The sequence below is a fragment of the Pelodiscus sinensis genome, chromosome 11 (genome assembly GCF_052426305.1).
Source record: "Pelodiscus sinensis isolate ZL-2025 chromosome 11, ASM5242630v1, whole genome shotgun sequence".
Taxonomy (NCBI): Eukaryota; Metazoa; Chordata; order Testudines; family Trionychidae; genus Pelodiscus; species Pelodiscus sinensis.
In genome coordinates this window covers 27,079,796-27,368,153 of record NC_143062.1, presented here as the reverse complement: position 1 = coordinate 27,368,153, position 288,358 = coordinate 27,079,796, and the positions used below count along the sequence as shown (strand labels likewise).

At 42.2% G+C, this 288,358-nt stretch overlaps 2 protein-coding genes and 1 pseudogene across 6 annotated transcripts; 1 reads left to right on the top strand and 2 right to left on the bottom strand.

The window, feature by feature from the left end:
- Nucleotides 1–28,812: 28,812 nt before the first annotated feature.
- RUVBL1 (RuvB like AAA ATPase 1) lies at nt 28,813–57,324 on the bottom strand. Of its 2 annotated transcripts, none has more exons than XM_075938812.2 (11): nt 57,074–57,324; nt 56,105–56,191; nt 54,316–54,448; nt 49,870–50,021; nt 47,529–47,618; nt 46,503–46,652; nt 41,783–41,846; nt 37,912–38,110; nt 34,035–34,137; nt 29,803–29,894; nt 28,813–29,452 (listed from the first exon to the last, which is right to left on the bottom strand). In XM_075938812.2, the coding sequence occupies exons 1-11, from the start codon at nt 57,212–57,214 to the stop codon at nt 29,293–29,295; spliced, it is 1,371 nt and encodes a 456-aa protein (XP_075794927.1). In that variant the 5' UTR covers nt 57,215–57,324; the 3' UTR covers nt 28,813–29,292. The 2 variants fall into 2 exon arrangements, with proteins under 2 accessions (XP_075794927.1, XP_075794928.1); XM_075938813.2 differs by lacking the exon at nt 57,074–57,324 and adding an exon at nt 56,502–56,525.
- Nucleotides 57,325–75,867: 18,543 nt separating this feature from the next.
- Nucleotides 75,868–274,991, top strand: EEFSEC (eukaryotic elongation factor, selenocysteine-tRNA specific). Of its 4 annotated transcripts, none has more exons than XM_075938810.2 (7): nt 75,869–76,435; nt 130,388–130,595; nt 140,449–140,545; nt 144,027–144,191; nt 187,261–187,902; nt 217,876–218,032; nt 237,126–237,637. In XM_075938810.2, the coding sequence occupies exons 1-7, from the start codon at nt 76,129–76,131 to the stop codon at nt 237,260–237,262; spliced, it is 1,713 nt and encodes a 570-aa protein (XP_075794925.2). In that variant the 5' UTR covers nt 75,869–76,128; the 3' UTR covers nt 237,263–237,637. The 4 variants fall into 4 exon arrangements, with proteins under 4 accessions (XP_075794926.2, XP_075794925.2, XP_025038933.3 ...); XM_025183148.3 differs by lacking the exon at nt 237,126–237,637 and adding an exon at nt 263,963–267,018 and having other exon boundaries at nt 75,871–76,435; XM_006120222.5 differs by lacking the exon at nt 237,126–237,637 and adding an exon at nt 271,825–274,991 and having other exon boundaries at nt 75,874–76,435.
- On the bottom strand, nt 231,580–233,527 carry LOC142830996 (uncharacterized; annotated as a pseudogene).
- Nucleotides 274,992–288,358: the final 13,367 nt, after the last annotated feature.

The window sequence follows — 288,358 nt, the reverse complement described above, 5'->3', positions numbered from 1 at the left end:
CCCGTCAGTGGAGGCCAGAGGTATGAAGACTAACTGTGGCATAGTTTACTCATAGTAGCACTTGGGAGGTGCACTGCCTTGCTACCCTGCCAAAATTTTAAGGAGTGCCCCACATGCTCCCTCCCTGTCTCTCTGGGTGGCCCTCCCTGCATCCATTCCCTCTGCAGGCACCAGGCACACCTGTACTTTGGAACCTTTGAATTCCAGATCCACGTCTAAATTCCCTTGCTTCCACCCCAGTAACAGGCCAACCAAAACTCCAGGTTCAAATACCATCTTTAGAGAAATGCAGAGCTGAGTTTGGAAGATATCTACAAAAGTCCATGTAGCACAGGCCTGATTGGAAGCCTGAGGCGTAGCTAACAATGGTCACTACTTTGCTTATATAAAGCAAACCTACATTGTGAGCAAGAGACAGGCACCTGCTCATGGAACTTAGCATGAACAGGGCTGATAGTATAAAACATTAATTGGTAATAGGCACAGGTGTTGAACAGTATTTGGTACTAGATATAAACAGTAGTGAGTACTGGGCATAAGTTGAAAGCACATGGTAGCAACACCTCATTAAAAAGGTAGAAGGATGGTAGCAACACCTCATTAAAAAAGACCTTGGAACTCTCTCACTCCCACAGATAACAGGGACAGACTGACCAAGTTCTAGAAAAGAGCTAAAATGACAGCATGATGGATAGAGATGCTTTGATTGAATCCCCAGGTGATGGGTGGTATCTAGGCAACGTCAGAGGGTAGCAACCTGATACGTCAGGAGTGATGTGTAACTTGTTTGTACCTGTATGTTATGTTGTCTTGGAAGGGGTTGTTTTTGTCCAGCCTAGGGGGGCAGTGGGACCTTCTACTGACTGAACTGGCTCATTGTCATGGGTACATATGCATAGTAGTTCAGTAGAGTCTACTGACGTTATTACAGTTGTTGGTTTGACAATAAACCTGCCCAGGTGCCTTCAATTCTTATCTGATTTTGTGGTGTTTGAGGGCTCTTTCAGAGTCTGCTGTTTTGACTACTTGTGCAAAGTCAACACGACACACAGGAGGACACAAGGATGCAGCCTTGTCATCATTGATAGAGCGGGAGACCTGTCAGGACACCACAATGGCGACTTCTGAGGCCTACCCCTACCTCTAATTTTTGGAACTGTCTTTCACCAGTATCTGACAATGCCTGGGCTTAGTGTTTTGTGATCTTTACTGTCCTGCTGGCATGCGCCCCTCCCATTTCAAAGCTCTGAGAAGTATCTGACAGCTGAGTGAGCTGCTCAGTTTGGGGAACAAAGAACAAATCATTGCAATGCACCTGTTCTGCCCTTCTGGGAACATAACAGCAGGTAGTCTGCTGCTGCCGAGGGAGGTCTGGAGAGACTGCTCTGCTGTTTGACATTCCTTGGCATGGAGAGTGTCACAGTTATGAGGGAATCCAAAAAAGTGCAGAGATCAGCTCTGCCTTCCCACAGCACTGCACTATGGGATGCTCACCCACATTGCTTTGCTTTATCTGTTAACAAGGTGCTACCAATGTGACCATGAAAAGTCAACAATGGAAGGTTAAAAAACAGTTTGACCGGGTTTCACTTTTGATGACTTTTGCATGTTCACAGCACTTTTGTCGCCAAACCTTCCCAGTGTAGCTATAGCCTGAATACAAGGTGGAACAAATTATTTAGCATATGTAGTTAACACACATTTCAAGGGACCATTCAAGGTCAAATGGCCTGTTAACACCCTTCCAGTTACAGGGAGGAGAGGCAGGAAAGGGCCAAAGCAGCTGGGGGTGTTAGGAGCTTATAGATTATTGTAGTAAACCATAAATCGAATCTCTCTATTCAATCCGTGATTCTTAATGTCTAGCAGAGTTGAATTTAAGCTCCCAGGGTTGTCTTTTGAAAGTGCTGTGCAGGTTTCCTTCGAGAACTAGGAGTGATAGGTCAGATTTAGATTGAGCCCTTTACATGGGTGGCATGAACCCCATACTTGGGGAGGCTAGCACTGGGCTCAGGCAGCAGCCACCCTGAGTGCCAGCTCCGCCCACCCTGAAGGCCCCGCCTCTTTTGCCCAAGGCCTACCCCCCTGCATGCTGGAGTTCCAGTATCCCCTCGCATAAAAAGAAAAGCCCTGAGAAGCATCCAACCACCGTATCCACTGCCTGCCCCAACCACACCAGGCTGAGCCACCACCAGCCTCCCTGACCCATTGCCTCCTATACCAGACTAAGCCTCTGCTCTCCTGATGCCTGATTGCTGGTCTGGCCCCAGAGCCTGGTTGAGTCAGTAGCCTCCACAGGCGCTGGACCGGCCCCAGTGCTGGACCAAGCTGGCAGCCTCCCTGAGCACTGGGCTCAGGCAGCAGCCACTCCAAGTGCCGGCTCCTCCCACTCTCAAGGCACAGCTTCTTCCCCATCAAGCCACCAGCCCCAGCAGCTCTTGGCCACATCTCCTCAGTCCACCGGCTGCTAGCTCTTTGTGTCGCTCCTTACTCCCCTGTCGCCAGGAGGAAGGACATGGTGAGCAGCAGGGACCTATAGGAGTGAGGGATGGAGTGGAGGAGGCAATGGGGTTCTCAGGGAAGAGGGACACTGGCCCCATTGTCTGGCAGCAGGTCAAGCCTTCCCTGGCCTATTATACCCACTGCCCATGGCACTTAATGAAAAGTGTTTACCCAGAGGTGGTGTGGTGCTTTTTTTGTCTTTCACCATTTTCTTGTGTAACCTCATTCATTAGCATAATGATTGCCTGGCTTCACCTGCATAGTTGTTATTGGGCATTTAGTGTCCTGGAGGAGGTAGAACACATGCTGGGCTAGACCCATGGAACTTCCAAGGTGTGTTGGTTGGGGAGAGAGGCGGTGTTCATCATTGCAGTCATGGAGACATATCTGCAGGTTTTGCATTGGTGGTTCTGGCAGGATTTGATGCCACTTTGCGTTGGTGTGTTCTGCTCTGTAGGGAGCTTGGAGAAGTTGGGGGGCTGTTTGAATGCCGGAAGAGAGGGTTCAGGAAAGATGTATTTCAGGATGGTGGTCCCCCATGCAATGTGGGTTGTAGCTGTTTGATAATACTCTGTGTGTGGGTTCAAGTTGTGGAGTGGTGGGTGACAACTAGGAGGGTGGGAATCTGATATGATGAGTAGAATGAAGTAGAAGGACTCGATAGCAGTAAGGAGAAATGGTGTTCCTGTGGTAAGGTGCAAGCCAAGAATTTGGGGACACCATTTCAATGCTTTCCCCTCTCACTTCCTGTGTGATATGAGGTGTTACTGAATCTCTCTCTGCCTTAGTGTTTTGACAGTAACATGGGGATAAAGCCTTTTAGGGACGTTGTGAAGATAAATGGATCAAAGATGTGTTCAAATGCTATGATACCAGGCGCCATATAAGTATGATAGATCTAATTGGCCGATTCATTCTTTTGTGGTTGTTGTGACCCACCAGCATGTACTTGGTGTGTTGCCAGTGGGAGGAAAAGGGGGGTAGATTTTGCTAACACTCCCAGGCCTTTATACACAAAAGTAGGGTGAGGTTTCATTCTCTTTTGCCTATGGTGCCTTGTAGGGGGAAAATCACTGGATACCTCAAGAAACTGCACACATTTCATGCTCCTCATCAACCTTTCTAAGGCACTCATAGTAGTTAGGCTCCCAGTTTGGGGCTGACCTTTCATATGTACCTTTGAAAATCTTCCCCAGTATGCCTAACATTGGAGATATTGAGCTGGAAATGGAATTTGTTTTGCATTCACAAAGTCAACAGAAGGCCATGTTCTAAGGCAGGGATCTGGGAGTCAGGACTCCAGGTTCTGGTCTACCTTTGCCACTGTGATAGCTAGCAGGCAAGTCACTTAGGCACTGCCTCATTGTAATATGGGGTACTGCTGATCTCCTCAAACCAGGATGCAAGGCATTGTTCTCAAGTGGTTATAAAGTGCCCTGAAACATGCACTGTGGAAAAAGACTGATAAAAGAGCTATGTGGTGTTATAATGATGACTCAAATGGAGTCCATTCTTCCTTCCACTGGGAATTTTCTCAAGTGGATATTTTTCTTAAGTTGCTCTTTTACTAAAGGCTGAAAAACATTTTACTGGAAATTATGCAGGTAGCAGTATATTATTTATATTACAGCCAGATCAAGCCCCCACTGTGCTAAACATGAGCTCCTGTCCCAAAGAGCTTACAGTCTTAGAATAAAATGATGAAAAGGTACTTTGTCACATAGGAGCCTACATCCCATTTTCAAAAGTGACTGGGTGCCTAAATTCCATTGATTCACTGAGACTTAGGTGCCTATCTAAGTTCCTTTTGCAAATGGGATGTAGGCTCCTAAATCACTTAGAAACTTTTAAACTATTAGTCTTGGCTTAAGACAAGTTGCAACAATAACTGAAACAAATGGGAGGGACCAAGGGGCATCAGTGAACATGTGACTGCATAAGCCAATCTTTGTTAAGTTAATGTGGACCAATGGTTTTCAGCCTTTTTTCATTTGCAGACCCCGTAAAAATTTCAAATGGGAGTGCAGACCAATGTTCCCCCTAATCTTTTCCATCCATGTGTGGAATACATTTTTAGTGCATAGACGCATGTGCAAATATGCACCACCAGTAGAAACAGCAAATCCAGCTACAGGTGCTCTGCTAATCGGCTGGGCAGCATTTGAATTTATCCTGAGCAACTTCACATGCTCACAGCTTACAGAGAACACTAGTGCAGATCTGTAGGAAATCTTAGACATAGTCTGCAGACCCCAAGTTGAAAACCACAGATATAGACCAATAACCAAATCAGCAATAGCGGAGGAAGATGGCTATCTATGTAATCCTACATTATCAAACCTTTGACCTTTCCAATTTATGACACGCCCATCCCTGTGGTATCTAGATGTGGGAGACAACATTAAAAGGGTTGCGTGCAGCTACAAAATACATCTTTCCACCTTCCTTTTGATTTCAGCTGCTCTTTTTCAGGCAAGGGGATTTTCCGTGTTTTCTCCATTACACACATCACTGTGCCCATTTCCTGCTACCATTGTTGAGCTGGCTTGTGGTAAAAGTGGGGTCTTGCATTGTCCTCTAAAGAAAGCTCAGACTGAACCAAAGTTTCCATTGATGAGGTCCTTCCACTGGGCTTATCCTAAAAGGGACTCCCAAATCCCCCTCCTCCGTGGTGCTGTGTTGGCTCCAGTGTCTCCAATGAACAGAGCTGTTGCCGAGAAAAAGGGCAGTCTCAAAGATTGCTAGGCCTAAGCCTGTGAAGGGTTAAATGCGAGGCCCAGGACATACGGTTGGTGGTGCTTAGATCAGGCTCAGTTCTATCAGTCAGTGATTACTGTGTGGCTGAAGCTCTTCTGCAGCTCCTCAAGGTTAGCACTAACCATGCTGACTCCCTTTTGCAACGTCCTCCAGTCTCAGTTCTCTTGGAGGGAGGATGCCTTTGCTCTGGAGAAACCCTGTATGTGCAGAGTTGTTACTGCCGCCATAAAGGGCAGTTCTGACAGCGCAGCTTCTCTGTCTGACTCTTGTAAATCATTTGGCAGGCATGTAAGCCTCCTGCCAAACGTCTCCTGATGGTCCCAGGGGATTTAGGGAGTGGAGATGAATGCCCTGACAGGCGATCAATGGAGGGCAGAGTCAGCCTTTCTTCATCTCACATCAGACCTTTGCACCTGCACAAAATGAAGAGTACAATGTGCACTGGAAAGCACCAGATTCACCCCCTTAGTAGGTGAGTCCTGGGAGAGAGAGGCACCCTGAAGCTAGCTAGATAGGACGCTCCCCTCTTCCTCATGCAGAGGAATTGACTGAGTTAATTCTTTGGTTTCTATTCTGTCATATGCAGTTCTGAGAAACCTCTGGAGGAATTTGGAGTTGTCCCCTCCCCTAAAAAAATCCTGCCTCTTTTATAATATTGCCTCCTTGACAAAGTAACCCTCTTCCGCCTCTTGGTGGGTTTGTTCATGCTTTGATCATGAGTCAGACTAGGATTGGTGAGAGTTTCTAAAACTATAAGACTATGTCTACATTGGCAAGATTTTGCGCAAAAGTGGCTGCTTTTGTGCAAAATCTTGCCACCTGTCTACACTGGCCGCGAGTACTTGCGCAAGAACACTGATGTTCTAATGTATAAAATCAGTGCTGCTTGCGCAGATACTCTGACACTCCCGCTCAGGGATAAGCCCTCTTGCGCAACTGTTCTTGCGCAAGAGGCAGTGTAGACAGGCAACATCAATTTCTTGCGCAAGAAAGCCCGATGTTTAAAATGGCCATCGGAGCTTTCTTGTGCAAGAGAGCATATACACTGGCACGGATAATCTTGCACAAAAGCACATCTTTTGCGCAAAGGCACATGCAAGTGTAGATGCTCTCTTACTCAAATACTCTTGCGTTAAAGAGTATTTGTGCAAAATCTTGCCAATATAAACGTAGCCTAAGATTTGAGGATATGGTCTGGGAGGAGATTATAAGATTCTGGATGTTCCTGGAAAGAACCTCTCTGTGTTCTAGACTGAACAAAATAAATACAGCCCCTGAAGAATCTACCGCTGCTGCTGGAATAGTTAGTTATCCATCTCTCTAATCTCAGGTGCCTAAAACCTTGATATCCAAGTTAGGACAAGATCGATGGCCAGAGTGAATCCATTCAGTAAAGCTGTTTCTACAGTTCTTTGCATTAATACTGAGCCTTAGCCTGTCTCTCCCAGTGGTCTAGGATATAACATACAGCTTCAGAATCTGGTAGAATTTTGTTTTGGGTAGAGAAGGAAAGGACCGCAGTGCTGACAATGATGGAGTCAGAGTAGCAACAAGCTACCTAGACCCAGAATTTAGATGTTCCTCTATTCCTATAGAACTGTCCTGCCAGCTAAAAATGTTGTGAATGGTTGATGCTAGTATTGCTTTTGATAAGGGACTGGACAAAAGAGCCATTGATCAGATGTTTGTTATTGTTTCTATTTCTAAATGTTCCTGACAGTAAGTTTGTGGCTCGAGTGAAACTACAAAGCAGCTTTGTTGCATTAGACTTTTCCAAAGGCACTTAGAATCCTGACTCTAGGAGCATGTATAGAAATGTGGTGGAAAACATTCACATCATATTTTCCTTTCCTTTGTGAGAATGTGGTGCAAGCCTGCTCCTCTTCATATTAAAACCAATAGGGAAAAGGCCTGCAGCTTTCCACTGCAAGCTGTCTGCCTCAAACACATAGCTTACCCATGGCACAAATGTACTTCTGGGTTTTAGTTTTGCAGAGAATATTTCTATGGCCCTGAGTGCATGCTACACATAGCCAGCTCTGCAACGGTGATTGTGTCACAGGCAATGCTGGAGTGGGAGGGAAGCTTAGTGGGTTCTGAGCTCTGCTTTGACTCCACAAGTTTATCATGAAATGCTTCCCTTCTCCACGTAGGGCCTCTGGCTGCATAGACCCGAGAAAGTTAAAAACCTTCAAGGGAGTATTTTATCCTGAATCTGGGAAAATGTGAATCATAGTTACTTTAGCTGGGTCCAAACCAATGTTCTGGATCCACGCAAACCCTGAGCTTCAACCCAGATGTGAAATTTGGAGCCAACTTCAATCCATGTGTAGCTTCTAGTACATGGGACTGGGGAAAGGAAGAAGAGATCAGGGACCCTGTGATCTCTGCAGACTTTGGATGTGGCTGGTGCACTCTAGTTCCTCTCCCTCAATGTGCCAAATTCATTAATTTTCCCAGGATGCAATATTGTCTTGTGCTCCAGCTCCAGAGGGGGCTGACTCCGATTATTTCCTCTGCATGGGGAGACACATGAAGAGGTGGCTTTCCCCGGTTACCTTTTGTTGGCCTTCTGGCTCCTTCCTCTCGTCTCTGTTCTCCCTTGCTCCTCTGGACTCCTCTGTCATTTCTCATTTGTGCTCCTTTACATCTGTGCCGGCTCAGGGTACAGCATGGTCCCAGCTTGACGGCTGTTACTGAGACTCTCTCATCGTTGGTATGTGAATCAGGCAGATCAAGGCGTTCTCTGACAATGGAGACATTATGCCATGGTTTCTGTATGTACTGCATGGTCTGCAGAGTAGCGAGACAATCCCTCCCCCCATGGACAGCTAGTGAGAGAGTCCGGTATCCCAGCTAGCTGGATTATGTGACTGATGTCACAACCATCAGTATAGCATGTCAAAGGAATTCAGAGTAACTTTCACAGTGTTTTCACCAGAGAGGATTATTGCAGGATTCAAAGCAGCTGAAGCCAATTGTAAAATGATAGCAGAGAGTGCAAGGATTGGGCCCTGTGTGCATGTGTGCAGGATGGTTTGGAAAGCTGATGTGTGAAGATTTGTAAAATGACTGTAGCTCTAACTCATCCAAATAAACAACATCTAGCTGCTCTCTGTCTAGACTCTCCAATTCAAACACTTCGCTGTGTTTTACTGGCCTCCAAACTTTCTAGGAAAGAAAGTTGTCCACTAAACCTGCTGTGTCTTGCTTGGCAGTTGTTCCTTCCCTTGGCTACTTCTCCATTACATCTTTCCTCTCCTTTATCTTCTGGATTTCCTGTAATATTCAATCAGGTTTGAAATATTCCCATTCCATTTTCTCTCCAGACAAGTTACGTGCTCCTTAGTGGTATCATGTCCAATATACTGTGATTACTTCCCTTTAGCGTTTTCCCCTTTTCCCTTTTGTTAACCTAGTTTCCACCTCACCCTCTTTCTTCTGTGCTCTCTAGATTTCTTTCACTTGTTTCCTCCTTTCCTGTATTCTTTCCTTCCAGATGAATGTTCCTTCTGCCCTTCTTTCCTCTTCCCCCTCTCCTTTTTCTCTTTAGTTACCTTCATCCTCTTACTCTGCCCCCTGCAACTGAAATTCTGATCTCTCACTCTTTCCTTCCATTTATCTGCTTCCCAAGCCATTCAGTCTATCCCTTCACATCCTCATATCTTCAGCACCATAGTAATGAAGTGAGAATAACTGAGGAAAGAGGTAACCCCAGACAATGGGTGAGCAAGCCCTGAGTAACTTCTTTGTGTTTCATCATTGTAGGTTCTTCTCTACTGTAACTCCTTCTCAGCCATATTGGAGAGCAAGCCTCTCAGTTCACCAACATGCTACTCACATAATGCACAACCTGAGAGGGGCGTGGTGACTGTCAGGATCTCAAGAGGGGCAGTCAGCACCAACAGTCAGAGTAGGGGAAAATTTAAGCTGGGAGTACCAGAGGAGTTTGTGGTCAGAGTCCACCCCAGGGGCATCAGAATCAGAAGATGAAATCCAAATCAAGCCGGGAATGGTCATGGTTGCTACAGGAGAACCATGTTGGTTGCCTGGACAATTCTTGGAATGCACCTTAGTTTTATATAGGCTGTAGAGCCAATCAGGACCCGTGAGGCTGCTGCCTGCTGGATCTTTTGAGGTGGGACTTCCCATGGTGTTGATGGCAGAGCATGTTGTGGGCAGAGGAGTGCAGATGGGCTACACTGCTGCAGGGTGGCAGCTCTGCAGCCTGGGTAGCAGGCACATGGAGCCTTACGGCAACTTTTCCATTTTGCAAACCTCCGCAGTCTTGACACCGAGTCCACTCCCTCGGGTGCTGCTCCTTTGTAGAAGCTTGTAGCATGTGGTAACTGAGACATCAAGCACAATGGATGTTAGGTTTTAATTATTCTTCAGAACAAATCCTACGGTGGGCAACTCCTGGGCATCTCCTCTGAAGTCAATGGGGCTGCATGGGTGGAAGAGACATAAGAATCTAGGCTGTGAGTTCTTCAAAGAGCAACAGCCAGATGAATACAGCTCCTCTGATGGGAGGATTCCCGTGGCCTCACTTAACAGAACAGCTGCCTATAGATGAGAGGAAATCTTCCTGAGTCTTTCTTGGCTGTGGAAACACAGGGGATACACATGACTTAAGTGCAGACAGAAATTGAGAGTTTCAGCTAATAGTTGGACAAGTCCACTCCGGCTTTTTGCCACTGGCTAGTAGGCCCAACATAAAGCACTGTGACTGTGGCGTTCTGTCTCCGGGGCTATCAGGTGTTCCCTGACCAGGCCTGACAACTGACAACTTGCTAGGATCTTGAGAGCCACTCTTAGTGTTTTGGTTCTTGTACCATCCTTGCACAAAAATAGCTCTTGACTGTGCTAGGTCACCAGCAATACAATCTGTAATTGATTGGCTTTCTCCCCAAGCTGGTTACTGGGAGAGGATAGCCCAGTGGTCCGATTTGGGCTAGATTTTGTTCTTACAGTGGTGTCCACATTTGTCTATTTCTGACCAAAAAGAAGCCCTTTAGATGTTCTTTTAGGGGGACAGAGGAGGGGGAAAGGGAAGAGTTTTATTTTGGTAGGTGGTTTGCAGTCATTCCACCTTCTAGAGTCATGCAGTCAGATCTCATCAACTAAGCAGGAGTGGGTTTGGGCAGCACTTGGCAAGGAGTTTTCCTTCAAAGCTCTAGGTGCCTCAGTAAGGAATTTCATATGGTGCCCTCTTCCCTCTGCATCAGAACTGAAACTATGTTCCAGCATGTCGGTAAGGGTACGACATTGCTGAAGTTGCCACCTTTCACATAAGATACAAAACCACAGCCCTGATCACTTGTGACTGTCGAAGCACCCGTGTCCGTTGTTGTCAGAGGGTGGATCAGAAAAGCGTGGATGTCCTGCTGAAATTCCAGTCATTTCATTCTTCCCCACTAAATCTGCCTGTGGTTTTAGATGGATATGGGCTTTTCTACTTGTGGCTGTACAGCACTGCTGTGCCCTGTTAAACCATTGCTCCATTCTGCTCCAGACGTAGCTACATTTCAGCGGCAGGTGATGTGATCCCCATGTCTAGGGAAGCAATACTGTGATGGAAGATGACGTATGACTATAAAATGGTATTAATTAAAAATAAATATTGCAGATGATGCTGAGATTCTTCCTATGGGCCCTTTTTTATTTTTCTGTTGGGAACACTTTCACTCTTTAATCAAATAATGTTGAGTTCTCTTGCGCCAGGCTCTTTATTCAAGTCCCACTCCCTGTGATTCCTACAGGGTGGTGGTGGTGTGAATGACAGAGTAATAACCTGCTCCAGCTCCTGCTCTGAGCCCAGTGGCAGGTGTCCCGGTGCCCCTATTGAATGCCACCATCCAAAAAAAAATTATCAACAATCTTCCTTCAACAATGATTTATTATTGCCATAATTTGCCTTGGTACAATGAGCTGCAGCACGTATTTCTGCACCCGGGTGACAGCAATTTGATGGCTCCAGGTTCCTATTTTATTTAGTCTTGAGCCTAATATGATTTGGTTATACTTGCCCCCCTTCTCCCCACCCAACCTTTTCTCATTTTGTTTTGTTTTGTACGAGTGTGTGTTTCGCATAACCCTGGGCCGGCTGACAGCGCTTGTAAAAACCAGAAGTCGATCTTGCAGTGGCTTTTCACCATTAATCAAGCTGCCTGGAATTGGAAAGTAACACTGACAGGCTTTTATCTTGGAGAGAAGGAGGATGGCAGATGTATTTTATGGTGGATGAGCCTTCACGGCTTCTATTAGGCTGGGACTTCAGTGGTACAAGGTGGTGGTTTGCAAAAGGGGGATGTGGGGGTGGGAAGGAGGAGGCGGAGGTGGTGGGGGGGGAGAAGCTGGGGAGCAGCCTATAGATAAATAGATCCGTCAGTCAGGCAATGTGGAGGTCTCTAGGCGGCCAGCCATTGTAGGTGACAGAAAAGGCAATCAAAGACAAAACAAATCAAAAGGTACATCTTATCAGCAGCAGGCCAGCTGGACTTCCACAGCACTCGGAGGCCCCGCAGAGGGCAGGAGAAATTAATCGTGCTGTCGAGGCCAGAGAAATTGTCGCCGCTGAAGGTCCAAGTTCAGGCAAGCAGAGGTGGCCAACATTAAAGGAGAGAGAGAGAAAGCGAGAGAGCGGGGGTGATGGGGGGGAAGAGAGAGAAAGCGAGTGCTGCTGTCCCGCCACCTCCCTCCCTCTCTCCCCCGGCTGCCTCGGTCTCCTGACAAGTGCATTCATCGTGCGATGATAGCTCGGCACCTATGATTGGTACCTTTAATAATATAGCCCTCGCTCAGCTGTCACCCTGAAAGAACAATTTTTCCTCCTGCTTTCCTTGATGCAAAGATACATCTGTAATGAGAAGTGTGACAGAAAGTGGGAGCGCGGGGAGCCAGGGAAAGTTTGGAAGAACATTAATCAAAAAGTGAAGCTGGAGGTGATGCTGGCTGCTCAGAGTGACAGTACCATCAATATACAGCCAGGAGAGGGGGCACTTTGGACTGAAATATCCTGTCATGTTCCTGACTTTGAACATTTCCACACTGCCAGGGTGGGGGCAGCTGGCCCCTCCTTCTGCCCCCCAAAGAGTATCAACTTTGGAAACCTTCTTCCTTCTGCACCACTGAAAGAGGGTCGTGACTGGGAAATAGCCCAACAGGAAACAGGGCAGATTTTACTTTTACAGTGGTGTAAAATCAGAGCAACTCCACTGCACTCAGTGGTCTCACACCAGCGTAACTAGAGTCAAAATCTCTACCCCTTTTTCCACTGCCCCTGGGAACTCTGAGTCCGCAGACGATTTCCTTGTAGGTAAGATCACCATTGCATAGTTGCTCTGGGTAGTAATTCTATTCTGCCAGAGTTAGTCTTCACCAACCTGCCTTCTCAAAACTGGTATACGATGGCTGCCATGTTTCACCATAGAAGTGGTTGCATTCCAGTGTGGAGGAGAGGGATCCATGCATTTCTGGTGGTAACCATATCTGCTGTCTGTTCTGTAATGTAGTTTGAGATCCTTCAGGAGGAAAAGTATCGTGGATTGGGTGAAATCCTGACGCCTTTATTCCCACTGAAATAAGAACTGAGGTAAGTCTTCGGGATTTCTCCCATTATTATTAATATCCATTTTATCTTCTTGTTCTTAGACACCAGACAGCACTGCTTAATCCTGGCTTTAGAGCTTTCTGAGGATCCTACAAAATGTGGTGTTTACACGCTCCAGCATATCTACCTTACATCCTAAATCATCTATGTGTCCTTTTAGCTCTGATTGAGTTATCCAGCCTGCTGCAGAGTGGCAGCATTTATGACTGCCCCTCTGGATGGGGTGCATGGACAAAAAACAGGAAAAGTCAGATTCAGCCTGTTCACGCTGAGGTCTGGAAGAAAAGTGAGAGTGCAGGTCTGCATGGGCACAGGAAGAGGTCAGGGGAGTCTGCCTTATTTCAGAAGGTGAATAAGTGACAATGCACTGAAGAGAATACTAGCAGCATTCCACAGTATCCAGATCTGCTCACGTGGTTAATGGTGCCCTCAGAAGAAACTATTGGGTTGGATTTCTTTAGTACATTGTATGGCAGCCTTATTCTATACATTCTCCATCTTGTACCCACTGATGATTTGTTCATCTACATCTGTTTTTGTTTTAATCCCACCAAAAGAAGGAGTTGCAATTGGATCTGGATTAAATAGGTTTATCTATGTAAGCTGGAGAAGCCAGGCTCTTTAGTTTGTCTCAAATACAGAAGGCTTATGAGGACAGCAAGGGTGTGGTTTGAGGTATACAAATGCCACATTAGGAAACACAGCATTACCAAGCTGAGGTGAGCTTAGGTGACCCTGCTTCAGCACACCTGTGAGTGATGGCAGACTTGCAGGGAGGAGCTCCAGAGGGAGCAACCCAGCTTTGTTGATAGTGGACCAGAAAGAACAGGTCTTCATTACCTGAGGAGAGGGTTGCTCTTTGATTCACTGCTTCTTAACTGTCCCGCCTTGGAGAGGGAGGGCAGACCAGCTGGATCCTGACTCATTTTGAGAAGGGAGTGTCTGTCTCAACTACATGTGGATTCAATTTACAGCTATAGAGTGATGAGTGCTCCTTGGAAGGAGATGAGTCTACCCCAACGTTAGGGTGATTCATTTGTGGACTACCTGTGGCCTAGCCAGAGGGCTAAGCCTCTTAGGACTGGATCTGGATTGGGAAAACTAAATGACCATGACAAAGGAGCAGCCTGGGTGAGTTTTGGAATCCTGCCCAGAGCCTGGATGGTGCTTTGGGGAAGGAGCTCTAATGCCAGGGGGGTTATGTGGAATATTCCTGCAAATTGTTCTGCTCTGTGCTATTTCCAAACATTAGCAAGGCCATTACTTTCAGCTGTCTTCCAGGAACTTACATAACTTCTGCAGATGGTAAGGGAATTCCATACATCAGGAGTAAAGGCTGATGGAGAAGATATTACTTAAAAAGCCCCAGACACGTATAAAAAAGGAGAAAGAAAGATCTGTTTTCTATGCAAATATCCCTGATGATAAAGCACAGGAAATAATAATTCTGGGCAATTCTCCGGTGCCTTCCATCGAGGCATTTCTCAGCATTTCATGAACATTAATGAATGAATTTTTATACACCAGTGTGAAGGCAAACTATCTCTATTTTGCTAATTGGATAAAATGAGGTTACAGACTAAGAGTAACATTTGCAAGTCTCTAAGAGGTCAAAGTCCCATTTTCAAAAGTGATTTAGGCCTAAGTATTCAAAGGTATTTAGGCATCTAAGTCTCATTTAAACTGATGGGTGTGTAAACCTGACGCTGGTTAACAGAAGCTGCAGAGCTCAATTAGCCTATTTGTTTGCAGCTGGAAGATGTGCCAGGCCTAAGTAGTTATCAGACCCAGCTGGGGAGAAACTGGGTCTTCCTCATAAAGAAGTGAGGTCAGAACGATAGGTCAAAGGATGTTTAGTGTCCTTCCTGCTATTGCTGGAAAAAGAACCATAAGGAAAATTCAGAAGTAGAGCTAGTCCAGTGGTTGGCCCTGAAATAGGGATGACGCTCCCAAGAGGTAATCCTGAGAGCCAGTGTCCTAGAAGAGGAAAAGGGACTTGGGGAGAACCCAGAAGGACTGAAAGCTCAAGCCCAAAGTGGCTTTGGTGGTTTGTGCAGATTTGAGGGGGGGGTTGGGCTTTTTGGGTTCTGCTGGGGAGAAGCTTGGCATGTGGCTAATGTGCAAGAACAGGGGGGTTGAAGAGGAGCCCAGTTGAGGTGGATGATGCTGTATTGATGGCTGGTATTGTTGTGGACTGTGTTTATTTGGGATACTCATTCCACTGACTGCACATGACCATCTGAAGGGCTGAATCACTAAAAGAACCAGACCACTACAGGGCCTGAATGGCCATCAGAAAGTGGTGATTTCAGGATAGGTCCTGCAAGATGGTGCCCAGGAATGATGGGTCTCACCACTTGATGAGTCACTCTTCCACGGGCACTTAGTTAGCCTTTGAGGGCCCTGGCCTTAGGCTTCTAAATTCCATCTAATTTTGTTGGTTTTCTTTTCTTTCAAGGGCCTCACCTTAATGGTGTCCAGCCTGAGACAGGGGGGGCTTGACTGTTTTGGGGAGAGGGTGCTGAGCAGCTACAACACTGAAGTCAGAGAACCCAGTACTTCTGAAAATCAGAATTTAAGGCTATGTCTACACTACAAGTCTTTTTTCAGCAAAAAATATGCTAATGAGGGACTCGTTTGCATGAGGTGTGATCTCATTTGCATATTTTCTACCAATCCATTTTTGCGTAAAAACAAGCAGTGTGGATGTTCTATTTTTGCGCAAAAATCCTTTTTCCACAAGATTGGTATACCTCCTCTTTTGGGGCATAAGGCTCTTACAGAAAAAGGGGTTTTTGCACAAAAAGAAAATGTATATACTGCTTGTTTTTGCGCAAAAACGGATTGGCAGGAAATATGCAAATGAGATCACGACTCATGCAAATGATATGCTCATCAGCATATTTTTTGCCAAAAAAACTCGTAGTGTAGACGTAGCCTAAGTGCCCCAACATAGTGGATGCTCATGAAAACTGGCCTCAGTGACGTAACTGTTCAAGATTATACAGTGGCAGAGTCTGGAACTGAATCTAGCTATTCTGGGCTGCTTGCCGGCTGTCACCCCCAGACCACACTCTTTATAGAAGTACACAGCATGTACAGGATAGGGACTCAAGTGCTTCCAGGCTCAACATTTATGGAAGCTTTTTTTCATGTCAGCTGATCTGGAGTGTTGCTATGTTCCCTTGTACAGAGACTCCCATGTGACATGGCAGCTCTATGGTGAGGAGGAAATGGCTAGCAACAGAGCTCCATCAAGTAGTTGTATTCCAGTTTGACTTTCCATTCAAGCCAGAAGTAGCCCAGAAGACAAGCACCCATCCTCTCCAGCCCCCAACCCATTATAACAGCTTTCTGTCATGTAGGTCTGATTCTCTGTTGGGGGAGCTCGCTCATCCCTGTCTCTGAGCAAGCAATGCTAGCTATGAAAGCTTCATTACAGATGTAAAACTGTCCCTGTCCCCACTCTATAGTCTTAGTGCTTGTGCTGCAACCTCTCGAATAAAAGATTCCGTTAAAAAAAAAAAAACCTTAGAACAATATAAAAATAGCACTCATGAAATGGATTAAGAGCTGGCTAAATGATGGGTCTCGAAATGTAACTGTAAATGTGTGCGTTTCTAGTGGATTCATACTGGGCGTGGTTCTTGGCGCTGATATTTAATGATTTTATCAGTGACCTAGAAGAAAACAAAGTCATCACTGCTAACGTTTGCAGACGACATACATGTTGGGGGAGTGGTAAATAATAAGGGCAAGTCACTCACATAGCAGGATCTGGATTGCTTAATAAATTGGGTGCAATTAAATATATATAATAATGCATCTTAGAACAAAGCACGTAGCCATACTTACAGGGTTGGGGGACTTGATCATGGGAAGCAGTCAGTCCAAAGAAGATTTGGGGGTCATGTTGGTTAGTCAACTAAAGGTGAACTGAGCTCCCAGTGTGGTGCTATGGCCAAAGGGACAAATGCGATCTTTGGTTGCATAAAGGAGAATCTTGAGTAGGAGTAGACAGGTTATTTTAAACCTGTTTGTGTCACAGGCGTGACTGCTGCTGTAAGACCATGTCCAGTGCTGGTGTCCCCAATTCAAAAAGGATGTTGATATGTTGGAGAGGATTGAGCAAAGAGCCATGAGACTATTAAAGGATTAGAAAACAGGCCTTATAGGCTGGACTTAAGGAGCTCAGTGTATTTAGTTTACCGAAGAGGGTTAAGGGGTGATTTGATTACAGTCTAAGTACCTACAGGGGGAAACACGTATTTGATAATAGGCTTGTCAATCTAGCAGAAAAAGGTTTAACATGATCCAGTGGCTAGAAGATGAAACTAGATACATTCAGACTGGAGACAAAATGTACATTTTTACCAGTGAGGGTAATTGATTCATTGGAACAATTAACCAAGGGCTGTTGTGGACTTTTCATTACTGGAAATTTGTAAAGCAAGAGTGTTTTTTTTTTTTTTCCTGAAAGATCTGTGCTAGGATTTTGGGGAGGGACGATTTTTGGAGAGGGTGTTTATGGCCTGTGCTATACAGAAAATTAGCTTATCACAGAGATCCCTCTGGCCTTAGAATCTACAAATAAGCTTCAAGCCGTTATAGCAGAAGGACAAGTCTAGAGAGGGTCTCATTGAGCTTTGCTGGCCTTTGACACGGCTTAGAGCATCTTCTTGCATGACATGCCCTGGAAGGACAGTGCCTGGCAGCTGAGGAGGTTGCCCTTTTATAGTTGATTTGGGTCCCTTGTATGGAGATCTGCACATCCCCAAAACCCCTCTCATATGTGATGGCCTCAGGAGCGATAACATGCATTATTTCAGTGCAATGCGCATGCATTTTGTTCCACATCCGTTAAATCTTAATTCAGAACCCACCCTAATGTAGCACTCACTCCTTTACCATGCAGTCTAAAGGGCAGAGGAGTGAGAACAATTTGCACTCCTCTAGCAACTGTTCATGCGACGCTAGGGCTGCTAAATGAAGATATATGATCTGCAGGTCTACATTTAGCCTTACACACTCTTGCCAGCCTCCTTGTGCTGTCGTTACTGAGCACAACATAGCACCTGTTACTCCCAAATCACCATAGTCATCACCATGGTCCTTTTAATATGGGGCTGGTGCTCATGTGCAGGGTGTCTGGAAACCAATGCCATCACACACTGGACTTTATTGAAACTCCTATCCACACTGAACATTATTGCAAAAGCATGTGGATTTGAGTTGTGTGGGGCTGAACCTTTTAAGAAAGGCAATGCTCTCTGGGGCTTCTACAGCACAAGACTCTGTCTCAAAGTGCTGTGTAAACCACAACTGAACTTCACACCAGGCATGACCCAAGTATAATCCCCATATCACAGAAGTCTAGAGTTAGACACTGAGGGTGGGTTTACCCTGCAGCTGGTAATGTGCTTCCCAGCCCAGGCAGGCAGCTCAAGGGAAGCCAGCATGTGTATGTAACACACTAAAAATAGCAGTGTGGCCTCCCAGGCTTGGATTGGAGCAGCTATCCTGAGCCCATGCCCCAATGTCTGGACTGTTAGTTGTAGTGTGCTAGCCTGAGCAAAGCTAGTATGAGTCTGTCTGGGAGGGGCAATTCCAGCTGCAGTGTAGACATAGCCTGGGTAGTTTGGAAGTTTACATCTTGCCCATGCTCTCTTCTCATCTACCCTACAGTTACAACGTCTTGCAGCACAAATAACTGCAAATAACGTCTTGAGCTATAATCTGGATTTTTTTTCCTGACTAGATGGGATCAAATCACGTCATTCTCATGTTAAAAGATTTGTAATAGGGTGCTCTGTCCGCTCTAAGGAGTAGTGGGGACTGGCAACTGCCATCCCCTATTTCTGACATGATCCTTTTGAAAAAAAAAAAACAACCCCAAAACAGGCATTCAACAGAGCATCAGAAAAGCCAGAGGCTGGGCATGGGGACAGATGTTTATCATGTTCGGGAAGAAGTAGCTAATGGATTAAAACCAGCTGTTAGGTGATAGCTGGGAAAGGAGATTTTCAGGGGAGCATTGAGCAAGAAGGAAGGGTCCCAGGGATGGGAGCCCAGAACTAGAAGAGAGATTAAGCGGCAGAAGCCTGCCTTAATTACAATGCTTCCCTAAGAAGGAGGTTGTGGGACCCTGGAACCAAGGGAAAGACGTGTAATGAGCAAGGGGTGCTCCCTGGAGAGACTAGTGGGCAAGGGAAGCCTGCCTGAATCAGCACACAGCCCCATGAAGGAGGGCTGTGGAATCCCTTAACCAAGGGAAAGAGTTGAGTCTGGATGCCAGGGCAGGAGGTGACCTGTGGAAGAGATTCTCCAGAGAGGCCAAAGGCTGTAGTGGGACTGGCAGAGCTCCCTGGTTTAGAGGAATCTGGAATGGAAGCAAGAAACTGAAGCCCTGGGGAAAGGGTGAATTGAAAAACAAGAGGGAAGGGTCTGAGCCTGAAAGGCCAAAGGAGACTATATACAAAAGTAATACATTAGACCCCAGGAAGGGGAATGTAACTTTAAGTATTCTGGGCTGTGACTAAGTTACTGGAACAACCAGAGAGGGAAGTTAAGACAGGCTGCCGGCAGGACCATCTCCTGCCCTGAGGGAGTTTGCTCTGGGATGACACCCTGCCAAAGAAATAGGGTGGTAAGCCTGAAGCACCATTCTGTTAACATGCTATAACTAACTTGGTCTGATTTCTAAGAAATGAAAACTTGTTATAACTACCCCCAGAGTCATTCAAAGTAATTACTCCCCAATGCTTCCTGGGGCTCTAAATTAAAGGAGCCTGCATTGGACTAATTTCGAGGTTTCCCTGTAGTGTGGACATGCTATTTCAAAATAGTTAATTTGGGAGTTACTATTTTGAAATAAGTTATTTCTAAATAATTTCCTAGTGTAGACGTGGCCTTAATGTACGAGGGACCACAAAGAAGGTTTCAAGTCCTGAGAAAAGGTACCTCATAAGTCTTATGCTCCACTCAGCACCAGGAACTCTCTGGAGGATAATGGCTACCTCTCTAGTTCAGCAGCGCTGCTAGAATAACCAGTTTTCTGTTAAGGGTTATCAAGATGGACTTTGGAAGCAAAGAGGCTCTGTGCTTCCCAAGGGGAAGAAAAGCTATTGGGTTTGCATAATCTGATAAGATTTCCTCTTTTCTCCAATTTAAGAGTTTCCTAGGAATTTGTGTAGAGAAGGGCAGAGCAACAATAGGTGAGCTAGAAAATAACTACTTTTCACATTATTGTAATGTGTGCACCTGCACAAATTGTGATCCAAAAGGTGGAGCAGTTGCATCCCTAAGATGGTTGTGCCTGAAAGCCACAATCTGAAATTGTCATTAGCTGGTGTACTATGCAGTGGTACCTGCCTTCCCAAATTTTCATGAGACTGAAAAGGGAGCAGCTATATTTGATGAATTCCTCTTGCATGCTAGCGATCTGAGCTACCCCTGCTAACAAGAAATGTGTGCCCAACTTTTAGTACAACAGCAGCAGTTTACCAAATTAAGAGTGTGGCTGTACTTGTCCCCTGCCTGCTATTCTACTGAAGGAAAACTAACCTAGCATAAAGCTTACGCTGCTCCAAGTCTCAGGGATTCATGTCATAAGAGCCCAAAAGCTATCCTGAGTTAGAGCATAGAGAGGGAGGCTTATTGGTGAGCTCCTTTTAAACAAGTCTGAAGTACCAGTTCTAGGTTGTGTTACCTGGGGTCAGGAATGCTGAAACAATTTGTTTAGTGGGGGTGCTAAGAACCATTAAACTAAATTGTAAACCCAATATATATTGGAAACCACTTCAAGCCAGGCGGCTCCCCCAGCACTCCTAGATCTAGCATATATGCCTGGAGCTGGGGAAACCTTGCTTTTTCCGATTTAGGCTATGTTGTCTGAAGCATCTCGATCTCAAGTTTTCAAAGGTGGCTTTTTCTTTTACATCCCACAGATTCTGAGTGGCCAGTGAGGAGCTGGAAGGTCAGGCCCAAGAAGTGCTAGCCCCCAAACTCCAGTTGAAATCAATAGGAACTGTCTTGGCTATTTAGACTGGAAATGCTTCAGGGCAGGAATTGTCTCCTATGGGGTGGGTGGCCGGCCAGCGCCTCGCATAGTGAAGCCCTAATTTTGGTCAGGGGCTCAAGATGTTGTGGTGATACATACTACAATATTAACAATGTGTGCTTGGTACCTCTGCAAACCTGGCCGAAGTGGGGTACCCAAAAATCGAGGCATACAAAATTAGAGAAGAGTTTTGAAAATGTTGGCTTAAACACAAGCACTTTTCTGAAATAGTTTGGAGGCAAAAATTCAATTATCTTTCTGTTTTGAAAGCTTCTGTTTTTGTAGTCTCCTGCCTGTCCCCCAAGTCAAAACAATGTCCTCACTTTCCTAAGTAGATCTGGAGTGTTTTGTCATCTGATAACGTCAGACGCAATCCCAGCCTCGGAGTTGGTTCCAGTCATGCTCGTAATGGAATTCCCTGATCTCTGTGGAAGCCAACTCGCTTCTGATTAGTCAATAGGATCCAAAAAGAACATGTTAATTCATAACTGACATTTGCTAAGACTTTTAAAAAGATGGGACAATGAAGACTGCAGAAAATGGATCTGTCAGTCATGATTGAAGTGTACCAGCAGACCTGTGTGTGTGTGGGGGGGGAGAAACATTATTCCAAGACGGGACGGAAGGTTGTCTTGCTTAATGACCTCATCCATTCCTGGAATGCTAGTGCTCCATTTTTGCATGGGGCTTGTAATTTGCTCGGACATACATAATTAAAATATGTAAAATAATGCATAGATTCCCAGGCTAGAGGCAAAACAGATGACACACTGAGTCCAAAGTGTCTATATCTAATTCCCAGAACCAACCTGGAGCCAACCTCATCCATTTGTTCCACTTAAATATATATAACTATATAAATGTTATACACAGAGGAGAATCATTTTGTTGCTTGAACTCCCCCAGGCTAAATATGTGTAGTGTGCAAGAGGATGTTTTGAATTTCAAGGAGTTAGCAGGGCAGGGCTACCCCTGCTAACAAGAAACTTGTGCCAACTTTTAGTACAACTGTAACGGTTTATCAGATTAAGAGCATGGCTTTACCCCTGCCTGCTAGTGCACTGGAAGTAGATTCACCTAGCATAGAGCTTTAACTGCTCCATGTTGGTGGTGTACATTAGTCTTCCTGCAGGTAGAGCTATTAACTAACAAGTTTATCCCAGCAGGAAATGGGAAAGTCCTGGTTCTATATTTCTAAATGTTCCCCCTCCTATGAACTTCTCCAATGACAACAAATGAACTGTACCCAGTGCCAACAGGCTGTGAAGTTAATTAGATTAGGATCAGCTTTAATTATCTGGGGTTGGCTAAGACATTGTCTCCAGGCTGTTCTTTCTGTAAACCTGGATTTTTTTTTCATGTTTGTGAAACAGAGACTGGAAAAATGTTTGGGATTTCTTCTCAAAGGGATGTAAATGCATGGGGAGATGTGGAATGGGGGAACATCTGAGAAATTTAATCCAGAATGTGTGATTGCCAACCTGCTCACAGGGGCAAAGTCCTGCTTAAGTTGTAAATAAGTAGTTTAGTCACTGCTACGAATGGCTTTGGATTTGAGGAAAAATCTATCTGAAGGTTGACTGAATAACATCACCATTCTAAGCCTTGTGTAGACTGGTTTTCATCCTGAAGGAACAAAGTGAGTTTTGCACACTATGTATAAGGGTAATTGCAGATACATATTTTCCAAAAGAAAGCTGCCTATTTTGCCAGAGGTTTGAGGATTCAGTAAGAATAAGGTGGGACTGAAGTGACACACCTGTGTCCTCAGCAATATATCAGGTCCCTGAAAAAATGCTGTATATCTCATTATTGATACAGTACCTGTCATGCAAATATAATAAACACCAATCAGCTGTGAAGAATTTTATCTGCATATAAGCAATAGGGAAAGGTGTATTTTCCCCTCCACTCTTCTCTGTAGGACTTTTTCTTCTCTGTTCTCTAACCCTGTAAAGGGAATGCTTTGAGGTGGTATATTCATGGGCATCCCTTTATATTGTGCTTTTTTAGTGTTTGGAATAGAAGATGGACCCCTATATGTATAGCTTAGAAAATTTAAGTAAAACACATTTCATATAGGTCACATAAGAATGACCACACTGGGTCAGAGTAATGGAACATCTACCCCAGTATTCTGTCTGCTGACAGTGGTCGGTGCTAAATGCTTCAGAGGGAGTGACTAGAACATGCCAATTTGAGTGATCAGCCCCATAGTTGTCCAATACCATCATGCCTAGCAGTCAGAGGTTTAGGGACACCCAAAGCATGGGGTTGTGTCCCTGACCATCTTAGCTATTGGTAAACCAGTCCTCCATGAACTTACGTAATTCTTTTTTTTAAATCCAGTTACAATTTTCACTTTCACAAAATCCTGTGACAATGAGTTCTACAGGGTGGCTATGTTGTATGAAGAAATATTCCCTTGTATTTTTTTACCTGCTGTTTTTAATCCTTTTAATTTCATTGGGTGACCCCCCAGGTTCAGTTATGTGAAAGGATAAATAACACTCCGTTAGTCAATGTCTCCACACCATTCGTGATTTTGTAAACCTCTGTCATATCTCCCCTAAACTGTCTCTTTCTGAGATGAACATTCCCAGTTTTTTAAATCTCTTCTCATATGGAAGCTGTTCAATATACTGCTCATATTTCTTGCCCTTCTCTATACTTTTTTCCAAGTCTAATGTATCTTTGAGATGGAGTGACCAGAATTGCATGTATGGACGTACCATGGATTTCTATAGTGGCATTATGATATTTTCTGTCATATTATCTATCCCTTCCCTAATGGTTCTTAATATTAGCTTTTTTTGAGCAGATGTTTTCAGAAAACTATCCACAATGATGCCAGAATTTCTTTTCTGAGTGCTAACAGCTAATTCGTAGCCCATCATTTTGTTTGTGTGTATTTAGTTAGATGATCTTTCCAATGTACATTTGTATTAATCAACATTATCACATCTGAGCACATAGCCATGAGTCAGGAACTCCTGCGTTCTAATTCTGCCTCGGATCCTGACTTTGTGTTTGGTTGTGCCTGATTAAATTAACCTCTCTATTCTAAAGCATTCTCCATCAAATAACACAGGGATATTACTGATCTACCTTATCAGGGTGACCTGAAAATGAATTGATGTCCGTAAAGTGTTCTGAAGTGTGAGGTAGAATATCATGTAGAAAAGCTGGGATGAGATACTTTTATAATCTGTTCAGATATTTATAATGTGTTCCATACCAAATGGGGAATACTGAGAAAAATTTAGGGAGGTATTTTTGTGGTTGTCTTTTTAAGGCACAACAAAATTCTTTGGGAATGGGGAAATCTACTTTTAAAAAGGATTATTTTATTTAAAATGGCTAAGAAAGCTCTCTGATATAGTTAACGTTGGTGGGGAAAGGGAAGTCAAGTAGGGGGGAGCCTAGTAAATCCGAAGGCCCAGGGAGCATTTATATTAAAGAAAATATAAGACATGGGAAGAAGGCAATTTTAAAACACAGTATGTATAAGGAGGGGATCATCTTTCAAGGTCCCTTCCCCGTGACATATACATTGTGTCATTTGCATAGGAGGCACGTATGCTGGATTTATGTGTATTTGCTTGCTTAGAGCAGGATCCCATTGTGGCACCATTCTGTGTCTGAAAAGAAAATCACAGCTGCAGAGCTTATAATATTCAACAGGTTACTATAACCACCCCTCCCCCACCCATCCTTGGTTTAATATAGAACTATTTTTCACACTGAAACCAAAATAGGACAAAATATGGGCCTGCTGTAATTGTTGTTAGATTATGTGTCACCCTGATAAGATGTAACAAATATTTTCCTACCCAGCAGGACCCGTTTCCCTGTGTGTAATGGATGGAGAAACTTCTCATAGTCTGCAGGCAATCGGTCGTAAAAACTTCGCTCAGAAGATTAATGCAATAAGTGCAGCCCTTATGGGAAATGGGAAGAACAGAATTAAAATAATGTTTTGTTTTTCCATATTTAATAACAAAACCCAACCTGTTGTGGAGGAGTATTTTTTTTGCTAGATCACCCTTCCTCCCTCAAGCAAAACAATTTTGTTTTGATTATTGATTTTATTTTTAAAACTTTTCATCAGCTTTTCATCTGGTACAGTTATTCTTTTAACAGAACTATTTTTCAGTAATATGAAGACTCTTTTCATAGGCAAAGCTTTGACACCAGTTAGTATGCTGTACATCACTTAATATGCTTGTCAACATTCACTTACCATTTAGTATGCAAATATCTTCCCTTTTATTACAGGCTTATGTCTTTCCCAAACACTTTCTGGCTAGAAGAGAGATGTCACCATATATAGATCATTTCCTAGAATTTGTGCTGAGTAAGAGAAAAGATGCAGGCTTTATGTCATTCTAATATTTCCTGTCATTATAGATTGCAGATTGTATCCAGGTTTTGTTTGTAACCGAGATACTTTACTGGCTGTGTAGGAATTGGTAATAAGAGCCTTACTTATTACCCACGGTTTTGCAGGCAATCCTATAAATGTTCTTTACAATGATTCTTGCATCTTCTTTCTCTGAAGCATCTACTCAGCAGGATACTAGACTACATAGATCACTTGTGGTCAGGTGATGTTCTTGTGTGATACAATAATGATTCCTATTTCTCCTAAAACTGCTGCTTTCTTCTCACACTTGCATATTTAGGGACATTTGCAAGAAAACTAAATCTTAAAAAGCTTCTTTGTTCCAATTATACATGGAGTCCACCATCAATGACATGTACCACTACCCATAGAAATCAGCTGTGGAGTTAAATTCCTCTGATAGTCCAACAGAGCCTGTAGCTGTTTATTTTTAGGGTGTGGTGCAGAGGTTTGTGTTTTCTCTTTTCAAGGCTGATATTTAAGGATTGGTGGACTATTCAGCTCAGGATAAGAGAAGACCTGCTTTAAGAGTTTCAGTAAATGTTTTTTCTTCACAGTTTTGCAGCTTGAGTATTTTTATAGTAAGGGGCATTTTGTTTTTAGCTTGTAATTAGCCTGTAACACAAGGTGAATTCCTGAGCTCTGTTTCCTAGGAAATATATAACATGGGAGATGATGTCAATATTCCTATAAGGCATCTATCTCCAATACACCTGTAAGTCTCTTGAAACCATGTTGAAGAGACAACAACATTTATCAGTAAAAGTTGTCTGCCATCATGTTATGATCTGGATTTGGAATATCCTTAAAGTTCAGGGATATTCAAGACTTTTAGTCAGTCCCTGACCTGTTCCAACAAGGAAACATCAGATATTTCTAAAAACTTTATGAACAAATCATACCTTTATTTCTACAGAATAGTAGTTTAATGAGGGACTTTTGAATTGGTGCAAACTGTCAAATGTACTTTTCACCATAAAGCTGTTTAATTTGCTAAAACTTTCCATAGGGCCTAAATGACAGGAAATTCATACTCCAAGCCCAGCTGCTCAAACCTGCAACCATAATTGTTTTATATCTAAACTGTAGAAATTGCCCATGGCAGAGATGCAGCATTTCACTGATTGCAATCAATAGGAGTCATTACAGATTACTACTTTTTGGCTTACCGTAGAACACTTCCACTGCAAATCTCAGCCACTACCATTTAGTTTTAGATGAAAGGGATTAAAGGCACAAATTAAGGTTTTATGACAGAGTATTATATTTTAGAGACTGGAATAGGGCCTCACTTGACTAGTACATATTTTTTTTGTATTATGTGGGCTTATAGGTCCTGACAGAAATCTCAGTTTAACAATTTCTATAGCTGCATCTACCCCTTCCTTATTTGTTAGAGGTATTAAATCCAAACCATTCAATCTCTTTTTACCCTGAGCAACTTGTCTTCAGTGAATGCCTCTGTCCACTCTTTGTAACAGAAGAGAATTCAAAGTCCTAGTCTTGAGCTGCAAAGCCCCTTAATAGATGGGGATGTGATTAGGCCAAAGATTCTTTATCTTCCACAACACTGCTTCACCACAGTGATGAGACTATAGGAATTGCAGCTTTAGATTTTCAATTGTTGCGAGCAGAGGCTTCCCCGAGACAGGAGCCTGGCTATGGAATTCCTTGCCAGAAAAGAGCAAGGCCACGCCAGGCTGGTTTAAATCTAAAGTGCAAGACAACTTCACAAGGAAGCTTATAACCTTGTCCTGGCAACTGTAAACTGTGAAACCAAACGCATACATGCGCACACACAGAGAAAATGATAAGAAGATCAGTAGTTTGCCTCAACAGAATTAAAGTACATAATTTTGATAACCCACAACTGGATACTTTTTGTTTAGAAACTAATTTAAATCTCTCCAGGCATTGGCAGTGCGCAATATACAACTGCTATCTATATAAAAGTTTCTATTAACCCAGCCAGTCTCATACTTAATTGCACTGGGATCCCCCACAGACAATAAAATGGGGAACCCCTCCCTGATGACAAAATGGGGGATCAAAGCTGAGCTCCACCAACTCGAAGGTGGGGCAAGAGCTGAAGACCAAAAGCTTCAACTCCAGGCAGGGGGCCAGAAACCTGAATCCCATTACACAGGACTGAAACCCTCAGGCTTTGGCCTGGGGTGGGAGAGAGGGGTTCAGGCTTTGGCTTCAGTGCTAGGCCCCAGAAAGTTTAAGCAAGTCCTTGCAACCCCATTAAAATGGAGTTGTGACTCACGTTGAGGGTTCCTAACCACAGTTTGAGAACTGCTGTTTTAGTCTGTATGGCGTTAATCTCCAGCTGTCCTAAAAGTTGCTACTCATCTGCGGTTCTCCTGCAAGACCCAGCATACTTGAAATAAAAGACATTCTCAGGGAAGCTAATCTATTTGTATTTTTTGTTTTACATTTTTTTAAATAGGGCACAGGCAATTGCCATTTTCAGGAAGAATCCCACTTTGACAAATATATGGGGAAATCCTGACTTTTAGTGAATGGCTTTATGTGGGTTATTTGTAGCATGGTAGGCAACAAGACAGTCTCTCACTTTCAGCACTGTAGATTTAAGTTTGAATTAGGACGAGTCAACCAGATTTCACCAATTTTTTTCATTGCGAAACTACAACATGTACAACACAACTGGTAATCTCCGCTTAAAGGCTCAAATGAGGTGCACTGACATGCTCTTGGCTCAGCAAGCTTCCCCTGTGTTTAAAGTAAACCTCATATTTGAACTAATGTACTGAAGTGATCAAAACCATAGTTTAAATGATATTCTATCTTGCTATGAAATTTTTTAAACTATTTTCCCCATTCTATTTATCATAAGTACTTATCTGGCCTCCAGTACCATAATACTGTATGGTTTCATTTTCACTGCATTCACCTTTACAGCACCCTTAAGTGTGAGCTGCACTTCACAGCTGGGGAACTGAGGCACAGTGACTTGCTTGTAATGAGGCAGGAAGTTTAAAACAGAGCAAAGAATTAAACACAGGTCCACTGAGTTTCAAGCTAGCACCTGAACAACTGGACAATTCTTCCATTTGTTATCAATTAGTGTCCTGTCTATCCTTATATTCCTAGAAGAAAATATGGCTTACTAGAGAACTAGTAGGAAGATAGAGTATTCCTTGGTAAGGGAAGTGATTTTTATTCAGGCTGTTTTAAAACAATTATATTACAACCAAAAATCTCCTAGCACTTGGAATAAGAGATCTTTGTTAAAGAGCTCATACCCTGCCCATTCACAGGAGCCAGGGTTTTGTGGAGAGAGCTTCTACCCCACATATCTAGTTCCCCTGAAGCAGTGTCCAGAACCCCTTCCCTCTGCAAAGAGATTCCTCATGAACAACTATGTCAAAGTATATTTTTCCCCTTCCCACATCCTTAAGTTAGACAAAATGCTAGGTCATTTCTTCAGGCAGATCAGAATACAGAATGAAATATTTTACTTGAAATTTATTTTACAAAAAGCACTTCAGACAACCATTTCAAAATTTTAGAAGGAAGGGCTCTTTGTTCAAACAAATTACATTAAAACAGAGTTCATAAAGAAAACAGACTGTGTTTAAGCGTCAGCTTCAGCATGAGAAATCAAGAGATTTCTGAGCCTAGAACGTTTTTGGTAACCAAATCGAAAGGATAAGCAAAATGACGAGTCAGCATATCCATTTTGTATAGACTCAATATAAGGGACACTAAAATGTTACAGGCATCAGACAGCATCTTATTGCTTGCCAGCAAAAGTAGGAATATTAAACTGTCAGCTTCATATCTTGAAGTATCTTAACATTTAAATACTTTTCAGTCCTAATGGAGATTAACCATTACACATTTCTCCTGCTCATCTCTCTTTCAATAACTAAATCATCCCCTGAAAGTGTTAAAAGGTACTCCAAAGCATGTGGTGTGCATCAAGCTGTGTTATTTCATGTACTTTTCTTGATGATCAGCCAAGATTTTTGCAGATGATTTGGCATCGTAGAAAAGTTCATTTATTTCTTCAATGTGCTCCTTCTCAATGCTGTCTTTCCCATTAATCTTGGCTAGCAGGTTAGCTGGTGTCAATAACTGCACAGCATATCTGTGATTAAATAGGGAAAAGAGGACAGACTGAAATAACCGTTACAATTCAGTACATCTGCACAAACTCCTAAATGAGTACAAGTAACTTGTCAGATTCCTAGTAGCTTTAAACCAGAGGCACAAAAGAGCAGCAAAATTCTAGTGAGTGCCCAGTGCATCCCCACAACAGTGGAAATGGAAGGACTACGGCTTCTGGATAGCATTCAAAGCCATTCCTAAGGGACTAGAAGTCACTGTCCAGTAACTAAGGCTCACTCTTACTGTGGGAAGGATGTTGGGTACTATCTCACAGTACTTCCACACCCAACCACTGCAGGTTATAAGAAAATTCAAATGGGCTCTACGTACCTTAAAGTTGTCTTGTTGCCAATCTCCCCTAAATGGTTTAGGGCTTCCTCACTAATATTAATTCCTTCTGTCTGGGCTCGGAGTTTTATGATCTGTTGGGATACATAAGGTGGAGAAGTGAAGCTGCAGCAGTCATGTAACAGTCTAGATAGTAGTAGAGTCCACACTTGTTCATTTACAGAATATATATATTCTAACACACAGTGGCAGATAAGCTATCCTATTTAGAGAGCAGACATGAAACAAAAGTCTGATTCTTATTTCAAACATCTATGGCATCTATAGCAGGCCCCTGCCCAAAATGATTAATCATCATTGTAAAGGGCAGGGAACTATGTTCCATCACGATTTTGCCAGGCTGATTAAGCCTATTTAGTAATTAGAAACCTGGCATAAAGCTTCCATGGGAAAATCAGTACCACCACTTAGTTCTTGCCAATGGCAGCCCAAGCCCTGTGCACACAAACACAGAGATGCCCCAATCCCAATCATGCATACTGTAGGTCACTACTATATGGCACACTCCTAGAAATCCTACCAAAAGCTCTGCTTTCCCTTCAGCTGCTCACTCAATACCACACACTTTTTATTCACCTGATAGTAAAATAAATCAAAAAGTTACTTTAGAAGGTTCACTTACCCCTCCCTAAAAATCACTAAGAAGAATCTAATCTTTTAAGAACAGTCTCAAGCCTGTACCAGTTAGAAGATCTTTGTAAAGTTGGAGAGCAAGATATCACCCATAAGCCTGAGTGTATAAAGCTGTAACAAAAGTGGCACAAGTCTCCCAGCAGTCTGTATTACCAGCTGAGTGATAAGGGGCAGACTGGATAATGATGTTGTGTTGTAGTGCTGAGATAACTCTGGAACTGCGAGCCTCATATAATACAGGTATTTTTCACTTTGGCAGCTTTGTAAACAAGATATCAAGAAGCACTCGTTTAAATTAAAGCCATAAAAATGCAGCAGGGGAGTTAGAAGTGGGGGGAAGAGAGAGAGGGGTTTGACACAGCAGAAAGTTGCTCTAAAAATTACATTTTGAATTAGCTTTTAGAAAGAACAAAATTAATGTCATCTGAGATGTCAAAAAAAAAATCTTGTAAGGTAAACCAACCTTCATTTTTTCCATACTTCCAGCTGTTGCTATTTTACACTGACCCTCTCCAGAAATAATACATGTTAAAAAGCAGCTTTTATAACTTTAGCTCAGCGGTCACCAACCAGTAGATTGGGATCTACTGGTAGATCTTGGAGCCTCCGGCAGGAGATCTTGACCAGTTTGGCTAAAAGGCTATCAAGCCCAGCACTTCAGTTGCCCCCACAGACTCCTGCACATCATCTGCTCTTTGCCTTGGAGCTGTCCCCTCAGGAACCTCCTGCTTGCTGTGCAGGGCAGGGGAGACAGATGAGGGTGCTGATGTAAAGATGCCTCCTCTCCCACCCTGTATCCTATCTCCACAGAGCAGAGAGGGGGCACAACAGGGTTTGGGAGGGAGCTTGCTGGCTGCTTTTGGGAGTGGTGCAGCAGGGCCAGGACAAGGGTGAGCCTCCTTAGCCCCACTGCACCACCACCCAAGAGCCACCTGATGTAAGCAGTGCCCAGCTGGAGCCCACATCCCACAAACCTACCCCAGTCATGAACCTCCTCCTGCAACCCAAGCCCCTGCCATAACCCTGAGTACCCCTGCATCCAACCACCTCCTACAGCCTGCACCTAGATCTCCCTCTGGCATCCCAACTGCCTCCCCCAAACTCAGCTCAGAGTCCCCCTCATACTACAAATCCCTTAATCCAAGACCCACGCCTGCACCCCAACCGGCTGGCCCTGCCTGGTGAAAGTGAGGGAGGATGGGGGAGGGAGGATGGAGTGAGCAGGGCAGGGCCTCAGAGAAGAGGCACAAAGGAGGTGGGGCAAGGACATGTGGGTTTGAGGTAGATCTTGGATTGCACTTGCATTCAAAAAGTGATCTCATGCTTAAAAAGGTTGGAGACCCCTGCTTTAGCTTGTGAGAAGCTCTGCTCAGTGACAAGAACATAAGATCAGGGCACTAAATCCAGCAAATACATACAAACTAAAAGCTGTAAAATGGAAGGAGTGTTCATTGGGTGAGCGAGTTCAAGAATACAAGTCCCACTTATGCAAGTTTAGGGGTTGTGTGTGCGCGCATGTGTATGTTAAATGTAGGCTGGTATTTTATTGTAAAGCAAGCGTCTTACACATCATTGTGGGATTAAGATATTTGAGATTCCTTTCTTCTCAAAAGCTGAATAATAGAATTTGTATACAAGCTCTATTAACAGAAATTTAAGAAGCATTTTACAAATACTATAAACTACCTAGGCACAAATGAAAGTTTTGCTCAACCATTTTTTGACCAATGAAAAATGAAGTTTATTTCCTTTTTTTTTTGCAGTGGCAATGAAAATTATCTACAGAATGAGCATAAAGTTCTCATGCGATCCCCTGCAAGGGCACAATATTTTTTTCCTTAAAAAAAGCACAATGCCTTTGAGAACTGTCTTTTTCCAGCAAAATAGACAAAAAGAAGAGCAAACCTATATCAAAACTAATTTAAAAACCAAATGATTCCTCCCCCCCACAACTAAGCCTTGTGCATTTTTTTAACCTAAACCATTCTATTTGGTCATGATTATAATGCAGTTGGCTCCAGCTCCCAATCTCCGGAGGTGGAGGTCAGTCAGTCATTAAGGCAGAACTGTCTAATTATGGACACAAGAAACACTGAGTGTCATGGTTTATTGAACATAATCAGCAAGACTCTGTATATGGAACAGCAATATTGCGAGATTTCCCAAACACAAGCAGGTCATGGCAATCATAGTTCCTGCTCTGAATTTTTGAAAGTGAGTAGTTCAGAAATAGACCTTTAATCATTTAATAATAGCTACAGAGAGAATTTGAGGGTGTCCAATGTGATGGCACAACACACACCACTTTCTATTTTATCGTAAAATCAAATATCAACACTTTGTGGTGTTTAACACAACAAAAGGCAATTCAAAAATACATACTGCCACTACCTCTACACATCCTAGGAAAATGTAAGTTCACTAGGAAGAAGTCCAGGATGGAGTGGCAACCCTCACTAAATCTCCAGGCATTGAGAGCAATTCAGAACTTTAAAACTAGCTTTACAGAAAAACAAAACCAATCTGTATTACTGTACCCTCTGGCTACTTCCCTTATAATCTACACTGCAATGCTTCAGCTGTCCTTTCAGTGTACAAAAACCACCCTAAATGTGCCTCAAAACAGCAATTCACAAAAGCCTCCTCATACCAAATGAAATGAGGTTTTGCCTCTACGTTTATGTTCGATAAATGCCTCAGCTTCACCTTGGCACTTATCCAGCAGCACAAGTCCATTATCTTGTGACAACGTTCCCTGCCAATGACAGTATCTCCTAAATAATACAAAGAATTGACATGATAAACTGTAATGGCTTCTGTATCATGTCAGTTCACACTATTGAGACGTTAATGAGGGGGATCTTTGACACGATGCATCATAATGGCACCCAAGGATTATAATCGATACACAATGCACTGTGTTGGCCCCCAGGAAAGTCTTGAGGCATTGAGTAATCTTCCTGCCCTCCCAACTCTGCAGTAAATTTTTTTCTGCACTCCTAGGTGAAGTTTAGAGAGAAGTAGGATAAAGATACAGAAAGTACGTCTGCAGCAGGAGTCGCAGAAGAATGGTCTATGGAGTTCTACAACACAGCCATCCTCATCTTTAACACAGAGGTCCAGCCCGCAGAGACCAAAGGTCATAACCCATATTGCTTCATTTAATAAAAAAACACTGCACGTTGGAACTTGTAGCTTGTGCAGACAATGCCTCTCATAGCTACAAGGGCCATGGCAATGCCCTCTTTCTTGTGAGATGAGCTTTGCCTTTCAAGCCCCAGCCAATATACTAATGCAGCCCTTTCATAGGCAAGATTCAGGCCCTACCACACTACTGGTCAACCAGTCCTTTAAAAAAAAAAAAAAAAAAAAAAAAAAAAACACACCACCCAGAAATTCAAATTAGTCAGTATGTCCACATGAGAATTTATGGCACAGAGATGGTTCTGGGAATAAACCTCACAGCTGAAGAAGAGATCAAATAGCTACAATGTAACATCACACACAGTCAAGTGCTAGCTCTTACCTCTATAGGCTGGAATTCCAGAGACTTTTAAAATAGTATGTAATATAGCCCATACCTGTTTCATTTCCTGAGGTGTATACAGCATAGTTCGAATAATCATCACTCTGTCCAGAAGGTCCAGTGGTATTCCGTGAGGGGACACTATATCCTCTGTGCCTCTGGAACAGATACACAAGAGAGGTCAGACTCCTCATTCAGAGTTCAACACATGGGCTTGGTTTAGATACTGAGAAATGAGTGGCCGCTATATGGCAACTATGTACACGATAAGGGAGAACAGTCTCCAGAGTTTGTACGCTAAACCTGAAACAGCCTAAAATGAAAAATATTCTTTCCCTTGTATTCTTAGCAATTTCATACAGCAATACTGAGAGATGGGATTTAGCCATCACATTGCCCAGTATTCCACATTATCTCCTTTATTCCCCTCATCTCCTATTGTAGTTGTTTATATCCCACATTAGTGACCCAGTAGACTGAAAGGCACAAAATCGTGCATTAAGCTTATGGTACAGCTTACTAGAACTCTTCTTTTAGCAAGGAAAAGTGACACCAAGGATTCTAGCCTACCAACTGCTTTGCTAACTATGACAGACATTTCAATTTCCAAACTCAGTGCTGGTATTTGACACTTCAGGCCCTACTCACAACTCCCAAGAGGAAGTCATATAAAAAGGGTCAGAAATATTTTTTTTAAAACTTCTCCCAATATGTTCTCCAGTAGAGGGTGCACAGCATTCATATGAAGCTATTCCCAGTCGTATTAGAATACACAGACAATTGTATTATACCTCTTGATCCTGTTAAGGGCCTATAAAGGGGCTCACCCCCTCACGAGCGTCACTTTGTGGTCAAGGGCGTGTCTGCAACTTCTCCACCCCAACTGTCTCCAGGAGTGGACTGGAGGTGTTCCAGATGGCTATCTGGTCGGTTGCCTGGGACCAGGTTCCTTATCCCCTTACTGTAGCTGCCTAGGAGATGGGGGTGACTGAGGCCCACCCACTCCTCTGGGTCCCGGTTGGTGTCTTGAGGGGCTTCATTTCTTGCTGGTTTGGGTCCTCTGGGAACCTCTTTGTGCCTAGGCGGGGTCTTCTGAGCCTTGGGTGGGCCAGCTCTCATCTCAGGGCATAGCTGGGTAGGTTTACTAGGCCCAGCCACAAGAAGAAAGTCCTCGGTAGTCAGGATTGCGGCAGCAAACAAGTTGGGATTATGCCGTTGTACCCAGGTTTGAATTAGGGTTGGCAAAATCTCCAGGTATTACTCTAAAACTATGGCGTCCGTAATCTCGGAGGCTGTTCAGACCCTGTAATGTAGCCAATGGGAGGCCCAGGCCTTAAGGCTCCGGGCCACCATGTGGAGTCAAGCTCCTACAGGAAAAGGTTCTCTACAGAACCAGTGTCGATAAATCTCAGGATATATTTCCAGGCAATCAAGGATGGCAGCTTTCACTATACAATAGTCAGCGGTCAATTGCCCAGGACCAGGCTTCTTCTTGGCCCCTTGTAACTGCTGAGGAGTAACCCAAGCCTGCCCATTCCTCTGGGTCCCAACCCAGGGACCCTGTAAGTAGCAGCTGTCTGCTAACTGTCTCTGCTATCCGCTGCTACCTTGCTCCCTGGACTACTTCCCCAAGACGCCACTCCGTTCAGCCCTCTCTTTCAGGGCTTTGAAGCCAGGCTCTTAGCACACCCTGTCCAGAGTTCTGTAAAGTGTTGTAGTTGGTTGTGGCTAGTCTTCAGCAGCTGGACCTGGGTCTCAACCAGGTCTGAAGTTCAGTTCACACTTGGAGCTGTCCGAGGTGCTGCTGTTCTCCCAGTTCTCACTGGCTGGGTGGAGTTCCAGTGAGGAACTGCCAGGCCCTGGCCCAGCAGCTTCTTTGATATCCACTTGCTGGGCCTTGTCTGGCTGCCAGAGAAGCAGCCACTCTAGTCTGCTTGGAGGACCTATTTTCTGCTCTTCTCCTTGAGGCAGGGTGTGACAAGGCCTCCAGCTTCCAGCAGGGGGTGTTGGGCCTAGTCCACCCTGTCACAGGGCCATCTGCAGGTAGATTTAAATGGGAAAACAACTTAGAATACTTGGTATACTAAATATGATCTGTTAAAGCCAATGGATTTTCAGGTATTGCGGCAGTAATCTATGAATAATCTATCAAGGGAAGAGTAAAGGCATTCCATTTGTGACTTTCCATGTGACAGACACCAGCACCAAGGTACCCTAATACAAGGTCAATTATTTAACAGTATCTTCAGTTGTGTTCTGGTACATGGCATGTTTTCCTTTAAACAGGTCTTCCTTGTATTTTGCAGGATCCAAGGAGATACAGTACCAGTCCTTACCTAATCTCAGGATGGAAGCCAGGCTAGAACCCTGTTAGCAACAACTGTTCAAACATAGGGTAAGAATCACCTATGTGGTTCCAAAAGCAATACGGTGGTACCATTTCTTCAAGCTCTGCTGCTCCAGAGTTGCTGTTCTTTGCTAAAGTTATGTTAATATATGTAACTAGCAGATGTACCCATTGTTGCTTGGGTCTATAACTTAATTAAGGGGTTTTTGTTTTTGGTTTTTGGTGTTTTTTTTTAAATGAAAGGAAGAATGTACATGCTTTATTTAAATAATTGTATTTTTCAAAAAATACAATGGTACTTTTATGAAGTTAATTTTTGTTTCAGATTTCTTAAAGGGGTTGTTACAAATTTTCTGTTGAATTTTTTTTAGTAAATTTTGTGAAAGGGAAATTCCATCAAGAGCATCTTTTTTAATCCCTATAAACTTTTATTTGCTATGTTTTAAACAACAAAAAAAGTCAATGGTCACTTTGGTTTCCAATAACATTTTCTTCTAGTTTTCAAACCTTAAGCATATTGGATAACATATTGGGAAAGATTTTCAAATCTTTTAGCTGTGCCAAAAGAAAGCACTACTCCAAATTTCTCCATTTTATCTTTTTATGTAGGGTTTATTAAGAAGCAATCTTATTCCAGATTCATCCTACTTTTATGACAAACTCTCTAAAATATATAGCAGGTACAGTAGTGTCCACAGAACACAGTGTGCTCAGTGCTGAACATCACACAGAAAGATATGGTCCCTGCTCCAAAGAGCTCTCCATCTGAAGACCAGATGCTTCAAATGAGTGTACTAAAGACTATTGGGAACGGAGAACAAGGGTGAGATTAGCTGATTATAGAGAGTAAGCTATGTGCAGATTTTGCAGGTTCAATCAATTAAAACTGAAACAATATCAATCCCTACTGATAATTTATCTAGAAATTATCAGCTAGCAATTTACTACAGGCAACATGATAGAAATGGGTTTTAGAGGGAGCTAAAGGAAAATATAATGATTTTACTGAGTAATTGTGTGTGTATGTATGTCATGCATAAGGGGAGCCATTGCTGTATTGTTGGAGGAGCACAAGAGGTCAAGTCAATGCAATAAGACAGAAAAATGGAAAGTGAGGGAGGAAGTAAGTTGTGATGGCCTTTAAATGTGAGAATAAGAAGCTAAAAGTTGTTGCAATAGAGAGCCAGAAAAAAGACTCAGAGGATGGGGAAATAAGGTACAGGAAGATATGCAGTAGTGTTTTGAATGTAGACAGGGAGCAGGCAAGAGATGTATATGTTAAAGGAAATTAAAGAAGAGGGGCTGTTATAGTACAACAAGACACAAATTGGAAATGGAAGATGCTGAAAGGATCAAAAAGGTAGGTAAAAACACAAGACGAAGAAACAATAATATTACCACCAAACTGTCTATCCAATCATCTTGGTGCAGCTCTTGAGGACTGGGTTTGGCTCATGATTCATCTAGGTTTGTCAGCACCAAAGATGAAAACATTCAAAGATCATGGTTCTTGCTAAGGAAACAGCAGATTCTAAGGCTTATGGACAGAGGTGAAACATACAAAATTCAAGTTTAAAAACTGTACCTGATTATGCAGTTCCCTCTGTTGGAAGCAAAGATGACGATGGGAGCAATAGAAGATTCTAGTGCTCGATGCAGATATGTGAAACATTCAATATCCAGCATGTGAACCTCATCTACAAAGAGCACACCTGGAACCAGCTCTGCAATGCCTTGATCAATGTACTTATTCACCACCTTGTTTATCTCACTTCGAAGCTTGTCTAAGAGACAGGAAAGAAAACTATTTTAGTTCTTCTGTTAGTTCTCTCTGCATCTGTGTGAGGGACCCTAAGACACTAAAGTGAGGAATGCTATTTTCCCAGCATCTTGATTCTAAATTAATACTCTCATATGAATGGGTGAGTCATGTGATGCAAGGCTTCTTTGGGATAAGAGTCAGACTGAGAGATGGTCCTGTGTTTTCTCATATATGACTTAGAGCTCACATTGCGGGGGGAATTAATATTTCTTACTTTCAGTTTTTGGAATTTGTATCCACGCTGGTCATATTGTATGTACAACCCCACATCTTAGCAACTTGAATAACAAAACTTAAAAACAGTATGGATTCTGCAACAGAAAAACCATTTCTGATGGATTCTAGGCCAAAAGGGACCAAGTGATCATCTAGTCTGACCTCCTGCATAGCACACACCATAGAACTCCCCCAGAATAGTCCCTAGATCTTTTAGAAAACAATGTAATTTAAAAATGGCCTGAAATGGTGAATCCACCATAACCCCACATACATTGCTCCAATGGTAATCTACCCTCATTGTTTAGAAATAAGGCATTTTAAAGTCTGAATTTGTCTAGCTTCAACTTCCAGCTGTGGAATTTCATTATATCTTTGTCTGCTAGACTGAAGAACCCATTACCAAGTATTTGTCTCCACTTCAGTACTTATTGACTGTGCTTAAGTCACCATTCAATCTTCTCTTTTAAGCTAACAAGATTGTGAGCTCCTTATGTTTATCATTATAAGGCATGTTTCCCAATCCTTTGACCATTCCTATGACCTCTCTCTGAATCCTCTCCAATGTATAAGTATTCTTTCTTGCTTTATAGACATTAGAAATGGACACAGCACTCCAGCTGCAGTCATAGCAGCGTCAAAGAGATAAAATAACCTGTCTGCCTCTAGTTGAGATTCCCTTGTTTATGCATCAGCCTTTTTGGTCAGAATGTCACATTGGACCCTCCAAAAAGCCCTGGACTAGATCCCAGACAAGAAGCTACTAAAGAAGCAAATTAGCCATGGGATAACAAGCAAAGTATTATCAAGAATCAAAAACAAGCTAGGACATACAAACCAAAGAATAAGATTAAATGGTCAATGTTCATCATGGCAAAAACTGAAAACTTTTGTACTAGGGTCAGCATTTAAAATAATTAATTATCTGAAGGGGGGTGGTAAGTAATGAGGTAGCAAAATCTGCACATGACAAAGTCCAGACTGGATTACGAGGAACTTCTGAGGACCTAATCAAGCTAGGAAAATGGGCAACCTATTGGCTAGTTCAATGTCCATAAATGCAAAGCAATGCACTTTGTAGGGAGAAAATTGAACTACTTCATGCTCTACAAGGCTTTTAAATTCACTTCTTTATCAGCTCAAGAAAGGGACCTGGATGGTGTCATAGACAGATCAAAGATCTCTGCTAAATCTGCAGAGAAAAAAACAAAAGATGTAGAATGAACAAGGGATGGGATGGAGAGCAATACAGAAAATATTAAGTCATATAAATCAATGCTGAAATAATGTGGAATAATGGTCATCCTATCTTTAAAAAGATATTGCAAAATTGGGAGGGTTCAAAGAAGTGTAAAGTAGGGATGTTAAGTTTCAATTAATCAACTAATTAAATAGTCACTGGAATTTCCATTGACCACTCGATTAGTTAATAATGGGGGCACTTACTATCCCGCTCGCCCTTGTCCTTTGAAATGTACAAGAGCTGCCCGTGGCTCTTGTACATTTCAAAGGAAGAGGCGTAGTGGGGAACCTGCGAAAAAGAGGACCAAAACACTCCCTGCTTGTGTGGGGTCCTGACTGCTGCGCATCTCCCTTTTAAATGTACAAGAACCACAGGTGGCTCTTGTACATTTCAAAGGGAGAGATGCTGCAGTCGAACCTGCACAAACAGGGACTGCTTCAGTCCCTCATCCCACCACAGAGACGGTGCTGGGGGAAACCGACTTTTAAACCAGCTCCCTCCAGCACCGGCTCCTGCTCCCCCGCCCTTGCTGCCTCTCTCTGATAGAGGCAGCAGTGGGGTGGGAGGGGGGGATAGGAGAGAAGTGACTAGTCAAGTCACTACTAGACTACTCGATAAGCATATGCTTATTGGGTAGTCGACTAGTTGCTTACATCCTTAGTGTGATGAGAATGATTAAGGGCATGGAAATCTCTCATGCAAAGGGAGATTAAAAAGACTGACTGATTTACCTACAGAGATGAACAGGGGACCTTGGATTGGGACCTTCTTTTTCTACCAGTACTATAATAAGAGTCAATGAAATTAAAGGAGGCAACTTCAATAAATAATATAATAAAATAATAATAATAAACATTCCTCTACACAACATGCCATTGCAACATGAAGTTCTTGAGGCTAAGAATTTAGAAAGATTAAAAAAGGACAGGAGATGTACATGGATATCAAAACTGAGTTAAAATTAATACTAAATTTTTATAAGGCTAGTCAAAGCTGATCACTTCAATTTGCTTACTGCAAGGTTCTTGCATTTTCTTCTCCAGCATCTGGTACTGACCACTGTGAGACAGGATATTGGGTGACACTGACCTCAGGTCTGACCCTGTATAAAATAGCTCTCTTCCTCATTTCAAGTTTCTACAATGCCCAGTGTTTTCTATCTCATTTATACATACCACAGTTAAAACACATGAACATAATACTTTGAGGCATTAAACTGAGAGTGTTTAGTTAATCATTTAAACTTAAGTAGCAGTATCTGCTTGAATGCCAACTTCTTAGTACTTTCAACTAAGATAATTCTCCTATTGCATATTTTGTGAGTAATTCTGACAATGTTTCCAAGCATGACTAGCAGGAAAGCTAAAATACTCCTGGTTTATTTAAACCTAACATTTGAATATAAGCAAAAATATTAATTCTTTAGCTTTTTGAACATATAGCTGTCAACATCCTGCTTTAGGTGGATGCAGTCTGATTTCAGAATATGGAGGGTGATCTTTACAAGAGAAGGAATACTAAGAGGATCATTCACATTTAATATTGAAAGAGACTTTGATCTGAATTTAGAGAAGATACCTATTGATGCGCCTTTTCTTTCAAAGCAAAGGACAAAAGATTTTTATGGTGGATATTTTTCCTTCTATCATTTGTAGGTAGGAAGAGAATGGGTTCCACTTACAGCACCCATATTGAAGTCCATTGGCTATTGTTATAGGTGAGTCAATGCCAAACAGAGCCAGTCAACAGTGATCCTTTCACAACCATTTTACTACTTTGCAAAACCATTGTACAGTTACATAGTATGCCGGGAAAGATAGCACACTCCAAGATGAAAGTAGTATTTAGTTACACAATTGTTTTTGTTTGTTCCTTCATGGAATGTTTGGATCTCCTGATATCTAGTGGCACCATTTTGAAAGAATAGCAGCATAATCCTAGTACCGTAACTTTCCCTCAATATAATGGGGTCCAATGTCTTAAGCAGTACATAGGATATTAACTGTACTGCATTTGATTCTAGTCACTGCACTGCTGGCACCCAACATTTTATTTTCTGAAGCACTCTGAAATGTTTATTATGAGAGGTGCTATATAAACTCATTTTTTCAAAGCCTTTAGGCATATGTATAACTTACATTGTGACTAAGGATATGGCGCAAACAATTTTTATACCTGTGATTTCAGTTTTTTTAGGCTTCATCAATTGTCCCATCATGGAAAGGATATCCTGTCCACCCTGGAAAAAGCAAAGATAGAGATTAACAATTTCTCCTACCTGAGTTGTTGCTCATTAAGAACATAAAAATGGCCATACTGGGTGAGACCAAAGGTCCATCTAGCCCAGTATCCTGTCTTCCAACAGCAGCCAATGCCAGGTGTCCCAGAGGGAGTGAACAGAACAGGTAATCATCATGTGATCCCACCCTGTCATCCATTTCCAGCCTCTGACAAACAGAGGCTAGGGACACCATTCCTACCCATCCAATAGTCATTGATAGACCTAACCTCCATGAATTTATCTAGTTCTTTTCTGAACCTTGTTAAAGTCCCAGTCTTCACAACATCCTCTGGCAAGGAGTTCTTCTGCATGAAGAAAAACTTCCTTTTGTTTGTTTTAAATCTGCTATCTATTAATTTAATTTGGTGACCCCTAGTTCTTATATTATGGGAACAAGTACATTTTTCCTTATTCACTTTTTCCACATCAGTCATGATTTTATAGACTTCTAGCATATCCCCCTTAGTCTCCTCTTTTCGAAGGTGAGAAGTCCCAGTCTTTTTAATCTCTCTTCATATGGGACCTGTCCAAACTAGGGATGTAAGCGACTAGTCGACTATCCAATAAGCATGAGCTTATTAGACAGTAATCTAGTCCCTAGGCTAGTTACTTCTCTCCCCCGACCACATGCAGACTCTATCTGAGGCAACAAGGTGAGGGGGAGCAGGAGCCAGTGCTGAGGAGAGTCAGCTTAAAAACCGTTTCCCCCCAGCACTGTCTCCGCTGTGGGGAGAGGCAGAGGGGTAGCAGGGACCAGGCATACGCTGGGTCCCCAACACTGAGCTTCAGCTTTTTAAATGTATTAAGAGCCTGCTGACTCTTAATACATCTAAAAGGAAGAGCCGCAGCAGGGTTAGCTTCTAGGGCCAGGAGCTAACTTCTATGGCTCCTCTGCTTATCAACTAATTGGAAATTCCATCGACTAGTCGATTAGTTGATTAAACTAAATTTAACATCCCTATTCCAAACCCCTAATTATTTTTGTTGTCCTTTTCTGAACCTTTTCCAATGCCAATATTTTTTTTTTTTTTTTGAGATGAGGCAACCACATCTGAATGCATTACTCAAGATGTAGGCATCCCATGGTTTTACACAGAAGCAATAAGATATTCTCTATCCCTTTTTTAATAATTCCTAACATCATTCTGTTTGCTTTTTTGACTATTGCTGCACACTGAGTAGATTTTTTCAGAGAACTATCCACGATGACCCTAAGATCTCTCTCGAGTAGTTATAGCTAAATTAGTCCCCATCATATTGTATGTATAAGTTGGGATTATTTTTCCAATGTTTATTACTTTATCAGCATTAAATTTCATTTGCCATTTTGTTGCCCAATCACTTAGTGTAGTAAGATCTTTTTGAAGCTCTTCAGTCTGCTTTGTTCTTAACTATCTTGAGCAGTTTGGTATCATCTGCAAATTTTGCCACCTCATTGTTTACCCCTTTTTCCAGATCATTTATAAATAGGTTGAATAGGATTATTCCCAGTATGGACCCTCGGGGAATGGATGGGGACTACTAGTTACCTCTTTCCACTCTGAAGGCTTACCATTTATTCTTACTCTTTGTTTCCTGTCTTTTAACCAGACATCAGTCCAGGAGAGGACGCTTCCTCTTATTCCATGACAACTAACTTGACGTAAGAGCTTTTGGTGAGGGACCCTGTCAAAGGCTTTCTGGAAATCTAAGTACACTATATCACTATAACCACTCGATCCCCCTTGTCCACGTTTGTCAACCCCCTTAAAGAACTCTAGTAGATTAGTATGACATGATTTCCCATGTTGAGTTTTCCAACAAATTATGCTCATCTATGTGTTTGAAAATTTTATTCTTTACTATAGTTTCAACTAATTTAATGTCATTACCAGGCAGACTTACTGGTTGGTAATTGCGAGGACCACTTCTAGAGCCCTTTTTAAATATTAGTCTCACATTAGCTATCTTCCTGTCATTAGGTACAGAAGCTGATTTAAAGGATAGGTTACAAACCACAGTTAATAGATCCACAATTTCACATCTGAGTTCTTTCAGAACTCTTGGGTGAATGCTATCTGTCCCAATGACTTGTTACGGTTAAGTTTATCAGTTTGTTCCAAAACCTCCTCTAATGGACACCTCAATCTGGGACAACTTCTCAGATTTGTCCCCTAAAAATAATTGCTCGGGTTTGGGAATCTCCCTAACTTCCTCAGCCATGAAGACCAAAGCAAAAAATTAATTTAGTTTCTCCTCAATTACTTTATTGTTTTTAAGTGTTTCTTTAGCATCTATTGTCCAGGGACCTCACTGGTTGTTTGGCAGGCTTCCTGCTTCTGATGTACTTAAAAAATATTTTGCTATTACTTTTTGAGTTTTTGGCTAGCTGCTCTTCAAATTCCTGTTTGGCTTTATTATTATATTTTTACACTTATTTGACAGAGTTTATGCTCCTTTCATCAGGTTTGCTATAGACCAGGCTATTATAGAAGATAGGGTTCTACGCCTTCAGGCTACAAAATTCAGCAATCATTTATTTGGGGTCCTCTAATATTTTAGCTCTAAAAATGGTTGATTCTGTTTTTAATCCAACTGTCCAATCCATTATCACTTCACTGCCTTGGGGTTCCAAATGAATTTTTTTTTTTTTTAGTTCAGAGTGGCTCTTCACTCCCTTTTTAGGTCTGGACTTCATAGAGAACACTAAGAGAATTCAAAAATTATAGCCCTTTTTCACAGCATTGTCAATTTCACTCTTAGGACAGCTCACCCAAATGGAATTGGTCAGGAAGCAGAAAGGCTGGAGCTACTTGTTTGGACTGAAAGTGTTCAACTGTCTAACAGATGGATAGCTGTGTTGGGATTTTAAAACTTTTACATCCTTTATTTTTGTACAGAGAGTCTGGTGTGGAGTTTTTGTTTACAAGGGGGATTGTTTTGAAACAAGTAGGTCAAGAGGTTGGTGCATCAAATTGTAGGTATGTCAACCTTGCAAGTGTCCCTTCACATATAGAATTATAGGCAGGGCTTGACAAATAATGTAATCTACTCGCCCGTGGCGAGTAGATTACAACCTGGAAGAGCAGGCGCAGAGCGATCTGCGCATGCGCAGAATGAACTGTGCAGCTGGCGTGTGGGGCTCACTGCCGCTTGGCGAGCCCTGCTTATAGGAATTCATGTTTTTAAAAGGAAGTAATTGTCCAGATACAGCACTGCTTGACAAAATGGTGATCTCTCAATATTGGGGGGGAAGCGGGGGGGAAAAAAAAAAAAAAGAGAGAGAGAGAAAAATCCCCCCCTCCCTAAACAAAAGTTTGCTAGTGTAGAATACTTAAGGTACAGGCTGAACCTCTTTAGTCCAGCACCCTCGGGCCCTGACTGGTGCTGAACCAGAGAATTTGCTGAACCACAAGAGGTCAGTAGTATCTAGCAGCATCACCAACACTTTCATTGCTTACTGGGCAATTAGAAGACATTGAGGAGCAAATTAGAGCTAAACAACAGCACAGAACACAGAGTCACAACTAGTGGCTGTAAACAAGCTTTATGGGACCACAGGAGACTTGGCCACACCCATGACAAGTGGACATTCAGCCAACTAAAATCATGCTGAATCATGGATGTTTTTTGACGCAGAGATTGCTGAATTAAAGAGGTGTTCAACCTGTACTACTGAAGTCATTTGGGAGTTCCCTGGGGAGTACCTTAAGTTACTCAACATCTCTAAAGGATATAGGAGCACTTGCAGAAAATACAGTGAAATCAGACAAAGATTGTTTATCAAAGTGTTCGCAGTTCCCAGTTCATGACTGATGAAACAATAAATACAGAACAAAACAAGTTCATCTGTATCTAGAACATTTCAATAAATAAAAAAATGCAGACTAGCGAGCTACTGCCAATTGATACCTTTAAGGATTCAGGGTAGAAAATAACCTACTCCTCACATGGTGATGACAACTGCTCCCTATAAAGACCTCCTCTTAGCTTCAGCCCCTAGGATTTTTTGGTTGGTTGGGTTTGTTTTTTCCCCGAGCACAAATTATACTTTAGCTTCTAGGGCAGTGGTTCCCAGTTGTCTTTTGAGGAAACCATCCATGTGATGTATTTGGGCTGGTACCCCCTTCTCCTGGTATTCCCTGATACTATACTCTGGCAAAGCTTCCACATCTATTTTTTTCTCCAGGTGCTCATTCTTGTACCTCTTTTGCTTTGCCCTCTCTCATTTGCTATTATCATTTTTGCTTTCTGTTCTTTGGTTGCTCTCTCATCTCTTCTTGCTTTTTGTGCCCCTCTGATATTCCCTGGCTTACCAGAAAGCTACTTGCCGAATGGGATGAAGAGCATCGACTGATGTCTCTATGGAGCTGGGAAATGTGCAAGTTGCTCTCTGAACCTTTATAGAGAAGATTCTTTGTTCAGGAAGTTCACAAGGGAGAGTAGGTGGGTTAAAGGTGCTATATACTGGGTTTTTTTCACCAATAGTGGCATGTTTGCAGTAGACAGAGTGGATCCTACAGAATGCAGTCTTTCCCATCCCCACTGCTCCTCACCCTTTCCCCTCAGGCCTTTGGGTCAGTCTGGCACCCATCCTTAGGGATTTGCACAGATTTAGTTTGTAGAGTTAAGTACCTGAGGTCTAGCATTGGCCACATCCAGGTCATGGAGGGTGACATCCTGAATAATTTCTTTTTTCTTGTGTACATCCCCCTTTGGTAAGGGGACATACTCTTCAGCTTCAAGGTCAAATTCTGTGGCATAAGTATCACACCTGCCTTGCCTCTGTGCAAAATGGGGGGCAGGGAGAAGAGGAGGAGAAGAGAGGTAGTGTGGAAAGAGAAACACAAGTATACAGTTAGTTTCATTGTTGAGACTTTGAGTGACATACTGTTGATAAAGGGCTTGGTTCACAATTACAGTCCTGACAAGCTTTGGTTGACACTTCAGAATATGCTTTATTCCCTGCTTAGCAACATGAATATCCTATCTATTGATCAAAGCTCAAAAACCCTGTTAAAAATGTGTGTTATTTTCCCACACAGAGAATATCCCATCTTCCTCTGCTCTTCTTTTAACTGTGTGCAATTTCTGTTAAAGGACAAATCCAGCAGATTAACTAGAGATTGGGAGAACTGTTCAAGACTTTTTTGTAGGTGTGTGATTTATTATATGATACAAAATATTACACTCATCCATTAAACACCAAGTATCTCTGTACAGTACATTTTAAATCAGATATAAAAAGAATGCTAACTAATGCAGTATTCCCTTCTACATGCATATATCTTGTGGAGAAAATATCAGAGATAGAAGAAAGATTAAATACACTGTGTATTTCAGTTTGAGAATGACTAAAGTTGTTTAGGTTTTCTCCCTCCCTTTGAAAAGATGTCTGAAAAGTTAAAGGAATGAAAGCTCATCCCAGGCAGCTGCAGTGATGTCTTTCCAGCCAGGATGACCTTAACTGTGAACTAGATTATCACCCTGTCTCGAGACAAGAGGAATGTCTCCACAGTAGCAAAGACCTAGGCTTTTCTTAACAGTCTTATCCAGCCTGTCCAAGGCAAATAAGGTTAATAGGTCACAGAGCTTTTGGACAAAGGACACGAGAAGGTCTCGGAATACACAAAAAAGGGCAATAGTTAAGTCAGGCTTTACCTTGACGGCTCCACTGTTTGCTTCAATGTAAATCACATCTCCAGCTTCTACTCGTTCCTTCTGTAAACTTTCAAAGATGCTGGGGTCCAGCTGGAGACAAACAATATAGAAAGTTAGACAGTTCCATTGTATTGTAGAATGATCATGACACACAGATTTTAACTAGAGTCAGACAAAATGAGTGAAGATTTCAGAAATTGAGGCTCAATTCAATATTTAGGGCAAGATCTAGAATAGGATGCAGAAAGGCTATTATTCACATTTCCTTACTCCCCATCCCGCTATTTGAGAAATAGTAAATATGGCTTAGTCACAAAGACTCTATTATTAACTTTCTTTTATAGAGGGTATTTAAACTTTTCTTGTCTAATCTGTTTTTCTGATAAATTAATGTTACAATACAAATTACATTATGCCAAGTCACAAAGATCTGGTATGTATCAAGAAGAGGATACTTTACATTTCATACTGATATACTCTTTGTTCTCACAGTGGAGTGCTTTTCTTGGTTGCTAGTCAAACCTTATAAAGGGTTAACTATTAATTCTGGAATAGCCTGCACTTGTTGACCACTCAATGTCTTTATAGAAGGATGTGACCCTTTCACTCAGACTCAGACTTTAAGGTCAAAAGGGACCATCATGATCATCTAGTCTGACCTCTTTGGGTGTGTCTAGACTACAGGGTTCCCCTTCATCTAAACTGCTGCCGCGTTCTTTTGAAAGTAAATTGAATGAACACAGCAGTTTTTTCGACTGCGGAAAACCTCGTTTCACGAGGAATAATGTCTTTTTTCTAAAGTGCTCTTTCGAAAAAAGGCACTATGTAATGCAAACTGGTAGTTTGGATGCTCTCTTTCAAAAAAGCGACTTGCTTTTTTGAAAGTACTGATTGTAGTCTAGACGCTCTTTTTCGAAAGTATCTTTCAGAAAAGCCTCTTTCAAAAGAGGCTTATAGTCTCGACGTACCCTTTATGTAACTGCATGGAGGGAAGAGAACAAATGAGCAATGGGAAGCCAGAAGATGACATTTTGTATGTCTTGTGTGTGTGGCTCATGCAATTCTACTAAGGATACTTTATTTTGCATTTTCAAAATGAACAAATGGAAGACAATACGTACTGAACAGCTGAGATGCTGCTGTAAATTCTCTTATCCCCATTTTACATACATATAGGGAAGAAAAATTGAGATGCATATTAAGTGACTTTTCTAAATAAATAAAGGGAGTCAGGGTCTGATTTAAGAACAGAACTGGGTTTTTGGCTCCCAGTTATATATTCAGACTACAGGACCTTCCTCCTAAACATAAAAAGGAGGCAAGTGAAATAATATAAAGTAAATACAGGCAAAATTTCAAGAAGCTATCTTCCAATATTCAAGTGGAGTGCCAGTTAACACCAAAAAAAAAAAAAAAAAAAAAAAGGACTTCCTGATATATTTAATTGTTATGATACATAAGAGCTGTGGTTAAGATCAAGCTCCGCATCATATACCAGGAAAATGTGCTGCCTTGCTATCTGAAGGGGGGTCTGGGTAGTGAGGGGGCGCGTTGGAAAAGTTAAGAAGAAATGGGAGCATTTAGAAGACCCTCTGGATCACCAAATCTTCCTGTAGCTGAACACAGGTTACCTGAAATTAAGCCTTTAAATTATTAATAAGAGACCAAAGAGACTAATATTTCTATATACAGTAAAACCTGTGCTATCTGGCACTTAACTAGCTGGAAAACTTTAGAAACCAGCAAATTTCTGAGCCCGGGGGGGGGGGGGGGGGGGCAGGGGTGAAACTAGCTCTTTAAGCTGGGCATGCAGCACGTACCTGGGGGAGGAGTGAATGGCCATTCTGTCCACCTGACGCCAGGCCGCATCCCGGCCCCCCCGCCGCGGTTTCTGTCCTTCCACCACAGGTCAGCTCCCTCGCGGCTTTCCCCCCTCCCCCCGGCAGGCCACCCCTGCCATCTCTACCCCTGGCTTCCACTCCCCCTCACCAGGCTGCATCTTGACCCCCTCAGCCGGCCACATCCCAGCCCCTGAACCATTCCTGCCCCCCATAGTTCCTGCACAGCTCCCGCATGTCCCCCCCCACCCCCACTCAGATATCTGTAATTTTCAGAAAACTGGCATGACCTAATCCCATGCGTGCCAGATAACACAGGTTTTACTATAATATGAAGAGGTAAATTTGTTCACTACCTGTGCACAGGGGAAAGACATGGGCTATTTTTAACATTATTTGGCGGGGGGGGGGGGGAGGGGAGAGAGAGAGATTAAAAATATGTAAGATGGGAACAAAGGTGAAAGGATGCAGAATGAAAAGCTGGAGAATTTTATCATATACACCTTCAGCTGTTTCGTTCCTTTTGCTGTTTTGAGTCCTATAATTACATGGCTAATTGTTTTGCCATATCCGCCCATTGGATTCTCGGTCTCACATGGAGTTAATTCTGTGACTTCACCTTCATAAACTTCCTTGGTTTCTTTTATCCTCAACCCTACAAAAAATATTTTAAGATGAGTTGCAATGTATAAATGAGTTATCATTTTCATTTAATTATTCTTGACTCTCACTACAAGTCTTGACAATGTCTATACACTTGAGAGCATCAAGTGTGTTTATATATTACAGAGTACTTCATTGTAATTCACTATTTTGAAAACTAGAAAATAAAAATAATATCCCTTTTAAAAAATAAAAATAGGAGAGAAAGTTCATCCCTACATCAATTAAAATAGAAAGCTAAGGAAATTAATTCAGTTTAAGCCAAAATCTTAACCCAATAGGGACACAGAGTTTATAAACCAATACCTTCATGTAACTATAGCGATTCTAGTAACAAAGTCAAAGAAAAAAATGAAAGCTAACTATTTTATTTTAAAGGGATTCTGACAGAGGTTAACATTTAATATTTAAAGTATTTTGTTTTTTAAATTAATGTATTTTACAACCAAAGATGGACAACATATACAATTAAATAGACCTCAAATGATGTGAAAAATTCAAATTACTCCTAGATTTCTGACAACAGAGCCCCTTAAGCGATATGAAGATTTTTCTAATCTGGACATTTTCTCTACAACTCCCATCATCGTCATAGTACCTATTACTCATTCTATGTAGGGATGTACGGGAGTAGTCAACTACCTGATAAGCATATGTTTATCGGGTAGTCGAGTCAACTATATGAGAGGCAGCAAGGGGGAGAGAAGCAGGGGCTGGTGCTGGGACTACTCCCTTAAAAGCTGGTTCCCCCAACACCTTGTTTGCTGTGCGGCAGATGGGGTAGAGGAGGCAGAGCTGCAGAGGGTCCTGGGGCCGACACGAACTGGGACTAACCAGTTCCGGCTCATGTCAGCTCCGGGACCACAGCAGCTCTGCATTTTAAATGTAGTAAGAGCCCACTGGGGAAATGATACAAGGGACCTCATTCTGAACATGACTGGAGGTCACTAGAACTCTATAAAAGTTTCCTTGTTTGGTAGCTTTTCATTTTGCTTTGAAATAAATACATGAATCAAATATTTCACTAGTAATTTTGAGTTGCTAATAGGGAAAGAGGGAAATTATTTTCAACAAAAATGTGTGTGTGTTCCTCAATGACCTCAAATTAAGAATGGGATTTTTAAAGACAGACATGAATGTGAACTGTAAATAAAGAAAAAAATATATAGATAGTACCCACAAAGGCTCATGATACTTTCTGTATTTTTTGTTATTCTTTAAGGTGCTGCAGGACTATTCGTTGTTTAAGTTTTTTCAGTTACACACTAACACAGCTATCCCTCTGAGGCTTATAAATAAAGAGTTTGATAATTTCCATTGGATTCATTAGCTTATTTAATTTCAGAAACTTAACATTTCTATAGAGTGCCTTGGTTGTGCCTTAGCAAAGAAATTAACAATTGTCTGCTCCAAGCATCTTATTGTCTAAGTGGCATAAAATGATGCAGAACAAAATAGCACTATACAAGGGTTTACAGCCAGTGATGGTTGTTTCTAGCCAATAATATGAATGTTATTGCTTTTTAGTTGTTAGAGATTTAAATTGGATATAAGAAGAACAACATTTATCTTAGGAAAGAGGTAACTTTGGAGTTTAGATATGAAGGAGACGATCTAGGCCAAAGAGCTCTCAAATAAATAGAGGCATTTCCTATGATATCCAGAAGCATATTCTTTAAAAAAAAAAAAAAAAAAAACCACTTGTGGGGTTCTGTATTTATTGGTTTGATAGTACTAAGAAGTAAAATTTTTGGTTGCCAGTTAAGCATGCAGTTATAAGTTGGAGGCTTAGAGAATAAATATACTTTTAAAGCAGTGACTATTTTAAGAGAGATGTTTGGCGATAACTGTACTTTAACATTTTCTGTCAACAGCTTTGACAAATGCTAATTTTGGATTAACATCTGTGCTTTTTTTAAAATAGAAAATAGAATTTCCCTATAATCTTCTAGTCTCCATACATCTTGTCTATTTCTGTATCTTATGAACCATAAGCTTTCCACGGCAGAGGCTGCCTGTCTTGAGTCCTTAACATCATCAAGTCCATGTCAGATCCTTATTATAAGTCTAGTAATAAGAAATTGTGACAATAATAATTCTGACAGAGAGCACCTTCAATATGGCACAAAAAACAATCTAAGCCAGAGGAGGGAGACATGCTGGGTATATCACTAGGAAGTGTGTCAAGAGGCAGAGCCTAGAACAATAGGAGAATGTGATGTACTAGTGACTGGTTGTTTGTTTGTATTCCTACAGTCCCCAGCATGGCAGACTCCTGCTGTATCCAAGAATAAGAAACCCTGTAAACGAGACTCAGGTGTTGGACTGTTAGTCAGAATCATTTCAGTAGTACTGAGGTGACTAACCCAACTTCAAATTACTATGCATGAGACTGCAACAGACTACACATATTGGCTACGTCTACACTGGCCCCTTTTCCGGAAGGGGCATGTAAATTTCACCAGTCGTCGTAGGGAAATCCGCGGGGGATTTAAATATCCCCCGCGGCATTTAAATAAAAATGTCTGCCGCTTTTTTCCGGCTTTTAAAAAAGCCAGAAAAGAGCGTCTACACTGGCCCCGATCCTCCGGAAAAAGTGCCCTTTTCCGGAGGGTCTTATTCCTACTTCAAAGTAAGAATAAGACCCTCCGGAAAAGGGCACTTTTTCCGGAGGATCGGGGCCAGTGTAGACGCTCTTTTCCGGCTTTTTTAAAAGCCGGAAAAAAGCGGCGGACATTTTTATTTAAATGCCGCGGGGGATATTTAAATCCCCCGCGGATTTCCCTACGACGACTGGTGAAATTTACATGCCCCTTCCGGAAGAGGGGCCAGTGTAGACGTAGCCATTGTGACCTGCTATGTGAAGAATTGCATGACAAAGCACTCTACAGTCAAGTGCCTTGCATTGGAGTTATTCCACTTAGAAAACAAAATCTTTTTCTGAAAACATGCACTAGAAATTCCTTTTTATGACAATGAAACTTTCTAAAAATTGATCTGAGCATGTCTGGAAAACATTCAATTCACATAAAACAGGGGGGCTCATTAGTCCTTTAAAATATATTTGGATTTTTTAAACTAGGCAAATTCAACACAAGGAGACAGAAATTTGGTCTTTCACTAACACAGCTTTTTGTTTAGAAGCATCCCTGTGCTGACATTCCGGGAATGTGGAGCACCAACAAAGTAGTTGGCTGTTAACACAAGGGAGTTAAATTATAGCTAACTCTAGGAATGACAATGTGGATGACACGGGTTTCATCTGCCAGTTCAAGTTTCCAAAGGTCTGACAAGAAATTTCATCACATCAAGGAAATATTGCAGACTGCTCTCTTTCATCTCTGGTCTCTCTACCTACAAGACCTGACAACCTAAGAGTAACTTAAACATCAGACTAGCCCACTCTTATGTTTGGTTACAGGCTTGAGAGAGAGTCTTCACCAATTACCTAGCTGACGTCCAGGGGGAACAATTATATAGAAGCCAGGAAAATTAACCGATACTGTGTTGAGACTGCAAACAATTAGGCTACATTTATGCAATTCAAATACATGCAAAGGCCATTTTTGACTGATTTTATCGGTTGTCAGAAGCAATCACGTAAAAGTAATACAAGAAGATTAATTTAAAGACTCAATGAGCTTTTGTTGCAAATTTAACTTTGTTCTTTCAGATAAAATGGAACAGAGGCAACTCAAGATAATTTCCTCTTTAATTCTAAAGTGCATTTACCATTTACTAAGATGCTCATCTTGCTAGAATGGAACATTTTCTTGCGTTTACTTAGAATAAAACACTAGGCAAAGCACTGATATGTAGGAGACAGATGTAGGAGGGATTGAGAATGTTGTAAAGGAAAGGAAAGGAGCATTTTCCTCTCTATACACCCTCACATAAGCCTGAGACTTGTGTTGATAGATTCTAAAGAGATTTTTTTCTAACATCGTCTGGCAATAATGTGCAGGAACAGGAGAAGTTTCTGGAGGACAAGGTAACGGAATGGAAAAGAGTTTCCCTCCTTCCACAACCTGGGAAGGGAGATGAGCTGGAACAACTCAAGTGACGAAGATCTGAGCCCTGTATTAAGTTTCATAGTGACTCAGTTAAGCTGAGGAACAAAATAGAATGAAACAGGACTAAAAAGAACACTGAAAAACTGAAGCATGAAAACCTGACACCACCCCAAATGCTGGAAAAAAACTAGTGTTCTTTTGTTCACATTTATTTTTCTTTTTTACAAATCCAGACATATATGCACTTTTCTCTTCTTCTATTTTAACACTTACCAATGGCTCTTCTGAAATTTTCCATCAGGACTTCAGTCTTCTTGATCTCAGTGGAGTAGACCTCACTTCCAACCATAGGACAAAATGGAACCTTGCTTCCCAACTCTTGAGCAATAGCTAGAGCTAAAGCAGTCTGTAAAAATTCAAAAGACTGAACTCTTACACACTTAAGAATTTTTATGAGAGATACATGTATAATGACCAAAAGATCTTGTAGAAACCATTCCAGAAGGTTAAAATACTTTGCTCACTACATCACCGTCTGCAATGCTTTACAGTGCTGTTTTATAAATGGAGAGATCCAAGTGCCTTCAATGAGATAATGGAAGAATGAGAACTGGAACCTAAGGCCTGGGAGTCAGGATTCCTATGTTCTTACTCCTCCACTTTTTCATATACAGCAACAGCACATTTCTCTTACAACATGTCTTTCATCCAAGAATTAAAAGAACTACCAAGAAGCACCTGAAGCTAGTCATAAAACTGTTTACTATTTTTGGACAGTCTCTCTTTAACATCCCATATGTAAGGTGTAAGTCTTGTAACGTGCAAAAAACAAAGGTTAAAATGCTTTAAAACTCCCAAATTTATATTTAAGATGACATTTATTTAAAACCCACATACTTCATATTACGTTTTCATTCATTCACATGTGTAGAATGGGTTTTTACACTGTTGGCACTAGAACGAGACATTGCCACTGCACACTCATAGCATGGTAAAATACAATTTGGAGAAAGGTTCAGTGCTTATTCAACTCTGGCTCAAGTTAAAAAAGATTAGTAACTGCAGAAGGTACTTGCTGAAGTTATTATTGGGGAAATATTTGACACCACTATTAGGGATGTAAAAGAGTAGTCAAGTATATGATAGGGATATTAAAGTTAGATTAATCAACTAATTGAATAGTTGATGGAATTCTAATTGAATAGTCGATGGAATTTCCATCAACTATTAGATTAGTCAATAACGGCGCTTCTGCTTTGAAATGTAGCAAGAGCTCGCCCAGCTGTTGTTACATTTCAAAGGCGGCAGTGCCACACAGTGTTCTACCTTCAAAGCCAGTTCCCCCAACATTGATTTCATGGTGCCATCTGCCCCTCTGTGCTGCTGCCTCTGATTGAGAGGGGGTCGGAGCTCACAGCAGCAGCCCCTATCTGTGGGGGGGGTCCCAGCTCCCAGCAGACAAGGGCCACTGCCAGGGACCAGCCTCTGTCTGCAGTGGGCCCACGCTCACATGGACAGAGGCTGCTCCGTGGGAGGCAGAGCAGCCTCGGTCGTGGGGAGCTCAGACCCCCCCGAGGACAGGGACTGCTGCCAGACCAGCCTCTGTCTGCAGCCAGCCCAGGCCTCCGTGGACAGAGGCTGCTTTGCAACAGCCTCCCATCCACCCCAGCAGCCTCTGTCCATGGGACACTCGGACTCTCGTGGTCAGGAACTGCTGCCACCCCACGCTGCTGCCTCTGATACAGAGGCAGCAGCACAGTGTGGCAGGCAGCTGGTCTGTGATGGAAGCTGTTTTTTAAACTCGCTACCCTCATGGACCAGCTCCTGCCTGCCACCCCATGCTGCTGCCTCTGACACAGCATGGGGTTACAGGGGACTCCCTGAGAGTGGGGCTGAAGCGCATTGGCTGCCGGCCCTGCCCCTGGGGACAATAGAATAGTCGAGTAACTAATAAAAATTCATGTGGTTACTCAACTATTCTATTATCTGCTATCTAACATCCCTAACCACTATATTTAAGAGAGAGTGGTAGAGAATAGCTTTTGTACTAAGAAGACGATACCTTGCCAGTTCCAGGAGGTCCTGCCAATAGCACAGCTCTACCAGCCATTTTCTTGCTTTTGATCAATTCCACTATAACACCACAAGCCTACAAATAAAAACATTAATTTAGCTGGTTTTAGGTAAACCTAAAATTACCTTTTAAATTAATATTCTCAACCAGTTTATAGGTAATAACACTTTTACACAGCTTAAGTACCTGTCATTCCCGAGGGACCAACAGTGTTTATAAGAATTACTACTCATAACACTATTAACATTTAGTTTTTCAATAACAGATGGGGAAACTGAGATAGACATCATGATTTCCCCAAATCTCACAAAATCTGTGGCAGAGGTACAACTAGAATACAGGAGTTCTGACACTTTTGCTGTAAATACAGACTTCTTTCGGGTACCTGTAAATGACTGGGAAGGGAAGGGCTCCTAAAACGTTAGTTATAAAGCAAGATTCATGACAGTGTGGTCCAGCCAATGAGAGTTAAAAGCTTTCAATTCTACCCGAATTATGCTAATGAGCTGGTGTATGACGCTGGGTTAGTCACTTTGCTTCTCTGTGGCTCAGTTTCGCCATCATAAGAAATAACGATAACGCCAATCTCCCGTTACAAAGTGCTGTGACGTCCATGGCTGCATATGGACGAGCCGTTATCGCTGCAGCGCTGCCATCGCTAAAGCTAGAGTGAGGCTATAAGGGTGCGCGGAAGAGGACTGACAAAGACTGAAGCACCAGGACTGCGGCCCCTCCAAAAGCCAGGGAGAAGGGGCAGACCACGTAGCCCCGATAGGGCCCTCCTGACGCAGATGGAGCGGACATTTCAACTGGCAGGTGGGGGCCGTTGGCAAGGGGGCGGGATGTGCAAAGGGGCAGCAACCCCCCAGCAACGGTCTCGCCCACCTCACTAGGCCGCTCTATGCCTCACAGACCCCCCCTCCCGCCGCCCACCCGTCTCCAGCCGGGGCCCCTCACCTCCCGAGCGTTCTCCTGCCCCACCAGCCCGGCCCCCGCCGGCTTGGCCGCGCCGCTGTCATCCAGCCCCAGCCCCTTCACGTGGCTGTGCGCGGCGATGCGCTGCGTCTTCGAGGTGCTCTTCACCTCCTCGATCTTCATGCCGGCGGCAAAGGGCAGACACAGCTCCGGCTGCCTCCTAGTCACACAGTCCCGGGAAGCACGCGGCCCGCGCGTTACCAAGGCTCCCGGCGCCTGGTCACCTAATCCCGCCTTCTCCCTTGCCATTGGCCAACGCGGCACGACTCTCGCTGCTTATTGGAGAGGGCATGTGTCGGTTACTACCAAAGATTGAAAGCTCGCCCATCCACTTCCATGTGTGCTCGTCGTAGAGGTTCCGGCGTCACCCGCTCGCTCTGGAGCTTCTGGGCCGGGATGCTATCGTCCCTGTGGAGCACCCAGCTCAAAGATTGCAGAGGTTGGGGGAAGGAATTACTTGGCCATAGGTGGGGCTTGGGAGGCATGCGGCTGGGGAGAGGTAGTAACCACAGTCAGGGGCAAGCCCAGGCAGTAGCCGTCTCCCCTGCCAGGTCAATTGCCTATGGCGTTTTGGTCTGCTCAGCTTACATGTGCCTCTGACAAATGGAGAGAGGCGAGGACTGCTTGTTTCTAACGAAACTTTCTGTCCCCGTAGTTAAACGGTGGAATAAATTGCCTAGCATAGCTGTGGAAACTCCATCAATGTTTAAGCTGCTCTTAAAAATTTCCGAACCTCTGTTAGGGCTGGGCAAGGGGTCTAGGGGTTGGATTCGGTCCACCTAACACTGAAGAGGGGTCACACTCTGCAAGCCAGGTCAATCTGGCCACTTTCTGTTATGTCTTACTGCCCTTGCCGCCGAATTTCCAGTTCAGGCAGCAGGATCCTATTTAAATGGCTCTTGGCTCACAGTCTGGCAGGTGCTGGAGCCATGAGCCTTTTAAATAGCTAGAGTAACCCTGGGCAGCTGCCAGGCACTGTGATAGGGCTGGGAGCCACAAGGCCTTTGCTATGTCTTTACTTCAAAGCCTCCAGCCCTAGACAACTCTTGAGGGGAAGCAAGTGCCCAGCCCCACCCCTTCTGCCACAGGTCCCACCCTTTCCAGGGGTGGAGCTGGCCCATGACCAAGTATCAAAATTCATTAGGTGGTGGTTGTCCCCCCCCTCCCCCAAAAAAATTATTGTCCACACCTGATCTATATAGTACTTGGTCCTGCCCTGAGTACAGCAGATTGGACTTGAATATCTTTCAAGGTCCCTTCCAGTTCTGGTATTCTATGATTTTATAATAGAAAGAGCTAGATTTATTTTCCAAGACAGTGGCTGTGTCAGAATGGCTAAGGACACAAGCATTTGCTTGCTTTAGAGATCTCCTGTAGTATGCAGTCCTGTCTCGCTCATGGGCTATATCTAATTTAGCCTGATTGTTTGCTTTGCTGGACTTCACTAGTAACATGGAGTCTCTTGCCATTGGATTCAGTTGGCTCATTTATTTTGCAGTGGGCTGGAGGAAGGTGTAACCATCAGGGATGTAAAAATCCATGTAATTAGTTAGCAGGTTAAATGTTATCTTTAACTGATTAAATAGAGGTGGGTGAGAGGAGACATTCCAACCAAAGCGCACTCCCCCAGCTATGGGCTAGGCAGCTCTGACCAGGCTGGAGTGCCCTTGCCTGAGGCATGCCCCAGATGGACCCACAGCAGTTGAGGGCTGCTTCAGGGCCCACTGGTTAACCATAACTCTCAACCATTAAGGGTGAGGCTTACTGGTTAACAATTCACCTTCTTATTAACCATGCACTTTTTCCACTGGGAAGTTTAGATTTCCCCAGAAGCACTTTCAGTGAAATAGTGGTAACTTGAAGAAAACACTTCTTAAAATATATATACTTTCATCCCAAAGATAAGCTAACACTTCTCTTTTAAAAAATAACATTTTTACATATTTGTATAGCACTAATAAAATTTCTTTTATCTTCCAGCTGTTAGAATTTCCTTCGTTAATGCTTTATAATGTTTTTATTAGCTATGTTCATAGAAAAGTTTTTTTTTTTTCCATATAGTGGGGAAAGTGTTTATGTAAGCAGCGAGTTCTGCTTTGGCTCTGAACAATACACTTAGGCTACGTCTACGCTATATGCTTCTTGCGTAAGAAGCCTTTTGCGCAAGAGTTTTTGTGCAAAAACTTCTTGCGCAAGAACACGTCCACACCGCAAAGCACATCGCAAAAGCAATGTGCTTTTGCGCAAGAGAGCGTCCACACTGCATGGACACTCTTGTGCAAGAAAGCTCTGATGGCCAGTCACAGAACGACCATCAGATTTCTGTGCTTTTTCCCGGAGGGGTTTCTTGTGCAATGTCCACACTTGCCTTTTTGTGCAATAGCTGTAGCGCAAAAGGAAGTTATGCCTTGTAAAAGGAGGTTTACCTGCATGGGCAAAAGTCCTCTGTTCTGCCGTTTAACTGCTGATTTACTTGTGCAAATGCTCATTTGAGGTGTGGATGCGCCACAGGTTTTTACGCAAAAACCTTGCAGTGTAGACGTAGCTATACTGTGTATATACATCAAACATATCAAGTGCCCAACACATACCGTAAAATCTCAAGTATAATGCGCACTTTTTACCTGTTTTTTTTTTTAGCGTTAAAGTCAGGGTGCGCATTATAATTAGGAGGGTTTTTTTTTTGTTTTGTTTTCATTTGGCAGTTCCGCGGCAGTTAATTAATCGCTGGACACCAGAGGTTAAGTTGATTTTTATTAGTACCAACAAGCAACTATATACACAGTTTCAAAAAGGTAAGTTAAACAAGTGAAATCAACACTGCAGCGCAAACAAGCAAATACCACTATGTTAATTGATTGACTACTCATCTTCGAAGCCCTCGAATTCACTTTTGTTAGAATCTTCCTCAAACAGTCGAGCAATATCTTCCAGGGTATAGCCCTCAACATCTTCATCCAGGTAATACAAATCATTGTCATCTTCGCATACTGGTAATTCGCCCTCGGCCACTTCATCGTCACTCGGATTCATCCACAGGGCATCATCCTCACTGCCATTCATAGCATTAGAGATGCTGCATTTCAGAAACCCCTTCCTTATCATAGCGGGATCAAGTTCAAGCCAGACATCCGCTACCCACTGGGTAACATCTTGCAGCGTTGGTGTTCACATACGTCCACCTGCAGTAAATGTATGTTCACCTTCCAACAACCAGGTGTTCCATTTCCTGTGTAGTGCATTTTTCATTGGCTTGTTAAGTGTCACGTCAAGCAGCTGCGACATTTTGGTCATTCCACTAGGAATAGTTGCCAAGTCTGTTTTGTCCTATTGAAGCCTTTTCTTAACGGGTGGCATACGATGACACCGAAATGCATCCAAAACTATTAGAGACCGCTTTCTCATAAGTCCACCCAGCTGCTTCGCCCAAACCGTCTGTAGCCAATCAAGCTTCATCAATCCAGCCTTTAGGGTGAACACGCATGTGAACGATGTTCGGGAAGATTACATTCCTTGGCATTGTCTTGCTCTTGAACACAATATAAGGAGGCAGCTTCGTTCCGTCGGCCATGCAAGCAAGCATTATGGTAAACCTAGACTTTTCATGGCCTGTGGTAGCAATGGAGATGGTCTTGGCACCTTTCAGTTCAAGCATTCTGTCACAGGCATTATCAAAATGTAATGGTGTTTGATCTGCATTACCAATTAATGAAAGGTAGTAGCAGTGCTGCTTCCGTAGCTTATGATAAACTTTTGGAACTGCAGTGACTTGGTGTCTGAGTCCATGGGTAGCTTCTGTGCGATTGTTGTTCAGCATCGGACCAATAGGCCATGGTGATTCATGAACCGATCACCCCAGCCATACGAAGCTTTAAACCCGGCTGTGTTAGTGCACGTTTTGGCAATGGTCAAAGTCTTCTTTCCAACCTCCACAATGCTAACACCACCGCCGTGCTGTCTACGCTCAGCAATCCATTCAACCCGCTTGGCCTTCAACTCAGGATATGCAGCGCTTTTACCTCACTCAGCCATCTTCATCCTAGGCAGCTCTTGCAGGCTCTCTTTCTGCCATCTCCAAAGCCAAATGTTAGACTCTGCTATGTCATCAAATTCACAGCTGGCAGCTCTGTTGCCATGAGCCTCAGCATAGCTAACAACTTTCAGTTTTTCAGAGGTCGTGTAAGATCGCCGACAACTCATGGCATCCCAAAGAGAGCATGGAACACCGCGCACTATATACTCGTGTGCTCACGCGTGATTACCCAGCAAAACAAAAAGGCAAGACAAAATACGGCAAAGTCGGGGTGCGTGCTATAGATAAGAGTTCAGTTTATTCCGGGATTCTGACATTTAAAAGGTAGGTGCGCAGTATGCATAGGTGCGCATTATACTCGAGATTTTACGGTTGTTGTTCTTGCAGTGTCCCTGTGGAATTTCCTCTACCTTGTTACTCTGTTGTACAGAGCTATTTTCTATACACTTTCATATTCTGGCTCTTTCTAATAAGAGGCACCTGTGACTCTTAAGCAGTGCAATAACTATCCTGCATGTTTACATACTGTTTAAGCAACTTTCAGGATGAGTCAGCAAAATAACTTTGCTTACCTATTCAGTGTCCTAAACAGAGTTCTCTGTAAACAGTACACTTATGTGGTCACTCAGTTTGCAAGCGATTCAAATGCTGCCCCACGGATTAGCAGAGTGCCCACAGCTAGGTTTTTTGTTTATACTGGTAGTACACATTTCCTCATGACTTGGCGCACAAAAATTATTCTTCCCATGGATGGAAAAAATCTGCACATGGAGAGAAAAAGATTAGAGGGAACATTGGCCCTAATATGTACCATCCTGTTAGTCTGCTATTATTTATTGCAGCAGTATTTGGGTGACTATTCAAATAACACTTAAAATTCTAGAAAATGGGGAAACTTCATAATATAAAACTATTATGGTTTTCTGTATAGTTAAAATAACAAACACTAGAAAATTTGTAATATTTTAAGGAGTATGATGATGTGCAGGAACATACTACCTGGTAAATAAAGGGATATCTTCAGTTTAGCCCCCCCCCCCCTCCCCTTTTACAAATAATCATAGGAAGAACTATAAGAGTGGTCACTGGAGAGAGAGAGAGAGAGAAAGAGATGGGAATGTTTTGAGAAGTTGAGGGGGAGGGTCCTGCATTTCAGTTTATGGTACTGAGGTGAACCCCAAGTTGGGGAGTTTTGTGTTTATCCTGTTTTTGATTATGGTAACTTATTTTGATTTCTCGTTATAAATGTCATGCTTCAAGAAAAAGACTTTGTTGTCTGTGATGTTCTTTTTCTAATGGGACATTCCATCAGCTTATAACTATTTTCAATATTATATGCTATAAGTGCATTTATCTGCATATGAGTCATGATATGACAATGTATTAAACATATTTCTATGTACTGTAGGGTGTATTTTGATATGTATGCTTAGCTAAGAATTTCTATTGAATCAATTCATTAAAGATAAGTCAATAAGCCAACTTTTAAATAATTGGAAAAGGCAACTACGTTATCAGATTGAAAATGGAGTGTGATGAGACATTTGCCAGGTAATACAAATTGCCAATCTCCTACAGAGCAGGACACTGAGCAATTTTGTATAAGACATAAAGGTTGCACTATATGAATGAGCAAATATACGTCCTTGATTTCTTCAGTACAGTGGAACTGATGCAAATGTTGTTAGCTGCTCTAGTCCTGTTTCAGGCATCATGCAATTCTGGTGAAATGATCAAGTTCTATAAGAGTTTTGAAGACAATGGCATAACTAACACAAAGTCAAGGCTACAGGTAAAAAATGGAGTGAACCATGTGTGGGTTTTTTTTCTTCTTTTAGTATCTTCACAATCAACGTATCAAACCTAACATCCCTTCTAAAACTGCAGGAGATACAGTAATCTATTGTATTACAACCATTATTACTTATTTCTCTGTAGTAGAACACAAACATTTCTGGGGAAATTACCATTTAATTTTCTTTTAATATGGAGCTAGAGGGTGAATAGCAATATTTTTCTTCTGTAGGATCTTGAGAAACTTCTTAAACAATAATCAAGGTTCTCAACTCCCCTGTGAGACAGGCATTATTATTATTTTGTATATAACATACAGAGAGGTTAAATGGTTTATCTTTGGCAACACACAGTGGGTCTGTGGCAGATCTGGGAATAGAACACAAAACTGTTGGTTGCAATTGTTCTGCTCTGTTGATAAAACTCAGTCCCACACTGAGGATTTAATTTCAATCACTATCTGTAGAGTGTACATTAATTAAATTAAAGTGTTCTTGTTTTTTGCCATATGCAGTGAAATTTAGATAAAGTGACCACCACTTTTCTTGGTGTAGCTAATGCTTTCGTCTCTTGCTCATCTGAATAGACCTCTGACTTCAATGGGATGCTCTCATCCACAAAATGAAAAGGGTTTAATCTGTTGTATTTCATTTTGTGTTGTCTTTAGTTTGAGAATTGCACTGCATTTGTTCTTTTTAAAAGAGAGGCAATTTATATGGAGGAAAAAATCCTGTCAAACAAACATGGCATGTCAGACCACACAAGATTGCGTGTTCCCCAGAAAAGGCAGGGTAGAAATGGGACTTCAGAAAAGTCTTAAGACTGAATTTAAACAGCTTGGGGGGAGGGGTCTCTTGTAATTGATGTCTGATGTGAATGAGCATGTGTTGTTATGATACATCAACATGAAAAATATTGAACTTGAACTTAACATGATTTTCTTGACCTTGGCTGGTCAATGCATTTGTTCTAGGAGAAAGTGAGGGAAGGTTAAATTCACTGTAGATGTTAAGCATGAGTCATTCTTCTCTTTCTTCTGTATCAATGGTGTTTTTAGCAGAATTTGAGAGAGTTTTGAAACCTTGCTGTTCCTCTCACATAATGCTTTCAGCACAATCCAATATTTCACTAACCATTTAACCAGAAAAATAATACCTGCCGTTCACATAGTCTGAATTGTTATTCCTCAGATTTAATGAACTCATTTCACTTCAGTTTCTCTTATGCCCTTCACCCCCATCCCTCCTTGAAGTCTCCTTTTTGGTACAGACGTCATGTGATACCTGAGGTGGGAGCTGGAGACTTCAGAGCTGTTTTCTTAGACTAAATGTTTGAGGTTACAGGACACGGCCTAGTTTCACATAAGTTTTTAAATTTCAGTGGGACATGCCAAATCCTGAAGCTGTCAAATAGTGTATTATTTTTGGAGAGAAAGAATGTGTGTGTGTATGTGTATGTGTGAGAGAGAGAATGACCTTTGCATTTTTAGTCCTTCCCAAAAGTCTGACTTCCTGCCCTCTCTCCTGTGAGTCTTGGAAAACTTTAGCAGACAAAGTGAACACTTCTGAAGCAAGAATTCAATACAGAAATGGGAAATGATATTGAGGGGAGCAAAAATTAGTTTATACCATTGTTTGTTTCATTATATTGCATAGAGAAAGCCTGAAGATTATTTTCTAACCTTAGAAATATCAGGACTAAAAAGTCTTGTTTACCATATTGCTAGAGGTCTCCTTTGGAGAGAATTGGATTGGGAGTTTCCTCAGCCTCAGAGGAAAGCTCATAAAAGGAGGCTTTTGAAACTTTAACAAAGGTATATTTTCTTCTAACTTTTTTTCTAAGGGATTTGAGATTAGCTTTTTTAATTACCTCAGTGAAAATCATTCCCTTCTTAATTCACCAGGTTTCACATCCTTGGTATCTGTAACATCATAAAAGCAGCAGATTTCTAGGAAAAATAGAGGGTTTTTAGGCCCTCATCCTGCAAAGGAGTTTGTCTCTGAGACACTTTATGTACTAACATCCCATTCTGCAAACTGAGGTGAGGACAACATGCAAGGTAGAGGGTCCTACCAAATTCATGGTCAATTTCACAGTCACAGGATTTCAAAAAATAATATGTTATTTAAATATGAAATTTAATGGTGTCATAATTGTAAGGGTCTTGACCCAAAAAGGAGGTTTGGGGAGTCACAATATTATTGGATTAGGGCTGCAGTACTGCTACCATTACTTCTGCATGGCTGCAGGCAAAAGCACTACTTTCAGAGCCGGGCAGCTATCCAGCAGCAGCTGCAGGCCGGGAGCCCAGCTTTGAAGATAGAGCCCTTGCCAGCAGTAGCACAGAAGTAAGGGTGACATGTCTTGTATTACTATCCTTACTTCTGCACTGCTGTCTGCAGAGCTGGGCCTTCAGTCAACAGCTACTCTCTAGCTGTCGAATGTTGAAAGCAGCAATGCAGAAGGAAGGCTGGCATTTTATGGTATTACCACCCTTCCTTCTGCACTGCTGTTGGTGGGATGCTGCTCTCAGACCTGGGCACCTGGCCAATAGCTACCACTCTCTAGCCACCCAGCTCTGAAGATCGCACAGAAATAAGGGTGGCAGTACCGTGACCCTCTGCAACTTCTTTTTGGGTCAGGACTCCCAATTTAAAAAAAAATGGTTTCCCATGTGAAATCTGTATGATATATGGTAAAAGTATACAAGATAGGTTCCATGGGGCAGGGGAACCAGATTTCACAGTCTGTGATGCGTTTTTCATGGCCGTGAATTTCTAGGATCCTAGCAATATATAAGTACAGTGAGGCATCTAGCATAACTCTGGGCACTGTAACACAGCATACTGACAACTTGAATTTCTCATGTAAAAACAAATGGAAGAAAACACTGCCTCCCCTTCCAAACAAAAAATCGTAAAAAGTTGCATGCCTTGTTTATACATCTCAAGGAAGCAAAATGGAGACAAATCCATGCTTTTTTCTTTTCAGATCACCTTTACGATTATAAAAGTTGAAGAAACACGAAACGTCATTTTCCTGTATAATTTCAAATCGTAAATCATGGAAGTCTTCTCATTAATACTAATATGAATTATATAGTATATTATATGACTGGTTTGTAATGTGATTTAATACATCTATGTGAATTATACAGGCATTTTGCTTGCATGCTAATGGGATAGACATACTTTTGCAGTTTATTGTGTATGTATATAACTATATGTATTGATTGGCACACTGAAGACACAGACTACCGGGACAGATTGGTGAACGGTGAAGTTAGTGGCACGCATCCCTTGATAGGGAGCTGATCCCAAGTTTCACCAGAAGATAACACCCAGGAAGGGTCATCAGCATATTGATATCAGATGACTGTGAGAACAACCTCTGGATAAACATATGTTGAAGAAAAACTGATTGTGATGCTGAATGACTGATTAAGGCTTGACAAGGCAAAATGTATAGACTTGCATGGAAGGAAAATCCTATAAAGGATGGGGTGTCTTGTATGGTTCTTCAGGTTCCTGTCCTGCCAAGTGGAGCATCAGTCCAGACTGATAAGAACCCGGCTTCCCCCTTGTACTCGAACTATCTGGCCAATAGGTTGGGCTGAGCAACAGACTGGTAACTATTCCATCAGCAGAGGGGTGTGTGTGTGTGTGTGTGTGTGTGTGTAAATTAAGAAATATCGATATACTGAATATGAAATATTGATAGATCAAGGTGCATGCACCACCGGCCGTAGAGTCCTGGGCTTAGGAATAGAAGCTTAGCGTCTTCTATTCCACCTGCAAGGCAGGGCAGGAAGGAATTTCTGGTTATCAGATTTTTTGGCACACCACTGGTTATTGAGACTAGGATACTGAGTGTAAGATGTTCAAAAAGAAAAATGTACAAGCAGAAAAGAAGGCTCCTCCTAAAGAAGGAAAAATTGGAATTTGTAAAAGAAAGTACCTCTTTTTCCTGCATCATTTTGGACATAATCTTTGGACAATATAGGTTCTTGCCAATATCCATACTATTGCAGACTTAGATAAAATGGCCAAATATTTCCTGGTATATAAATCCTCCACAGCCAATAAAAAAGAATCAGACGCTATTTAGCTGTTGTGGAAGGCTTGTAATGAAACCTTGTATTGCCTAGCAGGCTGAAAGGATGAGAATACAACTTCTGGCCAGGAATTAGAAAATGGAAGACGCTTTGCAATGGTACACAGAACCAATTAGAAATTTTAAAAAATAAATGTCAAAGATTAAAACAGCTGAATGGAAATCTACAAAAAGTTGGCTGACAAAAAGGAGAAATTAGAAAAGGAGAATCAAGTTTTACAGGATATGATAAAAAGATTAACCCTGAAACAAGGTAGAGACCCTCGGGATTATAGACATGATTCAATTATTAAGAACCTATGGCAAAAAATAGGATTCCTTGCTAGGCAATGGCTGCAGTTATTTCCGGAGAATGGGATGATATCCCTGAATGGGAAGGAGATCTAGAGGAGATTTGGAAAAATAGAAATAAAAGTAAGAGCTAGAATTTTGTAATTAATATAAAATGGCTTAAACAGAATTCCACTACATTAGTTTCCCAAATCAATGAAAAAAAAAATTAGAGAACTAGAGGAAGCAATACAGGCTGTCGAGCACTGGAAAGCTGCTCTGCTGGTAGGGCAACAGGCTGTCCAGGCATATGACTTGCTCGAACACGGAAAGCAAGAAAATAAAAAAATTGGAAAAAGTTGTTGAAAACCTGCAAAAGAATAAAGCGTCATCCCCTGTTAAACAACAGACTGCAAACACTTTCACAGTGCCTGAAGAGTGGGGACAGAAATAGAAAAAGGTGGCCCTGGCAAATTTAAAAGATGAGATGGGGTCCACTGCATTGCAACCACAATCATATGAGGGTCAAGCCCAAAAGAATGAAGGTTAATGTCTCCGTTCTTCCCTAATATAGAGTCTTAAGGGTACATGACAAATAAGACTAAAAATTCGGGGTAGAGATATGTCAATATGTGTAAATGCATGTGCTATTTTGTTATATTATCAATAAATGCGGTGTGTTACCTTATCCCCTTGAAAAAGGTCCCATGTGATTTTTTTTTTTTAAGCATAACAATCACCTCTTTCCAAGAGCTGCTAAGGCACCGGAAAACTCTAATTATTTTAGCAGATAACTTAGCAATTAGCTGACAGGAGCACAGTATCTAATTACTATATAAAAGAATGAAAATTAAATAAGACCCACTCAGCTGTAATGCTAACATATTTTGACACCAGGGGTACGTCTAAACTACATGGCTCCGTCAACGGAGCCATGTAGATTTGTTGTTTTGGCAAAGTCAAATGAAGCCACGATTTAAATGATCGCGGCTTCATTTAAATTTACATGGCTGCCACGCTGAGCCGACAAACAGCTGATCAGCTGTTTGTCCGCTCAGCGTGCTAGTCTGGATGCTCCCCTGCCGACATCAAAGCCCTTTGTCGGCAGCCCCGGTAAACCTCATCCTACGAGGAATAACGGGGCTGCCGACAAAGGGCTTTGATGTCGGCAGGGGAGCGTCCAGACTAGCGCGCTGAGCGGACAAACAGCTGATCAGCTGTTTGTCGGCTCAGCGCAGCAGCCATGTAAATTTAAATGAAGCCGCGATCATTTAAATCACGGCTTCATTTGCCTTTGCCTATGTGTCTAATCTACATGCCTCTGACGACAGAGGCATGTAGTCTAGACACAGCCCTTGTGGCAAGACACTTAAGGGACACTGGTTAGCCTTAACATTACAATATATATTCTTAATTTGTGATTAACGCTGCAGAGAGAGAGAGAGATAGTGACTGTCTGGATTTCTGGGCTCTATCTTATCTCTGGAAGGGGAAAAGGGTCTAGTGTGTTACAGCAGGGTCAGATACATTTTGGCTCTATGTAAAAACATCAGAATGGCCATACTGGGTCAGACCAATAGTTCACCTAGCCCATGTAGCCAATGCTAGGTGGTTCAGAAGGTATGATTAGAAGAGGCAATCATCAAATGATCCGTCCCCTCTCACCTATTCCCAGCTTCTGGTAAACAGAAGTCAGGGACTTCTCTGGCCAGTGGCCATTGATGGACCTATCCTCCTTCAACTTATTTTGTTCTTATTAGAACCCTTTTATAGTTTGGGCCTTTCCACCATTCCCTAGAAAAGAGTTCCACAGGATTACCACAAAGAAATATTTTTTTTGTTTTAAATCTGCTGCCTATAAATTTCATTGGGTGAGCAACTTGTGTTACGTTAGTGAAGGAGTAAATAACATTTCCTTTTTCAATTTTTCCATACCATTCACGATCTTCTATACCAATAACATATCCCCCACCTTTTATTCATTTATTTTACAAACTGAAAAGTCCAGTCTTTTTAATCTCTCCTCATAGGGAAGCTGTTCTTTACCTCTAATCATATCTCTTGCCCTTTCTGTACCTTTTCCAAGTTCAATATCACTTTTTAGATGGGGCAGTCAGATATACATGGGCTACGTCTACACTGGCACCCTTTTCCGGAAATGCTTAAAACGGAACAGTTTTCTGTTATAAGTATTTCCGGAAAAAGCGCGTCTACATTGGCAGGATGCTTTTCCGGAAAAGCACTTTTCCACAAAAAAGCCCCGATCGTCATTTTCGCGATAGGGGCTTTTTTGCAGAAAACACTACTGTGCTGTCTACACTGGCCCTTTTCCGGAACAGTTTTCCAGAAAAAGGACTTTTGCCCGAACGGGAGCAGCATAGTATTTCCAGAAAAGCACTGACGATCTATCAGCTGCTTTTCCGGAAATGCAAGGGGCCAGTGTAGACAGCTGGCAAGTTATTCCGGAAAAGTGGCTGATTTTCCGAAATAAGTGGCCAGTGTAGACACAGCCATGCAGTATTCAAGATGTGAACATACCGTGACTTTATATAGAGACAATTACGATATTTTATATCTTTTTATCTATTTTTTCCCCTAATAACTCCCAGTATTCTGTTAGCTTTTCAGCTTTCCACTGCATGTTGACCATATGTTTGCTGGGAAATATCCACAATGATTCCAATTATCTCTATCTTGAGTGGTAACAACTATTTTAGACCCCCATCATTTTTGTATGTGTAGTTTGGATTATATTTTTTCCAAATGCATTATTTTACATTTATCAGCATTGAATTCCATATGCCCTTGTGTTGCCTAATCAACCGGTTTTGTGTGATCCCATTGTTTCTCTTAGTTAAGTTCAAAGCTAACTGCAATCTTGAATATTTTGTATCATATGCAATTTTTGCTACCTCACTGCTTACTCCCTTTTCAAGACCATTAAGACAGGCGTGGACAATAATTTTTGATGGGGAGCCACTAGGGTTGCCAGGTGTCCGGTATTCAACCGGACAGTCCGTTTTTTGCACCCTCTGTCCAGTAAAACATTCAGAAAATACCGGACATGTGTAATGTCCGGTATTTTCTGCTTTTCCGGCTGGGCGCCTGATGGAAGCCTGGCAGGGGCAAGGGGAGTGGCTGGGGAGGCGGGGCCGTGATCGGTGCTCCAATTCTTTAGCATCGCTTAAGCCTAGCTCTCCTGCCCATTATTGTATTCACCTTCTGCTCTATGTGGCAATTTGCCTGGTTTCCCTAGGTAAGGCTCATTCTGAGATCAAGTAAGCTTAGCACCAGACTTTCCAGCCCTCAGAACAAGCCACTCTGTGATACTGGGGCCCCCTCACAATTCTGTTTATAACGGGGGTTCCCAAACTTTTTGACACGGGGACCAGTAAATCCATTTTGGAGGACTTGTAACATTCATTTGCATATTTGCATATTCATTAAGCAAATGATGAATATTCAAGCAAGTTGTTTCTGGTCCTCCCAAAGACCCCAGTGCCAGTGTTAGCAAAGCTTTTGATAGTCATTGTGACAGGGTGGCGCAACCCCGCTCTAACTGCGCCCCACCCAGAGGGCCAGGGGGATGCAGAGCGGCTTTCCCCACTGCGAGGGAAGCGGCCGGGGGGGCAGCGGAGACGCGCCGCCCAGCAGGCGGCTTAGCCGGCGTTTCCCCGGATGCCGCGGAGGAATCTTCTCCCGTGTTAGGGGAGACGGTGACAGCGGCAGAGACACGCTGCCCCGCCAGCCTCGGGGCTGGTTCCCCTGCTGATGCCCCACGGGAAACTCCGATGCCCAGCGACGTCGGCCAGGAGGAGGACGCTGAGAGGGGGCGTGGGCTGCCGGAGAAGAGGGGGAGGAGCCGCTTGTGGGATGCCGGCGCAGGCGTCCTGGAGGGGAGGGGCGGCACCCTCCCCGGGATAAAACCGGCAGAGGCATTAGGGCCGCGGGAAAAGGAGAGAGAATGCCGGATGAAGGGGCTGAGAGTCTCGAAGAAACACCGGGACAAACCCGCTGGTGAGCAGGGGGTGAGGAAGCAGCCCAGGGCGGATGCAGGCAGGAGCCCGTGGGCTGATGCATTTAGGCACCTAGCCCCATCAGCCAGGTGAGGGGAGAGAGGTTATTCTCCTCTGCCTTAGGGCCCTGGGCTGGGGTCTGGAGAGAGGGAGGGCCCGGACCTCCCTCACCTCCCCGCTCGGGTGATTGTCAGGGCAACCAAAAGGAAGGTCGGCACCTCTCAGCTCAGCGGAACAAGAGGGGACTGGAGCAGCAAATGGGGAGGAGGGACATGACCAGGGAGGTCGGTGTCAGGGCCCCATGACAGTCACCCACAATATTCTTGCCAGCAAGTTAAGGGAATATGGATTGGATAAATGGACTGTAAGATGATAGAAAGCTGGCTAGTTCAGGGTTTCCCAAACTTTTTACTTTAGTTGGAACCCGGTTTTTTTCAGTACTGTTTTTTGCAACCCAAAAATATAAACGCATGTACGAAAAGAATGAAAAATGAATAAATTTTCAGTGTTTCACCCGGCTGCATCCTCCACCCAGCCTGGGCCAGGGCTTGGGGGACCCGGTGCTGCATGGGCACTCCAGGAGGCGGGAGCAGGAGCAGATTGGGGGTAGGGTATCTGGCTAGGAGGAAGGATGCAAGGAAGGGCAGGGTTGCCAGGTGTCCAGTTTTGTACCGGACAATCCGGTATTTCAGGGTTTTGTCTGGGAAACAAATTGAGAAATTACCAGACATATAAAATGTCTGATATTTTCTAAATAGGTAAGTTTTATTATAATTAGGTGTATCAGTCCTTAGCTAGGAAATGCCTGGCCGGTAGATGTGCTCACGCTGCCTGAGTGTGTCTACCTGCCAGGCAGTTCGCAACTACTCGAGGGAGGGTATGTGGAGAAGGGGGGCAAAATGGAATCCCCGGCCAGATTCACTCATCTGCCAGGGTCAGTAGGGTCTGCAGGTGCCCCGGTCAGTCCCGCTCCCCCCCTTCTCCTCCCGATCGCCCCCATCCAGCCCTGCTTCCGGTGGCCAGTTCCTCCCACCCCTACCAATCTTCCCCGGTCAGCCCCGCTCCCCCGACGACCTCCCCAACCAGCCAGGCTGCCCCCGTCCAGCCCTGCTTCCGGCAGATGGTTCTCCTGTCCTCCTCCTCCTGATCTCCCCCATCCAGCCCCCCCCCACCCAGCCCTTGTTTCGCCGCCTGCCCTCCCCGATCTCCATGGGACAGCCCCGCTGCCTCCAACCCTACTTCTGCTGCCTGCCCGCCTGCCCGGATCTCTGCGGGACATCCCTGCTACCCCTAGTCCTGCTTCCGCTGCCCGCCTGCTTGGATATCCGTGGCACAGCCCCGCTGCCCCCAACCCTGCTTCTGCTGGCTGCCCACCCACCTGGATCTCTGTGGGACAGCCCTGCTATCCCTAACCCTGCATCTGCCGGCCGCCTGCCTGCCTGCCCTGATCTCCACAGGACAGCCTCACTGCCCCCAACCCTGCCTCCCGGCGGCCGATTTCCCCCCCCCCCCCCGCCACCTCCTCCCAGCTTGCTCCGCTCTGCTCTGCTCCCTTCCCAGCAGCCACCAGGCACGCTGAGGCCCAGTATTTTTTTCCCACGGCCCGGTACCGGGCCACGGCCCATAGTTTGGGAAACGCTGGTTTATAGTATAGTATAGGGCCTAAGAAACTTGTCAAATTTATCCTCATTTGGACACATACAAAGAAAGTAACTGAGGCAGTGACATTACCTAAACACATGCATACAAAGGAGAGTTAAGAAAAATATGTGCTCCTTCATAAGATTGCTTAAATATTGCTAAGTGATAAGTAGCTGCAGAGGCAGAATAATACAAGCATTCAGTAGGGAAATTATTTATTTTATTATGATGAAAGGAATAAGACCAAATAGCTCTTTGGACAAATTTACTTATTAGATTTGAGAGCTCGTAATCTACATCAAATTAAACAATTTCATGGGCCTTTAACATTTGGTTTGGAAGTTTTAAGACAACTGCAGCACTTATTTTTCAGCAAATCAGAGAGAATTTTAAAAGCACTTAATATAGTACAGTATTCTTTAAAGAATCACCAGGTCAGAGTATAATTATGCATAAAAAGAAAGGTGATAAGGTTTTAGCTTATGAACATGAAGGAGAGATTTAATGTTGACCCAGCTATAGAAGGAAAAATAATGATCAATATTAATCCCAACAACAACTAATGTTTTAACTATATTTTACAGTGTACAAATAGGGTTGCCAGCTGTCACTGGGACACAGGGCTGGCCTTACCATGAGGCAAACTGAGGAGGCCGCCTCAGGTGCCAGACTGTAGGGGGGGCGCCACTAGGACCCAGAGTGTAGAAAATTCTGTCTGCTGCTGGTACATATGTATTCTCTCTGTAGTACCATGAGAGGAGTAGAACAGGAAGAAGGCAGAATTGAGACCTTTCAAAGTTTTGGCCCAAGCAAGGGGGCTGGGGGCGTCATTTGAGCTCCCCGCCTCAAGTGCCAAAATGTTGTGGGCTGGCCCTGCTCGGACAGTTCAGTATTTTGGTCTTCTGTCCGGTAAAAAAAACCAGAATACCGGATATGTAAAATGTCCGGTATTTTTTGTTTTCCTCAGATGGCTGGCTGGCAACATCTGCAAGTGCAGGGAGTGTGAGGAGCACGGTAATATTTTTTTTTTGTCTCCTTTTTTTTTTTTTTTTTGCTCATCCAAATTTTCCCTGTCTGTTTGGGATTTTTTTAAAGGTATCTGGCAACCCTAGGAGCCACTCTAAGATTTTGCTAAGTGGTCAAGGGCTGCACTTTTCTATGGGTGTATGTGAGATCTGGGACGGAGATTGGGTGCAGAAAGGAGCTTGTGGCAGGGGACTGGGTTTCAGGAGAGGGTGTGGGGCCAGAGAAGAAATTTGGGAGAAGGAAGAGTTGTGATCTGGGGTAAGGGCTTAAGTTAGAGGGTCTGGGAGGGGGTATGAGTGAGGAGAGGATTCTAGCCTAAGGGAGAGATGTAGAAGGGAGTACAGGATCTGGGAGGGAGTTGTGACCTGTAAGAAATGGGGTGCCAAGGTTATGGGTGTTGATGGCCTGCGACAGGGAGTTGGGGAAGGATAGGGTGAGGGTGTCAGAGGCAGGCACTGACCAGGAGGCACTTATTATGGGGGTTCCCAGCTAGCAGCGCGGCAGGATCCTGATGCAGGCTTGCTGCCTGCCACAGCCTCAGGCTGCTCAAAGCCGCTGGTTGCTCCACGTGGCTATTCCAGGGGTGGGTGTAAGAGCCTTTGTGCACTGTTCCTGTGCCCCAGCAAAATTTCACAGCTCCTATTGGTGGGAAACTAGCCAATAGGAGCTGAGAGATTTTGCTGGGAGCGGAGAGATAGCGCACAGAGCTCCTTCCCTCTGGTGTAGATGCTTCAGGAAGCAGCCAGCTGTTTAAAGAGGCATGGAGCGGTTCTGTACCCTAAGGTCCCATTGGGGTAGTTCCTGGGTCAGATTTGGCAGCTGCATCACCCTGATTTATGAATACGTTATACAGAAGTGGTCCAAATGCAGAGCTCTGGAGCTTACTACTATTTATTCCTACCTGTTCTCCCTATATTTAAAGTGGAGTACCTGGCAATGAGTGATCATCTAACCATCTTTCAATTGCTTGAATGATAAACGTTATGTTATCTTAGTCACCCTGCCTCCCACTTTAAGCTAGGGAATATGCTTTAAACAGACCTCAAGTATAAAATGCAGAGGTTCAAACTTTACAGATCATCCTAATCCCCCATAAATGATGCCTTCGCAGCCCCTACACACAAGTTGGCTATGTCTACACTGGCGGGTTCTTGCGCAAGAACATCTTGCGCAATCATTCCTGCGCAAGAACTCTTGCACAAGAACACGTCCACACAGTCATGTGCCTGTGCACAAGAGCATCCATGGCAGTGTGGACGCTCTCTTGTGCGAGAAAGCTCTGATGGCCATTTTAACATAGCGAGTCCACACTGCCCTTTTGCGCAAGAGCTCTTCCGCCAGTGGGCTTACACTTGTTAGAAAAGAGCATAGCTCTTGCGCAAGAAGCCCTCTCTTCCCACATTTTAGTGTAAATCTTCTTGCGCAAGAGCGGGCAAGCTTTGTGGACGCTCTGCGGGTTCTTGCGCAAGAACCGCTGTTCTTGTGCAAGAACCCACCAGTATAGACATAGCCAAGGAGGCTCTTGGCACTACCTTCATACCCATCATGGTTCCCGACCAATGGGAGCGGTGGTATTGGTGCTCCAGGTGTTACCCCTGCCCACAAATGAACCCCTCATTTCTGATTTCACCTGAGATCCTGCACCCCTAATTAGCGCCTTCATCTCCTTCTCCATCCCAGCCTAGGGAAAGTGAGTGAGGGTGGAGGACAGGAAGATACCAAAGGGAGGGGGAACATAGCAGAGCGTCTAGGCTGTGGGCATGACTCGGGTGCTTGGATATGAACAGTTAGAAAGCTGGCAATTTCCCATGAGTCCTGGGCGTTGTGTTTGGTTTTGATTGCAAGCTCCCTGGGAGCAGCAGCCGCAGCAGCCAGGGTTCATGGGGCTGGTACAGGGCTCAACTCAGTGTCGGCTTTAGAAAAGGACAGTCCCTGAAAGACTGCGGGGCCGGGTCATACGGCGCCCTAAGCCAGCCCCAGGGCCTATTGTGTGTGCGACCCCAAACTCCGCCCGGCTCAGATGTTCCTCTTCTCCCCAGAGGAGGCGTGACGCGGAGACAGGCCGGAACGGCAGCCGCGGCGTTCCTGTTGCCGCGGGGCGCTATTGGGACGGACCGGCGGTGTGCGAGGGCAACTGAGTAGCCATGGCCGGTTCCGCTGCTGCCCCTGCCTCGGGGCCCAGCACTCCCCGGAGGCTGAATGTGAACGTGGGGGTGCTGGGGCACATCGACAGCGGCAAGACAGCGTTGGCCCGGGCGCTCAGCACCACCAGTTCCACCGCCGCCTTCGACCGGGCCCCGCAGAGCCGCGCTCGCGGCATCACCCTGGACCTGGGCTTCTCCTGCCTCCGCACCTCGCTGCCGCCGCACCTGGGCCCCGGCCCCGGCGAGCTCCAGCTCACTCTTGTGGATTGTCCGGGACACGCTTCCCTCATCCGCACCATCATTGGAGGTAAGGGGCGGGGGGGGGGGGGGTTGGCGAGGTGTGTATGGGACAGAGTGGGGTGCACAGGCCCCTAAGGGAGATTGTGATTCTGGGGGGACGGAGAGCGTCCCCCAACCCATGTCGGGAGATCTGCAATTCTGAGGAGGGGGAGGGAGGGAGAGTGTGAGGGATGGTCTTAACTCCCACTGTGTGGGTATGGATCTCATTTCTGAAGGCAGCAGAGAGTGGGTGGGGTGGGTGAGTTTGAAATATGTAAAGATTGTCCAGTGTGCAATGGGAGGATTGCAAACTTGGAACTAGCCTCCTGCCAGGGGAGGGCAAGGTTAAAACTATCTGTACAGATGCCAAATCCTTTTTGTGGAGAGACAATTCATACCAGCAAAAGCGTTTTTGTTGTTATAATTTTCTGTACTAGGGTTTTTACCTGTATAACAATGCCATGAAAAGTTATACCTCTAATCAACATTACTGGACTGGCAAAAGTGTAGCCCGAATGTGTGTGAGGTCAAGAGAGCTCATTCCTGTATTTGGAAAGAAATAAACTATACTAAGACAACGGTACACTGATATAACTACATCCATATCAGGGTTAGTAGTGTAATTTTCAGTAAAAATTCACACCTGTAACCAAAATATTTGTATTGCTTCAAAACTGACATGTAAACCAGTCAGTTTTGCTTATAGTAATGTGTTCATTTTTTAAACATTTATTAATGGAGAGGATGTGACAATATTCATGGATGTAGTTACAATTTTTCTCTCAAATTTCTTGAACTTGCCCGTATTTAAATTGTCATAAGTTGGCAGTCCTGCTGCTGATATGCTTATATATACATTTTCTAGAAATTCAAATGCAAAATTCCTATCCAGATTGAGATGTTCATATCATTTGTCAGACTATAGCATTAGAAGTACTAATCTTCTCGTAAAATGTTTTTTTAAAATTTCAGCTATTTTAAAATGTTCTCCTTGAAAGAAATTTGAGGTAAAGGAGACTCTCTGAGTTCTTCCACCAGCACATTTTAAAATTACATTGTTTTTGGGGTGTGTGAGGAAGGGATCTTTTATCCTATGAGCAAGTCTTAAATCATGTTTAGAGCTTGTATAATGATGTTTTTTTACTTCTGTAAAACAGGGTGATTCCTGAAGGCATTTTGACTTCAGCTCTGTGTGTGAACTCTGAAGTGAAGGAATTTGACATTATTGCATCTTTTAACCCTTGTAGAACCTCAGTTAGGGATGTTAGCAAGTAGTCGACTGGAGTATCGACTACTCGCTTCTCCACAGCCTCTGAGAGGCAGCAAGGAGGGGAGAGAAACTGGAGCCAGCTCTGGGAAAAGCCAGCTTCAAAGCTGGTTCCCCCCCAGTGCCGCCTGTTCCTCCTTGCTGCATCTATCAGAGTTCGTTGCGTGCAGGGACTGCTTCGGCATCAGTCTCGGTTCACGCTGCCATGAACGGGGCTGCTGGACTCAGTGAGAGCTGGGACCAAGCAGTCCTGGCTCGCACTGGTCCGGGACTGTGCCTCTGTATTTGAAATGAGCCTAGTGGCTCTTACTACATCTAAAATACAGAGCTGCAGCGCGAGGTGGCTCTGTAGAGTGGTCCTTATCGACTAATAGTGTAGTTGATACAAATAGTATTGACTACCTGATTAGTCAGATAACCACAATTTAACATTCCTAACCTCAGTGAGATAAAAGTATATTGAAGAAAACCAAGTTTGGAATTTTGTGTTTTATTTACCTCAAAGATATGACAAAAGATATAAAAAAGGACATTTAGCTTATGTGGGTGATCCTTAAGACACGCAACTTTTAAAAGAAATTACACAGAAAAGAAATAGTCTGTATTGAGGAAGCGCACACTTATGCAGTATGTTGATGATGATAGATGGAAAAAGGAACCCCCTAAAAACAAACATACACACTTAAAAAAACCAAAAAACATTTTAGTGTTTATGAAAGGTGCCAGTCCCGAAGACTGCTTTTCTGTGGCTGTAAGGTACAATATAAGTAGTGTAACTTGTCTCACAGTGACCCAACTGATGATCTTTATAGGGACCTTCTTTAGTTTCTCATGCCTTTTCAGCCCTTACTTTCTCTTTTTAAATTGCCAGAAAACCAGTTAGTGGATAGTTGTACAAAGTGGTGACTCGTTTCCTGGGATCTGAATTGAGAACCTACCAACTAATTTCATATAGCATGGTTAAAACACTCTGTTGACATATCTGCTATGTACAAATGGTGCTAGTTAAGCACACAACAAGAATACTTGTATCTGTATCATCCTTGATAGATTAATGGAACTTTTTATTGCTTGAGTTCATCAGCAGTATAACCCTTAGCAGTTCAGCTGTTTTTTTTATTCAGCAATGTCAGAGAGAGGGTGACTATGGGCTATCACAACAGTTGTGATTTGTTTCTGAGCAAAGATGCTTGAAAACTTACAGAATAATTGATTGTTCTTGTTGAGGTTTCTGGTATTGTTTGACCCTGATTGTCAATAGTGGTCAGATATTACAATTATTATAATCTGACTTGTCAGGGGACTTGTGCATAGATCAGGACCCAAATAAAGTCTGTTGTATGTAGTAATCCATGTTTAAAATTGTTCAGTCCATAAGTACCAGTATTGTTCAGAAAGCTGGCGACCAAATTATGAGATTTTAAAAATGCTTGTTTTTTATTTGCCTTCTGTTTTTATGCCTTTCCTGTTTGTGCTTTCATTCTTTTCCCTGTAAGCATGGGTCATGGGGACTCTCTTATTTTTTTTAATGAGCAGAGATTCTCTTGTATGTGTGGGACTCCAGGTGCTGGAGCTTTAAATAAAATAATGACTATTGCAAGACTTGTTATAAAATCATGGGAGTTAGAAATCCCAAGGCATTTTTGTGTGACTGCTTTATAAAACATCACATATTTAAAATTTTGACCTCACTGTAAGGTTATATAGGAGGAGACAAGATGGATTTAAATACAAATATATTTAAATACATAGGACAGGCCAATATGTATTTATTATCTGTAAAATGGGTATACCAATATCTATGTCACAATGAGGTTGTGCAGTTCAATGTTTGTAAAATTTGTAGAGATTCCTAGACTAAAGGTGTTGGGTAGTATTATTTGTTTTATTATTGAAAATTTTCTCAGGGTGGCAGCTCCTCCTTAAAGGGCTGATTGGAAAAAACCCCAACCTTTAAAATCATGTTCTGTATAATTAATTATTTGAAATGGGGTTTCATAGCTGAAATCCTATATTTTTGCCTATTCCTCCTGGTAAGTAGGGCAGTGTTGACCTTGCAGATACTTTTCATAAAAATATAAAAGAAACCTCACTGGAGATGAAACCTGGGTTTAAATGAATGCAGAATATTTGAACAGTAACTAAATAGGAGGAGAAATGCAAGGTGGAAGTCATATTTCATTCTGTGTGGTTGCATCTTTCTTCTTATAGAACTTGCCCTTGAAAGCAAAACATATCAAATTTTAAATCAAAGACTGTTTTACCTGCATGCTAGGAATAGAAAGTGTTAGTTCCAGCCATGATGTGTTTTTAGGATTGTAGCTGCAATGTTATAGTCAGCTTGGAATGAAATGGTAGATACAACTTTTTCCAGTTAGATTTCTTAATAAATTACTTTCTGGTTCTTAATTTCACTTCCACCCAAACAATATCAGTTTGTTCTCAAACCATAGACTGCCTTACCACTTCAATGGCGTATTCTGAGTGACTGCATGCTGAGGACTACAGCATAGATTTCACTCAATTGCACAATTCTTCTGTACTGTGCAGCTGCAACTGTTATAACTTACTTCCACTTACTTCCAGTGCACACTTGTGTGCATGGTACCTCACATTATAAATAAGAAATAATCTTGGCACTGAAAAGAATGTTATCTAATTTTAGACAACGATGGAACTAAAAGGGAAATACAATAGTTTGAGGATGTTTGGTGAATTAAGTCATGTTATTACCCTGTAAAGACACATGCACTAGATTAAACATATATTACAAATGCACAGTTTAAAATGTCTGACATGCTTTTTGTGGGTATCATGGTAAAAGTGGAACTTCACATTGCAACACGCAGTTACATATACAGTAAAACTCTATTGGTCCGGCATCCAATGCTCCAGCACTCCTGATGGTCCGACACCATCGGGAACCCGGAAGTGCTCTGGGCAGCCGGACAATTGGAGCTGCTCTGCGCTTGGCTTTCCCGATTCAGCCGCTGCTGAAACTGACCAGCAGCTGAATCGGGGAAGCTGGGGGCAGAGCAGCTGGGGTGCTGCCGGGTTTGTCCTGTAGCACCACCCCTCGGGGCTGCGGGACCAACCCGGCAGCACCTTAGTTGCTCTTGGGGACGCCTGGGCCAGAGCAGCTCGGGTGCTGCCGCGTTGGTCTCGCAGCGCCGAGGGGAGGTGCTATTGGACCAACCCGGCATCACCTCAGCTGCTTTGCCGCAGGCATCCCCATTCAGCCGTTGCTGAAACTGACCAGCAGCAGCTGAATCGGGACGCCTGGGGCAGAGCCGGACTATCGGAAGGGGGGGCATCCCCGCCCACCACACCCCAGACCCCACCCCAGACCTCTCATAGCCCCCCTTTCCGATAGTCCGGAATATCTGATAATCCGGCACCCCCTGGGTCCTAAAGGTGCCGGATTACCGAACGTTTACTGTAATTGAAACAAGTGATGTTTTTGTCCGGGCTCAACTATGTACATGATAGTCTCAAACTGCCTTTGGAGTTGTTTTGAGCACATAATGGTTTCTACAATTACTTGCTTAGTCATTGTACAACCAGTACTTAGCCTTTATTTTTGAAAATATTACATGAACATAGTTAGAATTGATTTTTGCTGTATATTTCCACTTTTTTCTGTAGTGGGAAGTTTGCCTGTCATAACCAAATCCATTGCCATTTAGTGGTAAAAATGCTTGATAACAGTCTCTTTATTATCCATGTAGCACTGCAAAAGCATATAGGGTTATTTGCAGTAGATGGCTTCTAAACAAAGAGTCAAGACCCTGAAAAACTTACTCTTGATGTGAATTCTTTAGCTTGTGTAAGAAACATCAAAAACCTCATCATAAAATTACATGACTACAATTACATCTCACATTGGTAATTGAGCAGTTCTCTACCATTTTACACATTGTTTTTCTCTCTTCAGTTGCACCATCTTTTTCCTTGCCAGGTTCACATATAGCAAAGGGGACCTGTAATTGGAGTGAGAGGGTAATTTGAGGAGTCATTCATTCTCTCCTTAAACTCATGTTTGGTTTTTAATACTGAGATTATGCAATTTGACAGATGTGGTGATGAGCTATGCAGTGTTTTTTGAATGTTGATACACAAGTTTAGGCTGTTGAGGGATTTTACTCGATGTAGGTGAATCTGGGTGATGTTTCTGCTTGTCTTTAGGTTTTGTTTTGGTGTTATAGAGTTTCATGAAGCTGTTGTAATATTCCTCAGAGGAGTAGAGTTTGTGTTATACTTTAAAAGGCCTATACATCCAGTAAGGTGCTCAATGGTTTTTCAAATGAGTTCAGCAATAGGGGAAACCTGTAGAGAGGTTATAGAAGTTAATCTTCCAGAAGAAACTCAATCCCCATATTTCATTTTAAGGCCACTTTGCGTAGCAAAGTAGTTTAACCAGTAGCAGATTTCTTACTTGCTGATGGTTAATTTCATGCCCTACAAAGGGTCAGCACACTAATACAGAAGAACATGATTACCTCACCCTAGCTCCCCTTCAAGCCTGCATGCATACAGTGAGGGATACTGAACTGTTTATTTTAGGTAAGTAGTTTTCAGATGCACTTTATCTACTGGATTTTAAATGAACTGAGATGACTTCTTAAAGAACATTTTAAAAATAGATTTTGTTTTTTTTCTCTGAAGTTCAAAGGACAAAGTAGTCTTATAGAGTTTTAATTGGAAAGTTACTGTTTGACCCTGGTTGTCTAAACCTGCAGGGGAAATTTTGACAAACTTGTAGTTTCATAATCCTTATTCCTATCTGAACCTTTGACCTTTTTACTTCATAACCAGAGCTTCATTGTCACCATTTGTCCCAGTAGTTCCTTTCAAAGACGGCTGCCTTGCAAGTGTCTGTTTCCACTTTGCTGCTGTGTTCTCTTAAGGAAGGGTATTAATTCATACCTGATACATTGAAGGGGCCAGGACTTTTGAACTCGCACAAGAGCTTGGGGAGGGGGAAATGAGCATAGCAAAAGCATGTCTTGCAGATGCAAACGACTACAATGAAAACAGTCTTGCGAGATCAAGGGAAACATGGGCATGGTACCAAGGTTCAAATTTGGTCAGCTAGAGATTATTTGTAAGATTGATGTAGCAGTACTTTTGTTGTTACACAATGTTTGTTTTGATTAGTTTGTTGTAAAATATAATTAATATCTATGTATACAACCATGTAAGGTTCATCAACCTTGCAAAATTGCCATGAAAATATGCAGACTTTAGTACAAAAGTCTACTACTTGCCCATCTTTGCTGCTGCTGATAAGATTGATACTTGTTTTACTGCAAGTTAGAGGACAAATAGAATTTTACAAGACTGGCATCATCAAGGATTTAATCTCTTGTTTCACTGTCCACGCTCTTGCTCCATAAGGAGTAGAGACAATTTGGGCTGCAGAGATAGCAAAAGATGCTCAGTCCTTCTGGGGATGAGGACCAAGAAAGGAAGGTCCTTTGCTGCTCTACAGCATCCACTTTAGCAGACTGCTGTTTGGAAGAGTAAGGAGTGGCACTGATGCACTCTGGAAGAGCCATGTAATTGTACTTCCTTAAGACAATAGAGGCTGGAATGATTGGCTTTCAGTGGGAGCATTTTAGGAGGGAAACTGGTGGGATCTCATACCCTCCTCAAGGGAACTACAGTCGGTGGGAGAGGAAAAGGTGTTCCTTTTTACGAATATGTGCTTACTGTTGTTTGTAACTTTTTTTATAACAGTACAAATGTTCATGTAATAAGTTGTTAAAATTACTGAGCCAGATTTTCATAAATCTACTTGCATATGCTGCAGTACATCGACAGTATTTTTTTAACTTTGCTTACTGGGGAACAGTAGTTAATTGTAACCCTCCTCTGACTTGTGATCTTGAGATTGGATGTCAACTATTGGTACATAAGTCTAGTTAGTGGATAGGGAAAATAGCTCTGTTTAGCTTCCATAAAAACATTTTCTTGTTTAAATGAATATTTCTGAATACATTTGCACATACACCAGAATCTATCTAGAGTACTAATCCAGTAGCCTACTAGCAGAGTTCTCCTTCAGTTGTGGGAGAGACCTAAATTTGAATGTAGGCTTTTTGCTCCTTGGAATTGCAGAGATTAAGAATGGTATGGAGGAAGTGTGTTCTTCACTGTTGAAAAAAGCACCTTGGTTGCTGTTGAGCAATGAAATCTGGTCAGCTACACAAGTGCAGTGCTTGGTAAGCTCTGGAAGGACCTTTAGCCACCAGTTTGAGTAGAGGATAGTGGCTGTAATGAGCCTGGCAGGTGCTCTGAAAGTTTAAAATGAAGATTAAAAATGAAAGACCTAGGATTATGGGTGAAGGAGAGGTAATTTATTTCTGAAGCTGCATAGTGGTTGGCACTTTGGAAATATTCTACCATTTTGAAAGGGTTCAAACATTACTACGATCTTAACTGCTAGTACTTTGTTTTCTAAAATATGCGCTAAAATTCTTATATCCAGCATGCTTATAACTGTCTTGCATGTGCAAAATAGTTGCACTCCATAAACTATTCAATAATGTTTTGAACTTATTTTTTAAATCTCTTCTCTCAAAACTGAAATTTAGATTAAAAAAAAAATCCTAACATTTGTATGGTAAGTATCACAGGAGTAGTCGTGTTAGTGTATCTGCAAAAACAACAAGGATTCCTGTGGCACCTTAGAGACTAACAAATTTAAATAGTAGGGCATAAATTTTTGTGGGTAAAACCCACTTCATCAGATGATTTGGAGTGGAAGTTACAGAATCAGGGGTATATATAAGCAGTGCTTTTTTTGTGACGGTACTTTTTTTGTGACGGTACTTTTTTTGTGACGGTACTGCAGTACCGGAACCTCCAGATGTAGTACCTGCACCTCCTGTCAGAGCTCCGCAACTTTTTTCCGTGGAGTACCAGCACTTTTTTTTAACTAAAAAAAAAAAAAGCACTGTTTATAAGTAAGAAGTTGCTTGTGTTAATGAAAAAACTTAAAAAAACAATGAATAGTCCTGCAGCAGAGGCTACCCCCTGAAACTTTTCAACATGCAAGGCACTGCATTCAGCCATATAGAGTGAAATCCGTCAACTAAACAAGGAAACTCCCACAGATCCAAATTTATGTTAATGAAGTTAATCAAGTAAGGGTAGAAGAGGGTCATTCATAGCATTTGGTGTGGAGATGTAAGTTAGGGATATAAAATCTCATTTAATCCGTTAACCTGTTAAACGTTATGTTTAACCAGTTAACTGCTTAAATGGTGGGCGGGATGGGAGGGGGTGGCTGCTCAAGCCCCCGCCAGTTAATCATAACTGGTAAGGCATCAGGTTACTGGTTGCTTACTGGTTAACCATTCACATCCCTAATGTGAACATCCAGAGACAGGAAATTGCCTTTGTATTGCATTAACCCTTTGAGATCCTTATTCAGTTCTAAGTTGATAGTGTTGAATTTGCAAATGAATTTCAGTTCAGCTGTCTCTCTTTGTAATTGGGTTTTGAAATTCTTTTATAGAAGGATGACTACTGTCAAATCTGTTACTGAATGTTCAGAGAGGTTGAAATGTTCCTCTACAGGTTTGTGTGTGTTACCGTTCCTTATGTCTGAATTGAGTCCATTTATCCTTTGACATAGAGACTGTCCAGTTTGGCTAACATACATGGTAGAGGGGCATTGCTGACACTTGATGACATATATCACATTAGTAAATATGCAGGTGGACGAGCCTTTTATGGTGTGACTTATGTGGTTAGGTCCTGTGATGGTGTCGCTTGTATAGGTATGTGGACAGAGTTGGCAACAGGGTTTATTGCAGGGATAGGTTCCTGGGTATGTGATTCTATGGTGTGTTGTGTGGCTGCTGGTGAGTATTTGGTTCAGGTGAGAGGGCTGTCTATAGGTGAGGATGTGTGACAACTTAGAGGAGTTACTTTACCAAATTCTTCAATGAAACAAAGAATGTAGTTTGTTTGGTTTTTGAGGACAGATATGAATGCATAAAGAAGAGGTAAAGGAAACTGCTGGTATAAAATTTTTGCTTGCTTTTAAAAAGAAACAAAATCTACCCTTCTTGACTGTACGTTATAGTGCACAAGAGGGCAGTGTTTGCTTACAATGTAGGATCTTTATGATAAATGTATAGGGTCTGTCTAAATGGAGTGATCCCAGTTTTGAAATGAGACAATGCATAGGATACATAGTCAATCTGAACCAAACATGACCTAACTCTTTCCTTCCCCTAATGATTCATTCTTTAGATGTCTTTGTAAACATTTTGATGTCTGCCATAATAGTGTTTGTACTACTTAAACAGTAAACAGTTTGGCCTGTTGTCTTGTACATTAGATGGCAGAGGGTAAGAGACTGCTTTTCAATTAAAAACAATGTGATTGTGAGGATTCTTCCCCCTCCTCCATTAAAAAGTCAAATACATGTGCGTGTTTTTTACATTTATGTAAAGACCATCTGACTAAAATGGTTACACAATTAAAGATGTAGGAACCCTGATATGGGGTATTAACACACACACCCCTGCATTTTTACCTAACAAACAAGCAAAAGGAAATTGCAAGTTGTTACTCTCAAGTCTTTTCCAAATTCCTCACATGTGTTGCCTAGGAATTACAGCAGGAGGATGGGGTAAGCATGAGGCCTCTCCTTTATATATAGGTATAGTGGGAGATTTTAAAAATAGAACAGTGGCCTTGACGTGGAGTTTGTGTGATGTTTTCATTTGCATCATAATTTCAGTGTCTGAACATAAATTTTATTGTTCATTTAATTTCCTTTTCTCTATCTCTCTATCTTGATTTAATTGTTTGACCAATTTTGTGTGCATGCAGGGCTTACGATTGGAAGTCTTGGTTACCCTGTGTTTTCCATCCCTTTTTTTGGTGTTTCCAGTTTATAGACTTGGAGTTAATGGTTTTCTTACCAGGAACTATAGGTAGGGATGTTAAATATTGGTTAATTGAATAGTATATTAACCAGATGAATTCTTATTGGGTACTTGACTATTCTAGAGCCCCCTGGGATGAGGCTAGCAGTCAGTGTGGGGTGGCAGGGTCTGAGCTCCTGGACCCAGCACAAGTCGGAACTGAGCTGGGTCACCTCCCTGCCCAGCTCTTAATACAGTTTAAATGCAGAGCAGTAGCAGGGACAGGTCCTGGACCTGGTGCAAGCCGGGACTTTCCAGCCTAAAAAAATGTACTGGCAAGGGTGAGGGAATGGGGGGGAGGGGGAGAATGCATGTAATCTATAGCATTAACCTATAGGCTTTTGCTTATCAGTTAATCGGTTAATTGACTACACTATTACATCCCTCAGTACAGGTCCAACAAAATTCTAAACTCTGTGTTTTAACTTAGCAGTAATAGAAAGCAAATCCAGAAGAGTTTCCCTTACCATTTATGGATATGAAGAAAGATAAAACCAGTAACTCTTGATCTTTGGAGTTATACTGTACAGTCACATGCTTTTACTGGCATAGTTCGAACTCTATCAGAAATATGACTGCTTTTGCAATGCTCATTTTATTTAGTGTGTGTGTGTGTGTATCTATATGCTATCTTGATTTTGAAGTTGTGGTTTCTATTATAATTTAAATACTTCTTCCTGTATCTTAAATGTAAATTCTAAATGAGTGGTTTCATTAAACTTCTTTCTCTGAGTTACATGTTAAATATGCTGCTACTAATCAAGAACTGTTTTGAGTGTGAGTGTGTGTGTGTGTACATACTTGCTGATGTACAGCAAAACCACACTTTGCTATTTGCCACAGAAATACAAAACTTCTCAGGAACTATTTAATAACCAAGCACTGTATACTTGCCAACAAAGTCTGTTAGTTGTGCATTCATTCTGTTGAGCAAAAAACAAAATTTCTTTGTTCCGTAATACTGTGTACTAGCATTCACTGAATAACTACATAATCTGTCCCCTCTAACCCTTGTTGCTGCTTGTCTGAAATTAGTTTGTAGGCAGTTTGGGGCAGTGATCAAGATTTGTATCTGTTGGGCTCTGTTAAGATAAACAATAATATAGTGATGTCTTTTATGTTAAGAGCTTGTTACATTTGAAAAATTCTATTATTTTCTATACAGAAGGAAAATTTTTATAATTAAAATGTAATGTAATTAAACCAAATTAAAAGTGAAATTTTTTCAAGCAGGATTTTTTGGTGGTGGTGAATGCGTGCTCATTTGCTAAATGGTATAATTTGGTAATTCATAATAGTCTGCCAGTTATCATTGCAGGTTAGCAAGTTTCTGCTGCATTCATGCATACACATCTTGGAGTTTGATTTGGAGACTGGCCTCAGTTAGAAGCTGCTAGATATAGTGTTATGCTATAAGATACAATACTTTTTATTAGAAAACATGTTGGGATTCTATATGTAAGTGAAACTAGTTTCATTTGAAGAAGGCAAATACTTTCCTGAGTGTGTTTTTCCTTTCCTGATATTTCTTTTCCTTGTATCATTTTAAATAAGATGTGTAAAATGTCTTCTAAAAATTTCATCTAAGAAAAAAAATAAACTCAACTCCAGAGGAAATTTGGAGTTAAAATCCATAAAGAGAATAAAAAGTTGTTTTTGTGTGTGGTAGCTAGTTATTTTCTATCTTGGGTCCCTGAGGCAGGCCTGGCAAACTGAAGAGCAAGGACAGATGTTTTTCACTGGTAATTTCCAGCTGGATTCTTGAATGCATTATGTACTGTGGGTCACAGCTCATAATGGAGCAAAATTGAGTGAGAATTCCTGCAAAGAAAGATTTGACCAACTCTTAGGATAGATATGATGGCAAAGATACTGTGCATTCTGTTAGAAAATGTTTTCAGTGCTTTCTGTAAAATTCAGATTAAATAGCAATTTTGAAGTGCTCCCTTTATACAGTTTGCTTCCATAAGCATTGTAGGCAGAGTAAATACCAATAATTCTTATTTCCCATCTTCTTATCAGTACTTCTACTAAAATGTTCTTGCACAGCCTATCTAATCTCTTCAAGAGAACATCAAATGATTAGTGTCAGCTCTCAATTTGAATTATGATCTCTGTTTCAAACCCAATCCTGACTAGTTTTGCATTAGATTGCAATTATCAGCATTACCAGCATGGGAGGTAGTCGTGATCAGGCAAACTCATCTATGTGTGTGAATGTTACAACACAACTTTCCTCTACTATTCACCCACTCACCTTGTGAACAACTCTGCTGAACATGCTCTTGTTTTAACCGAGAGGGGGTTTCTCATAAGCATCAGATCTGAAATAATTACATTTGAATAACAGTAGGATCAACTTGCCTTTTTTTTCTGAAAGAGATGAGTTTCCATCAGTTTACTGTTTGATGTATATTTTGTTTTTGTATACAACTTGTAATTTGTTTTCTTAGGATGGTTAAAGAAGTGCATCTTGACACTTCACTCACCCTGAAGTCCAAGTTATCTCTTCCTGTGGACTTCCTGGGACATGCAAGCTTCTTAGATAGTAGGCTTTTTTATCTAGACTAGGTTGATTTTATGTGTTGTGTGTTGCCCAGCATGTTTGACTGTCAACAAATAATAGCTGAGACTGTCTACTCTGTGTAGATCTTCTGGCACTTTTCCTAAGAGCAGGAATTTACCCTGATTTGTGTGCTTAATTTCAATAATGAAGTGATTGCTACATGTGTACAATTTGAAAAGTGCTTTGATAACTTTTGAGATAAAAAAGCTATGGAAATGTAAGGGAGATATGTTGGTAATAAAACCATCCCATTTAAATTGAGCTGGGTGGGCAGGGGAGAAATGACGTTTGTCTCAGGAACTTATAAAGTCTTCAAGACTACTTTTGTTATAAAAAGCATCTCCCCTCCTTCTTTTCCTGCTATTGCAATAAGCATTATTATACCGTAAAGAAAATTTCTAAAGTATCAAGTATCAGAGGGGTAGCCGTGTTAGTCTGAATCTGCAAAAGCGGCGAGGAGTCCTGTGGTACCTTATAGACTAACTGAAGTGTAGGAGCATAAGCTTTCGTGGGCAAAGACCCACTTTGTCAGATGCATGACGAAGTGGGTCTTTGCCCACGAAAGCTTATGCTCCAACACTTCAGTTAGTCTATAAGGTACCACAGGACTCCTCACCGCTTTTTCTAAAGTATGTAAAAGCTGCATTTGAAAGAGACAAAATTACTGTGTTTATTTTTTATCAAGAAAAGGAGGGAGGGAAAATAAATTCTGTTAGGCTGGACAGAAGACAAAGCCCAGTCTCTCTTGCTGACTAATGGCATCATTGCTGTCCCACCTCCCCATACAGAGCAATTTTGTCTCTATTGAGACCCCCATAGCCACTGGCAAGTCCGTGCTATGAGATTAAATCTCATGCTTGGGTGAAATTCTAATGACTGTAATTGTTTCCTCTTTTCAAGTCTGTGGTCCCATCATCAAAGACGGGTATGGAAATTATGCATGTATGTTGTAAAAATGAGGTCATGATTACCTGAACTTGCAGTTGACTTTGGGGGATTTTCTCTTGTGTTCTGGCAGTGGTCATCCATGCTCACATTTTAATATGTGAAATGATTTAAAGTGTAGTTTAAAACTCTGTGTGTGTGTGTGTGTGTGTGTGTGTGTGTGTAAATAAAGATGTAAACCATTACTGGATTATTGATACTATTCAATGGGAGGGCAATGATAGAGGTGATGACAGAGCACAGTCTGAGCAAAAGAGGAGGAAGACAAGCAAGTGGCTATGACACAGGATAGGTTTGTTTGTGAATGGAGAGGGGAAAGAGTCATGTCCCAAGACAGTTCAATTATGTGATGGTTATTTAACAGATATAATTGTGGTATTAAAAGTTTGAAAATTTGCTAGGTGCTGTGCCCAGAGCAAGGGCCTGATAACTGCAAAATGCTGAGTGCGTCTGACATGTGAGTGCTGTCACCTCTCTTTGATGTCAGTACTTACAGGAAGTTACTCAGCATTTTGCAAGATTGCAGGAGAGTTACAGTGCTCTGTTGGAGGCAGCAGATGTGGAGTAGAGAAAATGTTTAATTGAAAACATGACATAACTTTATTGTTTTGAATATGTATATTAATGTAAAACCATAATTGATACAGAAATCTCCGATATGTTGTTACACTGAAGAATTTAAACAGTAGTCAAAAGTTTTGCTTCCTACAACTCCTACAATTTGGTCTTTTTTAGCACACTTAGTATACTATTTTATAGCATTAATTAGTCCAACCCTGCAAAGTTAGTGTGAATTGACGGTTCTCTTCTCTACTATTCAAAATTATACCACTTTTCTGCCTTACATATACAGTGTGGTCAAGTGACAGTTAATCTGGGAACTTTATCTTTGAATTTGCTGATTTTTTTTGTTTTTTTAAACTACAAATAAGATTAACTTTTTGCATTGAATTTTTTTTTTGACAGCATGGGTTGGGAGTCTGATTACACACTGAAATAAATGGACAGTACATTTATTTCATTTTGTGAATTGCAGTTCAGATAAACACTGCATTTTTTTAAACTATCACATTCAGCATATTGCTAGCTCATATCTAACTATCTGGCTCTCATGATATATACATGCTCTTCAAAAATTTCCTGGAAAATAATATCCTGTGCATGAATAATGTATTATTTTTTAATTGTTTCTAAAGTATTTCTCGATTGTGTCAGAAGATTCAGATTTAACTAGTGATTAAAGGAGACTAGTTTAACATCCAGACTTTGGTTATTTAAAAGTAGGTACCCAAGTATATATTTAAACTCTTACTTAAGTGACTCGATTTTATTTTTTCAAAGGCACTGGTCACTGTTATCTTCCATTGATGTCAGGGGGAGTGATAAGTCTTTAACATTTCTGAAAATAATACCACATACTTAGATGACTAACTTTAGGCACGCAAGTTTGACCTATATCTTACAATACTGTAGTTTTTAAAAATAAGCCATTTTTAGGTTTATTAGACTGCCCCCTCATCTACTGCCACCAAATATCTGAATTTTTTTAAACATAAAAATAATCTTCTGATAATAAAACACATCTTTGTGTTTACACTAAGAATATAATCACTTAAAATTATCATGATATAGGTATACATGCCTGAGTATCTGCATAACTATGATATTGCCAATGCCAGACATTCAATAATCATCAATCTGGCCCCACAAAATTAGGAGTTTAAAGAGTGTTTTCTTTTTTTGTCTTCCCTTTTGGTTTTTGAGTCTTTACAGTACATTAGTGTCAGACTTTCATGCTTTTCTCTGCAACTATGAAGACTAGAAACATGTTTTTAAATAAAACTAAGATTTACGGATATTCACATGACTCTTGGGAACTGGGGCATTATTACAAAACCAATGGAAAAACAATGGTTAGCAACACTTTAACTGTGTATTTGTAATTGTGTGCACCGTTTCCTCTACCTCAGGCGTTCATAACTGTGAGGTTCTACTGTATTTTCAAAAGTTTAGTTCTTGACTCTAAAAACCCCCAAAAAACTGTTGTTCCTAGGTAAAATTAAATCCATTGAAGTCCATTAAAATTAAATCCTTACTATCCACTTATCACCTCCTAACAAAATAAAATACAACCTTTATTTCTTTTAAAAGAGCACTGTTTTCTTGAAATCATCTTAAAAAATAGTTTAAAAAATATTTTTCTACTGTACCTGTCCCGTTCTGTTCTGAACTTTTGTTGTTTTCCAGTTATGTTAAGACCCACACAAACCAGGGAAGCTGGCTGACTCTATTGGCAGAATTATGAGATGGTGTACAAAGTTCTCTCAAACGCATGAAATAAACTGAACAAATTGAACTATTTTTTTCAATAAGTATAGTCTTAGAATTGTTGCAGTTAACAATTAGGTTACAAATGCAGACATTGGTTTTAAAAAAGTGGACAATATTCTTTTAAAGTTTGCAAATATAGCAATAAATCTTTATACTTGCCCCCTTTTGGATTTATGCAATGGCATTTTGAAAAAAGAAATTTAGGAAATGATTGTCATTAGTCCATAATGTAGTGTAATTGTTTTTATTTTTATCTTTATTATTTTAGTGCCTGAAATATACTGAACTTAAAAATGCAAAACATTCCCCCTCTGATTTTGCAAAAAATTTCATAGTATGTATGTTGCCAATGTATGGGTTCATACAGTGGGCTGTAACAAAATTCCTAGGATTCCTAATTGGACGGAGTTGACAGCTGGTATTCCCTCTAATTTTTTCCATCCATGTAAGGAATAAATTTTATTATGTGCGCTGAGGCATGTGTGGATGTGCATCATCAGTAGAAACACATGCTGCTGGCTGTGGACACTGAGGGTGCTCTGTTGATCAGCTAGGCGGCATTTGAATTTCTCTTATGTGGCTGTCCAAGTGCTCAGCTTATAGGGAATACTGTAGCCTTTATCTCTTATATAGCTTGGATTTGATTTCTTGAGGGGTGATGCTGGGGGAGACTCTGATACTTTAAAAAAAAAACATTTGAATAGAATTTATTTCTGATCCAGTCAATGCTAAACTTTCCATATGCCTAATTGCTACTTCCAAAGAAGACAGAAATGTGTTCAGTGAATGAGAAATTTGAGATGCTGTGTTAGGGAGAATGTAAGAGTTGTTCACAAAACTACTTAAACTAAATTTCAGGGGTCAAATGCAGAGCACTGGATGTGCACATGAACACACATTAAGCAGCCAACGTACTGTAATTCAGCTGAAATAGCACAACCATAAGAGTTTGTCATAGGATATAAAACATCATATGTAAACCATCCTGGTGAAATCTTAGGAGCTAATATAGTAAATATAGGTGGCAAACATTACTCTGCCTCACAGCAGATAAAATAATCAACTTAAATTTTTTCCAAAAGTAAATAAATTCAGGAACTTGTCAGTTTTGCTGCTGTATGAAAGAGAGAGTATATTTATTTTGAAATATTTTAAATGTCTGAGTTGTAACACCTCCCTCCCCTCTGCAACTTCCTAGCTCCAGCTACTAAAAAACTGAGCTTAAACACTGCTTGGTCTTTCATCTTCAAGGTTTCGTGCTCAAGTGATTGCTTCAGCATTTCATTGAACAGTGATCAGTATTCTTCAATTATACATAAGTTTATCTCATTGAAGCATTTGCAGTTAGGGAATGTTGTTGGTTTATTGAATTTGGCCCATGCTTAGCAATTTCAGCAGATCTCTTTGTCTGAAATCTATTATTATGCAGGAATATTAAGGTAAATGGGGGAAGAAAAGCATTACTGTACCTTGTTAGTGGTTTTTAAATCAAAATCTCATCTCTCTTTTTTTGGGGGGGGAGGGCTGGGGGGGGGGGGGGTGAATCTGAAATGTACCAGATTTATTCTTTTGAAAAAAAACTTGGTCCATATTTTGAACTTTTTATTTTGGTCAGCTAAACATTATGGACACAGAATACATCTTCCTCCCCCAGTGCAAGAAAACTGTGTGATAGACTGGTCTTGAAGTTTACAGGTTGTTTAAAGTTTGTGGTCAAAGCCAATGTATTCCCATGTTTACAAAGCCAGTAGTGTCATGGGCTTGATTAATGATCCATTTTCTTAAATAGCCAAGCTGACTTACACGTTTAATCACATAAAAACTTGTATTCAGGGCCTTTGGTTTATTCCTTTTCAATGATGTTAATAGATTCTTTGCCTGCCTGGTGCTGGCATAGATGGGATAGATTTCTGTTACTTGGAAATTCCAATGCTGTGTTTTTGCTAGTAAAACCCTTGCTAAAATCTTTCTTCTGAGAACTCTCGTTGAGTGCTGTGATTCAGTTTCTCTTGGGCTAGCAGAATCTCCAGTACCAGCCCTTGAGTAGAAAAAGGAATCTTCCTGTTATATTTATAAATTTCTTTGGGGTGTTTTTTCTCAGCTTCAAATAATTTTTTATAAAACAAATCAGTTACCAACTGAGAGAGCTTGTGACAAAGTGGGCTTTTTGCTTTTTTGGTTAGTGTTTTTCTTTTGCTTAACAGGAGTCGGTCAGATAAACATGAATATATTAAAAATCCTAACCGTCTGCTGATACCACTCTGTTAAATGTAGAAAAAAATAGAAATCTAATTTAGAGAATACCTGTCTAGTTTTTGTACTTTGATTTGGCTTCGGGCCTCTTAACCAGACCAATTAGCAATGTCCGTTTCACTTTCTACTCTATTTAATTTTCTACTTTTTAAACAATAAGGGTGAGTCTACACAGCACCCTAAACTCGAAATAATATATGCAATTTGTGCTATGCAAATTGCTTATTTTATTTTGAATTTTTCAAAATAGCTTCCTTTGAAATTTGACATGTCTACAGAGTGCCAAATTTCGAAATTATGTTCTGTTTCTAGACAGTCCTTAACCCTCATGGAATGAAGGTTCCCTGGATGCCGAAATAGTGCGACTGTTATTTAAAAAAATATTTTGAAATACTGGGCGGCTTGTGTAGATGCAGGATAGCTATTTTGAGATACCTACGGTATCCCCAAATAGTCATGCAGTATAGACATACCCTAAATGTTCTGATCTTCTGTTTAATATTACAGGTTGAACCTGTTTAACCAGCACTCTCTGGTCCGGCAACATCTGTAGTCCAGTATGATTTTAGTTAGCCAGATGTCCACTTACGATGAGTGTGGCCAAGTTTCCTGTGGTATTTGGTGTACTTAGCTCTAATTTACCTATCAGTGTCTTCTAAGGCCTCAGTAAGCAGTGAAAGTGTTGGTAATGCTGCTAGATAATATTGACCTTCCATAGACTGGCAAATTCCTTAGTTTGGCACTGGTCAGGTCCCGAAGGTGCTGGACTAGAGAGGTTCAACCTGTATAGGGGTTTTTTTGTCTGTTCTTTCTAAGCCTTAACAAACTTTTCTCAAATTTTTAAAATCATTCATGAAAATATTTGCAAAAAAGTTTTTAAAAGTATTCATTTTACTAAAAACCATAAATTTGAGGCCTAAAATAAGTTGCCCGTCTCTCTTCAGTGTCAGAATTTTCCCAGTGTACTTCTGTTGCATTATTACCATTACATGACCTATTCTATAGCTCATTACCAGGAACTCCATCACTTGGTAGTCTGACCAGAGCTTTTAGGTATTAAACAAATATAATTTGTATTTGAAATGAAATTTATATTATCTGAAAAAAACCTTCCATCTCTTGGTTTGAATTTTAGCTGTTTAGCCTCGAAACTTGTTTATTTTTGAATCTCATTCTCTGTAAATTTGAGGAAATTTTTCCTCTATAAAAGGAGGAAATGAACTAGAAAGTAATGGAATTATATGTTCATAGAGGTGGAATGGACCCTGAGAGGTATCTAGACCAGCTCCCTGCACTTACGGCATGGCTAAGTATTATCTTGACCTTCAATGACAGGTATTTGTGTAACCTGCTCTTAAAAATTGCCAGTGATAGAGATTCCACAACCTCTCTAGGCAATTTATTCAAGAGCATAACCACCTCGACAATTAAGCTTTTCTTAATGTCCAATCTCAACGTTTCTTGAAATATGAGGAGTGACAAAAATCTTGTAGAAGCGAAGTATATGTGAGTTGGTTCCTATATAGAGTGAAGTATATATCCTCTAGGAATTCTTGGTGTGGTTTTGATTCTGAGAAAACAGAATAGATATAAATAAGACAGTTTTCATGTCAAATTCACCCCAAGAATAACATCCTGGGGGGTTGCTTTAGACTGAGAAGTGTCTCTTCTGGATACTTTATTGTGTTTTAGGTGCTTTACTCTCAGTTCAGATGTTTAAGATTTATAAGTTAGGGTGGCTGAATGTTCCACAGTTGGTGCATTCTCTAAATCTTGATATATCCTGTAGGAAAGGTGAATAGCATGTAATTGAATAGTCTGTAACCACATGAAATGTTATCGGTTACACGACTATTTGATAGTCCCCAGGCTGGGGTGGAAGCCAGTGTGCTCTAACCCCACTCCCAGGGAACCCGCTGCCACCCTGCACTGCTGCCTCTGCTGCCACCACCAACAGAGGCTGCTTTGCAGCAACCTCCCTTGCTCCCCCTCTGTGCTGCTTCCTCTGAGAGGCAGAAGTGTGGAGGGATGTGGTGGCACCACAGAGCTGGTGCTGGGGGCGGAACTGGCTTTTAAGTCACCTCCCCCCAGCACTGGCTCCTGCCTGCTCCCTGCCTCCACTATATCTGTAGGAGGCAGCAAGGGATGGCAGGCGGGTCTGCAGAGCTGGCATGCAACACATGGTGAGAGCCTGCTTAAAAGCTGATTCATCATGTGTATTGGCTCCTGCATTTTCCCTCCACTCCCCCCCACACACCTTCTTCACTGCTGCCTCTGAGGCGAATCCGGTGCTCATGGGGAGCTGGCTTTTAAGGCACTAGCTCCCACTTCTCCCTCCCTTGCTGCTTCTGATACAGAGGCTTATTCATTAATTGTGTAGTCATCTACATGTTGACATCCCTAATGTCCCAGTGTTTCAAGGTTACTGTGTTTTAAACATTGAATTTCTAAATTTTAATTATAAAATACTTTGCGCGATGGGTGGTGTTTGTTTATACTCCGTATTATTTTCCTGCTTATCTAGGACTTGTCTGTTTACTGTGTTTCCCTGTCAAACAACTTGAGTAATGCCAACATTCCTCAAAGCTAGTCATTTGCGCTTGGCAAAACAATGTATATTTTGAATGGACTTTATCTTCTGCGTCGTTTCTCAGTTTTGTGGTGATGTTGCCAGCCTTTGTTTTAGTGTCCAAATTTAGATTTGGGAAAAGAGAAGTATCCTTGATTATAAACTTGTAGGAGACAGTAAATGGGGAGAGAGATGAAAATCTTGAAGTACTTTCTCCTTTTAAAGATCTTTCTTAGTCAAAGCCATAATTCTGACCGTGCTGAAGATCTTGATTTGATATTTTACATAACCAATAGATACTGTTGGTCACAAAGAGACTGGTATGAATAAAATAGGACTGGGACCAGGATGATGTAAAAATCCTTTAACTCTCTCCACAACAGATCCTTTAATATTGCACTTAAGTAACCTTCCTATAATTTTGTTCAAAGTTGTTCATACACACCTTATTGGAAAATGTTTTAAAATTTAAGCAGCATAATACACAAAGTTCTATGGAAATGATTCTAAAAACCTTTAGAATTTAGTAATGAATACAACAGTTTCTGTGGAGTTTTTGAACCATGCTATAGAATTGTAGAGTAGGGATTTAATCAGCTTTTACCTTTTAGAAGATAGACCAAGTTAATCTTTTGAAACATAATTTTCTGTTTAATTCTTTTTATTAGAGACATGCATGGAAAATGCTATGTTTTACCTGTTAAAGGATTCTTGTATGATGATCATTAGTGATTGATTAGATGTTGATTATTAGTGATTGATTAGTGTTGATTAGAGTTTGCCCTGAGTGTTCCTCGAGTGCTCTTCTTTCCAATCCAACGCCCCCCGGGTGGCTGGGTTGTCAGTAAGTTTATCGCTGCTAAGAACTGCGCAGTTTGGTTCAGTTCAGGTTGGGCTCTGCCCAATGCTTGCTTAGGGTGGGGTACAGGGACCCGGGCCTGCCCTCACCTCCAGGTCCCAGCCCAGGGCTCTATCGGTCTAGACGTCAGACTCTTTAAGGCTGGGGGGGGGGAGGATGTTCCTTTCCACAACCCTCCAACCACTCGGGCAGATTCTCAACATATATAAATTGAAACAGTAAGTTTATGCTGAAAATCACAGATAATCGCCACCTCTGCAGATATCCTCGTCATCCACAAACGGGGATGTGGATGACGAGGATATCTGCAGATTATATTTGCAGATCATGGATTGGATGCAGATAAAGATTTTGTATCTCTGTTGGGCTCTACCCATTCATGTTAGTGGTGCTGGCTCTGGGTGGGTGGGTGGAAAAGTCATGGGTGATTCACTATCACCCCTTCCATTTGAGCATGGATGCCATTCGCATTATCTTTGAACATTTCTACTTATGGGAACACAACTACATTATCACACTGCTTGTCCCACTGCCAAATTGTCCTTATATGACTTTACTTTTTAGTTTTTAGACAATTATGGTTCTTTCAGCCTCCCCTACCTTGCTACTGAAAACTGCAGCTTCCTTTTTCCTATTAATTCCATTTAAATATTTATTCAGTGTTTAAAATTGTCCCTTATCACCTTTTTTCTAGACTATATATCCGTAATCAATTCTGCATCAATTTCCTCCTTTACAGTGAACCTCACCCTTTCTGTTACATTGGAGCTTTTATTAATTATGAAGACACTATATTGTGAAACACAAATACTGTATAGCTTATGATACCAGGATGTTGGCAATTTAGATAAAGAATGCAGCATTATATAGTTTCTTTTGTCCTGAAATATTGGAAAATGAAATTTACATGACTGTTGACCTCTTGGAACTGTTGTGAAATGAGATGTGTATCTCAGGAGGCAATCCTACTCAGCAAAAATTTAAATAAAAATAAATACACTGTCAAACCTTAGTATTTGTCCTCTCAGAAAATCTGAAATAGTGCCATATGGGTGACAGAGAATCTTCTCCAAAGAAACCATTGAGACAATATAATGTGTCTTAGTGAAGTGATTAAAATATGTAGTAAGATGATTATTATTTTATGGTTTACTACTAAATACTATAAGTAGGTCCTTGTGTCTGCCATGTCCCTAAGGCTTTAGAAGGGATTATGAAATTCACGATGGTGTAGTCTGTCTTTTCTGTTAAATCATATTTCTACTCTTTCTAGGTGCAAAGAAAACATTTTAAAATGAAGAGAATGTAAATCTGTATATTGATGTTCTTGTATGTTTGAAAACTAAGAACTTTCAAGAATGATGTTGGGGAATATAAGTTGCTCATGGGCTGGAGATGTTAATTTAAACTGAAATTTTAGAATGAGCATAGCTGTATCCATTTTGATGATTTTTGTAGATGTTTGCAGCTAGTGTGTATATCTGTTTTTTGATGCAGTGGTTGATGGGAAAGGGAGGGAGGCAAGTAAACTGAAGGGGGCAAGGCAATAAAATTTTTTGTCACCTTGTCCCAGACCCTATCTACACAATTCAGGGAATGAGAGAAGATGTATCCTTTCCCAAGTGCCAATAATCTCAGTGTTCTGAGATCTGAGACACCTCCTCTTTTCCCATGCCATACTGCTGCAGTGATATGACAGAAAAGATGTTTTGATTGGACTTTAAAAGAATAAAAAAGACTGCTTTCCAGGCATCTTCCCAGTGGGCAATGTAATTTTGTAACTTATTTCTTCCTATGTAAGGCCTTTCTCTTCAACCTTGGCATTTGGAGAGGGAGACGGTTTGTGAATCCTGTGTAGCTGTGGACTTCTGGACAGTTACAAATATTGATAGTTGCTTTTTCTTGTTGGGGTGTTGGATGAGGGGAGAATTGCAGAAGTTAATATTATGTTCTCATATAATTATCAGAGCATCTAGAGGTATGGATAGAATCTTTTTTTCCCTGGTTATGAATACATCTGAAGGGGGGGAAAATACATCTACTGGGTGTCAAAAATCTAAACTGTCCTCCTTTAATTTGGAAAAAAAAAATTAAATTGATTTGAACATGAAAATGGAAAATAAGGAATAACATAGCTATTTTAGTTTTTATATTTAATTACTAAATCCTTATTTATTTGAAACTTCTGCAGAAACAACAATATGCTGCAGAATTCTGCATCGCTCTGTTACAGGAATTAGAAGGGCTTTCATCAAAATGTGGGTTGATTTTGTGGAAATGTGTATGTGATTTGCGTAAAAATGGAACATTTACCTTGTTTAATTGCTTCTGGTCTAGCTGTCTCTTAAATGAACAGGTTGTTCTTGTTTAGTTCTCCTAAATTGTCATTATGCATGGCAAAGAGTATAAGTAACACCCTAACCAAGTATACAACAAGTTTAAATCTACCATAGCAGGAATGCTTTATTCACCAATATTTTTTGTAAATATCTCCTTCCTTGGTTTTGATTCTTCAGATCTGTCAAGTCATGTTCTACCTTGGTAGAGAAAGTTTTGATCAATCCCATCGTTAGTCAGAACACCCATGCACGCAAATCAAGATTGAGCTTCTTGTATTTGGATTTGTAGTCTTCATATGGCTCTCCATATTAAAGAAGTGGGTGGCTCAATCTGCAGATTAGATTTGGTGTTGAGTTTCTTGGCAAGTTGTCAGTGTGGCTCTTGGGCAAAGATGAGGTTGCCCATGTTGTAGAAGCTGTTGATCTTGTGCACTGGAGGTTGATAGACTTTGCCTTGGAGATTAATTCTTGTATCCATTATTAGGAATGCGTATCTAATGTGTTCCACTCACTCTGAATTTCATTCCATAATGTTACATTTAATTGACTGTTTCTAAACTTTCATGTACAATTTGGTTATACAAAGTAAATTTTCACATTTTCTTAGAGTAAGAAACAACAGAGGCCAGACTTTGTGCTTCTCTCTTCCTGTCTTTTGCTATGTTGCCCTTGAGCTCTTTATAAAGTCAGCAGAATTTGCTAAGGTTTTAGGGAGTCACTTTTCCGCTAGCTGTTTTACCTCTTGGAGACTGTTTTATCTTGACAGTAATTTGGAGCTTCAGTCCTGACTTGTGAATTTCAGATTTGTGAGGAAAAAAATGTAGTTTTGGCCCCATAAGAGCTCTTCAATTTCATCTAGCCATTGCTTTTCTATACTGGCTGTGGTTAGATATTCCGCCCCATCCTCCAAACATAACTGAAGAGGATTTTTTTATGTTTGTATAGTTTAGTTTGTACAGGATTGTTAAACTCTAACTGTGCTTGGAATTATGTATGTCCACATGATCCTAGACTTGGAAGGTTTACTGTTATTTTTGGTCACATTTCTATTGATATGTTTTAGCTTGAAATGTAAACATTTAAGTGCTCCCCTCCTAGAAATATTAATTGCCCCCACACAGCCACTGACTTCATTACTCAAACCTTACGTTATGCACATATAAGATTTGCATGATGGAGACCGTGGTATCTGTGGAATATATATTTTTTCTACACAAGCATATTTTCACATTTGCTTCTGAAATGACTGCTGATTAGGAATATGTTAATTGCTGAATTCCCAAAATCTCTAGTTAGGACAGAGTGATAATCTCTGTAATCATCTATATTTCACTGACACTTTCATATTGGATTTCAGGATCAGCAATTTTTGGGAAGGGGGGCATACTGTTTGTTTATAAGTAACAGCTCTTTGTTGTATTGCTTAGAGAATTGATTTTGGTGCCCAACTGCAGTAAACGGAGGAGTCTTTTATTCATGCTTGTTTTGAACAAAATAAAACAAAAACTGTATTTATCTTTTGTACCAGGCTTTCGAGCTCATGTATCGGTTTTTCCTTCCTCCACTTTTCTGCTATGGACTATTTTTCCTTCATCAAACAGACAGGACCACTACAGAATATTTTTAATCTAAACAAGACCTCGAGAGCCCATGAAAAGCCACTATTGCACCAATGGTCTTCTCTGTTCCCACCGCTCTCCATTGCAGGCATTCTCAAGAAGTTATGACTGTCTCATGGTTTTGTATGAAAGATCTTGTCTTATTAAATTATCTCCTTCACTACTGTCTCTTATATGGCGATGGTAATTAAAAATCATATGTGTATATTTAAAAGCTTGTTTTACTAGCACTTTAATTAAACTGAAGGAATTATAAGACTCTAATTTACTATTTACCTGTTGCAAGTACAGATGCTCAGTTGGACAATGGAATCGCCTCCTGGTTCTAAAAGGCTGTTTAAATCCAGACAGACAAAAGTCCAAACAAAACATAACTATTTTCATTGAAATAAGTAAAAAAAAAATTGTATTCTTAGATTTTGCAAAACTTTAATATAAAATATACATATGGGGTCTGTCTAATGATTTTAAGAAATATGCATGGATATCAAGTACATTAAACATTGATCAACAGTTAAATGTTGTGAAACCCAGTTTTTTGAAATCTAAGATGTTTAGAAATGTTTTATATTCCAGTGAAATCAGTTTCAATTCAAAACAAATATGTACTCTGCTGCAGTGCTTCGAGTCCAAACATCCCAAGTCTAAAAATTAAAATTGAAAATGACTTTAAACAAATATGAAATAGACTTCATTGATTGTCATTGTCCAAGCTGAAAACATAAATACTAATGAAATTGGATTTTTTTAAATTAAATGTCATTAATGAACTAGATTTAGACACTTATTTACAATGTAAGTTAAGTTGTTAGTGTCTTTCAGTAGAGTTGTGTGAATAGTACTTTTTATTGATGAAAATTTGCTTGTAAAAGTATTTTAAAAAACCCATTCAGGTATGTGTGCATGTATATGCATATGTATTAGTGTTCTGCAAGTAGATAGATGTGAATGTATATATGGCTTGCGTATTATTTACAATTTTAGGCATGTTTATGTTATTACATTCTCCATAACATATAGTATTGAAAGCCCTCTTCATTTGTGTGTTAGGCTGTCAAAATCAGAAATAGCTCTTCTCTGACAAGTTTCCTGAACTTAATGAAAGGGGAGGTGGGGTAACTTGTTGATAACTACCTGACTGCATCATTAAACATTACAAGAGGGGAAATTAGGGTATTGGGCTGGTGTCTTTTTCTTTTCATAAATCTTATTTTTGATGGAAAGGCAGCTCTGTCGCCAGCCAGTCCTGCATGCATAGACTCTCCCTCCTGCCATAAAACAATGAGCACATTCAGGCACAACTCGTGTTTTCAGTTATTAAAAAACGGAGCCGTCTGTCTCTGCCTGTGACTTTAATCTTTAAGCCTTTATTCCCTGTATCCCACCCCCTCTTTCTTCCCCCAACCTTTTGTTTGTAAAATGCAGAGCTACAGGATACGTGGGCCTGGAGTTTCTGAAAGTATTGTACATTCCCCCGGCAATTACAGATGTTTATAACCCTGACTGATGTTTTTTCAGTGTTGTGGATGGTGGGGAGAAAACTAGAGAATGCTTTTCTCTTTGCCTCTAGCAATAATTTTGGTTTTTAAAAAATCTTTATTTTTACATAAACTCTTAATTATTTTTGGTCTTTTAAAATCCAGTTCAACTGCCCTCTGATCAAAAAGATCTGTGAGCACTGTGTGTGGATCTTCCAATGGCCTCACATGACTGTTCCTTGGGGACAACATATTTCTTGTGGTTTTAAAAAGATGCATAGCAGAGGATTTTAATACAAAGCAGGGCTTCCCAATGTGGGGACTCTAGGCCTGGGGCTGGTCTGTTCCAAAGACAGATACTAGGTGGCCTGTGAATTCTGTTCTGATGCTTAAGAGGTGAATTGAACAAATGTTTGATATTTCACACGTTTACATAGAAACTGAGAAAATGTTGTGAATGATTTGGAATCCCTTGTGTAGGAAATGTTTGCCTCTGATGGATAGTTTGCAAAGTCCTCTAGGAGAATTCACTTTTGACAACCCAGTGAAAATACTCTACCTCATCCTGTATGAAATCTGAATTCAGTTCCTTGTCCATGTTTCCTCTTCCCTGAACTAATAGGGATTAAAAATGCTGTACGGTCAATGTGCTTGAACCTACATGAGGCCAGAAAGGAGATGACCTCAGCAATGAATCCTTTGGATTAAGAAGTTATGTTTTCATCTTTCCATAAGAGTCCCATGCCTTCCTCTATTGACTGTTGGCCTTGAGTGTGAGCAAGAAGAGAAAAAACAAGGGTCTAAGAGACATAGCCATGGATTTCAAGCCAATTCCTTAAGATACTTTTAAAAATGTGTACCTATTTATATTTTCATAATGTATGCAAATTACTATTAATAGGTAGCATTGTGAAACTTGTGCTTTTAAAGGCTTCTTAATATAGTATCTTTCATTCATATAGCTAATACCATGTCACTAACTTGAAGTCCAAATGTTGAATGCCTGAAATTAATTTATGGGATGAACTTTTGGGAAAGTGAGGGCAGAATGAACTAAAAGTCACTTTGAGTTTCTGGTGCCAGTTTGCTGGTCATGATGCAGAACTGTCAGTGATGCAGAACTTTTCACCATTCAGTATATTCTGAGAACCGGAAGAGGTGCTAACTCAAAAGCTATGAAAAGAGTCTATTTGTCATTTGATATACAAGTCACTTTCATTTTACTTAAAACAATTCCAAATAAGTAATTTGCTTAAGTATGGTGAGGGAGGATGTAGATACTTTGTAATAAATAACACAACTTGAGTCCACTGCAAGAAGCCAGTCAATCTTTAAGCACAATGCATTTCATCTTAAAATATTTGGGAACTTAAGTTATGGTTAATTTTGTATGGTAAGGACATTTGGGAAGTTTGGCACTACTTCCTGTAGTAAAGTTAATTGCTCAAGTATTGAGTTGATTAACCCTCTGTATGACACACTATAATTTAAAATCACCTGGTAAACTTGTAAAAGAGAGACAAAATGCATGAAATTGAAATATGTTGTGGAGGATGCCATGTCCTGAATCTCTTTACATGGGCAAAGCAGATGCCTATTCTTTCCCTGCCCAGAGTCCACATAGTGGAATTATACGAATTCATCATAGTCTCTGTAAATGAATGTAGATATAAGGACATTTAACAAAATCTTTTATTGGGGAAAGCCTCTGTTGCATTTAAGCTGATCATGAAAAATGCACAATGTTAAGTAGAAAGATTCAAAAATTACAAGTCACTAGCAAAGACAACTGTAGATTTGGGAGAAGGTATGTGAAGTACACAAAAGAGTCTAGTTCACATACCACTCCCTTCTTTCATTAAAATGACAATATTAATAGTGATGGGCCTATTATTTCATTTGCCTTAAAAGTTCCTCTTTTCTCTCAACAGTTATAATTCTTTTTGAAGTACAAATTAACTAATTGGGTTGCAACCTCGAGATTCTAGCTTTTCAGCAAGGTAACTGCCCATCAGCAAAGCCAAGAGTTTACTGGGGGGAAGGGACATTGGGTTGGTTATGGTTGCAGCTGTATACAGGGCTTTTTGGGGTGCTGCTCATATTATTAGTATAGCGCATCAGAAACTTTAATTTATTCTTACAACATCTCTGATATATGGAAGTATTATCTCTATTTTACAGATGATGAACTGAGGCTTTGTCTACACTTAAGTTTACAGCACTGCTGCATCTGCGCTTTAAACTAAAAGTGTGGCCTTAGCACAAGCGCTGTGGGAGCTCTCCCAGTACTCTAGGTAAACCACCTCAGGAGAGGAATATCTAACAGTGCTGGGAGTGCAGATGGTAGCCTGGTTCACACTAGTGCTTTACAGTACTGTAGCTTGCTGCGGTTGGAGTGTGCGTACGTACCCCTGAGCCGGAAAGAAATCCTGGTCTCATGCATGCCAGTACAATGCCTTAAAAATTCAAGATAATTGTTTCTCACATCACTTTTAGTTGCTAGATCTGTGTTCTGTTGTTAACAACTCTTGTGTCCTCCCTATTTTTTAGACGTATATCTTTGTAGTCATTGGTAACTCTTCCCTCCTCTCCCTCCTATTACTGCCATTGTCAAATTCCTCTGGATTTTCTTCCAAAATCCATCCATCCATTCTTTTTCATTTCCACCATGCAAACACATGCCCAGGTTCTGATTTTTCTTTTGCCTGCCTATTTATATGGTCTGTCTACACTGAAATCACGTTGGGTTATGAATCTTATTTTTGTACCTCTCTATAAAGCATCTTAGCACTCTAATGGTAGATAGATTATCACTTACCTTTTCCTCCTACTGCAAATGCAATGGAAGATTTTGCAAAAAATCGATATAATTAGAGACCATAAAGTTTCCTAAATCTATTCTTTCCAAGCAGTTTCACAATTTATTATTAAAACTTTACTGAGTTGCAAGGACCATTTTTGCTCAGCAGTATAAAGCCCAAGTTTAAATACTGTATCACATTTAATTCTCTAAAGTAGCGTACAAGTGTATCTGGCCTTGAAATGAAAGAAAAACATTTTCCAACAAAAAGGACAAAAACTTGAACTAAACACACTGAATTTTGAATATTCAATACCAATCCATCAAGTCACAGGAAAACTCTTGGGGATGCTGGATATGGAATATCTTCTATGGGAGAAGGCAAAATTAGAGTATATGTACAGGTGTATTTAATTCTTTGGTCCTTCAGTCCAGCTGCAGTGGGAATAAACATAAATATCCTTTGCAGATTTTGCCATCTGACTATTTACTACCTTGTCCAGATAACTGATTAACATGCAACTATTATACAACAGCAAACAGTAGGATATGTGACCTTACTCTGATTTAAAATTATCTGTGTGGAAATATCTTTGAGTCTAAGTATGCAGTGTTTTTGAAGGCTTACCAGTCCCAGGATATTTAAATAGACAAGTTGGGTAAAGCAATTTCTTTTATTGTATAGGTTCAACCTCCCTAATCGAGACTTCTGTATTCCAGCTACACCCCTGGTCTGGCATCGTTGGTGACCCATTGAGTGCTCTGGGGCTGAAACACTCACTGGGGGGAAAAAACAGAAGTCTGGGGCCAAGAGTGTTGTGAGACCAGGGAAGAGCAGAGCCTGGCAGGATGAGGGAGCACTGGCATGATGCCCAGGGGTCAACAGCGAAGTCTCAGCACCCTGGCAGCTAGCCAAGGGGAGCCTGGTGTGGGGAATGGGAGCAGAGGGGCTGGTATTGACATTCCTTGGTTTGGGTCCTGAAGGTGCCAGACCAGGGAGGTTCAACCTGTGCCATGCTCTGTTAGTGAGAGAGACAAGCTTTCAAGGGCAGTGGACTCAAGGTCCTTTTCAGTTTTAGTATTCTATGATTCTATGCAGAGCCTAAATATCTTGTTTAATAAATCTCCCCCCATTCCAACCATTGGAGTGGAGTTACTACCTTGTAACTCCCAAGTAACTACCTTGGTCTGATATGCACCCCTTCCCCAGCTGTGCTCGCTGGAGCTGCAGCATCCATGGAGAGGCGTTTCTCACCTAGCCTCAAGCTGCTGTGGGGTGAGAGGTCTAGGTTTGTCCTCTTTCCCTGGTCATCTTGCATACTGAACCTCTCATCCCCAACCGTACCCCAGAGCAATGATTTAAGTGAGCCATGTACATATGAAGAGAGATTAAAAAGACTTGGACTTTTCAGCTTAGAAAAGAGGAGACTAAGGGGGGAGGTATGATAGAGGTCTATAAATTCATGACTGGTGCATAAGGAAAAGTTATTTACTTATTCCCACAATATAAGAACTAGGGGTCACCAAATGAAATTAACAGGCAGCAGGTTTAAAACAAACAAAAGGAAGCTTTTATTCACTCAGTGCACAGTCAACCTGTGGAACTCTTTACCAGAGCATGTTGTGAAGACTAGGATTTTACCAGGTGTGATGGGGTCTGCCCACCCTGGACTGAACAAGGCGGGGGGGCAAGCACTCCTATTGGGTGGAGTACACCCCTCCTCCATGCCCTGCTGGGCATGCTCCCAGGGCAGCGTAGGTATAAAAGCTGGTAAAGTGACTCAGTGTGGAGGGACCTCTGGAACGGAAGGAGCTGCTGCACGAGTGCTAGGGCCACAGCCACAGCTGCTGCAGCCGGAGCAAGAGCCGCTGGACCAGCTGCCCCCACCACTACCATCCCCAGGCCGAGCATGTCTGCAACGCCGGCCCTGCCATACAGCCTACCTATCCACTGTCGCCGAACTAGCCGTGGATGCGCCAGACGCCGTGCTTGCCAATGCCACTGCAGCAGTCAGACCCTCATCTCCAGGTGGGACCTCCGCTGGTCGGTGAGAAGGTAGGAAGCAACCCAGGGCAGGGAGCAGGAAAAGCCCCAACGGGCTCAGCGCATTTTGAGGAAATCTCCCCACTGATCCAGTGGTGGGAATCAACCACTACTGATAGGGCCCTGATTTGGGACCCAGTGGAGAGGGCAGGCCCGGGCCTCCCTGCGTCTTCTTCCCAGACCCCGGATTATACTACAAAGGACTAGGCCTCAGGGCCGGTGTGTGAAGGACTCGACCCCAGGTCTGAGCTGCATGGGGCTAGACATCCCACCACACCAGGGTTCAAAAAAGAGCTAAATAGATTCATGGAAGTTAGGTCCATCAATGGCTATTAGCCAGGATGGGTAGGAATAGTGTCCCTACTCTCTGTTTGTTTGGAAATGGGTGACAGGAGAGTAATCATGTGCGGATTACTTGTGTTCCCACTCTCTGGGGCATCTGGTGTTGGCCACTGTCTGTGCAGACAGGATACTGGGTGAGATGAACCTCTGGTCTGACCCAGTATGGCTGTTCTTATTTTCATTCTATTTTTGAAAAAAAAAACTGAGTTAAGGACCCAATGCCAGATAAATCTTTTAATAGGTTATATATAGTTTTTGATAAATCTATAGGGGCACCAAACATAACTTGTAAACATTGTGTTTTAATTGTTTTTAACAAGCCTGCAAGGTTAGTCTCAAGAGTTACCAATATCTTTATAGTTTATAATAATCTGGAGTTTCCTATTTGTAGTATTTAGTGTTTAATTTTGTTCCCGTAACTTTGTTTCCTTCTTTTCTTTATGAGCTCAGTTCATAGGAATTCTAGCTATGCTTTAGATTTCTGCCATAACTCTACATTTTTGTTTTGAAAAACACTTATTCTCCTCTTCACCTTCAAAAACGCAGAAAAGATTTCCTGTGTGATTCATGTTGCTCTGACTGAGATACTATACACAGAGGCTACGTCTACATTGGCCCCTTTTCCGGAAGGGGCATGGTAATTTTTGAAATCGCAATAGGGAAATGCGCGGGGGATTTAAATATCCCCCGCGGCATTTAAATAAAAATGTCCGCCGCTTTTTTCCGGCTTTTAGAAAAGCCGGAAAAGAGCGTCTACACTGGCCCCGATCCTCCGGAAAAAGCGCCCTTTTCCGGAGGATCTTATTCCTACTTTTCCGGAGGATCGGGGCCAGTGTAGACGCTCTTTTCCGGCTTTTCTAAAAGCTGGAAAAAAGCGGCGGACATTTTTATTTAAATGCCGCGGGGGATATTTAAATCCCCCCGCATTTCCCTATTGCGATTTCAAAAATTACCATGCCCCTTCCGGAAAAGGGGCCAATGTAGACGAGCCCAGAGATTTGTGCATAGAATTGAAGGAGTGAGTTGGGGGTGGGAAGCAAAGTCCTCTATAGCCAACCCGATTAGTCTGATTTGGCTTATCTTCAACCTCCAAACTCACCTCCTTTTTTCAAAACAGAACTAGAACTGCTACTATATCACATTTAGTAAAGTTTGGAGTTTTCTTGGCCTGCTGGTTTTAGACAGCTGTTCCCATTGCCACTACATGGTGGAATTCTTTCCTGCTGCTTTTGAACTGAAATGTGACCTGCTCTGTATCCTTCAACCTTTCTTTCTCTCTATACAGAAAAATGTCTGATTGTATCCTGAGGTCATTTACATGATTTGCCTCAATGACCTTAGTTGGCAACTTACTCAATATGCTAATTTTACTCTTTTCACAAAGGAATTCTGCTGAGTTTGCTCTGTGTTCTTTCATGTTTTTAGATGGTGATTTATTTTTGGGAGCCTTTCACAGAGTGAAAAGTTTTCCTTCCATTCATAATTTTTAACATCTTTGTGATCTCTTCAGATCATCATAATGTCTGATTTCTCAACCTTGCCTTTATAGTAGACTCCTGTCTACTATACATTGCATCCTCTCTGTAGCAAGACTCCCTTCTCTATAATGAGATGAAACACTAATTATGACTATGATAAAGTAAAATAAAAAACCAGCTTGCAAAATCTAAATAAAATAACGATCAGCATCTTTGATTATAGAAACTATTTTCCTCTTTCCAGACAGTGCTTTGCATTTTTGTTGGAGCCCTGAGTATAGTCCTGTTCCTTTATCTTTCCCCTTAAGCTATATAACCCGGACTGTGAAACGTACTGCAACAAGACTTAAAATTGACCACAGACCTTACTTACAAATGTGAAATTCTGGTTTCCAATTTATCTTCCCTTTGTAAGCTCTTCACATGAGTACAAACATAAGGAAGAAAATCCTGCAAAATAATAAGCTGTTGTTTCTACAGGTTGAGATGGAAGATGCACAACATTTTTGAATACTTGTGGGCATTTGGATACTTTGGTGGGAGAGGCCATGTAAGGGCCTAGATAGATTTGCCTGCATAATGTTTTTGCTGATAAAGAGAGATTAGGATTGGGAATCCGTAACTGTTTTGCTAACCACTACCACTGGGTTACCTATCTGGGCTCTCAGTGCTTTTCTGTTGTTCATCACTGAGACTTCTAAAGTAATGTGAATAGGGAGATTTAGTCTAAAGTTTAATTTTATGTCACAAGACTATCTTTATATCTCTTCCTCTTCACCCTCTCAGATATTAAGCCACATGCCTTTATCTATCCAATTTTAAATTCCACAGTTGTCTCAGTTTTGGGTCAAGTCTGCACTACTATTTACGTTGATATAACATGGTTGTTCAGGGTGTGAAAAAGCCATCCCCCTGAGTGATACAAGTTACAGCAACCAAAGTGCTATTCACGCTGTCCTATGTGGGTTCGGGGATGCCTGCTCCACTGCTAAAGTATTCTCTGCCAGCCTTAGGAACTCAACTAATTACAGGGAACAACTGATAATATAATGGAGACAGGTGCAAAAGTCAGAAGGTCAAAACAAGGGAGCCTAAAGGGGACACTGTGCAGAGAACACTGGACAGCACTCACTGCTTCTCCAAATTGTCAAGGGAGTCAGTGGCCGCCTTTCAGAGAAACTCGATCCGAATGTATGAATGGAGGATCAGAAATAGGACCCACAATCACGAGTCCCTCCCCCCACCACCAACCTCCTTTCCCAGGTCTTATAGATGGCCACTTTGGCCAATTGTAGGAGGATGTTGAGAAGGAAGTCCTGCAACTTCATGGGGCCACAAATAGGGAGTGCATATATAAGAAAGTGAGGAGAGAAGGAGATCTAGGACGATCCAGAATAGGGGCTGCAACTTGTTGCACTCAAGGTTTATGTGTGCCAGGGTTTCCTTCACACTGCAAAAAGGGTCAGTGTGAGAGACAGAGATGAACCGTGCCAAGTACATGCCCAAGCTGTCCAAACTAGCACTATGTCGGCAGAGATACTATCTGACCGACAGTCTTCTGCCTCTTGCAAAGGTGGAGTAATTGTGTTGACAGGAGAACTCTCTCCTGCCAGCACAGGAGTATCTTCATCAGCACTGATGTAGTGTTTCTAGTGTAGGCTAATTCTTAGAATGAGCCCTGGGCTACCATGCCCTGTGTATTAGGGATGTTAAATTGTGGATAATCATCTAATTGAGTAGTCAATGGAATTTCTATTGACTACTTGATTAGTTGATAAGGGGGGGAACTGCAGAGCCACCAGGGAGTTAGCTCCTGGCTCGAGAGCTAACCTTGCTGCCGCTCTGCCTTGAAATGTATTAAGAGCTGCCAGGCTCTTATTACACTTAAAAGGCAGAAGCATAGCTGGGGGACTGGGTACGAGCTGGGAATCAGCTGATCTGCCTGGTTCTTAATATATTTAAAAAGCAGAGGCATGGATGGGGGGTACTGGGAGTGAGCTGGGAATCAGCTGTCCAGGCTTGTGCCTGGTGGCCTTCCTGCTGCGTGTCTGCTTTTTAAAGGTATTAAGAGCCAGGCGGATCAGCTAATTCCCAGCTCGCACCCAGTCCCCCAGCTATGCCTCTGCCTTTTAAATGTATTAAGAGCCTAGTGGCTCTTAATACATTTAAAAGGCAGAGCCACAACAGGGTTAGCTCCCAAGCTGGCTCTTAATACATTTAAAAAGCTGATGTGCAGTGGAGGGGGGGGGGGTGAAGGGACCAGGAGCAAGTTGGATAGCTGATTCGCGGCTCACTCCCGATCCTCCTCACTGCACTTCTGCTTTTTAAATGTATTAAGAGCTGCCTGACTCTTAATACATGTAAAAAGTAGAGGCACAGTGTCTGGGACCAGACGGAGCCAGGACTCAATTGATTCCTGGCTCGTGCCTGGTCCCCCGTTACGCCTCTGCCTCTTTTTCCTCCCTCCTCCTGAGATGATGCTGCGGGGAACGGGCTTTTAAGCCGGCTCCCTCATCATTGGTTCCTGCTCTACCCGTCTTGTTGCTTTTTTCTGATAGAGGCAGCAAGGGGTGTGTGTGGGAGGGGAGGGGAAGTGACTAGTCTAGTCACTGCACAACTATCTGATAAGCATATGCTTATCATGTAGTCGACTAATTGCTTACATCCCTACTGTGCATCAAGCATTCTTACCTAGCAGGCTATTCTAAGTTCAAGTACCTGTAATTCTTCCCTTTGGTATTTGATAACTAGTAGTATTCTGGGTTAGACAAGACATCTTTCTTAAAATCTAACTGTTTGTTGTAAGAGAGAAGCATTTAAGGAAAAATAATTCTCGAACAACAGTCTGCATAAGTGTCTGTTATCTAAAGGCCTACCATCCTCTGATGATGATATCTTTTGCAAGCCTAAATTCTTCAGACAACCCCAGGAGGTGCCTTTGTCTATCTGGTTCCATTAAAGAACCCCTTTTAAAACTCTACTATATAGTTCCTTTGCTCTCTTGTTTTCCTGGGCCTTTCCCTTTCCTGTCATTCTCTCTCAACAGCCCTCAAGTGTTTGCGGTAAAGTGTTTATCATGAGCCATTTTTCCTTTTCTGATTGTTTTTCCAAACAACCTCTCTTGTTAAACTAAAATAATGGCAGCAAACATGCCAGTAAGAAGGTCAGCATACAGTATTAACAAATTATTGAAGGACAGCTTTTAATTGATCATACCTTTGTCTTTTGGCATTCCCATTTGAACTGTTCATGCTGCCTTTGACTGGCCAATTGATGTCACCATTAAGTAGTGTTGCATTAATCCTTCTCTGTGGATCTCTGTGGATCTAAACACATGGCTTTGTAGTTTGTGCAGATCATGTTGGCTTAGAATTTGAAACTCCAGTTCTGTGGTTCATCATTCCTATAATTCTTGATTAGTAGTTACTCCTGGCCGAGTTCTGCACCACTGCAGAATGCACAGTTTTGCAGAAGTCCTTGTTTCCCCTTCAGAATTTCTGGGTTTCTGGACTCTGTAAAGCCCAGCTTGCAGTGAGTGGAACACCTAAAGTGGCAGGGCTTACAGGCTGGTTGTATACTCTTTGATTCTTTTTTTTCAAGGGACAGCAAAGGGTGAAGAACTTTTTGCCAGAGGATGTTGTGAAGGCCAAGAGAGTTAGAGGGTATAAAAATTAGATACGTTCCTGGAGGATAGGTCCATCAATGGCTCTTAGCAAGGATGGGAGGGATGGTGTCCTGAGCCTCTGTTTGACTGAGCCTAGGAAGTGGCAACAGGTGATGAATCACTTGATAACCTGGCCACTGTTGAAAGACAAGCTACTGGGCTACATGGGCCTTTGGTCTGTCCCAGTATGGCTGTTCTTATGTAAGGATAGGGCTGCACCATGCCGTGTCCCTCAGTAAAGAAGCTGGGGGAAGCAAAAGGTTCTAGAGGTGCTGGTGTTTGGGCAGGGGGCTATCTTGCAGCTGGGCTCTGTGGAAAACAGGGTGCTGGTATCTGGGGGGTATCCCATGACTGGGCCCTGTGGGGAGGAGGTGCTGGTGTCTGGGCACCCCAAACAGTCCCCTCAGACACCCACAATTGGAACTGTATTGTTGTAGTGGTTTCTTTAATCATGTAGTCTTGGGGAATCTTTTTTGCTGTTGTTTGTATTGTTGATAGATATATCTCCATATTATTATTTCAAAACACCTATCTCATAGAACTGGAAGGGACCTTGAAAGGTCATCAAGTCCAGTCTCTTGCCTTCACATCAGGACCAAGTACTATCCCTGACAGATTTTGCCCCAGATCCCTAAATGGCCCCCTTAAGGATTGAACTCACAACCCTGGGTTTAGCAGGCCAATGCTCAAACCACTGAGCTATTCCTCCCCTTTTAGAGTCACAAATAAACTGTCACAAATAAATTGAAATAAAAATAATTGAAAATTGAGTCATTATATTGTGTTTTGACACAATTTTGGGGATTTATCAGAATTATTAATTTTTTGGCATAAATTTTTAATTTTTTGTTGCTGAATTCACCCAGCAGTAATATGGTATGATCCTACAGGCCTGAACTCTTTCAAAGGCAATCTCTCCATCTTATAAGGTTAGTTGTATGACACTTCAAGCCTACAGTGCTCCTAAGCCACCAGAAGAGAGAAATGATCTTATAAAAATTAGTGATGTGAATGGATAACCAGATATTCAGTAAACATCACCTTTACTGAATAAAGCTTATGGTAACTGATTAATCACCACAGGTGAGAAGCTGTTCCAGTCCAGCTGCGCCCACTGCACTGTGGCCAAGGCTGGCAGCTGGCGGGGTGGGCCCTTCACCTGACGGATCTCACTTCATTGGTTAACTGTTTAAACATAATGTTTAACTGGGTAATTGATTACATGGGATTTTGCACTTTTAATAAAAACTGTATGCAATTATTTTAGAATTCCTTTGGTGCTTTTGCAAAAGCAATAGCGATACCTCAGGAAATATATTCTGTTCCTTAAAGCCATCTTTACAAAGCCTGGAACCTACCCAGTGCCATATGCCTTCAGCTGCTGACGTTTACTGTTTAAATAAGGAGGGCTCTGGTGAGAGAGAATGCACTGACAAAACCAAATATTAGTTTTTATTTTTGTCTTCAGCTCAGAGGAGCACTTTGTATTACCTCTGACGCCCTCAAATATGTGCCAAGGTTGGTCCTGTTTTGGGAAGCCGTCGGCAAAACAATAGCTGCAGAGTTCTGGCTAGCTGTCTCACTAACTATGAACGGATCTTCCCATCTCTGGCCATCAGCTTCTTAGTTGCAGTCCCCTTTGGTTGAAGCAGCTACATTCTTTTTTCAACCTATATTTTAGGAGCATTGGTTTCTGCAAACCTCTCTGCAAGGCTTAGGAGAACAAGAAATGGTCTGAGAGTAAACCAGGAACATGGAGGGGCACCTGGAGGATAGCACTTTATTTTGTGGGTCAGTTATGGATTTCCTAGAAGTGTGGCGCCTTAAGATGACTGCTGTCCCCTCTCTTTATAGCTGCAGAGTTGGGAAAGAGCTTGTCTAACCACAAGTTTTCATTGGTGGTAAATTAAGACAACAAGCAATCTCTGTTCATTGATCAAGGATGAATAATTTTAATACAGTTTTAGAGACTTTGGGTGCATCCTTGGGTGCATTGAGCCAAGTCGAGGTGTCCTTGAGTACCTAGAACATCATATAAATCAATTTCTAAGTGTAAGCCTCTCCTGCAGTTCCCTGTTTGTGTCGTCTAGATGATAAAATGTCTAGACTGACATCCCTGCAAAACATTGGTAGTATCCTTGAACTTTAGTGACAATTCCTGTACTTTTCAAAGTGTTGTCTAACCAAAGCTCTGATATCCATTTTAAGTACATGAGTTGCACTGCTTTCCAGAACGTTTCTTCACGAGTAATTCATGCACTCCAGTCCCTCCTTCAACATTGCTTCTGAAAGATTCCATATCCTACAAAACATCTTTCTAACCAATCCCACCATCTCCCCCCAAGGTACCTACCAAAATCCTGTATAAGTCATAGCATCTCCCCAGCTGTTACTATATATGAAAAAAGAGAGTAATGTAGTGTTTTTGTATAAGGATTCTTAACAAAGAAAAGTGAAGGTGGGTTGTTGAGAGGAGGAAGTTTCATACTCGCTGCATGAAATAGACAATATTTCCTGAAACAGGAGATACTAACCTCAAAGAATTTAAAATAAAACATTCATTTTATTATTTTTTAAAAAGGGGGAAAAGGGGAGAAAAAATAGTAGAATAGTCAGTCTTTTTATTCTAAGTGCAGATGAAATTGATTAAACCTTAAAAACTCGCCTCAGTCCACCCGGTTTATTAATTGAAGAATTTCCTCTTCCCCAGAATGGGAAGTGCACATTAAAACAGAGCTTTGCCCCTGAGTAGCAATGATACTTGAGAACGGCACATTTTCTACAATCCTATTTTTCTCTTCTGTGCTAGAGGAAATCCTAACATGGTAAAAAGCATATTTAAAAAAAATGTTTAAGGAAGTCCGCTTTCATTTCCTTGTAAAGCATGAAATCAAATTATAGCCCATGGCCTACAATTATTTTATTTCTGCATTTCAAATTCCATTTTCTGCTTCCTTTCACTGCCTGTGAACAGGAGATGTACTGTTTGCGCAAAGTCAGCTAAAAAGATTACCACAAACAGAAAAAAGGGCACAGTAGCTTAAAGAAGCAAGGAGTCAGAATCCATACTTCTGTTCCGTGCTTACGTGGCATACAAAATCTCTTCACTAGTTCACACTCAGGCCCACCCCTTTTCCTCTCTCCTCCCCTTCGACCTCCCAGTGCAGATTAATTGAATAGATTGCAGATTAGAAAAATATTGCTGTATTAGGAGTCAAGTCATCTGCAGTTTTATATTGATAGAGATTGTAGTAAAAGTCTGATTTGGCATGATATTAAGCTGTTGCTCGCTGAAATAAAAAACCCTCTATTTTTCTTGGTTTTTGCCTATTTGAAAAAATATCTGAGATTCTCTCTTAGTAGTTAACATACTAAAATTGCAAGTCAGGTTAATGTCCAGCGTTTATAATCCAGTTGTTCTAAAAATGTGTATTGTATAATGGTAATAAACTCCTAGAATTGAAAGATTAAAAAGAGAGGTCTAAATGATTTTCTAGATATAATCCTGCCCTTGCTACCCTACTTAAAACAGTATATAACTGATGTGCAATGGAGAGAACTGGTTTGGACAAACTGGAGAAATGCTCTGAGCTAAATAGGGTGAAGTTTAATAAGGACAAATGCAAAGTACTCCACTTAGGGAGGAATAATTAGTTTCACACATACAGAATGGAAAGTGATTGTTTAGAAAGGAGTGCTGCTGAAGGGGACCTAGAGGTCATAGTGGACCACAAGCTAAATAGGAGTCAACAGTGAGAGACAGTTGCAAAAAGAAAGAAAACATGATTCTGGGATGCATTAACAAGACTGTTGTGAGACAACACGTGAAGTCATTCTTCCTCTCTACTCTGCACTGATTAGGCCTCAATTTGGAGTATTGTGTCCACTTCTGGGCACCACGTTTCAAGAAAGATGTGGAGAAATTGGAGAAGGTCCAGAGAAGAGCAACCAAAATGATTAAAGATCTAGAAAACATGAGCTATGAGGGAGGGCTGAATTGGGCTTGTTTAGTTTGGAGAAGAGAAGACTGATAGGGGACATGGTAGCGATTTTCAGATATCTAAAAGGATGTCACAGGGAGGAGAGGGGAAAATTGTTCTCCTTGGCCTCTGATATGAAAACGTTCAATGGGCTTAAACTGCAGCAAGGGAGATTTAGGTTGGACATTAGGAAAAACTTCCTGTTAGAGTAGTTAAACACTAGAATAAATTGCCACAGGGAGGTTGTGGAATCTCCATCACTGGAGCTATGTAAGAGGAGGTTAAACAGAAATCTATCAGGGATGATCTAGACCAGGGCTGAGCAAAATACGGCCTGGGGGCAGATCTGGCCTGGCAAGCCACTGGATCTGGCCCACAGACCAGCCTGCTGGGACCCTTAGGCATGCAGCTGCGCAGTTGAAAGCTCAGTTTGTGCATCTCTCTGCTCTGCAAGAAGGGGGAGGCTTCCTGCGATCTCCCCACCCTCAGCCCAGTTCTCAGCTCCTGTTGGCCAGAAACAGCTGGCTTATGGGTTAATTCTGTCAACTACATGCATTCCTCCCTTGGTGCCTCCATGTCAGAGGCAGCAAGTGTGGGAGGCGGGAGCCAGTGCCTGTTGGGGGTTGGCTTCTAAGCCAACTCTCCACATGCACCGGATCCGCTTGCCCCTCTGACTGCTGTGCTGCTGCCTCTAAGAGGCAGCAGCAGGGAAGGAGGGGAGGATAGGAGAGGCTGCAGCAGCCTCTGTCCACGGCAGGCCCAGGCTTGCTGCAGACAGAGCCTGCTCTCTGGCAGCAGCCCCTGTCCTTAGGAGATCTGAGCTCCCTGCTAACAGAGGCTGCTCCATCCTATGTATCAGAGGCAGCAGGTGGGGAGCCAGTCCGTGTGGGGAGCTGGTTTTTAAACTGGTTCCCCTTGTAGACCAGCTCCCGCCTGTCACCTCATGCCATTGCCTCTGATAGAGAGGCAATAAAGCACAGTGGCAGGGGGCTCCCCAGGAGTGGAACCGGAGTATTCTGGCTGCTGGCCCCACCCCTGGGCACTATCAAATAGTTATGTAATCACTACAATTTTATGCAGTTACGTAACTATTCAATTACACACTAACATCCCTAGCATGTAAAGCACAAGGGTACATGAAGTGAGGTGCATACTGATTACACACTACGTTAACTGCGAGAGCCATGCGCTTCCACTGCATCAGGCAAAGGACGGTTACCATTCAGTTGGCACATCTTGCACATTCTAGGTATTCAAGTGCAGTTAGCAAAACTATCCTATCCCGGGAGAGCATTTTGGTTATGACAGTCTTGTGGCCCACTGAGATAAGAGGCTTGCTCATGCAGTCCACTCACTAGTCTAGATTGCCCATTACTGGCATATGTAGTCAAGACCCGTATGGTTTTGCTCCTTGAGAAAGATGGGTTGTAATTCAGTAGAATTCAAAAAGACTGATCCGTATGGTTTGTGCCCAAAACAGAATACAGTTACCATAGACTTGATCTTCACAGCATTGTGCAACAAATCTGTATTTAAGAAATGTAGCTTTATTTCTGCTCTAGCATCTTTGTCTAGGAATGCAAAGCACCAGCATATAGAAATTGTAGGGACTGGACTTCAGCCTTCCCCTTCCTTTATATTACATTACAAGAAAACAGCTAACTTGTTTTGTTATAGCAGGGTTGCAATCAATTCCAGTGTACTATTTTCAAACTTACTTAGTTTAAACGTGTTTTATTGGGGGTGGATTGTGCTGGCTGCCAGGGTTAAGTAACTATTTAATTCTTTCTCTTCTGGTCTCTTGTAGGGATATAAGTGAGTAATCGACTACTCAACTACCCGATAAGCATAAGCTTATGAGGTAGTCAAGTGGGGTACTCTGCTACTGTGTGAGAGGCAGCAAGGGGGTGGGAGCTGGCTTAAAAGCTGGTTCTCTCCACCACTGTCTCCATGGTGCTGCTCCTCCCCTTCCTCTATCCGAGGCAGCAGGTGTGGGTATGAGGAGGCTGCTCTGGCAGCAGCCCCTGTCCATGGGGGGATCCCAGCAGGAAGCTCCCCCCCCCACTTCCTCTGCCGAAAGGAGCTGCTGCCACCAAGCCACCCTGTTCACATTGGCCCAGACTGGCTTTGGGCAGAGGCTGCTGAAGCAGCTTCTTTTTGCGTTGACCAGGGCTGGCTGCGGACAGAGGCTGCTGCTGGAATAGCTCCTTACTGCGGCCAGCCTGGGCTTCCACAAACGGGCTGCTGGACCCGGCATGAGCTGGGAACGAGCAGTCCCAACTTGTGCCAGTTCTGTACTGCTGTGGCTCTGCATTTTAAATGTATAAATGTTTTTCTTGTGTAGCCAGGCTCTTATAACATTTAAAATGCAGAGCCACAGCATGGATGGTTCCCAGAGCTGGTGTGACCCGGGGCTGCTCAGTGCAGGCTACAGCTGGTTCTGGAAGGTACCCCTTGCTGTGGCTCTGCAAAACGGCCCTTATCAACTAATTATGTAGTCAATACAAATTGTATTGACTACACAGAGCTACTCAACACACGGCCCGTGGTCCGTTTGTTTGTGGCCCGCGGTGTGGTTTGGGTTTACACGGGGCTGACCATGTGGCCCACGAGTGGGAGCCAAAACAAAAAAGTAGTCAATAGAATGGTCTTCTATTGATATGCATTTTAGTTGTTAAATTCCTGAACTGTCATTACTCATTAAAAGTGCTGTAATATAGGTGGAAGTTGGGTAAATATTGCATTTTATTAATATCAGCAGAACTGACTTAAATGGGGCCTGCATGTTGTGTTGTCTTGCCCTAGTCTTTGTATTCATGCCTGTCAGTGTGAAGGAACCTATTTGCATATATATGTGCATGTATATGCAACCACACTTAAGTTGCGGCCCTCGGCATGTGCTGTGAATATTGCTGTGGCCCCGGGGCTTCTAAAATTGAGTAGCCCTGGACTACATGATTAGCCAAATAACTGCTCTTTAATATCTTTAGTCTCTTGTGGCAGGGGTGCTTAGAACCCTGAATGGGATTTCCTTTTTATTCACAGTATATATCCAAAGAAGTTACAATAAACAAAATAAATTAATAGATAAATGAGAAGAGAGAAATTCAGTTTGGCTTTTAAGATACAGATCTTTTTTAAAAGAATCTAAAAAAACCCACAAGGATATTTTGACATTGTCATTTTTTAAGTAGGTCATATATTTGGCTTATTAACCTTGACACTCTCCCTTCAAGAGACGTAGTTGATATCTACGCAGAGTTGTTTCAGAGTGATATGGGTTAAGTGTGTCTCGTACCATCTCAACTAGTGGAAATTTTATTGTGGTTTACCAAGCAGTGCTGCTGCCTATCGATCATGAGGATGCCTTTCTGGTAAGGCACTGAAATAGTGCCATGATGGGCAAGAAGTAGACAGATAGAAGTCTTAGCTTGCATCATGCGTGGAATGCACAAATAAACCAAGTTATCAGATAATGGTCCCTGCTGACTTGTGGAGTCCACTCTAATATCTGGCCAATAGTTGACTGCTGGCTTTCAAGGTCTCTCTGGCTGATATCTTTGGATAAGTACTCATGCTCCAAGCGATGGCAATCATAAATTGTTACTTTTTTGCCAGCTCTTCAGGTTTTTCCAAACTTGTAAAGTAATTTAAAAATGTCCTTAGGAAAATGAGAGTGGGGATCAGATAATTTGTATCCCTGAGGGATTTTTAAGCATGGTCCTCATTTTAAGAGCATCTCTAAGCAGTCTCCTGTCAATCTGAGGATTATAGATGAATACCACTGTGTTCAAGTTTAACTTCTATTATTTTACTTTTTTTTCCTCTCTCATGCTTTGCTGCTAGCCCTTAGTTGCTTTTTTTCATCTCTGGCTGTCATCACAGATTTTTTTCACTGTTTATCTTCATTGTCAGTTATTTTTACTGACTTAGTAAATGTCTAAGTAAATGTTGCTTTATGTTGTTCTTGTTTATCCAGTTTCTTATCTTGCAACATAATTCCCATCTTTTGCCACTGCCCTGAATGTCTTTAGGTGACAACTAGTTTGTTTCATTTTTCTTATTAGTGATCCATGTCTTTGACTGTTGTCGTCATCATCATCAGAAGGATATGCTCTAATAGCTGACTTACCATGTTCAGGCCAAGTGGGAAATTACTTCAGAAAGCTTTTTTGATATCTTTCTGAATGTGCTTCAGTGTTTCTTTCAGAAAGTAATGGATGAAACAGTAAATGGAAGGCTGTATGCTTGTTCTGGAACAGATCTCTTGATTTCCTATGCTTGATTTGATAATTGATATCCCCAGTATAGTCACTGATGTTTCCTTGTGTGTGTCTTGGTCTTCTGCATATGTCTGCTTCATTGAGGTTAATCTCAAGTCCCATTTGCTTGTGTATGTGGTTTTGAAGAACTCTCATCTCTTTTACATCGCTTCTCTTATCTATGTAGGACAGTATCTTCTGAAGAGCTAAAACAGTTCAGCTGCTCTTTATTCCTTTTCTCCACAGAGCCTGTGGAAGATGTTCTCTCAACAAATCATTCTGGTTTTGGGTGAGATATCACCTTGTTTTATTCCTGTAATTGTTTTTGATGTTCACACTGCTATGGCAGTGATAATGTTTTCAATATCTCAATTAAAAGCTTTCTTCCACTCTGATTATACACATGACAGTATATATGTAGGTTCATCCTTACTTGTATTTTTCCTACTGTTGAAGTCCTGAGATATAGTAGAAAATAACACAAACGTTTCAGTTATTTTTGTTAACTTCAATTCAGAATTGTGGTGAGTTAAGTTGCTTAATGTTTTGAAGACTGAATGCAAAGCACCAGCATGAAGGAGTTGTTGGGACCAGTCTTCAGCCTTCCACTTTCTTTATATTACACTAAAAGATTTACCTAGCATTGCTTGGGTCCTTAACTCAATATTAGTTTTATGGAAAATAAAATGAAAATGAACATGCTTCATGTACATCTCTATGGTGGGGCTGGGGAAAAGGGGTTCACCATGCAGGCTGCCCCAGGGGGAGAGAACTATCCAGCCCTCTTTCACTGCAGCAGCTTGGGGCAACATGACAAATGCCTGTTAATGGTTGCTGTAGGTACAGTGGACACAACTGGGGGAAGAATGCATGTTCACTGACTCTGGCAGGTCCAAGTTCTTCTGCCCCCTGTGTTCCCAGACAGAGTGAGGAATGCAGCAAACTCTGCACTTTCCCCTTGCTTCCCTTGCTTCCTTTAGCCTTCCTGCTCTCCCTAAAATGCACTTAGGAAGTGGGAGGTGAAGTGTGTGTGTGGGGTGGGGGGGGGGAGGGGGAAATGCCAGCCCTTTTCACCTACCTTCTTGTTCTCTCTCTTTTCTGTATGGTTTTATGAAAAGCAATCCCATGCCAGGCACATGTCATTTTCCTGGCACAACCAAAATTTTACCTTGCTTTAAGGTATGGTAAGAGGAAGCTGTATAGCATTTGGTGGTTCTAGATCTTGCCATTCAGGAGGAGTTCTTGAACGAACAAACAAACAAACTTGCATTGTTTTGTTGTAATGGGATTGGAATCAAGTCCAGTGTAATATTTTTCAAACATAATTAGTATTAAAATTTGTTTCATGGGGGTGGATTGTACTGACTGCCAGGTTTAAGTCACTGTTTAATGCTCTTTGTTTTCTAGTACGTTTAACCTGTAAACATGAGGTTTTGACATGTCCTTATTACTTGTAATAGATTTAAAAAAAAAAAAAGTACTGAAATTCAGTGAGATTACCTCTTTCCAGTATATGCAGTTAGTAACGTTGCCATTTTTTACTCCAAGTGGACTTCTGATTTTCATGATAAGTCTGGCTATTATATTAATCTCCTATGCATCTTACCTTACTTTTCAAGTACTCTACCCCAGTAGTTCTACAACTAAAGTCTAAACCTAGACTTTAGTAAGGCATTTGATACGGTTTCACATGATATTCTTATTGATAAACTAGGCAAATATAACTTAGATAGGGCCACGATAAGGTGGGTGCATAATTGGCTGGATAACCGTAGTCAGAGAGTTGTTGTTAACGGTTCTAAATCCTGCTGGAAAGGGATAACAAGTGGAGTTCCTCAAGGGTCTGTTTTGGGACCCGTACTGTTCAATATCTTCATCAATGATGTAGATATTGGGATATAGAGTACGCTTATTAAGTTTGCAGATGATACCAAACTGGGTGGGGTTGCGACTTCTTTGGAGGATAGGGACATAATTCAAAATGACCTTAGCAAGTTAGAGAAATGGTCAGAGGTAAACAGGATGAGGTTTAATAAAGAGAAATGCAAAGTGCTCCACTTAGGAAGGAACAATCAGTTCCATACATACAAGATGGGAAGCGACTGTCTAGGAAGGAGCATGGCGGAAAGGGATCTAGGGGTCATAGTGGACCACAAGTTGAATATGAGTCAACAGTGTGATGCTGTTGCAAAAAAAGCAAATATGATTCTAGGTTGTATCAACAGGTGTGTTGTAAGCAAAACTCGTGAAGTCATTCTGCCGCTCTACTCTGCACTAGTTAGGCCTCAGCTGGAGTACTGTGTCCAGTTCTGGGCGCCACATTTCAAGAAAGATGTGGAGAAATTGGAAAGGGTGCAGAGAAGAGCAACAAGAATGATTAAAGGTTTAGAGAACATGATCTATGAAGCCAGGCTTCATGAACTGGGCTTGTTTAGTTTGGAAAAAAGAAGATTAAGGGTGAACATGATAGCGGTTTTCAAATATCTAAAAGGGTGTCACAAGGAGGAAGGAGAAAAATTGTTCCTCTTGGTTTCTGAGGACAGGACAAGGAGTAATGGGCTTAAAGTGCAGCAGGGGAGGTTTAGATTGGATATTAGGAAAAAATTCCTAACTGTCAGGGTGGTCAAATATTGGAATAAATTGCCAAGGGAGGTGGTGGAATCTCCCTCTCTGGAGATATTTAAGAACAGGTTGGATAGACATCTGTCAGGGATGGTGTAGACGGAGCTTGGTCCTGCCTTGAGGGTGGGAGGCTGGACTCGATGACCTCTTGAGGTCCCTTCCAGTCCTATTATTCTATGATTCTATGATTCTATGATCCATGGATTGCAAGTGATCTAAGTAGCCCTCCTACCGAATGAAACCAAATTGAGAACTAAGCAGAGGAGGACTAGGGAATGGAGAACAAAGGTGGATCAGTGAAAAGATCTGTTCCTTTTGTAGTCATTCAGAGGGTGAGGAAAATTGAAAAACTGTTATTTCATTAGTTATAGGACTTTGTTAAGGACTGTACAAACATGTATGAAGAAGACATGATCAATGCCTTGAGGAGTCTGCAGTTTAAATAAGTATGTTGGGATCTTCATCTTCCCTTTTGTTCCATGATTGCAATGAAGATGTTGATGCTTGCTATTCTATGGTACTCTGCCAAGTTGTGTGAACTGCCCTTTGTTTTTGGGATATTTTCTTTTATACATTATTGCTATAATTATATAATATTTATTTATTGCATTAACTGATCGTAGTTGATATGCTATGCACTGCATGAAACATACAGAAGATAAGGTTGCTGCTCCATAAAGTTTACAGTATAATAAGATTAACAAATGTTTACCATTTATCAGAGGGTTAGCCATGTTAGTCTGGATCTGCAAAAGCGACAGGGAGTCCTGTGGCACTTCACAGACCAACAGATATATTGGAGCATAAGCTTTCGTGGGCTTATGCGTGTCACATGCATCTGATGGAGTGGGTCTTTGTCCACGAAAGCTTATGCTCCAATAAATCTGTTGGTCTATAAGGTGCCACAGGACTCCTTGTCACTTTTGCAAATCTTTACCATGTGTGTATAATTGCATTTTTATCAGGAATGTCTTGGATCATTATGCCATTTCTCTGATGCCTTATATTAGTTGTCTCCTTGGGTTATTCTCTTATCCTTCCCTTACACTCCTTTTAAATTGTTTCTAGTACTTATTTGGACTGATCTTGTCAGTCATTTCATTTCTTTTAATATTTGTTATTTGTATTGTTGTAGTGTCTAGGAATCACTATTAGGACTGCATTGTGATAGATGCTATTTCATGTATGCAATGGAAAGATGTTCTAGTTTCAAAGAGCCACGTCTAGAATAAAGCCAGATACAAAGAAGTTAGTATTGTTTATACTTACAGTATTCTCTAAACAAACAAACAGGGAAACAAAAGCTGTGTGTATTTATCTTTGATTAAAATCTTATATAAAAATATTATATGCAGATCTGGCCTTTGGATGCCTGATAGTTGCCTTTTGTCCCTTTGTGTTATAAAGATCGTGCAACAGGGAACTAATGAATTTCACATTTATCTTAACTATTGGGAAAAACCTAAACAATTCTTCTTGGATCTTGTTGTTTACACCCTTCAGCTGTCATCTGGGCAACATTTACTTATTTAATTTTTTTAGTTCTCCCCATGAAAGTTGTTGGTTTATATTTGATGCAATTATTTTTATTCCATATTTTGACTATGGTGCTGCTTTTGGTTTCTTAAATAAAGTTCAGCAGAAGCCTTAGTGAGCCTTCAATTTTAAGAGCTTCATACTAAAAAAAAAAAAAAATCTGGAGTTGAAATGCATAAAAATTACAATGAATGGCACATATAATGTTTGCTTATAATAAAGTTATTGAAAGAAACTAATAAAATGTCATTAAAGCAGCTACATAAACTAACATTTGTATAGGCACTACATGTGAAGGCTACAATGTAATTATTATCTTTAGTCAATGAGCTTAGATATTGTAGTACATATGGTGTGAAATTAGCTACTATTCTCAATGGCAAGATTCTGATCTGTTACCTGGGTTAAATCTGGAGAAACTGAGATGAAAAATTTGGCCTCAAGTGTCTCTCTAGAGTAGACTCATATTTACCAAGTCATAGTAATTCATTAGAAGAGGATGAGCTAAAACATACATTGCAAACATCATTACTTTAATAGTTATATGTCTTGAATATTATAGCTAATAATGGTAAAATCAGCCAAAAAGTTAAGGTTAATGGTTCATTCATATCAATAGCTATTGGCAATGTAAGAATATCTGCACAATGAATCTTAGTACAACACTGGTTTCATTACAGTTGTAAAAACAAACCCTGTTGCATGTGCATAGAACTAGTGTTTTAATTCAAATATCAACTAATTTAAAATATTTTTCCCACTTAAAGTAACGAGACTTGTTCACATTCAGGACGATTTTACTGTATACTTTTCTTCTAATTAAACTTAAGCCATTTTAGTATGGAGTTTAGTACCTCATAGCCTCCTCCTGTTCGCTCAAAATGAGGTTTAATGCTATTTTGTACTGTAATTAGAAAGGAGTTGAACAATTTCTGCAATAACAAAAACAGAAAATGCATTTGGAGGGATAGCATGCATGTTAATCTTGCCCTGTGAACTTTTTGAATTGATTGAGATGCTGCATGAGAAGATTCTTTGCTAACTATTCTGCTATGATGATAATCCTGCTGTAGCTTTAAAGGAGTCTTCATTCAGAGAGATGAAGAGATTTGATAGGTTGAAAAAAAATTTATAATTGTTAATTTTTGCTGATGCAATTCCCACCCACTCACTCGCATTTTGAAATCAATGTCAGGATGCTTTTCTATTCGGAGTTCATGGGAATTACATAAACGAGGTTCTGTAGTCTGTTTCCATGTGATGGCTTCCATGGAAAAGCTATGCAAAAAAGTGTGTGGTGGGGGGCAGGGAAAATGAACAATTATGTTAATTTCTTATTTTTAACACAAGTTTCAGGAAAATATTAGCACTATAAATAGGAAACCAGGGTACTGTAAATAATGACCGTGTATTTGTCATGTCCCTTTCTTTTAACATTTTGTTATTTCTGAAAGATGTTTTGTAGATCACTGCAACTCTTTACTAGTTTAGCTTTAGGCCTTTACCTTTTTCAATTGTGCTTTGCTATAAGGTCTGTTGCACATGCCTTTCTAGTACTTCATTTACAACATGCTACTCTGAAACAGCTGCCGGATATGTGAGTGGTATTGGTGCACATCTTTGGTTGCTGATCAGTTATGTGTATCAATATACTAGCAGGAAAGAGATAGAAGGGTCCTGGATGTATGCAGAGTATGGTCTAGTGCTCTCTAGCCATCTCTGAAAACCCATTTAGTCAATAATGGGAATCTTCACTTAGTGATATTTAGAACTTGTGATAATGCTACTAATACAAATTAGAGGAAAATGAGGCCATGAGAATGGTAGATAATTTTAGACTAAAACTGAATTACATCCCTCTTGGTGAAGGAGTAGGGATTTGGGAAACCTTCCTGTATTTGTTCAGCTGTTGCAGAGATCTGAAGTTCACATACTGTACATGCTTTAATTCAAGGCAGAATGACAATATACTGTGGTGTTTAATCAAGTGTCTCAACCTCAGAAGGGCATATAAATCAAGTGACTTTAAAAACTTCTTTTAATATATTTAGAATTATTCAAATGACCATTTGGCAGTTTGAATGTTAGTATTCTTGAGAGAGCACTTCCTGCTATGCCAAGTTTTTGACGTGGTCAGAAGAGAATGAAAGTCAGCTCTCATTAATTAAAGGACAGAATGTTTCCTAAATTTCCCTCTTGTTCAGAGGTATCCTTAATAATGCTGCTATTCCTGTACAACAGACCAAAACTATTAGCCAATCTTACCATTGAGCATTGAAAACTGAGTAATGATAATCTTTGTAAAATCATGTAACTCATTCAGCTTTGACTCCTCAGATTTTTTTGCTTCTCATCATCCAAACACAAAACTACTATTGTCAGCATGTAGAAGAGGGAATGAACAAGATACTTATCTCTGCAGGGTTTATTTCTTCACCTTAGTAGTAATGTGGTTGCAATTATTCTCTTTCAGTTTTTGGCTGATGCTCCCCAGAATGTTGCTCCAGAAAGCTCTAAAAGAGATCTTGAAAAGGGAAAATTAAGTCATTTGAAGGTTCCCAGTTGATCTGTCAGTTAATCTTACAGCACCTTTAGAGACTAACAAAACGTGTTGGGGTGTGTCTACCCGGCACCCTGAACTCGAAATAGATACACAATTTGTGATATGCAAATTGCATATCTTATTTTGAATCTATTTTGAAATAGCTTATTTTGAAATTTGGCGTGTCCACACACTGACAAATTTTGAAATAACATACTATTTTGAGCCATCCCTTCACCATCGTGCAATGAGATTCACCAGGATGCTGAAGTAGCACTCCCGTTATTTCAAAAAATATTTCAAAATGACGAGCAGCTTGTGTAGCCACGGGGTTACCTCCCGTATCCCGAAATAGCCATGCAATGTAGATGTACCGTTAGTCTCTAAGGTGCTGCAACATTATTCATTCTTTTTTAAGTTTTTCCATTTTAAGTGTTTCCATACTAACTTGGCTACTCCTCTGAAGTTTGTCACAGTTGTGATCCATATTTAAATACCTATATAAAATTGGCTTTATTTTCAGAGGTGCTGAATATACATGCAGCTCCCTTGATATCACTGTTTAAATGCCCCAACCCAGTATTTTTATTTCAAATCTTTCAAGATTTCATGAGGGGAAGGTGGCAAATATTTTTTCTGCATTTTTACATGAATACTGTCAGTATTTCTGAACTTTCAATATCCTAAAAGTGTGCAAGCAAATGGAAACATTTTTCCTTAGTGCTTTTGTTCTGTTTAAATTATACTTCATTCTACCACTTTGTTTTTACTGTGATTCTTATGTAGCCTAGGACCTATGTGACTTTCACTTTCATCTTTATGTAGTAGCACCCTCAAAAATGTCAATATAGATCTGCAAAGAGAGTTTAATCTCTTTTTGGTTTGTCTTCAAACAAATAATGAAACATTGATTACAACCAAAAGAGGCTTTCTACAGAGAAATAATCATGTTAGTAATTGTGAAAAGATCTAATGTAGACTCAGTATTATACTCCTGCAGTAAATAAAGTATGTTAAGTTCCTGAAAATTCGCCCGTGTTATGTCTCATTTTAGTAATCTTGGCAATGTGTTTATTTTTGCAGAAACATGAAATGTCTAACTCTGTTGCCCTCTGTGGTGTATGACCCAGTATAAACAGTTTATATATGATCTCATTATAGTATGTTAATCTCTGTTTACATTGTGTTACTGAATTGAGATGTCTTATGTTTGTGTCACAGCACAGATCAGTTTTATAACAAATATATTGCCCAAGTCTTTAATGTGAGGCTGAAGCACCTTTAATGTAAGGTGAAAAAGGTAAACTTTTTAGTCTAACAGCCTTGGATTTCATTGTGTAGCTGTAATTATATTGTATCTTGAAATTCCTTAAATTTTCAAATAGCATTGAACACAAACATGCTTTGGATTTTTCACCCCATGTTTTATTTCTGAGTGTATGTATCTATACAGTATAGGCAGTGTTTACAGAAACACAGTTTGGAAAGAGGGTCTCATTTTTTATACAGGTATGATATTGACATTTATTTCTTTTTCAGGTGCCCAGATTATTGATTTGATGATGCTTGTAATAGATGTGACAAAAGGGATGCAGACTCAGTCAGCAGAGTGCTTGGTGATTGGGCAAATTGCCTGCCAGAAGATGGTAGTAGTTTTGAACAAAATAGACCTTCTTCCAGAGGGGAAGAGACAAGCTGCCATTGAGAAGATGACCAAGAAAATGCAGAAGACTCTGGAAAATACAAAGTAAGTTACCAAAGATGTTCTTTTAACATAATAAAACTTCTTGTACACCTACCTACCCCTCAGAGGTACTTCTGCATACACCTTAGTTTGATCTTTTGGTTGATGTGATGATTTTTTTGTTTTGTTTTTGTGCCTTACTTTGAGACAACTCCAGAATATGGTTGCTCATTTTCCTTGCATTGACCATAGCTAGTTGACATATTTTTAAATGCAACTGTTTCTGTCTACATGAGGTGCTAAGTGGTATTTTTAAAATGCCGTTTAAGAAGTGTGTGTTAACACATTTCAGTTTCTCAGGGTATGTCTTCACTGCGAGATCTTCCGGCAGAAAATATGCTAATGAGAGACTCTTGGCATGAGTCACAATCTCATTAGCATATTTTCTGCCGGAAGAACTCGCAGTGAAGACATACCCTGAGAAACTGAAATGTGGTTTTTGCGCAAAAAGTAGTAGTGTGGACTGTGTGTGTGTGTGTGTGTGTGTGTGCGCGTGTGTGTGTGTGCGCGCGCAAAAATCCCATTTTGCAGAAGATCATTATGCCTGTCCTGGAGACCGGGGGCTTTCTGCGCAAAAAAACCCAGTCCACATTACTACTTTTTACACAAAAACCCCTTCTGCAAAAAAAAAAAATTGCAGATAATATGCTATAGAGATCATGACTCATGCTAATGAGTCCCTCATTAGTATATTTTCTGCCAGAAGAACTCACAGTGAAAACATAGCCTCAGTGTACACAAGTCTCAGAGGTGTAGCCATATTAGTCTGTAACTAAAGAAACAATGGTGATTTAGTACCTGAGAGATTAACAAACATGTATAAATAGTATCATGAGCTTTCGTGGGCATAACCTACTTGTGCTAAGGTGTTACAGGTCCATTATTTTTTTAAGTTTTTTTCAGTGTAGACAAGGACGTTGTGAGTTCTGTGCTATTCTTTTGGATTAATTTGCATCACTTTCCCTGTTGTGTGCTCCAGCTGCTCATTGTGGTCACTAAAGATTTCTTGGTGCCTGCTTGGTTCCTAAAGCCATTTCACCAATAAGGGGACTATATCTGGGGTGCTGTACCTATGCTGGTCTAACCCTATAGTGCAGACTCAGACTTCAGTGACAAAAGGGATTTTTCTGTTATTGCAGGAACACAACCTCTCTGATGTAACTGCGTTGATGGACACACTCATCTGTTGACCTAGCTTCATCTACAATGGGGTATGGTCTGCATAGCTGCTCAGGGGTGTGGATTTTTCACACCTATGTGCACCATATGCTACCTGGCCCTAAGTTTGAAATGTACAGTAGGGTTCAGTGTATAAAGCTGTGAGGAACAAACCAAAATGAAGATAGTTAAGTGATTTAAAAGCTGTCTTTGAATTCAGCTCAGATAAAACACAACAAAGGTAAAATTTCCTGGTTTTAAAAAATATCTGTCCTTTGATGTACAGGGCTGTAACACTTCTTGCAATCCAGGAATCTCATCAGCTGTAGAGAGGAGGAGGAAAAGTTAGGCTCTTTCCTGAATCAAAGGTGAGAAATGATTGGTCTTAATGGGAAAAAGTCAAGTGACTGATGGATTGAGTGAGAATATGGAAGATGTGTTTGAGATTGGGATTATCAATTTGGTGCAATAAAAATGATACTTTTGAATAAAGTGTTGAGTGTTTTTTGGAGATCCTTGAATACAAGTGTAGCCTCTTAACTCTCCTGGGGGCCAGGCTGTAAGGCACTATCTCCTTTTTATAGATAAGGAAATTGAAATAGGTAAAGTCTGTTGTCCATGGTCATGCTCTGGAAAAAATTCTGACGTGTACTTAACCTAACTGCTAAATCATATTTGTTCCCAATGGCAGGTGTAAGAGCACAAGTAGATTGGACATTTGAAGGTGAGGGTTTTACCAGTGCTAGAGGAGTCAGCAGAGTTTGGTAGTATAAGTCACCTCATATTTAATTTATTTTTGATGGCAGGATAGTGTCCCCATTCAGTTGAACAATCTAAAAAATCTTACTTTTTATCAGCTTCTCTGTTCTTTAGTCTGTTTCCTTTTGATCAGTACAGCGTATAGAGGTCACTAAAATGTAGTATCCTTTCTGTTTATAGTACAGAGACAAAAATCTGCAACTTGTGACTCTCCATAGTTGTTGATGGAGGGCAAATAAATATAAAACAGCTTACCATTTTTATTTCTTTTGGTTGGTGTACATACCTGTAATTTGGTCTGAGATTGCTTAAACTTTATAATCCCCAACATACCAAATACATATGAGTTTTTCTTAGCTGTACCTTTTTGCTAATAAAGTTCATTAATCAGATAAAATGATCATACTTAGATAGCTGTTGCATAAGTATTCAGATTTGTTACTTCTAACTGAAATGGTCGTCAGACTGCAAAAAATTAACAATTTAAACATAAAGGTTTAATTTTATCTGATAGTTTTCCTACAATTTTATTTACTTACTAGAAAGGTTGACCTACTGCACATCTCTTATCTTGAAACAGAAATGAAAATAATATTTCAATTTTTACATATTTCTTATCTGTGAAACAGTTCTCTTTGGGACAAAGAAGTTAAATTTGAGAGAGAAAAAATGATTTATAATAGTTTATCTTTGCAAACCGATCAAATGTTAACAAAATGACAAAATAAAAATTCATTTAATTTTGCTTGAATGGAGATCATTACTCCTGCATGACACTCAAGTCATAGGTTTGAGTTTCAGATAGGGATGCGAAAGGTTAACCAGTAATCATCACCCGTAAGGGTGATGCTTACAGGTTCTGATTAAGCGGGGTGGAGGGAAGGAGCTGGAGCAGCTCCCCACCCCTATTGTGAGAATATACAGGCAGTCCCCGACTTTCGCGGATCCGACTTATGTTGAATCTGCACTTACGAACGGGGCTTTCTCGCCCCGGAGGTCGAGGTGGCGGATTGCTGCCTGTGAGCTCCGGGGCAAGAAAGCCCCGTTCGTAAGCTGCTCCCGGTGCCCCTGGTCTGCTGGAGACCGTCCCCAGCAGACCAGGGGCACCAGGACTGAAGCTGCAGCAGCGGCGGGTTCCCGCGCTTCTGAGGCTTTGCCAGAGCAAAGCCTCAGAAGCGCGGGAACCCGCCGCTGCTGCGGCTTCGCTCCTGGTGCCCCTGGTCTGCTGGGGACCGTCTCCTCTGAGGCTTTGCCAGAGCAAAGCCTCAGAGGCGCGGCACCCCGCTGCGGCTCTGCTCCCCGTGTCCCTGGTCTGCTGGGGGGGGGGGGGGGGCGCAGCTAGTGTTGCCCCCCCCCAGCAGACCAGGCTTTTGTTGTGGACCCTGGGGCAGAGCAGCCCACTACTGGACCAACCCGGCAGCACCCCAGCTGCTCTGCCCCAGGTCCTGATTCAGCTGCTGCTGGTCAGTTTCAGCAGTGGCTGAATCAGGACGCCTGGGGCAGAGCAGCTGGGGTTGTGCTGGGTTGGTCTAGTAGCGCCAAGGAGCGAGGAGCGGTGCTACTGGAGCAACCCAGCAGCACCCCAGCTGCTCTGCCCCAGGCGTCCCCAAGTCAGCCGCTGCTGAAACTGACCAGCGCTGACTACAGGAAGCCCGAGGCAGAGTTGCTCTGCCCCAGGCTTCCTGGAATCAGCCGCTGATCAGTTTCAGCAGCAGCTGACTTGGGGACGCTTGTGGTTCTTAAGTTGAATCTGTATGTAAGTCAGAACTGGCGGTCAGTTTCAGCAGCGGCTGAATCTGGACGCCAGTTCCGACTTACATACAGATTCAACTTAAGAACAAACCTACAGTCCCTATCTTGTATGTAACCCGGGGACTGCCTGTACTGCAAATAGAGATAAAATTACTTTTCTAGTGAGCTATTGTAGGAGGGTCAACACTTAATTGTCTGTGGAGTTTGGTTGTGATCAACCTTGTAAAGGTTGATCAGAAAGCTAAAATGTATAAATATATTGCAAGGAAAGTAGTGTGTAGGTACTTCCCTACACCAAACTCACATAAACCTAGAGCCATGCAAATCCACAGATAATCACAAGTATCTGCATCTGTAGATGCAGATGCAGCTATCCATGGCTCATTTTTGTGGATGCAAATTTTGTGTGTAGAACCCTGCAAATTTGCAGATATCTGCGGATGTGGATGCAGTTAGTCATGGCATATTTCTGTGGATGTAAATGCTCTAGGCATTTTGAGAACGTGAGAAACGTCTCATCAGCCACCAATTTGCTTCCCAGCCCTCTTGGGGCTTTTGACTCACTTTTGTGCCATTTAAATGACAGTCCTTGCTGCACACTCCAGTATCTGCTCTGAGAAATCATGGATCCTAGACTTCTCTTTCATGGTGTGTTCAATGGACTTAGTACATCACACATTGCAGCAGAGCTACTTATGCACTTAGTGTCAGAGGAAGATGATGTGGATGTGAATGATGTGAGTGACAGGGACAGCAACGAAGTGACATTGCATTGGGCTGTCACAGAGCACAGTGTAGAGTAGAGCATCACTTTTGGGCTAGGAAACCAGCACTGAGTGGTGCGATCACATTGTCTTGCGGGCATGGGATGAAAAGCAGAACTTGAGGATGTGTAAAGCAACCTTCTTGGAGTTATGTGCTGAGCTGGTCCCTGAACTGTGGTGCAAGGACACCCAAATCAGAGCTGCTTGAAAGGTAGAGAAGCATGTTACGATTGCTTTGTGGAAGTTGGCAATTCCCAATTGCTACTCTTAAGTTGCAAATCAGTTTGGAGTAAAGAAATCTACCATTGATGCAGTACTTATACAGGTGGCAATAAATCACATTTTGCTGCGTAGGACTGTGACTCTGGGAAATGTGGATGACATTTGCTGGCTTTGCTGGGATGGGTTTTCCAGACTGTGGGGGGGCAATCAGTGTCACAGAATACCACAATTTAAAGAAATATTTCTCAGAGGTGCTTCAAATGTTTGTGGATCACTGTGGGCAGTTCACAAACATAAATGCGAGGTGGCCTGAAAAGGTGCATGATAAGGATGTGAAAGGTTAACCTGTTAAACCCTTAATGGATGATGCTTACTGGTTCCAGTTAACTGGTGGGGGCTGGAGCGGCTCCACGCCTGCTATAGATAAGGGCTGCTCCATCCCCAGTGGGTCACCCACTGCAGACAGGGGCCTTCTGCAGTCATCCAAAGCAGTCACTGACTGCAACATGCCTGGGCCTGCCATGGATAGGGCCAGGTTTAAGCAGCCCCTGTCTGCGGTGGGGGAGTGTTCCAGCCCAGCCTGGGTTGGGGAGGCTGTTTCAACCAAGCAGGGCTGGAGTGGCCTTCATGCCCCCTTTTAGTTAACCAGTTAAACATCATGTTTAACTGGTTAACTAATTAAATGGGATTTTACATCCCTAGCACATGATGCACACATCTTCAGGAACATTGGGCTATATAGAAAGCTGCAGGCTGGGACTTTCTTTCCGGACCAGAAAATTACAAAGGAGGATGTGGATCTCCCATAATGATCATAGGTGACATGGCCTACCCCTTACAGCCCTGGTTCATGAAGCCTTACACAGGGCACCTGGACAGCAGTAAGGAGCAGTTCAGCAACAGGCTAACCTGATGCCACCTGGCAGCTGAATGTGCTTTTGCTAGATTGAAAGGGAGATGGAGATATCTGTATGGCAGGCCGGAACATTTGGAGGATCATATCCCCAAGATGGTGGCTGTAAGCTGCTGTTTACATAATTTGTGTGAGAGTAAGGGTAAAGTGTTTGCCTGTGGGTAGAACACTGAAGGACAGTGCCTAAGCCACAATTCGAACAGCCAGACGCTTGTGCTGCCAGAGGAGCCCATAGGATGGCTATCAGTGTCAGAGAGGCTCTGAGGAACTACTTTAACAATGAGGAACACTAACATTTCTGTGTGTTGCTTCCCTGCTTCCTCAAACTGTTCATCCTGAGCAAGGCATATCCCATGAAACCAAACAATATTACAGGCTTCCACAGAGGCCAGAGTAGTTGGTGTGGATTGTGTCACACAGAATAAACTTATGGAAACCTGCATCACATTTGTCTTCATTAATCTCTTTCAATCACAGTCACACATGTAGTATGAATACTTGTTGGTAAGGAATGGTTAGGGTGATTGACAGCTGGTCATTAACGCAACCATGAGGTTTTCCAAAGTCACAGCTGCTGTGATGGAGAGTGGAGTGTGCTGGAAAAAAACCTTTGCCTAACTCTGAAAATGAGTTAATGGGCGTTGAGGCAGGGTTGCTGGATACATAATTCTGCATTTGTTGATAGGGTGGCCTTTGGTTCCGTTCACTATGCATCTTGAAAAGAAACTTCAATTTCTCAGTTTGGTCTTCCATGAGCTTTAGTATCGCTTCTCGGCCTTTTGGCTAAGATCATGTGCTCAATGGCTTCTGTTCTGACTTATCTCCCTGACTCTTCTTTCCCCCCTTTTCTCTGTTTGAAATGTTGAATGCTACAAAATATCCTTGACTAGATCCTCTGCTGTCCTCCAAGGTTTTTTTCTTAGCTGGCAGAGTCTGTCTGCAGAGGAACGTGTCTGTCTTCTTAAGGTCTGATCTGGAAAAGTAACCGTTAACTATAGAGTGACTGTACTGTTCCTGATAAAGATTGTAATGTTTCAAAAATATACATGTCTCTGAACAAAATTGGCCATTCTTCTTCTTACCCTACAGGCAAACACAGGTCTCTCCAGTCACTCTGATCACGGTGAATTTTAAAAGGAGGGATGGAATGTAGGGTATGGGGTCTCAAGAACTTACAGTTTGTGCTTGTGCAGCAGGTGTACATGGAAACAATTGGTAATAATCCTACATGGGTCCACAGGTTGTCATTACTTTGGCTGACTTATTCCTGCTGAAGGTTGATGGGCAAACCCAGGCTATACTACTGGATGCGAGTGGAGGGCACCCTGCTCCTTGTGCAGCCAACCTCTGTGCTGCAGTTGGAGGAATGGTTTGGGAGAGTGTCATACCACAGTGGTGGAGAAATGCCAGCCCTGCCATAGAGTCTCTGTGAGAAAATTGATAAGTACATCAGGCAAAGCTTCGACACCATCTCCCAGCAAGGTTCTGTTGATATCTGTTACATCAGTGTTCTTTTTGGAGATAACATTGATCCAGGCAGTGCTTAGCTAGCAGATAGAAACACAGCCTCCAGTGTCTCTGCACCACTGTCCCTCCCAAAAGGGTTTTTTGCAACAAAACTTTCCAGTGTAGACAAGCCCTAAGTTATTGGTTCTGTGAATGCTGTGGGTGGTAGGGTTACTAGGTAGACCCCCCCAAAATACTGGACACACTTGATTGTGTGGGTGGGGGGGGGGGAGAGACCGGCTGGGAGGGGTGTGGGGCTGGCCGGGAGGAAGGGGGGTGGGAGGCGGGGCTGGCGGGGGGGCGGTGTCAGGGGCCGCGGGGTTGGCCGGGAGGAAGGGGGGCATGAGGTGGGGCTGGCGGGGGGGAGGAACGGGAGCCACGGGGCTGGCCCGGATGAAGGGGGGGTGGGAAGCAGAGCTGGGGGAGGATCGGGGGCCAGGGGAGCTGGACGGGAGGAAGGGGGATGGGGGATGGTGGGGGTGTGCAGCCACTGGCCGCAATCGGAGTCCTACAGGCTGCGCCCCCGGCAGACACTCCCTCTAGTTGCTAGTAGAAGCCGGGCGTGGAAGTGGCTGTGGGTCACTCCCCTTGCCCGGCTTCTGCACACAACCAGAGGCTCCCAGCTGGGAGGCAGGGCCATGATCGGCGCTGGGAACCTCTGGTTGTGTCCATAAACTGGGTGGGGGGAGTGGCTGGGAGTCCTAGCCACTGCCCCCGCCCCACCCAGCTTTTGCATGTGACCACAGGGCTCCCAGCGCCAATCACGGCCCCACCCCCGCCAGGCTTCTGTCCAGAGCCCAGCTGGAAATTCAGAAAATACCAGACATTGCACATGTCCGGTATTTTTTGAATTTTTCTACCGGACAGAGGGCGCAAAAACTGGACGGTCCGGTAGAAAACCGGACACCTGGCAATGCTAGGGGTAGAGCCCCTGTATCAACAAGCAAATAGAAAGTGTGGTTGCCACTGTAGATTGGCAGTGCTGTAGACCCTGACAACAGCATATTACAACTCCTGCCACATGACTTCAGTGCAGTGGAGAAAGAGATTAGGGATAGTGGGAATAACTTTGTCAATAGTTGACCATTTTTCAGATTGACACCCAAAATCAATCAAAGCAAAACAGTTTCCACCAGAAAATCAAAGTGTGTGTGTGTGTGTGGTTTGTTTTTTTTTGTTTGTTTTTTGTTTTTTGATGTTTCGGTTTGGGTTTCTTGCTCAGACTAGCCTTTCTCTTTCTTTGGTGGAGACTAAGATGTCACTTACTTGTGGGGGAGTGAAGTAGGTCTAGTAGGGCCCCTTCTATCTGAATGTATTTCTAAAAGCAGCAAGTGACACTTCTAGATTATATTACATGGGACTATTGTGGAAGGAACGACGCACCTGGTTTAGCATTAATTTGTTTATTGCCCAAAATGTTTGGATAAAAATAATGGGATTTCCAAATCTTTATGACTGGAATTCTCAGAGCATATTTTCATTATCCTTTCTCCTTGAGAGCCTGAGTTATGTCTCATAAAAAGAGAAAATACCTTGTATACTGGATTAGTGTTTGATAACTTCTGCAGAGGAAACAGTTAGTGATCATTCTGTTTATCATTGAGCTGGTTCCTCCACACACACTCACTCCCCGCTCCCCTTCCCCCGTTCTTGCTTTTTGAGATGGGGAAAAAAGTCTGAAAGTTGAATTTTGGAGAGGAGGAGAGCAAAAGGGAACCTATTCACTCTGATTTTGTGGCTTGTCTCTGTTTTACAGTAATTGAGTATTTATGAGAATTGAACACTTACACTATGCAGAGGGTTTTTTCCTGCTATTCTGCTTTTATCATACTGGCCTATGTGACTGTGTGGGCATTGTTTTGGCTTTTAAAGAACTCTATTTGTAATCCTGGTCCTTACAGAAGTACGTTTTCATTTTCTTTCCTTTCAGAAATTAAAAAAGTCAAGATAAATTATTAGATGAGAGAAACCATTAGTTTGTATCTCACCAGAAGGTGGTATATTATAGATTCTGTGAGCAGTTAAAAAGACCTCCTTACGTTACAGGACCAAAGAGTAAAAATTTATTCCAAAGGAAGTCTTTAAACTCCAGGATTGAATGGGTGACATGGCAGTCTTTCTTAAGCTTTTCTCACTGGAGATGGGAAAACAAGGTGCCTGTTAAATAACTATCACCTTTTCTTTCTAGTATGCTTTGATCACCAGTAAAATAGTTAACAATGTTAACATTTACATTCTAAACTTAGGCTTCAGAGTTTGTATCCCTGGATATGAGTAGAGGCAAATCGCAACGCTATAGTTTCAGGGTGTCTATAGACTTTGTCAGAGATCACTACACTGTTTCACATCTGATTCACATTTTGAAGGTTGCCCTGGCAGTTGTGACATCTAGAGGATTGTTTTGTAAATGATTGTTTAAAATTTGCTACACAAGATGGGAATCCTCCAGGAAAACAGCTTACTAAGTTGATCACAAGATGGCTCAATTTGACCCTGGCTTAAATGTATAGACTTCTGAGGCAAACTGTAATCTTTTGTGTAGGGAAGTCAGACCAGAAACTACAGGAAAGCAAAATTAACAGTGTTAAAAGTTCAGTAATAATCTCAGTCACATATAGCACAGTATCAGAAGATGTCAATATTTTGTTATTGCAGAACTAGATAAATCAATATCCAAAGCCATTTCCTGATAAGGATTGTCGGATGTGGTTTTTTATTACCATCTACTTGTATGTGCAGGGGATTTGTGGTCTTATGGTGGGGCACTCTTTTTCTCTTTTAGGTTCCAAGGGTGTCCTATTATTGCTGTTGCAGCTAAGCCTGGTGGACCAGAAGCCCCAGAGACTGTGAATCCAATAGGTGTTTCTGAACTAATTGAGGTACATGTGATGAAAAAGGAAAACACTGTAAAATATGGCCCATTTCTTTAAGTTCTTTGGTGTTTCTGTAATAATATTTCATTCTAATGAATGTGAGATATTAATGTGTGGCATTTAAAGTACTTCTTTAGTAATGTGTTCTAATTGAATGGACAAGTCAAGGCTGCTTGACCCAAAAGTTGAATTGTTACATCAGATTTTTTTCAGGAACCCATTACCCTTGAGTGAAGAATTGGCATAAAGAACTAACATGCTTGGCCTCAGTGGCAATGAGAACCACGTACTAAGAAACTAGTACATGTTCAGTGGGGGAATATTTTTGTTATGACTAATTTTCTTGTAAAATTGCAGGGGGTTGTTACGAATAGTGAGCAAATTAAATTTTAAATATCAAAGCCCTGAGCAATATCTTTTTATAATTACAAAAACACCTATGTTTTAAAAATTCCTATTCAAGCTGTTAATTCAAGCACTCAAAAGCTAGGAAATTTGATTGGAGCAGCCCTGTCCAGGGAGGGCCCCCCGCAGGTCTGGAACGGCCCCTAGCCTGTGGTAGCTGGGGAACTGCTCTAGCACCCACCAGTTAACCTTAACCAGTGGGTGAGGCTTAATGGTTAAATATTCACATCCCTACTCCCAGATCTTCCAGTTTTAATCTCACTAGGTTCCTTGTCGTAATCTATTTTTCCCTCTCCCCACCCAAGCTCTTGTCTTCTCTGTGTTTGGTTCAGGTGGGTTTTTTTCTCCATGTTGCCTGGGGCTGGGGGCTAGTGGGGACATTATTAATAGTGCAGGAGAGACAGCTTCTTTTTCATTGTTCTGGTGCCTTCCTGCACCTTAGCTGGGAGTGGCAATTACAGTTGAGTCCAGCTTTGCTTCTGTAGGCCTAGGCTTGAGCATACTCATTTACTCTGTGGAGATGACAATACACAGTCCAGGCACATGTAGGAACTGTGAGAGGAAGAGGAATTTTAGCTGCTAAACTCTAAAATCTACTGAGCATTTGCAAACTGAGATGTTTTCAAAGGCTTATAATCGGAGCCCTACAAATCCCCAGATACCCACTTCATATCCAAAGGGATCCGCATCCACAGATGTGGATGTGGATATCCATGGCATATTTCTGCAGATACAGATGCCGATACAAAATTTTGTATTCACGCAGGGTTCTACTTATACTTTGACCAAATATGAATGGAATTTCATAAGGACAACAAAAGGCACATCCCTGGCATACAGACTAAGCCCTGCCAAGTCTAAAGTACTTGCTCTCAAATGGGGAGTGTTAAAACTTTTCAAAGAAAATGTTGCCAGGATTTTTAAATGTCAAAACAATGTAGTTTTTCCTAACCTAATTCTTGGAAATGGCTGAACCATTTTAGCTGAAACTTTCCAAAGAAATTCAACCTGAAGCCGACACCAAGCATAATATTTCAGCCCAAACCAGTTAATTTGAAAAATTATAAGCAAGTGAACACATCATATCTTAATGGGAAGTACTGGGCAACTTTCATAGGTGGTTCTACCACCCCTATCTACCATGAATTGGACTGTTAAGTTTCTAATGTTACTAGATTGTTATCATGTTGGAGTGTGTGGTATGCAATGCACTGTGCATATCTGGGTTCAAATACTGGCTAACAGTGAGTTTGATGTTAAATCCTTGCTGCTAGGACGCACCACTGGGTCAAAATAGCTGCATAGTTTAGTGCAAATTTCAGTTTCTGCCCCAGGGCATTCCAGTACTTTAAGAGCACACAAGTTCTGAGCAAATGCTGCCATTATTCCTCAATATTTCATTGTTGTTACTTTAGTTCTGGACATATTTCCCATTCTTCTACCAAAGTATCTAAGTCTTGACCTGCTGTTTCTGTCTTACGCTTTTTTATGGGCAGGCACTGACAATTGTACCAAATGCAAAGAGTATTTTTGCATTTTGCACAACTAGGGTATAGGATTGAGATGTGAACCAGTTCCCTAAACCTTTACTAGCCACACTAGTGCATATCTCAGTCGTTAAGGTTTTTTCATCTTGTGTTTTAACAAACATTTTGTTAGTAAAATGCAATGAAGTCCTATCGTTGGTAAGCTTGTCCCAAACTTAACGAAAATGGTGCTTGTGAGAGAGGGAGCTACAAAAATATCAACACGAAAATAGTTTATTCATCCAAGAAATGTTAACACAAATCCCAAGTCAGTCTGATTTAAAATTCTCTTGCCTTATTCCAATAAAATTTCTCTTACAGGATAGAGGCAAGGATGAGCTTTCTAAGGCATTTTAAGATTATATATACAGGCAGTCCCCGACTTACGCGGATCCGACATAAGTCGGATCCGCACTTACGAACGGGGCTTTCTCGCCCCGGAGCTCGCAGGCAGTGGTCAGCCACCTCGACCTCCGGGGCGAGAAAAGCTGCTCCCGGTGCTCCTGGTCTGCTGGGAACCGTCTCCAGCAGACTAGGGGCACCGGGAGCAAAGCAGCAGCCTCGGCGGGGTCCCGCGCTTCTGAGGCTTTGCCAGAGCAAAGCCTCAGAAGCGCGGGACCCCGCCGAGGCTGCGGATTTGCTCCCGGTGCCCCTGGTCTCCTGGGGACCGTCTCCAGCAGACCAGGGGCACTGGGAGCAAAGCCGCAGCGGCGGCGGGTCCCGTGCCAGAGCAAAGCCTCAGAGGCGAGGCACCCCGCCGCTGCGGCTTTGCTCCCCATGTCCCTGGTCTGCTGGGGGGGGGGGGGCGCAGCTAGTGCCGCCCCCCCCCCCCCAGCAGACCAGGCTTTTGTTGTGGACCCTGGGGCAGAGCAGCTGGGGCGCTGCCAGTTGGTCCCAGCTGCTCTGCCCCAGGCATCCCCAAGTCAGCCATTGCTGAAACTGACCAGCGCTGACTACAGGAAGCCCGAGGCACAGTTGCTCTGCCCCGGGCTTCCTGGAATCAGCGGCTTATCAGTTTCAGCAGCAGCTGACTTGGGGTTCTTAAGTTGAATCTGTATGTAAGTCAGAACTGGCAGTCAGTTTCAGCAGCGGCTGAATCTGGACGTCAGTTCTGACTTACATACAGATTCAACTTAAGAACAAACCTACAGTCCCTACCTTGTATGTAACCTGGGGATTGCCTGTACAGCAAACTCTCCTCCTTCAGGTCAGAGAACTGTAGTGGTAAATGCACTTTAAAGTGGCACTGGCATTTATTAAAAGAAGAGGTACAGGAGTTTTCATTCTCTTTTGCCACAGTGTTTCTGTTTAGTTTCACAGGAGTTTTATCTCCAGCAGAGTTTTGCTAACCAAGCTGAATGTACAGCACCAAATCTTTCTGTGGCAGAAAATCAATCCCCTCCTACTGCTGCTGAGTTTACATCTCCTCTGTACTGTGCAGTTTATTTGACATTGGTCTATTTCAAGCTTGTTGGGACTCCTGAAGTCAGTAAAACTACATCATGCCTGTCTTGACATTTCACTAAGACAGGGTATGTCTTTTGTCTCTCTTTCAGGTCCTGAAGTCTCAAGCTTACCTGCCAACAAGAGACCCCACGGGATCCTTCCTTATGGCCATCGACCACTGTTTCTCCATCAAGGGTCAAGGCACAGTGATGACGGGGACTGTTCTTTCTGGCTCTGTTAGCCTCGGTGATAATGTGGAGATTCCTGCCTTGAAGGTGAGTGTCTCTGTCCTCCACCCCCACGAGACAGACACACTCTCAACAAGGGCAGCATGTTTTTTCTTTCTGTTTCTTAATTTATCCTTTTATTTCTTAACTTCTTTATCTTCCTGTTATGCTGCTGCAGTCCAACCTAAGCAGGCAAGGATGGTAGGAACCCAGTCCTTTGGGATACAGTATAACTTGAAACATGGCATTATGCAAGGGCTAAAAGAATAGAATTTTAAAGGGAAATGGAAACCTAAAGGTGAGATTTGAAGAGAAGAGGCCCTGGAAAGAGAAATTTTAAACATGCTAGGCAGCCAAAAATAGTGAACCATCCACAACCCCTTTTTCTATATACTCCGCTTTACTGTCATGTGGAAGGGACAGAGAGGATGGCGGGATTAGTGCATTAAGCCTATACATTATCAAATGAACAAATTTGAATCTAATTTCCTAGATATGAAATGCCTAACAACTCAACAGTGTACCTTCCCTTCTTTGATTGAGGGCCTTGCATTCTAGACATTTGCTAGCATAGTGACCTGGGCTGTATACAAAGCTGAGTAGGTTTCCTGAAAAAATGAGGAAACTCGGAAAGTAAGAAAATTATATTGCATGTTCTCTGGATTTCATGAATGTCAGGATGCCTGAAAGGGTTACTGGGAGACTGCCTGGTTGCATTCTGCCATTTTACAGACTGGGTAGGAAGTCAAAAGGCCTTCCAAAAAAGCCCCTTTATACTTCTGTGATTTCTGTATAATCTCATCATTTTATGTTTTTTTTCCCTTGAAAATACATTATTCCTTAAAGGAGGTTTGGCACCCTTGATGAGTGTGATGGAGGAAGGTCAAATTCACAGGTGTTGGTTAGAATGTTCTGTCCCACGACTTGAGAAGCATTCTGCAGCTGCTGATTAAATTGGACCCTTCCAGTTGCACACTAACAACAATTTTCATTTGGCTGAAGAAAAGTGGATGATACTCCTTTTGTAGGTCATCTGCGTAACTTCTAGGTTAGAGGATGTCACTTCAGAAGGCCGATTTGGTGCTAACAACCACACCGACTGATCATATTGCTTCCTCAGCTCTCCTCAGGCATTCTGGTCCAGTCAGGGACTGGTCAAGGAGTTTGAAATTTTGTGGTATACCAGAGCACTGTTTTAAATGGCATCTTGCCTAAAAACTCTGCCAACAGAATTATGCAGTAGAGTTATAGGGATCTAGTAAATAACACAGAGTGAACTTTAAGAGGGGGAGCTGAGTGAATAGAAGGAAATAATTCCACAAATTATTTCTTCATGTTCAGAAATTAATCTTAATTTGCTAGTGAGCCTTTCATATTTGTTTTGCATATTTTACTGTACAATCTTTTACTAGTACAAATACTTGCTAAGAATTAATACATAGCTTGGCTATTTGTCATAAATGAATGTTGACTTGTATATTTTTCATAACATTTGCAATTTGTGCTGTGGTGATTGAAGAATAGTTCAAAACACAAATTTTATAATTGAATATGCACCTTGATATATTGGATTGTAAACTCACAATTTGGATGAACTACAGGCCAAAAATTATTGGCTCAAGAAGCCTGAGATTAAGTTTGGATGAATATATTTGAGGTTTCTGTGTTCTATTTGTGGACAATATGTAAAGAACAAAAAAAAAGCAAAATAATGTATGTATTGCAGATTATTTTTTTTCAGATTTATTAAGTGAAATAGGTGAGAGATCATTTAATTTAAAATTGGATTTAGAAAGAGATGAAATTTGTTAGGCAGTGATGTGGGGGAAGGAATCTTTTCCACACATGAAAAGCAGCAGAGGAGGTGGCTTTTGCGCCAACAGTGATGAGATTGTGGGGAGGAATGAAATTGGGGATGGAGAAGATAAAATACTTTGCAATTACCACAAATAGTAACTTCCATGTTAGACTTTCTTAACACTTTACAAACGTTGATGAATTAATCAGCTTACTAGCTTGCTTAAAGCTTAGGTAAAGCTCCATGAAGGTAGAACTTGTCTCTTAGTTCTGTAAAGTCATGGGCACAGTGTTGAAATTTAGATGATTCCAACAACAACCGATGAGGTAAGTCAGTGATGTTATTCCCACTTTACAGCGAGGGGAACTGAGGCACAGAGAAGAGATGCAACTCATGCTACACCTTGCTTGTTCCACATGTAGTAGGGCTAGTATACCTATTGAAGGTGAAATTCTTTGGGCTATGAGGTAATGGAAGAAGCACATATCACAATACACTGTGGTTCATGACTCTTACTGACCTTTCTTTGCCCTGACCCTATGATAACTGAGATTGACAGCTGGTGCCCACTGGGCATTTGGGGACACTGCAAACCAGCTGCTTTTTTAAATTTGAGGACCCCTCTCACCAAATAAGGTGGCATCACTTTCTAATTCTACTAATGGACTTCGACATCTTTGACCACTTGAACCTGCACAGAAAAGGGACACAGCAATTAAAAATAAACAGTGACATTCTCGAACGCCCATACTTTCTCCAATTGAGTCTGAGAACACCAACAGTGCATGGATTCCTTTACCTACTGAAGTGCCTATGTAAATTGCCATCTGGGGTTGATTATCTCTACTGCAAAGAGAAAAATTACATATATATGTTTTTGGCAAAAAGCTTTGACACGGCAAACTATTCTCTATCCAGGCAACTTCGTACCATTTGTTTGATAGCACTTGATTTACTTTGAAGAGCATGAACCTAGGATTTCTTCTGTGAAAACATATCAGCAAAATTCTGATTTTGAATAATTTGGGATTACTCCAGTGGTCTTTAAATCTCCACCTCCTCCTAGTTTACAAACGACATTTGTTTATATAATATGACATTTCTGCTACTACCTTTATAAAAACAGGTTGGTAAGGAGATTCTTATTAGTAATTATCCATTTATTTTAAGACTGAGGTTAATTATTAAAAAATATGTATACTATGAGAATTTAGCTAAAAACAAACAGCCTGTTTGAAAATTCAAATTTAATACTACTAATCCTTAAGGGCTTGTGTACAGGAACATTTCATTTCATTTGTACAAAGCTGGTGCATGACTCTATCCTCACTAGTCTGCCACACACAAACTAAATCAGGGTGAGCAATAATTTTTGATGGGGAGAGACATTCCAAAATTTTGGTAAGTGGTTAAGGACCACACTTTTCTTTGGAGGGAGTGCAGGGTCTAGGATGGAGGTTGGGTGCAGAAGGGAGCTCCAGTTAGGGGACTGGAGTGCAGGAGAGTGTGGGGGGTCTGGGATGGAGTTTGGGTAAAGGAGCGGGTTGTGACCTGGAGCAGGAGCTAGGTGTAGGGTCCAGGAAGGGGTATTGGGTGCAGGAGAAGATTTTGTCCTGGGGGAGAGTGTAGGAGGGCATGTAGGGTCTGGGATAGGGGTGGAGAATAGGGCCTTCGTGGGCCAGATCCTGCCTGCCAAGTAAGTTGGTCTGACCTGCGGAGGCCCTGCCACTTCCCCTACCCCCAGACCAATCAGGGCTTGAGGGCAGGGGGATGTGTGCAAAGGCTCCTCCTACCCTGTCCCCACCCTGCAAGGAAGCACCATGCTTAGAGTCAACTGCCAGCTGAGCAGCAGCTGGCAATTGACTTTAAGTGCTGAGCCCTTCGCAGTGTGGGAGGAGACTTCACACGCTCTCCCCACCCCCAGGCCCTAATTGGCCTGGGGGTGGGGTGGGGAGCATGCAAAATGTCCTCCCATTGCCAGGGGCATGGTACCGAGAGGGAACTGCCAGCTGTTTAGAACAGCTGGTGGTTCTCTTGGAAGGTAACCAATTAGGGTCTGTGGGTGGGGAAGCATGGAAATATCCTGGCCCCACCCAGCTCCTTCCTGGGCCACCTGGGGCCACTTCAGAAATTTCTGAAGTGGCCCCTTGTAAAAAAATTATTGCCCACCCCTGGTCTGGGTGGAAGTTGTGACCTGAAGAAGCCCCTCCCTCCTCCTTGCTTCCCCCTCCCCCCGGAAAAATCTCTCAGCTCCTGCCCTGCAGTGGAAACTGGCCACTAGAAGACCCAGTATTCCTTCCACAGTATGTTAGGTGGAAAACGGGGGACAGAGTGGAAGGATGTGGGAGGACTCTGTGAGCTAAATTTTAACTCTAAAAGAGCCACATGGCTCACAAGCTGCAGTTTGGCCAGCCTTTGTCTACTCTAAGTACAGGTTAGATCTCCCTGGTCCTGAACAAGAGAGTTTGCCAGACCAGGGGAAGTACAACATTTCTGTTACTATTTAAAATGGTATGTATGAAGTGTTCTTACTAAACAGGTGTGATTTGAGTGAGTTAGGGCTCTGATTTTTAGGGTTCATTTTATTTGGGACCAGGGAACAATATAGGAGAGGGAACTGGATGTATATAAGTATATGTTTATCCCTCCCCTTTGGTTAGAAAAAAAGGGAAGAAAGCCAGAGGGAGAGCAGCCAACCTGAGCATCGCTAATACAAACCATACGTTACATATCTGGAGCTTGTACGTGTTTAATGTGGTCCTTTATGAGAGGAAAACTGCTTGCCCAGTGCCATTTAATTAACTTCAAATGCACAATTTAAAAAACTCATTTGCAGTTTTGTAAGTGGTGCATATTCTGGGTACCCATTCCTGCCAAGAAGACTGGACATAAGCTCCTTCAAAGCTGTTTGGCCAGAAAGGGTTACTTGGAAGATGTGACTTCCTTCCTTATCCCACCGTATGAATAAGTGTCTCATCTCTGCAATGCTTCTGTCCATAAAGAATTATTAAGGAACTCTGGTGCATGGATAGGTGCTTTCTGGCTGGCAAGAAGATTATTCTCCAGAATTGGTTTTAACATCTGTAATGTTTCCATGCCCCCATTTGCTTTCTTCCCGTTTAACACTCTGAGGTTAATTCATGTGACATCATGGTGCAGTTGTTACAAAATAATGTGGTCTTCAAAGCTAGGTGGTGCAAAGTGTCACCATAACATTGGGTTTTTGGAGATTGGAGATCAAATTTCAATTGGGTACCTTTTGAAAGTGAAAAATGGTTCATTTAAACTTAAACTTTAGTGGACATTTTTCCATGTTGGTAAGACCAATGTGCATCTAAACAATTTGGCAGTAAGTTGGCCACTGATTGGGAAAGGTAGAAGAGACCTCGTATGTTAGGAAATGTCCAGTTGAGCATGGAATAAAAACCCTAAGTTGGCAATGTTTCGCACCAAATGGAAATACCTTGGTAGAATTGTTTGCATATGTTTGTGAGGGAAAAGGCCAAAGATAGTGCCCTTTTCATCTTGCCTGAAATGCACCAAGCTCTGCATTCAGAAATTTGTTCTGATATTTTAGTCTGCAGCTGGAGTTATTGGTAAGTGACATATAAGATTTTGTGGTCGAGTAGTTAATTGACCTTCTGTTTCCAGTTGTCTAAAATCTGTTTTCAGAGGATTCAAAAAGTCATTTCTGTATGACTGTTCTCCATTTCCATGTATGTACAACTGTGTGTTGGATCATCTAGTGTGCCCTTTGTCCTTTGGCAACTGTATAGATTGGGCTCATTATGCTGCTGTTCCTAGACTATCAGGGAAAGAACCTAATTGAATTTGTTTAATGGATTTTTTCCCATTCAAGGGGGAGATTGAACTTGTTGTCTGGGGGAATGACCAAGTGTCACTTTCTTGGGGCTGGGAAAACCAGAATCCAATCCTAGATTGAAACCATGTTAGTTATCAGCTCTTGGGCACTGTTACAAGAACTACAAGCTTCTATCAAAAATGCCTTCAATTTAAAGTTCATGGCAACTTTTTGAAGCAAATGCTAGCTGTTTTTTGTTTGCCGAGCTTGTTTGTTTAAGTATTACTGCTGCCAGTTCATTAGCTTTTATAAAAAAAAAAATATTTTGCTTTCCAAAGGTTATTTTTGATCTGCTTTTTATTTATCAGGTAGAATTGTTCTCAGTATAATTCTACTGAGAGCAGACCCATATGCATGTACACAGAACATTTGAGCAGAAACCTCATTGGAATGGTTGAATGGTATTTGAAAAGGTAACCTATATGGTAAGTGTATCTTTCACAGTGCATTCTTTCTGTGACTGTAACATTAATACAAATAAGCTATCGTCAATAAGCTATCGTCGCATTTTTAATATGTAAAACTCAACTGCTGTAGGCATTAGTAAAAATGCAGTAATCCGTCAGGGTGAAAGAAGGGAATGTCACTTTGTTCTTCCTTGGTCACCCGTGTACAGTAGCAGTCTTCATTTGATCATGTTTTTAAAAATAAAAACAATTACAAACAGCATTTTGCTTGACTGACCCCTAACCTTACATAGTATAAAGCTCCTTTCACATCTGGGAATTGGGGAAAAATATGTCATCCAACTGCTGAGGCTCCTCCTCACTCCTTGCTCAACCAGAGCGCTCAAGATGTATGTCAGTGTTTGGCCATAAGAGTGGAGTGGAGGGGAGGAAATAAAGATCAGTGAGTAAGTGTCTCTCATTCAGAATTAGTCAACCACCAGAAAACTCTCTTCAGAGAGTTTGAGCCGCATATGAAGTCTCCTGGAAAACTTTGACACTTGTACATTTTAAACAATTTATAAACTTTGCATATTTTATTCTTTATTACTAGGTAAATGTACATGAGAACTAGTTTTGTTTCCCAAGTCTCCTCCAGCTCATCGCATGAATCTGTCATCTTCTGTTTGACAGTAACATGTTCTGTCAAGATAATATGCAAGAAACATCTCTTCACCTTAGCATTTCTATAACACTGTATTGATTATTAGTACCTACTTACATAGAGAAAGAAGCAGCAGTACTAGAGTGCATCTGTTTAGAATACCCATTGGTAGAATATGTAAGATGCCCAGATAGCAGAGTCAAAATCATTATATAATATGCCTATATCAAGATTTTCCATTACAACTGATTGAAATTAAAACTACAAATTCCCAAGATCGTGACAGTCACAAACATTGTATAGAAACATATACCATGAAAGAAAAGTTGGATGGGAAGTCATAGGAATAAATGTCTAATATTTTATATGGCCAACCAGCCTTTATCCAGGACAAATGTATGTTACTTTATTTTGTGATGTAAATTTTGCTGATTTGGTAGTTGCTCTGCCTTTGATCTTATTATAGTTATTGATGGAACAAAGTGGCCCCATTTTTAGAATCTGGGCCAGCTGATTATTGATACCTTCTAAATACAGGATATGTAGGAGACAAGGCAAAAGAATGATATAAGACAGTGGTTTCCAGCTGCTGGACTGTGGCACAGTGCCAGGCCACGCCCACAGCTTTTATTTAGCCCTCCCGCTGAGGTTCCCCAGGGAATTCCCTTTCTGCCCACTTACCCATGCAGCAGCATGGTGAGGCTGCCTACTGGGGCAGCTTCACTGTGGCCCTGGTTCTAGCTCCAGTGGCCACTACACGAATGGGCCAGTGGAGCCATGTGGAGCACGGCTGCCCCGGAAGGCGGGGCCAAACATGGAACGGAGTGTGGCTGCTCCGGAAGGTAGGACCAAGTACCCTGTGATGGGTGGCTTCCCCTGCAATCCCATTCTCCTCCCTCCACATTCAGTGGGAGCCTCTGTCTGTCCTCTAGCTGCTCCCAGCCAGCAGGTGCACACATTATTATTATTATTATGCATTATTAAGTGCATAGGAAAATATGAATGTGCAGAATGTGTCAGCACTGTCAGACCTGTTAACTACTGCCTCTTTAATTCTGGCGCAATTGAGGTAAAAGGTTTGGACTAGAGAATACTCTTTAACGAGTATTAGCAACTATTTTATTGTTTAAAAAATGTGTGCGTGCAGCAGTTTTTCACATTCTTGTTAACCATCATGCCCCCACTCCTTTGATTTGCCTAATATACCATCGGTTGAAATTGCCATAACGAATATGCGAATATTTCAGTGCAAGTCCACCAACAGTTTTTGAATCCGTTTGCCGGTCTGCAATATAAAAAAGGTTGGGAACCACTGATATAAGAGATGACCTTTTTGCTTCGTGAGCTGACATGGTGAAAATCAGCAACAGGAGCAAATTATCTCTGAAAACGAAGCTCTGTTTACAAGCGATGTAAGTCGTTTTTTCCCCCCTGATGGTATAGGCAGGTATAGAAAAATGAGATTAGAAATGGGATAGTCTCCAAATAAATTTTTCATGAGGCATTGGAACCTCTAATTGTTTACTGGTCCCTGATATTTAACTAAATCTAGAACCCTACCAAATTCACGGTCCATCGTGGTCAATTTCATGGTTATAGTATTTTTAAATAATACATTTCATTATTTGAGCTATTTAAACTTGAAATTTCAGAATAGTGATAGAAATGTAGCCGTGTTAGTCTGTTGTAGCTGAAACAATACAGGACTATTAAAGACTAACAAGATGGTTTATTAGATGATGAGCTTTCGTGGGCCAGACCCACTTCCTCAGATCAAATAGTGGAAGAAAATAGTCACAGCCATATATACCAAAGGATACAATTTAAAAAAATGAACACATGAAAAGGACAAATCACATTTCAGAACAGAAAGAGGATGCGGGGGGGGGGAGGAAAGTGAATGCCGGTGAGTTAATGATATTAGAGGTGGGGAAGGGTAGATGTCCATGAGTTAATGGTATTAGAGGTGATAATTGGGGAAGCTATCTTTGTAATGAGTAAGGTAGTTGGGGTCTTTGTTCAGCCCCCTGCGGAGAGTGTCGAATTTTAGCATGAGTGCCAGTTCAGAGGATTCCCTTTCAAGTGCAGATTTGAAAGTCTTCTGAAGTAGGATGCATGTGATTAGGTCATTAAGACAGTGTCCTTTCTGGTTGAAATGGCAAGAAACTGTTTTTTCTTTGTGATTCTGTCTAATGTTTGTTTTGTGGGCATTGATTCTTTGGCGAAGTGTCTGAGACGTTTGTCCAATGTACATAGCAGAAGGACACTTTCGGCACATGATAGCATAGATTATATTTCTGGATGCGCACGAATATGTATTCTTGATCTTATAACTCACTTGGTTAGGCCCAATAATGGTGTCAGCAGAGTGAATATGTGGACAAAGCTGGCAACGGGGTTTGTTGCAAGGGAAAGTACCAGGGTTGGTATTAGTGTGGTATGTCCTGTGGTTGTTGGTAAGAATCATCTTGGGGTTAGGTGGTTGTCTATAGGAGACTATGGGTCTGTCTCCCAGAGCTTCTTGGAGTTTAGTGTCCTGTTCCAGTATAGGCTGTAATTTATTGATAATGTGTTGGACAGGTTTAAGTTGGGAGCTGTAGGTGATGACAAGTGGTGTTCTATTGTTGGTTTTCTTGGGTCTGTCTTGAAGTAGATGGTTTCTAGGTATTCGTTTGGCTCTCTGAATTTGCTTTTTTATTTCTCTGGGTGGGTAGTTGAGATTTATAAATGCTTGGTAGAGATCCTGAAGCTTCTGGTCTCTGTCAGTGGGATTAGAGCAGATGCGGTTGTATCGAAGGGCTTGGCTATAGATGATGGATCGTATGGTGTGTGCTGGATGGGAGCTGGAAGCATGTAGGTAACTGTATGAGTCAGTGGGTTTTCTGTAGAGAGTGGTGTCTAATTTTCCATTGTTGATTTGTACTGTGGTGTCCAGGAAATGGATCTCTCATGTGGAATGGTCCAGGCTGAGGTTAATGGTGGGGTGTAGGTTGTTGAAATCTCTGTGGAATGTCTCCAGTGTTTCTTGGCCATGCGTCCAGATCATAAAGATGTCATCGATGTAGCGTAAGTAGAGAAGGGGTAAAAGGGGACGGGAGTTGAGGAAACGTTGTTCTAGGTCAGCCATAAAGATATTAGCATACTGTGGGGCCATGCATGTACCTATGGCTGTGCTGCTGATCTGGAGGTATAAGTTGTTCTCAAACTGGAAATAATTGTGGGTGAGAACAAAGTTACATAGGTCTGCTATCAGGTTGGCAGTGGTGTCCTCTGGGATAGTGTTTCTAATAGCTTGTAATCCGTCTTCATGTGGGATGTTGGTGTATAGTGCTTCTACATCCATGATGGCAAGGATGGTGTTATTGGGGAGGTTATCGATGTTTTGTAGTTTCCTTAGGAAGTCAGTAGTGTCTCGGAGATTGCTGGGGGTGTTGGTTGCGTAGGGTTTGAGAAGAGAGTCTACATAGCTGGATAGACCAGTAGTGAGCGTGCCAATACAAGAGATGATGGGGCGTCCGGGGTGTCCAGGTTTATGGATCTTGGGAAGCAGATAGAAAAATCCTGGTCGGGGGTCAGAAGGTGCTTTTATGTGGATTTGTTCCCGAGTAGCTGTAGGGAGGCTTTTAAGGAGACAGAGTAATTTCTTTTGGTATTCCAAGGTGGGATCAGAGGAGAGAGGTTTGTAAAATGTGGTGTTGGAGAATTGTCTGGTTGCCTCTTGGTTATAGTCGGCCTTATTCATAATGACCACAGCACCACCTTTGTCAGCTGGTTTGATTTTTGGTTGAAATTTCAGGGTATTGTAACTAGGGATTCTGACCCAAAAGTTGTATGTGTGGTGGGGGTTGCGATTCTGTTACACTTACTTTTGTACTGCTGCAGGCAGCATTGCTTTCAGAGCTGGGCAGCTGGAGTGTAGCAGATGCTGGCTGAGATCCCAGCTCTGAAGGCAGAGCCGTCAGCAGCAGCACAGAAGTAAGGACGGCCTGGTATAGTATTGCCACCTGTACTTCTGCGCTGCTTCCTGCACAGCTGTGCCCTCAGTCAGCAGCTGCCACACTCTGGCCTCCCAACTTTGAAGGCAGCTGCACAAAAATAAGAGTGGTATGGTATGGTATCTCTTCTTTTCCTTCTGTGCTGTTGCTGACAGGTTGCTGTCTTCAGAGCTGGGTCCCCGGCCAACAGTCACCACTTTCTGGTTGCCCAGCTCTGAGGGCAGTGCAGAGGTAAGGATGGCAATAGTGCAATATGCCTAAAATAACCTTGCAACCCCCTGCAACTCCCCTTTGGATCCACTTTGAGAAATGTTGATCTCCCCTGTGAAATCTTTATAGTAAGGGTAAAAACACACAAAAACCAGATTTCATGGTCCATGATGCATTTTCATGGCCGTAAATTTGGTAGGGTCCTAATTATATCCTTGCTGGCTTTTTACTCTAGTAGTTGTGGTGTTTTTGGAGTTCCTTGGAGAGCCTGATGAGGGGGAGGAGGAGGGTGGGTGGGTGTGTGTGTGTGTGTGTGTGTGTGTGTGTGTGTGTGTGTGTGTGTCATAACTAGTGTAATGAGCATGGAGGTTTTTGCCTGATGTTCAATATCTAATTAGTACATGAGATAACAGATTACTTAAATAATAACATAGGGAAAGAAAATATACTGTTATAAATCAATCCAATTTTATTCTGTGACGCTCTCAGAAGACTGCAAGGGGAGTGTTTTTTCTAGTCCCTCTTGTAGAAAGTAGCAGTCAGTACATTTTAAGTCTTTAGAACACAGGGAATCTGCACATATGCCACAATCACTCAAAATAAAACCATAGGATTGAGGAATATAAAGGAAAATAAAAAGATTGTGTTTTACCAGGACCAGACAAAATTACCAGTTTTGCCTGTGAAACAACACTCCTATCATAAGTTGATACTAGACACTTTCATGTAAATAGATTTGACTCTGTAAGCTTTGTAAAATAAAAACTTCCAGTACAGGCAGTCCCCGACTTACGCGGATCCGACTTATGTCGGATCCGCACTTACGAACGGGGCTTTTCTCGCCCTGGAGCTCGTGGGCGGCGGGACCGCCCAGAGCGCAGCAGTCCCGCCACCGCGTCCTCGGGGACGAGAAAAGCTGCTCCGGGTCTCCCTGGTCTGCTGGGGGGGACTCTCCAGCACAGCAGGGAGACCCGAGCAAAGCCGCACAGGCGGCAGGACCCCGCTGCCCGTGCGGCTTTGCTTCTTTGCCCCGGAGCAAAGCCGCACAGGTCCCCCGCCTCTGCGGCTTTGCTCCTGTCTCCCTGCTGTGCTCCTGTGCGGCTTTGCTCGGGTCTCCCTGCTGTGCTGGGAGCAAAGCCGCAGAGGCGGTGGGACCTCTGCGCCTCCGCGGCTTTGCTCGGGTCTCCCTGGTCTGCTGGGGGGGAAGGGGGCTCAGCCAGTATGCCCCCCCCCCCCAGCAGACCAGGCTTTTGTTGCGGGATGCCTGGGGTAGAGCAGCTGGGGTGCTGCCGGGTTGGTCCTGCGGGGACCTACCCGGCAGTGCCCCAGTTGTTCTGTCCCAGGAGTCCAGATTCAGCCGCTGTTGAAACTGATCAGCGGCTGATTCCAGGAAGCCGGGGGAAGAGCAACTATGCCTAGGGCTTCCTATAGTCAGCCGCTGATCAGTTTCAGCAGCGGCTGAATCTGGAGCCAGTTCCGACTTACATACAAATTCAACTTAAGAACAAACCTATAGTCCCTATCTTGTACGTAACCCGGGGACTGCCTGTAATTATTTTGGAGCATGGCACAGAACTGAATGCTAGCGAGAAGAAACCTTAAAGAGAACCATGTTCCTTCAGAACTGCCCCAATGTATATCTCATGTTTTTTCTCTCTTTAGTCTAAGTTCTTGTTTGAAGAGGTGCCAGAGATTTTGTGCATATACAAAAAGTTAGGTTGGCTTGGGATCTGATACTGACAGGCCAGCCACTCCAGGATTGTCAGCATCTGCTTAGTACCAGAAACTCTGTTGACAGGATTCCAGGTATCCCATTTGTACCCTATTCTATTTTAGGTATTAATTCATGTCTAGGAGACAATTTATTTGCTGAGAAGATGAGGACTCCTGATCATGCTGAAGTAGTGGCAGAGAAACATGAACAAATAAATTGAATATAAAATACTTTTCTGAGGCCAGACCAATGACTTGTTAGTAATATACTGTGCTAAATACCAGTGTGTTGGGTACCCATAGAAACACCAAGAGAAGGGCAAAGGACATGTTGGTTTTCAATTAATTTTTTTTTTAAAAGAAGAGGAGAAAATCTCATCCAGAAGTGAATAGAAAGAAAAAAATGACAGGGTTTTTTGGGAATGGATTCAGGTTGTGTTGCTAATAACAACAACAAAAAAAGTCTTGGCTCACTTACTACACACAAATATCAGTCCATACCATAAAATATCCGGTTGTGTGTTATGTCTGATTTAACATTGCTTTTAGAAACAATGTTAACATTTTGTGGCATTTTTGTTTATTTAAGTGCTCTGTCGTAACCCTTGGTTATTGATTTTTAGTTTTGTTTTAAAAAGTCATTCTTTCTTATAGCCTACATCAGTGGTCTCAAACCTTTTTAACCACAGGATCATTTTTTCAATTTAAGTACAATGTAAGATCTACCTCAAACCCAAATACCTTTGCCCCACTTCCTTCCCGCCCCTTCTTTGAGGCCCTGCCCTTGCGCCTCTCCTTCTCCGAGGCTTCACCCTGCTCATTCCATCACCCTTCCTTCCCCATCCTCACTCACTTTCTCCAGGATGGGGTAGAGAGTTGGAGTGCAGGCTCTGGTCTTCAGTCAAGGGATTTGGAGTGTGGGAGGGGCTCCAGGTTTAGCCCAGGATGGAGGAATGGGGTCCAGGAGGGGTGCCGGGTACAAGCTCCGGGAAGGAGTTTGGGTGCAGGGGGACTCGCATCTGGGGCAGGGGACTGGGTGCAGGAGGGGATTCAGGACTGGGTCAGGGGTTCAGGAAGCAAGCTCTGGCTGGTCACCGTTTAACTAAGACAACTCGTGGGTGGTGGAGCAGTGGGGTTAAGACAGGCTTACTCCTGCTTTGGCCCTCACCACTCCTCAAAGTAGCTGGCATGTACAGCAGTGGCTCCATGGCACCATGCGCTGCCCCTCATCTACAGGCACTGAGCCCACAGCTTCTACTGGCCACTGTTCCCCAATACTGGTCAATGGGAGCTGCAGGAGCGGTGTCTACAGGCAAGAACAGCATGTGAAGACCCCCTACCCTTCCTTTCTCAGGGGCTGCAGGGAGATGCCAGCCACTTCCAGGAGCAGCACTTACCATAGGGATAATTACTCCGTCCACAACAGGTTAGGCAGTTGAGAACTCACTACTCAAAGAATTAAATCTAAGCATTAGAGCGAAATGAAAATTATGAAATGCACAGACCAGTCAAAAAACAAAAATAATACACTTTGCAAGTAGTAAAAGAAGCAACAATAACCCCCCACGTATGATAGTGGTAGAAATGCAGCCCTGTTAGTCTGGTGTAGCTCAAACAAAAGACAGAACTATGTAGTCTTTAAAGTGCTACATAGTTCTGTCTTTTGTTTCTCCCCCACGTATGGGTTGTGTTGCGAGACGAGAGTGAAAGACTGTGTGTGTTTGTGAGAATGACAGACACACAGTGTGTGCAACAGAGATTTACATTACTGAGTTCCCTCCATCCCCTTCTCTCTGTGTGGAGGATCGGGTACAGAAGTGGGGGGAGGAGGGACACCCTGATATCAGCACCCCCCCCCCATTCTCCCTCCCACACCCTGCATAGCAAACAGGAGCCTGTTGGGGGGCAGCTCCAAGACAGAGAGCAGGAGCAGCATGACAGTGCTTGGAGGAGCAAATGAAGTGCCAGCATTTGATAACTTCCTGGCCAAATCAGACAGGATCACCTGTCAGAGGCTCCAAGATCTACCAGTAGATCAGGATCTACTGGTTGGTGACCACTGGTCTAGATTTTTCTGCTCCATCCTTCCGTGAAGCTTTAATTCCCTATTTGATGTCATTCAGGTTGCACTAATGTCACAAACCTCTGCTCTTTAGCTTTGCTCCAGGACTAGATAAACTGACAGAGAATATATTTTTGCCATAGAAATAATAATTGTCATAAGTGTACATGATGCTTTACAGAATACATGTTTGTTTTTTTTAAGGTTTTTTTTTTTGTATTTATAAGAATTGCATTACAATGTACAATATAATAACACAAATCTAAAAAGTTACATCAGGGAAAAAGTTTGTTTAAATACCAAACAAGATTATAATGAAGTCTTTCTCCAAACAAAAATGTGCATAAATGTATTTCTGAACCCACTTGATCTGAGAACATTTTCAGATACTTTAGGGACAGATCCTATTTCAGAGAAATAAGGCAAGTTAGTATAGTTTCTTTGGATTCTGTGTACAACTAGAAGCATCTTGAGAACCTCTTTGCAGAATTTATATGATTTCATATTTATTTAAGTTGTTTCACCTGTTCATAAAAAAGCCACAAGCAATTTGCTATCATGATGAGTGGATCAAAAAATCTCGTGCATTTTTGTAAGAAATTTGTAGAAAATTACAATCTGTTGCCTTTGTATGTGTGCCATAATGTGAAATACATATCTTATGGGTTTTCTCTCAAATCTGTGATGGGTTTATGCTTATTTTGTGAAAAGAAAGGATGAATTTAAGGTCTGCATCAGATGCTGTTCAATCTTGGTTTTAAAACATCCATGGCTCTGTACAGCCCAAATGCCCCCAGCAAAAGCCCAGTTCCTCTTGGTCCCTGAGGAAAGAGGGTGGGGAGAGGACACCTTTGCCAAGAAAGCCACTCTTTTTTAGGACTTTTGCAGTCTGATGTAGAAGTCATTCATTATGTTTGTTGAATAAGAGCCCTTCATATCTTAACAATTTCTGCATAGATGATTCAGGATAAGAGTGTGTGTGTGTGTGTCCTCAACGATGAAATATGTTTTCAGTGTGCACAGATATATGGTACAGAAAGGATTAAAATTCATGGTCAGAATTTACTAACTTGCATGCATAAAATTAGGCTCTTAAATGAAAGTGGTTTGAGTTTGAGAACTGCAGATTGCCCAGTTCCAGTTCACGTCACTAGGAGTCATGAGTGCTCAGCACCTTGATAATCCTATCACTTTTATTTAATAATAGCTTCATTTGCCTAACTTTAGGCATGTACGTTAAAAATGTTTATCTGTATTATACCAAAGTTCTGTTTCTCACTTGTACTGTAAAAATAGTTCACAAACCTTCCCTTTCAGGTTTGTGGGTCAGAGACTTCTCCCATGTTATATTTATGGCACATTAAATGAATTTCTCATGTGTAATTTTTCTTTGGAGATACTATCTAGTTTGAGTTCCTAGCACTCTGATAATGATCAGAAATCCGTGGGAATGAAAAATATATTGCACTGCTGGAGAAGACAAATATTAGGGCTTCTGAGCCCCCAAAGCAATTTGTATGACTTTGTTTTTAATAAATATAGTTAAGTGGTAGTTTTGATGAAGCAGAGATGAGAAAAATGGCCAAAGCTAAACCCAGCATTGGCAGGTGTCGAGTAAAGTACTCTCCATCAATTTCAGGCAATGTACTATAGTATGGATCTGTGTGGTTCCTCTTATCCCAGTCCTTTGCAATTTGCACTCAGTTGTGGGGGGACTTTGCAAATTACATTGAGCGAGTAAAATAATAATTACTGAAACCAGATTTCAGTCAGCTTTTCAAATGCTGTCCATTTTATGGATGTAAGCGACTAGTCAACTATATGCAAATGCTTATCAGGATAGTCACTTTGCAGCTCGACTAGTCGCTTCCCACCCTTTGCTGCCTCTATAGAGAGAGGCAGGAAGGATGGGGGAGCAGGAGTCAGTGCTGGGGGGAACCAGCTTTAAGCTGATTTCCCCCGTTACCATCTCGGGAGGGGCAGGGGATGCAGAGGCACAGCGGGGAAAAGGCATGAATGGGGACTGCTTCAGTCCCTGCTTGCGCTGGTACCCACTGTGGGCGCTTCTGCTTTTGAAATGTACAAGAGCCTGTGAGGCTCTTTTATGTTTCAAAAGCAGAAGTGCCGCAGCGAACACAGGGTGAGCAGGGACCCAAGCAGTATCTGCTTGCCCCGTGTTCTCTGTGTGCCCTCTCCCCCCTTGCTCCCTCTCAGAGGCAGCATGGAGGGAGACAGGAGGTGGTGCTGGAGGGAGACAGCTTAAAACCCCAGAACCATCTCTGGGATGCCTCCTACCGCCACTGCCTTTATCAGAAGTAGCGGCGAGGGGGGAATAGGGGATGCTGCTGCAAAGCAGCCCTTGTCCGCTGGGCTCCCCACAGACAGGGGCTGCTGCCACAAGCAACACCTGTTTGCAGCAGCCAGGGCTGGCTGTGGACAGAGGCTGCTCAGGCAGCAGCCCCCATCTGCTGCCAACACTGGCCACTGCAAACAGGGGTTGCTGAACTCAGTGTGAGCTGGGACCCAACGGCTCTTAATACATTTAAAATACCGAGCTGCAGTGCGGATGGCTTCAGAGCTGGCATGAGCCAGGACTGCTCAGGTCTACAAATTGTATTGACTATACGATTTGACAGATAATCACATTTTAACATCCTTAGTCCATTTACCCACTATTCTTCCTGAAATGTCCTTTTAGAATGGTTTGTTTCAGTATTGCTTCAGCCCTTCACCCCTTTTTTGACAGATATTAGAACACACTCTTGGTGTATTAAGTTATTTTACTTTGTGAAACTCACTTATAAAAATGTGGAAGTTTTTTTTTAAGTTTGTCATATTCAAAAAACTATTTATGTTTTGAGCTCTTGTCAATTATTTCTAATGTTAAAAGTCAGCAGATGGAGCCAAAGACTTGTGGAAACATGGCTTGTGCTGAATGTGTACTATACCACACAAATCATTAGGTTAGTTGAGAGAGTTTGTACTCAAATTCTAAAGAGCCAGGAAATTCAAATATAACGTTATTCTGGCATCCTCAGGTGTGCACATGCAGAATGACTATTCACCCCTTGATCTATTGAAGACTTCTAGCAAAACTGAGAGTAACAAAGTTTGAGCTTAAACCCTGAATTTTCTTACCTTATGGGTTCAAGTTAGAATATCAAAAAATCAAACACGTGGCCGGAGTTATATTAGTCTCATTCATTATTTTTGTAGTGCATGATCTGAGAAAAAATTGTAATTTTATGACCAGTGACATCCGTAGTTATGAAAAGGTAAGAGCAATAGGAATCCATTCTTTGCAGATGAAATTTGAATTCACAGCTACCTCTCTATTTATATTGTTGCACAATTGTTCAAGTATATTAATAGGGTGTTGCACCTTCCTCTGAAGCAACAGTGTTGGCCTTTGCCATAAGCAACATACCAGAAGTTCTGGTTTAATTGAGTTTGGCAACTCCTCTGTTTTGGCTAAATGTGTTAACATCTTTTGGGTTATTAAGCAGTAAGAAATGTTTTTAAAAGGAGAAAATATAAAGGATTTATTTCCAAACGGTCTATAGTTTATGCCAGTTTAATGAAATGAAATAAATCCTGAAGTAGGGATGTTGGATAGCGGGTAATAGAATAGTCGACTAACTGCATGAATTCTTAGGGGTTAGTCAACAATTCTGTACTTCCTGGGGGTGGGGCTGGCAGCCAGTTTAAAAACCAGCTCCCTTTGCAGACTGGCTACCTGAGGTGTGGTGGGGTCCGAGCTCCCCACAGACTAAGGCTGCTGCAGGTGACAGGGGGCAAGGGAGGCTGTGGAATGTGAAGCACCTTCTGTCTGGGGGAGGGGTTGGACCCCCACCCCATGGACAGGGGCTGCTGCCATAAAGCAGCCTCTGCTTGCATTGAGCCCAGGCTTGCCACAGACTGGCTGCTCTGTGGGATGTGGCGCATCCACAATGTCAATGAGTAGAAGCAGCAAGGGGGGGAACAGGAGCCAGTGCTGGGGGGGAGCTAGCTTCGCAGCAGCGTCCCCTGCCCTCCCCCGCACCCTGCCCCCACGCTGCTGCCTCTGTCAGAGGAAGTGCAGGAGGCAGGCGGCACCACGGAGCTGGTGCTGGTGGGAGCCAGCTTTTAAGCTAGCTCCTCCCAGCACTGGCTCCTGCTCTCCCTTGCTGCTTCTACTCATTGACATCCCTACCCTGAAGGCAATCAGTGGTATCTGCATTTTGCAGGAAGAAAAAAAAAAGACATCTCTCCTGTTTGCATCCCCTTTGGATGTAATATTTTATAACTGTGTGGACAGAAAAGGGAACACTCCAGTCGCACATAGCTCCTTTGCTTTTGAATAGGGTTGGAGAATAACTTCTGAAGTGGCTAACAGCTATTTTATTAATTAAACTCTGACAAAGTTACTTTAATTTTCCCTTCACAGTCCTTTGAGGAAAATAGTATACACACTAGTTCCTTTCCTTCCATATTTGTATCTGTTTTTTAAGCCAGATGAGGCTCAAAGTTAGATTTACTTATTTTTATGAGCCGCTGACTACTTGGGCGGGCTGTGGAGACATGGCTTTCTGGCCAAATTAAACGCCATTCTTAATCGATTGCATTAAGGCTGTTCTCCACCCTGGCACTTCAAGTGCAGAACGTGGGGACCTGCAAGAGACTTCAAAATAACCTGCCACTTAGGGCTTTTGTTTTTAAAAACTCCCCAGGGACACGGATTCTCTGGCCTTGGTATAGTATCACTGCTAGCCTGCTTTTGCAGATTTTGCCAGCAAAACCCTTCTAAGTTTAGCTGCAACCTGCATTGGTCAGAAAGTACTTTCAACAGTATAATTTATGCTTGTTTCGGGAATGAAATAAGCTATACTGGCAAAAGTACTTCCGTGCTTGTATGATTTTTTTCTATGCTACGGCTTTTGCTGCCATAGAAATTTTACCAGAAATCATTTCCTTAATTACCTATGCTATGCCAACAAAAGTTCCTGGTGTAGACCTGGCCTAATTCTTGATGTAAAAAAAGGTTTTTTTGAGTGAGCCACTGTCGCTTATGATTTGCTTGTGAGTGTCTCCAATAATATATTATTTCTTCATATTGTTGCCAAGTCCCCTGTACTAAAAATGCTTCCTCATTTCAAGCCATGTAAGTGCACCCAGACATCTCTTGTTATGGGTAGCTTATATAAATACCTGCAACAGATATGTCTCAAAATCTAGCTGGAATATTCAGTGGTCTTGCTGCTACATTTGGATGGGCAGTCTGTTTTGAGCATTGGTTTGCTCTGAACTATCAAAAACCAGAGAAAACGATATTTTTGTTGAAAAGAGGACTGTTTCAACTGAGGAAAAGTTCAGAGATACACGATGGCAGCTGCAGTGAGATCTCTTATATGCAGTGACCCAAAGAGAGAGGTACTAATGATTCAGTAGCTCTGTGAGGGTGCAAGTTTTCAGTTGATTGTTGCTGCCTTTCATTGCTTTTCCTTTAAAAAGTCACTTTCTGATATGAAAGTTTCTTTCAGCCTAATTGGCAGAGTGAGCTCATCTAGTTGGGTGTCCTTAGTTTTATACTTCATCTTACATATATACATATGTCTGCCTTTGTAGAATGTTTGTTGTGCCAGACACTTTTTCTGAATAATTTTAATATTAAAATGGTACATGAAATTACAACACGTGAAATGTACCAAAAGAGAAATGGTGATGCATTTTGCATTATTGTTCAAGAATGTAACCCATATTAATGTAATGTTGAACTTCTCTAATCCAGCACCCTGGGCACCTGACCAATGCCAAACCAGAGAATTTGCCGAACCATGGGAAGTCAGTATTGTCTAGCAGCATTCCCAATACTTCTGCTGCCTACTGGGCTCTTAGAAGACTTTTAGGAATATATTAGAGCTAAATAACAGCACAGAACACTGAGAGCCAGGATTGGTGGCTGAAACAAACTTTATGGGATCACAGGAAACTTGGCCACACCCATAACTGGACATCCAGCTAACTAAAATCATGCAGGACCAGTGAGTGCTGGACAAGAGAGGTTCAACCTGTATAAGCAAAGGGAAATAAACTGTTTAGGATTGTAATAGCTATTGACAATGGGATAAAAATTGCAAGTAGTTCTTTTTAAGCATGGAATGGCACCTCAAAAGATATGGTGGAAACTCCATCACTTTTGTCCAGGGTAGTTTTAAATATCCAGAGAACTAGAAACTGTACAGACTAAGTTGTTTAAGTGCATTGTTTAAGTGATGGACTAGGTCAGAAATGCCCCAAAAGACCATCTGATATATTTTAGTGGCCTTCGTGGCATATGTGGATTCTGTGTAATCTTAGCTTTCACTGGGGGGGGGGGGGGGGGAACCACTGGCCCTCTATGTTGTGAGTGTATAACTGATACAGTGTTGTAGATCTGAGTCTTTAGGTTTAGACAGCCTGAAGCAATGTTTCTGGGAGATGTCAACTCTCCCTCCCACAGTCCCTTTGGAATGTTAACATAGAAGCATAATTATGATACTTGAAATGTCAGTGTTAGCAATTTCACTACTGATCATTGAATTCTTCAATAGGGAATGGTTGTGATGCCCACTGGATGGAAAGTTGGGAGTTGCTGCAAGGAAGGAAATACAGAGGAAAGAACAGAGACAATACAAGAAGGGAAGGGAGAGAAACAAATTATTTCTTGTTATAACAAGGCACAGAGTATTAGTCTACATAAACCAACTTTAAAGCTCCACCTAATAGTGCCACTCCATATCTGTTGTTCTTCCTTAAGCTTCATGTTGCTCTCTCCACCCCTCCCACTCTCTCCTGTGTTGGTGCTTTCGACTTCATGTACCCATTGATAGTCTCTCACACAATGACCATCATGACTTCTTCAAGGTAGCCCCTGAATAATGGAATTAACTCCCTGAGTCTATTTGTATACCCCTACCCTGTCTGCCTTTTAGTCCCTCTTAAAGACCCACTTTTGCTATGCTAGCTGTAATGAATCAAATTGCTTTGCATGCAAATTTTATCTAGATTTGCCAACTGTTTTCCCATTGCCCCAGGCCTGTTTCTGCTTCTTCATTTTTATAACTCATTGGAGTGGGGACCAACCTTAAGTATTTGAAAGTGCCTAGTGCACTGGAGGTGCTATTGTATATAACTCCCTCATATTTTGGCCATATTCTACTCTTAAGCTGTATGCAAACCTTTCTCTGCCATCAGTGAGAGTTCTGTTGTGGAGGGCTGCTAAATGAATATCTTGGTCCGCCAACAAAAATGGAATTTGACTCCTGCTTCAGAATGAGATTTTTTTTCCCATTTCTGATTTGTTTTGATTCTATGATACATTGTATTCTCTGATCAATTTAATTCTAAATATCTTCTATCCATCTCCGTAACATGAAAAAGAAAGAAGCATTTTATTTTAATATAAAAACTTTGTTATATTGGAAAACAGGACAGTTTTTGTTTTAAGAAACCAACTTACTGTCTTGCTCAGAACATTGAATATATAAACTTTGATTTGTTTGAATCTTGGTCAGATTGAGGCTTAAAAACAAATCAACAGGATTATGAGAGAGGTGCGGATGAAAGAACACTCTTCTGATGACTGTTTAGAGATTTAGGCAAGTAGAGGATGTGTTAAGATACTAGTGTGGAGCTGCACATGTAGCATTTGTGTATGGCTCCTGTAATGGGCAGACTGTTTATGTTGTGCAACATAGCATGAAGAATTTATTTTACACTCGAATTAATTTTTAAGGACCCCCTCCCTCTCAACCATATAATGTAACATTGGATGCAATGAAATCATAACTCTTTACAGGGAGGGGAAGGCCAGGAGAGGGATGATCATTTTAGTAAATTAAAAAGACCTATGAAAACAACAGAGAGGATTTTTTTGTTCCAATCAAGTCAATACAGTTACACAGCCTGACATTGTTAGGTGAACCTTTATGATCTCATAGCCTACTGTAGGTTCTTGTGTGGTAGACTGCTTTCAGTAAAAGTGTGGGCACTGAGTTGACTACACAAATTCATAGCAGCTGTCACAGTTTAGCTGTGGTGCAGTTTGGTCAAGACCCCCTGAACTTTTTATTTTGGGCTAATCCAGAAAATGTATGCATTTTCATCTTTTAGGTCTGTTAATTAGGTGTCGAGTGTTGGGTCGGTTGGTGTCAAGCTGTAAAGCACAAACATAGAAGAGACAATAATTGGGGAAGTGAAATGTTTATTGTTTGATATATGAAAGCCATCATCTAAACAATTCCCTTCCTAAATCTTTGGGAGAACCTCGGTCATATAAACCTGGCAGAATAAAAATGTTTAACAAATATACATCAGTTTAAAAATGGTTCAGTGTTGCTGTATTTTGTAAAAGGGCCAACTGTATTAATAAACTTGGTGCATGTGTATCCCCTTGTCCATCTGTTTGTAGAGTAATAAAAATAAAAACACTAATTGATAGGGGCAGTAAGCATGTACCCGTGGGTTGTTTAAGAGGAGAGGAGATTTGTCTAGTTGTTTTCTAATCCTTTAGTGTAATAAGAATATGTTTTTCTGCCAGGATTTTTCTTTCATTCTGACTTGGGTTTATAATGACATTTGGAGAGATTGTCAGTTGGAGGGATGCAGAGCCAGAGCAAAAGGTCTTTTAGTCAGAGAAGAAATCTTGGGAGTTTATGAATTTTCCCCTCTTTTGTGTTCTCTCATTAATGGAAAAGGTAAAAATGGAGAATTATGTTTCAGCTTTCATACTTTTTGGTGCCTCTATTTTAGTCTTCCAGTGACAGAAAGTGCTGGGGAGTTGTGAGTAGTTTGTTTCATCTCCTTTGAAGAAAAAGTTAAATTTATAATCCCAGATCAGACCTTTCCTATAACTCATGCAACTCATCCTGTTAACTGTTTTAATATATGGCACCACTATTTCATTAAACAACATCCAGGAATAATTAGTTCAGCAACGATGCCTTGGAACAAAAGCCCTTGATTTTGTTTAACTTTATAAGTTGGTCTCTTTTGATCTGTCAGAGCACATCTGGGGCCTTTAAGAAAGCAGAAAGAAAAATATTAAATGTTTAGTAAGGCTGCTGTTGATGGTTTTCAAAGCACAGTAACCCTTTGGTACCAGGATGTAACTTAAAGGCAAAAAAGTGTGAATTTTTTTCCCCGTAAGACATCACATGCTGCTTCCCCATGGTAAATGCCGTTTTTGTTAGCAGGTGAATATTATGTTTTGGTTGTCAGCTATTTCCAGTTTCTTTATATATTGCAGTTTATTATTTCTTCTTTTCCAAGGTTATGTTGCTTTTTTCCCCCTGCCCATGTACATACAATCATGCAAAATTGCTACTGTAAGCCCAACTGTTTTTTCTGCCAGGTGTGTACATTTGTAAACTGTTTTTGTTATGTCAAGCTTTGTTCCAGTACGTCTATGTGCTTTTTAAAGTTTCATATTTGTACTGGTGGTAGGGGATAAATCCATTTGTTCTCTACTCCAGGTTCTGCTGCCTAGATTTTTTTAAAATAGCTAATTTATACCCTTTTACATTTTATGATCTAATTGTGAATATTACTGCTTACTCAGATGAAAATTTTACTTTCCAATCTAAGTCTTCAAAGTTTGGTACTTAAAAAAAAAATCATGCAGAAAAGGGCTGTAAAGGAAGATCCTGTATACCAATTTTTTTTACTTTGAAAACTAGCAGTGTTTATTGTAGAAGGTATGCAAATCCATAAATAGCTCTTGATGTCTTTTCCCCATGCTTTAAGTTAGCAAAGATACATAGCATTTGCTTTAGCTGGAATTAGCAGAAAGAACATAAGAGGTAACACCAGATAATTTGCTATATACTGTGATGTGATATAACCCTGTGATGTCCTGTGTGCATAACAACGTATTTGTATTTAATGCTGCATCATGCTGTTGTATTGTGTACTATTTATATTTTCAGTATTTTGTTAAATTGCAAACAAATTACCTCCGATAAATGTTAACGTGTATCACAGCTAATGAAGCCAACCTGATCACTCTGTAATTATTCAGAATTTTTTTTATGTATATAAAGCTTTTAATAGCAAGTTTATTTTAAAGCAGTATTAGAGGAATTTTGCACATGAAGAAGAAATATGCATAAGAACTTTGACCTGTCAAAACAGAAGTGAAAAGACCTGAAAATATTATTTTTCATTATAGGTTTTATTTTTAAATGCAGCTTTATGTTCACTCTGTGTTTGTTTTTCCTTGGTGAGCCTTTAACTCCAAGGTTATGACCTAATAATGACCTCCTCTCTCCACTCTCAACTGGTTCTGACCTACACCATTAAGTAAAAAGAAATAACCTAACAGAAGGGTAACCAGATCACTGCTACCACACCAAGGAAACAGGCAGGCTTTGGGATGCTCTTCTTTAATCTCTCTATCCACACAACCCTCATTTTAATTTGCAAAATTGAACCCAGATCGAGAGCAGTAAAGCCTGAATATGGTAAATATTCATGCCTCAGTGATCTAGAGTGGCTCCATTACATTTCAGAGATTGGGAGAATTACCTTTTGGATTATGTATATTCATGGGCTGATTTTTATTTGAGATATAATATTACTCACGTTGAGTTACATGTCACATATTCTACCTAAACCATCCTTCTTACAAAGCTTCAAATGTTGTTTACACATAAAAGTTTTACTTCTTTAGATTATAGTTTCTCCCTTTTTGATTCTTTTAAAACATTGGTAATAAACAAAAATCTTCTTTAAAGAGGAGTGAGGAAAAAATCCATGTTGAAGAGTTCTTCTTTATAAACCTTTCAACTCTGTTTGCTGTGATATATTTTTTGTACATCACTTTGAAGTCTTCAGATGAAAGTTGTTATTGTTCCAAAATTAAATCTACTTGAAAAAGAGGAATTTTGTTTCATTGGAAGAACAAAATTCCACAGGCATTATTTTCTACCCATCATTGTACGCTGGCTTTTTATTGTTTTGGAGGGAGACTTTTGGAGGCATGTGCTTGAAAACCAGTTTTGATAAATTGAGATTTAATTGGTATTAACCATTAAGCTTATTTGTAATATAGCTCTAATAAATACAGAATATGAGGTACTGTCCATACTGATAGCTCATTAAATACAATGGCTTCCTATACATTATTTTAAAAAATACTAATCTCAGCTGCTTTTATTGACATTGTAAATGATCACATCAGAGCATCCTTTTACAAAGAAATTATAGGTGATGAAAGTAGCACTGCCTATAGTTAAGGTTGCCTGCCTGACATTTTCTGTTATAAGACTCTAGACTGAAAATTTCCATGCTGGGTGTGTGCCTCCGAGTGAATTTTTTACATGTTTCAGCTGACATAGCTCAAGAGCAAGTTAAGGGAAAATGTTTTATCCATTTAAAAAAAAAATTCCTGCAACCATTTATTTAAGAAGGTCTAGTGCTTCTGTACTTGAGATCAGTAATGTGGAACTTGACAGGTGGGGAGTACCTACTTAAGAACGTGCCTTTTGCTGTCCCCATGAAAATCTGCCCAAATTTGGCCAAGCCACAAAAAATCTAAGTTTGCATGAGAGCAATAGAGAGTTAAAAACTGAGAGATGTATTCTCCAAAGATTCTGTCTGCATTGTCTTCATCCCTCCCAACTTCTACATACTGACCATACTCTGCATACCCTGTCTCCCCAAAGCGATGGAATAGGTTTCAGCATGGGTCTGCTAGGTGACAAAGCAACATCTGTCACCCTAAGCATCCCTGCTCTCAGTTCTTGTATGTCTACACTGCAGCGTTTTTCTGGAAAAACAATACTTGCGTCCACACAGCTATCGCGTTCTTTTGACAAAAAATCAAAAGAACGGAGGGGTTTTTCTGACGACAGTAAACCTCTTTCTACAAGGAAGAAGCCTTTTCTGAAAATGGTTTTTTGGAAAAAGGTGTGTGTGGATGTGGAAGAGGAAGTTCGATTTGAAAAACAAGGCCCCCAGGAAAAAAAAAACAGCTGCCCTGCTGGCCACTCGGTCCAAACTAATCACAGATCCATAGTTCCTGTCTCCTGCCACCTCTTAAAGCTGCAGGCATCTGGGACAAGCCTTGTGGCAGGAAGTTGGCCTAGAAAGCTACACCTTACCGCATGACTCTCACTGCCACCCACATTTGGAGCTATGGCCCAACCGCAAGCCCCCCTGAGACCCACCTGGCCCTCACAGGGCGCACCACCAGGGCTCCCATCATCCAGCCAGGGACACCAAACATCATGTGCCCTCCTGGTCTGGGGCAGAGATCCTGTCCCTCATGGAGCTGTGGGGTGAGGAGGACACCCTGCAGATCTCCGCTCCCAGAGGCGAAATGCCAACATCTACAGCTGGATGGCCAATGCTCTGGCTGCGACAAGCCACCCCCCACCCACACATTAGAACAGGTCCGGAGCAAAGGTCAAAGAGCTCTGGCAGGGCTACGTGAGGGCCAGGGAGTGCAGCTCTCACTCTGGGGAAGGACCCCACTCCTGCCCCTAATACCAGGAGCTCCACCAAATCCTGGGTCATGGTGAAACCCCTTCTCCACCTGGGGTGGGGGACTTGGAACTAGAGATGCCTATTGTCACCTGCCTAGAGCTCCCTGCTGACGACGACGACGAGCTGCAGGAGGAAGAGGAGATGGCCAACACAGTCACCCTCACTCTCGAGCCGATACCCCAGGGCCTAGAGATCTCCCAGGCATCCTCTGAGGGCGGGGAGGAATCTTCAGGTAAATACACTGTTTGTCACATACACAGGGCGGGGAAGCAGGTGCACTGGGGATGGGATGCGATCGCTGCTCAGCCTGGACATTGTGCTGCAGTCCGTGCATGTGAAAGTACATGCTGCGCCAGTTTGTGCCATGTGGCCTCAGGAGGCAACTCCTGAGCATCCCCAGGTTCCTGCTCAGTCTCTGGGGAGGCCACACACACACATCTGACCCCTGTTGGGGGGACACCTTCCCGCTACCAGCCACTGCTGGAAGCAGGGTGGGCATAAGGGCGCATGCATGACCCCACACAGACCGAAGAGTGCCGCACACATTACACGGGCATGCTTGCATGTGCTTGGCCCCACCTGCTCCTGCAGACAGTGTTGCCAGGCTCAGGTGTGTGTGTGGGCCCCATGGAAGGTCAAGCTGCTCCAGGCCCCTCTCCTGCCCTTGGGATTATAGTGTGGCCCGACACTTGCCTTGCCCGCTTGTCTGGCGGGGGGAGAGGGAGCAGGAAGCATAGTCCCTTGGGCGCTTCGGTGCCCCTGTGAGGCAGGGCCCACTGTGCAGGCTATACATGGCTTTGCTCCCGGGACCTCTCTGTCCTCAGTCCCAAAGACTGTTGCTCGCAGCTCACAGAAGAGGGCACAGCCTCAGGGACAGTGTCTGCATGGATGACTGACTGCCTCTTCCTCTTTTTTTTCTCCATAGCCGGACTAGCCGTCGCTATGGGGCGATCCACGCCATCGGAGGCTGCTTCCTGACCCCGGGGAGCTGCAAGTGCAGGAGGGTCCATGACGACCTCATGAGGGAGCATGTGGCCGTCCTGTGTGTCATGCAGCAAACCCTGGCCCAGAAGATCTGGGATGATGCAAAGAGGTGGACCTGCATGTAGGACCAGCTTGTGCAGCAGGGCAACATTTATGCCATCATCTGAGAAATGATGGTGCTCCTGTCCCTGCTCCTGCCCTCCAGCTATACCTTTGCCCCCTCCCTATGCTCCCCCTGCAATATCTGACTCTGCTCCAGCCCCCCCTTCCCGTCCACCTCTTTGTCCCAGGCCACATCCATCCCTGAGGTCGCCGAGGTCCCCAGACCTGAGGCGGCAATTCCAGTCCTAAGCTCCACCTTGTCCCTTCCCCATGCACGTTCTCAGCCCTCTTCCACCCTCCCCGGTTACTTTTCTGAAAAAAAAAAAAAAAAATACAAAGGTTTTGTTTTTCAACCCAAAACTGGTGTTTTTATTGAGAGTACAAGGAAGGAGGGAAGGGATGGGTTGTGCTGGGAAAGGCATAGGAGTGCAAGGCACAGGCCCCTAGTGGGGAGGCCCTGGGGAGAGTTACTGGGGTCCTTGAGAAAAACTCGCTCTCAGGCCCTCCTAGATGTGCATACCCACCTGATGGACCTGGCGGATTGCAACTGTGCACAGCTGCTTGAAGGCCCTTCCTTCCCGGCTGGCCTCTCTCCCCACCCAGTTAGGAAGGCTTCCCCCTTCCTCTCCGTGATGTTGTGGAGAACGCAACAGGTTGAGACCATGTCGGGGATGTTGTGTTTCCCCACGTCAAGGCAGGTCAGGAGGCACCTGGGCCATCCCTTCAGGTACCGAAGATGCATTCAACCTGCATTCGGACCTGGCTGAGGTGCGCATTGAATTGGTCCCGGCTTTCAGCTTCTCAAAGGAGAACTCAGTATTAACTGATACTTTCCATGATTTTATCTATATGTTCTTTGCCTCAGTTTTCCATATATAATATGGATATAATATCACCTCACTTCACTGGTGGTGCGAAAGTTAATTTATTAGCGCTTGTAAAGAATACATATAGAATGCTGAAGATAAAAGGTAATACTGAGTAGCTGCCCATTCAGTGAGCACTGTCCATTCTGTGTACTGAATGAGGCAGTGGGTCCGCTGGGAAAAAAACGTGATCATGTAATTAAAGACTGTATTATAATGTCTGCACACAGTGAGTAAATTAAAGTTGTAATTCTGTAATTCTGGCATTTCCTAATTTTTGAGTGTGTGGCTTCGCAATCTGAACATCTTAATGTAGTTTTTATTAAATATGTATTTAAACCTGTTTAGCACTGTGTGTACAAAGATGTGGGAAGTGTGAATACTGCATATAACTACAATAAATAGAAACTACACCATTAAAGTGGAGTAGCATTGAAGTGAGATCAGGGACATGCCTTTTGATTACTGGACAGCCAGAGTTTATAATGTAATTTTAGCTAATTCTTTAATGCAGTGTGGTCTATTAGCTGTTATATCCCATTGTTGCAATTTGGGCAGTCAGGATCTGAGACATCTGATCAAAAGAAGGGAATTCCCTAAAATACTTTCTGGCATAGGGTTACACTGACAGCACTGCAATCAGTGTGACTCTACTTAAGACTAGAAACTTCCCTTCTTATTTCTGCACGTTTACCTATAATTTAGAAGGGGCAGGCAACATTTTATCCACATTTATATTCTCCACCGTGTCCACACGTGTTAGTTGGAGACAAAGTAAGCATTAATAAGGTGTATCAGCACAATCATAATGGCTGCCTCTCCAATTTGTAGTAGGTCCCATATGCTGTTTTGCCTTGATTATCTGAGAAGAGATGTTTTTCTCTGATGTAGTTCTGGGACAAGAGGTTATATCACCTAGTTGTTGTACTATAAAATAGTGTTGTCAACTCTCGTGATTTTAGTGCAAGTAATTCACTTATCTTGAATCACTAATCAGTTGTATTGTAAGGATGTTCAATAACGATTAAGTTACTAGACGAGTAGTCGATGGAATTTCCATTCACTACTCGACTAGTGGATAGGCACTTCTGCATTCCTCCTTTGAAATGTACAAAAGCCCCAGCAGACTCCACTGGGAACTCCCTAGTTAACCCTGGGCTCCAAGTGGCATATCCCCGGAACCCAGGATCCCCAGCTGACCCTGTGCTCTGCGTGCTACGCTGGAGCCCGGGGTCAGCTGGGTACTCCCCAGCATACTTTGGGTTCTGCAGAAATGCCACAGGGAACCCAGGATCAGCTATGGAGTTCCCAGCTGACCCCAGGCTACATGTAGCACTAACACTTTTTGAAACGCCACAGCGGCATTTCAAAGGGACAGCACTGCACAGCTGATCCCGGGCTCTGTGTGGTGCTGTCCCTTTGAAACGCCATTGCAGCATTTCAAAGAGGCAGTGACACACAGAGCACAGGGTACAGGCTCCGTGTGGTGCTGCCACTTTGAAGTACCCTCTCTTTCCCCCCACTTTGCTTCGTCTGTCTTAGAGGCAGCATCATAGGTGTGCGCAGCACATTTCATTAGGGTGTGCACCCAAAGAATTTTTTTAAAATGTACTTTGACCCCCATTAGCCACACCCCTGACTCCCATTAGCCACGCCTCTGCAGGTAACACTCTCGGTGCAATATGGACACATGACCAGAGGTAAAAGGTGTCATGTGACCCCCCCCCCCCCCCCAGGACTCTTCCCACCATTCTCCTACCAATAGGGATTAGTTTGGCCACCACCAACCCCCCTCATGCAACTATCCTGCAATTGCATTAACCCAATGTGTGTGACATTAACTCGGGGGGCAGAGAGGCTGTGGGTGAAGTGTTCCCTCTAAGAGTTTCCTCCCATGAGCAGAATAAATTTAGTGTTGTGCACCAGTACTGAGTTTGTGGCTTGTTTGGATGTGCCACTGTGGCATCCAAGTTATTAATAAATATCTTATAAACCTCTACCTTTTCCCTCTGCTGCCCTGTCTCCTCCCTTTGCTCCATCACCTCCCCTGGTGCCTGCTGCCCTTCCTCCTCCTCTCCCCACCCCTCACTCACCTCTGCTGTCCTGACTCCTGCCCTTCTTACTGCCCTCAGCATTCCTGAGTCCTGCTTGTTGTGCTTAAAAGAAGCACCCGGGATCTTTTTCAGAAGGACACGGCAACATGCCACATTTATTGAACATACATAGATAAGTCAATATTTATCATATGCACGTGACCAGAGCTCGCTGAACCACGGCGAGCCCTGCTCGCCAGCCGTGCTGTCCGGCAATCTGTGCACGTGCAGATCGTTTTGCCATGCGCAGATCGCCCGAACCCAGCTCTTCCGGATGACAATCTACTCGCCACGGGAGAGTAGATTGTATAATTTGTCGAGCCTTGCATGTGACACGTCACACTCATGCACTCTCACACAAGTACATCCCGTCTTGTTACCAAAAGTTGCTCCCCCAACTGCACTGGCCAGGTGAGTTAGATGGGGGAGAGGTGGAGCCGGGCTTCTGCCAATCCGGATTGGTTCTCCCATGTTGACAAGACCAAAACTTGGGGTCCCTCTGCAAGATGCCTCCTATTTATCCCTCTCATGCAGCCAATTAGTCAGCATCTTGCCTTTCTTAATGCTGCTTCAAAGAGAGTTCTTCCAAGGGCAGGCAGTTGCTGCTTGACTCCCAAGGTGTCTGTATGTCCAGTCTTCTTAATGAACTCACTTTACAGGTATTGTCTTAGATTTGGCTCCCAGACCTTCTCCACCCTTGCAACTGCTGCTGGAGGTGCTTACCTTTCATTCTCCATTCACACCTCATTCATTTCAACAGTACAAGGAGGGGGAATCAAGTAGTCGACTTGACTATCTGATACATACTTGCTTATCGGCTAGTCAACTAGTCTTTAACATCCTTTGTGTATTGTATGGTTGTGAGAATCTCAGCTTTTGCTGGGGGTGCCAGTTTTTTTTATTTGAACTTGGAAATCTCAACAACAGAAGGAAAATAAGAACCCAATTTTCATTTAAAAAAAATCATGTTTAAGCCAACCTCATGATTTTTTGGATGTGTTGGCTAAGTCACTCATGAATTCATGCTCTAGTTTTCCCTTGATCTCTTCAACCAAGAACTGTTAGAGTTATGATAGAAATGTAGCCATGTTAGTCTGGGGTAGTTGAAGCAAAATGCAGGACAATGTAGCACTTTAAAGACTAACAAGATGGTTTATTAGATGATGAGCTTTCGTGGGCCAGACCCACTTCCTCAGATCAAATAGTGGAAGAAAGGATACAATTAAAAAAAATGAACAAATATGAAAAGGACAAATCACATTGCAGAACAGGAGGAGGATGCGGGGGGGGGGGGGGGGGAAGGAAGGAAGGTAAGTGTCTGTGAATTGATGATATTAGAGGTAGGGAGAGTGGGATGTTTGTGAGTTAATGGTATTAGAGGTGATAATTGGGGAAACTATCTTGGTAATGGGTGAGAGAGTTCAAATGTTTAAGTCCTTGTTGGAAAGTGTCGAATTTTAACATGAATGACAGTTCAGAGGATTCCCTTTCAAGTGCAGATGTAAAAGGTCTTTGTAGCAGAATGCAGGTGGTTAAGTCATTGAGAGAGTGTCCTTTCTGGTTAAAATGGCAAGAAACTGTTTTCTCTTTGTGATCTTGTCTGATATCTGTTTTGTGGGCATTAATCCTTTGGCGAAGTGTCTGAGATGTTTGTCCAATGTACATAGCAGACGGACACTTTCGGCACATGATAGCATAGATTATATTTCTGGATGCGCAGGAATATGTGTTCTTGATCTTATAACTCACTTGGTTAGGTCCAATAATGGTATCAGCAGAATGAATATGTGGACAAAGCTGGCAACGGGGTTTGTTGCAAGGGAAGGTACCAGGGTTGGTATTAGTGTGGTATGTCCTGTGGTGGTTGGTAAGAATCATCTTGAGGTTAGGTGGTTGTCTATAGGAGACTATGGGTCTGTCTCCCAGAGCCTCTTTGAGTATGGTATCCTGTTCCAATATAGGCTGTAGTTTATTGATAATGTGTTGGACAGGTTTAAGTTGGGGGTTGTAGGTGATGACAAGTGGTGTTCTATTGTTGGTTTTCTTGGGTCTGTCTTGAAGTAGATGGTTTCTAGGTATTCGTCTGGCTCTTTCAATTTGCTTTTTTATTTCTCTGGGTGGGTAGTTGAGGTTTATAAATGCTTGGTAGAGATCCTGAAGCTTCTGGTCTCTGTCAGTGGGATTAGAGCAGATGCGGTTGTATCGAAGGGCTTGGCTATAGACGATGGATCGTGTGGTGTGTTCTGGATGGGAGCTGGATGCATGTAGGTAACTGTATGAGTCGGTGGGTTTTCTGTAGAGAGTGGTGTCTAATTTTCCATTGTTGATTTGTACATCCTCTTTTGTGGATCTGTAGAAGTTTTCTCTGATATCCATAAATTATCACGTCTGTTCCCAAAGGAAAGAAACTTGTGTATCTTAGGTTTAGAGAAGGATTTAGAAAATGATCTGGTTAAAAATAGGTATACAGAGTGAGCTCCTAAGATATGCACTTTCTTGATCAATGAAAGAGAGATATACACAGCTGTTGCCTCCCCTCCCTCTGCCAGGTAACAATTATTTACACTGGATTTGATAATAAAAGTGATTGCACATAACAGATCAAAGTAAGTTAGTATAAGTAAGCAAGCTAAAACAAAGCAAAACACTCCAGCTAAGCCAAATACACTAGGATACATTATTACAAACCATAATTTATCACCCTAGCTCTTATTTCAGGTAAATTCCTTTTCAGGCCAGAGCTGATCTTTATTCTGACCTGGGTCTAGCAGCTTCTTTCCACCCATGTCCTTAAGAGTTCTGTTTCCATGTATCCTCTTGGGGTGGGGAGCAAGCAGTTTGTGAAGCCAACTGAAGATAATCATTGTTTGCTTCCCATTCCTTATGTAAAATTTCCCCAAGTCAGGAAGTCTTTGTTCAATCCCCACCCCACATCTTTGTGGAAAAGTGCAAAATTCAAGATGGATTTCAGCATCAGATGGCATAGTCACATGTCTTTGTAGGACCAACCATAATTCAGGCTTACAGGAAAAACAAGACTATTTACAGATCATTTTCTTGAGCACTAGGCATTTAAGTTCCTGAAGTACTGTTAATGGCCTTTATTAGCACATTTAGATATATAAATGGGCTTATCCTTCATAATTCTAAATTTATATATAAGAATCATATGTGCACACAAATAGAATATACATATTCAGCGGATTACAAGCATTTCAGTGACATTTTGCATAAAGCATTTTCAAGTTATGCATATTCATATTCTAGAACACATGTCCATAAAAAATGTGGGGGTCCAACTTCATGGTATTGCTCTAGTTCCAGCAACTGGTGCTCTAGGCACAGGCTTTTAGTGCCTGATCTTTACTCTAGCCTGGGTTGGAGCCCAGTGTATTAAATTGGTATCTTCTTTTTGTAGTTTTTAACTCTTGTGTATAGGAACTTTAAGTATGTTTATATCCCAGTGATTTTTATCTATATATTAGTATTTATTATTTACTGTATTGTCTGTAGTTCCACCCTGTGTTACAGGAAGGTTGGCTTGCTCTATCTGTAGTTTCAGTCACAGCTCTGGGAGGTAGCAGGATGCTGTGGTTCTTATCTAGAGAGGCTAAGAGCTATGACATATGGAACACTGATAACTTAATGAAAGTTGGATAAATAAAGGAAAAGAAGCTCTGACATATCAGGGGAAAAAGTCATTAGTGGATATTTTTTATCCTGTTTCCTATTAGTCTCTAGTTAAAGTGCTTTGAAAATCTTAGTGGGCTTTTTCTTTGGTCTTCAAAAACAGGTTATTTTCTTATATTGAACACATTTGTTTATCTTAAGGGCTGAATAGTTTGGGTGATTTTAATGTCTCTGCCATGCATTTTTTTTATTTACATGTGAATACATGGGTTTCCTCCAGTCTTAACCCCTTTTATAAGCTTCTACATAAAGCTTTAGAAACGTTAATGGGATAATCTAAATTTAAAAATAATAAAAAACCCTTTCTTTGTAAGGGATGTAAGACTTCAACACATGCCCCTGTTAATTTACAAAGTGAGAGATACGATCAGCCCCTCTGTGCCACCATTTAGAAACTAAATGTGAATGACCTTATGAGCTGAGTTTATAGTAACAATTATAATGGTATCCAAGTTGGCCATGTTTACAGATATTGTTTGCATGCAGCAAAGGCTAACTTTAAAGTTACACCCAATATTGTTCCTTTTCTTTTGTTATTACCTATCCAGAATTCCAGGGGAGAAGATTAAAATAACTTTTTGTTTATTGGATTTATCAAACTCTCCTTTTTGCTCTGTCTGTTTTCATAGCTACTGTCATGGAGAACATGAGATTGAAGTTGCTTAAAAGCGTGCCATGCTTTTTGTAAAGGTTCAAAGTTGGGAATAGAAAAACAAATAAAATCCCAAACAAATTCTATTGATATTTCCAAAAATTGGCTGCAGTTTAGCTTTCAAAATTGTATTTCTCAAGACTTTCAAACTCTTAGATGCTGGATAAAATGCATGATGCAGTCTCCTTTATAGAAAGATGGACTGGATGCTCTAATAAAGGGCTTCTCAATACACAGCCAGTGGGCCACATGCGGCCCGCAGCCCGTTTGTTTGCAGCCCGCGATGCAGTTTGGATTTACGTGGGGTTCAACACACAGCCCATGTGTGGGAGCCAAAACAAAAAAGTCGTCAGTATAATGGTGTTATGTTGACATGCGTTTTAGTAGTTTAATTTCTGGACTGTCAGTGTTCATTAAGAGTGCTGTCATACAGGTGGAAATTGGGTAAATATTGCATTTTATTAATATCAGCAGAACTGACTAAATGGGGCCTGTATATTGTGTAGTCTTGTCTTAATCTTTGTATTCATGCCCGTCAGTCTGAAGAACGTTATTTGCATGTATATGCAACCACACTTAAGTTGCGGCCCTCGGCATGTGCTGTAAGTATCATTGTGGCCCCTGGGGCTTCAAAAGTTGAGTAGCCCTGCTCTAATAGATCTTTTCCTTCCATAATTTCTGGGGTAATAAAGCTTATCACAATATGTAAAAATCTAGAGCTATGTCATATATACTGGAGATTTCTTATGTAGAGAAACTGAATATCCATAAGAGAAACAAAATCTCCATCTTACGTCCCTATCATGTCTTTCTCAGGGCTTGTCTACACTATGAGAGAAAGTCAGATTTATTAAGGTCGATGTTTAGCACCCATTTTCGTAAAGTTGAAGGTGCATGTCCCCACTTCTGTGCAAGAATTTGATGTAGTTCTGAGTAGTGCATCCCCAATAGAGTGGCTGCTGTCAACTTTGAGAGTAAAGCACCTTGGATAGTTATTCCACAGTTTGTGCCATCCATTGCATTCTGGGTTATGCTCTTGGTGCACTCTGGGACCAGAACTGTTCAAAGGGTGATTCTGGGTACATGTGGTCAGCGTTCCTTAGTAGGGATCTTAGCAACTAGTTGGCTAACTGTTTAACGGATATGCAATTGCTTATCGGCTAATGGTCCCGGTTAACTGCAAACTGTCCCCTTTCACCAGCATGATCTGTATTTTAAACTCAGACAGGCAGGTTGGCTCAGTCCCAGCCCATCAGTATGATTTTTAATATCAGCGTCCACATCAGTATGATTTTTAAATGAAGAATACTCAAGGGAGCTGTCCAAGGGGCAGCCTGGGAGTGGGTCTGGGAGCTGGCAGTGCACTGGCTGCTGGCCCCGCTTCCGGAGGGGAGTTTTTACTAAGCTGGCTCTTCATCTCCACGTTCCTGCCCTAGTTCCAGACCCCCCCATGCCTCTGGCCCCCTGCTCTGAAAGGACCTGAGCAACACTGGATAAGTGTGTGTGTGTGTGTGTGTGTGTGTGTGTAAGTGTAAAGCTACTATAGTGTCAGTGGTCCCCAACCTTTCGTGGCGGCTGGGCACCCAGGTGCCGCATGCTTGGCGCAGGGACCGCCCACGCGCCTGGAGCCAGCACTGCGCATGTGCTGCGCACCGGGGGTAGGGGCCGCCCAGGGCCGGCACCGCGCATGTGCCACGTGCCCGGGGCAGGGGCCGCTCATGCACCCTGGGCCAGTGCCGCGTGCCCAGGGCAGGGGCCGCCCACGCGCCCCGTGCTCAGGGCCGGTACCATGCATGTGCTGTGTGCCAGAGGCGGGGCTAGCCCAGATGTTTTGACAGGTGCACATAAATGCCCCGGCGGGTGCTATGGCGCCCACGGGCACCGTGTTGGGGACCACTGGTTTATGTACACAAATAAAAATAGTAATTTTCCATGACTGCAATTTTTATTTTGTATTTTTTCTGTACTATTTGGAATCCTCTGTAAGATACTTCTGATGCTGAACTTGTTAGAGAGTTTCTATAAGACTGAAAAAACCCAAAATTACTTCTCTCCGTGATCTTTAAAATATTTGTTGTTTTTTTTAAAAAGTCGGATGTTAAAAATTTGAATGTTCATCATAAAACAGTAAAGAAAATTCTAATGTATCATGGCTTCATTCAGTGCATAAATTTGTGTAGCTGTGATATGATTCTCTTTACAAGTTTCAATTGCTATTTATGCATCCAGGAACATAGGAAATGATAGAGATAGAAGAGTGCCTGGTGAGCTTTTAAGTCCGTTTGCTCTGTCAACTGCTGTAATAGACAAAAAAGCGATCATGTGGCACTTTAAAGACTAACAAAATAGTTTATTAGATGATGAGCTTTCGTGGGGCAGACCCACTTCTTCAGAGCATATTCTGAAAGTGAATAGGCATGATCATTTTATAACCGAGTGATACAATGAAAGAAGGTAAAAAAATTACATAGAACAGAAGGTGGGGGTGAGGAAGGGAAGAGACAAGGAAGGAGGAAATTGCTTATTGTAAGAGTCAATTAAGTGGCTAATCGGGGTCACTATGAATATCAAAAGGTGGGGAGACTGTCTTTGTAATGTGTAAGATAATTATCATCTTTATTAAGGCCCATTCGCAACGTGTTGAATTTTAGCATAAATAAAAGTTCTGAGGTCTCCCTTTGTTAACCGGGTGTAAAAGTCTTTGTTGTAAGATGCATGTTGTCAGGTCTTTAAGGCTCTGTCTACACTACGAGTTTTCTCCGCAAAGATTCGCTATCTCATTTGCATATTTTCTGCCAATCCGTTGTTGCGCTGGGGTTTTTGTGCAAAAAGCAACAGTGAGGATGTTTTCTTTTTGCGCAAAAAAACCTTTTTCCGCAAGATCTTTATGCCCCAAAAAAGGAGGCATACTGATCTTGCGGAAAAAGGGTTTTTTGTGGAAAAAGGGGTTTATGCGCAAAAAGAAAACGCCCCCCCCCCCCCCCGCCCGTGCTCCTGCCTCTGTATCAGAGGCAACAACGCAGGGCAGCAGCAGCCCCTGTCCGCAGGGACCCCAAGCTCCCTATGGACAGAGGCTGTTCTGACATCCCACCTGTCCTCCTCTTCTCGCCCCTGCACTGCTGCCTCTCTGTCAGAGGTGGCAGTGTTGTGGGGGGAAGGCAGCTTTTAAGCTGGTTCCTCCCAGCACCAGGTTCCACTTGTCCCCTGCGCTGCTGCCTCTGTGGGAGGCAGTGGGGGAAGAAGAGGGCTAGGTGGCTCCATGGGACCAGTATGCATGCATGCACCGGTTCCTCCTCCCTCCCCCTGGCTGCCTCTGATATAGAGACAGCAAGGGGGGAGTGCATGCAGTTTGGATTAACCGATAAGACGAGGCTTAACGGTTAATTGTTTAAACGACTATACGTTAATATCCAGTACAATACACATCACTTAAGGTCACTAGCCTTTTTAATGAATGGGTTTTTCTCTTATATTTATACTCCCAAGCATAGATGTGACATTTGATTTGAAAAGGGCTGCAACAATACCGTTCTAGTCTGAAAAGGGCCATGTCTTTTGTTTTTGATTAGGAGCCAGGCATCCAGTGCACACAAACAATATTAATCTTTGGGCAGCTTGGAAATAGCCTTTCTGTGTATGAATGAGAGTCCAACCAAGAGTGAGAGGAAACACAATTTAGGTGTTTCCCGATGACTTGTGTTGACTATATTTTTTTCTGTTTTATTTTGTTTAAAAGGGAATAGTTTCCTAATATCGCTTTTTTCCACTCATGACTGATCTGTTTTAATAGGGTTCTTATTTCCTAGCCATTGAAGATTGTGATCGGACAAAATTAGGGCTGTAGGATTTACATCTCCATTATTTTTGGTATGAGTTTCTACTGTTCCCCTTGTTCTCTATGAGAGTCATTCTTCCTTCTCCTCTGCAATATTCCCAACTTCCTTACTTTACTCAGCACTTTCCAGTAGAAGTTAACAGTTAATAAGGACACCAAACAAGATTAACTGCCAGTCTGCTGAGATTCAAACCCTGCCTATTGAATGGGGGCTTAGAAGGATTGAGTTGTTTAGTTCACTAACTTTATTAACTGATGGAGCCTTGGGGCTGATGAGGAATTGTTTCTGTTTTCCTTTTGGTTTTGGAAAATCCCCTCACAGTTAGCATTACCTGTTTGCTCAAATGAAAAAAAAAGTGACCTTTTTAATGGAGCAGTATAGATGAGCCATAAGACTGATTGATTCTGATAGTGGCTAGACAGACACTTTGTATATATTTTAAATGCAGGAATGAATTCTCGGTGTTACTGCACAGTTTGGGGCGTTGTCTGGAAGATTTTTGCTATCTGAGTGGTTGTATGGAAGTAGTTTTCACCTGTTCCTCTCTTGATTTCCCATTTAGTATTTGTGCTACTTGTTCTTTCCTAAAGGGAGTACTTTAAATTTGTCCTTATTGAATTTCATCCTGTTTATTTTATACCATTTCTCCAGTTTGTCCAGATAATTTTGAATTATTGGAAGACTTACCTGGCATTGCCTGGGTCCTTCAGGGCAGGGGGCTAGCAGTGTGTGAGGTGCAGGAGTGAGGGCAGGGCCATGGGGATGTGGGGGGAGGGCTCAGGGCAGGAGGCCAGGGTCACGGGATGTGCAGGAGTCAGGGCAGGGAGTGAGGAGGGGCTCAGGGCAGGGAACGGGAGTGGATGCCAGCTTCTCTCTGGGGGTGATCCAGGTACTGTGCACCCTTCCTTCTAGCTTGTGTCCAGGAGGGGGCTGTGCACCTTACCTTCTAGCTTCTCTCGGGGTAGGTTGGGGCTGCACACCCTGTCTGCCCAGCTGGAGTGGGAACGCAAGAGGCTGGCACTCCTTGGGCTGTGCAGCACAGCCGGGGATCTGTGCAGGCCAGTGCTCCCTGGAATGGGTGGGGCTGGCACATAGGCCAGCCCTGGTGATGCTTTCAGGCCCAGTACAATCTGATTCCTTTCTTCTCCCCACCCATCAATTGGGACTTTCTCCCACCCCAAATCTAGCAAGGCTTTCTGCCTCCCGGGCTTTCTCTCACCCCCCCCCCCCCCCCAGTCAAGTGGGGATTTCTCCCCTCCCCATCTGGTGGGGATTTCTCCTCCCCCCCCCCCCCCAGGTTTTCTCTCCTCTCCCACCCCCAGTTCAGCGGGGATTTCCCCCCTCGTCCCCCAACACTGTGGCCAAGGGCCAGGAGGGAGGGGTTTGGTTCTCCAATCAGTTTTGCACTCATAATAGGTCCATCTACATTGGATTTTCCTAGTTCATGAGAAGGCCATGTGAGACAATATCATAAGCTGTACTGAATTCAAGATATACCAGGTCTACCTCTTCCCACCCCACAACCCATCCACAAGCCTTGTTACCCTGTCAAAAAGGCTATTAAGTTGGTTTGAAGCAATTTTTACTTGACAAATCCATGCTAACTTATGTCTCACCTTATCATCTTCTAGATATTTTTTTAATTATTTGTTCCATTATCCTTCTGGGTTAAGTCTATAATTTCCTTGTTTGTCCTTATTTCCCTTTTAATAGATTGGTACTGTATTTACCTTTTTCTGGTCTTCTGGAATCTCTCACATTTCATGAGTTTTTGAAGATATTTGCTGATGGCTCAGATACCTCCTTAGTCAACTCCTTGAATATTCTAGGATGCATTTCATCAGGCCCAGATGACTTGAAGTTATCTAATTTGTCAGTAATTTTTAACTTATTTTCATATTTTAGCCTCAGATTCTACCTCATTATTACTGGCATTCATTAGGTTAGACATCCAGTCACCACCAACCACCTTGGTGAAAACTGAAACAAAGCCATTAAGCCACCTCTGCCATTTCCATATTTTCTGTCCCCCCCTCATTAAATAATGGTCCTACCCTGTCCTGGGTCTTCCTCTTGCTCCTAATGTATTTTGTCAAATGTTTTCTTGTTACCCTTTATGTCTCTAGCTAGCTTGATCTCATTTTGTGTCTTGTCCTTTCTAATTTTGTCCCTACATACGTATGTTGATTGTTTAATTCATCCTTTGTAATTTGATCTAGTTTCCACTTTTTGTAGGTCTCTCCTTTGATTTTTAGATCGATGATCATCTGGCTGAGCCAGGCTGGTCTCTGGCCATACTTTCTATCTTTGCTATGCAGTGGGATAGTTTGCTCTTGTGCCCGTAATAATATTTCTTTGAAAAATTGCCAACTCCTTTAACTGTTTTTCCCCTTGGACTTGTTTCCCATGAGATCTAACATATTAGTTCCCTGAGTTTTGCTAAAGTCTGCCTTCTTGAAATCCATTTGTCTTTGTTTTGGTGTTCTCCCAACTACCAATCCTTAGAATCAGGAACTCCTTATAATTTCATGAACACTTTCACTGAAGCTGCCTCAACCCCAGTAGCTTTCTATACCATCTGAAATAAAAAAAGTATAAAAATGAAACATACCGTAATCAAGTATGGGAATTTGAGGACATTAGAGAGAAAGTATTGGGTAGTGCTTCATGTATGGAATAGAGTCAGAACAAGTGACCGGTTTTCCAAATTCTGATAAGATCCACAGTCACTTGTTTTCCATTTTGAACTCTGTTGTTGGCCTGTCATCACTTTAGGCAAAACAAATAACCTGTCTCTGCTTCAGTTTCTCCAACTATCAAATGGATGTAATAATACTGCATCCAGGCTATGAAGAATGATGAGTCTTTATTAAAGCAGACATGCATACATGTTAATATAAGATACTAATGCAAATTGCTTTAGCTGCACAGGGTTCAAGAACAGTCCGTGTGTGTTAGATTAAATGTTAATATTTAAAACTATACATGTGACTCATTTGAATTGCTTTGCAGTTAGTCCAGCTGAATGTATATTTTTATTTCAAACTGGCTTGTGATTTTGTATATTGTAATGCATGAATGTATAGATGAATATGTATTATTAGATAAATTAGACAATATGTTTGGCACTGTGCTTTTATTGTTTGTATTGTGGTGGCAACTTCTAAGACCTCATTGTGTTTGACTATGCAAAGACATAGTAAGTGAGGGCCCCTGTCCCCAGATATCTAGCAATAATAAATGAGTGTGAGGAAGCAAGCATTAGGTGGGTAAGGGGAGAATAGGGTAAGGAAAATAAGATTATGTAGTTACATAAATGGATATTACCCATCTTAATGATATGTCAGGATACCACTTTTTATGACGAATAGATGAAAAATCATTTATTCCATGTTTTATGCATAACCAAATTTTTATTGGTTTGCAAATTTGTGGTAAATGTATCAGCAAAGTTGACTCACACTTTAAGAAGGGTCTGAACATTGAATAAAACACTGTGGGAGACTCCTGTCAGAGTTCATTTAGATACATTTGTCAGCAGGGTTTTTTTTAAATCCAATTGCTTACAATTTTTTTAATTTTTGTCTCTTCTCAAAGATGTGACTGTGTGTCAGGGCTTGCTACACCATGCTTTGGCATTTGTTTCATTCCGGTAAATATAAATACAGTTATTTTTCTTATTTTGTTTCTTCCTACATAGGTGACAAAGAAAGTCAAATCTATGCAGATGTTCCATACTCCTGTAACATACGCTATGCAGGGTGACAGAGTAGGTGTCTGTGTGACCCAATTTGATCCCAAGCTGTTAGAACGAGGTCTCATCTGTACTCCAGAATCTCTCCAAACCATACATGCTGCTGTCATCTCCTTGAAGAAAATTCAGTATTTCCGTGGTGCTCTTCAGACCAAGGCCAAGTTTCACATCACAGTTGGTCATGAAACAGTCATGGGAAGAGTGATGTTCTTCAGCCCAGCCCCTGCTGACTTCAGCAAAGAACCTTGGGAGACTGCTTTTGATTTTGAAAAGGAGTATCTTTATCAAGAGGAATACTTATCCAAGGGCTCAAACTCTTCAGAGGAGAACAAGGAAAATGACCAATCAGGAGAAGGACAGCTTCCGAGGCAACAATGGGCTTTGCTGGAGTTTGAAAAACCTGTCACTTGTCCTAAATTGTGCCTTGTGATTGGCTCTAAGCTGGATACTGATATTCATGCAAACACTTGCAGGCTGGCATTTCATGGAGTACTGCTTCAAGGGATGGAAGACAAGAACTACATTGAGACTTTTCTTCCAAAGCTGAAAGTGTATAAATTAAAGCATAAACAAGGACAAGTGGAGAGGGTAAGCTATAGTTCTTAGTACTTTGACACAAAAAAATTAGTCTGTATTGTGATCTGAACCCTGAATTCTCGCTTCCATTAAAAAACAATGGTTTTGTCCTTTTGTTCAAAAAGAAAACCCATAAAAGATTGTAAGTAGCTGATGTAGTATTTCCTGTCTGAGCTTGAAGTCATTCAGCAACATAGGGGGTGTGAACAGCACCATCCCTCTCGGGAAGATGTTAAGTTAGAAATATAATGGCCTCAGTATCATAGTCAATATCAACTACTTCAAAAAATTTTAACGATTTAGTTGGTGTGTTTGTCGGCATACTCAAATGGCCTGTCACAGGGTATGTCTACACTTGCAGCCTATTTTGGAATAGGGCTGCAAATGTAGGCATTCGGAATTGCAAATCAAGCCCAGGATTTAAATATCCTGCGCTTGATTTGCATCTTCCTGGCCGGGCACTATTTTTTAAAAAATTTTACAAGCCTGGAATAACTGCCTGCGTCTACACATGGCAGCGAAACTGGCGTTCGAAATAAAGCCCTATTTCGAACTACCTCTTAAACCTCATTGCAGGAGGAATAACAGGTAGTTCGAAATAGGGCTTTATTTCAAATGCCCGTTTCACTGCCGCGTGTAGACGTGGGCAGTTATTCCGGGCTTGTACATTTTTTTATTTTTTTATTTTTTTAAAAGGCACCAAGCTGGGAAGATGCAAATCAAGCACAGGATATTTAAATCCCGGGCTTGATTTGCAATTCCGAATGCCTACATTTGCAGCCCTATTCTGAAATAGGTTGCAAGTGTAGACCTACCCACACTTTCCCAGGAGCCCCAACTCTCTTCCACCCATCTGCCAAAACCTCTGCTTCCTCTGGCATGTCATAGGTATTCTGTAGTCCATTATTGTGTGGTACATTGAATATTAAAAATATTGAGGCAGCATAACAGAAATTAATATAGGGTTAAAGAATACAAAGAACACTATTTATTGTATTATTAATGTTCATATTAAATTAAATAAGAACCACAGTGATTAAATTTTTTCTCAAAATACCACAGAATCTTCTGTGCTCTGTACAGGAGTGCTACAACGTACAGAAATCTTGCTGCAGGATGATTAAGTCTGTCACTGAGTACATGAGGCCTTGAGTATTACATACTAATTGACTTACTCGGTATTGCCTGGGTCTGGCATGGGAGAGGGGAAAGGGGTGGTGGTGCGGAGACCTCCTGGTAGTGCTCCCCAGGCCCTAGTCTGTGCTGGCCTGCTGGTGCAGCCAAACTAGGCAGCCCATTGGTACTAGGTGGGGAATGCCTTTGGGTTCTGCAGAGGGGTGGGACAGTGCTGCCCTGCTCTTGGGGGGGGGGGGAGTGTGCAGTGGTAGGGTTTTCCCCACCACTCTTCAGGCTGGTACTGGGGCAGAGGTCCAGGGCAGAGGGGTTTGGGGTAGAAAGGGCCACTTACCTGGGCCAGTGTCTGGCAAGATGGTGAGCCCGGTCCCCAGATGGCCAGTCCTTTCCTGGTGTGACTGCCCCCAGTGGTCACTCTGCAATATAGCTGTCCCTCACACTTGCTCCCCTCCCCCCCCAGTGGTGACTGTGCAGTATCGTATCCCTTTGATCAACCCCCTCCTTTTCCATGTTATGGAAAACAATCCAATTCCAGGCACTTCCTGTTTTCCTGCCACAATCAAGACCTGACCTTGCTTTAAGTTAGGATAAGAGGAAGCTACATACCAAATTTGTTGGTCCTAGTTGTTACCATTTAGGAGGCGTTCTTGAACAGATGGATTCACAAACAGTTGGATGTCTCTAAAATATCATAGAATCATAGAACTGGAAGAGACCTCAGAAGGTCATCAAGTCCAGCCCCCTGCTCTAGGCAGGACCAATTCCAACTAAATCAACCCGGCCAGCGCTTTGTCAAGCCGAGACTTAAACACCTCTAGGGATGGAGACTCCACTACTTCCCTAGGTAACCCATTCCAGTGCTACACCACCCTCCTAGTGAAATAGTTTTTCCTAATATCCAACCTGGACCTCTCCCACCACAACTTGAGACCATTGCTCCTTGTTCTGCCATCTGTCACTACTGAGAACAGCCTCTCTCCATCCTCTTTGGAACCTCCCTTCAGGAAGTTGAAGGCTGCTATCAAATCCCCCCTCACTCTTTGCTTCTGCAGACTAAACAGACCCAAGTCCCTCAGCCTCTCCTCATAAGTCATATGCTCCAGCCCCCGAATCATTTTGGTTGCCCTCCGCTGGACCCTCTCCAGTGCGTTCACATCCTTTTTGTAGTGGGGGGCCCAGAACTGGACACAATACTCCAGATGCGGCCTCACCAAAGCCGAATAAAGGGGAATGATGACCTCTCTGGATCTGCTGGCAATGCTCCTCTTAATGCAACCTAATATGCCATTAGCCTTCTTGGCTACAAGGGCACACTGTTGACTCATATCTAGTTTCTCATTCACTGTAACCCCCAGGTCCTTTTCTGCAGAACTACTACTTAACCAGTTGGTCCCCAGCTTGTAACTATGCTTGGGATTCTTCCGTCCCAAGTGCAGGACTCTACACTTGTCCTTGTTGAACCTCATCAGATTTCTTGTGGCCCAATCCTCCAATTTGTCTAAGTCATTCTGTACCCTATCTCTGCCCTTAAGCGTATCTACCTCTCCCCCCAGCTTAGTGTCATCCGCAAACTTGCTGAGGGTGCAATCCATCCCCTCATCCAGATCATTAATAAAGATATTGAACAAAACCAGTCCTAGTACCGAACCTTGGGGCACTCCGCTAGAAACCGACCGCCATCCTAACATCGAGCCATTGATCGCTACCCGCTGGGCCCGGCCTTCTAGCCATCTTTCTATCCATCTTACCGTCCATTTATCCAATCCACAATCCCTTAACTTGCTGGCAAGAATATTGTGGGAGACGGTATCAAAAGCCTTGCTAAAGTCAAGGTATATAACATCCATAATATGTACATTTAGCTTTTCTAAATAGTTCCTAACCTGTTTTTTACGCACCAAGGGCTGTCCATCTTCATCCCATCTTGCGTCACTTGGCGCAGAAGTCCAGGAGCCGACCTTGTCCGTGAATACAGAGGCAAAGAAAGCATTGAGTACTTCAGCTTTCCCCACATCATCTGTCACTAGGTTACCTCCTTCATCCATTAGGGGCCACACACAGTCTCTGATCACCTTCTTCTTGTTAACATGTCTGTAGAAACCTTTCTTGTTATCCTTCACATCCTTAGCCAGTCGCAATTCCATATATAGAGAGAATATGCGTATATCATATGCAATGTATGGTAAGCTATGTTACAAGACATAGGACATTTCTGAAAATCAGGTCCTTTTTGAGCCATCCCTAGAGGAGAACCAAAATCACTAGTAACTATTCACAACCCATCATGAAAGAATACATAGGACCTTTTGCAAGAGAAAAGAAATTTGTCCTAAGATTTAATTTGGGTAAATACATTGTGACTATTTTTACAGGCCCTTCAGTTTCTAATATATTATTTTTTCTTCACTTTCTGTGTTACAATATTTCTGGGCTCATTGATTAATGTGCACAGTTGCACACAGACCCACCCACGCTACTGCCTCTTTATCAGAAGCAGCACTACAATGGATCTGCCTGTCCCCCTGTGCAGTTGCCTCTGATACAAAGGCAGCAGTATAGGTGGGTGAGAGGGCAGGCAGGAGCCGGTATGTGCAGGGACCTTGTCCCCCTTCCCTCCACCCCCTGCTACCATACCATTTGTTGGTTTTTTCTAATATTCTTTGGTGGTCCACCTCAGTCCTGGCTGCATTTCAGAAATTGGTGGAAAGCCATTTGTATATAGAGCCTAAAATTCCTTAGTGAGAAGTGCTCTAGAAAGGTAACTCTGTACATTTGTAATCAGCTACCCTTTTTAATGTTAATATAATTAACTGGTAATGTTTACATGGTGCTTTGAAAATGTAAAATGTGATGATAATGCTTAGCAATTATATATTTTTAATTTATATGCTAACAGAGAAGTGTTAATATTTCTGCTTATAGTACAAAAACCGGATCATTCTAAAAAAGCAATCTATAGCCATCTCAGACCTGGTTCTTAGCACACTGCTGTAGTGAGGTGCTGTGCAATCCATTTCTATATTTTTATGGGAAGAACTAAACTTTTATGAAAATAGATGTCAGTACATTTTGTTACAGAATTCTTAATTTTTTATTTACTCTGTAATCTGCAATAAGTGCATATTAATAAGGTTTTTCTCTAAAGCACTATTAATTACATCCAGACAAGCAATTAGTGCTACTCATTTATTATTTTCTCCTCCCCCTTTCTCTCTGAGGGCCAGTCTGCAGTACGTTTCTACTTCGGCACACTGGCACCTGTTCAGTTGTGCTGCTGCAGTGTGCCTGGAGAAAACGTGCTGTGGCGATAGGAGAATGCTCTCCTGTAGGCATAATGACTTTAACTTAACAAGAGGCAGAAGCTATTTGCTCTCCCACCGATTTAGTGCTGGTATTGATGGCGCTTAGATTGATGTAACTTGTATCACTTGGGGGATGACTTTTTCACATTCTTGAGTGTTATATGTTACATCAACTTCAGTGGTAGTGTAGACAAGCCCTGAGACATCAAATATCTCTAAGTAAGTATTTTGTAGCATTTTCCTTGTAACTGTTGCTTTTCAGGAGCACTTTGCTTCTTTCCCGTGGTTTCACTACTAGATCTAGAGGTCATGATTCTCCTTTGAGGAGTGTCCCTGTGGGTGCTCCACCTTGGGTGTTTTGGCACCGCAGCACGCCTGGCTGGCTGGAAGATTTTACTAGCAGTGGCTTTGACAGCTAGCTTGCACATGTGCAGAAGCACTACACACGCTAGGCGGCTAATGTGCCTATGCGAAATACGCTCACCTCAGTTCCTTCTCTGCTGCCGGCATCATCAATTGGAACCTGCAGTGCGCTCTGCAGATTTCTCCTCAGAGACTCAGCTAATCTTTTCCTTTACTTAGTTAGCCTTTCTATTTTATTTTTATTATATTTTTACTATCCTTCAGAAAAGACCAAGTGTCTCCCTCAGACACGGAGACAGGCGTGGGCTCTGCGCCCTGCGCTTCCCCTCAGGGGACTACTCACTCCTGTGCTGAGGAGTTACTTTTCACTCAGCTTCAGCTCCAGCCTCCTCACATAAGGCTGAGATTTTTTTTTCCATAGATTTAAAAAAAAAGTTCTTAATCTTTTTCACAGTGTTCTCCCAAATGGGGGTTCTGTTTTAAATGCTGTTTTCTCCTCACGGGCTGTCAGTCATGCTGCTAGACTAGCACACTCAGCTCATACATTGTCTGGACAATTACAGTGCAGTTTACTGCCATCAGTGAAAATTTGGCAGCCAGAGCCAGGAGAGCTGAGGGTTTTCAGCTCAACCTGATCTCCCTCAAACATTCCCTCAGACCAGCGTCGGACCCTGGTCACCCTATATCCCTGCTATTACTGTCACCAGTGGTGAAGTAGGATAAGGCAGTGCCCACTGCCGCAACTGCAAGCTCTATCTCTTCCAAACAGAAGAGAGCACCTACAGCAGCAAACAGGGAATCCCCTTCAGGATCCCTTAATCCTAAGCCAGCTCGGTTCCCCGCTGGGGCTCTGGACAAGCACTTACCAGGGCAGTGTTCACCCACAGCGTTCTGAATGTTTAAGGACCTGACCAATATGCTTAAATATGCTGATAAGCCCAAGCCTGTCATGACTGAACTGCACAGGGCTACAACAGCATTGTTGTTTCTACTGGCACCAAGCAGTGCTGTACATAAAGGCAGCGTAGGCACCACAGCACTGTTACCGTCCCCAGCACCTGTGCCATCTCCTCTGCTCATGAAGCCAAAGCATACACCTGCACAATATTCTTTACCACCTGTACCTTCTTTTTGCCCTTATACGTCCACAGATGATTCTATGATCTCTTTAGTGTCCATGACACCCTTGTTTGGCACTGATTCCTCCTCACATTTCGAGGAGTTTTCCATGTCTCTGCCTGGCACTTCCATGCCTCTATTATCTGGTGAGGAATATCAGGCTTCCATCATGACCTCAACTCCTTCCAGACACTCTATGCCGAGGTGCAAATTCCCTTGCTCACGACTGCCCTTACCACACTGGCAACCTGCTCATTGGCTACCACCACCCATGCCAATGCCCCTCACATGGCCCTACTGGGATCCCTGAGCACCTTACAGGGCTCACTCAGCAGCAACTGCGTCACCATGTTGCTCCGCTTCACTGCAGGCCTACATCCACTGTGTCCATTGATGCCTCAAGGGACCAGACAGACTTTGATCAGCCACTAAGTGACGAATCCACTACTTCCTCTCATCCACTTACACAGATATCTCCTCCCTTCCCAGGGGGACACTCATGCCTCCGCAAGCCCTATCCGGGGATGATTTCAAGGCTTTCCAAGACCTTTTCAAGAGAGGAAGCTGAGGTCCATGAGGTCTCGTTAACCACGCTGCCAGAGACCCAACATAAACTTCCGAGCATCCTCCATACCTCTCCTTCCACGAGACTCGCTCTCCCCATGGACCCCACCCTCATGGACCCAGCCAAGCAACTTTGGCAAACAACTGCCAGCATTCACCCAGTGGGTAAGAAGGAGGATAGGAAATATTAAGTCGCTCCTTAACGTGCTGAATTTTTATCCCTCCCCTAACTCCATAGTAATTGAGGCAGTGAATCAAGAGCAAGCAAAACATTGCCAAATCCACCTCTCCTGATAAGGAGTGAAAACATCTAGACATAACGGGCGGATGGTCATACTTCTCTTCCTCCCTACAGCTACGTATCACTAATTACACTGCGATGCTGGTAGTGTGTGTGATGATGCGCATCACGTATTTGAGCAAATCCCAGATTTTATTCAATTCCTCACAGAGGGAAAAAATAGAACAAATGAGAGCTAACATCAACGAGGGTCTCCTTATAGCCAGAACAGCCCTCCAAGCTGCTTTGGACTCAGCTGACACAGCTTCATGAGACCCCGCCATCTCTGTGGTGATGAGAAGAGCCTCCTAGCGCCTCCTCTCTGTTTTCCCAAAGGAGGTCCAGGCGAAGGTGGAAGACCTTTCGTTCAAGGGCCCGAAGCTCTTTGCTGATGGTACAGATGCTTCTTTACATTGCCTGAAAGACTCCAGGGCCACACTTAAAACACTGAGCATCCAGGCTCCTGCACCAAAATGCAAACAAAATAAACCTTATGTTCAGAGATACAGACCTTCCCTCTTTGGTCATTCTCAAAGACAATATGACCCTAGAAAGCGCCAACGTCAAGGGAGAAGGTGGCAGCCAGCCAATCAACCCACTCCATCTCAGTCCTCTAAGTCTAGGCAAACATCTTGAAGGTATGGTCGAGTGCCGTCAGATTCGTCTTCCCTCACCCGAGCCTCCTATCGCCCTATTATCCAACCAGATTAGCACCATTTTACCATCAGTGGTGCCTCATAACTACAGACAAATGGGTTCTGGACGTGATAAAGTTCGGTACTGCATGCCCTTCCTATCTACTCCCAAAACCTAACCAAAACCTCTTCAGAATCCCATCTCATGAAACTATTCTATGTCAAGAGATTGACCACTTGTTCCATATCAATGCAGTGGAAAGAGTTCCACAACAATATCAAAACACTGGCTTCTATTTCCAATATTTTCTCACAGAGAAGAAGTCAGGGGTCTGGATGCCCATTCTCGATCTCAGACCTCTCAACAGATATGTCCTGTACCAACACTTCAAGATGCCTACCCTCTCCACCATCACACCATCCTTCAACAAAGACGACTGGCTGGTGACTCTCGACCTCCAAGATGCGTACTTCCATATGCCCATACACGCTGCGCATAGGAAGTAGCTAAGATTCACAACAGGAGTACATTTCCAGTATACAGTATTACCTTTCAGCCTATCCATGGCGCTGAGAGTCTTTTCCAAGATCTTGGCAGTTGTGGCAGCCCACCTGCGAAGACAGGGAGTGTTAATTTATCCATATCTGGACTACTGCCTTATAAGGGGCAAGTTCCAGGAAACTCAGAACTCAGTTACGACCATCATGTCGTTGTTCCGTTCACTTGGCCTCCAAATCATCCTATCCAAATGCCAGCTCCAACCAACCCACGTACTAGAGTTTATAGGAGCTCAACTTGATTGCATCTGGGCTATCACATCCTTACCCCATCAGAGGTTCCTCGCAATACTACAACTAGTACAGCTTTACAACACGGCTCCATGACTTCCTACCAGGGTGTGCCTCCAGCTACTAGGCCATATGGTATCAGCGGTAGTGGTTGTCCCGTATGCCAGATTACATGAGGCCTCTACAACACTGGCTAAGCACAGTATACAGACCTCGGGTAAACAGCCTACACAAGTTGGTCTCACTTCCAAACATGGTCAAACGCTTCCTCCCATGGTGGTCAGAAGCACAAAACATATGCACTGGGGTTCCCTTCCACAGGCAAGCCCCATCGTTCACCATTACCGCAGACACATGGCAACAGAGCTGGGGAGCTCACTTGGGTATCCTAGGCACATTGGACCAAGGCCATGGCAGCGTCCACAGCCTATCTACAGGGTATCTCCCTGTTTGATATATGCAAATCAGACTTCTGGTCCTCTACTCATACATTTGCGGCTCACTGTGCTCTGGACTCCTACATGTCCTCAGAAACTGCGTTCGGACATACAATCTATACCACGTCCAAAAGGACACCAGCCGAAGCTCCCACCTCCAATGGATAAACTGCGTGTAGTCACCTAATGTGGAGCACCCGTAGGGACACTACTTGAAGAAGAGAGGGTTACTCAACCTCTGCTGTAACTGATGTTCTTCAAGATGGGTGTCCCTGTGGGTCCTCCCCTCTGCTTCGGTATCATTTCCATACTTTTCCGGGACAGAGAAGGAACTGAGGTGACTGTATCTCACGCATGAGCATTAGCCGTCTAGCACATGTAGTGCTTCTGTGCATGTGCGAGCTAGCTGTCAAAACCACTGCTAGTAAAATCTTCCAACCACGCGTGCTGCAGTGCCAAAACACCTAAGTTGGCGCACCCACAGGGACACCCATCTCGAAGAACGTCAGTTACTGCAGAGAGTAAGTAACCCTCTCTTTTCAAAAAATACTAATGATTTTAGATACTTCATTGTATTGATGCCCAATGGGATATACTTTGAAGAGGAGTGGTATTCAGAGAGTGGGCGTTCAGCACTTCCTGAAAATCAGATCCTTTTTGAGCCATCTCTAGTTGGGCACTCAATATCATGAGTAACTTGCCCTGGAAGTTTATGTGCATTTCATTCCTCTCAAATAGCTAGTCTTCCTTGCCAATAGATAGTGGCAGTCCCAAACAAGAAGAGTGGGTCCAGTGCACCACACCATTGGGCAAATTTGGATTTGATATATCATGTTTCTGTTCCAGTTGTACGTTTTTCTGTTCTGTCTTGTTCCACTTATACTCTGTTGATGCTCTGGCACTTTTCTCAATTCTAAAAATTATTTCCTTCACCTTTACTAGAACTTTCAGTTTTTGCAAAGCTCCTACTCCTGGCAACATTGGTAACTACCAGAGAAATCTTGCTTGTTGATGACCTTTCTTCTTGGATATGAATATTAGCAAGACTATTGAGAAAAGAGTTGGTACAAACTAGAGGGGCCCACACTGTGTGGTTTGGTTTTTTTTTAACTGAAATGATCTGGATTCAAATTAACTTTATTTGCTCAGTATTTATTATTATTTCCCTTACATTTAAAAAGGGAATTGTGAGTACTTTGGTAAATAGTTTGAAAGATTATCTAATACTCGCAGAAGCTACAGTGAATATCTGTGGTATGCTTTGATTAACTGATACCTTGCAATTTTTTAGTGCTAGTCATACAATCTATATAATATTATGAAAGAAAAGATATCCATCACACTATCTGTCACAGAGAACATTTGAGAAGACTTGAGAAGTTTCTAGGGGGAGGCAGGCCCCCACTCACCTACAGCCCCACCCCCTCTGCTGAGGCCCCGCCCCCACCGAGGGGAGGAGGAGCAGCGAGCATGTCCCCCTCCTCCTCTTCCTTCCCCTCTACCCCCGGGATGGGAAGAGTGCGCATGTGTCCTAGTATCCCTGGAGTAGTGGGGAGGAAAGAGGACGCATGGCCCAAACCTTCCCCCCACCTCTCCCAGGAACAGCAGGGAGGGAGAAGGCCACATGTACGTCTACTGTCACAACAAGACAGGTAATGGTAGTATTTATAAATAATTTTATTGAATTTTTTCCACCAGTTGTAAAATTATTACAGGAGATCCCCGAATTGTGACCGCCCCAAGTTCTGATCCCTGCACTTACAGCCATTTTTGTAAGTATGGAAGGAGCTGGAAACCCCCAACTTATGTCCTTGGCCCGCATTTACGACAGCACACAGGGTACGTCTAGACTACATGCCTCTGTCGCCAGAGGCATGTAGATTAGGCTACCGGACATAGTAAAATGAAGCGGCGATTTAAATAATCGCCGCTTCATTTAAATTTACATGGCTGCCGCGCTGAGCCGACAAACAGCTGATCAGCTGTTTGTCGGCTCAGCGCGATAGTCTGGACGCTCCCCTGCCGACATCAAAGGTATTTGTCGACCACCCAGGTATGCCTCCTGGGATGAGGCATACCTGGGTGGTCGACAAATACCTTTGATGTCGGCAGGGGAGCGTCCAGACTATCGCGCTGAGCCGACAAACAGCTGATCAGCTGTTTGTCGGCTCAGCGCGGCAGCCATGTAAATTTAAATGAAGCGGCGATTATTTAAATCGCCGCTTCATTTTACTATGTCCGGTAGCCTAATCTACATGCCTCTGTCGCCAGAGGCATGTAGTCTAGACGTACCCATAGTGCCTACCGTAAATGCGGGTTCAAGTTACGACACCCCCAACTTGTGATGCTTCCTCCGGAACCAATCGTGTCGCAAGTCAAGGGCCTCCTGTATATCCCACTGTTCAGCCAGCTCTGTAACATTATTCATTATTTAATCAAATTATTCATTTTTTCTCTTGCCTGCAAATAAGAGACACATTAATATTTTTTAAATAATTTGACTAACATAGTAATCTCTGAAACGGATATGTCTAGAGAACTGTTGCAGATATCCCTGTAACTCTTGGGTAGGATGGATGGATGTCTTACCTTTTTTCCAGTCATGGAATGATCACAAAAGCTGTAGAAAATGCAGGGAATAATCACTGTTTTTACTGGCACTAATTGGTTCCACAAGTGAGGATTGACTGTAAAATCATCAGCTCATCGTCTCTGTTAGGCCTGTATATACTAACTGGCATGCCTACTTGGGTGTGTGTGTGTATAATTTAAAATAATTCTGCTTACCGTGGAACCGTGTTTTATTCAGAGTTAGTATTTCCCCCCAGTACATGCCATCTCTCCCCCACAGAGTGTATTATTATAGTATAGGCTGAGCTTTAAGATAGAGGGGTACAATCAAGCCTGGGGGGCTTGGGGTTAATGTGAAGAGGATGATGCCAATTATCATGAGTCTGCTGGGAAAGTACTTATGACTTCGTATTGAGGGAGTAGAGTGAAATTAGTGGTTTTGATGATTAGAGAGCAGCAGGAGCAATTGGTGGTACAGTGCCTTTTTTAGTATACAAAGTCTTTCATTAATAGAAATTGTGAATTGGTTGGTCCCACCCTGATGCTGATGGATAGGTAGAGATTAGGATAATTGAATTTAGGGTGTCTGTTCTTGGCACCGATGCAGGAAAATCTCATTCTCTCTGTTAAAGCAAGGAAGTTGGTGGCTCCCCCTCCTCCTCATCCCTGGGGAGTCACAAAAATAATAATTTTACCTTTATGAGAAGTTAACTTTCCCTCCTGAGAATACTGCTGAGGAAAATTGGCTTCATGACTTCCTGAAGGGCTGGGAATGAGAGAGGAAAGCTGGCTGGGGCATGTAGTGTTGGCTTTCCTGTTTGGGGGTGGGAGACCTATTGCTGTAACCAGATTGTAGTGAAATTCAGTAGTATCCCCTTGTAATATGTTGTACTCATTTAATGTGGATTCTTCTTAGCTCCCTGCTTGCTGTTGGAATTAAAATAAATCCTCCTACAATTTAATGACCAGTTCACCCAGGAGAAATCAGATGTTTATATTTTTGCTCTTTGTTTCTACTCTGATTAATTTCAAAGCATTTATGACATAGTAACAACTGTAAATTAATTAAGTCTCTAGCATCCTCAGACTCATTTTTATGGATCTAGCTTCCTATTTCTTTGAATGAAAGAGTAGCAGTTCCTCATGGCTTTTAAGCTATCTGACAGCAGAGGATAGCATTCTGGCCACTTCAAAAAATCATCAATATAATCACATGAGAGAACACGGTGTTAAAACAAAACAAAACTATCCCACACAGCTGCCACCCCCGCCCCCCCTTGGAATTTGTGTGTGCAGTGTGTTTCTTTAAATCCATGCATAAGCAGGCTCTGCTTAACTCCATCAGGACTGTGAATATTGATGGCATTCACATCTAGATATTAAATGCCCTTGATGTGCTGTTCAGTGTACTGATTACATTATTTGCCATTTGATACAGGGCATCCATGCTGTAAGTTGTCCCGTTATACTTCCGTTCCACACTAAAGTTGTTGACGCTTGTGGGACCTGATGGGTTTAAGTCCCTACTTTCCCTGCTCTTAAGTTGCACCACCCCCCCCCCCCCCAATTTGCGCAAATGGAAGTCAGCAGTGGGAAAAAAAAATCCTCATTTTTAAGTTGTTTTGCTATAAGTCCAAGTTTTTTGGAAAGTATCTTGGACTTAGAGTGAGGACAGCCTGTACGTCAATTTAATGCCACCAGTGGGAGAAACATAGCAAGTACAGTGGAGCTGTGTAAGCAAAAGGATTAGTATTTTTATTATGATTAGAGTGAAGTGTAGAAGTTACAAGTCTGAAATATGTTCACAACTATTTTTTTTTCTTCACTCTTGGTCATTTATTTACTTACATGTCTTTGCTGAATTCACTGCAATAGTATCTTAGAGCTAGTGCAGAGACACATTTTGGTAACTTCTTCTCTGTGTCTGAGTCAGTCAGTAGTGTGTTGATAGTCAGGTGCATTGGCAATGGGTGTCCAAGAGACTTGTGGCCAAAGTAGAAAACTTTCAGTTCATCGGCACTGAGATGGTGCCTTTTCCCAGACCTTTTCTGCATGAGAAAATTATACAATGTTAACTTGATGTTGTGGTTTTAAACTGATTTGCTTAAATTAGTGCAAAAGGGCACGTGGATACTCTTATTTTGGTTTAAACGTGGTTGTTTTGAGGCTTAATATAAATTGATTACGAGTTTGACAAACCAAAATAAACCACACTCAAACTGAAATGTGTGTGTCTAGATGGAGGTTTGTACCTGTTGAACTTAATCAGTTTAAAATTATTTAAATTTACTAGTGCAACTTTCTCATGTAGATTAGGTTTAAGAAACAGGAAAAATTATGTGAAAAGATGTCTTGTTTAGTTTCTGTGATCAGTGTGTTTTTCTGTGGGACTATATAGAAGGAGGGACAATGACACTTCTGCTGGAAGATTTGTGTGATCTACTATAATAAATTCATATTCATCCAAAATATTCCCGTAGGCATTGGTCATCACAGACTTAAAAAAATAAGGAATCCAGTACAGAGGTACCAAACTCTACCCAAACTAACGCTAAAACCATGGTTTCACTCCCTATTGTTTCATTCCAGCTTCCTGCATGTTACTACATACCAAATTACCTTGGCAGTAACTGTGGCAAGATTTTCAGCTCCTGTACCTACCTTTTTGTTTGTATAATTAACTGTTGGCAACCCAGCTTTTTTGCCTGCTAAAGAAACCTTTGCAAGAATAGTCAGAAGCTTAACTTGTAGTAGAGCAACAGTAGCTCATCCATCAAGCCTGATATATTTGGGGCATCAAGATTAGCAGTGGCAGTCATCCATTATCTGATACTTCAGGTGACACCCAAATGTCAGTTTTGCAGGTCATGGCATGAGGAAAGTGGCATTCATTCTTGCAGCTTTCCTGTGGAATAGGAAAGTAGCAATCCATTTTTACTAATGTGGAAACTGAAGAATAAAAATAGTGCGGTAATTTGCTCAGTGTCCTACAATGATAGAACCAAGCCCAGAGTCAAACAGATTTTCCATTCAGTCATGCAACTACTACACATACTTGCTATACATTTGTCAGTTTTGTCTATGGCACTTGGTTGGTGTAATATTGCTCATGTGGAGAGACTGGCCAAAGAGTCCCAATACAGGAGTACCTTACTACTGGGATTTTCCCCTCTAAACAGCATTCTGCAAATTCCAATTTGATGCATGAAGAGTTACTTAGACCCTGAGATAAAACACTCACTTTCTGTGCTTTTTATGTGTCTGTTGCTTTCCTTCAACATAGGTGCTCATTGCAATAGGGTTTTGAGTGAAAGGTGCAGTACAGAAGCAAGTTATGATTTCCTGCGTGACTCAGATACACTGTCTGTTCTGAGAACGTTTGCACAAACAGGATTTATCCTGTGGTGGTGGTTGCTGGGCCTATTGTGGAGGACACTCATAAATCAGTTTCTCAGTGGAAGAAACAAAAGGGGAAAACCCTCCGCCTTGTTTGCAAAGCACAAGCTGCACCTCTTGCTGTTTCAGACTTGTTTAGTGAAAATAAACACATACCTCAGCTGGGATAGTTTCCTGACGTAACCATAATATAAAGCCCTTTGTATGAGAAAGTGCTCAGCCTGCCAGTACAGCCTCCAAAGGTGCTAGGTAGTAATCTGTAGTCCTCTAAAATCAAAAGAATTCATTCACTGGTTGCATTTTTTGTTCTTATCCTTAAATTTTGTCTTGACTCTTTATGTCTGTTTCAGACTTGGTTCATTTGATAAGCGTTGAGTGGCATTTGCTTCCTGCAGTCCCTGTATGTAACACAGTCATGGAAGATCTCAATTGCCTTCACTTTGTGTGCTGCTCCTGAATTGAGCTGGTTGCTGGCTGGCAAATGTCTTTATGCTTGTGCGGGCTTAAAGGTACCATGCAGGTAACACACACAGTCCCTGAATCAAGGAGAAAGCTTCTTGTTGCTTAACAGCACTTTTTTGAGATTTGAGTGGTATTGACATGATTTGAAAGAGTCCCCAGCCAGAAAAAAATATAATCTTTGAGGGTGGTTGAAGGCAGTGCAGAGCAGAAGAATCTTGGGACTTCATCAGAAATGTAGAGTACCTTGTTGGGGTCTGGATGAATCAGGAAGTGGCAATTTTTTTTAAACTACTTTTCTCCCCACTGGTACAGCAGCAGCACCAACCGGTGCTGTGCCAGTGCCCATACAATGGAGTCTCAGTCCCTGAATAGACAGGTCCCCGGAAAGGCATTTGTGTGCAACCCTTATATAACAGTGCCTGAGGACTGAGGTGGTGCTCAGATGATATGGTGATTAATAAGCTCCAGTACAAAGTTTTAAGTAGCACAGAGGATAGAAATGGGGAAATATTATCATTTATTGTTAATGCATTGAATACTAATAGTGTTTGGTATGGGAAGGAACAGTGCCTCCTGTAAGATGGCTATTCTTGACTAGTTATTTTGAAATGTAAGTCATTCATATAGTGTTTTGTTATTGAAACTTGATTTATGTGTATTAGTTTTCATACAAAGTATGTAACTTTTTACATTTTAAAACGGATAAAAATAGCAACAGTTAATTGATAGTGAATGTTTCAAATTTTACAACAATTAAGCCAAAAGCTTCAGCAGGCAACTTGTTGGAAATGTGAAGAATTGGGTGTGAACAAAGAAAAATGAACTTACCCACGAATGACAGGGTAACATTCAGTGTTGTTCTGCCCAGTCTTGGTGCCCAATATGCTGAAATATCTGACTTATTCTGAAGGAACCATTGGTCAGTATGGAAAGAGGGTAGCTGAGCTGTCTGGAATGAATGGACAATCATGAGAGAACAGCATAACATAGCACCATTTTCTGCTTTCAGTGTTCAGAGTGTTTCCTACAGCACTTTTGTTCCCAAAACTATCTTTTGCAGGGAAGTGATTCAAGAGAGTGGTGTCCTTAAGAATTGTGGGAAATATACTTTGAAGCTACCCTCTGATTATATTTCCACATCTTGCCTACGGATGTAAATTTTTGATTAATTAGCTTATCGAATAGTCAATGCAATTTGCATCAACTATTCGAATAGTCAATAAGGGTGCCTCCACCTTTGAAGTGCAGCAACAGCCCCCAGAACTGTTGCTACATTTCGAAGGTAAAAGTGCTGTAGGGAGCATGGGGCCAGCAGGGGACTCAAGTAGTCCCCTGCTGGCCCTGCGCACCCCGTGGTGTTTCAAAGCGGCAGCTCTGCAGGGAGCCTGTTGTCAGGCTCCATGTGGAGCATGGAGCCCAGGGTCAGCGGGAGAGTCCTCAGCTGACCCTAGGCTCCATACAGGGCTGCTGCTTTGAAGCACCCCTTCCTCTTCTCCCTTCCTCCCCCCGCTGCTTCTTTCTGATAGAGGCAGCAGGGGGGAGGGGAGCAACTAGTCCTTCACGTCCCTAATCTTGCCTATTCCTAATTGAGGATGCTTTATGGTCTTACTAAGGAAAATACCCAGGATGCTATATCTCTTTTGGAGATCAACTAGAATATAGAGGCACATTAAATTATTAGTCAGTAGACAAATGGGGGCATCAGTCTGCTAGTGATGTTTTTTGGAGAATAAATCCAGATGACTAATATGGCATGAAGACTGGTTACGCAGAGAGTAAGTAACCAGAACAAACCCTTATAGTGATACATAATTGGTGTGTGATGACTGCAATCATGGCAGTGACCTGAACTGTCTGCAGAACCGTCTGTGACTTGTCGGGAGAACTGGTAGACGTCACTCCTTCTACGGTAAACATGTAGACGCCACAATTAATGTTCCACCTGCTTTGAAGTCTGAACATGGGGCTGTTTGGTTCTGCTTGGCTGCTGATGGTATGCTAAATACAATAATAACATAGAGATGAAGGCAATCAGGTGAATAAAAAATGCACAGTGCATTCAGTGGTAAAATACACAGTAAAATATAAATATAAAAGATGTGTTTATTTGTTGACTCTTTTTCTGTTATTGAGCAAGAGGAGTTTTGCGAAGATTGGAGAGTGGGGGTAATAGACTTCTAAATTGAAAAGATACCTTTGTTAAATCATACCAGAGAGGAAAATGGGGATGATGATCACTGATAAAAGGGAAGAATATTATGTCTTACAATATATGGTTTAACACAGCCTTAGTAAATGTTCATGACAAATTTACCATCAAAGGCACAAAATCAACTCACCAGCTCTTATGAAAAAAATGATAATTTAGTCGTGCAATAAAATGACTTTCTCCATATGACTGGGCAGTAGAATTTTACAAGGTTTGAGTAACACGTAGGGTTATAAATATTAAATTTAAAGTACAGACATGTTTTGGGGTTTTACAAATGTATAGACCAGAGGTGGGAAACCTTTTTTGGGCTGGGGGCCACTGACGCACAGAAAAGTCTGTTGGAGTCCATATACAAGTGAGAAATAAGTGGGGATACTGAAGCACCAGCACAGGCTCCCCAGTGCTAGAGGGGGAGCCTTGGAGGGCAGATCCAGGCAAGCCAGAGGCTGCATCCAGCCCCAGGCTTTGGTTTCCCCACCCCTGGTATAGACGTACTTGAATTTTGAGATTGTGTCAGAGCTACCTGTAGGGAGGAATTAATTTGAGAATAAAGCATTTGATAAGGCATTTTATTGAATACAAAAATATATTACAAAAACATTATTTAGGTTGCAAATTGAAGCCCTTAAAAGTTAGGAAAATGCCAGAATTACAGTAGCCTTTACAATCTGACATTTCTTACCTTTTGAGTATCTGAATTGCAACCTAAATAATATACTTTTAACATATTTTAAATGTAATTTCCTAGTAAAACAAACAAATGCTATTTGTTAAAATGTAACTACTACAGCCAACTGTACCCTATAGCATCTCCAGGATTTGAGCCTTAAATCCTCAACGTGGTGGCATAGACTGCTACCATGGTACAAGACAAATAATTGTAGCTAACAGAGGGAGGTGATGGACTATTGGGTTTGAGGAGGCTCAGTCAAGTCTAGCTCTCTTCCTCCTCACAATCCTATCCCATAGTTGGAGGCACTCCAGTCACATCAACTACACCCAGATGGTGGAGGGAAAGGGTAAACCTGGCTTGGTTCCTGCCCCATGTGACGTTCCCATAGGGGAGCATGGGCCACTGATGCTATGTGTTAGGTTAAGGGAACCCAGCTCTTTTTGTCCTCAGTCCCAATGACAGCTGCTTTGGCAAGTCCTTAGTGTTCAGTTCACTACCAGCTTCTCCTATAATGATAAGAATGAAAAGTGTGATGGGGTTTTCTTTTAACTATATAGAGTTAACACAGGCTAGTGATCAGATCTGAAGGCAGAATGAGGAAGAGTTGATATGGCACTGGTGTTGTGAGGAGGGATGTATGTGAGTAGTCAGCTACTCACATTCCCTGCCCTTCCCCACCCCCGTATCAGAAGCAGCAAGGGGGGGAGCAGGAGCCACTGCTGGGAGAAACCAGCTTAAAACCTGGTTGCCCCCCAGCACCATCTCTGCAATGCTCCTTAACCCCTCCCCCCCGCCTCCATCCCTGTGCTGCTGCCTCTATTGGAGGCAGCAATATGGGGCGGGGGCAGGGTAGGCTGGCATGAAGCAACCTCTACCTGTGGCATGCCTAGGCTCCCTGTGGGCAGAGGCTGCTCCACATCCCATGGAGTTAGCCCTGTCTACAGCGTCAAGGACTAGCTGCGAACAGAAGCTGTCGCATGAATAGGAGCTGCTGCTGGAGCAGCCCCTGTCTGAAGGGGATGATAGCACCCCGTTGGGACCTCCCGCAGACAGTCCTGGGTCAGTCTTGGACCCCCCCCTGGGTCTGTCCTGGCTCACGCCGGGTCTAGGAGCTATCCCTGCTGTAGCTCAGCTGTTTAAGAGCTAGGCGGGTAGTACCTACCCCCACTGCAGCTCTGCAGTTTAATTGTAGTAGGAGCCAGGCTGACCGCCCACCTGGCTCTTAATACATTTAAACTGCAGAGCTGCTGCAGGGGTAACTCCTGGAGGCTTCCTCCCTTATCAACTAATCCTGTTGTTGATAGAAAATTTATCAACTACCCAATTAGCTATTTACTCACTTCCTAACATCCCTAGTTCTGAGTATATCACAGCACCAGAGATAATAGTACTATACATGGCAAAGACCTATTTTAAATTGAGTGTGTAAGTTGTGCTGGGTGTATAAAATTAGCATAGAATGTGTAGCTGTATGAAACATTTTTAATTTAAATCTTTGTGTTAGACAATCTTCTTGTCTATGATTACTGATGAGGTCAGTATGTATGGTGATTAATAGTCAGTGGCGCTAAGTGAGGGGGGAAATTAGGCCAGAGAAGTTTTAGGAACAGGGCTGATGATAGTCTTCTTTGGACTCTGCGAGGAGCTGGGTCTGGCTCCCAGATGGGGAGGGGGCCTTGGGTGGAAGTTGTGGGGTTGGGGACTAACCATTGGGAGGCTCAGGTGATGATTTAAAGGGCCTGGGGCTCCAGCCGCTGCTGAGGTGGTGGCAGTGGTGGGAAGCCACAGTCCCTTTAAGTCTCTGGGCTCTGGGGAAGCTGCTCCCTTTGCTCCCCCCTGTCAGTAACCCTGTGTAAGAATAACTATAAAATGCTTTAAAAGAATCCTGAAGTTAAAAATATTTTTCTGGAACAGCATGTGGAGTGCTGTACAAATATCACCATCTTTCAGTGAGACAGCTGTTAAGGGCTGATGGAAATTGATTTGGCTATTGCCTCTTCTTGCCTTAGAAACAGAGATAGTCGCCTCATGTTCCCTTTCACAACTGACCCAGAAAGAAAGTGAAAAGTTGACAAGGCCAGTGCAGAAAACAGGTTTCTTTTATGGTGGCAATAAGCTGCCAGCAATCCACTGAGACAGTTAACGGGCTGTTGTTGGAGAGAGCCCTGTCTATAATAGGGAATCTTTCGCAGTCAGCTTGGTTTCAGCATTGGGGCCAAGAGCTGTGCATACCATTTTCTCAGTCTGATTCCATCCCCTCACTGCCTATGGGGGACTGCTGTTGGTGAGGTCCCATTTATGATGGGGGGGGGGGGTCTTCCATATCAGCTCAGTCTTAGCACCAGGAACGTACCTTTAGATTTGTGGCGAACTAGTCACATTCAGCCAGTCATATAGCCACATGTGACTAGTGATTAGTGTGTAGGACACCCCAGCTTTAGACTTTTTTGGGGGAGTATTTTTGGTAATCTTGTTCATCTCCTGCTCACCTGTGGCTCTTGCTCCTCTCTTCTCCCTTGTGGCTCCATTTACCTTTCCTGGTTTTCCTCACCCTTTTGCATTTCCCACCATCTCTGCCTACTCTTCTCTTCTTGTTCGCAGTCTCCCCACCTCCAGCACAAATCTAGGTCTCTCATCCACACCTTAATTCTGCCCCACCCATGATCTCTGTTTCCTGCCTTGTCCATGTCTTAAACCTGTCCCTGCCAGTACTCCTATGTATCCTCACCCTTGTCTTTTGCTCCATTGTCTATACTGTGATCCATGGGCAGTCTACAGGCCCCATATTTCTTGGGCATCATTGGCCTCCCATAGGAGATCCACCAGACATTTGCCTGTGGCTTTTGTGTCCTAGGGCCCAGAACCAGAAGAAGAAACTTTCAGGGAGCAGGAGGCCAGACCAGCGGTGCAAATTATCCCACTGGCAAATTTCTGCTTCTCACCTAACAATGTGGTGATACTCCCTCCTCCTTTAATGGCTGATGGCTTTAAGCTATTCTAAAACCTCAGCAAGTGGATAGTGGGTGTGCTTCCAATTCACCATGGGAAGGTGAAAGACTCACATTATAAACTGTTAGATATATTGCACACTTTCTTCTTGTCCAGCCTATGTCTACACTATGGCTTTTTCCAGAAGAGGCAGTGCAAATGAAGCTCTGATGAGCATTTTGTCGCACTTCATTTGCATAATCCATTCCGAGCTGTTTTTGAGCAAAAACCCCTTTTTTGCACAAGATCCTTAAGCCTCCTCCAGGGAGGATTTTTGCACAAAATGCAAAAACTTCTCTGGGGAAGGCATAAGGATCTTGCACAAAATGGCCACGGCCACATTGCTTGGTTTTGCGCAAAAACCCCTTGTGCAAAAACGGCTCAGAATAGATTATGTAAATATAGCGCAACAAAATGCTAATCAGCACTTCACTTGCATTGCCTCTTTTGGCAAAAGCCATAGTATAGACCATGGGTTTCCAAACTGGGGGGGGCATGCCCCCCTGGGGGGGAGGGAGGTATGAAGAAATTCCAGGGAGGGCATGAGGCGACCCAGCCCCCTATTAAATTTTGCTGCTCTGGTCAGGTGTAGTGGTGTTTTTTTTTTTTTTTTTTTTTTTTTTCTCAAGTTTTACTGCTAGTTGGGGTGGGGGAACGTGAGGGTTTCTCAAAAATCGAAAAGGGGGTGTGATGCCGAAAAGTTTGGGAACCACTGGTGTAGACACAGCCCCAGATTTGCCCTCACAATCAGCAAGACTTTCCTGGACTTTGCTTGCTTAAGTCATGTAGAAGACACAAGCCTCGGTTGCACCAACACATGAAAAGGCCAATAAAAAGTTGTATATGTCCCTTAAGAAGGCAGACTTCCTCTTTTCCCAGCCTCAGTGTATTTGTTCTAAATCCTTCCCTTATGATAGAGACTGTAAGAGGCTAGACCTCTTCGGGCGGAAGGCATATTCATCTGCCACACCACAATTCAGAGCCTCAAAATAGGAGATCCTAATAGGGAAATTGCAATTATGAATTATGGCAAACTGAAAGCTTTTATTAACCATTCGCAGGAAGCATATTTCAGGCCATCATCAAACAAGACCAGTTAATACAAGAACAGCACTATAAATCCCATTGGACACTGCTGACACAGCAGTCTAATCAGCTTTGACAGCAGTGGTAATCATAGGGTTGAGAAAGACCTTAGGAGGTTATAGAGTCCAAAAGCAGGACATGTCCCAACTAAATCATCCCAGCCAGGGCTTTGTTACATCAGACTTAAAAACCTCTAAGGATAGAGATTCTATCACTTCCGTAGGTAACCCATTCCAGTGCTTCACCATCTTCTTAGTGAAATAGCTTTTCCTAATATCCAACCTAGACTTCCCTCACTGCAACTTGAGACAATTACTCCTCCTTCTGTCATCTGTCACCACTGAGAACAGCTTCTCTCCATCCTCTCTGGAACCCCCTTTAGGCAGTTGAAGGCTGCTATCAAATCTCCCCTTTCTCTTCTGTATATTAAATAAGCCTTATTCCCTCAACCACCTCTTCTTATAAGTCATGTGCTCCAGCCTCCTGATCATTTTTACCACCATCTGCTGGATTCTCTCCCATGTGTCCACATCATTTCTATAATGGGGGGGGGGGGTCCAGAATTGGACACACTACTTCAGATATGGCCTCACTAGTGCTGAATAAAAGGGAATAATCGCTTCCCTATATCTGCTGGGAATGCTCCTACAAATGCAGCCCAATATGCCATTAGCCTTTTTGGCTATAAGGGCACACTTAACTGATATCCAGCTTCTCATCCACTGTAACCCCCAGATCTTTTTATACAGATCTGCTGTTTAGCCAGTTAGTCCCCAGCCTGCAGCAGTGCTTGAGATTCTTCCATCCCAAGTGCAGGACTCTGCACTTGTCCTTGTTCAACATGATCAGATTTTTTTGGTCCAGTTCTCCAATTTGCTGAGGGTGCAATCCATCCCCTCATCCAGGTCATTAATGATGCAAAACACTGCTTGAAACACTCAATGAGACCCTCGTAGCTCTGGATTATACTAAGGGTATGAATGGTTAACCTGCCAGGACTGGAGCAGTCCTCCATCTGCCAGCTGGAGCAGCTACTGTCTGCAGCAGACACAGCTCAGGCACAGCATGAGTTGTGGTGGGTGGGCCCCCTGCCCAACCCTAATTAACCAGTTAATTAAACAGGATTTCACATCGTTAGTCTACCCTAGGAATTTACATTGGCATAGCTATATCTCTCAGGGATGTGAAAAATCCATATGCCTGAGAGATGTAGCTGTACCAACCTAACCCCCATTATAGACAGTACTAGGTCAATGGAGGAATTCTTCTGTCTCCTCTTGGGGAGGTAGATTTATATGTACCAATAGGAGAATAGGGTCTACACTGAAATGCTAAAGTGACACTATGGCTCTGATGTAGTAGTTTAAGTGTAGACATTGCCTAAGTCTTGTGGCTCTGTTACTGCAACATCTTGGTCTCTGGCCTTGACAGATGTAATCTTTTCCTTTTTGTATGCCTTCAAAATGCTACTGGAAAGAACATTCTCCTAACCCATCACTTTAACTGCCCCTCCTCTCTTTGCATCCCTGCACTGACTCCCTCTTCTCTATTACATCAAACATAATATACTAGTCTTCACAGCCTACTCCTAGCCTACTCCCATCCCTATTGAATTTCCAACTTCTGCCTCTGATAGGTCCATGATGCTAGCTTCCATCGTCCAGGCTCATCAGTTAACCATGTACATGGTTACATTTTCGCATCTCTAGTACAGACCATCTTTTTGTTCTGTCATTTAGGACAATGGAGTGCTGGTCCATGCTAATACAACTAATAATAAAATAGTCCATACTCCCTTTCTGATCTTCTACCATATATTTCATATCAGGGTTTTGTAGCAGAAAAGGAGCAGCAAAATATTAATAAAATTGTGCCCTTGGCTACTTTCTTTGGAAACAATAGCAAAGATCTTTCTTAACCAGGAAATGTCAGGAACTTAGTTCCTGTCACTTTTTGTGACTTTAAAAGACTTGAGTTTAAGTAGAGGTGAACGAAACATGGATTACAAAAGAGTATAAGTTGTCCGATGTGCTGCAGGGCTCTGTGTGTACCATGGAGACCTTAATTTATGTGTTTTGATTTTTTGAAATTCAAAGCACTCTAAATAATTATCACATTATTTCTCTTAATGATTTGATTGCCTGTATTCATTGTTTCTCACTGGTTCCAGGCTGTGAATTACTACAGAGAATTCTCTCTCAGATGTGATTCTGGTGCTTCTTGTCTACCTGCTCAGGATATTAACTGGTTGTCATTTTGTCATTAACTGGTTGGAATTTTCTTCCAGATCAAATTGCCAGAGTCCTTGGGGGTGGTTTCACTTTCCTTTGCAGCATGGGGCATGAGTCATTTGCTAGTCTGAATTAGAGTAACTTGAAGTTTTAAAATCATGATTTGAGGATGTCAGTAACTAAGCCACAGGATCAGGGCCTATTCCTCGAGTGGGTAGGTTCTGTGGCCTGTGATGTTCAGGATGCACAATTAAATGGTGATGGTCTCCTCTGGTCTTAAAGTCTATGAACTTGCTACTATGGTAAGGTGCTTGTCTCAGGAGGATGTCTGTAGGTACCACTCCACCCCTCAGGGTAATCCTGTCCAATCCTTAGGTAACAAATGGAATCCTGTCCAACTTTACTTGGTAAGAGTCAGAAGGATGGGTGTCATGATGCACTACACTAGACCCGAAAGGTCAGGTCAAGGTATAAAACTCCAGTTATGTAAAATAAGTCGAACTTGGTGCCTTCTTCACAGTGGGAGGCTTATGGGAGCAAATGCTCCCGTCTGCTTCCCTTACTCCTCATGACTGTAAGGAGTACCAGCGCTAACTGGAGCCACCCTCAGCATTCATTTTAATGGATCTTAATTAAACCCACTAAATCGAAAGCCATCAGCTCAATATCCAATGCAGCAAATGGAGACGTGGCTAGGGTGTGGAATGTAGAGGGGGATGTGGAAAATATATGAATCTTCTGAGATAGAGGGACACCCGGGTTCTCTTTACTAAAACAAATGTGATGGAAACCACTTGGGAGACAGAGTTGGAAGAATACTTTTGCAAAGGTTGGTCTCCAAAGAACTCAGAACAGTTTAGACTTCTGAAGTTCTGAGTTTAGTTTCCTTTTCTGACAATATAGATATATTTTTGGTTCTTTGTTACAGACATCAACCCAAGAGGAAAAGACCTTGCAGACTGAAACTACTTTTTTTTCTGCTGCATAATTCCTCTGATTCACAGTAATAAAACCAAAATCATAATTTGTGAATAAAAAAATTAGATCCTACATCTGAAATTCACTGTTAATTCCCATCTATGCTTTCCTCTTAGAGGCCAGTGTAGATTAATTCCTGCAATACATGGATCAACTTTTAAAAAAAGAAAAGAGTAGCCTCCATAGAGCGTCACTTGTTGTGGAGACCATCTTCCCTTTTCTCTTTCAGCTCCCCAGCTAACTTTAGACATTTTAATCTTGAAGCAAACTTTCTGTACAATAACAAATGTATTCTAATCATAAATCTTTCCACTTTTAGTGCCTCGTTTAGTTTTTTCTTTCCCTTTCATTTCTCATTCTCCATGTTTCCTAACTTGTCAGTGTATCCCTTCTTAAATCTTTTTCAGGATCTGTGAAACCCTCAGACTAATTTTCTTTCATGTTTTCAATCATGTTAAGCTAACTCAGAAAAGAAGAATGTCTCTAGCTATCTGAACCTTCAGTGTTCTTGCTCTTTTCTTGATCCCAACTTTTCTCTCATTAGTTCGCTCTTCTCATTCCAACAGCCCCTTTTGTTCTTTCTCCCATCCATTTCTGTCCAGCTCCCCTTGCTTCTTCAGGGATGCGGGATAAGAGCATAGGCTGTGTTTGCCCTCTAAATGTCTGTGATGAGTTGTTTCGGAGGATGCTCAGCTGACCGTGAATTTGTTAGTGTCCACCAATAAATGAAGATGATTTGGCAGGTTTGACAGTTTAGTTAGGAGATTTCCTTCTTGAGAAGAACTAGCAATAATTTTTCAATGGATTTAAACTATGGGTTTGCATTGAATGCCTTGACACACAACCTTAACTACAGAGTTGCAGACATAATGCTGTAGTGTTTTGTGTTTGTCTATTTCTTGGTGGTAGAGAATGTGTATGTATGACACACACACTTATGCACGCACACACATACACTCCCTTCACCTACGATGGTCTTAACTATTTACTTTTTTCTGCAAATACAAAAACCAAGAGGAAAGAGGAGATATTTCATAAAATCAATGCTATTGTGTCCCATGGTTTAAGCCATAAAACAAGAGTAGCAGAGACATTCCCTTTGAACTTGAAATCCCTTTCTAAGCTGCTGATCTAACTGAAGCAAGAGAGGGAGAATATAGCAGCCAGAAACATCCTTAAGTGAGTTTGATGCTACACCTCTGCCCATAAATTTTAAAAAAATATTATCGTAATGTAGGTCAGTGAACTGAAACGCCACTGTACACCATGGGGGATTAAAGTTAGAGAGGCAGCCCTCTCCCACTACCACTAGGTCATATGACAATATAAACAAGAAATGCAAGGAGCCTTCAGCTTTTTCTTGCTCTAATCCTTTGTTTATGCAGCACTTAAACTGACTTTTGGGGTCGTCTCTGTCTGGCATTAAAGCCCTAAAGCTTTTTGAAGTTTCCCTGAAGTTAATAAAATTAGTCTGCCCTTATTGCTAGGCCCCTTGCTGCTGCTTTAGAACAGACTACATATCCCTTACTGTCTTTTCAGTGTTTGGCTTTTTAAGTTAATATTTCATAAAGAGAGAGAGAGAGAGATCTCAAAAGGCTATTCAGCTAATAGGCAAAGTGATTGCCATAGTAGATATTCTGAGAACTCAAAGGGGATTAATGTGAAATCCAGTGATTGGAGCTAAATTGCTGTTAAAGTAATTGGAAGTGTTGAGTTTCAGTGGGAGAAAACATGCGTTTCTGTATCTTCTTAAAGAGAAAAAGGGCTGTAAAATAAACTCTTAATGTTTTTATTTTAACAGAAATTTATCCAGGACTTGAAAAATGATCATTTGTTTTTAAGCAAATATATTTAAAAGTGGATGTGTTGTTTTCCTTGTATATTGTATTGTACAGTCAGCATTCTTTTTACCTTGTTGGGCATCTTCTCACAAATCTGTCGTCTTCAAGGACAAATCAATAAGAAGTTAATTTCTTCTAATCTCTGTCTAATGTGAAGGACCGAGAGTCAGGACCTTAATGGATATTCTTCTAAATTTTGCCACCTATGTGATTTTAAGCTAGTTGCTGGCCGCTATGTCATATAGACTTGCCAGGTGTCCGGTATTTGCCTGGACAGTCCGGTATTTTCGCCTCCTGTCCGGTAAAAATAATTCAGAGAATACCGGACACCTAAAATGTCCAGCATCTTCTGATTTTTTTCCCCTGGCTATGAGGCAAAAATGCCGGGCACCTGGCAACCCTACAAACACGGCGCCCGGCCTCCCCGAGCCCCCCATACCCCTGGTTCCCAACCCCCCAATCCTAGCCCCTATGCTTACCTGGTTCCGCAAAGCTGCCAGCACAAAATGGCTGCCGACCAAGGCCCCTGGGTCTTAGTACTCAACCTCTCCCCTGTTCCTATCCCTGCACTCACTCTTAAAGGGGACTTGCTGTTTTAATGCTGTTTTATTTTAATTTTATTTTTTTCTTAAGTCTTGGAGTCCTTCACCCCCTTCCCCCCCCGGTGGGTTTTTTTTAGGCGGGGGGGGGGGGTTCGATATTTTTGTTTCAACCATCTGGCAACCCTACACTATGTGCCTCAGTTTTTGCTTGTAAAATGAGAGTATTGCTTTTCTATCTTGAACAGATGTTGTGGTATTTAGTTTTTGTAGTACTTTAGTGACATGTCATAAAAGAGGTTTGCCAGCTGCAGAATATTTGTAATAACTAGAAGAAGGAGGAGTATTAAATATTGTTGCTTGGCACTGTGAAAATCTAGAAAACTGAGTCCTTGCCTCAGTGCTTACAATCTTGATATCCTATCTTGCAAACTTATCACTTAGGTGAGGGCAAGAGTGGGACTTAAGTAGACTTATTTCAAAAGGGTAAATCTATTTAATGACAGTTGTAATAAGCAAATGATAGTTTCAGAATTGTTAGGTTTTTTCTATTATCCATATATTAGTTGTAGGTTATCACTCCATTCCCTTTAACAGCACTATATTACAGTGCCTCTAACAGTTGCTCAAAGAGAGATTATTCTGAACTGTTCCGACATCCGTGCCAGACTGAATGAGTCAAAACTAAACCATGCTGCCATGATGTTCACCCTATAATTCAATTATATAAATAATTAAATGAAATATAACGGCGCATTCTTAAAATGCAGTAAAGTCGTTATTTTAGGGGTTTTTTTTAAAAACCTGATCTGCCTTCCCTTTTATAGCCAATTACAATGAAACAGTTGGTGTATGGAAAGCTCTACACTGAGGCAGGAGATACCTTCTGTATTCAAAATGAAAGGGTGAAAAGTACCTTAGGTAGTTTAGTGGTGGACACCTTTGAAATACCTAGTTTTAGAATAGGGATGTTAAATTGAGATTAATGGGCTAATCGAATAGGTGATGCAATTTGCATTGACTGTTCGATAAGTCGATAAGGGCACCTCTGCCTTTGAAGTGCTGTGGGGGTCATGGGGACAGAGGGGACTTAAGCAATCCCCTGCTGGCCCCGTGCTCCCCATGGCGTTTCAGAGCGGCAGTGCAGCTTTGAGCCCGGGGTCAATGGGGGATTTCAAAGTGGCAGCGCTGTGTGGAGCACAGGGGTCCATGCAGTGCTGCCGCTTTGAAGCATCCCTTTCTCTCCTCTCTTCTCCCCCCCCCCACCCCGCTTCCTCTTTCTGATAGAGGCAGCAAGAGGGAGGGAAGCGACTAGTTGACTAGTGTGTCAGCTATCCAATAAGCATTTGCTTATTGGATAGTCAACTAGTTGTTCATATCCTTAGTTCAAAAACTTCTTTCACTCCACTGAAATGATTCTAAAGTACTTCATACACCAAAGGCTGGTACTACAGTATTGAAGAACTCTAGATATTTTTTTCAGCTGGGATTTTCTGTTAAGTTTGCGCATTTTTTATAAACAATAGAAAACTTAGCTGTCCTTTTGCCTAACTAGACACATGAGAAAGATGCTAATTATTCTTCACATAACTTATGTGAGGCTCATGAGTATTATTCCCCCTATTTTTACTGTAGGGAAGTCTGTAAGAAACTCGCAGAGGTTCCCTTACACTTTTGGAAAAGAGTTGGGTTTAAAACTCCTTTGTTCCTGTTTATCAGTCTTGTGCTCACTCAGGGTACGTCTAGACTACATGCCTCTGTCGCCAGAGGCATGTAGATTAGGCTACCAGGCATAGGAAAATGAAGCGGCGATTTAAATAATTGCCGCTTCATTTAAATTTACATGGCTGCCGCGCTGAGCCGACAAACAAAGCTGATCAGCTGTTTGTCGGCTCAGCGCGATAGTCTGGACGCTCCCCTGCCGACATCAAAGGTATTTGTCGACCACCCAGGTATGCCTCCTGGGATGAGGTATACCTGGGTGGTCGACAAATACCTTTGATGTCGACACCCGCGCGTCCAGACTATTCCGCTGAGCCGACAAACAGCTGATCAGCTGTTTGTCGGCTCAGCGCCGCAGCCATGTAAATTTAAATGAAGCGGCGATTATTTAAATCGCCGCTTCATTTTCCTATGTCTGGTAGCCTAATCTACATGACTCTGGCGACAGAGGCATGTAGTCTAGACGTACCCTTAGAGTAAGTATTTATGTATGTTGCATGCCATTTGAAAGTTGTGGCCATCCTAGGTTCATGCTGATGAAAGCTTTAAAGCACATCAAATTATAATGTGTTCCATATGTATATAATTGTTCTAGTTACTCTATGATTTAGACTCACATGTGTGTGTCATATATAAAATAGATATATTTATTTTCTTTTACAGGTGCTGGATGATTACAATGTGATTGGTCGTTCATTGTTTAAGAAGGAGACCAACATCCAGATTTTTGTAGGGCTAAAAGTCAAACTGTCTACAGGAGAGGATGGAATAATAGAGGGTGGCTTTGGGCAGAGTGGCAAATTTAAAATCCGAATTCCAGGTAAGCGCTCTTCCCTTCAGTTATCAGAAATCTCAACTTGGCACGAGGTTTAGTGGTATGCTTATCAGTTAATTTTCTCTTGATGGTCAACTCCATTGTATCCAACTGTACTGGGCCAGAGCACCCTGGCTGCGAAGGGGACAGCAGGCTGGATGGCAGGCCCCTGCAGTGGTGGTGGGACTGATGGTGGGTCCTCATGGCCATGTCAGGACCTAAGTTCAGTGGTTAATCATTTAAGCGCTAGAATTTACTCTTTTAACATCTCAGGTGTGGACGACTTCAAAACATTGTCCAAATGAGGACTGATCCTGATTTTTCACAAAAGAGAGCCAGCTAGTTGCAGCATCCATTCAGATCCAGATCTATCAGCAGTTGGTGTGTTCTTGTTTCTCAGCAGTCAGATCTGCCTGTAGTTAAGTGGCAGAGGCCATAACATTTTTAAATGCTATGTGGTGGAGCCACCCCTGGCATTTATCAGCAGACTTGGGGCTTGAAGGCTCTTCCCTTTTAGAGCTCAGCACCATGGAACGTACTTTTGAAGTGTGTAGATTTCAGTGTAAAGTTTCCAACAGCACCATGAGGAGTAAAAGATTATTGATGTGGAATTAAAACAAGTTAGCAAGAGTGTCTCCTCATTAATTTTTACTTGTAGTTATTTATGAAATACTGTACAATACATGAAGGATATAGATTCCTTAATCATGCTCCATATTGTGTGTATTATTCTGTAACATTCTTTGAAACATGAACTTTGATAAGTGGATTGAAGGGTTCTTGAGTGTATCTGTACCTTCTGAAACTGCTTTTGCATCTTTTGCTTTTATAATATTTTATGCTACAGTTGTTTTAGACCTTGGTAAGTCACTACCAAGGGGTTTTTGCCTTTAACATCACAGGATATTAGATGGTTGGCATTATGGCTTATTTGTGTTGTCACTGATATTTTGCTTTTCTCATTTGCAAGCATACTACTATAACAAAAGTCATTACATCAATAGGAGTGGTATTTAAAAATCAAATTGCAAAATGAGAGCAACTTAATAATAGGAATATTTTTCAATTATGTAGTGTCAGAAGGCTCTCTTAATTCCAATTTAGAAGACACTCAATTCCAGTTTAGTGGCCAGTTGACAATCCAAAGATGTCAGAGTCTTTTGAGAATGTAAACTAGTTAGTCCTTATTAGTATTGCTTACTTCTGTTATACAAATGGGGAAACTGAGGCCTTGTCTATACTTATCCAGAGATCAATACTCCAGAGATCAATCTTCCAGGGATTCAATTTAGTGGGTCTAGTAAGGACACTCTTAAATCGACCGCTGATGGCACCCTTGTCAAATCCAGTACTCTATGTGGTTGCAGGAGTAAGGAAAGTCAATGGGAGAGTTTCTCTCTTTGACCTTCTGCAGAGGGGAAGCTGTAGTAAGTTGAGCTACGTGTAGGTTGACTTGAGCTATGCTATTCACGTAGCAGGAGTTGCGTATCTTAGTTCGACTTTCTCCCCCAGTGTAGACCTGGTTTAACGCATGGAGTTAAGTGACATTGCACAGGGACACAGGAGATCTGGGAAAAGACTTGAAGTCTCCTGATTCCCAGTCCGTCTTTCAACACTGACCACTCTCCCCCTCAACTTATAGCTAGTTCCAGTTTAATGCAGCTCTTATGTGGTTGGAATTTGGGAGACTTCATCCTTTTGTCTTACCTAATTAATGTGGTGACTAAACTAAAATGCTCCCTGTTTGTGTCTTCAGTGGGGTAATGTAGCAGACGCTCTTAATTCCAGTTTAGCTGCCAGTTGGCAAACTCTGCCAGTGGGTCTGAGAGCTTAGTTGGCAGACACAATGAAGACTTTAAAATGATTTGCCATGGTGGTAGATGCATTTACTTTGCCCTTTTTTGAATTTGAAACCCTGCTAAATCATAGCATTGGGTTTTAGGCAAAAATAGTGCTGCAAGCATGGGTTTGTTTAAGATAAAAGAATGCGTGAATAGATCTTTCCATTAAAAAGAGCTCTAGATGAAAACCAAGGCAAAGTATTTGTGAATAACACTGCTCTGATGCCTTTTTTCAGTAGCCTTTCTTTTAAACCAAAGGAAAGACTGAGTGGTGGATGGATCAGCTGCTCACATGGGAATGAGTTCAGTACTCAACCTCTAATACAAATGCTGATGCATATCCTTCACTAGCTCCAAATGCTCTTAAAATTGCTGTAAAACAAAAAATAAATAGAAAATAGCCACAACACAGGAGAATCTTCAAGCAATGCACAGCTGCCAGGAAAGGTAGGCTTTGTCTACACTGAAAAGTTCACAGTGCAACTGTGGCCACTGCAATAACAGTAGGAGAGAGTTCTTCTAGCACTCTGTGTAAACCACCTCCATGAGGGGAGTAGCGAACAGTTCTGGGAGTACAGCTCTCAGTGCTGTAGCCTGGCTCTCACTGATGCGTTAGTGTTTTAAATTGCTGTGCTCATGGGGAGGGGTGTTTTTTCACATCCTGAGACAGGAAGTTACAGAGCAGTAAAGCACTAGTGTAAACTTAGCTGTAGAGATGAATTCAGCCATTCAAATTTAGTGAGCACTGTTAAGTGTTGTCAGTGTTGATTATGTGTATGAGATAACAGAAAAATTTGTCTATCTTGATTAAACTCTTGATGGAAAAAGCAAGTCTCACATAGGACAGGATGGAGCCTAATAGATTCCCTTTTCCAAGTAGGCCTTTGCCATTCTTTAGGAAGAGTGTGAGAAATGACAACTACCCTGTGTTCCCCATTTTTGCAAACATAATTATCTATTGTGTATTAACAGCGTGCTCAAATCTGAACAAAAGTAGGAAGAAATAGTCTCTGCTCCAGGGTGCTTACAGTTAAGTCACACTGATCATTTCTGAAGTTGAACAGGAGATCAGATCATAAAACAGAGAATCCCTCTCAGTTCTTGTTCTTCCAGTGAGTCTTTGTGTTGCGATCATGTTAGAATTCAATATTTTACAAGACAAAGGAGAAAACTATAGCTATTTTTTCTTTATCCTGAAGTAAGCTTGGAGGGTTTGCAGTCCAGAAAGAAGGGGCAGTGACCAAAGCAAGACTGTCCTATAGGTGAAAAGTATGTGTAATGGAAAGCAAATGGATGAATTGGAAACTTTTGGTTCCTTCAAGAGTTTCCAGCAGAGGGAAGAATAGGGGATACGATGCTGTTTAAGTCATCTGCAGTTCACATTCCTTTGTTAGGTCAGTGTTACTTTTTTAATGTGGCTGCATCCTGTTTATGGGTTTTTCAGGAATTTGTATTAAATTTAACTGGTCAGATTCTTCCCTTAGAGTCTGCAAGGGAAAGCCAGGCTGAAGGCTTTCTCCTATAGATTCCTTCCATAAAGAATCTCTCAAGCTTTCTGAAGTTCTTTAGTTAGTTTACTGAGGATTCCTTAACAAAGACATCGGACTCAAAACCAAACAAAATGATGAAAACTGCTTCAAACTAATATGCGGAACAGTTAGTTTTGTATTGGTTAAAACTAGTCTGGACTGCTGGATTGTAATTTGTAGAAATGAGAAGATTGGTTGGGTAGTTGACCTATGATAATTTTGGATTGGTTTTGTGGTGCAGAGATTTGTTGTTAAACCTCAGCTATAGCTCGGAGAAGTTGGTAGCTCAATTTTCTGGAAAAAAAATCGAGTGAGATGGGCAGTTTTGTCCAGTTTTATGTGGTCATTGGGAATCAGAGAACCTGTTCACCTTCTCATTTGTTTGCCTTCTGATTCTACCAGTGACTTTATGTACAACACTGGCCAAGATACTTTCTTTCTTTGTACCTTAGTCTCCCTCCCTGGTAATTATCTACTTAGGTGAAGCACTTTCAGGTCTGTGGATTAAAGTCACTGTATAAATAACAAAGAGGATTTGTGGCCTTTCTCTAGATAAGACCATACCTAGAATACTGCTTGCACTTGAGAGTGTTTCAGTCCTGGAAAAATGTCAGAAAATTGGATAGAATTCACAAGAGCAACAAAAACTATTAAGGAAATGGAGGGATTGATTTATGAGAGAAAGAAGATGAAAAGAAAGACACAGAACTTGGCTAAATGATGATGTGTGGGAGGTATGATTAGCTACAAATATTTGAAGAGCATTAACACTGAAGTTGGAGAGGAATCTTTTCGGGTGGTCCAAGGAGATAGAACTAAAAATAATAGTATGAAATGAAGAAAATGAAGCTCGACTATCGATAAAAGTTTCTTAACATAGATTTATGGAATTGTGGAATCATCTCAGCAGGTGAAGTGGTAGAAGTTCCATTGCTAAAGTTGCTCAAATATAGATTAGACCAAATGTTTGTGTACGCTCTAGAAGTATTAACCAGGCTGTTGGGAGGGATAAGAACAATGCAGTCTTAAACAGGCTTTTCCATCTCTGATTTCTGTGATTATATCAGGGCAAAATTTATTCCCAGAATGGCAAGATATGGCATACCTGTTGGAGTGGTGGTAATGGCATCTAAAGCAAAAATAGATATGCATTTGCTGGCAGATGTTTTTTATTCTGTTGGGATGGATTTTGCAGCAGGTTAATGTAATGCTTTAACTGTGGAAGAAATGATAGGAGATGCTAATCTACTACACGGCACTTATATTTTTCCAAACCATCATACTATGCCCTTCAAATGCATAAAAAGTGCAATATGTTCAGGGCTTTTCTATAAGATACATTTAATGGGCTTCTGAAAAACAACATTATAAAGGCAACATTATCCCAGAGTGCTTTGCAAACTATGCACTATGTGTAGTGAGAATTTCCACTGAAGTGCATCTCATTAAGGGAGTGACACATGACAACTGTTCTAGCAGTGCACAGAAACAGTACACTTCAGTGAAGAATTTAGTATTTTTGAGACTTATGAACAAATTTGGCAGAAAGCATTTGACCACTTGCACTACTTTAGGAAAATGCCACTGAATCTTTAATGACCTTGTACTCATATCCTCTAGAGCAGAGGTGAGCAGTAATTTTTGAATGAGGGTGGGGGGGGGACTTCAAGAATTTGGAAAGTGGTTGAGGGCCACACTCTTCCATGATATTAATGAAGGAGGTATGGGGCCTTGGATGGAGGTTGGGTATAGAAGGGAGTTTGAGTGAAGGAGGCAGTTGTGACCTGGGGCACTGGATTGGAGTGCAGGGGGTTGGATTGTGACCTAAGGCAGGGAATTGAGTTATGGGAGGGGTTGCAAGGATTTGGGTTGTGAGCTAGGGCAGGAGGGGACTGATCTGGGGCAGGGCATTTGGGTGGCGAATCTGGGAGGGGATATGAGTACAGGAGGGGGTCAGAGGATTTGGGTATGTGGAATAGGGGGCAGGAGTGGGGGACAGAGTTGGGGAAGGGAGGACCTGGGGTGCCAGAAGCAGGCTCTGACTAGGAAATTTACCAGCCAGAAGCCGTTCCTGAATCAGCCTCCCTGCCTGCCAGTGTTTCCTCTAAGCTGCCCGGCAGCACAGCTTCTCAGGTGATTAATCAGCTCTGCCCAGTCAATCAGCTCTGTGCACAGAGCCCTGAGCAGATGACTGGGCAGGGCTGATTAATCACCTGAGAAGCTGTGCTGCGGGGCAGCTTAGAGGAAACACTGGCAGGCAGGGAGGCTGATTCAGGAACGGCTTCTGGCTGGTAAGTCTCCTAGTCAGAGCCTGCTTCTGGCACCCCAGGTCCTCCCTTCCCCAACCTTCTGTACCCCACTCCTGCCCCCTATTCCACATATCCAAATCCTCTGACCCCCTCCTGTACTCATATCACTTCCCAGTCAGCTCTGTGCACAGAGCCCATAGCTGTTGAGTGGGCAGGGCTGATTAATCACCTGTGAAGCTGTGCGGCCACTGTTGCCTATCCTGCCCCCACACAGGTAGCAACCATGTGCTCTGGAGCCCTTTGTGTTCCAGGGCTGCCTGTTATTAAACAGGCAGCTCCCATTGGCTGGTTTTTGGCCAGAAACTGGCCAATGGGATTGTGCTGGGGGAAGGAGCAGCATGTGGGTGGGTTGAGGCAAGCGGGGATTCTGCCTGGGCCTCCCTGCAGCGTCCGCAGGCTGGATCCGGTGGCTTAGCAATCCAGATCCGGCCCGTGGGCTGTATTCTGCCCAGGCCTGCTCTACAAGACAGTAGTTCTAACAGTACAGTTATAATGGCACCTAGATGGGTTGTGGGATCAATGAGCAATTCAAAGGAATGTGAATCAATAGAATAATTTATTGCTAATATTCTCTGTAAGCTGTGGGCTTGTGTGGCAGCTCAAGAGAGATTCAGATGCCCCCCAACTGATTAATAGAGTGCCCAGTTAGGTTTTGTTTCTATTGATGATGCACATTAGCATGTGCCTTGGTGCACATAAAAGTGTATTCTCTACATGGGCAAAAAAAAATCCTCACATGGATGGAAAAGATTAGAGGGGACATTGTTTATTGTGGTCTTTTGTGGGTTTTGTTGTGTTTTTTTTTAGAGGTTTTGTATCCACATACTGACTTTCATTCTCTGCCCTTTATGAGATCATAATGTAAGATGGTGTGGCTCAGGTCAGCAGTTAGAAGATTAGCTGTGGACGTGCCTTTTCCATTGTTTCTGGCTTGGTATAAAGTTACTGTCATATGTAATAGTCTTTAAACTGGGTGGCTTTTTCAAATCTAATTTGAGCACACTTGATATCACATGCATAGTTCATTCTCATTTCTGACTCAGCCTTAATCAGCTAATTGTTAGGAAAGGATTTATCCTTTTTCTTGCTCTATGCCACATTTGACTGCAGCTCTCTTCTCATTGCAGTAGAAATTACTAGGCATAAGTGTTGTTAAAAAGCTACATTGTTTTTTAATGCAAAAGAAGCAGTGCATATCCAATAAATTCACAAGAGTTCAGCATACTTCTGTGCGTCAAGTGGATTTACATATATAAAATGCATACTTTTCATAGGAAGACACAAACAAGCAAATCGAAATATCAGGCTTTTTTCTTCGATATTTTTGTATCAATTCACAGTGATTGTGTTCCTCTTTTCTTACAGCAGATGAAGACAAAACCAAATTTATTTGTTAGCAAGCCTTTCTTTCACAAGTAGTTTTTAATCTTCCAGTTCCAAGTATTGGCATATATGAAAGAGCTAATATATTCCACATCTGTAGCCATACATTTGGTAGAAGCATTGTACCACCTAAAAGCATGAAAAGTTAGTCTAACTTATAACCACTCTATTCACTGATCTTATGTGCTTGGCTCAGAGTATAGAATATATATCTAGAATTTTATCTGTGATGCTATCGTATTGTTAGAGGATAATGTGAAAAGTGATACAAACTAGCTGATGATCTTTGTCCTGGAGACCTTACATTCTGGTGTGCAAAGCTAGATGTTGCAAGATTCTTGGTCTCATTCTGCTCTTGTCTCTTGCATACCAACAGGCAAGCCGACAGACTCACCAGGCCCCTAGGCAAGGTGGAGGTTGGGAGGGGGCTCCATGCTCATGAAGGGGATAGAGCCTCAGGTGGAAAGGGTGGTGCTGGGGCAGCTGGCTCTCCATATCACCCAGACTCTGCCCTCTGCCCCAGTGCTGTCAGGAGCATGCCATCTGGGACTCTGCTTCATGCTGCATGGCACTCCAGCAGCAGTTTAAAGTAGAGATGTCAACATGGTAGAAAGGAATGTAAAATTTTAAGGCAAACATTATAATGGAAAAATAGAGTATGTACCGTACCAAAAATCTAGACTGCTTTACATAAGAGCGACCATACTGAGTCAGACCAAAGATTGATCTAGCCCGGTATCCTGTCTCCCGACAGTGGCCAATGCCAGATGCCCCAGAGGGAGAGAACACAACAGGTAATCCTCATGTAATCCCTCTCCTATCATCCATTTCCAGGAAAACAGAGGCTAGGAGCACCATTCCTACCCATCCTGGCTAATAGCCATTTATGGACCTAACCTCCATGAATCTATCTAACTCTTTTTTAACCCTGTTAAAGTCCTAGTCTTCACAACATCCTCTGGCAAAGAGTTCCACAGGTTGACACTGCGCTAAGTGATGAAAAACTTCCTTTTGTTTGTTTTAAACCTGCTGCCTATTTATTAATTTCATTTGGTGACTCCTAGTTCTTATATTGTGGGATTAAGTAAATAACTTTTCCTTATTCACTTTTTCCATACCAGTCACGAATTTATAGACCTTTGTCATATCCCCCTTAGTCTCCTCTTCTCTAAGATGAAAAGTCCGTCTTTTTAATCTCTCTTCATATGGGATGCGTTCCAAACCCCTAATCATTTTTATGCCCTTTTCTGAACCTTTTCCAATGCCAATATATCTTTTTAGAGATGAGGTGACCACATCTGTATGCAGTATTCAAGATGTGGGTGTACCATGGTTTTGTATAGCGGCAATAAGATATTCTCTATCTTTTTTTTTTAAATGATTCCTAACATTGTTTGTTTGTTTGTTTGTTTGTTTTTTACTGCCACTGCACATTGAGTGGATGTTGTCAGAGAACTATCCACAATGACTCCAAGATCTCTCTCTAGTAGTTATAGCTAACTTAGTCCCCATCATATTGTATGTATAGTTGGGATTATTATTTTCCAATGTGCATTACTTTACATTTATCAACATTTAATTTCATTTGCCATTTTGTTGCCCAGTCACTTAGTTTGTTGAGATTTTTTTTTTAAGCTCTTCACAGTCTGCTTTAATACTTAGAAAATCAGGAGGTTTCTTTATAGGTCTCCCAGGCTATTAATTGCTGATAGTTCTGGAGTTCTTGTAGTTTTGCTTTGGCAATTGTAGCCTGATTGATTATTGCAATTAGAAAATTATTTATTGGGGTGCACCATTCACTACTTTTAAGTGACAGGTTCTTTATTCAGATGACTACTTAATTAAGGTGATATTAGTGAAACACCCAAAAACTTTAGGACCTTTAATTAAAGAGAGACAAATATAATTGAAATAATAGAAAAATCAATATACATTAGTATAAACAAATGAGTAAAGTGGTTTCCTGCATTGCTCATACTTAATCTTACATTGTGCATATTTATAACCTTATGAAGGCTATTTAGAAACAAAGATGGAAGAAAAGTAAGTAGAGAGCATCCTAATGTGCTGGGTCAGGCTTTCTTCTAGGGCTGTCCAAAGTTATCTTGATATCCCTGTAACATATTAGATATCCACATCTTGTATACACCTTTTCCTGTTCCACCCACATATGCCTGGTGCCACGAGAATACGTAAGTATAGCTACAGAGAGCTTAATTTTTGTGGGGGATCCCACCTTTTGGAATCCTTTTCTTGTGTTACATGAAAATAGGATAATCTCCCTCCCTTAGGCCAAAAGGAAAAGCACATTTTATGTCCATGTCTGCCCAATCTGGTCCCCTTTTATTAAAAGAAAATACAAGATTGCAAGCCACTAAGCCTCATGGTTTGCCTTCACTGTCAGTGTCAGGTGCGGCTGAACAGCTTTTCGGTTGAGAGCAGAACACAGAAACCCAAGGGCAAAGAAATCTGTATAAGTTGCATTTTATTTAAAAGCTGAAGATTAGTTATGCTTGTTCTTTCACAGTCCTCCTTCCCCTACCCTCTAAAACAAACAAAACCTAAAATCCTTAAGGGATACTTTGAGTATAAATCTCTTTTCCTCTTTGTGAAAATTGGCTAGTATAGTATGGACAGAGGCTGAAAGAGGATTGTTGCCAGGGAAGCATCACTTCCCTTTATGATCCTCTCTTGAGCGGATTACTTTGTGACAATGTAAAAGTCCTGTTGACCACAAAGGAGCTAGAAGTCTGGATTGCATTTACATGGAGAACCTGGCCAGGAGGAGTCTAGCCTACCTTGTAAGCACACGTTGACCTTTGAAGGGCTGAATATATAGATTTATTGACCTTGGAGAGTATTGTTGGCTGAGTCAAAGCCAGGATTTATATACTTTTCTCTTGATTGAAAACAGAAATCAAATATGTATTTTTTTTTATATGTTGCTCCTCCTTTTCTGTGCTAGTGTCTGGAAGTTCTTGCCTTTTGACAGTAATGAGTGAAGTGCAGTAGGTTCTCTCTAAGCGTGGAGCCTTAAAAAGTGTTGCATTGATTTTAAAGATTGACTTGACAGGCAGCTGGTCATTGTGGGCTAGAGTTAATAGGATTTGCAAGTGTTCTAGGACCCAATTCATCTTCTGCTACTTTACAGTAACTCCGTCTAGGTTTTATTTCTCTAGTTTATCAGATGATGAAGTTGGTTTTACCTACAAAAGCTAATGCTACTATATATTTTTATTAGTCTCTGAGAGCATGTCTCCACTACAGAGTTATTTCGAAATAAGAAGGCAAGCATCCACACCTGGGTTTTATAAATATGTACAAGTAGAAGTAGTAATTATAGAATTTAAATGTCATGCGGTAGTTGTGGTGAGTATTGGAAATTAAATATTTCTATTTTGTGTAAAAAAGTCCTTTATGCTTTTTTATTTTGATTGTTCTCCCATTTCACCTTCCCTTCCCACTAACATTTCTTCTGATGTCTTTTTTAGAGTCTGGGCTCATATACATTTTAGGTGTTATATGCCATTAGGACTTCTTCAGGGCACGTTTGTTTGTTTGTTTGTTTGTTTGTTTGTTTTTTTAATTGTAAGCTGTTTGAAGCATTGACTGTAACAGTAATCACTGCTTCATGGGCTTTGACCTCTGTCATGTGACAGGGATACTAACCTTTGGAACCTTGACTCAGCCCATGTGTATAGGACCAAGAAATAGTTTGTTTCCTAGCAGTACTCTTGTGTCAGATTTATATCACATACATAATACCTTACATAGAACTCATCATAGTTTCAGTGCTTAGCAAAGAATAGACATAAACAGAGCTAGACCTGTAAGGATGGTCCTGTGTTATAATATTATGCATAAGTTACTAAAGCATTTCCTGTATATAAATATAGTTAAAAATGAGTGGCACCACAGAAACTAATAAAGAGAGGGAGGGAGAGGGAGAGATGTGTATATATCTATAACTAGAGAGAGAGAGTATCAGAGGGGTAGCCGTGTTAGTCTGAATCTGCAAAAGCGACGAGGAGTCCTGTGGCACCTTATAGACTAACAGAAGTGTAGGAGCATAAGCTTTTGTGGGCAAAGACCCACTTCGTCAGATGCATGTGACGAAGTGGGTCTTTGCCCACGAAAGCTTATGCTCCTACACTTCAGTTAGTCTATAAGGTGCCACAGGACTCCTCATCACTTTTAGAAAGAGAGAGATGTCTCAGAGGGGTAGTCATGTTAGTCTGTAACTGGAAAAAAATAAAACACAACAAATGGTCCTGCAGCATCTTAGAGAGTAACAAAAAATATAGATAGCAACATGAGCTTTTGTGGGCAAAACCCACTTCAGTGCCAGAGCTTCAGCTATAATAATGGCTGCAGGGACCATAGCCCAAGAGTAACAATTATTGTGTAAGAAAGGATAAAATAAACAACCCACCCTGATTTTAAATTATTTTCTTTATATAATGTCTGAGTTTATAATCTTGATCATAGGATCTCTAGCCCTAGGTGAGTACTTATTGCACACAGTAATGGATTTTAACATAATGTGTTTTTTGCCTCTTGAGTTTATAATGTTCTGTAAGTGGTCATATAGTAACTCTGCTGGACAGTAACGTTGTAGGTAATCTCAGGAATTTGCTTTCACTCTGCAGCTTTTTAGCTATCCAGCTTCATTTACCTCATGCGTTAGAACTTTCTCTTCACCTCCCACCTTTGCCCTCCCCTCTTTCTTTGGGTGTTAGTTAGCCTTGCTTATTTCTACAGTCCCTTTCTCAAGCAATCATTCCTGATTATTTCAAATCTTTTTCCTCAACCCCAAATACCTCTTCCCCAAACAATTGCTTTTAATGAAGTAAATAAAACCCATATTAAATACTGAACAAACAAACTGGATGCCTGCCATCCCCTTCATCACTTTGCCTGTTGCCTCATCTTTCATCTAGTTTGGTCTTTTTAGAAAGTAAATAAGGAGGAATTGTTGCCTGCACAGATTTCTCTATCCCTTCCACACTGTAGGGACACACACCTTGACCCAGGTCCTAAGGCTCAAGGTGGAACCCTATTAATTTATACACCCACCCTTACCCAATTCCTAGGGCTCAGGGTGTAACAACCTGCGGGTCGGCAGGATCTTTAGCCACTTGAAAGAGCCTCACACAGTAGTATCCTTATCCTCTATTTATTGACAATTCCCAAACAAGCAGAATGCACATGCTAAGCGCACAGTGTCATACTCACCAATCCTGATAAAGGCAGGCAGACTTCCCCTGTTAGACAGGCAATTTCAGTCTCTCTGGTCTTAGGCTGTGTCTCAGAGGTGAGTTCTTCTTTTCCAGGTCTTCCCCCTTCCTCCTGGTCCTCTTCCGGCCTTTTCTTCCTTTAGTACGTCTGATGATCTTCCTTTCTTCTTCTTGAACCCCAGTTTATATAATGAAACCTAAGCAATTGCTTAGCAATACCATAACCAATTATTTTAGTATAATTTTACTACCCAATCATAACAAAATTACCTAACCAATCATACCCCACCACCTTAATTGATTTACATCTAGCAAAATTAATTATACAGCAGACAGAAATAGTTACAAACCAGACAGAGATCACACAGTCAAACAATAGGAAAGTGTAGTGATAATGCTCATAGGATGAGGATTCCACAACATCCTCTATTGATAAGCAGTTTCTTGCCAAACAGAATTAGGGTTGCCAGATGGTTGAAACAAAAATATTGAACATATCCCCCCGCCCCCCCAAAAAAAAACACGGGGGGGGGGGGGAAGGACTCCAAGACTTAAGAAAAAAATAAAATTAAAATTAAACAGTATTAAAACATCAAGTCCCCTTTAAGAGTGAGTGTAGGGATAGGAACAGGGGAGTGGCCGAGCACTAAGACCCAGGGGAAGCATTGCTTCTCCTTGGTTGGCAGCCATTTTGTGCTGGAAGCCTTGCGGAACCAGGTAAGCATGGGGGCTGGGGTCAAGGGGCTGGGGGTGTTGGGAGTTGGAGGGGGGGCTCGGGGAGGCCGGGCGCTGAGTGTTTGTAGGGTTGCCAGGTGCCCAGCATTTTCGCCTCCTAGCCAGGGGGGAAAAAAACAGAAAATACCAGACATTTTAGGTGTCCGGTATTCTCTGAATTTTTTTACCGGACAGGAGGCGAAAATACCGGACTGTCCGGGTGAATACCGGATACCTAGACAGAATAAAGAAATTTGTGCATAACACCACTTATCTTGAGATCTGTTTCTTTATTTGGTGACAGTGGAGGAGCTATCAGGGAAACGTCTCCTCCTCACAGCCTGGTGTGTCACTTTGTAATACAATTTAGATGGAACTGTGAGTATGTGACTCCAGGCCTTACAGTAATGGCTGCTACTCTTCAATCTGGCTGCAGAAGGCGGCTGGTTTAGGCCTAGCACAGGCCTTCCAACATGGCTACAGAAAAGCCATATTGTTACAGTCCCCTCCTTAATGACGCTTTTACCAAAGCGGTCATTACTATTTCAGGAGTCCAATACTCAGACTGGCTGAGCTTGGTCTTGCCTCCTCGGTACCATTAACAAGGGCATCATTTGACTTTGCATGCCAGCTTCCTGTATTCTTTGAACAGTTCTCTTCACCCAGCAAGCCATTAGTACTCACTAATAAAACCAATTGGATTCCAATGATCACCACAATAGGGTGAACCATTATATTTAGCACACCTGTTGCAGAAGGTGACCAACCTAATAGCCTTTCCCACCAGGAGTGATGTCCTGCATCTGCAATAGTGTTAAGTACATGAGTAATTTCTGTATTATTATGCTGTACTTCAACATGTATTTGTTCTCCTGTTTTTGCAATATACTGTAAATGTGAATATAGCATAGGACGGATTAACAGTTTTCTTATTGTGGTCATATTCATACCTAAGGTTACACGTGTTACATTGTGATACAGTTGTGGTTTAAACTTCAAGTAATTTATAGTCCATACAGGTACATAGTATTCAAAATCACAACTCTTAATCTTTGTAATGTTACAAAAGCATCTGTTAACTAAGTAAGTCATAAAATACAATTCCTTATTACTACAGTTGGACAATGACTTCTTACACATACACATCCCTTTCCTGCATATACAACAGCTGATTTTTGTTCAGTGAATATATCAAACATACATCTTTGGGTTCCTTTGTCTTTTACATAGAAACATTCATCCTTTTATTGTAAATTTTGATCCTCACACATGTATCCCAAATTGTCATGGGGCACACATGGAAACATGTCAATGGTCTTCTATTGTTGGTTTTCCTTATATGCCCAGGAATGATGAACAGTGGAATACAGAATCAAATTTTTTGTGAGCTGAATTCCCATAGGCACTATTGGATAAATATCAATAGTTAGGCTAGGGTGTACAGTTACTACAAATGCTTTTAAAACTATTTGATCTTTGTTTAGGGTAAAATTTACCAACTTCCACCAGGCGATTAATTGTCTCTCCTCTTCTGTAACATTTTCCCACAACAGTTTTCTTATTTCCAAAGGCAAATTTCCTTGCATACCTTCCCAGATTATTTGAATGACCAATTGCTGACTTATTTCCTGAGCCTGTGTACAGGCTAATGCTAGGGATACATTTTCTTGTATTGATCCCATAGTTCCTGTAAACAATAACAAATCTTTTCCCCCTTGCTATTGCCATACTGGCAATATTCTAGAAAATAATTGTTGTCCCATACCTAATTTTGATAAGGATGCACTAACAGGCTTTCCGAGCTCTTGTATTTCACCTGTCACAACTCAATTTGTTTGCCAGTACTTCTATGTTAGCGGCATCCAATACTCCAACTCCTAACCCAGTTCCACCCAAAACAGTATCCAATAAACCTCTGGGGGGGGGGGGTTCTTCTGATGGGTTTGTCAATGTACCATAATTGTAGCCATGCTGCCCACCCCTTATGGAATGTCTGCACATATGGGGTGCATTGAGGTATGACCTTGGACGCATTTAACCCAGTAAGGTCCAGCTCAATTTGCTTTAGAGATCGTATTGGTGATATAATTATTTGCTCTCTATGATCCAGTTTTACCACATGTGGACCGTTCAGTGAGTGTCGTCTTGGTTTTTGCATATCAGACTCAGTGGCAATTATTTTAAAATGTAATTTTACCCAGAGGCCTTGCAATATGTATTCACCTACTTCAACAGGGATGTCAAGAAAATTAATTAGACACTGATATTGTAATTGAACTTTAGGTTGCCTTTTAGCACAATTACTTCCCTGTGTTTCTTTAATCCATTCTGGGGATCCCAGCTCTCCTATGTCCTGGGTATCCACCTGCCACGGTATGTTAGTGCAGTTTCCTGATATTTGCAATTGTTTCCCTGAGGAACTAGTCAGGGTGCTGGGCCTTGATTCCCAGATTTGAAGCAAGTGAGGCTCATTAAACCTTATTAGCATCCTAATGTCAGTGTCCCCTCCTGGCTGCCATGCAAACCTCATAACCTTCAGTATCCCACATTTTGGAGAGAACTAAGTGGATTGACTTCTTGTTTCTGAGTGAGCTTAAGGCAGTCAACGTTATATATTTTGTTTTTTGGTCCCGTACAATTTCCTTCCGTAGAGGTAGAGTATCCAGTCATTAATGACAACTTAGATTGTGATGGGGCTTCTGGTGACAGCCTGCCAGTTATGTTACGGTGATAGGTGAATGCCTTTTCCCAGCACAAGCAACAGCTGGTGTAATTGAACACTATAGGATTGATCCAGCATTGTGCCATTACCCAGAAATTATTTTTCCATACATTTACTACATGGATGTTGACAGGCCAGAGAATAGGGTTCGCTGTCAGACAAAACAACATGGAACATAAAACACAGACACACACAGTTGCGACAACAGCTTCTTCATAGCGGTGCCCAGGTCACTTGTGTTCTTCTGCTAGCACCAGTCTGAAAGACAAAACAGAGATTTTTCTAACCACTCCCCCCCCCCCCAGAGTGGGGCCAGTTAGAGATTACTGCTCTGCACGCGCAGTCTGAATCAGTATATATTGACAGGGTAGCTTCCTGAGCCTCCTCCTGTAACACCTTCATCATGGCCCCCACTTCTGAATGGTCTTGTGGTTAAGGTTTTATGGTGGGCATCCAGGGCTTTTCATTCAATTCCTGGCTCTACCACAGATTTCTCATATATATATTTGAGTAAATCACTTAATCTTTTATTGCCTCAGTTCTCCATCTCTATATTAAGAATAAGAATACTTCACTTGCCTTATCTTTTTAGAGTGTAACAATCTGGGGTATGGATTCTCTTTCTGTTTATCAATACAGCACGCAGCATATTAATTTAAGATATAATAAAAATATTGCCAGAAAAATAAAAATTTGGTTTTTGTTGTTGCAAAGCCTTGATCCAGTTCTTCTACTCTTAATCATTATGAATTAGGAATAATGAATTCTCTCTTAAACTAGTGTAATGGTGATGCAGCATATACAAAGAGAGATATAAACGTGGAGACATTGGAATGGATGCGTAGAGTAACCCTATTAGTGCAGGGGAGCGGACATTTTTAAGGAACTGGAAATGTGCCAAAGCACAAAAGTTTCTGCTGCCAGAAGGGAGCTAGGTGGTATGAAGTGTGGATTTTGTTTTTCATAGCTCATTGCTATTAAGTGTTCAAACAAGCTTCTCCTCTGAAGATACATAGATTATAGTTGCTCTGGCGTTCAAATGGGAACTGACTTTTTTTTTTTTTTTTTTTTTTAAAGGTCAGTATTTCCTTAATTTGCAACTTTTTTCCCACAAGAAGATCTTGTTTGCTTGATACGTGGCTTTCTACCTTGGCTTTAAACAAATCACTTACAGAAACATTTCAGCCAAGGCAGAATTGAATTATATTGAAATGCTTTTTTCCTTTTGCTACCATGCTTTGGAGTTATACCAACATAGCTATGCTGTTATAGAGCTTTAGCTGAGTTAGTCTGCTAGGGTATGTCTAATGGCTCTGTCGACAGAGCCATATAAACTAGCTTACCCGACATAGTCAATGAAGCAGGGATTTAAATAATCCCCGCTTCACTTAAAAAAATGGCCTAGTGAAATGAGGTTTAAGGAGCGGTTGACAAAGGCTTCCCTTGTCGACAGATCCGTGTCTAGACTCCCGCGCTGTGCTGGATCAGCTGATTGTCAGCACAGCGTGGTGGCCATTTTTATTTTAATGAAGCGGGGATTATTTAAATCCCTGCTTCTTTGACTATGTTGGGTAAGCTAGTTTACATGGCTCTGTCAATAGAGCCATGTAGTCTAGACACACCCTTATAGAAAAAAAACAACAAATAGTCTGGTGTCAACATGTTTTGTTAGTCTGTAAAGTGTTACCAGACCATTTGTTGTTTTTTTAATGCTGTTATAGTCTCCATGGTGTCGATGTAGCTTCCACATCTCTATATTTAAAACTATATGCTCATGGGTTATGAAGGCATTTCTGGGGTTTGGCTATAGGCAGCTAGCTTCATTTTACCCATTATTAGAGCTGTCTTGGAATGGAAAAATGGGACGGAGAACCCACTAAGTGAACTTATGTAGGGCACATGAATCCACCCCCCTACCCACTATTTCTAATTGGAGCTGTCTAAGCCTGTCTTAATACAATTTAACTATCGCAAGCCAGAAGGATTTTATTTATGGGACAGAGCCCGTCAGAACTTCCTTCAACCCCTGAGAAGCTGTGAATATGAGAGCTGCTCGAGCAGACATGCTGAGTTAGTGTACGCATTTCTTTAATAAGGCAGGGATTGATGTCTTTTGCAGTTCAGGGGTTAGGTAAACAGCAGTCCCTCAGTTCAAGGCTCTCCATGTTCAGTTGTTTGTTTATGTGGATCTCAAAAGGTTAGGTTAGCCTTCTTGACATCTCAAGGGAGCTTTCCTGACCATGGAGTAACCTCATCTCCTCCAAAGTTGTACAGAACACGTAGCATCCCTTTTCAGAAGAGTACTGCAGAAGAGAATGGGGATGCCTAGAACTCTGACAAAAAATGTGGATATAGCTTAAGTGGGCACTTGTGATTACTTTAAGGGACTAACTTTAATAATGCATAGCAAATATTTGGGTAGAGGATATTGGTCTGTTTATGTGTATAGTATCTGCTCCATTACAAAACAAACCACTAACTGCTCTAATCGATTACCTCTGTATTTCATAAACCAGTGTACTTGATGTCAGCACAGCTCTGGTAATGAATCTGATTTACTTGCACTCCTTCTGCAGATTTGGTGCAACAAAGCAATAAACATAATACAATAGGTCCTACAAAAATAGGTGGCAGTTATAATAACTTCTGCCTGTTTAAACATCATGTTTTTAAACAGACAGTAATACAATCCAAAGACTATGTTCCTCTGTAGATAATTTTTAAAGGTGTGTCCCATTTTGCACATACTGTTCAACAGAGTTTTTAAAAGACAGAATTGAGTAGAAAGAATGGTACTTATAAATACCACAGGGAAGGATGTAGCGCAAAAACTGGAATAAAATAAATTGCACTTGAAGCTTAAGTATTACTTGTTTCCTTTCTTAATCACCTGCTTGGCTGCTATTTTTCACCAGCAGTTGTAACAGAGGAGATAAATTAACAATTTCATGGAATAATGTATCTTTGAATAGTGAATTTCATCATAACCATTCCCCTCCATTCCCCTCCCCCTTCCAAATAGATACAAGATGGCATGCTTGATATATCAGCTTGTTGATGATTCTGTGGGAATTTCTTCTGATTTTCCTTAGAGTAGGATGTTATTTTTAGGAATTTGAAGATGGCTTTTTTCCTTTTCGTGTTAAGATAAAATCTTATGAGAGCTGACTAGAGCCCTTCCCCCTCTCTTAAATTTAGCTTATTTTGAATCCTAAAACTTGTTGAATGAGTTTGGCTTATTTAATTATGATGTTTCAATTGTCTGTAGAGCTCCAATCTGAAACTACAATGCGAGCACCTTACAGATATTAATGAATTGGCCTCACAACTTTGTAGCTATAGCAAAATATCTTTTTTTTTCCAGATGGGGAAACTGAGACACAAAGAAATATTGAGATTGGCTTACATGCCTGCAGGAAGTTCCTGACAAAGCCAGGAATTGACCTTAGGCTTCCCTTCTACTTGAGTTATAATGATATGGCAACAGGACCACTCTCTTAATGTAGGACTATATCAACCGCACAGCTATTTCAAGAAACCTCTGACGTCCTGTGATCCTACATAGGAGAGCTCCAACAAAGCAGGACTGTCCTGTGAAAATCAATATGGGTGGCATCCAAACATGAAGGAGTGTCTGTCCAGCGGGCACCACATTCCATGTTGGTTAGATTGTGAAAGTCCAAATTCATGGGGTTTTGTCCCTTTTAAATAATGTGTGCGGTCTGTCGTAAATGTTGGGTTTCATTTTTAATCAGCATTAATATGATGACAGGAGTGAGACAACTGAAACACAAGGAGATTATCTCTTCCTAGCCAAGTGCTTCCATTAGCTAGGAAATATAGGTTTCTATTAAATGAAACAGACAGATGGGCCTTTGGAGGTGGCTGGGAATGGGAGGGGGAAGAGAAGGGATAAGGGGTGAAAGTTGAGGTTTAGAAAATCTCTATAAAAAATAAAAACAAACCATCCATCTTGATGGTTGGCGTTTTAGCCTCCCAATGCACTTTAGGGATGCTGCTCTGATTCCTATCAAGAACATTATGCTGAAACTTAATCCAGCAGAGCACTTACTCCTGCCAAACTCTGGCTCAGAGGTTGCGGTGCTCCCCCAGAAGTAAGTGGCTGATGGAGATTCAGGCATAGGACAGAGCTGTGCCATCCTCAGCAAGATAGCTTCTTTGAGATCCCCAATGAAAAACAAATTTGATCTGCTCAGTATTACCTTAAATTTTTATTTTGTGAGGGATGAGTGTGAACGGAAGAAACCCCTTTTGAAACATTTCAAATATTTTTTTTTTTATTCTCTCTCTCGCGCTCTCTCTCTCACAAAATAAACCCCTCATTTAGGAACTGTTACAACAATGTTTATAACTAGTGTTTGAAACCAAGGCAATAATGCTATAAATAATTGTAGATGATGAAGATAGTGGAGAGAAAATAACACAATTAAAATAATTTTACAAGATGGGCAATTCACTAAGATGGATGGAGTAACACAATATGTTAAAAATATCTGTTATTTAACACAAACATGACATGGCTGACGGGAAACATCTGTCTTTCCAGCAATCCACTGAAATGGCCCATGTAATTCTTTTTCACCAGATGCGAGGGAGGAGTTATATATAAGCTGTGTTACATTATTTAATGTCAGTTGCTCAGTCACATGAGTGGGTGGTGCTTTTCCACTGATGTTCTTTTAAAAGAAATCAGTCCAGCATCCATTTTTTGATGCAGCATGAGAAGAATAATTTAGAGTGACCATACCTAGGGGGTAATAGGATGATCTTGAAGAAATTAAAATTTGAGTTGATTTTCTGGGTGGTCAGATCTAATAAACCACAGGGAAATTAATTGGTGGAAGCCTGGTTGGTTAGGTCAATTAAAAATGATTGATGAAGTACTACAGAAATCACTATAGCAAATAATCTCTCACTAGCTGGGGGATGATAACTTGCTGAAACTTTCCCATGCCAAACTGATTTGATTTTACCGTATTATTGATTATTCCCCATTCAGAAGGAGATCCCTTCCTTTGTTCTGTTGTTTGGCATGGAATTTGAAAGGGAGGAGATTGATGGGGAAGACATAGTGGCATGGATGGAAGATGAAGTAGAAGCCGTCATACCTTTTTGGATTTCCAGATTTCTCTTAGGGTGGGACTAAACTGCACCCTTATCTCGAAATAAGCTACACACTTTGAGCTACTCAAATTGCGCAGCTTATTTCAGGTTAATTTTGAATTAGCTTACTTTGAAATTTGGCACTGTCTACACAGTGCCAAATTTCAAAATAGAGCGCTATTCCGAAATGTCCCATAATCCTCAAGGAACGACATTTACAGGGACATGAGAATAGTGAGCCCATTATATTTTGAAATAATTGTGCACTCAAAAGACGCAGAATAGCTATTTCGAAATAGCCTATTTAGAAATAAACTCGAAATAAGCTACACAATTTGCGTAGCGCAAATTGCATACTTATTTCAGTTTCGAGTGAAGTTTAGACAGCCTACAGCCGTAGTGTTTAGTTAAAGTAATAGCCCTTTAATGTAACTAAAATGTACAATGTTTGTATTGCTTTGAATTTCTTAAGTGTAAAGGTTCTAAAAATGTATTATTAGAGATGAGACTCATAACAATTAGATGAAAAAGTGTAATTTTATACATTTGGTTTACAATGTTCATTGCTAAAGTGGGATTGTTTTGCGTGTATTCTTAAAAAATGAAAAGGAATGAATGAGCCATTTAATCTGTAAAATAGGGACAATGCTCCTATCTTCTTCTTTTGATATGTCATCTCCATACTGGAGGTGTGCAACCTTGGTAGCCCATTTTGTAAGATCCTCTGCTAATCTCCTGGTAGATGAAAAGGCATTATGATCCACTCAGAATATCTCATTGTCCATCCAAAGGCTTCTTTTTCTGTTGTGTTCTTCTGCCATCAACCTTCCCTTCCAGTGTCCATAAGCATCAGTGCAGAATATCTTAAAATGTACCTGCAAATCAGATGCTTCTTTTCATAAGATCTAGCTGTTATTTGCTCAGTTCCAGTCATCTCTAGTGTTTGTGCATGTAAATTTTCTGCCAAACAGGTCAGACAGCTAAGACGGCTGGAGAAAGAGGCCCAGCAAAAAAATAGTGGAGGCAGGTGATAGCTTATCGAGATTCCCATTTCCTTTTTTGAGGCTGAATGCTGTGGCAATTGCCCTTCACTCCCTGCCCATACATAACATACTATAGGAGTGGGAGCAAAGGAATGCATATTGTGCTAGCTTTTATGAAAGGGAGAGATGTAGTTCCATTTTTCAAACAGCCATGTCATTCCCACTTTGGAACATGACACAGTGGGCAAGGTTTTTTGCATGTGTTGTTTTTTAGAAGGGGAGGGAGGTGACTGAGCGGCCAGCCTCTTGACAGGGCAGTTGTAAAACATTCATAAAACTTTTATTGGGCTACCACCCTTCCAGATAAATATTTTCTGACTTTATGGGCTTGTATCTTAATAGCAGCTTTGTAGCTTGTTTATAGTCTTTTGGCAAAATCCATCTCTGGAGGCTGCCATGCTTTCTAGGTCCTTGGAGTTTCTTCATTGCTGAACTATTGCCCCTTAACCCTCCTTCACTCTTATAAGAATAATGGAACCACCTCAGCTCTTGTTTTGGGTAATAAGTCAACTCAGTGTTGCATGTTTGGTCATTGCGATGGGAAAAAGATTACAATGAGTATAATTTGATTCCAGTTTCCATTATCTTGTAAGACATTAGTCTAATGTATTACTATGTTAATTATGTGCGTGCACATATTTTTACTGTTAAAATACTAGTTAAAAATCCTCGTATAGATTGGTGCCACTTTGGGCTTGTCCCATCAATTTCCATGCTATGTCTCAGTGTGGTCCTACAAACATAAAATCATGACCGTGTGTCTCTCTGCAATCAGTGGTGAGAGCAGTGGGCTTACAGCCAGGGTGATACAAAGGAATGCTGTATGTAAAACTCAGAGAGAAAGGGAGTAAGAGTTCTAACATCCACACTTTTTCATTTCATTATTTTGTGGAGGAGGTGGTTTCATGAATTTCGCTGTTAGCTTTCTTGCCCCTGGTCCAACAGGGTGGGATGGGTACACTATCTGCCCTCAGGAAGCAACTTGGTGTATTCTGTGAGTTGAAGGTAGTGTGTCCTCCCCATCCTTCTTCTCCCCCCTCTTCCCCCCCCCCCAGCAATGTTTAGTGCCACTTATTCCTCATATCCAAGTTTCCACATACTTTCCACGTTCATGTCAAGGCTTATTTTAGGGGTTAACAAATGTATAATATTTCTTCACACTCTCACGCATAATAGATAGCTCTGTAAGACATTCTTTTTTATCACACATTTCCCAGCAGTAATCTGTAGTCACAGACATTGGAGTGTCTGTGTGGAAACAATTGTCATTCCTAAATCTTCTTGGGAAGTAAGGGTGTTAAATTGTGATTATCTGGCTAATCATGCAGTGGATACAATTTGTACTGACTGCACGATTAGTCGATAAAGACTGTCCTGCAGAGCCTCAGCAGGGGTAGCTCCAGGAGCCGGCTCAAGCCAGGACTGAGCAGTCCCAGCTTGTGCTGGCTCTGAGAGCCACCTGCACACCAGCTCTGCATTTTCAATGTAGTAAGAGCCAGTAGGCTCTTACCTTTAAAATGCAGAGCTGCAGCATCCTCTGCCAGCATGAGCTGGGACTGCTTTGTCGTGCTGAGCCCAGCAGCCGCTGTTCACACTGGCCAGACCTGTCTGCTGACAACAGGGGCTGCTGTGGACTGCTGCTTGATGGCAAAAGCCCCTGTCCGTGGGGGGAGGAGGGGTAGCTACCCGCTGGGCTCCCCGTGGACAGGGGTTGCTGCCGGAGTAACCTCTGTCTGCTGCGGGCAGAGGCTGCTTTGCAATAGACTCCCCTATTCTTCCCCCCCCACCCCCCGCTGCCTCAGGTAGAGGAAGCAAGGGAGGGCAGGTTGGCACCATCGAGATGGTGCTGGGGGGAACTGGCTTTTAAGCCAGCTCCCATCAGCATCGGCTCCTGTTCCTTGCCCCCTTGTTGCCTCTCAGAGAGACTGCAAGGGGTGGGGAGGTAGTTGATACTCCAGTTGACTACTTGCTTCTATCCCTATTGGTAAGGTGATGCTTTTTCTGAAAAATGAAGAGAGCAGTTGTTTTTTCCAATCAGGAAGTAAAACTGGTGACTTGGTACTTTGCAGTTCTGATTAACTTGTAGAATTTTCTGCCCAGTGTTGAGTCACTGGGCTACACATGGTATTTTATAGACTGGGGTTGGGCTGGAGTTGAGCTGATTACTGGAATTGTGGGTTGCCTCAGATTTTTTCCAGTTGAATGGAACCAACTACCTGTGTCAACCAGGGGTCACTCTTACAGGCTCATATTAGAATATCCACAAGTTCAACCATGTCCCACAAGACTCTTTTGTCCACTTCATTTGTGCAGCTCTTAGTGGGACAATGTGTGTCATTCAGCCCCCTTTCAACAAAGCTCCCTTGTCTGAGCAAGTGGACCATGTTTGAGGTGACTTTAGATACTGCTTTGGTATAGTTCTTAGGGGAGTCAATCCACACTTGCTTTTCTAACTACCAGCAAATAGGTCAAATTTAGTTTTAATTCCAGTCAGTTTTGTAGGCACTCTGGTGATATGGCATCTCCCTATCAGAAGCTGAATTATGATGCTTCACTTACTTTTTACAGGCTACTATTGGAAAGACTTGGTCATTGCTAATCTGATTAAATTGGAACCAGTAAAGTAGTTCTTAGGTTCTGGATCTGTGGAGCTGTACTCTAAAGTTCTCTCTCATGCACTGAAAAGCAATAGCACAAGTAACAGTAGCTATTATGAAACTCACTGCCAAAGGTGGAGTTTTGTCACAAACTTCACAAGACCTGGATTTCTTTTATGACTTTTATATTTTGAAAGAAATAGCCAGGCATTTTGAGTTTTCTGTAAGCATGTGGACATGCTTCAACAATATTCAGCACACTTCGAGAGCTCCAAAGTGAAAAACAAAGTTAGACTGAAGGGGCAACTAATACAGAACAAGGAGCTTCAGGACACCCATAGGTCTAGAACAGAATAGACAATAAGAGCTTTAATTCCCCCACAGGATCATGGGGTTCCACTCCACATTTTTAAAATACAAAACAAATAATCCCTCTTTTAAAAAAATACACATTTGGGTGAGATTAAATCAGCTGCAGTCTGGGACCTCTTGTTCATCTAAACTATTCGCTGTTCAATATCACATGCACTTTTCTTGTTGTTTGTGCTAAAAAGAGAGAAATTGTGATTTGAGTATAAAATATTGCTAGAGACTTTGTTTTCTGCATTGCCAAGACTTCTACCCTATATGCCAGAACCTTAGGGATTTCACCTAAAAATGGATGTGACATAATTGTAGCACTAGCCCTTCCCAATCCTTAGAGCCCTCTAGTTCCCCATGTAATGGTATTGTTCTAGGTCAATTTAGATAAGGAAGTTATTTGTTTTAGCAAAAGCTATTTTTCTGTATATGTATTAATGGTGATAAAAGTATATTATTGATACCTTGACATGAATTAGAAGTAGATTTAAGCATAGTTTTTTAAATCATAAATAATTTAGGGTAGTCTTTGACCATTCAATTTTAGAGGTGAAAGTAGCTGAGTGGCTCAGTGCCTCTACAATTCTATATATTACATAGTTGAAGTTTGATGTTATGCACCTTTTTTGTTAGAAGTTTTATTCAGTTAAGTTTGTCTCTTTGTTTATTTTAATTTTTTCCCCCTCTTCTTAAATCTCCTAGGGGAATACAAAATTTTACAGCAGTGCTCATACCAGAGTTTCTTTCCACATGTTTCTTGAAATAGCAAACCTAAAGCAGGATGGTAAATTTTTCTCAATCTACTGAGGCACAGACAGGTTGAATAACTTGCCCAAGGCATCAGCAAGAGTCAGTATCTAAGCCAGGATTAGAACTCAGGAGCAAAAGTTGTTAGCTGATAAAGAATTTTCATTTTGCTTGATAAGATCAAGAATGTAGAGTGTTGTGTAAGCTGGTGAAACAATTCTGAATTACTTTTAGGGAACCTTGTAAGACAGAGTTCAGTTAAATAGAGGAAGTTGTACAAACCCCAAACACTAATGAAAACATGACATGTAGCCTGATTTTGGCCTTGAACACAGGGTAATGCATCTGAAGAACATAATAAACCTTTCAACTTGGAAAAAAATGTATGGCGATAATGAGGATATTGATCAAGCACCATTTTCTGTTTGGAACATGGGAATAGCAGACATGAATTTATATTGCGGAAGCATAAATGGAAGTGAAACAATGAACAAATATTGCTCTGGGGGTGAGAATACGTCTCACATTTTGTTCTGAAATAATTGGTCTTCTGTGGTAGACATGGAGGTCGTGGAAAGAGGACAGGAGCTCCTTAGTTGCCTGTGATTTTGACTTAAAAGTTTGTTGTGACCTTGAGCAATATTTCTGTTCAACAGCACTTAACAAAAGCATATTTGATTAAACAAACTCCCAAATCCCATTCTCCTCCAAAAAGTTTTAAGTTTTTTTAATTAGCAAACCTAGACATTAATCCAGATAATTCAATTTGTTTGCTGTTGATATATTTAAATATTAAAAAATGCACTGCAGAGGCACATGTTCCTTCCCCAATCCATGGTAGTTAGCAAAATTTAAAATGGATCTGTGACAGTAATGTAGTATACTCTTTTTTTTTTAAATCCGAAACCTATTATCTGAGCTACAGGTTTATCAGAATCCATTTCTTGTCCCTGGTGTTAGGGATGTAAGCAGCTAGGCTTATTAGGTACTCGAGTCACTACTTGACTTGTGGCTTCCCTCCTTGGTGCCCCCTTCTCAACTAATCGAACAGTCAATAGAAATTCCATCGACTACTCGATTAGCCGATTAATCTAAATGTAACATTCCTACCTGTGTATCTTGTGATAGGGGACAAGGAAGAGATTCTGAGAATATGGAGGTGCAGATAATAGAGCAGATAATAGTTCTGACTCCCCAGCCAGATCTGTGAGGAGGGGCAGCCCTCAGTTGTGGGGAGGCTGCTCTGTTGTTGAGTGGCTACAGTTCCAACACAAGCTGCCCTCTATATCCCTGCTAGCCGAGAAGCAGAGACCAGAGCAGAGCAGAGATCCCAAGCCAGGACTGTAAGAAGAGTAGGAGTATGAGCCCCTGGTTGTGGGGCAGACCATGGGGCAAAGCTCTGGCCATGCCCTAAGAGTCCTGTGCTTCTTGCAGTTAGCGTTTGCCTCAGAGGTTCACTGTGACCCTCCACATATCCTTTCCTCTAGACAAGAGGAAGCTATCAGCTTACTGAACCTTACTCATCATAGGCTAGTCCACAGTTTGGGGTGAAAACCCTTCCATAATCCTGGTCTCCCCTCTCAGGGGGAGACTCTGTAGTGGCAGACCCTACGGCAGTGGCAACACACAGAGTTTCTTCTTCTACTAGTATGGCATCTTCTTCCCTGTGCCACTTCCCCCAAATGATCCCTTTTAGTACCTTTCCTCTGGTACCTGAGCAAGTCTGCTTTGCTTGTAGTCCTCAGCTGTCACCCAATGCACCTTCTTCATCTCAGATCTTTAACTTCTGCCCTCTCTGCAGAGAGACCTTATAAAAAATCCCCAGCAGGCCTTACTGGGCTGCAGGTGCTCTGATTAGCCTGCTGCTTCCAGCAAGCTCTTAATTGGTCCCAGGTGCCTGCTTCATTATGCTGTACTAGGCTTGACCCTGTTTACTCAGGGAAGAGGAAATTTTTCACCCAGAGCCCAGCATACCTGCCCTCAATTAGAGTGCGGCAGCCAGCTGGTCTGGGTCTGTCACAACCACCTTATTGCTGAATGGCTCCTATGCTCTTGATTATTTAAGCTCCCAATGATCCAAATAGAATGTGCATACCTGGTGCTATTCAGATAATTGAGAGTATACTGTAACACCTAACTGTTAGGGCATGGCTATATCGTGGAGTGATGCATCCAAGGGTGCCATTTATGGGGGCATAAGGGGACAGTACCTCTCCCCACCCCCACCCCACCGCCCAAAATTGGAACCCCTGGATTTTATACTTGATGTCTACTTAAAGTTGCATGCCCTGGCTCCAAATGTGGTTCTTAAATGCAACAAGAGTTTGAGCTGCTTGCAGCTTTGCCTTTGGGGCAGGAAGTTGGTTTATAACCAGGGGGAGGCAGGTGATTAAGAATAACAAAAGGCTGGTCAGTCAAGTAATTGAAGGATCGTTAGATCATAATGAAAACATTGCCAGGTACTTAAGAGAGGGGGTGGAAAGAGTAGCAATGAGTGTTGTGCTGCTGGGATTTGCATTCAGACAACTTCTGTTAAACTTTTCATAAATGTTCTTGAAAAATGAGTGAACAATGAGGTGACAAAATTTGCAGATGATACAAAATTACTCAAAATAGTTAAGTCCAAAGCTGACTGCAAAGTGTTACAAAGGGCTCTCACAAAACTGGGTGACTAGGCAACACAAGGGCAGATGGAATTCAGTGTTGATAAATGCAAAGTAATGCACATGAAAAAAATATAATCCCAGCTACACATACTAAAATGATGGGGTATAAATTAGCTGTTACCACTCAGGAAAAAGATCTTGGAATCATTTGTGGAATCATTTGTGCCTGAAAACATCTGTTCAATGTATAGTGGCAGTCTAAAAACTAGAAAACTAACAAAACATTGGGAATCATTAGGAAAGGAATAGATAAGAAGATAGAAAATATCATATTGCCTCTACATAAAGCCATTGTATGCCCACATCTTGAATACTGTATGCAGATTTAGTGGCCCCACCTACAAAAAAAATTGGATTTGGAAATGGTATAGAAAGGGCAACAGGAACGATTAGGGATAAGGAACAGCTTCCATATGAGGAGAGATTTACAAGATTTGTAAATCTCTCCTCATATGGAAGCTGTTCCTTATCCCTAATCGTTCCTGTTGCCCTTTCTATACCTTTTCAGCTTGAAAAATAAATGACTAAAGGATGGGGGATATGTTAGAGGTCTAGAAAATCATGAATGATTTGGAAAAATAGAATAAGGAAATGTTATTTACTTCTTCATTAGGTAACACAAGAAGCTCACCCAATGAAAATTTATAGACAGCAGATTTAAAACAAATTATTTCTTCACGGTTAACCTATGGAACTCTTTTCCAGGAGTTGGTGGAGAGGCCCAAACTATAACAGGGTTTCAATAAGAACAAAAAAAGTACAGGGAGGAGTGGTCCATCAGTAGCTTCTAGCTAGGATGGGCAGGGATGGTGTCCCTAGCTTCTGTTTGCCAGAAGCTGGGAATAGGCGACAGGATGAATCATTTGATTGAAGCCCCCTCTGTTCATGGCCTCTGAAGCACCTGGCATTGGCCATTGTTGGAAGAGAGGACTCTGGGCTAAATGGATCATTGGTCTGATCCAGTATGCCCATTCTGATCTTATATGGTGCCCAAATGTATCTGCTCCCTGATGTAACCCACTAGACCTCACTCCACTTTGAGAGCTGAGATAGAGCCCAGGAGTGCTGACAGTCAGTCTCTCTCTCTCTGCACTTAGCAGGAAAGTAAGAATATATATTAAAATGTTAAGGCTAACCAGTATCCCTTAAGTAACTTGCCACAAGATGTCAGAATGTTGATATTAGAGCTGAGTTGGTCTAATGTTTATTTAATTTTTCTTTATTTTATATAGGAATTAGATACAGTTCTCCTGACAGTTAATTGCTAAGTTATCTGCAAACAAACCCTAGAGTTTTCCAGTGCTTTAATAGCCCTAGGAAGAGGTGATCTGGGGGCTGGCAAATGGAATTGATCCTCCCCAGTTTGCTTGGCTTGTACTGAGCATGCTCAGTAACACTGCTGAAGCTGTTGTCCTTAGTCTGCCTCTTCCCTCTCTTCTCCCTCCCCCCCCATCATGGCATGCACAGGTGGTCCCCTTTCCCTGCCAAAATCTCAAATGGCACCGCGGATGCATCCTTGAAGGGTGATATCTAAAACACTCTAATGAGTTGCTTATTAATTAATCCAGGCCCTGCTGGTGGACATTACAGATGGCAGTAGGGAACTTTTAATGCACTCCAGAACGTCTGCACAAGCCAGTTAATGTATTAGTATACTTCAGAAATCACACTCCTGAAGAGTGCATAATTCCACCATGTAGATAAGCCATTATATGGTATTGTTTAGCCATATATCTCAAAGCATTTTCCAAAGGAGGTTAGTATCATCTCTGTTTTGCAGATAGGGAGACTGAAGGACATAATTGCTCAAGATCTCACCCAGCAAAACAGTGGCAGAGTCAGAATTAAATCCAGGTTCTAAGTCTAAGTTTTAGTGAAACCAGATCACCGAGGAAGAGATGCTATATGGCTAGTACCTGTTCCCCCTCATTGTAATAAAGAAGTTTAAGTCCTTGCAGTTAGTCACATGCACTGAAAATCTGGAGTTCCTTCATTCAAGATAATAGAGTTATTCCAGTTTCATTTAGTAAAAATGAGTATAGAGTATGGCTTGCTATTGAAACTATAAATGTTCCTGCAGCCCTCTGATGGAATATCCTGCACCCTACTTTCAGCCCAGTGGCCTCTCTGAAATGTAAGGATTCAGTGTTATCTTGTCTGGGTACCACACAAAAAGCATCGTGACTGTCTCTCTTCTTCATCATTAGGCCAGCATCATCTTTGTTCTTTAGAAAAGGTCTAAGGGTACGTCTAGACTACAGGCTTCTGTCGACAGAAGTTTTGTCGACAGATACTGTCGACAAAACTTCTGTCGACAAAGAGCGTCTAGACTACATTGAGTTCTGTTGACAAATCAAGCTGCTTTGTCGACATGGTAGTGTGGACTCAAAGGACAGTTTACATGCAATAACACCTTCTGTCGACAGAACTCTGTCGACAGAAGGCGTTATGCCTCGTCAAATGAGGTTTACCAGCGTCGACAAAACTGCTGAGTTCTGTCGACGTTATGTTGACAGAACTCAGCGGTAGTGTGGACGCAGGTATAGTTTTGTCGACAAAAGTCCACTTTTGTCGACAAAACTCTGTAGTCTAGACACACCCTAAGTGTTGTTCCCACACTACCAAAAGGTAGCATTGAAACTACTTGTTGGCTGATATGTTCTAGAAATGGTTCCTCCAACTGTAGTATTGGGCACTGCCATTATTCCATGTACTTCTGCTTTTTGGATTACTCAGATTTCCTCATTCCAAAGTTCTACTATTTGTTTTCAACTTTCAGAAATGGCATAAACGCTTTATTTTTTTTTAAGTGTTGCAGTTCTTTTGAGAATTCAGATTGGAAGTTAATGCAAAATTAAAGCATTTTCTCTGGCAAACTCTTGCACTTAGCTGGGCCTTCTGGGTCATTATGAAAGTTTGAAATAGACAATGGCTATGACTGATAACTTCGCTCTGTATCCCTGAGACTTTCAAAGAGTGAGACTCTCATATTTTGGCATTGGTCAAGTAGTCTGGTCTTCATGGATTTGCCTTCTGTAATGTCTTTGTGCAAAATGTTTCCCTAGGGCACTGAGTTGTCTTTCAACTCCCATTTTCAATTGCTAATGTATAGGCTGTTCTGTTAAACAGCTTTTATACACCATTATATCTGTGAAATATCTACATATGTTGTTTGGTTTGTCTTGTGTTCTCAGCATTTCCCCACTTTCTTGTTATATTTGAAACCCTTGAATAATAATGCACTTCTGTGTAACAGAGAGAGAAATGGTACAAATTTAGCAATGACAGAATGTACTTGTTTCATTTACAAATTTTTCTTTTACCATTCACAATGAGGTTTGAGTCTTAGTTCCATTTCTCCATTACCCCATCATCCTCTATTTATCCATTACATGTGCTGTGTGTTTTTACGCTATTTATACTTACCACATGTTACAAATTGTGAAACATTCAATGATATTTAGAACCTTCTCCCATGTCTGTGACTGCTCATTTTCTCACTAATGCTATAAGTAAAGCCTCTGAGATTTCATGTGATCCTTACCTAGTCTTCCCTGAATGAAGCCTAGTTAGTACCTTATGTTATCCAGCCCCACCACATCTACAGATGCTACTTTAATTAGCTATTAATCTATAGTATTTGCATTTGCAGTTCTCTGCATCTGTGAGTCTAAGTTACCATGCACGTTGTAAATAACTTGATAGATTGATAGATCTGTTGCTAATGCCTATATTATTATAATATAGTTAAGGTAGACATGGATATGATACTAGTCTAGTCAGCTACAGAATTGTGTTGGCATACTTTCTGTGAAATATGCTATTTCCAAATATGTGTCATTGCAATTAGGAGCAGATGTTGACTATATTATGTGTTTTTTCTTTTGAAAAATGTAACTGTACAAATAAATACAGATTCTAGTGACTTACTGAATTCTAAAACGCAACCTTTCCTTTGCTGGCTGGCTGTATGTAGAGTGCCTACACAATGCATGGTATGTGCCTGATGTATATTGGATAATGTATACATGTTATAGCACTTGTAAATATACAAAGTGCCTGCATACACACACAGTGTATCTTGTGGCTGCACATCCTCTGCCTGTGTGGTATGATGTATATGCTTGTGTGCACTCCCACACACTAAACCTTTGTAGGTCAAAAAGTGAGGATAAACTTTTGAACTCAGCTGTTTCCAAATTAAGTGCATGTGCAGGGACCACCAGAGCTGGGGTTACCATACTCCAGAAAAGTGCAGACATTGACACCCACATATTGTACTGCAGGGGACTTCTTGCTCTTCCTTTAGTTCCTGAAGGATGATGCTTTGAAAACAGTCTGTCCTCTTTGCTCTTTCTTTGTCACCAGAAAAGGACAGGCGGCAGTTCGGTGACCTCCCTTCGTTATGGAAATGGGACTGATACAGTAATCAGGATGCTACATATTGAGCTTTTTAAATTACTGCTCTTCAGTCTTTTGTTAGCCTTCATTATTCTTGAAGTTTTTTTCTCAGCTCATAAAAATGGTATTTTAATATGCAGAATTAAAATAGGCAATATGAAGAATACCGTTTTTTGTCAATAAGCTTTTACCTTTTAAACCAGTTATCTTAGTTTCTGCTCTAGGTATTTTAATTGAAGATTAACTACTGTTAAAGAGTATACAAATTTAGGTAGTATATATTTGAAGAATTAAAATAGGACTCATTAAAAGATGGAATACTGGAGTCTGACCATTATAATTTTAGATTGCAGAGCACAGAGCACAAACTAACCATCATTAAAAGTCAGCAAAGCTGACCTGAAGGTTCTTCTAATATTAAGCGGGCTTTTTGTACTGATGAAATTAACCAAAAGAAAACTCCCAAGTTCAGCATGAATCTTACAAGTATTTCTCATGTGAGATGTTGCCTCCTTTTTTAACATATATACAATGGTTCAAAGAATACTTAATGTAAACATAAAACATATATAAAACTCATGTTTGTTTCATGACTCTTGCTTAAGTTACTCATTACAGAAACTGTTCAAGCTATTTATTATGTGCCAAATACAGTAATCAGAAGGACCATTCATTGCTGTCTCTAAGCTGATTTTTATTCTTACACCCATTGAAGAAGTCAAATTATTTTATTCATTGTTTTGGATGCACGTATTTAGGAGATGGGCCCATTGGGGAGATTGAGTTTTGGTTTTGTTGTTTTTTGTTTTTATTTTTATTTTTTTTAGGCAATCTTATTTTTTTGCCATTTCACTTTAATAGTTCTAACCTCTTGCTTGCCTTTTTCATTTCCCACAGCTCAAAACCACTCTTACACACACACACACACACACTTTCCATAAGAAAATGTTTTCAGACAATATTGTTTAGGCCTGTTTCTCCAGTTCATTTCAACTTACAAGTAAGAGGAGTGAATTTTGTGGTCTCCATATCTTACAAAGATCCAGGAGCTTGTTGCTGTTCTTAGTCTCATGTTTTTTTCTAGAAATACAATTTTAACAATATAGATTTTAATGCAGTGGTCACCAACCAGTAGATCGGGATCTACCGGTAGATCTTAGAGCCTTTGACAGGTGATCCTAACTGATTTGGCTGGGAGGCTATCAAGTGCCTGCACTTCAGCTGGCCCTCCCCCCACCGTCCTGCTGCTCCTGCCCAGAGCCTCTGAGCTGCCCCCTGGGAGCCTCCTGCTTGTGCAGAGTGGGTGGAGACAGAGGTAGGGGGTCGTTGATGTAATTCTGTCCCCTCTCGTCCGCCCCCCATCCCATCTTCACAGAGTGAGGAGGGTGGGGCCTTGGCAAAGGGGAGGGGCAGAGGTATTTGGATTTGAGGTAGATCCTGAACTGACTTAAATTCAAAAAGTGATCTTATGCTTAAAAAGGTTGGAGACCACTGTTTTAATGCAATAATTGAAAGTACAGTAGACTTCTGATAATCTGGCACCTTTGGGACCTAGGTGGTGCTGGATTATCGGATATGCCAGTGTACCAGGAGGTACTATAAGGGGGCATACTCCTAACCCAATCCCCCCTCCCCACCTTGTGCTCAGGTCCTGGAGCCGCTGTTACAGCTGCACGTCTCCCTCCAGGTGCTGGGGCACATGCGCCAAGCGGCCGGCTTTCCAATGAGCTGGCTGGGACGCCGTGCGCAACCCAATCCCCCTCCCTTCCACAGAGCCAAACACCTCCCCTCCCTGCTGTCACCTAATTCCCTTTCTCCCTCAACCTTATGTCTGGGTCCTGAAGCAGCTGCCTGTGCTCATTGGCCAGCTGCTAGCATGTGCAGGCTGGACTCTGTGCGCGCTGGAGACTGTGAGCGGAATGGCGCAGACTATTGGAATTTTACTGTAGTTTGTTCTGGACCCATAGTTTTGCAGAATTCCACTTTCCCCAAAGTGAGTAATGTATTTTTTTAATGAGCAAAAGTTTATATCTATTTTCTCTTCATCATTATGGTATGATGGGTTGAGTGTATCTTATGCCTTCATGATAATCTTGGAAGTTTAAATTAGGGTTATTTTCATGCTTTAGAGAAACTGAGGCTGAAACCTTCCATGATGATGAGCTGTGAGTATAAACTGGAATTTCTTGTGAAAGTCTGAGCTCATCGTGTCCTGTGGTTTTATGGCAACTCAAGTCACTTGCCATCTTTCTGCTTCCAAGAGATGATTGGCACTTTGCTTTGGAGCCACTGCCTCTCCATCAGCTGCAGGACTTACTGATGAGTGACATGAAGCACTGCTTTTCCCCAGGATCTAAGTTTTCTCCTGTAATCTCTTGCAGTTTAGGAAAGAAGAAACTGGGGGGGCAGCAGTTAAATTCAGACATTTTTGAATGGCAGTGTAAGAGGCTGTTAAAGTTCTGCTATATTGCTTCACCAATGCAGCTAAATTTTAGCTTTCACCTCTCATTGCCCAATGTCAACTAAGGTAGATGTTTTTGGGCTGAGAATTGGATGTATTCCACTGGATTAAAGATTGTTTCAAAAAGAATATCAAGAATATCCAAAAGAATCATACTTAATGACTGTAGCAGTTTTGGAAAAATAGTAAACTCGTGTTTCAGGACTTAAGCAACTCTCTAACTCCTATTTTTGTTAGTCTGAGGTGCCACAGGACTACAGGTTATACCTGTTTTAACTGGGACTCCCTGGTCTGGCAAAATCCATGGTTTGACAGGACCACAGGTGTTCCTGGACCGTCTGGCCACAGGGCAGGAACACAGTGTGGGGGGCTGGTGACTCAGCCAGGAGCCCCGTTTCAGGAGGATAGGGCAGAGGTGCAGGGAGTTGTAGCCCCAGTGGCTGGGCAATAATAGGTGGCTGGCAGCACCTGTAGAGCTCTGTCCCCAGCTGCAGAGCTCCAGTTGTAGCCAGGGAGCTCCGGCCCCAGCCACACAGCTTCAGCCCCACCAGTGGCCAAAGAGCTCTGGCCCAAGGAGCCATGGCAGGCCAGGCAGCAATGGGGCTGGGCTGGAGCCCTAGCCATGGGGCAGCCCATGAGGGGAGGGACCTCCCTTGGTCTGGAAAATCCCCTAATTCAGGATTGGTCAGGTCCCAAGGATGACAGACCAGGGAGGTCCAACTTGTACTCGTTTCTAGCACCTAGAGATCAGGATCAGACCTTCTGTGATGGTCAGATTATCTCACATCTGTCTAGTGCACCTTACTCTCAAAACATTTGATACTAGCCACTGCTAAAGACAGGCTACAAGAGCAGATGAACCTCAAGTCTAATCAAGCATAGCAGTTCCTTTGTTGATACATTTCCTAGGGCAGGGGTGGCCAACCCGTGGCTCGCAAGCCACATGCGGCTCTTCACCCCTGAAAGTGCGGCTTGCGAAGCTTCCCCCATAGCTCACAATGCCGCCCCATGCACCCCTACAATCGGCTACCGGCCTCACCAGGTGCAGGGGCGCTGTCCAGTGTGGCAAAATGGCACTGGCAAGATGGCGGCAGCTGACGGGAGCCTGATGTGGCCAAAAAGCCTGCCCGCGGTTTTTAAACGTGCAACATCCTTTTTTTCCCTCAATAATTCTGGCTGGTGGGGAGCTGGTCCTTTTTGGGTTTATTTGTTCTGGGTGGTTTTGCTCAACAATTTTGGTTCGGCTCTTCGCATTTTTTCCGCCGCTGTTTCAGCTCTTTTCATTTAATAGGTTGGCCACCCCTGTCCTAGAGGAAAGTTCTCATCAGTGGAGCTGTGTCAGTAGCCACTCTCCTCCCTGTTGTCTTCCTCTGCAGAAGGGTAAATGAAGAGAGAGTGGACCACAAGTGTTCTAAATTCTCAGGGTTCAGCTACAAAATCATTAACAGCTGCTGTAATTGTAAATCGCTGCTTGGCTGAGTTTGAAGGCAGAGAAACTGAAATTGATCAGCTCTGCCCTCAACAGTAAGTGGAGACATCAAGCCAAATAAGCCAAACTAGGGATGAAGGAATTAAAACTCCAAGGGTACGTCTACACTGCAGCGTTCATTCAAGTTAACTTAATTTGAAATAGTTCATTCAAATTAATGCATCTACACACAAAACCTATTTCGAAATAGCATTTTGCTATTTCAAAGTAGCGCGTGTACACTGAGTGGATCCTGAACCGAAGTTAAGGCTGGCTGGAACCAGTGCCAGCAGGGCATCAGGTTAGGACTTAGTGAGTGGGGCTGCTGCCTGAGGCTAACTGAGCTCCATGCTTAAAGGGACCCTACCCCCACTCTGGACAGACAGTTCTCAGGGTTCCCCACTTGCTTGTCTATCTTGATGAGGGACAGCAAAGCAGTCCTGTCTTGGAGTGTCCTGAGTGCCTGCACTTGGGACGCCACAGCACTCGGTCACATGGAGCCAGAGCTGCCCCTGGGCACACCGGTGGGTCTCATGGGGTCGTTGCCATCAGCCCGGCTGCACTTGCTGCAGGCTGCCATCCGGGGGGTTCCTCGGGGGGCTGTCAGGATCCAGGAGGCCCTGTGGGAGAGCATCTACCCCGAGGAGCCCTCACAGACACCCCGGTCCTTGCCACTGGGGGCTCGTGCCCCATTCCTCCCTCACGTCCTCCCTAGCCCCCCTTCCTGATGTCAAACAAAAGACATGTACGTTCAAAAATAGAAACTGAGTTTGTTGAACAAAACTGGGGGGGGGGGGAATGAACCTCTGGGGAGACTGGGAAAAGGAGGTGGGAGAGGGGAAGAGAGAGGGTGAGAGAGGGGAGGGGAAAACCTGGGAGGAGGCAGCTGGAACGGGGAAGCAAGGGGAAGAAGGGGGAGGGGAAGCTCAGGGCCCAGGGTTGGGGGTCACGCCAGACCAACTTAATTTTTATGCAAACCTGCTCCTGACCTTTGGTGGCCAGGCTGGCAGCTATCCTGCCATAGACAACTGCATTCCTCCGTTTGGTGCGGAGATAATGGACTTTGGGGGCATCCCCCCCAAACCTGAATAAGGTCCATGATTTCTGTCCGGGACGAGGAAGGTGCCCGCCTTCTCCAGCCTCTGTCAGGCTCCTGGGAGCTGGCAGACTGCTCCTGGGGAGCGGTGGAGGGCTGGCTGCCAGTGGCTTGCTGGCTCATGTTTTGGGGTAACTGGGTCAGGGGCCCCGGTGGCCACGGCTGGCTCTGGGCTGGCAGGCTTGGAGCTGGCACAGTCACTGTGGCCAGGGTCTACCCCTTTAATGGCTCTGGGGCTGGGGGAGAGGAAAGTAAGTTTTCCTGGTTGTGCCCACAGTGGCCACCAGGGCTCCCTGGTAAGGGCTGGAGACCCCCCCCCCTCCATTTCGAGTTAAGTGTTTACACAGCATTTAATTCGAAATAGCTATTTCGAATTTGGTATTACTCCTCGTAGAATGAGGTTTACCAAATTCGAATTAAGCGCTCTGCTATTTCGAATTAATTTCAAAATAGCGGTTTGCATGTATAGACACTATTAAAGTTAATTCGAAATAATGGCTGTTATTTCAAATTAACTTTGCAGTGTAGACATACCCTAAGGCAGGGATCTAAATAGAGGAAACAGCCACAGCCTGACATCTGAAGGGACATTTTTGGAAGTGTTTTAGGTAATTTTATGGCGTATGAAGGTGACTGAAACATTATCATTCAGTGAATGAGAGAAGCCAAAGAGTAGGAAAATGTGGAGTAGGATTTGAAAAAATAATAATTTGAATATGAACCTTGCTGAAGCCAGTAATCTTCACTTTTCCCCTTCATTTCCTTCGCTCTCTCAGAGGTCCCATATCCTGGCATAACTCAAGCAAGAATATGCGGGAAGAGGTGTGTACCATTTCTTTGTTGGCCAATTGAAGGGAAATACTTATGAGCTATGTAACTCCCCTTTCAACTTCTGCCACTTTTAACACATTCCTTCTGCAGCATTCCCATTGAAAGATAAATGTTTGAGTAATAAAGATATTTGTTTCTTTGCTGAGATATCTAATTCTGTTGCATTGGAAACTGGCTTCATCCTCTTGATGATTCTCCTTGCCAGAAAGTGCAAGACCCCAATTTTTTTTTTGTTGAATTAAGAACAGGTTTCTAGATTTCGTTTGGAACTTTCTATTCTTTCCAAAGGTAGAAACTCCACCACTGCCAAACACTTTCCCTCCAATTAAAGGCAGAGTCGAATTGTCTGACGAGGAATATGTGGTGTCAGGTATGAGTGACAGATTAGTTGGACTTATTCTGGTTGATATATGAGACTGTATTTGTCTGTTGACTTTGACTAGGCTAGGATGCCACAAACACAGAAGTGCTAGCATAATACAAATGTTTGAGAATTATTCAGCAAGAAAATAAATTTTAAGACATTGGAATCCATTCTTGTGAAGTGGACCATGCTAGGACCCAAACTTAATCAAATAAACAAAGATTTAAATGATGAGAGTGAGAGCCATATGAGATGCTGCCCTTGTGGTTTTGGTAATGAGACTAATTTATTTTTAACTTGTTTGTATATTTTGGCTGGTCATGTTACATCCCCGATAATCTAATTTTCTTTCTCCTTCAATGCTACCTTCTGCTGAGCTCACTCAAAATACCAGTCTAATTTGTGTCTTTTGCAATGCCATTCTAATTTGACTTGTGTTTTGGAACTGCCCGGAGACACTTTGCAAGTGAGGTTCAGAAGGTCAGTGGTTCATTGACGGTACCAGTGCATTAGCCCTTTCATTGTTCCTCTGATTAACAACTAGGGGTCTATATCCACAGACCTACCTTCCCTTTTGAGAACTTTTATTGACATCAGTTATGGAAATTTTTCAGGACTGGGTTCTTTATTGTGCATGGACCTCACACCAAGTACCATAATGCTAGACACTCAGGGTATGTCTACACTACCCCACTAGTTCGAACTAGCGGGGTAATGTAGGCATACCGCACTTGCAAATGAAGCCCGGGATTTGAATTTCAGACTGTACAGATAGTGTGGAATGGCTTGCTAGTTCGAACTATCTAGCCCGTGCCGCGTGTAGCCGCGCGGCACGGGGTTCAAACGAGCCGGCATTTAAAAATGGCGCCAGCTGGCTTATGCAAATGAAGCCCGGGAAATTCAAATCCCGGGCTTCATTTGCAAGTGCGGTATGCCTACATTACCACCCTAGTTCAAACTAGGGTGGTAGTGTAGACATACCCTCAGATAGTTAGACTTTAGTTAGTGTTCCTGAATTATGCATACTATAGACATTGTCTTAAAGGATTTTAGAACTTCAAAACTTCAGGAAGTGAAAGATAATTTGGCTTTGGGAACGATGTTTAGTGGAAGGTGTCATTGGAGAACATGACCAATCTTCTGCAAATTCAGTATTCAGTGAAGTAGATTGTACTGTATATTCTGATGTTGTACTTGACTAATTGTGGAACCATCAATGCTTTTAGGAGCTGGGAACAATGTGGCAGGGAAAGCAAACACAGCCTTTAATGTTCTTGTTTCCTGAGATTTTATCAAGAGTTTCACAATGTAAGGTGATTTTTCCTTAAAGTCCCAACTATCTGTGAGAATCTCCTCTACTCATGTTACTCTGTGAGACTTTCATCTTTTGATTAAAACAACAACAATAAAAAGTAAATTTCTACCCTTCTTGGCTGTGAAGAAATGGTTGAAAAAGTTAATTCTAAGGTTCCAAAATACAGTAGGTAAGAAAGAGCCCAACATATATTATTTTAAGTCTCTTTTTAAAAAAATTTTACGCCAGTCTCATGATTTTTGGATATTTGAAATTGGCAATTCTAAACCACCATGGGAATGATTTTTGAACAATCAAGGGGGCCAATTTTGCAAACTTCCATTGTCTTTTGTGGATTCTTTCTTATTAGAACACTGGTTATAATATTGACTGGACTAATATTTGCTGGGTACACAAATAGAATTAAACAAGAATGGAAAAATTATTCTTGGATATCTGGTGTATGCTAGAAGGGTGGAGCAGAGTGGCTGACTTCATGAAAATACAGTGCAGGAAAATTAGCTGGTCAAAAATACCACACAGCAATGGTAAAACCTGTGGAACATCATGATGCCTGTGCACTTCTGAGTTTTAAATTATCTGAGATGCAATTAGAGGAAATTCCTTGATCTATCAAAGACTTATTGAATCAGTTTCTTTGAATGGGTTTAACAAAATTCCTTTAATAAAAATTCATGCATCACTGATACTTATAGGCCCTAACTTTCGTAATTGCATGCAACCAGTTAAGATTTCTGAATAGTTGATTACATGCACGACTACTGTGATTGTGCATGCAAATTATGTGCTTACTCAATAATGAATATTTGGGCAGATATGTACTGTAGGCTTCATTGGTTCAAAACTGATTGTTGTGCTTGAACACCTTTCTGCTTTAATAGTGCACTGTCTTTCTCCTCTCTACTGTCTCCTGAATAAACAGAGATTAGGAATGCAGGATAAATATGGAGCAGACAGGATACCTGGGTAGGAGTTGGCTTTAGGTACATTCTCTGATTGGAAAGCTATTTTGTGCCTTCTCATGAACACCCACTTCAGCTTGAGTAGTACTGTTCAGGGAAGGCTGTAAGTTTTACTGCAATGGATCATGAGTTTGATGCTACTGTTCTTGCATGTGTCTGATTCAGTTTAGGAAGGAGCGATGTGTCATTTCATCCCAGACAGTATACAGACTGCATGGCACAATCCCACTTTATTGGATTAAGGTCAGCATTCTTTTACTTTAAAATTACAAAACCATACAGTGTACAGATTTTAAAATCTATAATAATAATATATGGCAATATACCTATCTCCTAGAACTGGAAGGGACCTTGAAAGGTCATCAAGTCCAGTCCCCTGCCTTGACAGCAGGACCAAGTACCATCTCTGACAGATTTGCCCTGATCCCTAAATGCCCCCTCAAGGATTGTGCTCACAACCCTGGGTTTAGTAGGCCAATGCTCAAACCACTGAGCTATTCCCCCCCCTCCCCCAAATCTATGAAGTGTGACCAGTTGACTGCTGTAGCAGTTCAACAAGCTTTTTCACAAGTACTCAATAAGTGGGGGAAGCTTTGTCATAAGGTTTTAATTTTAGCTGTCCTGGAAGCTAACACAAAAGTGTAACTCACACAAAGGGAGGCAAGCTTATCAGTGAATGTTGACAGAAAATAACAAATCCATGTTCCTTTTCAAATGTGCTTCTTTCAGAGGGATTTCTAGGGTGATTTGATGTACTTCAGGGGTAGGGAGAATCTTGGAAGTTTGTTTCCCCTTCCATATTTCTGTTGCACCAAATCAGGGTAGTGCAATATCTAGACATCATGTTGTTTTATAATACAAATAGTACCATGAATTGTTTGCTTGTTTGTTTGTTTTGGACGATTTCTTTGTGGAGTGGGGAACAATGAACAATTTCATGAGTTTGGGTGGGGATGTGCATGTATATTATTTTATTTATATATGTATATATAAAATGCATGTGTGTGTGTATGTGTTTGTTGTATATATAACAATTTTGTAGTTCTCAACAAATACTGAAAAAATTAAGTGCCAGCCAATAGACAGATTGTGGAAAAAGCTAAATTGAGATTATGCAAGCATAATGGTTTCTTGCTAGGAACATGTGGGCTATGATGGATGCCATAAATATTTCAAAAAAAATTATTGGGATCCTAGTGAATAAGATTTGCAACATGGGGCAAATAATCAGTGTTGTATACTCAGCAATTTTAGAGTATTTCTTTAACTGTGGCAAATATACAGTACATCCAAGAACAAACCCATTGAGTCTTGTCCTTTGTGTGGCCTGTTTTAGTACCATGTTTACATTATCCTTGCTTTTCTCATAAACATGATTGCTTGTCGGACTGAGATCCACCTTGAATGGCAACTCAGTCTGGGAAACTTCACCCAGGCACCTACAAATATGTTCAGTATTTGGCATTTCAAGGCATCATTGAGAAATCCACCAATTAAATGTGCATCGTTGATTTTGGCCCTCTGTAAAAGATAGAAATGGAAATATATTGTGGAAGCTTAAACTTTTAAAAGCCATTTTTTAGGAAATAAGACTATGAATAGTAGTAACATGGGGAAGGAGGGATAGCAAAAAATGAAATTTATTTTGCATATAACAAAAATGCAAACATTTCCAGAATCCTTTTCTGCTGAAAGTGATAGAGAAGGAATTTATAAGATATTAAGACTGAAAACTTTAGAATAACAAAACATTCTGTTACTGTTTTCTACATTCCACCCTCCCAACATTTTCTTTTCCATGTAATAATTAGTTTGAACTTTCATCTAGTTCTGCGGATCAAGTCATTTTCATACAACTTTCAGGATTTTTTTGTGTGTGCCTTAAATCTTTCTTCTAAATATTTTTGTAACAAAAAAGCCATGAATACATTATAATTTCAATTTTCATGGTGTGTGAAAGATTTCTGTACTGGGTCTTTATTGTTTTTGAAGAATTCATCACCCTAGTTAAGAAGCTTAATATAAATTAAAGAAGGTATTAAGGAACATTAAGACATCAAAATGTGGAGCGTTCTTTTCCTTTCGATTGCTCCAAATGCAAACAAGTTGAATAAAATGCAATCAAAGGGCCTGTTTAGAGAACATTGAGTGGCTTTTCTGCTGTGCTGTGGAGAACCTCTGGTAAGAGCATAATTCAAATAAAAAGGCCTTTCTTTCCTCTTCCTAATTCTCTTTGTTGTGGTGACAACAGAGTACAAGCCTGATAAAAATTTAATCACCTTATCTTTTTAAAGCAAATTGCATATTTGTTTACACACAATATACATAACATAAAAAAGAAAAAGCTGCTACCATCCCCTCCTCCCCCTATTAATCGCATTAAAGGCCCTTGCCTAGAAGTTTTTTTAAAAACAACTCTTTTAGTCTTTATTCTGAAGTCCCATTGTTCAGGATTGCTTTAAAAAAGCAGCCCGGGGAAGATGAATAGCACCCAATTTAAACTCTGGATCAGCCCTAAGTAGCCAATGCCCAGTATAAGTCAGTAGAGTTGGGCCTTAACTGGCTTTTATGGTCCCTACTCGACATCAAGAGTTGCAAGCAAGATGGGAGGATTATAGGTCCATAGATCTGGCAGGACTTTGATTTGATGCGGCTTTGTCATGAATTGCCTTTGGTTCTGTATCAAATTGTCTCACCTGAACTTGTTTTGCCTTGTATGCATTTCTGAAAGGCTGCTGTGAGATCGTGTGTATTTGTACTTGTTTGCTTTTCGTTAGGCTTCCCTGATGGAATTTAAGCCCCTTGTGTTGAGTTCAAACCACATTTCCTGTTGTAATGCTGCTTACCTTAGTGCAGAATGGAGGCATTGATTTCTTTTTGGTATTGGGGTATCGAGGCATCTGTTGGCCTATACCAGTGTGTGCTTTCATTTCAAAACACCCACACAGGAGATAAATATGATCCCAACTCAGTGCCACCGGGTATTTAAATTATGAACTCTCACAGGTCAAGTCTCCATGCACTGGGTTGGAATGATTATCCCTTAATCAGCACAGAAATTTGAGTTCTGCTATTCAGTCCATCAGAGGCAACTGCTTCCTTTCAGATATGAAAGTTGAAACATTACAGACCCTGCTAGAGTGAAACCTGGGCAAGAGTCCATCCTCATTGAGTAATTCTCGTGTTTTAAGAGACTGTCCCGACTATTCCTGACTATACAGAATTCAGTTAGTTTACACATTCATTAGAAAATAGATTTTAGTTACTACAAGACTGGCTCTTAGATATGGTTTGAGGTTCCAGTGGCAAATATGTGCCTGTTTCCAGGGTTAGGAATAGTAGTGAGAGTTAAAAGACAAGAATGGGAGACATGGACAGAGCTGTGTGCACAGAATAGAATTGGCTATAGAGGAGTGTGGCCAATCAGTATTGATGTGTATTGGCAGAGTTTGGATTGTGTGATAAATTTGCCCCTCCTGCCTAATCTGTGCTTGTTCTGGCCAGGAGTTGCTCTTCCTTGTATTCATAAGAACAGTTCAACCAGAAAGAACATTTTTCTGGCTCTTGTTCACTTTTCATTTTCTTGAGCGAAGACAAGTAATGGGACTGTAACAATATGGGAGGCAGATCTTGTGCTGTGGGGAGAGAGCGGAACTCTGGCTCCATAACTGAGGTGTGTAGTCTCTAAGTAGCATGGATTTTCACATTTCAAAACCAGTTCCAGAGCTAGCTCAAGAGTGCACTAAATCTGTTAAATATTAGAAATACTGAATATTGAACCTCTTTAGCCCAGTACCCTTGGGACCTGACTGGTGCAAACCAGAGAATTTGCCAAACCATGTGAAGTCAGTATTGTCTAGCAGCTTTACCAACACTTCCACTGTTTACTGGACAATATTTATCTTGCTAATTAAAACATTTTGGCCAAAGATGTATGAGACAGCAACGATCTTTGATTAACGGAAACCACCCCAAGGTCAGGTTTACTTTAGCAAGAGTGCTCTGATCATTAAGCAGGTCCATGGAGAGTGGGAACAAATGTACATCAACAGTTGACATAATAGTGACCAATTGCTTCTGGAACAAAAAATTAAATATTCTGTTCCCAGTCTGGCTGTTTTGAATAACTTGGGATGTTTCCCAGTATGATGGTGAAGCTAGAGCTGATCAGCTAATAATTTCCTGCTGCCAAACTCGATCAGGAGTCCCTGTGGACATCAAGTTCAGCTTTACCCTTAACATTAATAGCACTGTCGTTATTTCATTTTGTTTTATTTCAGTAATATTCAGCATGGAATAGACAAGTAAATAGTGTGCAGTTAATGGACCAAACGAAAACCACTATAAACACTCTTCTTTGCCTCTCCATGTTCCTGAAAGTTAACTGGGCCTACTTCTGAAACAAGAGGATCTAATCTCTGTCCCACAGTCAACAAATAGGCACAGTATGCAACACACTGACAGTAATCAAGTATCAGATGGCCACGGATTTTTTAGCGTATAAAAACACAATCCTGTTTTGTGATCTGAAAGTGTGTGTTAACTATCTGAGTAATACAGAACTCTAAGTTGTTTCAGATCAGGGGTCTGAGTTTGGGATGGAGAAGATGCTGGGTGGGTGCTAAGGATAAAACTGCCTTTGGAATATCATTTTGGCAGCCATGACTTGTTCAAGTGGTTTATATGAGGTTTATGGAACAAAATTACCGTGTACAGTGGAGTAGATAGATGGAAAAATCTGTCCCATCTCACTGCTTTGTTTACAGGGATCACCAGAACGTAAACATCCTTCCAGACAAATCATATTTTGGTGCTGGATCCTGGCAGTTATATCCTGGACTTTTTGAGTTCGAGTTGCACACTTCAATTATTCTGCAGATTCAGCTCGCTGCCTAGAGGTGGACCAACAAACCTATGGATGAGTGGCATACTGAATGCACACTTGATAAAATGTGCTTGATCTAAGTGGTAAATTAAGTCTGGAGCTCCAGAAATCATGGAAGTTTTAGTAAATATGGTAAAAGTTTCTGGCCATGGGACTTGCAGTATTAAAACCTGAGCTCCATTTAGTAGAATGAATGCTGACTCTGCAGAGAGGATGCCGGGCTATGTACAATTAAGTCCATAAAACTCTTGCTGACCTTGAAAAGACCCCCAGCAAACTGTGGGAACTTTCAGATTGTCTTCTCTGATTTTTTTTGTGATGTCATGTAAATATGATAACTGCTTTTTAATTAAAAAAGAAAAATTAGATGGCATTTCAAATTGTGTCCATGCTACCTTAGGGACCTATTACAGTACAAATTATCCTATACTGTTTAGTGAAGCCTTATTACCACTGTGTGAACCATGAGTTACCTCTATAGGGGTGCAGGATAAGAAGGGCCCTTCTTTGAAAGTCTGGTTCTGAACATGAAAGTGACGCCAGCAATTGGAAGTAATTTGTGGAATTGTTTGATTATATTAATTATGGCACCAGCAAACAGTGCTTGGGAAACAGTTTTGTTTTCTTGAATTCTTTCTTGATTGCTAGCAGTGAAAGCCAAGATACAAAATGTGCCTTTAAGGACCGCCGGAGAGTGCAGTTCAAGCCATTGTGTAGAATTGGCACTGTGCATGAAAGGATTGTGTCCAGTTTTATGTGAGAATTTTCCAAATATGGCTGTGGCCTGAACTTCACCTAGGTCATTCTCCAGAATTAAAACAGTTTCTTTCTTCCTCATTAAGAAAGACCAACTCTTTCCCTAACAATGAAGACCACGATGAAATTCACTTGATAATTCCAGTTCCAATATAACAGCTCTTACAATAATTTCATTCCAGAAGCCTGCACACAAGTTCACAGTTCACTCACCACTGAAATGCAGCATGCTCAGGGGTGGAACACAGCAGCATTCCGACAGTGCATAGCAAAACTATGTAACAGCTGGGGACGTGTATTGATACTGTATCTAGCAGAAACTTCAGAAGTAATTTAACTGCTGTGGGCAGAATATAATTAGCCAAGTAGATACACTGGTGAGTAGAGTTACAGTTCAGAGTGACCTAGGCAAATTGGGCAATTGGGCCAAAAGAAATCTGATGAGATTCAACAAGGACAAGTGCAGAGTCCTGCACTTAGAACTGAAGAATCCCATGCACTGCTTGGGCTGGAGACCAACTGGCTAAGTAGCAATTCTGCAGAAAAACGTGGGGATTACGGTGGATGAGAAGCTGGATATGAGTTAACTGTTGCCAAGAAGGCTAATGGTATATTGGGCTGCATTAGTATGAAGATTGGCAGCAGATGGGGTTCCAGACTGCTGCTGCTGTGGCAGCAGCTGAAGCTCCAGGCATTTTAAATCACTGTCAAAGCGCCATGCAATGTGCTCCAGGAGGCTTGTAGGGCTGTCTGGGGAGGACGGTGCACAGTGTAGTGTGCTCTGGGCAGTGCTGAAGGCTGGCTGCCCCGATCTTGCCAGTTCTATCTGAGGCCCTGCCCCTTCCAGAAACAGGGAGCCGCAACCACCCACACACCTAATCCAGGGACCTGGCAATGGCAAGTCTGTGGGCATTCATTCCTCCTGTATCTTCCCAGTGTGAGAGTTCTGGAAGGAGTTGGCTACCTGTTTGGTCTTTATTAGCCAGAACCTAAATCCTACATGAGCATATGAAGACTTGTACATGAACTAATGTACACAGCAGAGCCTTTCTTTCTTTCTCTCTCTCTCTCTCTCTCTCTCTCCCTCTCTCCCCTGTAGTTAATGTGAGAGTCTTGACATGGTATTTAAAACAGAGTAATAATAGTGAAATTTAACAAAATGCAATGATTTAGATGCTAATGTTTACATTTCCTTCTCTAACCTAGGTTAGAGTACAGTATAAATACATTTTAAATGAGGTCTGACTGGAAGACTTATGTTATATACTTGTTGGTAAAGGCAGGTTGATGGTGAGAATGAATTTGCTAAGCTTTCAGCTATCTACTATGCCTCTGAGGAGTGCCCATTAATAATATTAATATGTAGGTATTTCCCAGCAATATGGGCAAGATGCTTGTTAGAACTTTGAAGCTAAAGTCTTTTTTAACAGACCTTTTAAATTTAATCCATTAGCAACTTGGCAAAATAAAGTAATTGTCCAACAGAGGAAGGAAAAAAAATCTATTAACATTTGCTACAAATCCTAGTACAGGCAGCACTTAATTAATGGAACAGATTTCTCGCTATGTATTCAAGCTAACATAGTCATTGTTCAGGAGAGATTAGACCCTTAATGTAAGTAAGTTAAACTAGAGCTTCATCTAAAAATATCCGTCATTTCAGCTATTAAAGGACTGATGTCTTCTTCGGTGACAGATATATTTTCCTTCATTTCCTGGGTTTTGTAAAATGTAAAGTATGCATTGTGTGTAACGCGAGAAATCCATGGAGGTAGATGAAACCTAGATTGTGCCTCTCTGACTGTCTCCCTCTGCTTGCTCCTTTGTGCTGTTCTGTATCATAGAGCCTCTTCAGCCATAGACCTCCTGGCACCAGAGTGAAAAAAACAGCAACTGCCATTTGTCAGGGTATGATGCCAGCCACCTAATCTGTTTGCAAAATGAGGGCCATGGGATCTGATTAAGTAATTTAGATACCTTGCAAGTTTAATAATACCTGAGCTGCATTTGGACGGCAGCCCATGATTTCACTTGTAGGAACTGCCACTTTCTTTCAGCTCTGCTGCTTACTCTTCTTGCATATAATACCTCGTTTGAATCTGAATGGGTGTTGAGACTGGAGACAAGTAAAGTTTTTGCCTCTCCTCCCCTTGCCCCTCCCCCCTCCCCCCCGGCCCAATTTTTCTGGATGCTTTAAAAAAAAAAAAAAAAAAAAGGCTTTTTCCCCATCTGCTGTTCTTTATACTTTGTGTGGCTCCATTATCCTTTTTTTTTTTTTAATCATTTTTACTTGAAATCAAAATTTTCAAATGTGGGTGCTTAAATTTAGGCAGTAGCCTGCATGAATGGCCTGATTTCGAAAGGTGCTGCGCACTTCAGGCTCTCAATGGGTTCTGTGAGAGTCCCAGATGCTTTGCTCATTTGGAATTATAATTGTTCTACAACTCTGAAATTCAAACAACTTACTGTCCCTGTTGTTTGATGTTAAATATTGTGATTGTACCCAGAGGCCTCGCTCATTGTGCTAAATTCTGTATAAATATAGAGGAAAGGTTCCTGAGTATGGAATGAGATAACCAGCTTCTGACATGCAAGAGAGAAAATGTTGACTACTTTTGTCATGTTTTAACCCCCCAAATTAGATATTTTTTTAATTAAAATGTCTTGTAAAAGTAATAACTTTTCTCATTTGTAATTAATAAAAAGGGGCCTTTCTGAGTGGTTTTGAATTTAAATATCTTTCTAATAGCAACAATGTTTCAGTAGCAGCAACATAATACTAGTGATGAGACTAAGAAAGGGAAACTGAGTAGTAACCAAAGTAAAACTAAACTGCATAGCTTCCTTGTCCAAATTGAGTGCCCTCTGAAAAGTAATCCGTCTCCCTGGAGAAGTACAGGAAGCACTTTAAGTTAGGGATTGCAATGAGATTGGTCAAAAAATTGGAAATGCATAAAAGGGAACATATCCTATATATGCAGGGAGCTACACTGGATCAGCTAATATTGCAATGGAAAAAACATTATTGCTGCTATTTTCAGCATTCAAAATGTGCTAGGCACTTTCCAAATGTAAAAGAAGGTACTTTCTATTAAATGATGAATTTATTTCATTTTTAATGCTGACAGGTTGTCACAATGCAAATAAATACTTTTAAAAACGTTTTTTATGTGGACAGCTCTTGGGTTTTGGTTTTATAAAAATCAGCAACAACAAAAACAATTATGCGGTGTTGTGGAAGCATATAGTATGTCACGTTTTACTGCAGGGGTCTCAAACGCACCTTAGTTTAGTGCCAGTCCTCAAATCTTTCTAATAGGCCTCTGGCAGAGTTCTGGGGTGGGTGGTGGAAGCTCTTTGCATGTTCCTCCCCCTGGACCCTGCTTTGCTGCCCTTGGGTAATTTAAAAGCCCCTAGGATTCTTGCTACCCCTACCAGCATCATAATGGGGCTAGAGTAGCTTCTGGCTGCTAGCTCCATGCCACTGCTGGCACAACCTTGTGTCCCGGGATAGGTGTGTGCAGACCCATCCAGTGCAGAGGATGGTTCCGGGTGGCTGCCCCAGGCCCCCTACTTTGGAGGGCCCTCGTGGCAGTTGTCCCAACTGTCCTATGGTTTCCCTACTCAGGTTAGCCTGCAGGGTCCTGGGTGGGCTGGGGCCAGCAGCAGTGGTTGTGGCTCCCCTGTACTCACTGTGGTGGTGGGAGCCACGAGGAAATGGCAGTGGAGCGGAGCAGAGCAGAGGCTGCTGGCTTACTCTGCTTTTCCGTGGCTCCTGCCGCTACATTGAGTTTGGGGGAGCACCACCCCTACTGCCACCCACACCAGGCCCTCAGATAATCCCTGAGGCCGCATACTTTGGGAGAGGGAGTTTGAAGGAGGGGGGTAAATTGGGGGGAGAGAATGGAGTAGGGCAGGAAGAGGCAGGGTGGAGCGGAGCCAGGGCTGGGCTTAGGGAAGGATACAGACACATACACACACCAGGGCCACAGTTCTCTCTAAGGGGCACACCTGCGCAGGCATGTGCCTACAATTTTGATTCCTGCTCACCTTAGCAGAACCGCGCAGTAGCTGCTCTGGGGTGGGGCTGCATAGTGGGCGGCTGCCCCACTCCAGGAGCAGCTGGGCAGCCACCACACAGCCTTGGAGCTAGCTTCAGCCGTTCTCCAAGGCTGGAGCTGTGGCCAGGGCAAGCCATGTGGTGGCTGCTGAAGCTGGAGTCTGGAACACGGTATTAAAAATAGCACCATGGCCCTGGCCCAGGAGCAGCTGCACCACAGCCTCAGCTCCATTCTTGACACATGGGGCAGCTGCACAATCCCTGATCCAGTAGCTGCTGTGCAGTCCCAGCTCCAGCTGCTCCCAGGGCAGGGCCTCATGGCGGACGGCTGCCCCATGTGCCAGGACTGGAGCCAGGCAATGGTACAGCTGCTCCTGGGGCAGGGCCAGGGTACTAAAAATAGCACCAAGATCCTGGCTCCAGGCCCAGGTGGAGTAGAGACAAATGCCAGGGGTCCAAGAGGAGATAACAAGGGGAAAGGGCAGACAGAGCTGGGGGAGGAAGGGGTCAGTGGGGGTGGGAGAAAGGAGGGGACAGAGCGATCCTGGGAGAGGAAGGTAGAGGGGAGGGGCAATGGGGACAAGAGGAAGGAAGAGGAGAGGAGAAGAGTTGGCACCAGGAGAAGAGGAGGTTGAAAGGTGTGGGCACGAGGAAAGCAGGAGATGGAGCAAGTCATGTGTGATGGTGCAGAGGGATGGGAGGAAAACTGGGGTAGAGGGTGGTGAGGGAGTGGGCCCAGAGAGGAAGAGGGCAAGAGGAGCAGGTGTTGGGAGTACATGGGCAATAAGGAAATGGGGAGGCACCAGGAAGTTGCAGGAGTAAAGTAAGATGCAGGTACCAGGGGATTGTGGGGGTGAAGTAGAAGGGCAGACATGTGGAAGGGAGAGACTGGCAACACGGGAGGGAGGGAGGGCAGGTGGGTAGAGGGAGATGTTAGGAGAGAGAATGGGGAGGGGTAGCTACAGATAATCAGAGTGAGGCTAGAGGACGGGTGGGCACAGCAGGGAAGGGCGGGTTCAGGGGTCAGAGAGGATGGGGAGAGGGAGCAAGTCCCAGGAGGGCTGAGTGGAGTGAGAAGGCAGGAGCCAGGACATCAGAGGGGAGTGAGGGGTGATGGGCGGCAGGCACCAGGGGAGCAGATGGGGCAAGGGGAGGTGAGTGAGATGGCAGCAGAGGGGAAAAGGTAGAGGTTTATAAGATATTTATGATATATTTGTTAATAACTTGGGTGACTTAGTGGCCCACCTCCGAACAAGTGCACATGACCATGCTGTTGGTGCACAAGACAAAAACTCACTCCGCTCATGGATGGAAAATTTTAGCCGGAACACTGTCGAGGGCCGCAAGGACTCGTGTGGTGACAGCCACGTGTGGGCCAGATTGTGGAACTGCTTGGGCAGTAGATGGCGTGTGAACCATGAGTTTTACCGTATTATCTGACGTACTTAATTATGTCTCACATGTGCAAGGATAATCTCGTCAAACTTCTCAACCCTTGAGCAGAACTAATCTCATCACTTTTACATGAAATAAATATTGATTTTTATATCCCAATACCTGAAGATAAAAGAACTTTTTACTGGTCATTCATATACATTTCAGGAGGTCTTAGAGAACGTATGCAACGTTAATGCTGCCTGACATTTGACTTCCCCAACTTTAGGCCAGGTATTTTTAAATTATTTACTTATACAAGGGGCTCCTTTTTTCCCTTATTCCCAAATCCCTTTGTGCTTGGAGAGAGCATCTGAGTCTCCTCACTTCCCCACCATGTGGAACAGGAGAGTGGGGTACATGTTAGCGCACTATGGATCAAGGATTTGGCATTGATTTCAGAACACCAGTTACAAGAATTGAAGGGGATGGCTGACAATGTAATGGTTTTGCTGCAGCACCTGTATATTTCTCATTCTCTTGCTACAGTGGTGCCCCTTTCCCCCTACACCTCCGCCTTTTGCAGCACATTGTGAATGCCACTTGGAGCAATTTGCTGTCTGACATAGCAAGTAGAGAAGGTTCTCTGGTACTGAGTGCCCATAGTCATCTGTAAATAACCTCAAGAGGTTTCTGTAATGGGGCAAATCACATGTGTTGTAGACCTCCTGTCTCCAGTAAATCATAAGCATCTCAATCTTTTTGTCAAGCCATGATATGAGACTCCGTCTCTGAATTTCGGAATGAGGTGGGAGAAGCTGATTAAGTGTTTGAGATAAGGTTATGTGACACCACAGGTTAAAAACACCTGAACTGAAACTGGCCAAATGCCTGAGAGCTACATTTTGGAGTATGCAGACAGGTGGCACTGAATGTGCTTCTCAGAGGTAATGGACTAAAGATATTCAAGACCCTCTGCTGCCTATGGAGCTCTGCTTTTTTGGGATTTTAATTTTTTATTTGTCTTTTATGTTCTTGTGAGCTTTATCTGTGATTTTTTTGATGAGTAGGTTTTGCTTCTCAGATATAGAACAAAGTTAAATGTGACTCTTATCAATTTTTAAAAAATGCTAGCCCCAGATCCACTCACAAGAAAGGAGAGGCTGCTGGAAAACATCCATGTGGGATAAAGAGGGATGTCTGTAGAGTTAAAGGCCTAGATCAGGCAATTTGACCTGGTTTGTTAAAAATCCATCACTGTTTAGCTCTTCAGAGCTCTGGAAGGAGTCAGAATTATGGGATAACTGTACTAGGGCTTGCAAGGAACGTGGATCTGGGTTTGGGGATGCAGGCGGCTCTAGAGGATTGTGGGAAATAATTATTCAAAATTGCACTTTTGAAGGATTGTCATAATTTTAGTTGTAGCCAATAAATCCTTGAAATAAGATACATTGCATTGATCTTACTTATTCATTGTTCTCAGGTGTCCCACTTGCAATATTGAAATGCTTATAGGCAATTTTTTGTTATGAATGTTCTTGATTTTTTTTCAGGTGGACTCAAGGCAGATACAAAGGTGCTTCTCACTGTCACCTCCAAGAAGAAATCCAAGACAGGAAAGGGAGATACAGCCAAAGAGGATGAAAGCAGCAAGATTGACTCAGCCCAGCCTGTTACTATCAGCCTTCTTTTTAAAAGATATGTCTTTGATACACAGAAGAAAATGATTCAATCTTGAGAAGGCAAAACAGGTCTCCTAGCTGATGTCTGAAGTGTGCTTAAAAGGCTTACATACCAAAATGAATTTAGGTGGAACATATTTCTTGTCTGAAAATCTTGGACTTTGAAAGGTTTTTTAGCTCATTAATATCCTATAAAGGTGCCATGTCCATGGATCGAGGCTAGAAGGCCCTCCTATCCCCATGGCGGCACTTGACCTCCAGAATGTGCATGTTCTGATTTTGCTATTTGAATCTCCCTACTGTCCCTCATGGCAAGTGTCACCTATCAGTTTCTACAGTTGTGTTTTACAGTTGATAAAACATTTTACAAAAAACATTTCTAAGTTTCTTTTAATTTAAGCATTCTGCAGTAAGATGGAAAATCCAAATAAAATATTATGAGAACCAGTATGTGAACTTAGCTGAGCAAGAGGCAAAAAATACCTAGTGTAAAGGGTGAAAATTAGAATAGATGTTTTAGATTCCTTTAGATAAACTAATGTGAGGTGCCGTCTGAGAGATGAGTATGGAATTTCTGTATAAATGATTTTTATCTTGACAGTCTGCAGTGTTAGAAAATTCCCATATGCACATTATTTCAGGATCTGTATTGTTATGTTTGCTAGTCTGACTGTTCAGAACTGCTTTTCTACAATATTTCACACCGCTTTTGTGAGTCTCCAGGCTATTTATTTGATTCTTTAGGAAATTGGGAGGGTAAGCTATTCTGAGTCATTGCTAAGAAAATCTGTGCTGGAACTGCTTTAATTTTTGTGACCAAAGTGATTGTTTTGTGAGAATGAAACAAAAAGTTGTCTATTGGAAATAGTGAATGGCTTTATTTCATTAAAATAAAGATAGCAGATTGCAGTTACATTATAAGGCTTTTAAACTGGAGATTTTTAAGGTGCTTTACAAACTATTAGTGATTTAGAACGGCTCTCATAGGTGGTGGTACTTATTTCTTGTTCCACCTCGTAAAAGCTGGAGATAACAGTTCTCCAGTGTCCCTTGTTGGTTTCTTGTAAAGCATAGGCCACCCTAACACTAATACTAACAATGACTGTACACATTCAGGTTCTGTACTCTTGTGCAGAGATTGAACTAAGGATTTACACCACCAAAATGTTCACCTCTGCCATTTGATCAAAAGCAATAAACTATTTGCTGTCAGTAAGTAGTTTGGTTGTGGGGACCAGCCATCAAAATGATGTGGGGACACATGCAACAAGCCAGTATATTTCTTTAGGTCACGTCAGAGTGCTAAATAAATAACCATAACAGATCATTTGCTGTCTTGCTTGCCAAGCATTATTGATCTACCATCTACTAATAGGAATAGGGGCAGTGCCCTTTCTGCTTGTTTGGATGGCTTTTTTTTTTTTTTTTTTTTTTTAAGCATAGCGAAATGTTATAGGACTTATTTATTTGGTGATAAGGATGCACTGGAAGGGGCAAAAAACTCAATATCCAGAGGACATTTCCCACTAACCATCCTTGAGGCTGGGCAAATTTGGTGCCTAAAATAGCTTGACAGTGCCCTTTTAAATCAGATCAGAGGAAGTGCTTTGTGGAATAATCCCAAACAGTTTCTGCTGAGTGAGTGAGTCCCGGCCAAAGCTTTAGCACATCCTTTAAGATGATGGGGCACGCTTTGTGTGATCCATGAGGAATTAAGCAGGCAACTCCAGTTACAGCTTAATATGACTTGTACTGCCAGCCCTGCTGGAAAATGTATCCTATAAGGCAAAGGTCCTTGCTACCACTGTCCTCTCTCATATATGCCCCCCCACAAGGCAACCTTTCAGAAGAATATTTATTGCATTCTCTTTCTGTTAAAGAGGTGCATAAAGTTGTGTTCAAGACAGAACGGCTTTGTTTTTTTACATGTGTTCTGTCTTCTTTAAATTTTATTTGGGTATCAAATTCTATATTGCATCCTTTACTCAATACTGCCCACCCGTTTAGCATTTAAATACCATGGTGTACAGGATACTGCTAAATAGATAACACAGATAATGCCTGTGGATTGTATCAGATTAATCTAATAATTATTGGTATAATTTCAGGAAAACTCAAAAGTGAAATTTGGATCATGTGCAATTACTAAAGAATCTCTGGTAATATTTTTGTTTTGTTTTATTTACAAGTGCAGAGTTTTTAGCTCTGCTGTCCTCAACAAATACCAACCTGAGTTATTAACTGCCAATCCTAAAATACCCATGTAAACTTCAGAAGGACGTGATCTTTGTTTCTTATCCTAAACTCTTCTTTCTACTGTACTAGTATTGCTGGTTGCTGTGTTCCACACCAGAGGTGGTAGCATTTTGGTGATAGGTAAGTGATTCTTGACTGTAAAGTTTGTAAAGGACTTTTGATACATCTACGTGGAAAGTAGCCTAACTGTGCAAGATGTGTATTGTTACATAGCATTTTCTGTTGAACTTTCTGAATTCCTTTTCCGTTTCCTTGCATTTTTCAGGGCCAATCGCTTGCTCTGGAACTCGGTCCATCTGAAAACATATATGTTAGGAATACTTACTAGGTCAATAGTCTAGCTGAACAGTACTCTAGTGCTTTATAATTCTGTATTATAACCCCCTTTTGAAGTGTGTTGTCCTCTCACTTTGCTCATGCAGCAGAGCACAGTATTTTATAGGACTGAGAGTTGGCAGTATCTGCTGAGAACTGTTTTTTTCCCTTGTACGTTTAAGAGGAAAACTTAAGTGTGCCCAGGAACTTTGATTATAATGTGCTCTTACTGCAGATCTCTGACGGCTGTCCTGGGGCTGTTGGATACACATTCAGAAAAGGGTGAAGTGGTGGAACAAAATGATTATGAGAAAATCAAAGCATTTAAAGGCATTTGTAGGATGAACAGATGTTCAAACGTTCTTTTATTTGGTCTCCAGACATACTCCGAGACTTTGCTTTCATCCTGGTAATCGGTGCATTATGCTGTAATTTGTAAAAATGGCATTAAAATTTTTTTAACAGGGTCATATTGTGATCTACTGACTCTGTGTCATTAAGCCGTGAAGCTAAGGAATAGCAACTGGGGAAAGGGGTGAAATGTTGCAGAATGTACCATGCTAGCACATATTACAAGAGATACTGTACTATAATTAACATAAAAATCAAATAAAAAAATAAAAAGAGGTTTTAAGAAATTGCTGAGATTGTGCTAGAGGCTGACAAAATCCAGAAAATATTACATTCATGCTGGTGTCCAATATTTAATGCAGCAGCGTGGGTGTGAAGGAGGTGCACAAAGTTGTGTTCAAGAGAAAACAGCCTTGTTTTTTAAATATATTCTGTCTCTTTTTAGGATTTTATTTGGGTCTCAATCTGTACCCATCCCAGTTTGGGCTGTTATCCTACCACTTTCCTTAATATAATGAGGTTATACACTGTGCAACGCAATGTTAATAATGCGGTAAGTGGCATCCTTCACTTGGAGTTAAGATTAAACCAGTGATGGTTTAATAATACTGTGCTCCAGTATTGAATAGGGATGTTAAATTGCATTTAATCAGCTAATTGAATAGCCGATAGAATTTCCATCGATTAGTCGATAAGGGGGAAACTGCAGAGCTGGAGCGGGGTTGGCTCCCGGCTCTGGGAGCTAACCCTGCTGTGATTCTGCCTTTGAAATGTATTAAAAGCCTCTGAACGGCTCTTAATACATTTGAAAGGCAGAACCTAGCAGCTTTTAATACATTTAAAAACAGAGGCGAAGTGTCTGAGACCAGGTGTGAGCTGGCTCCCCCAGCACTGGCTCCTGCTCTTCCCCCTCGCCCCCGACCTTTGCTGTCTCTCTACATCTCTGTATTAAATGTCCTGTCTTCTAGATATAACTTAAAAACCCAAGTCTTGGCTAATTGTAACCAGAGAAAATCCTGCAGTTCTTTTCACTAGAGTACAGATACCTGGTATCCTGGCCAAATTCCAACATAATATAACTAGAAGATCTACCCAGTGTTGCACAGGTCCTTAATTTAATTAATTTTGTGGGTTTTTTTTTTTCATTTAAATCATTGCTCTGGGCTGGGGGTGAGGGGTTCAGTATGCAGTCTTCCCTGGAGTGAGAAGCACCTTTCCACAGCCACTGCCAATCCAATGGGCATAGCAAGTAGAGGGGTACATGTCCCCAGACTGAGACAGGTCCAGGTTTGACTGCCCCTGATTCCCTAGCCAAAGTGAGGAATGGAGCAAACTGTGCACTTCCCCTTGCTTCCTGATGAAGGAGAAGAGGCAGTAATGTTCCTTTACAAATTAGAGGGGGAGCTGCAGTCGTCCCCCCCCACCCTCCCTAAAGGGCAGTTTGGAGGTAAGACGCTCAGGGCTGGGGCAGTTCTGGGCCAGGGGAGGAGGGTGCCCCCAGCCAGCCCCTTTTGCCTGCCTAGTGATTCTCTCTTTTCTGTACAATTTTGTCTCCCCGTACACATCAAGGGGCAGCGGTGGAGGGGGTGAGCTTCAACACTTCCCACTTCTGCACAGCAAACCCTCACCTTGCTTTAAGTTATGGTAAGAGGAAGCTGCATACCAAATTTGGTAGTCCTAGCTCTTAACATTAAGGAGGAGTTATTGAACAAACAGATGGACAGACAAACTTGCTTGCTCTCAGACAATCTCTCTCAAATATATAATAGATTATGTTTTGCCTACCTAGGTTCCCTGTAGAGTCTCTTTAGAGCATTTTTTTTCTTCAGCCCTTACCTATGGTGTTCATTTAGGGTGTGTCTAGACTACATGCCTCCGTCAACATGCTAAGGAATGGTGCTAAGGAATGAACACATACATTGCTCAGAGTCTCCATAATGCAGCAATGTGAATTTCTTTTCTGCTATCACCTAGATGCACTAAGGGTACGTCTAAACTACATGCCTCCGTCAACGGAGGCATGCAGATTAGACAGATCGGCAGAGGGAAATGAAGCCGCGATTAAAATAATCGCGGCTTCATTTAAATTTAAATGGCTGCCCCGCTCTGCCGATCAGCTGTTTGTCGGCAGATCAGGGCAGTCTGGACGCGCCGCGTCGACAAAGAAGCCTTTCTTGATCGGCACAGGTAAACCTGGTTTCACGAGGCATATCTGTGCCGATCAAGAAAGGCTTCTTTGTCGACGCAGCGCGTCCAGACTGCCCCGATCTGCCGACAAACAGCTGATCGGCAGAGCGGGGCAGCCATTTAAATTTAAATGAAGCCGCGATTATTTTAATCGCAGCTTCATTTCCCTCTGCCGATCTGTCTAATCTGCATGCCTCCGTTGATGGAGGCATGTAGTTTAGACGTACCCTTAGTGCATCTAGGTGATAGCAGAAAAGAAATTCACATTGCTGCATTATGGAGACTCTGAGCAATGTTTGTGTTCATTCCTTAGCACCATGCACATTATGTGCACTTTAGTGTAGTAACAGTGAGCAATCACAGGGTGGCAGACTAAAAGTGAAAGTATAGCATTACAGGAATTTGTAAGGACACTGCAGTGCCTTATAGTAGCCATGTGCCACTCCAGAGATGGCTGCATTTCAGTGATGGGAAGTCAGTCCCTATATTTACATTATGTAAAGAAATGTGGCATCTTGTGAAATGAAGGATGAAAGACACTGATTTTATTAATAGTATTCTATAACATTTTTATTTGGTTTTGTTTGTTTGCTTTTAAATAAAAAGCCTTTCAGTTCCCTGTTAGTTAAATGAGTTTAAGATCAGAAATCACAAAGACTATATAATTAGACTCAACATTTTCAAATAAATATAAACAATATTCTAAGCTACTGAACGTGGGAGAGGTAAAGTAGAGATTCCACTATAGGAAAAATCTAGGTAAATATTAGTCTCTGTGGCACCCAGACACTGTAAAAATACCCCAGATGTAGCAAAATACTGGAAAATCAGCTCTTTGAATAATTGCCACATGTATTCCACTTCTGGTGTGCATATACCCCATTCTTTAGAATAGCGGTGTCCGTTTGAGTTGCACCTGCATCTCTGCCATCCCACCCCTGGGTGGAGTGGGCCTAACCATCCTTCAGTTGTTCCCAGTGCCAGAGCTTCTCTGGGATGGCAGAATCCAAGTTTCCAGTATTCAAATCCTGTTGCTACTGTGAGACAGCTATTCTTATCAATGAGGGTCACTCCAAATACTGCTTCTGGTAGTAGTACATATGCCAGATCAGTACTCTGTGTGGCTCTTTTTCTTAGAGGACACAAAAAGTGAGGAAATCCAACCTTAAAATATTCCTAGTGAAACACTCCATGAAAACCTTCTCTGAACCTGAGGGAAAGAAGACAACCAAACTGTTTCAGTCTAGTCACAAATGCTTCAGTAGGCTGCAGGCCTATCCTCACTACAGGGCTGGCTCTTTCCCAAGGAACGCACAGTCTTCAACTAGCAAGTCAGAAGGAGCATCTAAGCTCATTTCTGCCCAATCTTTGGAGAGAAGGCTTAGCAAAGAGCATTTCTCAGTGTGACAGCAGACATGGGTCTCTTTCCTTGAGACCTGGTAAATCAAAGCAAAATCCTACCATGTTTCTGATCCAGCTACTGCTTCTTAACCAAAAAGTAGTTCAAGGCACACATCAAGTTCTGTTGATACACTGAACTTAGCTACTCACTGAACAACTACAGAACCTTCTAAGGAGATTGTCCATACCTCTAACAGTGCCGACACATAGGTACCCCATTCCCAACCTACAGTACCCACCACTCTGCAATTGATGTGCTGGAGATTCTTCGGACTCTGACCTTTTCAGTTCTGAAGAAATTTGTATACCAAGTGATTTAATGGTAACCCAACAACCAAAGTCACCATTGCTCTCTAACCTCAAGCCAGTAAAGAATATTTCACAGATCCCAAGAACATATGAAAAATTGCCTTGACCTATGGAGGAAATAAACACCTTTTCTTCTTCTGCCTCTGACAAAGCAGGGAAATATCACTGATATATTGCCACACTTCCTTCCCTGTGAGCCATGTTGATCTTTCAGGGAAATCAGGGGACATATCTATAAATAAAGAGATTGAGTCTCTTGAAGTGAGCATCTTTTCTGGGTACCTCCTCCATGGCCTGCAGCCTCATATCCACGTAACTTGCATTTATGGCTATTCTGGGCTCTCTGGAGCATGCAGCCCAGCTGAAAGAATACTTTTTTCTATTTTTCCTGCCCCAGAATCAAGTCTCTCTCTCCCTCTCCAAATAAGTCATCTTCAGAGCATCAGGGGCAAGACATTGAGCAGGATGTTCACAAGAAGTAGAGGATTAGCCCATTTCAGTAGCAATGGTTTCTTCTTCATCTGATGAAGCTGTCACTCCCACTGTTCCAGCCCAATTAGATGACTACCATCTCTCTCAGGAACTGAGATGTGAATGGCCAAAACCCTGGAAATCCCATTAGAAAGAGTGTAGGAAAAGTGTCAAACAATAAGAGATCCTGGGAGAATGGCAGTACCAATAAATGTGCCTGCTAAAGATCCATTGCAGAGTCTATCCCAAGTGGCATCTACTGAGAATGTCAATGTGTAGGCAACCACATCATTAACTGATAAGCCGGGTGTGGCAAAGCTCCAGCTATTCCCTGTGGGTCTTGCGCTACTGGCAGATAGTGTTAGCCTCAGAGGCTCAATGTGGCTCTCCACACGGCCTCTTTCTCTTCACTAGAGGCAGGAGCCATAGCCTACTGAGCCATACTCATCACAGGCTAGTTCATAAAATCGCCTATGGAGAGGTCATCTCCCTTCTTGAGGCAGATTTTGATATGTTGGGAGAAACCTGGGTCCACCCACTACTGCAGGTTCCAACCCAGGGATCCTAAGTTAGCAGCAACAGGCGGGGTTGCTGCCATTCACAATCTAGCAGCTTTTTTTCTGGGCCACTTCCCCAAACAATCCTTCCCAGTATCTTTCCTTTGGTACCTACTTGTCAGTCTTCACCTCACATCCACACAGCACTTCCTCCTCCCTGTTCTTAGATCTTTTTCCTCCCTCCTTCCTTGCCTGGGGGGGAAGGGGGAGACCTTTTAAAGCAGCACCACAGACCTTAATTAGCTTCAGGTGTCTGATTAGCCTGTGGCTTCTAGCAAATTCTAATTGACCCCAGGTGCCTGCCTGATTATGCTGGACTTACCGCTTAGCCTTTTTTCTGCTCAGGAAAGAGAAAGCTGTTCACCCAAGCTCCAGTGCCGTGGTCACCAACCAGTAGATCGCAATCTACTGGTAGATCTCAGGGGCTCTAAGAGTAGCTCTTGAGCCCTCTCTGAACTGCGTGCCTGCGCAGTACATTTACATTAGATTTCCTCATTTGAGGAGCAGCTACTCACCGAGCAACAACACAGGTGAGTAGCTGCGAGGAATGGTAGGAGCTGGGAGGTCAGGAGGGCTGAAACACCCCAGCCAGCTGACTGTGGTTTTCAGCTGAAAGAGGCTGCCCCGCACTCCAGCTAATCGGCGGCTTCTCCTCTGCACCTGCCCACGTGGAGCTTGGTGCACCCTGGCTGAGCGCCATAGCCAGCTGGCCGGGCAGCCGCTTCTCTTCCCACCAGCCTGGCTGCCCTGCGCTCAGCCCAAGGTGGCTGCGTCTAGCTCCATCAGAAGATGTCCTAATGATCATCAGGGAGCTGTGAAGGCTCTTAGTTTTTTAGTACAAAAGCTGAGGATGCTCTGAACAATTTCAAGGACTCAAGAGCCCACTCTACTGTCTGGGGTTTTATACACTGCCCCAAGGGAGTCGCAGCTGGATTCGGTTTTTCACTTGCGACCCCTCTCCCCCAGGCCACGAAGAGTGGCAGGGTGGCGGAAGGCAGTCACTGGCAAGCCACGCAGCATGGCTGGGCCGCGAGACTTCAGGAGCACAGCTCAGCTGCAGGAGGAGGCAAGGCGGCAGGAGAGTGAGGCCGGCGCAGGAGTGGATGCGAGAGGGGCCAACCGGGGCACAGTTGCCGGGTGACCGAACGCTTCCCCAGCTGGGAGAGGGCGGGGTCCCTCAGGAAGTGGGTTGGGGGATTGGGTCAGGGCATAGGACCTGGAGGTAAATAAGGGCTCGTGGGGGTCAGAGGAGGAGGCAGAGGAAAGGAGGAAAAAAAAAAAACAAAGGGACGCGGAGCGGAAAAGAGGCACAGAGGAGAAAGAGATGGGGGGAAGGAGCCTGCAGGGGGGGAAGGAGTCTGCAGGGGGGAAGGGCCTTGAGGACCGCAAACACCTTAAAGGAACCCCAGGAGGGTAAGGAGTCTGGTGAGAAGGGGGGAGGAAGCAACCCAGGGCAGTGAGGGTGAAGGGTCACACAAATTCATTTAGCGTTTTAGGGGGTCGTGGTATCACAAAGTTTGAGAAGCCCTGCCCTAGTGGATCAGCTCAATAGACAGTACTCAATCACAAGCAGTCTGCCAAGCACTCTGTACTACAGAGCATCTTCTGCGAGTGGAAATACTCCAGAACAAGCTGTCTGCTATCAACCAGAGCCAAATGCTTTACTTCAGAGTGGGATCAAATCTAGGCTGTCTGTCAGACCCCTCTATCCCTTGAACACCAGTACTTATGGTTTGCCATGTATTTGGCTGATGCCAGTGGGCTTAAGAAAACTCCAATGGAAGGTAGCCTCATTGATTATAATAACCTCAGCATGGCTTAAGCAGTTCTTATATACAGTTCTGATGAACCTGTCAACACTGACCTCTGATCATGTTCTAGTTCAAAACAACATGGTGTCTCAGAATGGGGGAGAGATTCTGCTCCTGGGTCTGTTATTGCACTTGAAAGCCAGGAAGCAGGCTGGCTAATCTGCACAGACAGACCCTCTTCTACTGAAATCTGTAACTTTTTGGCTTGTTGCAGATCAGACTCCGCTAGAGTGACTTGTGGAGTAAAACGGAAACAGTTCTTCATTTGAGCACTATTAAAAAAAACATACCTCTCAAAGAAACCTGTATAGCAGCTATCCTGGAATACCTGTTAGCCCTGCACCACTCTGAGCTATTTATTAGTGTGGTAATAGTCCAATTATCTCCTTCTCTGCTAATCACCCTCCTATCACAGGCCACAGAGTTTTCTCATACCCAACAGTTGCTCAGGCACTCATTTATGACTTCCCTTCAGTCAGAAACCCCCTATCTTTGTGGGACTTCAGTGCTGTATCATCAGGCTTTTTGGGTCCTCCTTCCAACATCTAGCAACCTTTACACTATACCGTGTTATGACATTTTCTCTGGGTATTCAGATCTATGGGTAATCTTGCTATCTATGGGTAATCTTGCTGCCTTAGCAAGAGAGATTTGTTGATGTTAAACTGAATGATACTTCCCTGTCACCCCAGTTTGTTAGCCATCCAAACTAACACCTTAGGAATCTGTCAGCCCTCTTTGCCTCACAGATAATATTTAATACTCCCTCATCCTCAAATCTCCTGGAAGACTGTTCTTCTGCAGTAGTGAGTCCCTCCCACAGAAATGACCAAGTCGGCTGTCTCCAAAGAGACATAAACAATGGTCCTTAGCATCATAGGGTACGTTTACACTACACCCATAGCTCCAAATAAGTGACACAATTTGAGCTACACATATTGCGTAGCTTATTTCAAGTCAATTTTGAAATAGCCTATTTTGTAATTTGGCACTGTCTACACAGTGTCAAATTATGAAATAACCCCTACTCTGAAACATCCCTTACTCCTCGTGGAATGAGGTTTACAGGGACTCTTGTATCCCAAAATAGTGCTGCCATGTAGACGTAGCCTTAGAGACTAGCAAAAATATATAAATAGTATCATGAGCTTCTGTGGGCATAACCCACTTCTTCGGATGACAAATATTTGAAGAAACAGGTTGTGCCCATGAAAGGTCATGATACTATTTATATATTTTTGTTAGTCTCTATGGTGCTGCAGGACCATTGTTATTGTTTAAGTTTTTTTAGTTACAGACTAACACAGCTACCACTTTGAGACTTCCAAAGAGGCAGATTACACACCAGCCTGTTGGCTCAGAAGTAAATTGACACTTTACATATCACAGTGCCATGAACTTAGAGTAAAACCAAGAATACACTTATTAATATAGTTCAGAAATGTAAGTGATACTAAGCAAAGATAATCAAAAGAGACAGTTACAAATACAACAAAAGTATAACCTGCTTTCTGGGAGTAAAGCTTAATTTAGGCTGCGATCCTTACCTAAAGCTTCCTCACAGTGTCACAACCCTCCACCCCAGTCAGGCCAGGATTCAGCTTTCATTGATGCAAGAACTTCTGTTCTTTGGATCCTCACTGATGGATAACCACAGTGTCTCCCCACCCCCGTAGTCTAGTTAACCTTTGAAATGTACTCTTTTGATGCGCTACCCCTTCCTCCCCCCTCCCCAACAAAGTTCTCCCCTGCTGCTGGTGTGCAGATGCTGTGTTATGGATACTGTTTTCTCATCCTTCTGCTAGTTTGTGAATTTCTGTGAATTTACTATGCAAATGAAGTTTCCTTTGTGCTGACTTGCACAATTCTCAGTTTGTGCCAGAGGTCTAGGTAGACAAGTAAATCAGCGTTCCTTCATGTAAGAAAACTTTATTTATCACCTCTGCCTGGATTGCTTGGTTTAAACATCTTTTCAGCATACACATGCAACTTTTCAATTGTTACCCAGACATACATCACGTAATGATTATGCTAACCAGCATGACAGACATACATTTTCCTTTGATAGCTTTAGGATATGTCTACACTGCAAAGTTAATTCAAAATAACAGCCGTTATTGCGAATTAACTTTAATAGCATCTATACATGAAAACCTCTATTTTGAAATTAATTCAAAATAGTGGAGCGCTTAATTCGAATTTGGTAAACCTCATTCTACGAGGAGTAACACCAAATTTGAAATAGCTATTTCAAATTAAGTGCTGCTGTGTAGACACTTAATTTGAAATAGGGGGTCTCCAGCCCTCCCCAGGGAGCCCTGGTGGCCACTCTGGGCACAACTAGGAAAACTTACTCTCCTCTCCCCCAGCCCTGGAGCCATTAAAGGGGTAGACCCTGGCCACAGTGCCTGTGCCAGCTCCAAGCCTGCCAGCCCAGAGCCAGCTGTGGCCACTGGGGCCCCTGACCCAGTTGCCCCAAAACATGAGCCAGCAAACCACTGGCAGTCAGCCCTCCACCGCTTCTCAGGAGCAGTCTGCCAGCTCCCAGGAGCTTGACAGGGGCTGGAGAAAGCGGGCACCTTCCTGGTCCAGCGTGGAGATCATGGACCTTATTCAAGTTTGGGGGGGATACTCACAACTTCCATGATCTCCGCACCAGACGGAGGAATGCGGCCGTCTATGGCACAATAGATACCAGCCTGGCCACCAAAGGCCACATGTGAACCCAGGAGCAGGTTTGCATGAAAATCAAGTTGGTCTGGCGAGACCCCCAACCCTGGGCCTTGAGCTTCCCCTCCCCTTTCTTCCCCTTGCTTCCCCCTTCCAGCTGCCTCCTCCCATGTTTCCCCTTCCCATCTCCCATCCTCTCTCTTCCCCTCTCTCACCTCCTTTTCCCAGTCTCCCCAGAGGTTCATTTCCCCCAGTTTTGTTCAATAAACCCAGTTTCTATTTTTGAACATACATGTCTTTTGTTTGACATCAGAAAGGGGGGTTGGGGGAGGGGTAAGTGGAAGGACACGAGGGAGGAATGGGGCACGAGCCCCCAGTGGCAAGGACCGGGGTGGCTGTGAGGGCTCCTCGGGGTGGATGCTCTCCCACAGGGCCTCCTGGATCCTGACAGCCCCCCGATAGACCCCCCCCGGATGGCAGCTTTCAGCAAGTGCAGCCAGGCTGATGGCAATGACCCCACAAGATGCACTGGCGTGCCCAGGGGCAGCTTTGGCTCCATGTGGCCAATTGCTGTGGTGTCCCGAGTGCGGGCACTCAGGGCACTCCAAGTCAGGACTGCTTTGCTGTCCCTCATCAAGGTAGACAAGCAAGCGGGGAACCCTGAGAACTGTCTGTCCAGGGTGGGGGTAGGGTCCCTTTAAGCACAGAACTCAGTTAGCCTCAGGCAGCAGCCCCACACACTAAATCCTAACCTGATGCCCTGCCGGCACTGGTTCCAGCCAGCCTTAACTTCGGTTCAGGGTCCACTCAGTGTAGATACGCTACTTTGAAATAGCAAAATGCTATTTCGAAATAGGTTTTGTGTGTAGATGCGTTAATTCGAATTAACTATTTCAAATTAAGTTAACTTGAATGAACGCTGCAGTGTAGACATACCCTTACATAGCATTCTTTATAAATATCACAACCATAATGTGGTAGGTGCAGTGAGTTTGTCAGGCCTGATAGGAGTAGCTATTATATGACAGTGAAATTATCACTAGTAGGTATTGAGGGGATTTTAGGCTCACATACACTTGTCTATGAAGATTGCCTTTTTAGTGGCTATAAATTCAGCTTGACAAATAGGAAAGATCTAAGCCCTCATAGAGGGGCTGCCTTAGTAATCCAAAGGACGTGACACTTAGACCTTTGGAATGGTGGAACTGAGTAGACCATCTTAAGGTTTTCTTTGTTGTGCCTCATTGTAATAAGGGAGAAGTTAAACTCCAGACTTTTGATATAATCAGAGCTCTCTCCTGCTATCTGAACAGGACAAAATCCTCCAGAATTTCTCTGAGTCTGTTCCTAGCATTTGCTGATAGGGTGGAAGGTTAACCTGTATCTACCAAAGACTGTCCAAATAGCTCTCTCAGTTCCATCTCTGCAGATGAGAGCCTGTTTCATTGGGGCCCAGACAGCTTCTGCAGCTTCGTTAAAAGGAATTCCTGTTTCTTAGTTATGTAGTGCACGTTATCTGGAGTTCAACCCCCACTTTTACCCAGCATGACTGTTTAGTGGAGTCTGCAACCCCGATGCCTGAGCTGTCCTGTGATCATTGTTTACTCTGAGCACTTACCTCCTGACTAGATCATTGCTTGTGAGTCACCAGAAGTGGAATGCATGTGGACAGTCACTCAGAGAAGAAAGAGTAGCGACTTACTCTACAGTAATTTCAAGATATGCTCTGCATGCATACTCTGTGATCCACCCTGCTTCCCCACTATTACTAAGTTCCACAACACCTGGCTTCCAAGGAACTGAAGGATAGTTGGGCTGCTCTGCTCTGTGTGCCCTTTGATAGGGTTGAGACAGGTAATTCAGGGCACAGGCACTGCTCCAATAGACGCTGCTGGCCAAAACAACCTGATTTTGCACTCCTGGGATGAGGTGAATACATGCCAGAAGTGGAATACATGGAGACAAGGTATCTCAAGGAATCGCAGTTACTGAAGAATTAAGTAACAATTCTTTCTTCTTTTACTCATCAGAGACTTGAGCTTGAGGTTCTGTTTCCTTGACCTGATTTAAAGATATCACATGTATTCAAAGTGAAAGTGTCAGGACAAGAAAGCTCTGTTTCAACTGTTTGTGAAACCATTGTCTTTTGGAAAGGAAATAGATTTCAATCTTCAGGTCAAAGTATAAGACCTCTGCTAAAAGGCAAGCAGTTTACATCAGGACCTGGTTTAAGATGTGTATATTCTCTATTATCCAAAGCATAAAGATGCTCTTATAAAAGACGCTGTAGTAATGGTCCAGTGGTGTGTAACCTGCTTTGAGCCAAATGCTTGCTGCACCTACTTGGTCAGCTTCTTGAAGCTGAGTTAGGTGTGTGTGAGGCCTGAAAATGTCCATCTAAATGGCAGTCTGCCTGTACATTTCCAACAGTGTCACATCTAAAAATAATGCATGTCCTTAGTCTGCTTTTTTTTGGAGGAGGGAGGGAAATTGGTGGATGCTATCAATTCTCATGAAACTTCATCTTTAGCACATCAGTAGGCAGGTACTGGGGTGTCAGTTTCACGTGGCATTGAGCCTGTAAATGAATTTTGAGTTATTTTGATTCCATCTTTTCCCCAGAGTGAGACAGTCCAAGAGAGGTTGTCACGTTTCATCAGTAGGATATTGGGGTTATGTTTGATTTTTTTGAGGTGGGGCTTTACACAGTGAAATGAGAGTAGAAGTACAAGGGGATCAAGATGCATGCTAATGTGTCGTACTGCTCTAACGCTTTTGAGCTAAAAAGTCTCAGCGAGGGAGCCGTGTTGGTCTGTAACTTAAAAATAAGGAGTTGTTCTGGGGCACCTCAGCAACTAACACAAATATGTATATAGTATCATGAGCTTTCGTGGGTAAAATCCACTTTGTCAGACGAGCTTGAGTGGAGCAAGCTCATCTGAAGAAGTGGGTTTTGCCCACAAAAGCTCCTGATGCTTATGTGTGTGTGTGTTAGTCTCTAAGGTGCAACAGGACTATGCTTTTGAGCTTAGCATTTCCAGAGTCAAAAGGCTAAGATGTCATGATGATTGGGGGTGCTATGCTAATCTATGTGTGTCTAAGATGCAAACTGTTTTTGGTCTCTTTGTCCATATTTTATATCTTCGCCCTTTTTGCCTATCATTAACAAACAGGAATGGATGACTGAGCTGCAATTTGACCTTACGTTCCCATGTCACAGCTGTACTGAGCTGTCACAATTGTCTCTGAACATCCCAGTTGGGATGACGGAGAAGTTCCGATCAGGGGACATGTCCATTCCCTCAGCTAGTGTACATCTGTGGGTACTGTGTATTGAACTTAGCTAATGTTTGTCTAATTAGATCAGAAGTCTCGTCCTGGGGATTATTCTGTGTAATGCACCTATCCATCTCCAAACTAAATGGAGCCCATGTTGCCATCTCGTCATTTCTCTATTCAGTTTCCTCTTTATCTCTCTAACATGATTAGAAAACAGTGAAGAGTTTATTTAAAATGAATGAGAAAATAATTAATCTCTCTAGACAATAATAACTCAGTCCAATGGGACCTGCACTGCTCTGTGGATGTACCTGGATGCTCTCTGAAGAAGCTCCTTATGCAGTTTTGCGAGGTGTCCTTTTGCAAGGCTTTTGAATACTGGACTGAAGGGGAGATCTGATTGGAACGTTTCACCCGCTACCCTTTTCTTTGTTGTAGGTGATGGGTATGGAAAAGCATCTGTTAATTACACTGCTTATTGTGCGCGCACACACACACACCTGCCACACACACACCTGGTGCGCGCACACACACACACACACACACACACACAGAGCAACTTCCTGTAGGGGTAAGGTATCAAAGGAAAGAAATGACTAATCAGATTCCTAATATTGGAATGATGATGTTGAATTAACAATGCTGTTTATTCATGTTTTATACAGTGTCATAGGTGTGTAGTAGGATACTGCATAACAAATTAAAACTACCAGTCCCACGGAACTCAGTGAGAGCTGAGGTTACTCAATAATTCATAGAAATGAGGCCTAAATTAGCCAAAGGAAAGTGAAGAGTAAG

Excerpts from the sequence above, each read along its gene's own strand:
- EEFSEC (XM_006120222.5), top strand. The coding sequence starts at position 76,129 with ATGGCCGGTTCCGCTGCTGCCCCTGCCTCGGGGCCCAGCACTCCCCGG. Across the intron at positions 187,903-217,875 it reads AACAAGGACAAGTGGAGAGG|GTGCTGGATGATTACAATGT; the intron begins GTAAGCTATAGT and ends TTTCTTTTACAG. Across the intron at positions 218,033-271,824 it reads ATTTAAAATCCGAATTCCAG|GTGGACTCAAGGCAGATACA; the intron begins GTAAGCGCTCTT and ends ATTTTTTTTCAG.
- RUVBL1 (XM_075938812.2), bottom strand. The coding sequence starts at position 57,214 with ATGAAGATCGAGGAGGTGAAGAGCACCTCGAAGACGCAGCGCATCGCC. Across the intron at positions 56,192-57,073 it reads GGCAGGAGAACGCTCGGGAG|GCTTGTGGTGTTATAGTGGA; the intron begins GTGAGGGGCCCC and ends TTTTATTTGTAG. Across the intron at positions 29,895-34,034 it reads CACCTCAGGAAATGAAACAG|ATCATAAAACTCCGAGCCCA; the intron begins GTATGGGCTATA and ends GTATCCCAACAG.